Source organism: Staurois parvus, unplaced genomic scaffold, assembly GCF_062004578.1.
Source record: "Staurois parvus isolate SC_StPar_1 unplaced genomic scaffold, SC_StPar_1.0 ptg000581l, whole genome shotgun sequence".
Lineage (NCBI taxonomy): Eukaryota > Metazoa > Chordata > Amphibia > Anura > Ranidae > Staurois > Staurois parvus.
In genome coordinates this window covers 4,109,418-4,397,775 of record NW_028318377.1, presented here as the reverse complement: position 1 = coordinate 4,397,775, position 288,358 = coordinate 4,109,418, and the positions used below count along the sequence as shown (strand labels likewise).

The 288,358-nt window shown below is 43.2% G+C and overlaps 2 protein-coding genes and 1 long non-coding RNA gene across 5 annotated transcripts in view; 1 reads left to right on the top strand and 2 right to left on the bottom strand.

Moving 5' to 3' along the window:
* The window catches only part of CTBP1 (C-terminal binding protein 1), a 761,506-nt gene extending 737,676 nt beyond the window's left edge, over positions 1–23,830 (bottom strand). The window contains exon 1 of one of the 3 annotated variants that reach the window (XM_089692285.1): positions 23,715–23,830. Coding sequence is in view for 2 of the 3 variants with exons in the window: in XM_089692284.1 (XP_089548410.1) it covers positions 11,493–11,511 (19 nt within the window). In the remaining variant the exon portion in view is untranslated. Of the gene's footprint in view, positions 1–11,492; positions 11,950–23,714 lie in introns of those variants that run through there. The other 2 variants (XM_089692284.1, XM_089692283.1) reach the window with 2 other exon arrangements.
* A 65,651-nt stretch (positions 23,831–89,481) lies between these two features.
* Positions 89,482–252,904, top strand: MAEA (macrophage erythroblast attacher, E3 ubiquitin ligase). The gene is made up of 9 exons (XM_089692282.1): positions 89,482–89,806; positions 140,637–140,819; positions 159,376–159,579; positions 205,468–205,590; positions 211,232–211,308; positions 227,914–228,022; positions 228,749–228,882; positions 234,180–234,375; positions 250,611–252,904. The coding sequence occupies exons 1-9, from the start codon at positions 89,738–89,740 to the stop codon at positions 250,704–250,706; spliced, it is 1,191 nt and encodes a 396-aa protein (XP_089548408.1). The 5' UTR covers positions 89,482–89,737; the 3' UTR covers positions 250,707–252,904.
* Positions 252,905–258,836: 5,932 nt separating this feature from the next.
* LOC149450147 (uncharacterized) lies at positions 258,837–279,087 on the bottom strand. Its single transcript, XR_016315289.1, has 2 exons — positions 278,721–279,087; positions 258,837–259,102 (listed from the first exon to the last, which is right to left on the bottom strand). It is a non-coding gene; the product is annotated as an uncharacterized LOC149450147 (long non-coding RNA).
* Between the last annotated feature and the right edge of the window lie 9,271 nt (positions 279,088–288,358).

Below are 288,358 nucleotides of genomic sequence, written 5' to 3'. Positions count from 1 at the left end.
CGCCTGTGGCTGTCAGAGTCTTGCAAGACCTCATGGGACTTGCAGTTCCTCAAAACCTGGAGGGCCATAGTTTGGAGACCCCTGGTCTAAACAGTACAGAACTCTGATCTGAAATGAAGGTCTTTTTTCTGTTTTGACTATGAGTGGTAATATGGAACCTGCATTTTGGTCTTTTCAAGCATCCTGTGCCCTAACCCCTCTCTCCCTGAGGTTACTGGCTATAATACATATGTTGAACTGTCTTAAAGTGACTGTTGCCCAATTTCTTTCACCCCGCAAAGAGTCAAGTATCCACCTATAACATGACATGTTAGCACACCAAGCCAACCTGGCTGTCGCTGACCACGTTTGAGGTACGGGGATGTATCTTGTATTTTAATTAATTAATCAAACACATTTGCAACATTTCAATAAACTTTTTGCAACAATTTCAAGAAGTCCTTCAAAATCGAAACGTTTCAATTTGTACACATGGGCTTCAATTGATATAAGATCCATGTGTGCAAGAAGCTTTCACAGAAACAAAAAATATCCCACTTCCCAAGAAGTTTCCCCAGTCCCCCCCAGAGCAGTGTTCCAGTTGGCTACGCTGCATCCCAGTGAACTTGGCGGCCATCTTGGGTCAAGCAGAGTCTTTTTAAGTGCCTGCCCTTAAGTTTTGGCAGGCCTTTGCAAAGTGGATAGTGGTAGGGAGAGGTTCCGGAAGAGTAGGGAAAGAGCAGGGAATATGACTGTACTTCCACAAGCTCCCTCTTGGGTTGGACCAGCCATGCCACATTCCACCTCCCTTAGCAAGCGCTGTCTTTAGCTCAGGCCTGCGACTCTCCGTTACATTGACTGTGGGTGGCCTCCCCACTGTTTGGCAAGTTCTTCAATACATAGGTTTCTGCATTGCTGGCCTCAGGGTGATTAATGCCGCTGCACCTAGCCCACATGCTGCTTACTGGCTGTATGTATTGTGTTTTGAGGAATTATCAGTGTTTGAAATTGAGTTAATGGTGGGTCAAAGATCACAAACTCAGCAAGAGTTGCTTTTGATTGTTTTCAATTAAAATTCTCGAATGAGCACTTTCCGGATCTTTTTTGTGCATGTGTCAAGAGACTTACATCCATGATTTGTATATTATTCAGCATGAAAAAACTGGCAAATGTAAAAAAGTGTAGTAAATCATGTATTTCAGCTTTGCTAAAGCATTTTTATTAAAGTGTATCTAAAGGCGTTTTGTTTTTTTTTAGACCATCTACCAGGTAGTTATTGCTTCCTGGGTCCACACTGTGACTGATCACAGTGATAGTCCATTTGTACTGGTGACCATTGTCACCAAGACAGAAAGTGAGGGGGAATCCTTATCTACTTCAATACACTTTCACCCCCTTCCTGTCAAGGCCAATTTTCAGCTTTCAGCAATGTCGCACTTTGGATGACAATTGCGCGGTCATGCAACACTGTACCCAAACTAAAATTTTATCATTTTATTCACGTATATAGAGCTTTCTTTTGGTGGTATTTAATCACCACTGGGGTTTTTTATTTTTTGCTAAATAAAAAAAAATGTTTTTCTTTGTTTTATGTTATAATATTTTTCAAATAAATAATTGTTCTTCATAAATGTAGGCCAAAATGTATTCTGCTACATTTCTTTGGTGAAAATAACACAAATTAGTGTATATTATTTAGTCTGTAGGAAAGTGTCCACAAACTAAGGTATATACCTGAAAATCAATCAATCAATCAATCAATCGATCCTGATATACTACCAGCCTATCTCTTGTCCTATGTCTTTTGGGCCTATTTCTTGAGGCCCAAAAATGTCAGGACCGTACAAATATACCCCAAATTACCCCTTTTTGGAATGTAGACAGTCTGAAGTATTTAGTAGGAGGTATGGCAAGTTTTTTTAAGTTGTAATTGTTTTACCATAATTTTTTGGAAATTAAGAAATTATAGAAAAAAAAATTTTTACATTCTGTTACCAGTGCATTACAGCATCATCATATAATTGGTTTTGCAGTGATCAGGGACACAGACTAGTGACAATACAAAAAAATTTGTAAGTTTTTTTTTCTTTTTTATTACATTTTTTTTTACACACTGACCAGAGCAATATAATATTACCATAATAACATTGTACTACTCTGGGGAAGTGATCAGGATTTTTCTTTTTACACATTATGATTGCTTATAGCAGTGAATTTCAGTGCTATAAGCAAGCATTTTACTGAATGAAATCAATCCATTCAGTGTGTTTTGTTGTTATTAGATGTGACTGACCACAGCTATTCACATGGTACAGATGAGCTGTGATAGGCCTTGTCTATATCATATGATCACTATGACCAATCACAGCTAGCAACACAATTGTACACAATGAATGGCATGAATCAAAGCCATTCATTGTTTACAACAGTAATGTGATCTGCTGTGATTGGTCACAGCGATCACATGCTACCGGCAGCGGGTCGGTACAGTGACCTGTCATCAGCCAGTGACAGATCACACCCGCAGCAGGGCTCGTTCCTGGAAGACGTCATATGGCGTTGAAAGTTGCCAGGTCATCATGTTGCTGAAGGCCATGTGGGAAGTGGTTAAAGCCAAACTCTGAGCAATGTTCTTTTAGTCTAAGACAGCGTCTCTCAACCACTGGGCCACAACCTTCCACTTGCTGGGCCTCGGCTTCACAGTTGTCAAAAGGTTCCCCGAATATTTCTGGAGCGGGTAGGTTTATTTTTCTGTTTGTGGGCACTGAATGCTTTCACCCCCACTGAGCCGTAGGTTGACAGCTACTGCTATTATAGCTTCTGCAATGCTGTCACCAAAAATTACCAAAACCCACCCAGCATGGCAAAGACACCAAAAGATAAACAGACAGGTGTTTCTGGGCACATCACACTTTATCAGTCCTTTGCTATGCACTAATTCACGTTGCATGTTAACGCTCCCCATCCACTAGATCTCTGCAACCACATGGCCAGGGTTGTGGGGAAGAGGCCCTTGTTCCCGTCAAAATGGAGACAAGGTGCCTGGCTAAGGAAAGTCTCCACTGACCAGGTTCCCTTCCAATGTAGAGGGCATGTGGCCTTCAGGATGTTCAGGAGGGAGGCCCACACTCACTGCCCATTCCTGGCATGCTCAGATAAGGGTTTGGTATGGAATCTGGGTAGACATTGCTTTTTTATTTCTGTTTTTTTTTCATGGGGTAATCTTTAATAGTTATACCAGCCCTGAAGTGTCTTGTATAGATTTTTGGGGGTGACCCCACATTTTTGCTTTTTTAGTCCTTCTTAACCCCTTGCCACAAACTTCACACAAATATGGACTTTTTCCCATGGGGCCGCATATTTGCGTACCGCGGTATCACGGATAGCCCTGGGTCCCGTTCTAACAATTGGGACCCAGGACTCCTGATTCCAGGTCACATGATAGCTGTGATAGCCTCTGATTGGCAATCACAGTGACCAGTGTCACTGTGAAGCCCGCCCCCCTTGTTTTTTTTTTCTCTCTGAATGGAGGAAAGAGATACATTGTATCTCTCTATCTCTGTGCAGAGAAAAAAATCACAACTTTGTTAAATAAATAAATAAATAAATATTAAAAGAATAAAATAAAAAATAACGTAAAAAATACCTAGATCAAGGTTTGATCTAGTTCAGTGCCAAGGTTAGTGTTTGGGTCAAGGTCAGGGTCAAATGTGAAAGGCCAGGGTCAAAGGTCATGGTTGTTTTTGTTTTTTTAATTGGTATCAGTGTCAGTTAGTGTTAGGGTTTTTTTTTGTAAAATAACAGACATGTCTATACTTACCTGCTGTATGCAGTGGTGTTGCACAGAGCAGCCCGGATCCTCCTCTTCTCGGGTCTCCTGCAGGCTCTCCTGGCTCCTCATGTCTATCAAGCAGCTTGCTATGGGGGCACTGGCTGCTCCTCGTATCCATTCACACACGGAGCTGCAACTTGGCCCCGCCCCCCCCTCCTCATTGGCTGACTGGCTGTGATCAACAGCAGCGGCAACCAATAGCTCCTACTTGTTGTCACAGCCAATGAGGCAGAGACCCGGGACTGCCGAAGTTGCCGTGCACATTGCTGGATCACGATGAGGATCAGGTAAGTATTTGGGGGCTGGGTGCACTACTGCACACTGAAGGTTTTTAACCGTCATGCATAGAATGTATGAAGGTAAAAAACCTTCACCCTTTACAACCATTATAAGTATTACTATTACTGGGGTTTTACAGAAAACACCAAAAATACTAATTGGTGAAAATATGAAAACTTCACAGCTAGACCTAGCACACATTACAGCTAGTGGTGCACCAAAATGAAAATTCTGGCCTGAAACCGAAAATTCAGGATGCACTTGGCCGAAAACCAAAACCGAAACTGAAATAGACAGTTTAAAAAAAAAAAAATAAATAATATATATATATATATATATATATATATATATATATATATAAAATTGTATTATGTTCAACTTTTTAATAAATATCATGAATTTAAATGAATATGATTTTAAAAAATACAATCCAGTAACATAAAATAACTTTTATTGAAAGTAATCTGGTGTCCGCTGCTGCTGTGTATTATTCCATGACATTGGCCGTAATCCACGCGAGGTAAGCTAATCGTTTCAGCCACCTTTTTTTTCTATTGGCAAAACATCGATAACTCTGTTTTCGGCTGATAATTTTTGGCGGCAGATATATCGGTGTATCGCTAATTACAACACTTTCCAGTAGGTTCCATTCACACTTGTGTAACTCCAAAGTCACACGATTTCCTGCATAAAAGGGACGGATGGGGATCCAATTCCCCTTCCGACCGTCGAATCGGGTCAAGTGGAAACGGACAGGCGGTCTGTTTTCATCCAACCGCCCATTCAGGAGAGCAAGCTGCTCTGTGTCTGCTCTGCAGCAGTGTAGTGGGCACAGACCTGTCATCTACTTGCTCAGCGGGGATCAGCAGAGTGATCCCCCACTGAGCAAGTGGATCTGCTAAATGGGTCAGCGCCGTGTGAAAGGACCCATAGTCATGTCATCATTGGGTGTCTGTCAGGGGCGGACTGACCATTTGGAAACTCAGGCACTGCCCGAGGGCCCGGGGTCAGTAGGGGGCCCCATGAGATGCCCCTGGTACCTTTTTCATAGGCTTTTTTGAGTTTGGGCAAGGACACAGGGGCCCCATGATCCCCTATTGCCCAGGGGCCCCATGAGTTGTCAGTAATGCCCCTGGTCTCTGTGCTTCTCTATGCAAAGCAGGGAGGTCATGGCTGGTAGGAGGAGCCACATAGCTTCCTAACATCATAGAACCCTGCCTCAATACTCCTCTCAAGAGCCCTCAGTCATGAGATATGCAGGGGATCGACTCTTGGGAGGAGTTATGCACAGGGGTGGACTGACAACTCATGGGGCCCCAGGCAATAGGGGATCATGGGGCCCCTGTGTCCTTGCCCAAACTCAAAAAAGCCTATGAAAAAGGTACCAGAGGCATCTCATGGGGCCCCCTACTGACCCCGGCCTTCGGGCAGTGCCCGAGTTTCCAAATGGTCAGTCCACCCCTGGTTATGCACATATCCAAATGCCCTTGTGGGTGGGTGTCAGTCTGGAGGAATGGGTGTTTTTAGGCAGTCTTCATTTTCATGTAAACCTCCCTAGGTAACGCCCACATATGATGCTAAGCCTCCATGAATAAAAGAACTGAAAACCAATAAATGAAAGGGCATTAAGGCTGGGGAGAAAAGTCTAGAATACTGGGCATCCTCCGGCCAGGAAATGAGACAGGCTCTGACTTATTGCAACTTTCAATGCACATTGTGACAAGCTAACAGTGTGCAGTGAAATCAGCGTAAGCTCTCAGTACAGGAGAGGATCAACTGTGCAAGACTGAAAGGAAGGCTGGCGTTCAGCTTTAATACATTTGCCCCAGGCAAAAGAGAAATTGTTACTCTGAGAATTGGTACAATAAAATATTTATAAAGCAATCACAATCTACATGTCATTGTAATAAACCTGCAGGCTATGAAGTAGAATTTGAGCAAAAACTATATTTGTAGCTTTTTAGATCAGGAAAGGGTTGGAACCTTTAGCAGCCTTTTATTTCTGCCCCCCTAATAGAAAAACAATGACACAGTAACACAATACAAGCAGCCTGGGGACCTGACTTTATTCTGATGCAGATAGGCAATACAGCCTGGTCACTTCCCCACCCTCAACCTGTGATTGGTCTGTGAAAGAGCAGCAACAGACAGATGAGGTCGCCTCTTCTCCTCTCAGCCCTATCAGCATATTTAAACTAGGTGTTTTATGGGCAGGTCACCCAGGTTATGTTTCAAGTCGTACCCTTCCAGCCACTTCTCTCTTTGATCCTAGATACTATTGTTTTACCTGACTTATGGCCTTCTATGGGTGAGTTGGACTGAATCTTGTTACTTCTGGACCTCATATGTCATATTGAGGCTCGGTTAGTATGTGAAAACAAGGCATGAATATTACCATCTATTTTCCAATGAGAAGCTTGGGTACGATTTTAAAACAAGGCTTGGTTATGATGATTACGATATAAAGTCGCGATGACGCAGTATGGCGCCCGTACCCTCGGAAGAAATCTTTTGATGATGAAACGCGTCGGGCGGAACTTCCTAATGATGTTATTGTGCTCCTAGAAGTGTTTGCAATCTGGCTTAGTAACTATTAGTTTTGTGCATTTATTTTATTCAAATGTGAGTGCACTTTTATCTGCAAAGAAATGTTTTAAAAAGATGTTTTTCACTATGGAAAGGTCTCTGTGTGTTTATCTTGGATGAATACACCAATTATATTTGAATATTACTATTGGGGAATTGGCTTTGTTTAAGAGCTGTAAGAGACCATCAACGTCCATGAGGCCATTCTAGAGCGCCGCGAGGCCATTCTAGAGCTCCGCAAGACCATTCTAGAGTGCTGCAAGACCATTCTAGAGCTCTGCGAGACCATTCTAGAGCGTTGTGAGGCCATTCTAGAGCGCTGCGAGGCCATTCTAGTGCACTACGACGCCATTCTAGAGTGCCACGAGACCATTCTAGAGCGCTGCGAGGCCATTCTAGAGTGCTGCAAGACCATTCTAGAGCACTACGAGGCCATTCTAGAGTGCCGCGAGACCATTCTATAGCACTGCAAGACCATTCTTATTTTAAGATGGTCAATATGAGCTGGCCAATTGGTTTTCACTTTGAGTGAAGCTGAATGCGAAGGATCAATGCTCGTTATGTCCGGGGGTAGGGGTATAAGGTGTAATACTTCCCCTATTCCTCGCTCTAGCATTGTTCTCTCCAATGCTCCAGGTTGTGGGCGGGCCTCCCGCTCCTTATACACAGTGCAGGGCTGTTGCTCCTACATTGTATGCAAATGCCAGCTGTAGTGCCTAAGGCTCTGTTCACACTTGTGCGACTCCAAAAGCACACTCCAGTGCAACTTTGGAGGGCGACTTTTAATCCAGTGAGCCCGACTATACAGTGAGCCCGACTATAGCCGGGATCCGGGGAGAGCGGAGAGGAGGGAGTACAGCGGGAGTCCGAGGGCCAGTGCGGAGCAACCAAGAACCCCGGGAGCCCCGCGGAGCTGATCGTCACTTCCCATGCATCCAAGAGGGAGCCTGAAGAGTCCGGCTGAAAGGTGAGAACCGGCCAAGTCTACGGAACAGCTGCATCCATCCAGTTACCGGGCCATGAGGGATATGCTGACCAGATCTGACCAGACCAGGATGATGATACAGGAGGCCTAGTGATAATTTTACACAAATGCGCATAAAGATTGCGTATCTGGTGAGTGCGCAGTCTTTATATTTTATCACCTGATGGTCCTGTATATTGGACGTCTGAAGATCACCCTGGATCTTAAGAGCACTCCTTCACTGGACTGTTTTTCACTCTCTTCACCTGGAGCCACCATATAGTGGCATTACTAATTTACAGTCACTGTTCACTATTGTGTAATTATTATTTGTTTGGTTATACAGCGCTGCACCTCCCTGTTCACATATATGCTATTGAAGGTTTGATACGGTGCCTTTTGGGTGTACAGCTGCTGCTTATTATACATTATATACTATCACATAAGCGCTCACTTATCCTCTGTTTTTCTTGACTTTTAATCCGACTTTGATGTGACTTTACACTCTCTGGCACTCAAGTCACATCAAAGTAGTGTGGGAACCTGTGCAAAGTTGCAGCAACTGTGTCGCATACATCAGAACAGGTGCCATTGAAAACAATGGGTCTGCAACGTGTCATGCGACTTTATGTGTCCAAAGTCGCATCATAAGTTGCACAAGTATGATTGAAGCCTTAGAGAAGAGTCTGCATGGGGCCAGTCAAGCAGCATGGAGGGAACCTGCCAGAGTCGAGAATAATTTTATAGGCCTCATTCACACCTGAGTGATTTTTATGTGCAAATTGAAGCTTCACCAAAGGCGCTTCATAATTCAGCACAAGGATTTTTAGGCATATTCAGCGGTGGTCGCAGGGGTGGACTGACAACTCATGGGGCCCCCGGGCAATAGGGGATCATGGGGCCCCTGTGTCCTTGCCCAAACTCAAATAAGCCTATGAAAAAGGTACCAGGGGCATCTCATGGGGCCCCCTACTGACCCCGGGCCCTCGGGCAGTGCCCGAGTTTCCAAATGGTCAGTCTGCCCCTGGGTGGTCGTTTACATCTGAGCATAGTGCCACTTGGAACTTGAGGTCTCATACACACCTGAGTATTTTGTTGCATGTCCCTGACACGTGATGGCACTCAGTAAGAAGAATCCCGGTGTCTTCCGTGGTGCCCGTTCACCTCTGAGCATTGTGCTGCTCAAAAAAGATGTGAGCTTTTTCAAGAAGAATTGTGTATTATTCCCCATAGCCCTTAATGGATGAGCCTGAAAAATGCATGTTATGTACATTTTGCTGCCATTCCCATAATAAAATCTATAGTACCATTAAGGCCTGGTTCACACCTATGTGTTTTTTAGTGCATTTTGTAAATATCACTACAGTTCATTTAACATGGTTTCCTATGGGACACATTCACACCTATGCATTTTTCAGCCGCTGCATGTTTGGAAAGGGTCAAGGATTTTTTTAAACGCAACACAGTGCATTTTTGGTTCAATAGACGTCAATGGACATGTGGGAGAAATACAGGTAGTGCGGTTTTTATGAAATTTATATACGTTTTTGTTGTGTTTTTAACTTGTATAAAAAAAGAAAAATGCAAAACGCATCTAAAAACGTGCAAAATGGCAAAACGTACTGCAGAAACAAATCAAAAGCAAACTGCATAGGTGTGAACCAGGCCTTACATATGATCCTGCCCCAAAGAAGCTCCTGTACAGCACATGGCTTCTAAAATGTAAAAAAACATTTTTTAAAAAGCCTCAAAAGCTCCTGAATACAGTGACTGGAGCCTGAAGTTTGTTGCTCAGAAAAGTCCATATGCTTCATTAAATATTCATGATGTTCAGTGGTAGCTGTTCACACCTGAGTGTACTGTCATTTGAGACCTCATTCCCACTGGAGGATTTTGTTGTATTTTATATCCTATTGTCTATTGGAGTCCATTTACATCTGAGCATTGTGCTACTTGTAGCTTGATGCCTGTCACTTAAAAAGTACATGAGCTTTTTCAGGCAGGCCCTATAGACTTTAACATAAGTGCTTGAAAAATGCATGAAAAAAGGGCAAAAAACACTTGTTAAGCATTTTTTTCAGGCACTCTCATAATAAAAGTCCATGAGGTCAGAAATGCACGGTCCTGCCCCAAAGAAGCATGAAAAATGCATGTTATATCCATTTTCAGCTATTCCTATAATAAAAGTCTATGGGACCATAAACATATGATCCTGCTCAAAGAAGCTCCTGTACAGCACATTGCTTCTAAAAACCTGCAAAAAAATGAATGGAACCCAATAGACTTCAATAGGAGCACCTGATAAACGTATGAGAAGACATGTAACTTGCTTTCCTGCCTAGTAACCATCTTTCCATTGGTTAAAAAGAATGTAAGATGCTTAAGCCTGAAATTCATGCATAAACTCTCCAAAAAAGTCCAAAAAGTGACTAAAGACATCACACATTTTTGACCCAATAGACCCAATGAGAGAACCTTAAAATTGTATGAGAATGCACACAAGTCTACTTCTTTCCTAGTATCCAGCTTTCCATTGGTTAAAAAACCCCCAAAAACACTCAAGCCTGAAATGTGTACAAGAGCACTCAAAAAAGACCAAAAAGCAACCAAAGAAATCACACATTATGGACCCAATATAATTTAATGAAAGAAACCTTAAAAATGTACGAGAATGCACATAACTTGTCTTCTTGCCTAGTAAGCAGCTTTCCATGGGTTAAAAAAAAAAAATTCTCAAGCTTGAAATGCGTGCAAAAAGGCCCCAAAAGTACAAAATGATCAAAGTGATCAAATATTCTGAACCCAGAAGACTTCAATGGGAGCACCTGAAAAACGTGTGTAACTGACCTTCTTGCCTAGTAACCATCTTTCCATTGGTTGAAAAGAATGGAAAACGCTCACGCTCACATTCAAGTACAAACTCTCCAAAAAGTTCAAAAAGTGACCCAAGATATCACACATTTTGGATCCAATAGACTTCTATGGGAGCACCCTAAAAATGTATACTAATGCACATAACTTGCCTTCTTGCCTAGTAACCAGCTTTCCATTGGTTAAAAAGAATAAATATGCTCAAGCCCAGGGGCGGACTGACCTTTCGAGCACTCGAGCACTGCCTGAGGGCCCGGGGTCAGTAGGGGGCCCCATGAAATGCCCCTGGTACCTTTTTCATAGGCTTTTTTGTGTGTGGGCAAGGACACAAGGGCTCCATGATCCCCTATTGCCCGGGGGCCCCATGAGTTGTCAGTCCGCCCCTGCTCAAGCCTGAAATGCGTGCAAAAATGCCCCCAAAAGTCCAAAAAGCAACCAAGGATGTCACACATTTTGGACCCAATAGACTTCAATGGGAGCACCTGTAAAACCTGACAATGCAGGTAACTTGTCTAGTAACCAGCTTTGCATTGGTTAAAAATCATAAAACATGCTCAAGCCTAAAATGCGTGCAAAAACGTCCGTACAAATGCTTAAAAAAAAAGAGTCTTAAAAAGCGACCAAAGATGCTTAGCTCATGTATGAAGGGGCCTTCTTGCACCGTATTCCTCTATCCATAGACTTAGTGAGCATTTAACCTTTGTAATGTGGAGGGTGGGGGAACCCACCACAAGCAGAGCTTTTTTTTCTGCCTGGAGTGCGTCTCTAACGCCCGATCCTTGGTCTTATCATCATATCATTATTTTCCCTCAAGATCTCCAAGCTGCAAACTTTCATCATGCCCTCCCCGGGAAGAGTTTGAGGAACATGAGGATCATTCAATAAGATGAAAGTGGTGGTAGAAGAGGACAAAACGCTGCATCTCTGCCATGAAGAGGAAAAAAAAAAAAAATTAACGGAAAAAAAAAATCTGCTACTTACAGTGCATGCATGCGTCCATTCACATCATGACTTCTGCTTTCCATGAACACCAGGACAACGAGGAAGAAGAATCTCAGCGGAGGAGGATTAAGAGGAGAGGAGATCTAAATGTCACTGAATGAGGCTCCTTGCTTTCCGTGATCCTCGGAGATGTGTGACGCCTGAACCTGGCAGCATGTTAGTGACCGGCTCTGAAGACATCACTCTCCTTTCCTCGACGCCTTTGCTTTCACGCCGACATCCAGCCCAAAACAAATTCCTATTCTCATCGCCGGCTAATGAACTCACCTCCCGAAGAATCCTCTTATAATTTCTGCCGAGCACCCTGCACCGCGAGGCACACACTCGCCGCTGTGGGCAGCGCCAAATCGTTAACTATTTATGTCTCCTGCTGATAATGAATCAATGTGGACTTCTCCTGACAGTCATTCTTTGCTTGTCTCTTCCATCTTTGCCGATCGGCACTGTAGCTGGTGAGAAAGCGTGTTCACTCAATCTCTCCGCATCCACCCCTTCACACTATAGTTCAATCTACTCTGGTGTACGTTAACCTCATCCCTTCCAAACTGTAGAAGGATCCATGGCGACCATGGAGGGGTTAATTGGCAAAGTAGCCTTCAACGAGCAAATATGATATCCAAAACGCAAACCACTAAGCATTGATAGACGAGCGGCTGCCAGAGTCGAGTATGTGAAATTTTGCAAGCAATGCAAAAGATTCAAGCCGCACACATTTGGCGAGTTATTCAACTCCACCCAAAACTGATATCAGGTACTTAGGTGCTGATTTCCCTACAGTGATTTATGCGTCCATCCTCTTCCACTTTTATCTTTTAGGGCACATTCACATCAGCAGCATTGGACTGCAAACGGACAAAGCAAGTTGCTTTATGTCCTATGCTCCTAGATTGCTCAAGATTATATCCTCCTAGATTATATCCTCCTAGATTGTATCCTCCTAGATTATATCCTCCTAGATTGTATCCTCCTAGATTGTATCCTCCTAGATTATATCCTCCTAGATTGTATCCTCCTAGATTATATCCTCCTAGATTATATCCTCCTAGATTGTATCCTCCTAGATTGTATCCTCCTAGATTATATCCTCCTAGATTATATCCTCCTAGATTGTATCCTCCTAGATTGTATCCTGCTAGATTATATCCTCCTAGATTGTATCCTCCTAGATTGTATCCTCCTAGATTGTATCCTGCTAGATTATATCCTCCTAGATCAGGGGTCTGCAACCTTTAAGACATAAAGAGCCACTTGGACCCGTTTCCGAGAGGGAAAAAAAGACTGGGAGCCGCAAAACCATTGCAACATTTAAAACAAATCCGACACTGCATATATTGCAAAAAACGCTCTGGTCATGAAGGGGGTTTAAGGGCCCAGTAAGCAAAGGGTTAATCAGGGCCACAGTGTATCGTCATAATCACAATCATAGCCTTAGGTCAGTGGTGGGCAACCTTTTTTTTCGACTGAGCCAAATCTCGCCAAAACCACGATTGAAATTTATTTTGAGAGAAACATTTTTAAAACTGAAAATACATCCCCCATATAGTAATTCATCCCCCATATAGTAATTCATCCCCCATATAGTAATTCATCCCCCATAGTAATTCATCCCCCCTATAGTAATTCATCCCCCATATAGTAATTCATCCCCCATAGTAATTCATCACCTGGTGGGCAGTGTGCTCCGGAGCCGCAGGAAAGGTGAAAAAGAGCCGCATGCGGCTCCGGAGCCGCGGGTTGCCGACACCCGTCCTAGATTATATCCTCCTAGATTGTATCCTCCTAGATTGTATCCTGCTAGATTATATCCTCCTAGATTGTATCCTCCTAGATTGTATCCTCCTAGATTGTATCCTCCTAGATTGTATACTCGAAAGAGTAGGGCCCTCGATCCCCTCGTGTTTTGTTTTGTTACTGTATTGTCTCATGTTCTGTCCCCCACTATAATGTACAGCGCTGAGCAAACCTTTTAGCGCTGTATAAATACTGCATAATAATAATAATAATATGCAGGGGCAAACTGACCATTTGGAAACTAGGGCACTGCCCGAGGGCCCGGGGTCAGTAGGGGGGCCCCTACTGACCCCGGGCCCTCGGGCAGTGCCCTAATGAGTTTAAATACTTGTCTGCTCAGGTCAGGGGCGGACTGACCATTTGGAAACTCGGGCACTGTCGAGGACCCGGGGTCAGTAGGGGGCCCCATGAGATTCCCCTGGTACCTTTTTCATAGGCTTTTTTGAGTTTGGGCAAGGACACAGGGGCCCCATGATCCCCTATTGCCCGGGGGCCCCATGAGTTGTCAGTCCGCCCCTGGTCCTATGGCGTTAGCTGAAATGAGTGCATTGGTGCGCACTATTAAAAAAAAAAAGTTGAATTTTTGCATGGCATGTTCTGATGAGCTGTATTGCATCAAATTACATCAAAGTAAAAAAAAAATAAGTACTGCAATGCAGTTTAAGGACACATTGCAGCATGTTATTGCACATCATGCTCATTATGCACACAGTAAGGGCTCATTCTCGCGGGCAAAAAAAGCTGCGCACAGTGTATACTTTTGTACCCATCTAAACGCAGAACTATTGTAGTAATCAATGAGCCCATACACACAGCTGTGTCTACAGGCAAAAATGTGTGCTGCGTTTAGCCGTGCACAAGAAAAGTACGCCACAACTGCATCCAGGGCCACACAGATGTGCAGACTTTACACGTGTGTGTGCATAAATGCATATGCGCATACATGCGTAGTCATTTGTTGGAATGAAAAAAAAATTGTATGTGTCTAAACGCCACATGCGTACTTTGGGCGTGTAAGAATGTGAGTTTGTGCAGAAATAATGCATATGCCTATGTGAATGAGCCCTAACGTGTTTTGTGCAATGTGAATGAGCCCTCACAAGTGGCTCCAACATACTGATTTAACAATGGGGGGGGCGTGGCACAGCGGCATGACATTGACTGTAGCTATAGGGCAGAACTTGGAACTCTTACAAACAATTAACATTAGTGTTCCCAATAGATAGAAGAAGCTACTGTGTGCCTCAATGTGCCACCAGCAATGCAAAACTGAAATGTCAGTTTAGTGCGGAGTTGAATTTTTACTCTCATTAAAAATGTTGTCACATATAGAGGTTTTCTCAGATTTTGTAATATCTGTATTATTTTTGAAGGAAACAAATTCTACAACATTAATATGCTATTAGGAACGCTTTTGGAACCTGGGCCATCCCGGCTCATCAACTCCTGGGAGTGCAGAAATCCCAATAAGTAGGGATGAGCTCTCACCATTTGTTGTTCTTGTTCAGAGATTTGCCAGTAAATGGCCAGTCTCTGTGAAGAGGTGAGGTCAGAGAACTCTGATGTGAAGGGGGATGTGGACTGAGAACTCTGTTATGAATGGGAGGGCATCGGGAACGCTGATGTGAAGGGGTAGGGTCTGAGAACTCTGATGTGAAGGGGTGGGGACTGAGAGCTCTGATGTGAAGGGGGGCACCGAGAACTCTGAAGTGAAGGGGGTGGGTGCTGAGAGCTCTGATGTGAAGGGTGGGGACTGAGAAGTCTGATGTGAAGGGTGGAGGGCTAAGAACTCTTATGTGAAGGGGGAAGGTTGAGAACTGTGATGTAAAGTTGGGACTGAGAACTCTGATGTGAATGGGGGACTGAGAACTCTGATGTGAAGGGACAAGGACTGAGAACTCTGATGTGAATGGAGTGGAGACTGAAAACTCTGATGTGAATGGAGTGGGGACTGAGAACTCTGATGGGAAGGGGTGAGGGCTGAGAACTCTAATGAGAAGGGGTGAGGACTGAGAATTCTGAAGTACAGGGCTGGGGCCTGAGAACTCTGATGTGAAGGGTGAGGCCTAAGAACTCTGAAGTGAAGAGGTGGGGGCTGAGAAATCTGATATGAAGGGAGGAGGATATGGAGAACTGTGATGTCAAGGGGTGGAGGCTGAGAACTCTGATGTGAAGGGGGGTAGGACTGAGAACTCTGATGTGAAGGGGCAAGCTAAGAGCTCTGATATGAAGGGGTGGGACTGAGAGCTCTGATGTAAAGGGGGGAGACTGAGAACTCAGATCTGAAGGTGGGCAAAGTGAGATCTCTGACATGAAGGGGTGGGAGCTGAGAGCTCTGATGTGAATGAGTGGGGACTGAGAACTCTGATGTGAAGGAGTGGGGCCTGATAACTCTGATGTGAAGGAGTGGGGCCTGTGAACTCTGATGTGAAGGAGTGGGGCCTGAGAACTCTGATGGGAAGGATTGGGGACTGAGAACTCTGATGTGAAGGAATGGGGCCTGAGAACTCTGATGTGAAGGAGTGGGGACTACGTACTCTGATGTGAAGGTTTGGGGGCTGAGAACTCTGATGTGAAAGAGTGCGGACTGAGAACTCTGATGTGAAGGAGTGGGGACTGAGAACTCTGATGTGAAGGTGTGGGGACTGAAAACTCTAATGTGAAAGAGTGGGGACCGCATACTCTGATGTGAAGGAGTGGGGACTGCGTACTCTGATGTGAAGGTGTAGGGACTGCGTACTCTGATGTGAAGGTGTGGGGACTGAGAACTCTGATGTGAAGGAGTGGGGACTGAGAACTCTGATGTGAAGGTGTGGGGTCTGAGAACTCTGATGTGAAGGAGTGGGGGCTGAGAACTCTGATGTGAAGGATTGGGGACTGAGAACTCCGATGTGAAGGAGTGGGGACTGAGAACTCTGATGTGAAGGAGTGGGGACTGAGAACTTTGAAGTGAAGGAGTGGGGACTGAGAACTCTGATGTGAAGGAGTGGGGACTGAGAACTCTGATGTGAAGGAGTGGGGACTGAGAACTTTGAAGTGAAGGAGTGGGGGCTGAGAACTTTGAAGTGAAGGAGTGGGGACTGAGAACTCTGAAGTGAAGGAGTGGGGACTGAGAACTCTGAAGTGAAGGAGTGGGGCCTGAGAACTCTGATGTGAAGGAGTGGGGACTGAGAACTCTGATGTGAAGGAGTGGGGACTGAGAACTCTGAAGTTGCTTCACTCCCTATAAGGTCCCCGACTCTGAGAAAGTCTTAGTCCAGACAGATCTCCAAACTCCTATCCAGGTGAGTAAAGCTGTCCATACACAAAGTGCATTTCATCCGCTTCCTGATCATGTGGCTAAAATTGAACCTATGATTTGCTCCGTCTACGCCCTCACACCCGACATCCTTTGACCTGAAAATTGAGGGAGCGCGGTGGAAAGTTCTTGGCCGAACAATGGCCAATCAAATGCAATCACTGGTTGGGTATTTTGACAGCCGACACCTGCCAGAAGCAAGTAGCTGTCAGATGAGATTCCTCCATCTAAACTGTGTACCGTGGATGGTGGAATTAATAGATTTCTCTTGGGTTGATCAAGAAAAATCTTACAGTGTATGGCCAGATTTAGTCATAAATTGATGACAGCCGTGAAGCTTGAGCCATTGGCCATATGTCAGAGGTAGAACCTCAAAAATCATATTGGTGGAGCTGTTCTGCCTCACTTTCATGTATTTTTTAGGTTTTGTATTGAACTGCATGAGACTATCACTTTTCTATAGTATGCTGACATCTAGTGGCAGTTCTGGACAACTGCAACTTGTTTACTATGTGATCTCTGTATTTTCCTCTGGCCTCCCCTCCTGTTTAGTGCTAGATAGTTTAACCCTAGCTAGACCCACCTCATTTCTTCCCTATTCCCTCAGTCAGTGTTAGTACTTCACAGAGACAGGGCTCAGGAATGCAACTTGTTTACTATGTGATCTCTGTATTTTCCTCTGACCTCCCCTCCTGTTTAGTGCTAGATAGTTTAACCCTAGCTAGACCCATCTTATTTCTTCCCTATTCCCTCAGTCAGCGTTAGTACTTCACAGAGACAGGGCTCAGGAATGTCATTGTCTTCTTACATTTCAAAAAACTGGAAAAACATCCCCTGTACTGCAATTAGCTGAAGTAAATTGCGTTGGGTTCACCTTCTGTATCTTAATGAAGAGTTACGCTGCCTATGGATGGTGCTAAGTCAGCAAGTGACCATACTGTCTGGGCAGACATGGTCTAAGGAACTATGACAATACACAAAGTGGAATTTGTAACAGAACAGGAGCAATGGACCCCAATAGGTGGAAGGTTGGTTAGCTGTAAGGTGAGATGGAACATAAGCTTCTATTCCTAAGAGTTTTACTGTAGGTCCATCTAGAATGATTAAGTTAAAACCAGGGGCGACTGACCAATTGGAAACTCAGGCACTCCCCGAGGGCCCGGGGTCAGTAGGGGGCCCCATGAGATGCCCCTGGTACCTTTTTCATAGGCTTTTTTGAGTTTGGGCAAGGACACAGGGGCCCCATGATCCCCTATTGTCCGGGGGCCCCATGAGTTGTCAGTCCGCCCTTGGTTAAAAGGTTAATGAACAAGCCATAGTAAAATGTCAGTCATAGAGATTTCTCAGGCCACATGTCAAACAAATACATTCAAAAAGCTATGTATAGGCATGTGGTCACAGCTTAGCAACAAGAACACACCAGCTCAGCCCTGAATATCTGCCTGTCTATGGCCGGCAGGACCTCCAATCCAATCAACCCTTCAAAGGAACTCAGCCAATGCCAGTGATATTCCACTCTGGGCATGAAAACGGTGACCATCACACACAAGACTCTAGTGGTAAAAACCTTTCGGTCAAACCAGTCCCTGGACTGCCCAATGGTAGCCAGAGATACTTAAAGCTGGGGTTTAGGAATGTCCATCTTGGACCAAGGTAAGTATGTATGTGCCATATATGTGGGATCCTTGTGGAAGCAGGAAATAAGTCCAATCAGAGAATGATTTGCATTCATTGGGAAAATACAAATGGCGCCTGTGCCGAGCAAGTGACCTCGTGTGTCCACCAGGGGCGGACTGACAACTCATGGGGCCCCCGGGCATTAGGGGATCATGGGGGCCCTGTGTCCTCACCCACACTCAAACCACACCCAAAAAAGCCTATGAAAGGTACCAGGGGCATCTCATGGGGCCCCTACTGACCCCGGGCCCTCGGGCAGTGCCTGAGTTCCCAAATGGTCAGTCCGCCCCTGGTGTCCACATTGCAGTCAGTCAGCACTGGACCTGTAAGCTAGTGGAGATCAGTAGTGTATCGGTCTCTTCTTCAGTGATTTTCACGATGATCCCGTAGGTATGGCACCTACATACTTATATGACTTCAAGCTGAAACAATGTAACAATTGCCATGCCTAGAATTCAGCCTTCAATCAATGTCGTCTCTTCAACTCGGGCACTGACCGAGGACCCAGGGTCAGTAGGGGGCCCCATGAGATGCCCCTGGTACCTTTTTCATAGGCTTTTTTGAGTTTGGGCAAGGACACAGGGGCCCCATAATCCCCTATTGCCCGGGGGCCCCATGAGTTGTCAGTCCGCCCCTGGTACACCTTGAACTGTTGATACAAGGCAGGATGGATCCATGGATACAAAAGAAAGCAGAAAGAGGGCTCACCAGCCTAGTGCATTATCGTAAAGAATATTTATTTAAAAGGATAAATAGTAGGTATCATACTCACCATGGACATATAAAACAAAGGCAAATCACAATAAACAGCGGTGTCCAATCCATAGCATAGAAATCCAAAACAATGGAACCGTGAACCTACAACTGGTTAACGTGTTTCGAGGACTTAGCCTCTTCCTCAGAGCCTCAGGATGGATCCATGCTTTCATGTTGTTTATGGCAAATTCTGACCCTACATCTACAGTGGGGATCGAAAGTTTGGGCACCCCAGCTAAAAATTTGTATTAATGTGCATAAAGAAGCCAAGGAAAGATGGAAAAATCTCCAAAAGGCATCAAATTACAGATTAGACATTCTTATAATATGTCAACAAAAGTTAGATTTTATTTCCATCATTTACACTTTCAAAATAACAGAAAACAAAACTGGCGTCTGCAAAAGTTTGGGCACCCTGCAGAGTTAATATCTTGTACTGCCCCCTTTGGCAAGTATCACAGCTTGTAAACGCTTTTTGTAGCCAGCCAAGAGTCTTTCAATTCTTGTTTGAGGTATCTTTGCCCATTCTTCCTTACAAAAGTCTTCCAGTTCTTTGAGATTTCTGGGCTGTCTGTCACGCACTGCTCTTTTAAGGTCTATCCATAGATTTTCAATTATGTTGAGGTCAGGAGATTGTGAAGGCCATGGCAAAACCTTCAGTTTACACCTCTTGATGTAATCCCCCGTGGATTTCGAGGTGTGTTTAGGATCATTATCCATTTGTAGGAGCCATCCTCTCTTTAACTTCAGCTTTTTGACAGATGGCATCAAGTTACCATCCAAAATTTGCTGAAATTTTATTGAATCCATTTTTCCTTCTACTCGTGAGATGTTCCCTGTGCCACTGGCTGCAACACAACCCCAAAGCATGATTGATCCAACCCCATGCTTAACAGTTGGACAGAGGTTCTTTTCATTAAATTCTGTGCCCCTTCTTCTCCAAACGTACCTTTGCTCATTCCGGCCAAAAAGTTCAATTTTAACCTCATCGGTCCACAGAACTTGTTTCCAAAATGCATCAGGCTTGTCTATATGTTCATTTGCAAAGTTCAAACGATGATTTTTGTGGTGAGGACGTAGAAGAGGTTTTCTTCTGATGACTCTTCCATGAAGACCATATTTGTACAAGTATCTCTTTATAGTGGAATAGTGTACCACAACTCCAGTGTCTGCCAGATCTTTCTGGAGGGATCGTGCAGTCAAACGTGGGTTTTGAATAGTTTTTCTCACAATCCTGCGAGCTGTTCTGTCTGATATTTTTCTTGGTCTTCCAGATCTTGCTTTAACTTCCACTGTTCCTGATGACTGCCATTTCTTAATTACATTCTGAACAGAGGATATTGACATCTGAAAACGCTTTGCTATCTTCTTATAGCCTTCTCCAGCTTTGTGAGCGTCAACTATTTTCAGTTTCAGTTTTCTAGACAACTGCTTAGAAGAACCCATGGTGCTGATTGTTGGGGCAAGGTCAGATGAGTCTGGGCATTTAAAACCTTTGAGATTGACATCACCTGGTCTGCCCAGACGATGATTGAGAACAATCCATGACACTGGCAGGTCTCAGCTTGGCAAAGGGGGCAGTGCATGCTATAAATTCTGCAGGGTGCCCTAACTTTTGAAGACGCCATTTTTTTGTTTTCTGTTATTTTGAAAGTGTAAATGATGGAAATAAAATCTAACTTTTGTTGACATATTATAAGAATGTCTAATCTGTAATTTGATGCCTTTTGGAGATTTTTCCATCTTCCCTTGGCTTCTTTATGCACATTAATACAAATTTTTAGCTGGGGTGCCCAAACTTTCGATTCCCACTGTACATGTTGCAGCAACCATCTGCCCATTATCCTCTGACCTCTGACATCAACAAGGCATTTTCATCCACACAACTGCCTCTTATTGGATATTTTCATTTTTTGGACCATTCTCTTGAAATACTCAGAGCACAACCATGCCACGTTCAAAGTCACTGAAATCTCCTTTCTTCCCCTTTCTGATGCTCAATGTGAACTTCAGCAAGTTGTCTTTGCCTCGTGTAGATGCCTATATGCATTGAGTTGCTGCCATGTGATTGGCTGATTAGCAATTTGTGTTACCAAGCAATTGAATAGGTGTACCTAATAAAGTGGCCAGTGAGTGTATAGGTAGCGCTGCGCCTATGATAACTATTAATACCTACACCCAGAATCATTGCCGAGTCAAAGTAGATCCAAACCCTAACTGGATGACAATTATTTTTCTGCAACACTGTGCATCAGAGACACGCGTCTTTGTTAAAGATTGTAAGCTCCCAGGATCAGGCCCTCCTAACCCTCTACCTGAGGTATTGCCATGAACATCAGATCAAGGGCAGTAATTCTAACACTAGAACTCCTCTGTAAATCTAAAATGGTAGCTTTTAAAGGCTTTTAAAGCGTTGGCTATAGATATTAAAAATGTTTGCAGTTTGTCGCCATTGCACGGGGCATGCACAGTTTTAAAGCATGTCATGTTTGGTATCTATTTACTCGGCATACCATTATCTTTTATATTTTACCAAATATATTGCGTTTTTGGGCATTAAAAGTAAAAAAAGTGTATTTATAACCCTCTTATATTGAACTGTATTGTTGTTGTATTGTCTCCCATTATATTGTACAGCGCTGAGCAAACTGTTGGCGCTATATAAATCCTGTATAATAATAATAATATATAAATCCTGTATAATAATAATAATAATACATAAATCCTGTATTATTATAATAATAATAATAATATATAAATCCTGTATAATAATATATAAATCCTGTATCATAATAATAATAATAATAATATATAAATCCTGTATAATAATAATAATAATATAAATCCTGTATAATAATAATAATAATATATAAATCCTATATAATAATATATAAATCCTGTATTATTATAATAATAATAATCTATAAATCCTGTATAATAATAATAATCTATAAATCCTGTATCACAATAATAATAATAATCTATAAATCCTGTAATATAATAATAATATATAAATCCTGTATAATAATAATAATAATAATCTATAAATCCTGTATCATAATAATAATAATAATCTATAAATCCTGTAATATTATAATAATAATAATATATAAATCCTGTATAATAATAATAATAATAATCTATAAATCCTGTATCATAATAATAATAATAATAATAATAATATATAAATCCTGTATAATAATAATATATAAATCCTGTATCATAATAATAATAATAATAATCTATAAATCCTGTAATATAATAATAATATATAAATCCTGTATAATAATAATAATAATAATCTATAAATCCTGTATCATAATAATAATAATAATCTATAAATCCTGTAATATTATAATAATATATAAATCCTGTATAATAATAATAATAATAATAATAATATATAAATCCTGTATCATAATAATAATAATAATATATAAATCCTGTATAATAATAATATATAAATCCTGTATAATAATATATAAATCCTGTATCATAATAATAATAATATATAAATCCTGTATAATAATAATATATAAATCCTGTATCATAATAATAATAATATATAAATCCTGTATATTAATAATAATAATAATATATAAATCCTGTATCATAATAATAATAATATATAAATCCTGTATAATAATAATAATATATAAATCCTGTATCATAATAATAATAATATATAAATCCTGTATATTAATAATAATAATATATAAATCCTGTATAATAATAATAATAACCAGATTGTATAGTGTATGGCCGCTGAAGAACCCTTCTCTGTATGAATTAGGACATAATCCATGCTGGTGTATTCACTAAAAAAAAAAACCTCACTAACGCCGCGCTAAATTCCGTCACCGCCAGAACGCTCTGTGCATTTTCACGGAACCCAGGCACACAAGTAATGTGTCTATAAAAAAATAGAAGTGTGATTGATGTGTGTGGGGAGAACCCCCCCCCCCCCCCCCCCTCCTTTATTACGTCTCTCTTTTCGGATGACAATAAGCGACTAACAAAAGGCTTGGAATGGATTAGAAGGCGGCAGGGGGTGGGAACCTTGGAGATTTTCTTCCTCCTCTCAATCAATGGATGGACAAGTAAAGTATGGACAGCTCGCCGCCTTCACTGAAAACATTCTTCTACATTCCCCACCAAACTCTCCAGCAGCAGCGGCGGCGGTGGCACCACCTCCCCATCCTCCCCGGAAAAATAACAATAATAATAATAATAACAGCGGGATCATCATTACAGGCGTAGCGGCGGCAGCAACGCTGATCGACAGGGGGATGCAGAGGGAAGGAAAATAAAAAAGGAAAAGAGAACATCAAGCCGGGGAGAATCAAGCATGACAGGCATGGTGAAGAGGAGGAAAGCGGGGAGGGGGGGGGACATGAATAAACAAAAATATGGCGAGTGGCTTCAGGTTGTCAGACTGTCAGAGGGGTTTTTTTTTCCCCCATCAGGCTTTTGTTAGGAGCAGAACGGTCATTTGCATGGAGAGATCCAACAGGGAGATTGCCCTCCTTCGCTCTGCCGAGGAACGCGCTCGGTCCTCAGACCCATGGGGGGTAAAAGAAGGGGACTGGTTGGGGGGATTGGCAGGGGGGTGTCAAGAGGAGGGGAGGATGTTGGGGTGGAGGTTGGGGGGGGTTAATGGAGAGGAATGCACGGCTAACCTTTGGAACGCTGCCCCAGCCGGAGTTGGATGTGTGTCGCGCTCGCTCTGTACACCGCTCTGCTGTACACTGACAAGATCACTGCGAGATTATTAACAAGTCCATGCTGCTATGTGCACCACCTTACTCCTGGCTCAGCTCGCCTGCACAGGCGCTGCCGGGGACACGCACACTTGGGCAAAGTTTGGCGATGGGTGCGCGAGGAGGGGGGGGGCTGCATTCTTGGGAGGGGGGTACCTACTGCTCCTAATCAGCTGGGGGGGGGGGGTTGCTAGACACTTTTTAGGGTTACAGTGTATCGGTAGCCAAAACTTTTTTTTTTTTTATGTTCTTGCAAACTTCATCCCCAGTCCGAAATTTAACAAAAAGTACAAAAAGTCACCCCCCCCCCCCCCCCCCCCAGCAGCAAATCAAACCTGCAGAATAAAAAGTTGTCACTATGCCGTTGAATGCAGAATTAAATCTTACATTTGTTTTTTTTAAATACTGATTTTTATGGCCCTATTAGACTACATTTAGACGTGCGTTTAAATTCTGTTGTCCTCTGAAGAGCAATCCGCACTCAGATCTCTTTTCAGATGAGATGTGACACTTCCTTACCACCTGTTTTAACCCCATTTTTAGCCAACATACCTGTCACAGCTGTGTGAATTGTGCACAATTGCGTGGAGCTTGCAGCACGTCACCATACACTTGAATGGGTCACGTTTGGCTGGCTTGCTACCTGTTGATTACTAAATATTGGATAGTTTTTGCCCTGGATGCAAAGTGAAGCATCACGACCACCCCGTCCGCTGCCATTGAGACTTGAAGCGGCGTTCCACCCAAAAGTGGAAGCTCCGTTTTTCTGCCTCCTCCCCCCCTCCACTGTCTGATTTGGTACCTTTTGCCTTTTGGGGGGGGGAGAATGGAATGGACACCCTGATTTTGAGCTTGAAGTTCCCCCCAAAGCCCTCTGGGACACTTTGCAGTTCCCAGAGGACAGCAGCCCATTCACAAATCGCAGTGTGCTTTGCGCATGCGCAGTAGGATACATGGTGTGAAGCCGCAAGGCTTCACTGCTGGCCTCCCTGAGTCAAGATGGCGGCACCAGCACCCGACAGCCGACTGAATAATTGGCTCAGGGTGAGGACATCACTGGATCCCTGGACAGGTAAGTGCTCTAATATTAACAGCAGCTACAATATTTGTAGCTGCTGACTTTGAATTTTTTTTTGGGGGGTGGGGGCCGCAACGCCGCTTTAACAGGAGCACTAAAATCGTCACTCAGCTGCATGTTTTTCTTGGGAGGGGGGTGCCTACTGCTCCTAATCAGCTAGGGGGGGGTGTTCCTTAGGTAGGGGTTGCTAGACACTTTTTAGGGTTACAGACAGTGTATCGGTAGCCAAAACTTTTTTTTAATGTTCTTGCAAACTTCATCCCCAGTCCGAAATTTAACGAAAGGTACAAAAAGTTGCCCCGTCCCCCCGCCTCAGTAGCAAATCAAACCTGCAGAATAAAAAGTTGTCACTATGCCCTTGAATGCAGAATTAAATCTTACATTTGTTTTTTTTAAATACTGATTTTTATGGCCCTATTAGACTACATTTAGACGTGCGTTTAAATTTGGTGGTCCTCTGAAGAGCGATCCGCACTCAGATCTCTTTTCAGATGAGATGTGACACTTCCTTACCACCTGTTTTAACCCCATTTTTAGCCAACATACCTGTCGCAGCTGTGTGAATTGTGCACAATTGCGCGGAGCTTGCAGCATGTCACCATACACTTGAATGGGTCACGTTTGGCTGGCTTGCTACCTGTTGATTACTAAATATTGGATAGTTTTTGCCCTGGATGCGAAGTGAAGCATCACGACCACCCCGTCCACTGCCATTGCGGCTTGAAGCGGAGTTCCACACAAAAGTGGAAACTCCGTTTTTTTGCCTCCTCCCCCCCTCCGCTGTCTGATTTGGTACCTTTTGCCTTTTGGGGGGGGGGGGGAGAATGGAATGGACACCCTGATTTTGAGCTTGAAGTTCCCCCCAAAGCCCTCTGGGACACTTTACAGGTCCCAGAGGACTGCGGCCCATTCACAAATCGCAGTGTGCTTTGCGCATGCGCAGTAGGATACATGGTGTGAAGCCGCAAGGCTTCACTGCTGGCTTCCCTGAGTCAAGATGGCGGCACCAGCACTCGACAGCCGATTGAATAATTGGCTCAGGGTGAGGACATCACTGGATCCCTGGACAGGTAAGTGCCCTAATATTAACAGTCAGCAGCTACAATATCTGTAGCTGCTGACTTTTAATTTTTTTTTGGGGGGTGGGGGTCGCAACGCCGCTTTAACAGGAGCACTAAAATCGTCACTCAGCTGCATGTTTTTCATGCCCCCCAACTGCATATCTAAGCTTAGCCTTAGTAGAACTAAAGGGATTTTTTTTTTGCCACCATTGGGGGAGATTTAACTTTACTCCTTGATTCATAACCAGGACAGGAAGTGAGAGGAAACTGCTCCAAAATGTGGGAATCCCTGGTTGTCACCAGAACTAGTGTACCCAATGGAACATTTCCCCTCTCTTCCTTTTCTGGTGACAACCCACAATTTGGGACAAACAGAGTGAGAGAGGGTGAATCTCCAAAATTGCAGACAGCAATTTTTTACAGCACAGCTCTGTGCCAAGGCAGCTTAAGTTCTGTGCCCATGTGCAGGAGTTATGTCATCACAGCCCTGCCAATCACGTGTCTGAAAAGTCGGAATCAGGAGGGAAGACCAAGAGAAGATGGAAGTGCCCACAACAGACTTTTTGAAGGTAAGTCAGTTGTTATGTGACAAGGGGCAGACTGACAACTCATGGGCCCCCCGGCAATAGGGGATCATGGGGCCACTGTGTCCTTGCCCAAACTCAAAAAAACCTATGAAAAGGGTACCAGGGGCATCTCATGGGGCCCCCTACTGACCCCGGGCCCTCGGGCAGTGCCCAGGTTTCCAAATGGTCAGTCCACCGCTGAATGTAACAATATGCATGAGCATACTGGGACATTATGATCATAACCTCCAGGAAGCTCATTATTCCTTTTTTTTCCTGAAATTTTATTCTGCTTTGACCTGGCCATACACCATTTAATTTTTGAATGTTTGTGAAAGATTGTTCGACTCATTGGCTCAAAGAATTTTCATTCAACTGCAGTGAATTTTTATTTGATTGCCATACCGATGTATAAAATAGAAAAATAGAAGAGTGATGGCAGGAAAAAGACTGAATATATTTATTTATTTTATTTTAATTGTTTGATTCTTTTGTCTGAGTATAGATCTACATTTTTCCTGAGCATGTTTGACTGTACTGTGGACTGACTCACTACCTCTGCTGGAAGTCTTTTCAGAGCATCAACTATTCTTTCGGTAAAATAATACTTTCTAGGATTAGATTTGAACTTTCCTATTGTTAGTTTGAGGTCAAGTCCCCGTGTTCTTCATCTTGAAAACATTTAATTTAAATGTTCAGCTTTCAATCCTCACATAAGAACAATGTTTTCAGACTGAGGTCTACTATTACAATTCAAATTTGTTGGTTTAGAAGGACACAAAGTTCTCCTTTATATGATAGAAAATGATTGTTAACTTGACCTCATTTATTACTGGAACAGGTACAGCCACCATTTGGACCAGTACTGGGACAAGGTCCTGTGATGGTCAAAAAGAGGATCCCAAATTGCCCCCCCCCCCCTCCAGGGCACTACAAAGCTGGCCATGAATGACTTTAATTTCAACTGATTCCTATGGGTTGTTCGGCTGACAAAATCGACTCAACAAACCTCCAAGGAGCAGGATGAAACAAGTCAGTTGCAGCCATTGTTCAGGTATTCTGACAGTGACAGGTGCTGGCTGTCAGAATACCAAAGCTGGCAGCAAAATATTATTCCATCTGTGCTTTCCAAAGACTCCCTGTCCATCTGCTTTGTCCATGAATTCCCCATCTACCCATGCTTTCCAAGATTCCCCATCTTTCCAAAGATTCCCTGTCCATCCATCCACACTTTCCATAGTTTCCTGTCCATCTGTACATTCCATAGATTTCCCCATCCATCAGTGTTTTCCAAAGATTCCCTGTCCATCTGTGCTTTTCATACACTTCCCAATCCATCCACACTTTCCAAAGATTTCACATCCATCTGTGATTTCCAAATATTACCCGTCCATCTGCGCTTTCCAAAGATTCCCCATCCATCCACACTTTCCATAGATTCTGCATCCGTCCAGTCTTTCCAAAGTCTCCTCAAATATCCATGCTTTCCAATGATTCTGCATCCATCCACACTTTTCAAAGACTCCCCATCCATCCGTGCTTTTAAATGATATTCTGTCCATATGTGCTTTCCACAGATTAACCATCCATTCATGCTTTCCAAAGATTCCCCATCCAGCCACACTTTACAAGGATTCCCCATTCATTCATGCTTTCCAAAGATTCCCCATCCATCCATGCTTTCTAAAGATTCCCCATCCATCCATGCTTTCTAAAGATTCCCCATCCATCCATGCTTTCTAAAGATTCTCCATCCACCCTTTCCAAAGGTTCCCCGTCCATCTGTGTTTTCCATACTTTAGATTTCCCAATCCATCTGTGCTTGCCAAAGACTCCCCATCCATCCATGCTTTCCAAAGGTTCCCCGTCCATTCACACTTTTCAAGGATTCCCCATCCATCTGCACTTTCCAAAGATTCACCGTCCATTTGTGATTTTTAAAGATTCCCCATCCATTTGTGCTTTCCTCAAGATTCCCCATCCATCTGTGCTTTCCATATATTTCCCCATCTATCAACACTTTCCAGAGGTTCCCCTTCCATTGGCATTTTCCATAGATTTCCCCATCCTTCCATGCTTTTCAAAATTTCCCATTCATTAAAACTTTTGAAAAATTCTCCATCCATTTGCTTTTCCCATAGATTTCTTCATCCATTAGAGCTTTCAAAAGATTCCTCATGCATCCATGCATTCCCATGATTCCTTGTCCATCAGTGCTTTCCAAAGATTCCCTGGTCATCTGTGCCTTCCAAAGATTCCCCATCCACGCTTTCCAAAGGTTCCCCATTCATCCAAACTTTCCAAAGATTCCCCATCCATCCATGCTTCCTAAAGATTCCCTGTCAATCTGCACTTTCCAAGGATTCTTTGTCCATCTGTGCTTTCCAAAGATTCTCCATCTGTCTATGGATTTCTCCAAAGATTCCCCATCCATCCATGCTTTCCAAAGATTCCCCATCCATCTGCATTTTCCAAAGATTCCCCATCCATCTGTGCTTTTTAAAGATTCCCCATCCATTTGTGCTTTCTAAAGATTCCCCATCCATCTGTGCTTTCCATATATTTCCCCATCTATCAACACTTTCCAAAGATTCCCCTTCCATTGGCATTTTCCATAGATTTCCCCATCCATCCATGCTTTTCAAAATTTCCCATCAATTCAACTTGGTGCTGACTAACTTGAACAGCCATTCTTACACTAAGGGGCAAAGACTGATATGGCGTGTGAATGTCAATTCTTTATTCTGCATGCTTGTATTGCTGTTGGTGTCCCCGCTGGGAAGATTTAATTTTTATCCATGTGACCATTGTTACTGGAACAGGAAATGATAACACATCCACAATTATGCGATTTCAGTAGAACAGGAGGGGAGCGAAAATCTTCCATCTTTCAGTGATAACTGTCTGAGAGGAGTTTGCTCTCACTTTGGAGAGATTTACTCTCATATCCTGCTGTGTCTCTGAGGCAGGAAGTGAAGGGAAATCTTTCCTAACAGCACAAAGCATACAAAAAATAACAGCAGTTTAAACTATTTTCAAAAAACAAAGTTATGACTAGTGTGGCCTGACGAAACGCGTTGGTAGGAGCCTCTTGTGTCACTTCCGGTTTGTGGAATGCAGGATCATCCTGGATCCAGAAGATTAAGCACTATTGCTTGTATTCATATTATTATATATATTATTGTTATTTTATTAGGTGTATTTCTGTAAGTCTGTGAAAATTTTAATAAAAGATATAACACTATTGCAGCTTGCTCTTTGGTTCCCTCGGTACATATTGGTGGAGTGGAGGGGAAAGGAAGAGACCTAGTACTGGCTGAGTATATACTCAAGGAGGATACAGATGATGGCGAATAGAGCGCCTGTGGCCTGCTTGTAAAAAAGGGGTCCTGGAACTCCGGAGGAGAGAGTGGGTGTTACACATACGGGGGAGTAAGGCACTTTATTTTAATGAGCACCTTATATGGACTGCAGGAATAAGCACTTTTCTAAGGACTTTTTATAGCATTTGTATTCATTTAAGAGGGAGGTGTTTTGTAGTATGTGCACACATTTTAATGTAGGGAAGGTGTTTAACACATGATTCACCATATTAATAAGATACAGGATTAAATCCACTACTTGTGCTTAAGCTCATAAAAAGATGATCATAAAAGGAAAAAAAAAAAACTTCAAGAAGCTAGCACACGGGTGTCAAACTGGCGGCCCTCCAGCTGGTGCCAAACTACAAGTCCCATGAGGCATTGCAAGATTGACAGTTACAAACATGACTCCTAAAATCAGAGGCATGATGGGACTTGTAGTTTCACAACAGCCCTCAGCTAGCACATTAGGCAGTTTAAACCCATCGCAAACATATATACCTCGGAGTGCTGAGTTCTATACATAAGAGTGCAATTGGTAGATTTCTCTACCCGGGGGAGGTGTCTTATAATACATGAACATGCAGTATGGAGAAAGTTTTTTTTTTATTAGCACATTAGTAGAGTTTATGTGAGATAAGTACGGTATATGGGAGTCACGAATAGCATTCAGAATTGTTTAAATAAGGGAGAGGTGTTTTGTAGCGCTACACCAAAACCTGTTGCTTTTATATTTGTGTCCCTATAGAGATATAAAGGTGGTGTGTCAGCGGCTGCTTTAATATACACCCGGGCTATTGATCCATAGATATATTATTTGATTGAACCCTTTAAATATATGCATTATTTTCCTGTATTTGAAGTGCACATTAAACACAGGTAAGCAGATTCCCATTGACTTCAATAGCACGGTGTGGATGGGAGTTCTGAGGCTGCGATTGACCTGCTTCTCTTTGCATTGCTCTGGATGCAGCAGGGTCTTATCAATGTTTGCATTGCAGGCAAAGCAGGTCAAAGGCAGTTTTTATCTAAGCTTTGTATTTAAAAGCGTATGTCTGAGCCGGGCTGCATTCAAAAGCAAAAGGCAGCCCCTTGTCAACAATGCTTTGTCTACACAGACCCCCAACTGCTCTTTCGGCAGCTGTATAAAATACGACTTTTTTTTAATCTAGCTGTACATAATCATTTCAAGGAGCATTGCTAGGAATGTGAAATACCTGAGGCACCCTGAAAAAGAACAGTAATATGATGCCGAATGGTGTGAGTGTCCAAAATGCACAGTGGCAGGAGTTTACATGAATGTGGTTAAATAATGCATGAACCTACTCTGCTTGGATAAAGAGTAAGTAATGCACAGAGTGTAGGGGTAAGGAGTGAGTAATGTGCAGAGCGCAGGGGTCCGGAGTGAGTAATGTGCAGAGCGCAGGGGTCAGGAGTGAGTAATGTGCAGAGCGCAGGCGTCAGGAATGAGTAATGTGCAGAGCGCAGGGGTCAGGAATGAGTAATGTGCAGAGCGCAGGGGTCAGGAATGAGTAATGTGCAGAGCGCAGGGGTCAGGAATGAGTAATGTACAAAGCGCAGGGGTCAGGAGTGCCTAACACAAAGAGTGCAGGGGTCATAAGTGCGTTATGCACAGAGCACAGGGGTCAGGATGGCATATCTCACAGAGCGCAAGGATCAGGAATACCTAATGAACAGGATGCAGGGGTGAGGAGTACCTAACACAGGGAGTGTATTGGTCATGAATGCTTTACGTAGGGAGCAGAGGGGTCAGAAGTGCGTAATGCATGCAGTGCTGGGGTCAGGAGTACCTAATATACATATCTCAGTGGTCAGGAATGCCTATAAAAAAGAGTGCAGGGGTCATGAGTCCCTAATGTACAAAGTGCAGGGGTCAGAAGTGCCTAACACAGAAAGGTCAGGAGTGTGTAATATGCAGAGCGCAGGGGTCAGGAGTCCCTAATGTACAAAGCACAGGGGTCAAGAGTGCCTAACACAAAGATTGCAGGGGTCATAAGTGCATTATGCACAGAGCACAGGGGTCAGGATTGCATAACTCACAGAGCGCAGGGGTCAGGAGTGCCTAATGTACAGGATGCAGGGTGAGGAGTGCCTAACACAGGGAGTGTATTGGTCATGAGTGCTTTACGTATGGAGCAGAGGGATCATGAGTGCATAATGCATGCAGTGTGGGGGTCAAGAGTGCCTAATATACAGATCTTAGTGGTCAGGAATGCCTATAACAAAGAGTGCAGGGGTCATGAGTCCCTAACATACAAAGTGCAGGGGTCAGAAGTGCCTAACACAGAGAGGTCAGGAGTGCTTAATGTGCAGAGTGTAGGGGTCAGGAGTCCCTAATGTACAAAGTGCAGGGGTCAAGAGTACCTAACACAAAGATTGCAGGGGTCATAAGTGCATTATGCACAGTGCACATGGGTCAGGATTACATAACTCACAGAGCAGAGGGTTCAGGAGCACGTAATGCATGCAGTGCAGGAGTCAGGAGTGCCTAATATACAGATCACAGTGGTCAGAAATGTCTATAACAAAGAGTGCAGGGGTCATGAGTCCCTAATGTACAAACCACAGGGGTCAGGAGTGCCTAACACAGAGAGTTCAGGAGTGCGTAATGTGCAGAGTGCAGGGGTCAGGAATCAATAGTGTACAAAGTGCAGGGGTCAGAAGTGCCTAACACAGAGGTCAGGAATGTGTAATGTGCAGAGTGCAGGGATCAGGAGTCCCTAATGTACAATGTACAAAGTGCAGGGGTCTGGAGTGCCTAACACAAAGATTGCAGGGGTCATACAGTTGTGGCCAAAATTATTCAACCCCCAATGCTGTAAAGGGGTTTAGGGACTATAGTGTACATTTGGAATTGTATTCAGAATCAAATCCTACAAGGACGTTGTAACTACCCAAATGCAACTAAAATGACATCAATTGTTTATGTAATACAGTAGTAAATGGTTCTTATGTGGTTTCTTCATTGCCACAATTATTCAACCCCTTAAAGACTACCACTCTGAAGAACAGAGGTTCATACAGGTGCTTTCCATCAGGTATTGAAAACACCTGTGGATGTCACCGAGCAGCAATCAAGCATAATAAGCACCAATTAGGCAGCTTTAAAATGACTGTGATACTCAGCTCCTTCTAGACATTTACTGGTGTGGTTACAAACATGGTGAAGGCAAGAGAATGGTCCAGGAAGACAAGAGAAGAGGTGATTTCTCTTCACAGGAAGGGCAATGGCTATAAGAAGATTGCAAAGATGTTAAACATACCAAGAGACACCTTAGGAAGCATCATTCGCAAATTCAAGGCAAAGGGCACTGTTGAAACGCTACCTGGTCGTGGCAGAAAGAAGATGCTGACTTCGACTGCTGTGCGCTACCTGAAGCGTAGAGTGGAGAGAAGTCCCCGTGTGACTGCTGAGGAACTGAGAAAAGATTTGTCAGATGTGGGTACAGAAGTTTCAGCCCAGACAATAAGACGCACACTGCGTAATGAAGGCCTCCGTGCCAGAACTCCCAGGCGTACCCCCTTGCTGTCTCCAAAGAATAAGAAGAGTCGACTGCAGTATGCCAAAAGCCATGTGGACAAACCACAAAAGTTGTGGGATAGTGTTCTGTGGACTGATGAAACAAAATTAGAACTGTTTGGGCCCATGGATCAACGCTATGTTTGGAGGAGGAAGAACAAGGCCTATGATGAAAAGAACACCTTGCCTACTGTGAAGCATGGTGGAGGGTCAATCATGCTTTGGGGCTGTTTTGCTTCTGCAGGTACAGGGAAGCTTCAGCGTGTGCAAGGTACCATGAATTCTCTTCAGTACCAGGAGATATTGGATGGAAACGTGATGCAGTCCGTCACACACCTGAGGCTTGGGAGACGTTGGACCTTTCAACAGGACAATGATCCCAAGCATACCTCCAAGTCCACTAGAGCATGGTTGCAGAGGAAAGGCTGGAACATTTTGGAGTGGCCATCGCAGTCACCAGACTTAAATCCGATTGAGAACCTCTGGTGGGACTTAAAGAAAGCAGTTGCAGTGCGCAAGCCTAAGAATGTGACTGAACTGGAGGCCTTTGCCCATGAAGAATGGGCGAAGATACCCGTAGATCGCTGCAAGACACTTGTGTCAAGCTATGCTTCACGTTTAAAAGCTGTTATAACTGTAAAAGGATGCTGTACTAAGTACTAAGATTGAATGTCACTTGGGGGTTGAATAAAACTGATAATGCTGTGAGCACAGAAAAGACATTTGTGGTTATTTCATTATAACTGTTATGTTATATTTGTCTGACCTACAAGTGCCTCTTTAATGTAAATGTAAGCAAGATGACTGAATGATCAAAAGCAATGTCAAACTGGCCAAAACACTCAATTTCAGTGGGGGTTGAATAATTTTGGCCACAACTGTAAGTGCTCTATGCACAGTGCACATGGGTCAGGATTACATAACTCACAGAGCATAGGGCTCAGGAGTGCCTAATGTACAGGATGCAGGGGTGAGGAGTGCCTAACACAGGGAGTGTATTGGTCATGAGTGCTTTACGTACGGAGCAGAGGGGTTAGGAGTGCGTAATGCATGCAGTGCAGGAGTCAGGAGTGCCTAATATACAGATCACAGTGGTCAGAAATGCCTATAACAAAGAGTACAGGGGTCATGAGTCCCTAATGTACAAACCACAGGGATCAGGAGTACCTAACACAGAGAGGTCAGGAGTGCGTAATGTGTGGAGTGCAGGGGTCAGGAATCCCTAGTGTACAAAGTGCAGGGGTCTGGAGTGCCTAACACAGAGAGTTCAGGGGTCATACATGTGTTACACACAGAGAATAGGGGTCAGGCGTGTGTAATGTGCAGTGCGCAGTGGTCAGGAGTGTGTAATGTACAGGATACAGAAATCAGGAGTACCTAACAAAGAGTGCAAGTTTTATTAGTGCTTTATGCAAAGAGCATAGTGATCAGGAGTGTATAACGCACACAATACTGGGGTCAGGAGTGCATAATGTGCTGAGCACAAGAGTCAGGAGAGCCTAATTTACAGAGTGCAGGGGTCAGGAGTGCGTAATGTAAAGAGTACAGGGGTCATGAGTGCACTGCACACAGAGCACAGGGATCAGGAGTGAATAATACTCAGAGTACAGTGGGCAGAAGTGCTCAATCATGTGCTCCTACGCGCACATCAGGCTATTAAATTAGTTGCAGACTTTGGGTGTGCTACACACATCCAAGAAAACTTCATCATTGTACACAGGACATGTGTAGCTTTTCCTGTCTCTCTGCCCTGCTTCTTGAACCCCTCCCTCCCAGTATACAACAGTTGTCAGTGTCAGGATGGGCATGCCAGTATTTATTTATTTATTTTAGGTACTTATATAGCGATGTCAATTTATGCAGTGCTTTACATATATATATATATATATATTGTGCATTCACATCAGTCCCTAACCCTCAAGGGGTGTACAATCTAAGATCCCTAACTCACATTCATACATACACATACTAGGGCCAATTTAGACAGGATCCAATTCACCTACCAGCATGTCTTTGGAGTGTGGGAGGAAACCCACGCAGGCACAGGGAGAACATGCAAACTCCAGGCAGGCGGTGCCATGGTTGGGATTTGAACCAACGACCCTAGTACTGCCAGGGGGAAATGCTAACCATTTAGCCACTGTGCTGCCCCCGCATCCAGTAGACAGGATGGTTCCTCTAGGCAGACTTCTGTGCATCTTCACAGGCTAATCCATAGTCCTTCTCATGGACCTAGGAATTGGGCACATGCACGCAACAATGCATGCATCAGTGCACATACATGTGTACATCAGCGTGCTCACATGCGCTCATGACAGATGGTGGCGCCAAATGGGCTATTCAAACTGAGCCAGTGCTCAGGTTCAGTCCTGCTTTGTCTTCAACCTTTTTTGTTTCCTGAGAACCTGTGATCCCGAATCCTGTTGTTGATCCAGCTGATCTTGAATACTCCTTGAACTCTGCCTGCACTGACCTCAGCTTGCCTTCTAAACACCTCTTCTGCCAGCTCCATTTGCTACTGCTTCACTGATCTGCTCCTGACCCGGCTTGTACCTTGACCATGCTTTTGCCTGTGCCTAGGGCTGCTGTTAGAAACCACATGGGCCCCATACAGCCAACCTGCCCCCCCCGAAAAAAGCATTTTGAGTTGGCTTTGAGGAAGAGGAAAATCCTCGAAAAGCGTTAGCCTGTTGGAAGTCCAGAGTTCCCATTGTGGACAAACACGTAGTGCAGATTGGACACAGCTGTTCTTTCATGATGTGCCTTTGACAAAGGCTCATTCACATGTTTCTCCAATGACCAGACTAGGAATGTTGTTTTTGTTGTTTTTATTTTTGGAGAACTTGAATAGAGTTGAGGGAATTAGATGGGATACTCCAAAAACAAAAACTACATACACATCTGTTCTTTCATGATGTGCCTTTGACTGTATTGTCTTTTGTGAGTACAATACCTTCTTTTATCGTTTTATTAAACACTCGCCTACTGGGCACTTATACCCCCTTCATGCCCAGGACAATTTCCAGCTTTCAGCGCTGTCACATTTTGAATGACAATTGCGCGGTCATGCAACACTGTACCCATGTGAAATTTTTATCATTTTTTGAGACAGATAGAGCTTTCATTTGGTGGTATTTAATCACCTCTGGGTTTTTTATTTTTTGCTAAACAAACCAAAAACCACTGAAATTTTTGAAAAAAAACGTTTTTTCTTAGTTTTTTTATATTTTTAGTTTTTGTTATAAATAATTTTAGTACATAAGTGATTTTTTTCCATTCACTGATGTGCGCTAATAAAGCTACAGTGATGGGCACTGATAAGTGGCACTGATGGGTATTGATGAGGATGCACTGGTAGGTGGCACTGATGGGCATTGACAGGCATCACTGATGGGCACTGAAAGGCAGCACTCATATATGGCACTAATAGGTGGCACTGATAGGCAGCACTGTTAGGTGGCACTGACTGGCACTGTTGCGTGGCACTGACTGGCACTGTTAGGTGGCACTGATAGGCAGCACTGATGGGCACTGTTAGGTGGCACTGATGCGCACTGATAGGCGGCACTGACTGGCACTGATAGCCGGAACTGACTGGCATTGATTGGCAGCACTAATAGGTAGCACTGACTGGCATTGATAGGTAACACTGCAAGGCAGCTCAGATGGGCACTGATATGTGGCATTGATGTGCACTGGTAGCCACTGATATGTGGCATTGATGTGGCACTGATGGGCACTGGCAGGTGGCATTGATGAGCACTGACAGATGGCACTGATGGACACTGACAGGTGGCACTGCTGGGGCTACACAGATCATCAGTGCTCTGATGATCAGTGAACATGTCCCCTCTGAGTAAAGCCGATTACCGGCTCTCCTCTGTCAGCGTGACAGCTCGTGATGAAAGAAATGTCGATAACCGGCATTTCCCTATTTACATGTGATCAGCTGTGATTGGACACAGCTGATTACATGACCGAACCGACATCTTCGGCTCTTTCCGTTGATCAGTGATCTGCTGTGTCCGAGGGACACAGCGCAACACCGATCGCCGTGCTGCGCGCTCCTGGAGCCGCACATGCGCGGTTGGAATGGGAGGACGTCTTATGACGTCCTCCCAGAATGAGAGAACCGCCTTGCACATGTCATTATCTTATATGGTGAGCGGGAGGCGGTTAAATGTTTTTTAAGGTAATGCACTAGGCCGGTGCGCCCTCTGTTTGTTTTTTTCTTTATTTAGTACATTTGGACTTCCCCGGTCCTCTGAATGCAGCAAGAAGTGCACATTCCAGGACATTCCAGGACATTCCAGGACATTTGCGATGTGGTCTTAATCTACACTGAGTCCATCCCTATGCGCAGGAGTATATGGGTTTGCTGTTTCCTTGAATGAACCTTTGTGCCTGGCTGCAGAACAAAGCTTGTGGGGAAGACCGAGACAGTATTCCTGCGGCTTCTTCGGCAGTACCGCTACAAACAGATACAGAGTTTTAAGTTAAAAACAAAGTTTTTTGTTGCATACATTGCAAGTATATGTGAACCCCCACACTGCGGTTTCAATGCCCTTCTGTAAAGCATGGTCCCTAAGGACTAGGGGTGGACTGACCATTTGGAAACTCAGGCACTGCCCGAGGGTCCGGGGTCAGTAGGGGGCCCAATGAGATGCCCCTGGTACCTTTTTCATAGGTTTTTTTGACACAGGGGCCCCATTATCCCTATTGCCCGGGGGCCCAATGAGTTGTCAGTCCGCCCCTGCTAAGGACCCATTTATATTACCACATTAAGGTAATGCGTGATAACACACGTTACATACATTAGTGTATGTATGAATGACACCCCAACGCACCTCGCAGATGGTTGTGCTTTTACCTGTGCAGTGGTGAGCTGCCAGAAATGGTGCATCGTGATGGCATAAATGGGCCTTGACTTTAAACTGATCCCAACTATGTTACATATATACGGCAATGAATGAGGCTCTTTATATAGAGACATCAGAAGTCTGTTAGACCCCTAATAGCTCCACTGCACATTGCCAAAGCAGATCAGGTACAAAGAGCCCCCAATCTGCTCATTAGACTAGCCAGAAGGGACACCCGCAGCTCAGATTCCTCCTGAATCAGCCACATTTCTAGCCATGCATGGCGGGCTTTAGATGGCCAAGATATGATAGCAGTGAATGTAGAATTTCTCAGAGTAGAGCACTTTACTGCAGCCCCTTACTTGACCCCCCTTATATTTACCTGAGCCCCATCACAATCCAGCTCTGTGCATGAGAGCTGCAGCTCTCCTGGCTTCGTCTCTTCTCACTGGGCCATTGGCTCCCGCTCCTATCAATCAACTTCAGTGACAAGGGAGCAAGGGGCAGGGCCGAGTCCCACTGTCTGTGTCAATAGACACAGCAGCGGAACTCGGGAACAAGCCCACATGAATGCCCTCATGGGAATCAGCTTCCTATTGGGGGCACCTGCAAGAGAGGAGGAGCCAGGAGCGCTGGCAGGGGACCCAAGAAGAGGATAGCCAGGGCTGCTCTGTGCAATTCTATTGCACAAAGCAGGTAAGTGTAGACATGTTTGCTTTTTGTTTTTCCTTTACAACCACTTTAGCTCCTGACAAGAAAAAAAGAAGACTTTAGCCCATACGTTGCTTGCCAGGGTGTCAAGGAATTGTTATACTCACATAAGTGTATGTCCTCTATCTAGATTACAGTAAATTGTTCATGAACAAATAACTTCCTTCTAAAAACATTTGTTGATTGGGCATTATCTGTCTAGTCAAACTTCAAAATTAAAGCCCAAGGGAATGAAAAAATCCACCCTTACAATTGGCCCCCAAGGGTTTCAAGTGACACTAAACGATATCCTTCTTCTCTAAAAATATTCCATTCATATCCACTACTTAACTGCCCTGTAATCTATTTTCATGAAATTGTTTCTTACTGGGCTTCTCTGGCTCCCTGAGACATCCTCCATGATCTCCCACTCCTCCAATTTTCCATCTCACTTCCCTTTGTTTGGTACAAGCAGTGCATATTAGTTGTGGTCAAGTGCACTGCTCTATGCACACTACACATTCCATAGACTCTGACTACTTTTATGCCTTGCATTAAGGCTGAATCTAGCCTGTCCAATGTGGGGGTGCAGTAAAAAATGCCAGGGGGGCAGAGGATGGGAGATCAGCAGGGCAATGTACAAGGGGTCTGTAGGGCAAAGGATAGAGTCAGCAATATGTAGGGCAGTGTACATAGGCCATTAGTTTGCAGGGCAATGTACAGGAGACAACAGAGCTGAGGACAGGGGTCACTGCTGGCAGGGAAGAGGACAAAGGTCACAACTGGCAGGGCAGAGGACAGGTGACACTGCTGGCAGGGCAGAGGACAGGTGTCACTGCTGGCAGGGCAGAAGACAGGTGTCACTGCTGGCAGGGCAGAAGACAGGGGTCACTGCTGGCAGGGCAGAAGACAGGGGTCACTGCTGGCAGGGCACGCAGCAGACCTCCTCCTCCAGGAGAGGACAGGGGAGTGGTATAAGCAGCCTTCCCCACCCCGCTGGGACCCCTGCTGACCAGATCATTGATTTAGCTGGGCAGTACATTTACTTGTACATTTACAAAGCTGCATGGAGAGGGTAGCTGTCTGCAGTATGATTCAGTGGGCAGGCAGAGTGTTCAGGGTGGAGGGGTTGTGGTTGGCTTTTGGGGGGCACAACTAAAATCTGGGAAGACGTAGCCCACCCCAACACTAGTCTAGATCCGGCCATGCCTTGCATACTCCCTGCCATCCCTGCCATATCCCTGCCATAATTCCTGACTCTGTTCCTGTCCATCTGGGAGTCTCGGGTGCCACCAACCTTTGTGTACTGCAGGTCCTTTTACATTCTCCATAATATAAAGATCCAGCAAGGAAAGTAATGTAAATGAATCTCAGAATGGACCAAATGTCAATGAATCCGAGAAAGAGGTTATAGCAAAATTAACTAATGCATTCTTTTTATTCGGATGACGTCACATGATTCAATAGTAGTTTGGGCCCACGGAGAAATGAATTCAATTTTCAAATTTTTTTGATAATTTATATTGTGATAATGAATGGATCCAAATTTCATTCCCTTGTTTAATTTGGATGCACATGATGCCAGTCAATATTGTCCAATCAACTCATGCCATTTCTCATGGTAGGTTGGACTAGAGTCTGAAAATATAGAATCCTTCCGATTCTAATCTATCCGGTTCGATAATAGATCGAATATATAGCAATCTTCTAGAAAAACTGCAACATTTTTCAAATCCACCTGAACAGATGAATATATGAAACAAATGCCAAAGATACGAAACGAATTCTGAAAAGTAATCGGGTCAACACAACAAATATGACAAAACAAAATTATTCAATGAACAAATGAATCCGAAACTAAACAAAAATCTCCAGTGTGCATATGTCTAATCCAAAGAACAACACAAAAATTCCCCAGGACACTTAAAAAAACCTATTTAACCATTTGATGTCCCGCCTCAGTATATTTATTGCGTCAGGGAGGCATTTGCAGGTTCAGTCACGTATATATATATACAGTATGTGATTGAGCCTGCACCTGTTTAGGAGCGTGCAGCACATCCAAAAGACACAGCGGATCACTAATACTGGTATCCGGTAACTGGGTATCATGTGATCGCTATGATTGGTCATAGTGATCACATGACAACAATGTAAACAACCTGTCTTGAATGGTTTCCCAACTTGCTTACTATGATCTGTGATTGTCCCACAACAATCACATGGTACCTAACTTCCTGTACTGTTTTAATGTTTTAGATTAAATACCAAGGTTTTTGTTGCATACATTTGCAAAGTCATGTGAAGTCCCATGGCTGCTTCAAGTCACCTTTAATCCTTCTACACTGTACTTAAAAAAAAAAAAAAGAAAGGTTGGGAGAGTACTTTATTATTGAATGTGCTCCGAAGGAGATATTTCTCCTAACTTCTTGTACCTGTGCAATGAAAAGAAAGGGTTTCCCCACCAGACAGGACATAAAGGTCGACCAATTTTTGAGGTGTCCCAGAACCAACAAACAAATCCTATTTATGGAAATAGCCATACGAGGGACACAATACATCCTTCCTTGTATCCCTAAGCCTGGAACACACAATGACAATATCGGACAAATGATCTTCTGTTTTTTTTTGGTTTTTTTGGCATGCTAATTTTATATAGAAAACAAATAGGTTACTAAAGTTATGAAAATTCTCCTAAAACAGAATACAACTTCCATGATGATGTAATGTATTGTAGTGTATTCTTTCATTTTCGAGCATGCGCGGTCTTGGTCAATCAATTTTTTATGGACAAATACTGTACTGATTAAACAAAAACCATTTGTTTTGTTATTTTACAAAAAACATTTTCGTGCTTGCACCTTCAGATAATGAACTGTCATGATTGGCTCTTGAAAGCTGTGTACTAATGATCAGATTATCAGGCGATTGCTCAGAAAACGATATTTTTTGTCCAATTTTCTCATTGTGTGTATTAGGCATTGCACAATACATTCCTGCTCTAGGCTGCACCCAATGCCCTTGATGTCACTATGCAGATGCTGTCCCCATTTCACCTTCCATGCCTATGTGGTGGTAGGCTGACCTCACCAAAATAGCTATTTGGGCCATCAATTATGGAAGTTTTTCAGAATGTTCCACATTTCAGGAAAGGCTATAATCACTGTTGTTTATAAGCATACAGTACAGTTGAATGGATCAGACTGCCCAGTTGACGGTGGTGGATGACGGGGGTGGAACTGTAAATATACATGGGCGCCTAGTGATCCCTGCCTAGACCAGGCCTCCCTCTGAGTCCAAGCCCTTACAATAATGAAATAGTTCAGAATGGGCATCTCCAGTGTGATGATACACTCTAGAAGTCCACTTAGCAGCTAGGAGATAGAGCAGAGACACAAAATCTTCAAAGTAATGCAGGGAACACATGGGGAGTTTTTATTTTATTAAACCCAGTGGGTTGAACAAAAAGATATAAAAATGAGAGGTCACTTGTGGGCAGGTGCAGTCTGGTTTCTCCACTTTAGATGGTGCTCAAATCGAGTGGTAGCACAGCCTGGAGATGAGGTCCAAGAGAAACATGGTTTTGCTATGGTTTCCTGGGTCAATAAAGCAGGTTTGGTTACGCTGCAGTGACCCTTGGTGGCCATCTTGGGTCAGAAGGGTCTATTTAGGTCCCAGCCCCCATGTTCTGGCACGCTCTGTGGTGAGTGGCTAGTGTAAGGAGAGATACCCTCCTTGCTAGGGAGAGCAGCCAGTGTTAGGGAAAGGTTCCTGACAAGGAGGGAGAAACTAAGGGCTTGCTTCCTGGACTGACCAGACAGAACTTCAACTTCTGAAACAGACACTGTCAGCATCTCTACTCAGCCACCACTGACTGCATTGAACTATGAGTTATTTCCCTTGCGGCACTCCCCCTCCAGGGTGTTTGTAACATTGGTATTCTATTCAGTACTAATTCCAGGTGCATCGCAACCGGATTTACGCTGTACTAAGAGATGTTAGTGTGCCGATTCCCCCCCCAGTTGAGCTATTTGTTCTGCCAGAACACACTGATTAGAGCTCACAACCATTGGCTGCCAATGCTGATCAAATGCTTTTCCAGCATGCCTGTTCGACAAAAGTCAGTTGTTAGACTGGCTTCTTTCAGACAGGCTGCTGTACACACAGGCCAAATGAAGGCCGGTTTCTGTTGAACCCACCGATACCAGCCAATATTCAGCCCACGTGTACCAGCCTTTATAGAACCTGAAAAGTGTTTTTCCTCTGCTCCTTCTATGTATACCCCACATGGAGGGGTATTTGGCTCACTACAGTATGTTTTTTTTTTTATACATCCATGATAAACAGTTTCTATATTTGTGCTTCGGCATTTTGCTGCTTGTCCTCGAATTGTCCATTAAAAACACTTTTATCAAAATGAAACCTTTTCCAGCAGTTCTAATGGTGACAGTCTTAAAAGGTTTTTCCATTTTCATTAAGAGAATGGCAACAGAGTTGGTCACCCCAACTGAACCTCCAGCTGTCCTGGACATGAAAAAAGAAAAACGGCTCTGATGCATCGCTTTAGGGTGTTTGGATTTTTTTTTACTTGCTTTCAAAAGCTGTAGCTCTGTTGTGTGGACAAAGCCCAAAGAGTTCTATGTTATTATGCAGCAAACACTCAGCACTTCGACCCATAAATTACTTTGTAAAGATCTGGAGACAACACTTGTGTTTACTTCCCAGATATACTTGTGTGACACCATTTCATCCAAATATGTATTTATTAACAAATCCTTTAAATATATTTTAAACACTAGCAAAAGTACCTATATCCAGGGGCGGACTGACAAGTCATGGGGCCCCCAGGCAATAGGGGATCATGGGGCCCCTGTGTCCTTGCCCACGCTCAAAAAAGCCTATAAAAAAGGTACCAGGGGCATTTCATGGGGCCCCCTACTGACCTCGGGCCCTCGGGCAGTGCCCAAGTGCTCGAATGGTCAGCCCGCCCCTGCCTATATCTGTTTTTATAATAGCCTCCTCTCATCCACTGTAATGACTAGAGCAGCAGAGCTGTGTAAATCTCTGGATGGGATGGACATAAACACAAATCATTTGACAGGTAAAACAGCTAGCAAGTATGTATTGTAATCTGTTTATGTAAACGGTTTCCTGAAGTGCAGGTTAAAGCAGGTTTACCCAAAAGGGGAAGTACTGTTTTATGTCCTCCTCCTCCTCCCACCTGTAGCCTCATGTGATTTATCACAGGTCCCAGAAGGCTCCGGGACCATTCACAAAGGGGAGCATGGCTCGAGCATGCCCAGCAGGAGGCTGGCTGTGAGGCCACAAGGAGTCATAGCCGTCTTCCCACACTAAACATGCCATCGCCAGGGACCTGGAAACCGGTGAAGAACCATCCCAGGTTGGCGCTGGAACCCTGGACAGGTAAGTGTCCTTTTATTCAAAGTCAGCAGCTACAGTATTTGTAGTTGCTGACCTTTTTTTTTCTTTTTAGGGTGAAGATCATCTTTAAGATCTCGTTTACACTAGCAGTTAAGGGGTGGGGGGGTGGGGGCAGTAAAATCACACGGTTGAGCCACAGTTTTACATCCCCAGGATCACTCTCCCTTGTGCTGCAAAGTGAAGAGGCCAGGGATTCACACATGCCACGACCGTAATGTTTTGCATCACAGTGCATCAAAAAATTATCTCTCCTTTGCATTTAGTGGGCAGTACCACCCACTGAATGTGACTCATTCCACTTAATCATGGTGTCCCAAAACTGAGTGCAATGCACGTGGCTGAGGCACACTAGTTCTAGGCTTCTAGAGGTTAAAGCAGGCGGTTAGGAGGTGATAAAATGGTTCCTCACTGCCTGTCAAATGCTTTCTGTGGGGCAATCCAAAAGCAAATCGCTCTTCAGAAAGCACCACTAGTGTAAATGAGCCCTTCGAATAGTGAAATCCGAAGCCTTAAAAATAGTAATTCTTCCACTTTTAGAGGCTTTTGGAAATAGCCATGGCTCCAAATACATTCTTTTTTGGTATGAAGCATCAATTGACACCGAAATCTACAGTTATTTCTGCAGTTTTCTAAAATTGGCCATATGATAGATTTACAAACAAAAGTTCATATGAACATTCATACAAAAATTCTCATCAATTTGATCAATTGATGAATGTTGTTCTAAAGTACTTCAACGTTTTGTTTGCTTTTAACATTCGATTTTGGAATGACTGCAATTTCCCAAATGAAAGCTACATTCATTATTAAAAGTTAGTTCAAGAAAATTTTCCAATGCAGTCAAAAAACAAATGTTTGTTTGACCCCAATAACCATCTGAAAATTAAACAAATGTTCCTAAAAAAATGTTTTTTCAAAAGAAGTTCTTCTAGTGTATGGCCAGCTTAAGACTGGGCCCTAGGTTCACACTTGAGCATTCTTCAGATTGTTTTCCGGTTTGCAGAAACTGACTACAGTGCATTTACATGGGTTCCTATGGATCTAGTTCACATCTGTGTGTTTTAAGCTGGGGCGTTTTTTGGAAAGAGTCAGGGACTTTTTTCCGACAGCAGATTGCATTTTACATCTAATAGACCTCATTAGGATTAGGGTTAGCAATAATTTTTTGGGTTAGAACTCTAAGGGCTCGTTCACACTTGACTTTATTTCTAACTCTTGCCAAACGCCCCTATAGCATTTGACAGGCGTTAGACTGATGTTTGGGAAGCGTTTTTAACACTCCTCAAACGCTCCCCAAACACCCTATGTGTGGTTTTGAGGCGGTTGATAGGCGTTTGCCAAGCATTAAAACCGCACCACAAATGCCTATAATGAAGTTAAATGGTACTAATGCTCCACAACCGCCTCGCAACCGCCTCGCAAATGCCTGGCAGGTGTTTGTGGAGCGGCACCATAGACTTGAATGGGAGGCTTCAACTCCTCCTGACTCGACACAAGGCATCAGTTTTGCCGCGATGCAACGCGACGCAACGTTAATGCTTCAGTGTGAACAGTACTGTGTGCTGCCATGTGCAGAATTTTATTAGGCGTTTGAGAAGTGTTAAAAACATTTGCCAAACACCTGTCTGACGCCTGCTGACAAAGCTAGTGTGAGCTGAGCCTTACCCTAACAATTATCGCTAACCCTAACTCTAACCTTAACCTTAACAATTATCGCTAACCCTAACTCTAACCTTAACTCTAACCCTAACCTTAACAATTACAGCTAACTCTAACTCTAAACCCATCTCTAACCCTAACTCTAACCCTAACAATTACCGCTAACTCTAACCCTAACAATTACCGCTAACTCTAACTCTAACAATTACCGCTAACTCTAGCCCTAACCCTAACAATTAATGCTAACCCTAACAATTACCGCTTACTCTAACCCTAACAATTACAGCTAACCCTAACTCTAACCCTAACAATTATCGCTAACCCTAACTCTAACCTTAACTCTAACCCTAACCTTAACAATTACTGCTAACTCTAACTCTAAACCCATCTCTAACCCTAACTATAAACCTAACAATTACCACTAAACCTAACTCTAACCCTAACAATTACAGCTAACCCTAACTCTAACCTTAACTCTAACCCTAACCTTAACAATTACCGCTAACTCTAACCCTAACTCTAACCCTAACAATTACCGCTAACTCTAACCCTAACAATTACCGCTAACTCTAACCCTAACAATTACCGCTAACCCTTACTCTAACCGTAACCCTAACAATTATCACTATCTCTAACTCTAACTCTAGCAATTATTGCTAACCCTAGTTCTAACCTTAACTCTAACTTTAACCCTAACAACTACCACTAACTCTAAACCCATCTCTAACCCTAACAATTACCGCCAACCCTAACTCTAACCCTAACAATTATCACTATCCCTAACTCTACCCCTAACAATTACCGCTAACCCTTACTCTAACTCTAACCGTAACCCTAACAATTACCGCTAACCCTTACTCTAACTCTAACCGTAACCCTAACAATTACAGCTAACCCTAACTCTAACCTTAACTCTAACTTTAACCCTAACAACTACCACTAACTCTAAACCCATCGCTAACCCTAACAATTACCGCCAACCCTAACTCTAACCCTAACAATTATCACTATCCCTAACTCTAACCCTAGCAATTATTGCTAACCCTAGTTCTAACCTTTAACCCTTACAAATACTGCTAATTCTAACCCTAAATCCATCTCTAACTCTAACCTTTAGGGTTAGATTTAGAGTCAGGGTTAGCGGTAATTGTTAGGGTTACCAATAATTATTAGGGTTAGTGCTCTAACCCTAAAAATTACTTCTAACCCTAACCCTAATGATTAATGCTAACCCTAAACCAAAACTGTCATACTTTCCTTTTGGCAAAAAAAGAAAATGTAAAATGTATCTAAAACACATCAAAAACAGGTTCAAAAACACAAAATGCTCCGTAAAAACGCATCAACCGCAACCTGCATTGATGTGAACCTAGGCTGACGTAGGCACATCATTCCATTAATGTCAACTGCTGCCATAGTATAGGGTGGATGGGTGAGAAGATCTCTTAATATCTGCAGATTTTGAACTGGATTTCCTCAATTCTCCCTATGGATCACACAGCCAGCTCACCATAAACCAATCAGTTAGATAACCCCTCATGAGCCATTTAACCTTTCGGCTACCTGATTCACCTTCTCTTCAAGTCTTGTAGGCCTTGCACTTATTTGGATCTTCTCCTTTTTTCTCTGGGGCTATCTTTCTGCCTTTTTTTCCATAATTGTGATTGAGTCCAGGGGATATCAGGCTGGGAGTATTCTCAGGCATAAATGCGAAGCTGTGTCCATAATTTTATTTTATCTGTGCTGTTTTATTAAAGAATGCTTCTTCATTCAAGTTGTATTTTTCTTTTATTATCTCATAAATACAAAATATTTCATAATTAAAATGGAGCATATTTTACATTTGATGAAGCTGCCTGCAGCTCTGAGAGGCATTCTCATTAGTGGTGAGTTGAATTTCAGTTGAAGTCAGCAAAATGGATGGCTTTTATAGCTTGTAACAATGGTCCTTGGATAGTGAAATATCAGGATGCCTAAAAACTCCACAAAGCTAGATTAAGATAGGTTTACTGAGATGGTTGAGTGGTTTTTGTCCTGTCTAACACTGTGGGATCTTACCCAGGTGCTGGATGGCTCTGTGCATGAAGGGCCCATGCTGCTCCATACTTCAGGTCTTGCTGAGCCATGTGGGACAAGGAGAGGGCTACATTTCCTTTCCATATATTTCAGCACAAAGACCAGCAGAATGACTACATTGCTGAGCACTCATGTTTATTGAACCCTTCGTTTTTCTTTATCTAGGTAATCACCATCAAGAAACACCAAGTCTCTCATTTGGATGCTATTGTATACAACTATCAAAGTGCTAACTGGACACCTTTTATTGGTCCCTGTTGACATTGATGAGAACCTAGTTTGATTAACAATGAATGACAGAGTGATTAAACAGGTCTGAAAACATTGATTGCTGTTGTAAGAACCAATGATAACATGGCACCATTAATGGCTGGGAACTCCTCTTCTTTCCTTCTCCATTGCCTAAACACACTGTGACTGGCAAGCGGAAGCAATGACCATGCTTGTGGTCAGTGACTGGAAATAATCAGGGTTGAAGGTGGACACCCTGCCACTCTATGTCAGACAGTGGCTGTGGAATTTTATTGAATGTCAAGTGTGGAATAATATTAACTAATAATAATAGAAACAGCACAGGGCCTAGAAGAAAGTGGAGATAACTGGAGTATCGGTGTCTACTTCAGTCATTTCCAGCTTGCAGGGGTATCAGCCAGGTATGGTATATACTTAGTACTGGGACAGGGTAGTCTAGTGTCCAGGGCAAGGATCCAGAATTACTTCTCTGCTCTCTGGGCAACTGTCCCTACTGCCCACCCCTTGTCCCGGCCCTGTATATACTGTACACAGTGGCAATGGTTCAAGCTGGACCAATGTAGCTATGTGTTGGAAGGCAACATTGGTTTTATTATCAGACATTTAAGGAGCAGGGGCGGACTGACCATTTGAGCACTTGTGCACTGCCCGAGGGCCCAGGGTCAGTAGGGGGCCCCATGAAATTCCCCTGGTACCTTTTTTATAGGCTTTTTTGATGCACTGTGATACAAAGCATTACGGTCGTGGCCTCTTCACTTTGCAGCACAAGGAAGAGTGATCCTGGGGATGTAAAACTGCGGCTCAACCGTGTGATTTTACTGCCCCCACCCCCACCCCTTAACTGCTAGTGTAAACGAGATCTTAAAGATGATCTTCACCCTAAAAAGAAAAAAAAGGTCAGCAACTACAAATACTGACAAATAAAAGGACACTTACCTGTCCAGGTTTCCAGCGCCAACCTGGGATGGTTCTTCACCGGTTTCCAGGTCCCTGGCGATGGCATGTTTAGTGTGGGAAAACGGCTATGACTCCTTGTGGCCTCACAGCCAGCCTCCTGCTGGGCATGCTCGAGCCATGCTCCCCTTTGTGAATGGTCCCGGAGCCTTCTGGGACCTGTGATAAATCACATGAGGCTACGGGTGGGGGGAGGAGGACATAAAACAGTACTTCCCCTTTTGGGTAAAGTCCTGCTTTAACCTGCACTTCAGAAAACCATTTAAATACACAGATTAAAATACATACTTGCTAGCTGTTTTACCTGTCAAATGATTTGTGTTTATGTCCATCCCATCCAGAGATTTACACAGCTCTGCTGCTCTAGTCATTACAGTGGATGAGAGGAGGCTATTATAAAAACAGATATAGGCAGGGGCGGGCTGACCATTCGAGCACTTGGGCACTGCGCGAGGGCCCGAGGTCAGTAGGGGGCCCCATGAAATGCCCCTGGTACCTTTTTTATAGGCTTTTCCGAGTGTGTTCAAGGACACAGGGGCCCCATGATCCCCTATTGCCTGGGGGCCCCATGAGTTGTCAGTCCGCCCCTGTTAAGGAGTTTTACTGTTTGGGTATCAAAGGGCCATCTGGCCTGATTGAGGTTATCTTGGTACACCAAGGAAATCAGTTTACACAGCAGGGTGTTTGTAACAAGAGGTCACAAATGGGAATTCCTCTCCTGAAGGAAGTTCTCGGCTAGGCCTCCCGATGTGATGTGTGGAGGTAGAGGAGCATCATCTCAGACCTCCTGGTCATGAGAACATTAAAATAACTGATTTTCTGACTTGAAACAACAGCAAAGGGGACCAGATGTGGGCTGTGATGCTGACCTGGGTCAAGAAGATTGAAGACAATATAGCAGTGCCACCTGGTAGAGACAGCAACATACGACAGCAAATGTACGGGTAGTAGCTCAATGGACAGAAGATTATATAGGCTGGGCAGAGGGCGTTGAATGGGTGTTGCTTGTGAGTGGTATAAGATGCAACGGACAATTATGGTCTCTTCTTCTATCTTCCTTGAGCCCGGCCACGATGCAGGACATAGAGGATGGATTTATGTAACGCATTATCTTTGCTTTTTTTTATATGCTGTATAATATTCTTTTAGATTTCTATGTTAGTGTTCTACTTTCTTTGTAAACAAATAAGACCTTTGCTTCTTTGAGTGTTGTGTTTATTTTTCATAGCTAGTATTGTTATTATATTATCACCATTAATATTATCAGAGCTTTGATAGACTAGCTAATTATAGGAACATACAAGATTTATAATTTATGTAGGGGGAAGTCAAAACCACCCCCAATTTATTTTTCTATGCAAAAATATACCATACCTTGGAGTTTTTCTTTAAATTCATCTAATCTCTCCTGATATGTGTTATCCCTAAATCCTCACTCCATTTTTTCTGCCCATCTCTGGACTCGTTCTGCCTTTTCAGTATCTTTTTGGGCAGCACAGTTAGCACTTCTGCCTGGCAGTACTAGGGTCTGAAGTGAAATGTATGTCTTTTAGGTCTGTCATTTTGTTTTCCCCCCACTCCATTTTATATTTTGTACTAACATGTTGATTAATTGTTTTGTATTATACCCAGAATGAGTTAATGAGAATATGCTATGTTAGGTTAGCCTTGGTAGAGGAGATAGTATCCAATTATTTCTTTATACTAACAGCACCTGTTTCTGTTATGATATAATTAAAAGTCAAATACTTCTGTCCCATGGGAAAATAATTGTTGGATACTTGTAACTGATTTCAAGGCCTGAGAAAGTCATGTTTATAGCCTTGACAAGTATCTAGCGAGATTCTATTGTATGTAGTAGATAAGTGTTTTAAAACAATTTAGAAACTCTTAGTCCTGGGAAAGTGAAACTCCGCTTCTCATCACTTTTCAGAATTGACGTCAATGTTGTCTTTTTGTATTCAGCCAATCAATTACTGACAACTCAGCTTTTTGATACTCTGTGCCCCCCACCTTTCTTTTTTCTGTTATATTAATTTTCTTCCCGCTAATAAACTTGAGAGATTGATTTTAACTATCACTGTGTGTATGTGTATGTCTGTTGTCTTTTCTGAGATGAAGTCAATCTCCCCGACGCATCCGTACCTGAAACCGACTATAAAGACTGATAGCCAGGGGCTATCGACAACCTTTCAATTGGAGGTCCCACCGAGATCGGGAGGTCAACCCGTTTGCGGTCACCCGGTAAGATAAACAAAATCTGTCTGTCTGTCCGGCTGTCCGTGGGCTCTGACTTAACTCTCGATCTCTGAACTGTGACAGGAGTATTCTGGGAATACTTCATTGAGTCTCCGGGAGACTCAGATAAGGAAAGGTGATTTATGTAGACGGGGTCTACATTTGAAATACCTAGACGGGGTCTAGGTTAATTACAGAGTCTTAACTAGTCTGTTGAGGGTAACCAACTTTCTTTTCTTTGCTTCTACTATCAAATGTATAGAGTATAAGATAATTTGTTTATGCAAATAAGTGAACCCGGTTGGTAAGTGAACGGGTCGAAGTTATTGAAATAGAGTCAATATTTAAGTTCTTATTGTCTATCTTTTGTTGAGAGTGATAAGTGGTCATGTGTCACTAGACCCGCTCCGTACTGTCAGCTCCGAACTGTCAGAATATATCCTTCCTTCTCCAAAGAGGATATGAATTTTTTATTGCAGCACAGTAGCAAATCCAACCCACAGCCTCATCCCCCGTCCCAGTCCAGGACGCGGTGGAAGACTAACCTGAACCCCCACCCAAGGAATTCCTGATTCCACACAGGATGAGGGAACCTTTTCTGCTGAAGGATTAAAAGAGATATCAGGGTCCCTATTAGTAGACTTGGCAAATAAAGCAGGAATAGATAAAATTTTCAGTCCTGGACGGGCAGGTAGAACCAGACACAAGGTGGACGACACAAACCAAGCAATATCCATTTCTCACTGTAGGAGACACATTATTAATTACATGTTTAGAAATAGAGGACATTGACTGTGTTACAAAACATTGTTCTGTTGGTGTTTGACATTCCGTTTTTTTACAGCCATACCGTCTGATGCTGAATGTTTTTCAGTAATTGATTTAGCAAATGCATTTTTTAGCGTCCTTGTTGATGCAGAGACACAGCCCATTTTTTCTTTCTGTTTAATGCCTCGGGGTTTTTTGTAGATTTTTCTGTAGTCTACGCAACTGTTCTCCAGGCCACTCTGAGGGAGTGGACACCGGACTATGGGTCAGTCCTGCTGCAGTACGCGGATATCATCTGCCTCTGCAGTCTCACTAAGGGGGCCGGCCTGAGGGATGGGGAGAGTTTGTTGAAATGTCTTTTTGAAAGTGAACACAAAGTGTCAAAGAAAGAAACTACAATGGTGTAAAATAAGTGTTGAATATCTGGATTTTGTGTTTACAAAAGGAGGAAAGGAAAGTCAGTCCAAAGAGAGCTGTGGCTCTCCTGAAACTTGCCCGCCCACGAACCAAGAAAGACATGCTCTCCTTTCTTGGAGCCATTGGATACTGCCGCCAGTGGATACCTGACTGTTCCTATTATTACAAGTCACAACCCAGGAAATGTCAGAAATTGTTAAGTGGTCAGATGACATGGTTGATGCATATGTGTATTTAAAAAATGCAATGGTAACTGCCCCAGGCCTTGACCTTCCTGATTATGTAAAAATGTTTCATGTGTATGCAAGGGACAATTGTAAGACCATGGCTGGTGTACTCGCCCAAGAGCACGGAGGCAGACTTTGCCCTGTAGTTTTTTTCTCAAAAATGGTGCCAGTTCAGGTCCAAGGCATGCCTGCGTGTCTCAAAGTGTTGGCATTTTACGCTATGACTGTGGAGATGTCTATGTTATTCACCTTAGGACACCCTATGATATTGCACACTACACATAATGTAGCTATTTTACTAAGAAATATACACATTCAGCACATGTTCTCCCAATGATTCAGCGGATATGAGGTTATTTTGATGAGCAACCCCATGTTGCATATCAAGTATAGCGCAAACAACTCCAAAAAGATTTTTATATCACAGAAATGGCGGAGTTAGTACAAGATTATGTGAAAAGATGCATCACATGTATCAGGAGTAACCCAAACAACCCAAACAACCCAAATAAAGCCATGCATCTACACCTGCCTTACCCCACAACACCTTTTACACATCTTTTTCAAATTGACTTCACACACATACCCCAACCAAAGGGAGGACAACAACCAGCTTGTGTGGTCACAAATGTGTTTTCCCGATGGCCAGAAATGTACCCCACAAAAAGAGAACGATGTTATCCGCAAGTTTCCGTTTTTTTTACAGGAAAATACCCACACGTTCCAGGCCGGAGATCGTATTGTGGTGAAACAGCTGACGAGAAATAAGAAATAGCAGGATTTTGCCTATGGACCAGAAACTACAGTTGTAGCAGTAACCAGAACAGCAGTCCTCACTGAACATAGTTCCATCTGGATCCATGCTTCCAGAGCGAAGCTGGTCGAGAAAGGCCCAGGACCAGACCCAAGGAAAACAGGAAAGGAGGTACTAACGGGGGCAGAAAGCCCTGACCTTGAACAGGACAATCAAGGATAGGGGGTATTAACGGGGGTAGAAAACCCTGACCCTGAAGAAGATGAACTGCTTCCCCAATTTTAGGCCATGGTTCTGCCACTTTCTCCTGATTATACTGATTTTGTTGGCACCTAGCCATGGTGAAGTGGTGATAATACAGGACTCAAGCCACACCATATTGTGGTATAAAGATATCAAAATAGAGTGAAATGAACGAGCGCAAATAAAGATGTTTGCTTGAAAAGAGTATATAAAATGTTATAAAGCCGCTAGCATGAAAGGTATACCTCAGCACCTCTGTAATAATTAAAAATCAAACAGGCAATGTTTGTATAGCCTTCTATGCTGTATCACATGTGAGTGTTTTACAGTTTGCTATTTTACTTTGGATTTTCAATAAACAGTATTACACTATTAGCATTATTTTGCCTCCCTGGCTCGTTTTATTCTGAGCCACCCAAGGTGGAGGAGTCTATGGAATCTGGACGGCGTTGGACCCTTCTGGTGAGCCTGTGATGACCCCCATGAGTGAGTGACACCATCCCTGGGAGTCTGCTGCAGCCCTAGATGACGCCATTCTGATGACCAGATCCTGATGTCCATGTGGAATATTTACATACAACGCTCAGTTTGTATGTACTTCTGGTAAGTGCATCATTGTACTATTGCCTCACGGAACAGCCAGGAGTCTGCCACTACTTTGTGAATTCTACAATTTAGAGCCTTTTTGATTATTGGACTTTTTATATATTTTTACCATGAACTGATAAGTTTGATGAATATACACTGTATATGGGTATTTTCATATTGTGGTATAACTCATCAAATACTGAGGTTGTCACCTTTATTATTGATTACTGCCAAAGTGTAAAATGTTCCCATAACTTCCACTTCCTCTGGTTGTGTAATATGTATCATACTGCACATGTTGTTAGCCATGTATATATAGATGCCATAGGGGTACCAAGAGAGGTTCCAGACAAACTCAAGGCAAAAGACCAAGCAGCAACTGGATTTGAGTCTAATTTTTCATTGTCACCGTAAATAAGAACATTGATGGATAAATTATATTTATTACAATCAAAAAAAGATTTGTTAATTATACTAGGGATGCCCTAAAGGGAACTGTTGAACAATTAGAAGCCATTTCACAGATGACACTCCAGAACAGGATGGCTCTAGATGTGATCCTAGCTGAGAAGAGTGGTACATGCAAAATACATAGACATGGTAGACATTTGTTGCACTTACATCCTAAACAACACAGGCCCAAATGGCAAAGTCACATTAGCCATAAAAAAACTTGAAGACTTGTCTATAGAGTTTAAGAAGAACTCCGGCTTAGACAACTTTTGGGATTAGTATTTTAGATGGTTCACTAGCTGGAAACAGACACTAGTGCAGCTTGCTATTATTATCCTGATTATATTAGTTACCATAGGTTTTGTGGTTTGCTGTATTCTCCCATGTATTAAGAAGCTTATGAACAAAGGAATAGGTATGACTATGTATGCAGAAGTGATCTAAGAACAAACTGCCCCACTGAACCCAAAACCTAAAGAGTACCACAGTTATCTAGCCAAATACAAAAAGAAGCAGAAAAAGAACTATGTTGTGTAAGGGGGAATAAAAATCATAATGTAAATAATGATTTTAAGAGGGGATTGAAGGGAAATGTATGTCTTTTAGGTCTTTCATTTTGTTTTCCCCCCACTCCATTTTATATTTTGTACTAACATGTTGATTAATTGTTTTGTATTATACCCAGAATGAGTTAATGAGAATATGCTATGTTAGGTTAGCCTTGGTAGAGGAGATAGTATCCAATTATTTCTTTATACTAACAGCACCTGTTTCTGTTATGATATAATTAAAAGTCAAATACTTCTGTCCCATGGGAAAATAATTGTTGGATACTTGTAACTGATTTCAAGGCCTGAGCAAAGTCATGTTTATAGCCTTGACAAGTATCTAGCGAGATTCTATTGTATGTAGTAGATAAGTGTTTTAAAACAATTTAGAAACTCTTAGTCCTGGGAAAGTGAAACTCCGCTTCTCATCACTTTTCAGAATTGACGTCAATGTTGTCTTTTTGTATTCAGCCAATCAATTACTGACAACTCAGCTTTTTGATACTCTGTGCCCCCCACCTTTCTTTTTTCTGTTATATTAATTTTCTGCCCGCTAATAAACTTGAGAGATTGATTTCAACTTTCACTGTGTGTATGTGTATGTCTGTTGTCTTTACTGAGATGAAGTCAATCTCCCCGACGTGTCCGTACCTGAAACCGACTATAAAGACTGATAGCCAGGGGCTATCGACAACCTTTCAGGGTCATTGGTTCAAATCCCAACCACGGCACTACCTGCCTGGAATTTGCATGTTAATCCTGTGCCTGCGTGGGTTTCCTCTGGGTACTCCGTTTTTTCCACACTCCAAAGACATGCTGGTAGGTTAACTGAATCCTGTCTAAATTGTCCCTTGTGTGTGTGTGTGTATGAATGTAAGGTAGGAACTTTAGACTGTACGCCCCTTGAGGGTTAGGGACTGATGTTAATATACAACATATACGTACAGTAAAGCCCTGCATAAATTGACGGCGCTATATAAGCACCTATAATAAATTTTGTAGGTAAGGTTTATCAGAACTGGAAACAGTAATCTAAATGAGGTCAATAAAGTTCCATGCAATTAAATCAGGTCCTCATCTCTAAATGCAGAACACTGCTGGCTCATGGATCAGTTTGAGAGACATTGTTCTACAAAAGAGCAGCAACCTTTGTGCCTCTGTTTATAATACATGGCTATCCATCACTTAAGGTAGCTTCCATCTTGTCATCTCCTTTGGAGCTTTTCTTCGGCAAATCTAAATTAAGTCCTTAATGAAACTTAATGAAACTGTAATGGGGACTTTGGATATGAAGCATACAAATAACCTCCCTTGAAGGCTAACAGTCGCATCCCGTTGTTGAAGGAATGACAACACGAACGCCTAGGCTGTATAAATATTTATTCACATTACCTTCGGGATAAATGAGTTGACATTCAGCAATTAAATCTGCTCAGTAAAGTTTCAGTACTTAAAGGTTAAAGATTAGGCTTGCTCCCTCTTGTGCTATACTACAAATGCATGCTGTTTCTTCCGACAGATGACGAAGGCTCGGCCATCTGTTAAGTAAAGACCCTTCCAGTTGGCTGTGATGTTTCTGACAAATGGTTATTTGTAGACGTCAGTTTGAAGGTTTGTTTGGTGTGCAAACCAGCCTGGTGCTGGAAGATGAAGAACTAGTATTAAAGGGAATCTGTTATGGAAGAAAACACCTGTGGGAGAAGCCTGAGATGGAAGCTTTGAATGCCAGTCTGAACAGCAGTTCCAGGGAAGTGACATCACTTGCAGTCAAGATGAATAGGTTCAGCTTCACTGCCCTACAGCTAGTATGTTGTCCAGCTGTCAGATACTTACAGCTACCGTCTGAGAATTCTTCCACAATTTGCCTTGTGACAGATTCCCTTTTAAGTCATTTCTGCAGCAAACCTCTACCCAGTTTTATTATGGATCATTGCTAAAGGTATTTTCCCAGGAGAGCATCAGTCCTATTATAAAGAAGAATATTTGCTTAAGTGCTTAATTCACACAGGATCTCTCATTTCTGAAAAGCAGGGGGTGAGGAGATAGGGATACATCAGTGAGGAGAGCTCTGAGTGCTGATTGGAGAGAAGAGACACACCCACCTCCACAGAGCTCACAGGAACTGAGCTGAGGCTGTCAATCTGCAGGAGGTCCCTCCCCTTGTCAACATTTTTCTCCTGGTGTCAGGAAAACTTGTCAGAAGTGATTCATGCTGATAGCAGAGGAACGAAGCAGCAGACAGAAAGGGAGCTCAGTGCTCTTAAGTTAGACATGCACACACTATAGAGGGATATGCTTTGTTCATATTTCATGTCTGGGTTTTACAACCACTTGAGCTCCAGCGACATACCCGTACATTGCTGGATTCTCAGTGGTTATACAAGAATGATGCCTGCAGCGCGAGGAAAGTACTGCTGACAACCGGCAATTGTCAGCAAAGGGATCGGCACTGATGATCAGTGCCCAGCAGTGCTGCCCACCTGTACCCAGCAGTGCCACCCAACTGGTCCCATCAGTGCCATCCACCTCCATCAGTGCCATCCACCTGTGCCCATCAGTGCCACCCATTTGTGCCTTGTAGTGCCACTCACCTGTGCCCATCAGTGCCACACATCTGTGCCACTCAGCAGTGCCACCCACCTGTGCCCATCAGTGCCACCCACCTATGTCACTCAGTGCCACCCACCTGTGCCACTCAGTGCCACCCACCTGTGCCACTCAGCAGTACCACCCACCTGTTCCCATCAGTGCAACCCACCTGTGCCATTCGCAGTGCCACCCATCTGTGCCACTCAGCAGTGCCACCCACCTGTGCCCAGCAGTGCCACCCATCAGTGCTGCCCAGCCAAGCCACCTATCAGTGCAGAATAATCAGTGCCAGCTCATCAGTGTCACCTATCAGTGCCCATCAATGCTTCCTATCCATGCCCATCAGTGCTGCCTATCAGTGCCCATCAATGCTGCCTATCAGTTCTGCCTCATCAACGCACATCAGTGAAGGAGAAAAATTACCTGTTTGCAAAATATTATAATGGACACAAAGAAAAACGTTTTTTGTTTATAGCGCGAAAAATAAAACACCTAGTAGTGATTAAATACCACCAAAAGAAAGCTCTATTTGAGTGAAAAAAAGATAAAAATTTCATATGGGTACAAAGCTCAAATTTAAAGCTATTGAAAACTAATAAAAGCTGTTGAAAGCTTTTTAACCACTTGACTACCGGGCACTTATACCTCCTTCCTGTCCAGGCCAATTTTCAGCTTTCAATACTATCACACTTTGAATGACAATTGCGCGGTCATACAACACTGTACCCATATGACATTTTTATATTTTTTTTCATACAAATAGAGCTTTCTTTTGGAGGTATTTACTTGACGCTGGGTGTTTTATTTTTTGCGCTATAAAAAAAAAAAATATCAAAAAATTTGAAAAAAAAAGGGGGGGGGGGGAATTCTTTCCTGATCCCCCAGGAGGCCATCAGATATTTCTTGAATCAACTATCTCTGCTGTTATAACCTATGATGGTTAATATACAGTTATATTTAGTGTATTTGGGAATGCATCCAGCTCTTTTTTAAAGCAATCTACTGAGCTGGCCAGAACTAGTTCTTGAGGGAGGCTATTCCACATTTTCACAGCTTTTACCATGAAGAAGCCTTTCTGTATGTGGAGGTTAAATCTCGTTTCCTGTAGATATGAACAGTGCCCCCGATCCTCTGTAATCACCTGAAAGTAATTAACACGAACACCAATCAACACCAAGTTCACTTTATGTGTACCTATGAATTTATACATGGTGATCATATTCCCCCTTAAAGTGTTACTAACCCCATGGCCCTGCATTCACTATGTCTGGTCTTCCACAGTACACAGTTCTGCTGCATCATGGAAGCTGGGCTTTTTTTCCTGGTTCAAAACCAATCTGTTGAAAGTACTGTAAAAGTGTAACCTAACATCTGGATGAGAATTCAGATTTATCCATATTCCTTAACCTCCCTGGAGGTATTCCTGAGTGTAGCTCGGGGTAAAGTTTCAGCACCACAAGCGGTAACCCCGAGCTACACTCAGGAATACCCTGCAGCATTTCTCCGGGATCTCTTCTTCTCTTACCTTGTCCTGCACTCCAGAGATGTCCCTCCTGCAGTGTCCCTGGCCATCTCCTCTGGCCGTTGCCGGCATCCGTCTTCTGGGTTCCGTCCCCTGTGACGTCAGGACGTACGGGAACGGAACGGCGGGAAATTTGAAAGTTGTAAAAGTGACATTCAGTAAATATACTAAAATCACATAGTAAAACATTACTGTATCAAACCATTTCACATACATTTTGTCCCGAGTGCTTTGTCCTGTACCCTGCCTGCATTTTTATCGTTCCTTCTGCCTGGAAACTGAGAAACGTCCATGGTGTCCAAAAAGCGTCCCTTTAGGTCAAAAGCAGTTTTAGACCAGCTAGAGAACAGCGATAGTAAATCAGAACCACTTGCAGAATTGAGTGATAATGATTCATGGGGGAAATTCCTCATCAGACACTGAAAACGATTTTGTGACTTTGCTCAATGATGTGCGAACTTGGCGCTATATTTCAAATGTCAGTGTTTTTGGTTTGATTATATTATTTAATTAAATTTATTATTATTATATTATTATTTTTTATGAGTATTTATTAAATTATAATTTATGATTTCGTGTTTCAAATTTTATCATACCCGGGATGTTTACTAGACTCTTGTTTGGACAGATTTCAGTGAGTTATTCCTAAAAATTACAGGCCTACAATAAAAAAACAACATATTTCCATGCAAAAAAATGTACCGCTTTGAGCACAGAAATATGGACATAATCAGACCGCTAGGGAGGCTACAGTGTATATATTGCAAGTTTTTTTTTTTTAGTTTTGAACAGAAGAGTTAAAGCGGTATTAAAAGCCAACTTTTTACTTTCCCCTATATTGAAGTACTGTATTAACGCCTCATTCACACTGGGCATACAAAATTCTGCTTATACAAGCAAAATTGACTTGATTTTGTTCTGGGAGAGCCGTATACTGCATGATGTAGCTGAAGATACATACAGTTTATACATCCTGGACTGGTCTGCAGTTCCCAGTTGGTGGTGTTCCCTGTCCGCTCAGGAAGTGCAACTATGCCAAGTGGGTCAGGGCCAGAGCTTTCATCTGGCCACTGTCCTTAAGTATCTGATGGCTGGCCGGCAACCCCCGCCTGCAACAAGAAGACCCTTATCATCCCTGAACACCAACAGTTGGCAGTCCGCAGTGACAAGGCGTTCAACAAGCTGCATGATGGTGTCACAATCGCTCAGCGAGGAGCCCTGCCCAGCATCCAGGCTTTGCTGCTGCCCAAGAAGACCAAGAGCCATAAGACTACCAAGGTCAACTAAACCGGATCAGTTAATTTCTATTACACAGCTAACTGGGGTGCCTGCTATTTACTATAAGTAACATGACTAAGGTAAAACAGATGACACCCCCTTTAACATCATCACGAATCGCTATGACTGCCATAAACCCTTTTACCAACTATTCTAAAATAAATAGACCAACACCATTAGGAGTGAAAATTGTCCGTAGTGTCCATTTATTAACAAATAACCAATACAAAACATTCCTTTAAATAGAAACTTAATAACAACACTGATAATCAATAATCAAGGTTGCCAAGCTTTGAAGGCACTAAAGAACAACATCTGTTTTTGTATCTGTGTGACCACTTAAAGGTCTTCAGCCACAACACACTGACTTGGGAATGACCCCAACTCTCCACATTCTCCACAGTTCCAAATTCCCAGTTAACTGGAATTGTACAGAGGACACCATACCTAATATTCGGTATCATTGTTAATTCGTACCACCTCTAAAGATCCCAACCACCTCGCCACTACGACCCAATGAAACACCAAACCAAACAGCCACGTAGGAGGCTGGGAAGTTTCTTCATCGTTGGTTGGCCTCAAATTGCTTGAAGTTTTCCTTAAACCCACCTAGACAATATAGAAGCCCCACCCAGACCTTCAAATCCACCAGTACTGGCATTGCATTGTTTTTAACAATATTGTTTTGTCTATGGTGGTTGTCAAATCATTATTGGGAATTGAATTTGCAGCAGGGTACCGTAATCCTTTAAGATTGCGATCGGGGGGGGGGGGGTGTTGTAGCGCGAGAGTGATATGAGGAATCCTGCCCATTAGGAATTAGCAAATCGTATTAGAAGGAGGAGTGGTGGGGAAGTATATCTAGGATGAGGAACCAGAGATCTTGATCTGTGACAACGCCTTGGTGGTGGGGCGAAATGCATTGACGCAATTTCCGGTTCTGACGTATGACATCACGTCTGGTGAGTGGAACGCACGCTGGTGCGGTGTTCCGTGGCCATCTTTTGTGTGGCGAGGATAGCTCATCTCCATACTGCGGCCAGTTAATTTCTTCCTATGCTGCTGTGATTGTACAGTGATACTTGTGAAGTACCAGATGGGATCTTTTGTCTGCCTAAGGAGGTTTTATTAATTAAAAGGCTTGTTTTTTATTCTGAGAATGTGAGTGCATTTTGGGCATTGTTTCTAATATTAAAAGATATATATAGTATCACGCTATTGCTTTTCCTGTTTTTTTGCATTGCCATCCATCCATGGAGGTCGCCAAGAAGGGATCGCTGGTAGCTGCCTGAAAAGTTTTTATATCCATTTTAGCTGGTTACATTTTTATTCAATGCGAGTGCAATTATGGGCATTTTTTTTTATTTTTGAAAGGTTTACAGTATTACACGATTAGTGTTTCCCTTTCTTTTTTGCATTTCCATCGATTTATGGGAGATCGTTTTGGGAGGTTATCCAGTGAATATTTGCAAAGTGAGATACACCTGTGGAGGTTACACCTCACCTCTAAGCCTGTTTGATTCGTGAGTGTGGGTGAAATTGGATATCATGGATGATTTGAGCACGCTGGAAAATATATACCTTTTTCTATCACGTTTTCTTTTATGGGAGCACAAGACTTTATTTGGGACTTTTGGACTTTTTTTCAATTTGTACTGTTTTATGTAATATAATTATTTGCGCTACGTTTTCATTATAGTACCAGGGGCTGACTGACAACTCGTGGGGCCCCCGGGAAATAAGGGATCATGGGGCCCCTGTGTCCTTTCCCAAACTCAAAAAAGCCTAAGAAAAAGGTACCAGGGGCATCTCATGGGGCCCCTTACTGACCCCGGGCCCTCGGGCAGTGCCCAAGTTTCCAAATGGTCAGTCCGCCCCTGTATAGTACTGGTATGTAACCTAATATCTCTTAGACTGTAAGCTCCAAGGAGCAGGGCCCTCCTAACCCTCTTGTATTGAGCTGTATTGTTGCTGTATTGTCTCCTGTTATATTGTAAAGCGCTGTGCAAACTATATAAATCCTGTATAATAATAATATAATAATCTCCTAACTTAAGCTGTTAACCCTCTCTTTGCCTGTTTCCCTGTTTACCTAGTCATGTCAGCCCTTCGCCTATGTTTTTTTTTCTTCGAGCATATATTAATGAACGTTCTCTGCTAATCACAGGTTCAGAGTAGCTTGTAACTGTACTGTATTTACCACCAGACATGCAGTTGCTGTATACATTTATAGTATTTATTTACCCAGCATGAACATATTAAATGGTTGACAATTAACACTGAATCACTCACATCAATCCCTAGCCCAAAACGAACTTGCGTTCAAATACAGTAGTGCCAATTATCGCTGTTTTTTCCAGAGTCTCGAGTTTTGAAAACCTGGAGTCTAGAAAATTGCTGGTTTTCAGTTTTAGTCAACTGTCTAATAAAATGTAATATTGAAGTGAAGTCGAATCTTATCCTTAGGTGACTTTGGGATTGGCAAATTATTCCAGCATTTTAAATGCAAAAAAAAAATCAATAGATGTTTCATAGTGGTGAATTCATTGTTCAAGGTTCCTCAGAGTTGTACTTACCCTAATTTGTCTATTTTTTCTAAAATGCAAATATTCAACATGTAGATATCACTGAAGGTAATTTTAAAACGCTGAAAACGATGGTCTAACCTCTCTATTGCAATTCAGTAATTACCGCGCCTTCCATTTTTAAAGCATTATTTTCCAGTTTTAGAACATGAGAAAGAGGGTCATTTTGGCACTGCGAAAAAAGGGGACACTTTGCTGCATATTGAGGCTGGATGAAAGGGGCATTGTTAAACAAAGTTTGAGCCTACTTCTTATATACACAGCACACCTAATTCCATGGTCTTTTTACCAACAAAGTACTCCTTAACCACTTGTCCTCCTGAGGATTTACCCCCCTTAATGACCAGGCCTCTTTTTGCTACTCGGCGCTGCACTAATTCAACTGATAATTGCGCGGTCATGCAATGCTGCACCAAAATGAAATTTACGTCCTTTTTTTCACACAAATAGAGCTTTCTTTCAGTGGTATTTGATCACCTGTGCGCTTTTTATTTTTTACACTATAAACAAAAAAAGACCAAAAATTTTTTAGAAAAACAATATTTTTTACTTTCAGCTATCAAAAATATATAGTAAACTCAAAGTTAGTTATAAATTTAGGCTAAAATGTATTCTGCAACATGCTTTTGGTAAAAAAAATCTCAATAAGTGTATATTGATTGCTTTGTGTGAAAGTTATAGCGTCTACAAACTATGGTATAGATACTGCAATTTACACCATCTTTTTGCTATACAGCACTGCGCTAGTTTAACAGACAATTGCGCGGTCATGCAATACGGTACATAAATGAAATTTACATCCTTTTTTTCCCACTAATTGAGCTTTCTTTCGGTGGTATTTGATCGCCTGTGCGGTTTTTATTTTTTACACTATAAACAAAAGGCTGACAATTTTGAGGAAAAAAAACAATATTTTGGACTTTTTGGTATAAAACATGTCCAGTAAAACAAAATGTAAAAATCAAATTTCGTCATAAATTTCTGCCAAAATGTATTCTGCGACATGTCTTTGCTAAAAAAAAAACCAATACGTGTAAATTAATTGGTTTACGTGAAAGTTATAGCATTTACAAATGGCGGGAAAGATACTGGGATTTTTAATTTTTTTTATACTAATAATGGAGGTGATCAGCAACTTATGGCAGCGATCACTGACTTATGGCGGCGATCAGCGACTTATGGCAGGACTGCGGCACTACGGCGGACATTCTGACACTGGGGGGGAACTGACTTGACACCAATACAGTGATCAGTGCAAAAAAGATCCACTGACACTGTACTAATGGCACTGGGGAGGAAGGGGTTAACTTTTTTATTTACTGAAAGAGTTAACTGTGTGAGGGGAGTGTTTTACTAGGGGGCGGGGGTGTGTACTGCATGGGAACACGCTGATCCGGAGAGATGAAGTCTTCTCTCTGGATCAGCATGTCAGGAGCTGACAGGGGACTGACAGAAAGCACGGCTGCAGCATAAAGACTGCAGCCATCCTCTCTGTCAGTGATTGCCGCTATTCGCCGGGACATGGTAGGTAATGACCGACCATGACCCGGCGACTGACACCCGCGGCCGCGTGCCCCCTACCTGTTTTGCAAACGCACGTTTTAAAACATGGTTTTGCCCAGCCATGCCGATCTGCCACCGTATTTCTACAGTGGCTGGTCGGCAAGAAGTTAATTACAATGCCACAAATGAGAGTTCCACAAACACACATAAACCTCGGGACAAGGGATTGCTTAAAAAAATATATAAATCCCTTCCAATATAGCCACAGGACACTTTGAGGCTACCTTGAGGGCTTGTTCACACCTGCAGCAGCCCTTACAACCCATCTGAAAAGTGATCCATGGTGAACTGTCTTTCAAAAGGCAGTGGAGCAGTTGTTTCTAGGCATTTATGATGCGATACTGCTGCCTTCTAAATGCCTGTTTTTTTTTTTTGGTTTTTTTTACAGCTAAATTTTTAGGTTTTTTTTGTTTTGCTTTGAGATTTCCTTTAACCTGATATATCTCTTGAACAGAAAGTGAAAGGAAAATTGCGCAGTGGTACACATGTAACGTATAAAAAATTGGCAGGGGTTTTAAAGTAGTATTAAACTTCACTTTTTTTCTAATAGGTCCCAGGTGGCTATGCCATCATGTGCTAGTATGCAGGGGCGGACTGACCATTTGGAAACTCGGGCACTGCCTGAGGGCCCAGGGTCAGTAGGGGGCCCCATGAGATGCCCCTGGTACCTTTTTCATAGGCTTTTTTGAGTTTGGGCAAGGACACAGGGGCCCCATGATCCCCTATTGCCCGGGGGCCCCATGAGTTGTCAGTCCGCCCCTGCTAGTATGAACTGCATATTAGTACAGTATAGTAGATTTACCTATAAAACAAAGCCCTCCAGTGCTGAGCTGTCACTTCCACCTTTGCCAGGTCTTCCTTTCGGATTCATGTTCTCCGGCCACTTGAATGGCCAAGTTGTAATGACTTCCATGTATGCGCACAGGAGTCATCATCACAGCACAGCACTTTTTTACAATCACGGCATAGGCAATGTGCCATGAAAGCAAACCTAACTGTGCATGTGGAAGTGACGTCATTGGCCGGAGCCAACATGACAGAATTTTTGACTCGTCTATGGCCTGCCTTTGGCTTATTCACAGGTAGCTTTGTATTTTGTTAAAGAATATAAGACTTTCCCTGATTGACTGAGATGGAGAGGTGGGTGGTTGACATCACATCAAGCTCCACCTCAGCCAATCAGAGGCAGCCTTGTACTCATTCACAAAATACAAAGCTTTCTGTGAATGGCTGAGCAGCGCTCAGCCCAACTTGATTTTGTTTTGGGAGCAGGATGAAAAGTACCTTTCCCCAGTGGTGTATTTAGGTTTTGTGCTGCCCTAGGCAACACAAAGATCGTCTGCCCCCATGGACACGAACCAACACCACCACCCCCCTTCCCCATCCCACGGAGAGAGCCTGACATTGACCAACAACACCCCTGCCCCTCACCTGGGAGAACCTTCCACTAAACCGCCCAGCGATAGAGAGAAAGACACTCATCTTCACAGATCTGGACATCCCTGGGAACGAGAGTCAGGCTCTACATACACCATAAAGCAGCCCTCAGCCTCTCTTGGATCCTACCAGGTTCCCGTGGCATGCGTGTCTCTTCTTCCATTCCTTCTTCTGGGGGGAGGTGCTGCCCCCCTGAAAAATGCCGCTCTAGGCAAGTGCCTTGTTTGCCTTGTGGTAAATACTCCCCTGCCTGTCCCGCTGCTGGAAAATACAGCTGTATACTTTAACTGATGCTACATACAGTTTATACAGAGTTAGCAGGCACTTCTGTTTGTAAAGGTAATAGTTTACTTGGACAAAGCTATTTTAATTGGCAGAAAGCTGAAGTTCGGCTTTATTATGAGTAACACATTTGACATTTTCCTCTGGCCACAGTTTCCCTTTAAAGTTTCCAAGCAGGTGGCAGTTCTATGAGGAGAAGCAGGTTGAGGGACAGATGGATTAAATACTTCAGCTGTCACCCAAGAATAAACTTGCTGCCAGATTCTTGCATTGCTTCACCACTTTTTTTAAAAGATAACTATGCCCAAAATGGATATTTTAGTATTTTATTATTTTTTATTTTTATATTTTGCTTAGTTTTAGTGTCTTGTTTAAATTCCTTTCAGCTAACTCGGGTGGCCCACCCAACAATTAATTCCTATGCTACCGACATCCATATCTTTATATACCAAGGGCGGACTGACCATTTGGAAATTCGGGCACTGCCCAAGGGCCCAGGGTCAGTAGGGGGCCCCATGAGATGCCCCTGGTACCTTTTTTCATAGGCTTTTTTGAGTTTGAGCAAGGACACAGGGGGCGCCATGATCCCCTATTGCCCGGGGGCCCCATGAGTTGTCAGTCCGCCCCTGTTATATACTTGAGTCATGTTCCCTGACTACGTTATCCATTTCCTCTATCATCTATTTATTTACCAAATGATTGTGAAATCCAGCTGCAAGATGGTGATACTTTCAATATGGCCTTGTTGGAGGAAGTGGTTACTGTATCTTGGGAGTCTAAGACAGAAGAACTTAAGATAAAGATAGTACTTAGGCAGTTATTAGTTTTAGACAGAGTTGGCCTTCAAATGGATTTTCAGCTTTAATTACGAGAGTGGGAAACCCTTTTTAATTGGAGATACTGTACATTCTACAGCTTGGGTCAGTACCCTTTGGACCACTGCAGATCAACAGAAGGGTCTTCGAGCAGATCTGAATCTCTATAAGAACTCTACAGAAAAGAATATACAGTATATAAGCCCCTTGTGTCACCAATGGTAGCCATGGCCATGGAAATTCCAGCTTCTAGCCCTTCCCAGGATCCTCCACCTCCAAGTTACGACTCCTACATTTTTCCTTCTAGTCAGTGCTGATACTAGAATATAAAAGAATACAAAAGGCAGATGAATAGTCTGTTACAAACAATCAGATATACGTCAAATGCTATATCCCTATGTTAAAGGATGAACAGGGAGTCAGAACTACAATAACAGTCACAGCAGATGAACAGCAGAGTAGCATAAAGGACTGCTCGGGAACCTGTTTGTGGAGTGTAAATTTTGGTGCCGCCATATGCCTATGACAGACTCTCAGCTGAGCCACTCTGGATTGTTGTAATATCTGAAATACAAAAATCATAGCTCCCAGCTGTCCCTTTTTTGGAGGGACTATCCATCTTCTGGAACCAAATTTATCCTTCTATCTTTTTCATCCTCATTTGTCCATCTTTACGCTCTAGAAATATACTAAAAGAAGCACCAACTACCAAAACTGTTATCCTACACTAACCTTTACGCTAATAAATTTGTCATTTTACAAAGCCAAAATAAAGGAAAAGTAGCTGTGAAAAAAGATACTTGATCAATCATTTTTGTGTATTCTTTTTTCCTGGTTCCTGAATATATTGGAGCTGAATGGACTTTATATGCACTTAAACACCATTTTTGTATAAAATTTCCATACTCTTTATTGGCAAATCATGTAGTTACAACAATTAACAATGATTTCTAAAATATACCAGATAAGTATCATAGTTAACAACAAATTGCACCTCAAAATTAAGATCCTATCGGTCCTAGGTGACCATATAACCTTACTGGTACCAAATGTGGATCATCGATGATAATGATGATCTTATAGTAGATAGAACACAGGTGTCTTGTCATAATACGGAGCTAGTACAACCTCAGCTGAATATTGGCTCTACATGTTTTGCGTCTGTAGGTCGCTTCTTCAGGAGCTATGAAAGGGTGCATCTATAATAAAACAAAATTTAGCTGTTGACCTGTCTGTAGTAATACATATAATCCAACAAAACAAAATAACTTTTTCACATATAATAAAACTTGTAAAAATTTTTAACAAATAATACGTAAAGTGTATGTTTAGCCAATATTTTTTTAATTCAGGAAAGCGAAGGTAAGGGTTAAAACCCCTATCTGATTATTTTATTTTAGTATCTGTGTACCATTTCTGGAATTTTCAAAATGAGGGGAATTGTACAGTTGTGCCCAGAACAGGTGTTACTATTGGACGATTTCCCCTCATCTGTTGCTGTGGGGACAACTCTAAAATTTTGGACTTTTTCTTTCTCAGTGACAGTTGTTACGAATAGAGGGGTAGATCTTCCTATTGGCGACACAGACAGCAATAAATAAAAAACAATTATTTTTTGAAAGAATTATACATGACCTCTTCTTTGGATACAGTGCAAATGTTACGCTTTTAAAAATAACAATAAACCCTAAAATAACAAATAATTATTAATAATTAATGATTATTGATGTTAAAATATTTTGTTATATATTTATTTTCTAATTTTTGAAGCAACCTAATGGTGAATCAAACTCTTCCACACTCCATTCAAAACTAAAAAAAGTTTTTGCCTAGAAATACAGTTTAAAATGTTTGTAAACACAACCTTTCATATTCCTGATATGTCTGTTGTACCATGTACTTGTATGAAAAAGTATCCTGTTCTCTTTGTTTGCTTCCTTTTTGTGAAATCCCTGGTGATCATCCCCTTAGCCTATCTGTGTCGCAATCTCTTTTCTTTAAAATATGAAAAAATTCAGGGATTGACAGTGCTATAGGAATGCAACACATAATGTACATTTTTATTTGCTGCTTCTTGTAAACTCCGTCAGTATGGGCTCATGATATGAAAACGTGGTGCCATGCATGTATCATTGGTATGTTGCATTGTTGATTCCTTTCAATAAATAAATAATTTATTTAAAAAAAATCCTTGATGATCCTGCCAGTCCCTCTGATTTCCTATTTAAAAATGACCATGCTGGCCATAGAAGCACATCTATCCTAGCATGGTCAGTTTTCTGGCTGTGCTGGGAGCACAGCCTGCTTGTCCTTCAATGGTAACATGGGCGCTGACATGCCCTCCCTCCCCATGCACAACTCTTCATTGTGGAGATCAGTGTACTGCTGTTGACATGCCCCGTGCAGTCTTCACCCTCACCTCTTATTCTGACTCCAACTGTGACTTATCCCTTGTTGAGGCCTCCCTGTATAAGAAGATACAGTCACTGCGGACAGTCTTTATCAGATAGTTGCGGACAGTCTTTATCAGATAGCTGAATTCACCAAACACCTTTTTCTAATCCAAGGAAATCATTATTGCACGCAGCAGTACAGCAGACAACAAGATGTAGCAGATGATTGAAAAGCCAGTGTTTGCGGGTCAAAACATGGTAATGTGTTTCCGGATGTGAGCAGAATACATCGGTGCTAGAGACAAGTGGCCATATTCATCCCAATAAAGACATAGTAAAAAGGAAAGGAAATACATCACCTAGATTGTACAATCTCCTAAATTGTAAGCTCGAAAGAGCAGGGCCCTTGAACCCCTCGTGTTTTGTTTTGTTACTGTATTGTCTCATGTTCGGTCCCCCACTATAATGTACAGCGCTGAGCAAACCTTTTAGCGCTATATAAATACTGTATAATAATAATAATACATCACAAGTGGGAGGAACACAGGATGCAAGACAGAAAAGGATGGTGCAATAACCAAAATAACCACAAGATGGCAGTATCTTAATTAACTATAAGGAGGCTAATAAACAATGGCTTAAGAAAATTAACTGTATAAATTTCAATTCACATTGAACATTAACCATGACTATGCTTTGTATTATATTTTTACACAATAAGTGTGACAGTACACCCCTTAAGCAGCCAAGAGGTCATGTGATAATTTATAAAAAAAAAATTAAAAAAAGGTGTTTATAATGTTTTATTTATACCGTTATATTGTATATATACACAATTTACCTTTCATTTCTATTTTAATAAACCAAATGTCTTTTTATGACAAGGTGAGAGCTCACATATGCTTTAACTTTTAGCAGTCTTTCCTCTTGATATCAGTGGAAGCAGGTGGCTCCTGGCTGCTTGCAAATGCCTGCTGGCTTTTGGAAGGCAATGACTGGCTCCTGAGCTCTGTGCTCTAATATGCCACCCTGCTGATACCAACTCACCAAACTTATTGACTTTTTCAAAACAGTTTTTGAAGAATATTTTTACACTTTTCCGTACAACAGTATTTCTGGACTGGAATGCATTGCTCAGTGCACCAAACTCTTTATAGAATTAGTAATCAAATATTATCAGCAAGAACATTTTTCATAGTTTAATAAAATCTATGCAAATCCAATTACTAAAATCCCACAAAAGCTTTAACATTTAAATTGGATTTCAAAAGTTATTTTTACACCTGATGCTTTATTTAAAGTAATAACTGGTGATCCTGCCACGAATGTCCTTGTCAGGCACTCACTGCTATGGGGCATCAACTGTCCCTGTGTTGTCTCTTTGTCACACTCACTACCAAGGAGACCTACCAGCAGCCATGACTGAGACGCATCTTACAGGCATTCCCTCAGAATAGAGGTCTACAGCCATAATCTGCAGCCATTGCTTCAGGGAATGCATGTACACAGGGACTGGCTGAAACAGGTTGGAGTAGATCAGCAATACTGAGGGACAGATCTAATGCGAGGCAAACAAGGCGTTTGCCTTGGGCGGCAATTTTCATGGGAGCGGTACCGGCCCAGGCAGAAGAGCAGAGGCGGGTCTTTAATTAGTTGGGAGGACTGCCAGACAGATCACTGTGTTCTGGGGAGCCTGGTGCCACTGCCTCCTGTAGTGTTTTGACAAAGGAGCTCTTCCACAGCAGCCAGACACGGTATGTAGGCTTCCCCACTGCCTGCTCTATCCTCCGATCCACCCTGCAGTGGCACCTGAAAATGAGAGCAATGACCAGGAGGAATACAGAAGAGGCCGGGGCTCCGGCCTGGAGCAGCCAAGATGGCGCCAATTCGCTCCCCACTTGTGCTCCTGCGGATAGAACCTGGGAGGCTGCAGCCAGACTAGAGCATTTTGCCTGGGTGCCTGATGTGCAGCAGCAGAGGCAATCAGGGTCTGTTTCTATTAAAAAGCCATCGCATTTGGAGGATCCCCTTGCTGCTGGTGAGTCCACCACAGACAAACTGCTTGCTAACCAGGGAGAGGACAGTCCATTACAGCCTGCTATATCAGAGACCTCATACGCAGCACAGATACCTGTTATATAACAAGATACCCCTGTCCTCTGCCCCACTGACCCCATCCTGTGCTCTGCTGACCCCTTCCCTCTCCCACTGACCCCATCCTGTGCTCTGCTGACCCCATCCCCTGTCCCACTGACCCCATGCTCTGCCCTACTAACCCCTGTCCTATACCCAGCTGACCCCATCCTCTGCCTGCTGACCCCATCCTATGTCCCACTGACCCCACCCTCTGCCTGCTGACCCCATCCTATGTCCCACTGACCCCATCCTGTGCTCTGCTGACCCCATCCCCTGTCCCACTGACCCCATCCTGTGCTCTGCTGACCCCATCCTCTGCCCCACTGACCCAATCCTGTGCTCTGCTGACCCCATCCCCTGTCCCACGGACCCCATGCTCTGCCCTACTGACCCCTGTCCTATACCCAGCTGACCCCATCCTCTGCCTGCTGACCCCATCCTATGTCCCACTCACCCCATCCTGTGCTCTGCTGACCCCATCCCCTGTCCCACTGACCCCATGCTCTGCCCTACTGAACCCTGTCCCATACCCTGCTGACCCCGTCCTATGTCCCGCTAACCTCATCCTGTGCTCTGTTGACCCCATCTTCTGCCCCACTGACAAGAGACAAGAATGGTATCGCAACTGTGGTGGAACAAATTTAGATGGGGAAGGGCGCCCGATTGCCTAGGACAGGACAAAACCAAAATGCACCACTGGCTGTACTAATATACCATGTAAGTTAAAAAAAAGAAACATACTATTAAAAAGTAGCAATTTTTATGATGCACGGTGCATTAGCAAAATATCTATTTAGGGTTAACATAAACTTTATTGGTGCAGGAAGATGCATGGTCTTAACACTGAACTCTATGCTGTATAAATACAAGTGGTATGTGCATTCTTAGTTGAATGTTGTTGTGCTTGTGTATTTGTTTCAGATCTGTACAGTTATCCAGTCTGAAAACACTTTCTGTGAGACCGGTCATTGCTGCTCTCTCTCCTTATAGGGTGAGTGACCTCTCCCCCTGTAAGCAATACACAAGTACGATTCATTCTGAATCGAAATTCACATTACATTTTTGTTAATTGGAGGTCCAGATGTATCCAAATTTTCTAATTACAATAGTAACGAATTTAACAAATCCGAAATAACGAAACAAAATTTTGTCCAAAATTTGGATCAAATACAAATTTGAAATATAAACAAATTGCTGACTATTGATGATTTCCTTCAAAGACTATGGGGTTTATTTACTAAAGCTGGAGAGTGCAAAACCAGGCTCGCTTCTGCATAGAAGCCAATCAGCTTCTAACCTCAGCTTGTTCAGTTAAGCTTTGGCAATAAAACCTGCAAGCTGATTGGTTTCTATGCAGAAGTCTGAGTCTGATATTGCACTCACCAGCTTTAGGTACATAAAGTGAAGGAAATAAGTATTTGATCACCTTCTGATTTTGAATGTTTGCCCACTCACAAAGAAATGATCAGTCTAAAAATCGAATGGTAGGTGTATTGTAACACTGAGAGACAGAATAGCAACAAAAAATTCAAAAGAAGTGCATGTCTAACAAATTATGTACTGATTTGCATGTTCATGAGGGAAATAAGTATTTGATCCCCTATCATTCAGCAGGATTTCTGGCTACCAGGTGTCTTTCATACAGGTAACAAGCTGAGATTAGAAGCAGTCTCTTAAAGGGAGTGCTGCGAATCTCATTTTGTTACCTGTATAAAAGACACCTGTCCACAGGAGCAGTCAAACAATCAGATTCCAAACTCTACACCATGGAAAGATCTGTCCAAGGATGTCAGGGACAAGATTGTAGACCTACACAAGGCTGGACTGGGCTACCAAACTATCGCCAAGCAGCTTGGTGGGAAGGTGACAACAGTTGGTGCAATCATTCGCAAATGGAAGAAACACAAAACAACTGTCAGTCTCCCTAGGTATGGTGCACCATGCAAGATCTCACCTCGAGGAATGTCAATGATCATGAGAAAAGTGACGAATCGTCCCAGAACTACACATCAGGATCTTGTCAATGATCTCCAGGCAGCTGGGACCACAGTCACCAAGAAAACAATTGGTAACACACTACGCCGACAAGGATTGAAATCCTGCAGTGCCCACAAGGTCCCTCTGCTCAAGAAAGCACATGTCCAGGCCCATCTGAAGTTTGCCACTGAACATCTGAATGATGCAGAGGAGGACTGGTTGAAAGTGTTGTGGTCAGATGAGACCAAAATCGAGCTTTTTGGCATCAGCTCAACTCACCGTGTTTGGAGGAGGAGGAATGCTGTCTATGACCCCAAGAACACCATCCCAACTGTCAAAAATAGTGGTGGATGTAGCAATCACGCACACAGAGATGGATGCGAACCTCCATTTTGGCAAAGGCCTCCATCTTCTATCATTTTTTACTCCCAAATCAGCTTCGATCATCCCCATTCCTTCTCTGTTGAGTGACATGTGGTCCCTGGATGCTGAGTTCAAAAAGGCATCAAGGCCCAGCGGGGGAGCTCCTGGCTATAAACCCCAATTAGCCTGGCCCCCATATGTCTGCGAGACTCTGCTTGGAAAAGGATCGTAAAACCATAAACCAGTCCCTCGCTGAGCTTCAAAGATATTCCAGATAAGCCATAAAGAAGATATCACATTCAAAATCCACTTTCCCCTATGATTACATATCTTGGAATATGAAAGACTTACATAAAAACCAGGCATATATCCAGACCGGTCACTTTAATAAAAGTCGTCTGATATATTACACCCCCTAGCTGACACAAATAGGAGAGTAGAAAATGATATCTCATTAACCATCCCAGCAGGTATGTCATATTTCATATCTAGACATTCAGCAGATGATTCTGCGTATTAATCTACCCGTGGATAGAATGTTACATGTACCTAGGAAAAGTTATTGACCATAGTATAATTTGGGAGGGATTTGGTCATAGCCTGAGCTCCACGCCTACAACACCCCTCCCCAACTGAGGCAATTGGTTCTCTGCTTTAAGGAGACACCCTGCTGAGTTCCTAGAAAAAGGCTGTTATGCTTGAAGCTAAGCAAAGCTGAGTTGAGCTAAGTTGAAGATTCTCCCTTTTAACATTGGAACTAACTTTGGGAGATAAGGCACCCTTTTGGCTCAGGGAACTTGATCTGCTTAAACCAGGCTTTTGGCAAGTACTTTATCTCTCTAAATTCCTTTCTGTTATCTCTTTGCCGTGTTATTGCTCTCCGTATATTTATATATATATATTGGCTACATCTTTTTCTGTAAATATTTTTATTGCACCCTCTTGACCTTTTAGTAAAGGTCAAAAGACTGAAATACTGAAAGGCTGAAGCCCTCTGTCAGCTGACGTCACTCAGCCAGTCCAAGCTGGGGAAAGATCCCGACTTTAAAGTCGGGATCCACCCCAGAGTCTGAAGTGGCACCTTGCTCAGCCTCTCAGCGCTCCACTGAGAGCCTGAGTCAGCCACCCCCTCCACAGCCCTGCACTCCAGGAAGTGTGGGGGGCAGAGCAGAGAACGGTGACTGACAGTCACCACTCTCTGCTCAGAGCGGCTGTGAAAACATGTGATTGCTGAGTTCTCACCCTTAGAGCCGGTGGGGGACAGATGCAGCATCGGACCCATGCTGCATCCACCTAGGTAAGTATGATTTAAAAACTTACCATACTTCTCTGTTAACTCTAACCCCTTACCCTAACAAAAATAAATAAATGAATAATAATAAAACAAATAAATAATAGCTATAAAAGCTGAAAAACCTAGCAACAAATGATGAAACAGATGATTTTTTTCTCTAATAGCCAAAGCTCAAAAACACTTTTAAAAACGCTGTTAAAAATGTGCAAAAATTATCAAAAACATGCATATGAACGTGCAATAGAACGCAAAAAAGTTCGATCAAAAATGCAACGCTCAGGTGTGAATGCAGCCTAAGGGATTACTTGCTGCCTCTGTGGATTTACTGCCTAAGTGGACTCTTGACTTGCTTTATGAACTATCCTAACTGATGGGCACTTAGAAAACTCTACAGGAAAAAGGGTGGAAGATTTCTTTGACAACTGTCTGTTTGTTGCCTTTAGCTACTTCAGTAAAAGATGTGTATTCTTCATCTGAAATGCCTAGTCTGAAGACTCTCTAAAGGGGCGCATGCATGGTGTTTCAAATATCAGGGCTTACATCAGGGAACTGAAAGTTAGAGAAGATACAGTACAGCATCTAACAAGCAGATTGCTGTCCAGAAGAGGCTGTATTGCTATTGCTAAGGACTACCATATTTGTGTCACTTGCTAAAGCAGCCAACCAGTTAGGAGATGGGTGACATGGCAGGGGTGATGGTTACTTGCATTCTGAGAATTAATTTTTGGCACAGAGTGTCTAGGGACTCAGTCTGGGAGTCATGGAAGAGATTCATATGTATTGAGGCCTCAGGAGGAGAACAAGCATGTATTCAGTAGCAACAGTTGGACCAGTCACTGCAAGTGAAGTAATAGCAATTGCTGAGGTAGTGGCATGGCCGGGACAAGGGTTGAGCAGAAGGGACGGCTGCCCTGGGCGCAGCATGCATTGTAGGGATGGGGGCGCTGCAAGTTCCTTCTATTATAAGGCTGACAGGAGTAGTGACAGCGGCATCACTTCCAGCACAGCGCTGGAAGTGGTGAGTAGAGAAGAGAGAGGGTGGAGGTGTGGGCTGTGCTCTCTCGCCCTCTCCTTCTCCTAAGCTTGTACATATGAAGGTGGGGGCACAATTTGACATCTTTGCCCTGGGCGCTGGACGACCTTGTCCCGGTACTGATTGGTTGAGTTCAGTACATGCTCCCGGTACCAGCTCAGAATTTCTGCACACCTGGGGAAAGGTGATCTCTAACAGAAGTTATGTCCAAAGTGCTTAGTGTTAACAGTGTAGGAAGTTTGGCCAGGAATCACCTAAAGAGTCAACTGTGCATGTTGCTGCTCGCTTTTGAGTCTGGAGTTCTGCCCTAATATTAATTTCACAGTCACAAGCTCCTGCCTAACGTTTAGGCTTTAACTAGTGCACTTTTGCAGTGTCCCTACTAGGGCATCTTAAGCCCTGCCCTCCTGTCATTTTCTATAGGCAGCCCCTGATGGGCTCCTCAAACAACCTCACTCCCTGCACAGGCCATGTACAGCACAATGATGATGTCACTGCTACTTTTACATGATAATATCCAGGTTTGCAAATACATTTGGTACACACAAAAGTGGATTTTTTTTGAGAAATATAAATTAAAGTTGGAAGTTAGCTTAATTAAAGAGGTGGGTCTTGACTTAAAAAATTCAAACTACATTAAGACCTTCATAACAAGAATAGCACAGTAGCCACCTTCCGTGGATTCCTGATGTAACATATTTGCTGTAAATCTACAGTTTTACAGTGTTTTAAAATCTCTTCTTGTTTGATCGATAGACAAAACTATATCAAGCATGACATGAAGGTAAAGTCTGCTCTTTGTCTTCTGGCAACACACTGAGAATGGCGGAGCAGACAGAGAGGACTGCAGAGATGTGAATGATGTGTTTTCCCCTTGATTTTATACCATTTTCGGGATGAATAATTGATGATGTTAGACATCCTTTATTACTTATTCCGCTACCTAACCATCCTATATATTCCGCACTCACTCCGCTCAATCCTGTTTATAACGAGGACGTTAAGCGCTAGTAGTTAAATAACATATTTCCCCGCTTGATAATAAAACTGACGAATTAAAGCCGATCGTGATTTACATGGCAATAATCTCACGTTACGGGAGCCAAACTATCCCGCCCCACTGGCAGAACAAGGGTTAAAAAAAGATCCATGCTCATTGTAATACAATTAGGGATTACCGTTGTCATCAGGGATATGTTGTCTTCTATGTTACTATTAGATGTGTCACATTCAGCTGGATTGTCTTTGTTTAAAGGGAAAAGGAAAAATGGTTTCCGGCCAATGGAAATATTTACCGAAAGGTTAGGACTGATGGTATGAATGCATTTTAATAACTGGAATTATTATTAATATTATACAGGATTTATATAGTGCCAACAGTTTGTACAGCACTTTATGAACTAAAGGGAGACAGTACAGTTACAATACCATAAAGATGGCCCTGCTCATAAGAGCTTACAATCTAATAGGGTGGTGCAAGTGGTACAAAAGGCAGTACTAGGGTCGTTGGTTTGAATCCCAACCACTGCACTACTTGCCTGGAGTTTGCTTGTTCTCCCTGTGCCTGCGCGGGTTTCCTCCAGGTACTCAGGTTTCCTCCCACATTCCAAAGACATACTGGTAGGTTAAGTGGTTCCTGTCTTAATTGGCCCTAATATGTGTATGTATGAATGTGAGTTAGGTTATCATATGTACTCTCCAGCGCCTCAGGATATGCACAGCCAAAAGGGAAGCCAAGGGTATCAGGACAGCGAAAACCAAAGGAAATGCTTCTGGGGTGCAGCCCTCCTCAGACGGGGAAATGAGCCACTGGATAAAGAGAAAACAGGTGGCGCACACACCTAGTGCATTATCCAAGATTTATTGTACAGAGTAAAAAATAATAAAAACATACTCACAAACGAAGCATGTATCTAAAAAGCATAGAAATATGACGATGGTCACAACGGCAGGCAAGGTGCGGTCAAATGGCTGACGTGTTTCGGGGACGAATCCCTTTCCTCAGAGCTAATGACCAACCTCTGATGCAGATGTGTAATGGATGAAAAGTGGGAGCCTTGCTGGTGACTCTTTACAATAAACCTTGGATAATGCACTAGGTGTGTGCGCCACCTGTTTTCTCTTTATCGAATGTGAGTTAGGGACCTTAGATTGTACTCTCCTTGCAGGTTAGGGACTGATGTGAATGTACTATATACAGTGAAGGAAATAAGTATTTGATTCCCTGCTGATTTTGAATGTTTGCCCACTCACAAAGAAATGATCGGTCTAAAAATCGAATGGTAGGTGTATTGTAACACTGAGACAGAATAGCAACAAAAAATTCAAAAGAAATGCATGTCTAGCAAATGATTCACTGATTTGCATGTTCATGAGGGAAATAAGTATTTAATCCCCTATCATTCAGTAGGATTTCTGGCTACCAGGTGTCTTTCATACAGGTAACAAGCTGAGATTAGAAGCAGTCTCTTAAAGGGAGTGCTGCTAATCTCATTTTGTTACCTGTATAAAAGACACCTGTCCACAGGAGCAATCAAATAATCAGATTCCAAACTCTCCACCCTGGCAAAGACGAAAGATCTGTCAAAGGATGTCAGGGACAAGACTGTAGACCTACACAGACCTGCTGGACTGGACTACCAAACTATTGCCAAGCAGCTTGGTGAGAAGATGACAACAGTTGGTACAATCATTCGCAAATGGAAGAAACACAAAACATCTGTCAGTCTCCCTAGGTCTGGTGCACCATGCAACATCTCAACTTGTGGAGTGTCAATGATCAAGAGAACAGTGAGGAATCATCCCAGAACTACACGTGAGGATCTTGTCAATGATCTCCAGGCAGCTGGGACCACAGTCACCAAGAAAACAATTGGTAACACACTACTATATGTATATATATATATATATATATATATATATATATATATATGTGTGTGTGTAAAGAGCTGTGTAAATTGACGGCGCTGAATAAGTACCTGTAATAAATAAATAATAAATACCTGTGGGGAATGAGCTGATGGAAAAGTTCCTTTGTTAGTTGGAGGCTTGATAAGTTTCCCCGAAAAGGTGAGTTTTCAAGGATCGCCTAAGGGTGGATAGAGTAGAAGATAGCCAGGCAGACTGAGGTAGAGAGTTCCAGAGGATGGGAGAGGCTCTGGAGAAGTCCTGGGCATGAGCATGGGAGGGAGAAGGAGTCATGGGAGCTAGAGAGCAGGAGGTCTTGGGAGGAGCGGAGAGGACAATTCGGGTGATGTCTGGAGAAAAGGTTGGTGATGTAGCTGGGAGCAGAGTTGTTGATGGCTTTGTATGTTTTTGTTAGTATTTTGAATTTAATTCACTGGGCCATCGGAAGCCAGTGGAGGGATTGGCAGAGAAGGGGTGGCAGACACTGAGCAGTTGGCAAGGTAGACGAGTTTGGCAGCAGCATTCATGATAGACTGAATTGATTCTTTATTTTACAAATTAACATTTGGTCAGCAACAGGGAACTCATGAGATAGCTTAGTATAGCCCGTGATTGTGGCCACAGCACACCTAATGATGTTAAAGATGGCATGCTGCTCACGGAACAAACAATCTAGGGGCCCCCTTTAAATGAATGCCTCTTAAAGTGGTTGTAAACCCTTACATATACCTAGTGAGGTGGCTGACTTAAAGCGATACACAGAGATTAAACAAATCCTCCTCGAATTTCCCACTTCTCACTTCTTAACCTCCCTGGCGGTATTCCCGAGTGTAGCTCGGGGTAAAATGTCAGTACCAAAAGCGGTAACCCCGAGCTACACTCGGGCTTACCATGCGGCGCTGCATAGGGAGTCCCTGCAGAGCTTACCTTGTCCTGCGCTCCCGCGATGTGTCCCCTGCAGCGTCCCCGGCCATCTCCTCCGGCTGATGCCGGCATCCAGCTTCTGTGTTCCGGTCCCTGTGACATCGGGACGTACGGGCGCCGCCGCCGGCGGGAAATTTGAAAATTTTAAAAAATTTCATTTTTTTCCAAACAAATTTTACATAGTAAAACATTGCTGTTTCAAACCATTTCACATACATTTTGTCCTGATTGCTTTGTCCTGTGCCCTGCCTGCATTTTGACTGTTCTTTCTACCTGGAAACTGAGAAAAGTCCATGGCGTCCAAAAAGCGTCCCTTTTGGTCAAAAGCGGTTTTAGACCAGCTAGAGAACAGCGATAGTAAATCAGAACCACTTGCAGAATTGAGTGATAATGATTCGTGGGGGAAATTTGTCATCAGACACTGAAAATGATTTTGCGACTTTGCTCAGTGATGTGCGAACTTGGCGCTCTATTTCAAATTTTAGTGTTTTTGGTTTGATTATATTATTTAATTACATTTATTATTATTATATTATTATTTTTTTATGATTATTTATTAAATTATAATTTATGATTTTGTGTTTCAAATTTTATCATACCCGGGATGTTTATTAGACTCTTGTTCGGACAGATTTCAGTGAGTTATTCCTAAAAATTACAGCCTACAATAAAAAAACTACATATTTCCATGCAAAATAATGGTACCGCTTTCAGCACCAAAAATCTGAAATAATCATACCGCTAGGAAGGTTAATAAGTGATTGAACAATACTGACTGGCATATTCAAGGCTTTGGATATCATTTAATATCTTTTGTCTTCTTTATAAAGTTCCATTACTGTCAGGGAGCGAGGAGCCAGACACACAAGGAGGTGCAATTAAAGGTAGGTTTATTATACAAAAACAAGACAAAGTCTATGCAAGTCCAACAGCAATAGCGGATGACTTGGTAGAACAGTAGCCAGGAAGGATGGTCGCCAGAGCCGAGGTCAGAAGCCAGGAAGGATGATCGCCAGAGCCGGGGTCAGAAGCCAGGAAGGATGATCGCCAGAGCCGGGGTCAGAAGCCAGGAAGGATGGTCGCCAGAGCCGGGGTCAGAAGCCAGGAAGGATGATCGCCAGAGCCGGGGTCAGAAGCCAGGAAGGATGGTCGCCAGAGCCGGGGTCAGAAGCCAGGAAGGATGATCGCCAGAGCCGGGGTCAGAAGCCAGGAAGGATGGTCGCCAGAGCCGGGGTCAGAAGCCAGGAAGGATGGTCGCCAGAGCCGGGATCAGAAGCCAGGAAGGATGGTCGCCAGAGCCGGGGTCAGAAGCCAGGAAGGATGGTCGCCAGAGCCTGGGTCAGAAGCCAGGAAGGAGTCTTGCCAAAGCCAAGTCAGTATCCAGGAAAGCAATGAGAAACTAAACAGGAGCTTGCTGCTGTGCAACAGACAGGACACGAATGCAATGGACAGCTACAAACAGCAGACTTATACGTGATAAGCCGCCACCTCCTGGGGGAGGAGCCGCAGAGGGCTGAAAGCATAAAGGATCCCACACTGCTTTGCAGACACCTAAGATGGATGCCAGCACATGGAGCAGCACAAGCCCTGAGGAAAGGTAGGACCTTGACAATTACCTTGTTACTCAAGTCTTTTGACTGTTCTTTTCTACTACCCATGGCTCAGTATATAGCCTGCTCAGTGCATCCACATGAGAGCTAACCAACTCATTTATGTTTATACACTGACACTAATTGCAATTTAAAAAGCCTCAGATGTGGGAAATTAACCTTTAATTGCCATTTTAACCCGTGTGTGTGTCACCTTTTGTGTCTGTACCAAGGCCAAACATTCCAGGGGAGGGAAAATTCAGGGCTATTTGGGTTATTTCTGTTATTATTATAATTTACAAATGAGCCAAAAACGATGTGATAATAAATAGCTTTATATGATCACTATTCTTAAAAAAAGACATATTGTCAATATCAATGTCAAAGTTTCACGATTTCTGCCAGGGTATGCAAACTTTTGAGCACAACTGTATAACGCACATGGATTGATGCCCTCCCTTGCAAAATCCTTCCCTTAAAGTGGGGCTCCACAGGGTTAACTCTTCGTTTAGTCTAGGGCAGTGTTCTCCAAACTGTGACCTGGGGGCCTGATGCAGCCCTTTGCTTGCCTTTATCTAGCCCTTTGGATGCTATTTCATCCACTGACTCCAGTTATGGGACATAATTCCTCCCAATGACACCAACGATGGTGCACTATTCCTCCCAATTAAACTAATGATGGGGCACTATCCCTCCCAATTACACCAATTATGGGGCACTATTCCTCCTACTGACACCAATGATAGGGCACAATTCCTTCCAATGACACCAACGATGGTGCACTATTCCTCCCACAGACACCAATGTTGGGGCATTATTCCTCCCAAAGACAACGATGATGGGGCACAATTCCTTCCAATGACACCAACAATGGGGCACTATTCCGCCACTAATACCAAAGTTGGGGCTTTGTTTACTCTCATTGAGGCCAATACATTTTCTGCTCCCACTTGTTCGGCCTCTTAAAGACTGAAGGAAAGTAATCTGGCCCTTTGTTTAGAAAGTTTGGAGACTCCTGGTCTAGGGGATCATAAAAGCAATTGTACTTATCCAATCCTCTGCTCCACTGACAGACAGCGCTCCCCCATCATCATCAGTGAACTGTCCCTCGGCATCTTCACATCCAATGCAGGGCCCTAGTCCCCGAATCAGTCTTAATGACACCAGGACCTTAGGGCACCAGAGCCCAGGACAGAAGGGACCAGTCTAGCAGTGCAGAGCAGCCTATGGGAGAGAGGTTCAGGTAGGTAAATCTACTGCTCCTCCTACCACGCCCGACTGCAGGACTTCTCCAGGACTTCCCTCATCCTCTGGAACTCACTACCCCAATCCATCAGACTGTCACCTACCCTCCTCATCTTTAGGCGCACCCTGAAAACCCATCTCTTCAGGGAAGCCTACCCCACCCTAATCTAACAGCCGATCTCCTCCACTCCTCCTACCACTCCATCCCCCACAGCCACTTCCTCCTGTACCACTATCCCCTCCCTCCTAGATTGTAAGCTCCAAGGAGCAGGGCCCTTGAACCCCTCGTGTATTGTATTGTTACTGTATTGTCTCATGTACTGTCCCCCACTATAATGTACAGCGCTGAGCAAACCTTTTGGCGCTATATAAATCCTGTATAATAATAATAATATTCCATACACGCTCAGTGGTGTATGTAGGATTCGTGCTGCACTAGGCAACACAAAAATCGCCCCCCCCCCAAGAAGAGACCCTGACACCGACCAACACCCCCCTCCCCCCCAAAGAGAGCCTGACATTGACAAACAACACCCCAGCACCCCACCTGAGAGAGCCTTCCACTACCATTGCCCCCCATACACTGGCAACCCTCCCCCCTACCCCAGCAAGAGGGAAAACACTCACCTTCACAGCTCCGGACATCCCCAGGAACAAGAGTCAGGCTCTTCATACACCAACAAGCAGCCCGCAGCCTCGCTCAGATCTCACCTGGTTCCCATGTTGCATGTGTCTCTTCTGCCATCCTTTCTTTTGGGGGGTGGCGCTGCCCCCCTGAAAGATGCTGCTGCCCCCCTGAAAAATGCCGCCCTAGGCAAATACCTTGTTTGCCTTGTGGTAAATACTCCCCTGTACACGCTTGACCTAAACAAACTGTTAACCTTGGCTGTGCGGGTGCAGCTCCACGGCAAGGGAGAGGTTTCAGGTTTCCTGGAGCTCGGCTTTAACACCACAAGCATAGTTTGTACCCGGCTAGATTTGCTTTATGTTTATGAAGCTGCTGGTCTAAAGCTCACAAACACATTACAGACTGGCCGTATAGTTTATATACAATCATCATTAGATTTCCAAAACTATGAAAAATGACGACCTACCTAAACTACAGGCAGGCCCTTGGACTAAATAGACTGGGCCTCTATTACATTGGCCACACACGTTACAATCTGATTGTACAATCTCATGTAGAATTACCACTCGCTATGTTAGGGACCATCTGATTGGAAATAAAGTGAAATACATTAGGTGGGCCATTGTTGCTGTTGGTAGATGTTATGGAGTTTGTACAAAAGCTGTACCATGAAATTGCAAAGTGTGTGGCCAGCGTTAGATTTACCAACAACTATATAGTGTGACGACCTACAGTATATTACAAAATATATATTACATACCTCCCAGTGTTCAGATGGGAAAGAGAGACACATAATAGCACAAGTATGCAGGCAGATGGGTTGCTATTGCTGTCACTGACACCAGTGCTGGGGGTTATTATTCCATCCACTGACACCAGTGCTAATTGCTATTACTGCATCCACTGACACCATTGCTGGGGGTTTATATTGTATCCACTGACACCAATGTGGCTGTAATATTGCAACCACTGACACCAATGCTGGGGATTATTATTGTATTCACTGACATCAATGCTTGGAGCTATTATTGCATCCACTGACACCAGTGCTAATTGTTATTTCTGCATCTACTGACACCAATGCTGGGGGTTATTATTGTATTCACTGACATCAATGCTTGGGGCTATTATTGTATCCACTGACACCAGTGCTAATTGTTATTAATGCATCTACTGACACCAATGCTGGGGGTTATTATTGTATCTACTGACACCAATGTGGCTGTAATATTGCAACCACTGACACCAATGCTGGGGATTATTATTGTATTCACTGACACCAATGTTTGGGGTTATTATTGCATCAGTGCTAATTGTTATTTCTGCATCTAATGACATGAATGCTGGGGGTTATTATTGTATCCACTGACACCAGTGCTAATTGTTATTACTGCATCCACTGACACCAATGCTACGGGCTATTATTGTATCCACTGACAACAGTGCTAATTGTTATTATTGCATCCACTGACACCATTTCTGGGAGTTACTATTGTATCCACTGACATCAATGCTGGGGATTATTATTGTATCCACTGACACCAATGTGGGGATTATCATTGCATCCACTGACATCAATGCTGGGGATTATTATTGTATCCATTGACACCAATGCTTGGGGTTATTAATGCATCCACTGACACCAGTGCTGGGGACTATTACTGCGGTCACTGACACCAATTCTTGGGGTTATTTTTGCATCCAATGACTCCAATGCTGGGAGTTATTTCTCTGGTTACTTGCACCAATGCTGGGGGTTATAATTGCAGTCACTGTCACCAACTCTTGGGGTTATTATTGCATCCAATGACACCAATGTTGGGGGTTGTTAATGTGGTCACTGACACCAATGCTGGGGGTTATTATTGCATCAGCTGACACCAGTGTTGGGGTCTATTACTGCAGTCACAGACATCAATTCTGGGTATTATTATTGTGGTCACTGACACCAATGCTTCTGATCATTACTGCATCGACTGACACCAATGCTGTTTTTTTTTTATTGTGGTCATTATTATTGCATCCAGTGCTGTGGGTTATCATTATGGTCACTGACACCAGTGCTCATTGTTATTACTGCATCCACTGAAACCAATGCTGGAGGTTATTATTGTGGTCACTGACACCAGTGTTGGGGGCCTTTATTATGGTCACTGACACCAATGCTAGGGGTTAATATTATCAACACTGACACCAATGCTGGGGGTTATTATTGTCATCACTGACACCATTGCTGTTGGTTATAATTGCATCCACTGACACCAACATTGGGGGTTACTATTGTGCTCACTGACACCAATGTTGGGGCTTATTATTGCATAAACTAACACGATTGCTGGTGGTTATTATTGTAGTGACTGAAACAAAAACTAGGGATCAATGTGGTCACTGACACCAGTTCTGGGGGTTGTTATTTTGTCCACTGACATCAATCCTGGGGGTTATTACTGTGGTCATTGACATTGTGTTGCCGAACCTGTTTGGTTGGTAGGACACTGGCAGCTTCAGACCACCGGCATCCCAGCAACAAATGACATTGTGTGACTGAGCCTTACTGTTTGGGGGTTATTACTGCATCTACTGACACCAATGCTAAGTGTTATTATTGCAGTCACTGACACCAATGCTGAGGGTTATTATTGAGTCCACTGACACCAATGATGCTGGGGTTTTTTATTGCATCTACTGACACCAATGCTGGGGGCTATTTCTGCAATCACTGTCAAAAATGCTGGGTCCTAGCAACTAATGGCATTGTACAGCCAAGCCTAATTGTTTTCCTAGACATGGGTTGATATAGTGCTGTTACCTTGGGGCCGTGGGTGTCCTAGCAACCAGTGGCATTGTGTGGCCAAGCCTGTTTATTTGGTAGGATGCTGGAAGCCTCAGACCGCCAGCATCCCAGCAACAAATGACATTGTGCATAGTTACATAGTTAGTCTGGCAAAAGACAAAAGTCCATCCAGTTCAACCATTTAAGAAAAAAAAAGTTACAATCCTATACCCACAGTTGATCCAGTGGAAGGCAAAAAAAACCCAGCAAAGCAAGATCCAATTTGTTCCTGTAGGGTAAAAAAATTTGTTCCTGATCCCCCTGAGAGCCAATCGGGTATTCCCTGGATCAACTTTACCTATAAATGTTAGTATCCAGTTATATTCTGTGTATCCAAGAAAGAATCCAGGCCTTATTTAAAGGACTGAGTCCTATTGGTTCCTAGGGAACCAACGGCCACTGGATTACAAGTATCCCAGTACCCAATGGCGTTGTGTAGCCAAGCCTGATTGGTTGCCAGGACATAGGTTGCTAGGATGCCAAGTCTAAATGATTGCTAGGATGCCAGTGATTTTGAGCCACTGGTGCTCCAGCAACCGATGATGTTGTGCAGCCTTATTGGTTCCTAGGATTCCAGTGTTCTCTGGGCCACCAGTATCCTAGTAACTATTGATATTGTGCAGCCTATCCCAATTGGTTGCTGGGACACCAGTTCCATGCAAGCAGCCAATGGGTTTGTGCAGCCAAGCCTTATTGGTTCCTAGGATTCCAGTGTTCTCTGGGCCACCAGTATCCTAGTAACTATTGATATTGTGCAGCCTATCTTGATTGGTTGACGGAACACCAGTTCCATGCAAGCAGCCAATGGGTTTGTGCAGCCGAGCCTTATTGGTTCCTAGGATTCCAGTGGTCTCTGGGCCACCAGTATCCTAGTAACTATTGATATTGTGCAGCCTATCCCAATTGGTTGCTGGGACACCAGTTCCATGATAGCAACCAATGGGTTTGTGCAGCCAAGCCTTATTGGTTCCTAGGATTCCAGTGTTCTATGGGCCACCAGTATTCTAGTAACTAATGACATTATGCAGCCTATCCTGATTGGTTGCTAGGACACCAGTAGGGTTGCCACCTCATTCCTTTCCAGGGGCGGACTGACCATTTGGAAACTCGGGCACTGCCCGAGGGCCCGGGGTCAGTAGGGGGCTCCATGAGATGCCCCTGGTACCTTTTTCATAGGCTTTTTTGAGTTTGGGCAAGGACACAGGGGCCCCATGATCCCCTATTGCCCCGGGGCCCCATGAGTTGTCAGTCCGCCCTTGTTCCTTTCAAACCAAACACATATTAATTTCACAGATTCACAGATTAGGTGGCAATTAAACTCGCTTATTGCATTATCTGCATTAAATTAGCCTCAGAACCTGCATGATTAATATGTGTTCGGTTCGGGATGAGGTGACAACCCTAGACACCAGTGCCATGCTAGCAACCACTGGGGTTGTGCGACTGAGCCTGATTGCCAGGACATGGATTGCTAGGACGTCAAGCTAAGTTTGACTGGTTGCTAGGATGCCTGCGGCTTTGGGCCACTGGTGTCCCAGCAATCAATGACATTGTGCAGTTGGGCTTTTTTGCTTCCTAGGACTCCAGCAGCCTCCAGGCCACTGGCTTCATAGCAACGAATGACATTGTGCAGCCAAGCCTTATTGGGTGCTTGGACACCAGTGGCTTTGGTACGGTGGCGTCCTAGCAACCAATGATGTTGTGCCTTTGAGCCAATTTGCTTGGTAGGCCAACAGCCTTTCGCATCCCAGCAACCAAGGATGTTGGGCAGCTGAGCCGCATAATTGGAGTCTTGGTCAGTGGTGGCCTCGGGCTTGACATTCGGGCTGGCATTCTTGACTTGGCCTCGGGCTTGACATGGTGGCCTCGGGCTTGACGGTGTCCTAGCAACCGCTAATGTTGTGCTTATTATTGGATTTGGACTATTCCGAATGTACTGATATCTTATCATTTCATATAATGTGTATGAATTGGGCTGTTATCAGTAAATGTGTGTGCACCTGGCAGTCTTCATGGTTTATTATTGTTAGTACCATTGTAACAATAGAAATGTGATTTCAGTAAAAGATGTTCTGATCACTCCATTCATGAAGATTTGTCTTAGAAATGACAGCTAACCTTTTTTTTCTTTGTTTCACAGCCGCCCACTCCTCTTACCTGAAGACTTTTTGCCGTGCTACATAATAAACAAACAGCTTTACTATTGGCGCTGTATCAGCCCGTCACCTAGGGTACGGCACACCTCATTGGTCTCTCAAACTGTCAACATTCCATGTGGACCCGCCTTCTCCTCGTGTGTCACAAGGAAGAAGGCGGGTCTTTTATCTATCGGCAGCATCTGTTGGTTGCATGAAATTCCTGTACAGAGGGACTGTGGCAAGCCCATTGGCTCAGCTGTGCCTTAGCCGAACCGCCCACTTTCATTGTTACGTCAGCCGGAGACAAGGCGGTGTCACGATTGGGCAGCGGCCTAGAATGGGAATAGGCGGTTGGCTGGGAGAGCCGTCCGTCACCCTCCGGTAGGCGGGGCTGGAAGTAGGCGAGCTGTGGGAGCAGTCCCTGGGCATGAATTGTTTTTGCTGCTGAGCTGTCAGTTGAATTGCCGTCCTTCCTGCGCCCGCCCTGACCGTGTTTTTTTTCTCTACGATTCTTCATCTTTTTGTATGATGATTGGTGCTCTTCCTGGATGAACGTTATTACCCAGAATGCACAGGACTGTGGGCATGTAGCTGCCAGCTAGTGTTGTCAACCCCTCCCCCCCTCTGTGTCCAAGATGGCGGTCCAGGAATCAGCTGCTCAGCTCTCAATGGCTCTGAAGGTTCAGGAGTACCCAACTTTAAAGGTGTGTCATGCTGTGCAGTGCCAGGGGCCAGGGAGGAGAGCAGGGGCTCCAGGGTGCTTACAGGGGAGGAGGCACCCACATGGCCCTGCCTGGAGGGCAGCCTCTCCACCTCTAATCACAATGTGTGGAGGGAGAGCCCACCAGGGGGGAAGGAGCTGCCTCTGTATGTGGGGGGGAGACGTCACCAGCCTGGGGGTAGGTGCTGCTCCCTTCTGATGGAGTATGGCATCCAGAGGGGGTGTCACCTGCTTATAATAGGGTGCTGCCCCTTTCTGGGGGCGTATGGCATCTGAAGGGGGCATCATCTGCTTGTAGTAAGGGTGCTGCCTCTTTTTGGTGGAGTATGGCCTCTATGGTGCTGATACTCCCCTAGGGGTGTCACCAGCTTATAAAGAGGTGCTGCCCCTTTCTGATGCAGTATGGCACCCATAGGGGGGAATCACCTGCTTATAAGAGGGTGCCAACGCTTTCTGGTGAAGTATGCTATCTGTGGGGGGCACCACCTGCTTAAAATGGGGTGCTGCCTCTTTATGGTGGAGTATGGCACCTGTAAGGGGTGTCATCAGCTTATAAGTGGGTACTGCCTCCTTTCTGGTGGAGAATGGCACCTGTAGGGGGTGTCACCTGCTTATCAGAGGGTGCCATCTCTTTCTGGTGAAGTATGGTATCTGTAAAGGAGCACCACCTGCTTAAAATGGGGTGCTGCCTCTTTATGGTGGACTATGGCACCCTTAATGGGTGCAACCTGCTTATATTATGGTGCCATCTCTTTTTGGTGGTTTATGGCACCTGTAAGGGGTGTCATCAGCTTATAAGCAGGTACTGAGCCTTTCTGGTGGAGAGTGGCACCTGTAAGGGGTGTCACCTGCTTATAAGAGGTTGCCATCTCTTTCTGGTGAAGTATGGTATCTGTAGGGGGCACCACCTGCTTATAATGGGTGCTGCCTCCTTATGGTGGAGTATGGCACCCATAGGGGGCGCCACCTGCATGTATCATGATGCCATCTCTTTTTGATGGTTTATGGCACCTGTAGGGGGTGTCACTTGCTTATTAGCAGGTGCTGCCCATTTCCGGTGGAGTATAGCACTCGTAGGGGGTGCTGCCCCTTTCTGGTGGAGTATAGCACCCGTAGGGGGTGCTGCCCCTTTCTGGTGGAGTATAGCACCTGTAGAGGGTGTCACTTGCTTATAAGCGAGCGCTGCCCCTTTTTGGTGGAGAATGGCACCCATAGGTGCTGCTGATTCTTACTGGTGTAGTATGGCCTCAATTTTTTTTTTCGATATTCTACCAGGGGTGTCACCAGCATATATGTAGGTTCTGCCCCTTTCTGGTGCAGTATGGCATCTGAAGGGGGCATCATCTACTTGTAGTAGGATACTGCCTCTTTTTGGTGGAGCAATGCATCTGTATGCAGCATCACATTATAATAGGGTGATGCCCCTTTCTGATGCAGCATGACATCTGTAGGGGGCGTCACCAGTTTATAAGTAGGTGATTCCTCTTTCTGTTGCAGTATGGCGTCTGAAGGGACGTCATCTGATTGTAATAGGATGCTGCCTCTATTTGGTGGAGTATGGTGTCTGTAGGGGGTGTCACCTAAATATAATAGGGTGCTGCCTCTTTTTGGTGGAGTATGGTGTCTGTACGGGGTGTCACCTGTATATAATAGGGTGCTGCCTCTTTTTGGTGGAGTATGGTGTCTGTACGGGGTGTCACCTGTATATAATAGGGTGCTGCCTCTTTTTGGTGGAGTATGGTGTCTGTATGGGGTGTCACCTGTATATAATAGGGTGCTGCCTCTTTTTGGTGGAGTATGGTGTCTGTAGGAGGCATAACATTATAATAGGGTGCTACTCCCTTGACGGGTAAAGTGTGGTACCAGTGGGAACAAAACTCCAAATAATAGGGTGCTGTCTCTGACGAAAACACCTTGTAATACATTGCTGCCTTTTTCAGGTGCAGTATGGAGTCTGTAGGGGGTGCCACCTGCCTATAACAGGGGGCTGCCTCTTTCTGGTGTAGTTTGGCACCCTTAAGGAGCATCACCTGCCTATACTAGGGGGCTGCCTCTTTCTGGTGTAGTTTGGCACCCTTAGGAAGCATCACCTGCCTATAACAGGGGGCTGCCTCTTTCTGGTGGAGTTTGGCACCCTTAGGGATCATCACCTGCCTATAACAGGGGGCTGCCTCTTTCTGGTGGAGTTTGGCACCCTTAGGGAGCATCACCTGCCTATAACAGGGGGCTGCCTCTTTCTGGTGGAGTTTGGCACCCTTAAGGAGCATCACCTGCCTATACTAGGGGGCTGCCTCTTTCTGGTGTAGTTTGGCACCCTTAGGAAGCATCACCTGCCTATAACAGGGGGCTGCCTCTTTCTGGTGGAGTTTGGCACCCTTAGGGAGCATCACCTGTGTATAATATGGCCTCTATGGTGCTGATAATCCACCAGGGGTGTTACCACCTTATCAGTAGGTGCTGCCCCCTTCTGATAGAGTATAGCATCTGTAGGGGGCATCACCTGCTTTTATTAGGGTGCTGTCTCTGGTGGAGTATTGTCTCTATGGTGGTGATATTCCTTTATTACAACAAAGGTATTTTCAGTTTATAAGTCGGTGCTTCCACTTCCTGGTGGAGTATGGCGTCTGTAAGGGGTGTCTGCTTTTGATAAGGCGCTATCTCTTTTTGGTGGAGTATGGCACCTGTAGGAGGCGTCACTTGCTTAAAATAGGGGGCTGTTTCTTAATGGTGGAGTATGGCAGCCATAGGGAGCATCATCTGCTAATAATAGGGTGCTGCCTCTTTCTGGTGGAGTATGGCGTCAGGGGTTGTCCCATGATTATAATAGGGTGCAGCTTCTTTATGTTGGAGCATGGCGTCTGTAGGGGGCATCACATTATAATAGGGGGCTACCCCATTGTCTGATAAAGTGTGGCACCAGTGGGAACAAAACTCCATATAATAGTGTGCTGTCTCTAGAGAAAACTCTAGGGGGTGGCACACCTTGTAATAGGGTGCTGCCTCTTTCTGGTATAGTGTGGCTTCTACGAGGGTGATATTCCTTATAACTGGGTTCTGTCCTTTTCTGGTGGAGTATGATATCTCTCGGGGGTGGCACACCATGTAAGAAGGGGGTGTATCGCTCTGGTGAGATGTGGCATCTATAACGGTGCTGCTTCTAATAAGTTGGTGCTGCCCTTTGGGGTTGGAATATGCCATCTGTAGGGGGTGTCATCTGCTTATAAGAGGGTGCTGCCCTTATTATTGTGGAGTATGGCATCTGTAGAGGGTGTCTCCTGCATATAATAGGGTGCTGCCCCTTTTCAGGTGAAGTAAGGCATCTAAGGGGAGTATCACTATATATTATAGGGTTCTGTCCATATGGCATCTCTAGGGGTTGGCCCTCCTTGCAATAGGGAGCCTCCCATTTCTGGTGAAGTATGGCATCTGTAGGAGGTGTCACCCATCTATAAGAGGGTGTTTCTTCATCCTATGGTGTTTATATTAGGGTGCTAGTCCTCTGTGGTGCCATATGACGTCTGTAGTGGGTGTTGTCTTCTTATAAAATGGCGCCGCCATTTCTGGTGGAGAATGTCATCTGTAGGGGATGTCACCTGCATATATTAGGTTGCTGCCTCTTTGAAGGATGTGGTACCAATCTCTAGGGGTGGCACTTCTTAATATAGGGTGCTGTCACTTTCTGGTGGAGTATGGCATCTGTAGGGGTGTCACCTGCATATATTAAGTTGCTGCCTCTTTGAAGGATGTGGTACCAATGGGAGTTACTCTATATAATAGGGTGCTGACTGTGTAGCAATCTCTAAGGGTGGCACTTCTTAATATAGGGCGCTGTCACTTTCTTGTGGATTATGGCATCTATGGGGGTGTCACCTTTCTTATATTAGAGTGATTCCTATTTATGGTGGAATATGGGAACTGTAGAGTGAATCAACTTCATATAAAAGGGTGCTGTTGCTTTATGTTAGTGTATGGTAATGGCATTTGTAGGGGGTGTCACCAACTTATAATAGAGTGCTGCTAGTTTTCCTTTAAAATCAGACACCAGTAGGAGTAACACTCTATATAAGGGGGTGCTGCCCCTATGGAAATTTCTAGGGGGTGTTACTTGCTTATATTGGGGTGCTGCTGCTTTTTGGTGGAGTATGGCATCTCTAGGGGGTGTCATGTGTTTATAATAAGCTGCTGCACCTTTTCAGGGGAAATGTGCACTTCTTGTAATAAGATGCTGCTTTCAGTATGGGAGTTGGAAGGGATGGCACCCATTGTCACCATTTCTCTATTTCTGATGGACTGTAGCATTAAGGGGTGATGTACTTGATAACGGGGTGTGACATATAAAGGGGATGGCACCCACATATATGAAGGTGCTGCCTCTTTACTGTAAAGTATATAACTAATTGGCACCCTTTTTGTATATAGTTGCCTCCAGCTGATAGCTAAGGGACTGGCGCATGTTGGATGAGTTTTGCATTTATGAGGGAAGACCTTTCCTGCCATAGAGTGTGGTGTGGTAAGCACCCCAGCAATATTATGTTCAGAATATTCCATAGGTGGTGGTTGTGTCTGTTTGGAGTAGGAGATGGCCTCTACTTATAATATGATGCTACCCCTTTATAGTAATATGTTGTGTCCGTAAAGAGTGACACCTCTATGAATAATGCGCTAATTCTGGTATTCGTGTGGCTGGTAGATATTGCCACTTGAATACCTGTAGAGGTTGCTTACATTTTATAACAGAATGTTGTCTCGTGTGTTTCCACTGGAATATAGATATCTATATAACTCACAAAAACTAACAAAAGGACATATCTAAGAGGTGCTTGGACTTCAGTCATTTCTGTAGAGCAGTGAAGGAATTTGGCAAGCTTATTGGCTTTGATGAGGCAGCTCACATGAAACAAGGCTTCCTTCCAATGCAGCCATTTTCATCCAAGGTTCCTCCCGAGGTTGCTAGGAGTTCCTTGAGCTGTGGCTGTTTGACTTTCCATTTGATGGTGCCTACATAATTCCTTGTCTAAGACCACATGGCAGAGCCATCACCAATAAACTTTTTAGCTGTCACTGAGAGCGACATTGTGACCACCACTAGAAGGGGGAAATTGTTCCCACTGACCACCTATTGATTAATTTTTGCAAGGGTTCCCTTAGAGCTAATTAATTATATCCTCTGGGGTGAAAAGGTTGAGAGAGGCTGTTCCCGTGGGTACCCAGAATATGATATTAGGCCCTGATGAAGTGTGGGTAATTTGGCCCCCACCACGTGTCGACTGTTTTATGTAGTCTTACTAGTAATCATTAAAGCAATCCTGTTCCTGTTCCTGTACCAGACTGGGCCACATGCCGTTCGACATCACAAACAAAAATTTCCCAGCACACTTAACAGCTAGCCTGCAAACTAACCAAACTGACCCTTTCTAACAATTCACTTTAAAACAGAGGGTTTAGTCGCACAAATTTGCAAATATATGTGGAAGCCGTAGTGCCCACGTCAAGGCTACTCCGTATACTGCAGTCCTAATTTTATAGATTGAGAGTCTCCAATTTGGAACATATGTAGCAGTGGATAAATCAAGGACAGGCTCCCAGGAGGAAGCACACTCCTCCTCAAAGGCACAGGGAGAATTTGGACGCCCAGCAAGGGCACAGTGGCAGTTGAAGGCATCCAATTCATCCCCACAGTAATTCAACGAGCAAGCTATACAAATGATTGCAGCAACCCTAAGCCTTTGCGATACACATGGTCAGGGGCGGACTGACAACTCATGGGGCCCCCGGGCAATAGGTGATCATGGGGCCCCTGTGTCCTTGCCCAAACTCAAAGCCTAAGAATAAGATACCAGGGGCATCTCATGGGGTCCCCTACTGACCCCAGGCCCTCAGGCAGTGCCCGAGTTTCCAAATGGTCAGTCCGCCCCTGCACATGTTAGTGCAACACACATCACAAACAAAAATTTCCCAGCACAATTTCCAGCTAGCCTGTAAACCAGGGGTGTCAAACTGGCAGCCCTCCAGCTGTTGCGGAACTACAAGTCCCATCATGCCTCTGTCTGTGGGAGTCATGTTTGTAACTGTCAGCCTTGCAATGCCTCATGGGATTTGTAGTTCCGAAACAGCTGAAGGGCCGCCAGTTTGACACCTCTGCTGTAAACAAACCAAATTGACCCTGTCTATCAGTTCACATTAAACCAGAGGGTTCTCTTTTACACATTAGTAGATATACTGTATGTGGAAGCTGCAGTGCTCACATCAAGGCTTTTCTGTATAATGTGGATCCACTGCTACATATGCTCCAAAGTGGAGACTCTCAAAATCTATAAAATTAGGACTGCAGTATACAGAGTAGCCTTGACGTGGGCACTACGGCTTCCACATATATTTGCAAATTTGTGCGACTAAACCCTCTGTTTTAAAGTGAATTGTTAGAAAGGGTCAGTTTGGTTAGTTTGCAGGCCAGCTGTTAAGTGTGCTGGGAAATTTTTGTTTGTGATGTTGGTTTACAATTTGGAGCACATATAGCACATGCCTTTTGACTTTTTTGGGGGGGTGACAAAGTACCCTTGTCCCAGTTTTTTGAGGGCATTTTCACCACCTATAATGCCCCAAGAAGGAGGTAGGGGTAGTATGGTGTGGACAATTGCATCACCTATGATGCCCAGCTGTCTATTTCCATTTTAGGAGCCAGAAATTAATGTGGGAAAAGTGCCATATTAATTTGGTGGGCCTGTGAACAGACTGGCTTTGCCTAGAACCCACATCTGACCTGATCCCAAATCTCATCCCTTATGGTCAGCAAGAGATGTTTGCATTCAAATATCATTAAAGCTTTCCTTTTGATTAATTTTGGTACAAACCATTGTGGCCAACAGTAACGTTTTGAAGAACCACCTGACATACATCTCCTGATATCAATGGAAGCATTAGAGGGTAGATGCAGCAACATTTCATCATCACCTTGGTTTCTGGGCTTTGTCCAGTTCTGTCCTTATGTGGCTATGTTATATGTAAGAGGGGCTGCTGCCCCATTTTCCTGAAGTGGTAGAGCTGAACATACTCCTTTTTATTAGAAATGTGTGTGCCAAGTCTTAAATGAATCTGTCAGAATAGATATGTAAGTAAAGCTGTTGCTGTCTAGTTTCTGAAGGTGAGTGGCTCATGGTTTTAACATTTCAGTGGCTACATGCTTGCACAAAGTCATTGGCTCACTAAGCCAAGACCAACACAATGGCTTTGGCTCCTAAGATGTGTGAATGTGGCCTGATAGTTGAAAGCATTGGATAATCTCTTGTGATGTGTAGAAGTACAAATGTTTCCTTCCAAGTGTCACAAGCCACCCGTTGCATCCAACGTGTTGGAAAATATATGTACAGCTAAGTACCCATCATTCCTTTCTTGGTGCAGAAAATGGAGAAAATATTTCACCAATTATTTTTCTCACCTACGTGTTGGATTATTATTGAACAGGATTTATTTAGTACCAATGGTTTGCCCAGCTCTCTACAATGTAGAGGGGGTCAGTACAATTACAATACAGAAGGAATAGGAGAGCCCTGCTCATGGAGCTTACAATCTAACGGGAGGGGGAGTTGGTACAAAAGGTGATGGCTGGATGATGGTCCTGACTCTCCAGTGACATGAGAGAATATTTATACATACATCAGCCTATGTCTAGCTTTTGGTAGTATGTTATTACCAATATTGGCGGTCTCCTTTTACCGGACTTTATCAGACTGAAAATCCTGTGATCGCTAGTCTCAGAGCAGTGAAGCTTCAGTTCAGCTTCACTGTGACTGCTCCAAAACTAAGATGCGACCTGTGGATGGGGGAAGTCCCAATGCTGGAGGAAGCTTGTAAGGGATCCTTATAACAGTCGGGGTAAAAAAAAAAAAAGTGTAGTAAATCTCTGCAGTACAAATATATTTCTGCATGTTTTATCCCTTTAGAGACCTTGCAAAGATAGAAAAACACCTGTTGATTTGCCAGAAATGCACTCTGCTTCTATGTACTGTTGTAGGCTGACAACACACAGCATTTTTGTGGACCAAATGGTGTCAGCCCTGCCCAGTTGTCTTTTGCTAAATTACTGAAACCCTCCCTCTCTACAGCATAGTCACTAATCATTTTGTAGTCCCGAAATAAGAGTTGGGAGGGCTAATTAGACTTCACAGGAGGTGTGCAGAGAACACAAGACAACTCTAAATTTCTGACATAATTGATTATTAGGGTTTTTTTTTCGCACTTCTAAGATATAAGTATTATTACACGGGATTTATTTAGTGTCAACAGTACGCTGCACCATTACAAAATGGAGGGAGACAGTACATTTACAATAAAGGGGGATCAGAGGGCCCTGCTTATTAGAACTTACAATCTAAAAAGGAGGGTCTAGTGACACAAAAGATAACTGTTAGAGATGAGCTGATGGAGAATGTAAATGTAGAGTTTTAGTTAGAGGAAGGATTGGCTTCCCTGAAGAGATGGGTTTTCAAGGATCATGAAAATGCAGACAGAGTAGTAGATAGTTGCACAGATTTGGGTAGGGAGCTCCAGAGAATGGGAGTGGCTCTGGAGAAGTCTTGGAGGTGACAAGGGAGCAGAAGGTTTTGGGAAGAGCAGAAAGAATGCTTTGGATGGTATTTTAAGACAAGGTTGGTGATGTAATTCTGGGTAGGGTTGTGAATAACTTTTGTAGGAGGTTATTAGTATTGTGAATTTCATTCAGTGTGTGAGTAGAAACCAATAGCGGGATTGGCAGATCGGAGTAGTGGAAAGGTACGTAGTGTGGATGAGTCTGGTAGCAGTATTCATGAAAAACTGAAGGTCAATAGCCTATGTAAAGGTAGACCAACGGGGAGGGAGTTGCAATTGGATGAGTGGCCAAAATGACAGGTCCTAGTCCAGGACATGTGGCACGTTGACCAAGGACTGACAGATGTGCCATCGATCTCAATGGAGAAGCCTGGGGAGGGGGCATGGGGGACGTTTTTACAACTTCTCCCAGGAGCATCAGGTATTTTTTTTTTTTTTTACTTTTCACCGGCATGTTGTCCTGTGTGTCCATGCTCACACAAACTTTTAGAGGCAGGGAAAAATCCCCCACTGCTAGTGCACCCAGGAGCAACGGCGTTGTCTGAAAAAACCGCTTGGTGTGCGTTATTGTGTCTAAACACGCAGTAACACTAGGCATGTTTAGCACTTTAGCGCTGTTTAATTTCAATGGCTGGAATAAATTTTCTTCTGGCCAATGAAATGAACAAACACTTGACATGGCTAAATGCACTTTTACAAGCCCCAGCCACTTTTTTGCCAAAATGTTGCTGCCAGGAGGATATTACCAGGAGAGTTAAAAAAACAAAAAAAACAAAAACCCGTTCTGTGTGTATGAGGTCTTAGACAGATAATGTCATGGCACCCTCCATGTAACAGTGTTTGGGCTTAGTGATTGGCTGGCAACATTCTCTCCCTGCCTCTTTTACATCTTTTCCACTGTCTAAGCTCAAGTTTTCACTGGTATTACAGTAGAGAGGAATTCCTTCATGGCACCCTACATATGACAGTGTTTGGGCCTAGTGATTGGCTAGCAATGTTTCCTTGTTGCCTCTGTGCTGCATCATCGCTGGTATTTAACCCCTTCGCGCCGGCGCCTCTCTGCCCTTTAAGGGTTTCAGAAGCCGGGAGGTGGGGCGGGGTTTAGGGTCATGTGACTGCCCTGACACACCGTTGTGGCGGTCACATGATCGGGAAAGGTCCCGATCGAAAGAGGAGATTGGGACCTTTCCATGAGTACCGGACATGTATGCTGGGAGCGCACATGGTGCGCGCTCTCAGCACATATGTCTTTTTTTAATAGAACGCAAATGTGCGGCCACTCAGCGTCTAGAGGAGGCCGCACATTTGCGTTCGGCCGGCATAAAGAGGTTAAAGTAAAACTATAGGCATAACTTTTCTTTTGCCATTTTGGATAGGGTAAAGGGAGGGTTATAACACCTGTCATTTTTTTATTTTATTTTTTGCTAGATGTATCCCATTGGGGAGATTTACCTTCATTATAGACAAAACAGGAAGTGAGAGGAAATTAAGGGGATCCCTTGGGACCCCAGGTCACCAAAACTGGGCAGCACAGTGGCTAAATAGTTAGCACTTCTACTTGGCAGTACTATGGTCGTTGGTTCAAATCTCAGCCAGGGAACCACCTGCCTGGAGTTTGCATGTTGTCCCTGTGCCTGCGTTGGTTTCCTTTTAGGTACTTCGGTTTCCTCCCACACTCCAAAGACATGCTGGTAGGTTATTTGGCTCCTGTCTAAATTGTCCTAGTTTCATCCCTGGCCATGCAGGATCTTCTGCATGGTAGGGGTTGGGGAAAGACCTGGCAACCTACTCTGTAAAAATAATTGCTAAGAGAATTCATGGAAAAAGTCGCTTATGAGTGATGGTCCATGCAATCGCCAAGGGTCGGATACGACTGAATGGATAGATAGATATGTAACTTAGGGACCATAGATTGTACGCCCCTTGAGGGTCTTGGACTGATGTGAATGTACAATATATAAATGTAAAAGTGCTGCGTAAATTGACAGCGCTATATAAGTACCTGAAATAAATAAACTAGTGTCACCATTGGAAGATTTCTCCTCTATTACTTTTCTGGGGACAGCCCAAAATGTGTGAATTTCCTTTCCTTTCACTTTCAATGATAATGGTAAACAGGACAAACAGAGAGGGGGAATCTCCCTAACAGGGACACAGGCAAAAATAGAAACCTAATAGCTGTTCTAATCCCTCTCCACTCTATTCAAAACATAAAAAAAAAAAGGTTTTGCCTTTAGTTGTACTTTAAGCTCCATTGTTGACTGATTTGGTACCTAGAGGAATAACGTCCCCTCCATGTGACAGTGTTTGGGCCTAGTGATTGGTAGGGATCAGCTCAGGCACGTTGGAATATGAGTCCGATCCCTCCTGAGCTATCCTGCCAGGAAGATGTCACTGTGGACAGCCAATCATAAGCAGCTGGGGCATTCGCCGCTCTGCAGCCGCACATATACAATGGACCTGAGCGCATTCCCGGTGATTGGCTGCCCGGGCCTGAACACTGAAACAAAGGAGAGGGCTCGTGTTTCTCTATACGTTATCCTGGGCAGCCAGCCACTAGGCCCAAACACTGTCACATAGAGAAGGTCACATATTCCCTCATTTGTTAGTAAGGGCTCCAACATGGCAGAGAGACTGCGAGAGAACATATATGGGCAGCACAGGGGCTAAATGGTTAGCACTTCCGCCTGGCAGTACAAGGGTCACTGGTTCAAATCCCAACCATGGCACCACCTGCCTAGAGCTTGCATGTTCTCCCTGTGCGGGTTTCCTCCGGGTACTCTGGTTTCCTCCCACACTCCAAAGACATGCTGGTAGGTTAATTGGCTCCTGTCTAAATTGTCCCTAGTATGTGTATGTATGAATGTAATTTAGGGACCTTAGATTGTACACCCCTGGAGAGTTAGGGACTGATGTGAATGTACAATATATATGTAAAGTGCTGTGTAAATTGATGGCAGTATATAAGTACCTGTAATATATAAATATCCAAAAGGAACAGAAAAGGTGGGTTTGAAAAGGGGGTCACTGTGTAAGAGAGGGAACCTGATTGGTGGAGATCTGCACATAATCCGAGATTTGTGGAGATCTGCACATAATCCGAGGGTGGATATAGTCATCTAGATATCCCTGTGTTTTGGTTCTGCAGCCGGTTTAGCAGGTTTATCCGACCTACAGACACACTTTAATGTATTCCATCTGGTTATTAATGAACTGGTAAAGCTGCCTTCTATAAACACTTTGGAATTCCTAAAGCAGGGGTGTCAAACTGGCGGCCCTCCAGCTGTTGCGAAACTACAAGTCCCATCATGCCTGCTTGTAACTGTCAGTCTTGCAATGCCTCATGGGACTTGTAATTTGTCAACAGCAGGAGCTCCACCAGTTTGACACCCGTGTCCTAAAGACAGTTTGTCTCTGCTCACCCCATTCCCTGCACCATGCTAAGTTACATCACACGCTGTATACTAGAGGGGCCATTGCTTGCTTTGCATCATGGGAGCGGATTTCTAGTCCAGATCAAATGAACTGTGAGTTCCTGAACAGGAAGTAAAGCTCTCTAGTTGCCAACAAAGCAGGGGGACCCATAAAATGTGTATTTATTTTAGAGAAAAGTTCATCATTTTTCCAGAATTGCTATGTAACGCTGGATATTTTTAAAGGTCAGTCCACTCGCAACTGATATTTCAGTTCCTGGTAGATGCTGGAAGCAAAGAAAAAGGAAAAACATGTTAGCCTGGAGGTAGCGAGAGAAAACAAAATAATTAAAGTGTTAACCCCTTCACACCAGCCGCACGTAAATGTGCGGCCTCCCGGCATCTGGGCCTAGACACAGAGCGGCCGCACATTTGCGTTCATGTAATAAACAACATGCTGAGAGCGCGCCCTGCACGCTCCCAGCACACATGTGCAGTGCTCACAGAAAGGTCCCGGTCCGCTCTTTCGATTGGGACCTTTCCCGATCATGTGACCGAGCGTGACGTCACGGCGGCCACATGACACTAAGCCACACCCCGTCCCGCCCACCTCCCGGCGCAGGAGCGCCTCCTCACACCGGGACGATCTGGCGTGAAGGGATAAACTCTTAGGCTCCATGCACACGGGGCGTTTTAATAACACTGGTAGCGTTAGCTGTGTAAAGTCATGTTAAAAACGCGAGGTTTTTTTAGCATTTTTGAATTAGCGTTTTTCTGACCCAAAAAAAAATCCAAAAATGCTGTTTTTCTGTCTTTTACCATGTTTTTCATTGTTAGAGTGTTTTACAGCTAAAAACTCCTCTAGAAATCCACTAGTTCTGGGGTTTTTTTATAACCAAAAAACGCCTCAGCCAAAAAATGCTGATTACAGCCTGTGTGCATGGATACATAGGATAACATGTTGGGGAGTTCACTGGCTGTAGAAAAAAAATGCCAAAAGCCAAAAACAGCCGCTGTAAAAACGTCCAGTGTGCATGAGGACTTAGATGTTTTCAAGCTTTTGGGGCTGACTCGCCAGACTCCACAGATAATGAAAACATCTCTTTTTTTGGACTAGTCCTTTAACCACTTGAGCCCCAGACAGTTTTATCTTCTTCATGACCAGGCCATTTTTTGCTATTTAGCACTGCGTTACTTTAACTGGTAATTGCGCGGTCATCCAGTGCTGTACTGAAACATCATTTCTATAATTTTTTTCACACAAATAGAGCTTTCTTTTGGTGATATTTGATCACCACTGGGTTTTTTATTTTTGCGATATAAAGAAAAAAAAGAAAGTCCAAAATGTATTCTGCTACATGTCTTTGATATAAAAAAAATCCCCATAAGTATATATTGATTTGTTTGTGTTAAAGATATAGTGTCTACAAACTATGGTGTGTGTATATTTATATATATATATATATTGGAATTTTTATTAATTTTTTTATACTACCAATGGCGGTGATCCGCAACCTATAATGAGATTGCAATAGTGCGGAAGGCAATCTGACACTAACTGACATCACCAGTGACACTGATACACTGATCAGTAGTAAGACTATCGCCTACTCTGCCCCCTTTTAGGCGATCTCTGAAAACCTATCTCTTCAGGGAAGCCTATCCTGCCTTCAGCTAATAACGGAATCTTCTATTCCTCCTAGAGCTTTCTTTTGATGGTATTTAATCACCACTGAGTTTTTTATTTTTTGCTAAATAAAACAAAAAACACCTGAAAGTTTTGAAAAAAAACGCACTTTTCTTCGTTTCTGTTATAACATTTTGCAAATAAATAACATTTCTTCATACATTTAGGTCAAAATGTATTCTACATTTCTTTGGTGAAAATAATAATTAAATTTGTATTTTTTTTTCAAAAATGTCTATTTTTTTTTTCTTTCTTTTTGTTTACTATTTTATTTTTCAGCACACTGTGACCAAAGCAATACAATGTTACCATAGTAACTTTGAACTACTCTGGGCAAGTGATCAGGATGTTTTTTTTTGTTAACACATTATGATTGTTAATATCAATGTATTTCATTGATATTTGCAATCATTGTTACTGAATGAAACTGATTAATTCAGTCTTTTGTTGTGATTCGCTGTGATTGGGCAAAGCTGATCACATGATACAGATGGGCTGTGATTGGCCCTGTCTGTATTATGTGACTGCCTGGACCAGTCACAGCTAACATAATTGTATGCAATGGATGGCATGACAGGAATCCATCCATTGTATACAATTGACATGTGATCTGCTGTGATTGGTCACAGCGGTCACATGACACTGGCAACGGGCCGGTGTAGTGATATGTCATCAGCTGTGTCTTGTGGACACAGCCGGTGACCGATCGCGCCGCTGCATGAGCGGCTCGTTTTGACAGGACATCATATGACGCCCAGTCACATTGGCGACTGTCCCGCCCGGCCGTCAATCTGCTATAGGCCGAGTGGGAAGGTTTTAAAAAAGCGTGTGTAACTTCATACAACCCCTGTCAAAAAGTATGGAATCGCCACTCTTGGAAAATGTTTATTCAATTGTTTAACTGGTTGCCTACCAGCCACAGTGTATATACTGCGGTAGGACGGCACCGCTGTGCTAAATCACGTTTTAAAACGTCATTTAGCAAAACAGGTAGGGGGCCCGCGAGGCGATTACCGGCAATCACTGACAGGGAGCACAGCTGCAGTGTTTACACTGCAGCTCTGCTCCCTGTCACTTCCCAATACACTGATCCTGAGAGCAGAGTTTAGCTCTCAGGATCAGTGTGTTCCTGTGAAGTACATCCCCCCCCGCCCATTAGTAAAACACTCCCCTCACACAGTTAACCCTTTGATTGAATAAAAATGTTAATCCTTTCCTCCCCAGTGCCATTAGTACAGCGTCAGTGTTTTTTTTTTCCCACTGATCACTGTAGTGGTGTCACTGGGGATGTCAGTGACCCCAAGTCAGTCCCCCCCAGTGTCAAAATGTCCGCTGCATTCCCGCTATAAGTCGCTGATCACTGTCATAAATCTCTGATCACCGCCATTATTATTTTAAAAAACAAAATCCCAGTATCTTTCCCGCCATTTGTAGATGCTACAACTTTCACGTAAACCAATTAATTTACATGTATTGGGATTTTTATTTTAGCAAAGACGTCGCATAATACATTTTGGCCAAAATTTATGACAAAATTTGATTTTTAAATTTTTTTACTGGACTTGTTTTATAGCAAAAAGTCCAAAATATTGTTTTTTTTTTCTCAAAATTGTCAGCCTTTTTTTTATAGCGCAAAAAAATAAAAAACGCACAGGCGATCAAATACCACCAAAAGAAAGCTCAATTTGTGGGGAAAAAGGACATAAATGTAATTTGGGTGCAGTGCTGCATGACCGTGCAATTGTCAGTTAAAGTAACGCAGCGCTGTAACATAAATCGCTTCCTGACCGCCCTATAGCAGAAATACTGCTACAGGGCGGCATGGGTGCACAAAATCACACACACATATACTTGATTCGGGCTCCCGTGGTTTTCACGCCCCTCCCAGATAGCGTCAGATTGCCTGTCAGTACACCAGTCATCACATTTAACCCCTTGATTGCCAGGAACACGCTCATGCACAATAAACCTCCTTTGCTAGTATAGTGTCTGAATGGATCAATATCTTTGATCAGGTCAGCACTATACCAGCATTCACATTAGTATAGCATCCCCAAAAATGCAGCTTTAGCAGGATCAGCCCCGCACCTGCCAGCACCTGCATTTAGCCCCTACGCCCCCCCCCCCAGCAAGTGCAGTGTCAGTAGGTCCCTGTCACTTGATACATTGCGCACAAAACCACAGTGTTGGCAGAATCAGGCCTAATCTCTGGTAGCACTTGTCGGTAAATTTTGATGACTCTCATATGCAGCAGAGTGTCAGTACTAGTGCCACGCTACTTTATGGTGAACTGGCGAGCACCAGCTGTCTAGTACATCCTGGTCTTTCACATATCTCTTAGATTGTAAGCTCCCAGGATAAGAGCCCTCCTAACCCTCTTGTATTGAACTGTATTGTTCTGTATTGTCTCCCGTTATATTGTAGCGCTGAGCAAACTTTTGGTGCCATAAATCCTGTATAATAATAATACCAGCACTGCAGTATGACTTGGCAACGTGGCGAGTCCCATAAGTGCAGTACAAGCTGGTGCGGTACCGAGCACAAGTATTGTCCCGCAGCCACCAAGAATTCGCACACAGGCCCGTAGAGCTCCTAGTATCCTTCCAGATGTGCTTGCAAATCCCGATTGACAGCCCACAAATTCTTCAGCACCTGTACTTCCCCCATTCACTGCCAAACCCGGATTTCAGGTGGAAATAGCAAATTTAACTCCTCCCCTTGATTTTTGGAGCTGTTTTTCACGGAATATCTGTATGCGTTGATTGTGGATCAAAGCAATTTACAACAATTTATCGCCGCCATCCCAAATTCAAACCTGTGAGAGGGCAACGGGCTATACCTATAAGTTTCGGATTTACGAGGGAAAAGAAAGAAAGGGTCACCTGGAGCCCCCCGGATGCCCAGACTACATGGGGAGTAGTGACAAGACAGTTTGGAACTTGGTGTCATCCTTTTTCCATATGGGGTACCACTTATACGTGGACAATTTTTATTCAAGCGTGCCTCTATTTAGACATTTGTTCAATGTTGGAACTGGTGCATGTGGCAAAGTGTGACCTAATGTGTGCCCACCATTAGAAGTGGGTGGATGCAGGGTGGTATATTCTAATGGTTGGCATACCACACACTTTTTCTGGCAGAGATTTCTTCTATTTTTTTTTTTTTTTTTTTGTATGCAGCCTGTGGACTGAATGAAAAAAAAGAGAACATAGCATATATACCCAACAAGGATCAGCGATGTTCTGGTACATCACTGGACTTTGAATGGTTATACCAGGATGATGCCTACAGCTGCAGGCATCATCCTGGTATCATTTTTTTCAGCCGGTGATCGGCTTTCATGTAAAAGCAATCCTAGTGGCTAATTAGCTGCAAGATTGCTTTTACAAGCAGCGGGATATGATGCCCCCCCTCCCCCGCTGCCTTCCACAGCCTTCTCGGGCAGTCCCGTGCCATCAGGGGAACCTGAGAATGCAGCTGGTGTTTCTGCCAGCTGACCATAGAGCTGATTGGAGACCATAGTGGTGCCAATCATTTTTATAGCCTAAGAAATCAGAAGCTACAAGCATTTAATCACTTCAGTTTCACAGGATATAAACAGCGCCATTTGTAAATTGGGAAAGCATCTGATCACACCGATTTTGGTTTGATTAGATAATGTAAGGGCTGAGGAGATATCTAGAGTATGACAGACCCCAGATTTCTGAAAAAAGAATATATGACAATGCCCATTGAAGTTATAGGGGATATTTGCATTCCCTGTTATAGCATTAAAAGGGATAAAAAAAATGAAAGGTACAGTGTAAAAATAATTTTAAAAAAATCAAAATAACTTAAAAAAAAACCAAACTCACCGCTCCCATGTGCGCACACCTGTGTGCACAAGCATTGACCCTGTGCCGGTATGTAAACAGCGGTTGCGCCATACATGTGAGGTATCACCATGAATGTCAGATCAAGGGCAGTAATTCTAACACTAGACCTCCTGTGTAAATCTAAAATGGTAGCTTTTAAAGGCTTTTAAAGCGTTGCCTATGGATATTAAAAATGTATGCAGTTTGTCGCCATTGCACGGGGCATGCGCAGTTTTAAAGTATGTCATGTTTGGTATCGATTTACTCAGCATATCATCATCTTTTATATTTTACCAAACAATTGGACAATATATTGTGTTTTTGTGCATTAAAAGTAAAAAAGTGTATATTTTAAAAAAAATTTGCTTTTGAAAAATTGCTGCGCGAGTACTATGTGCCATAAAAAAAATTGCAGTACCCACCATTTTATTCTCTAGGGTGTCTGCTTTAAAAAAATATATAATGTTTTGGGGGTTTAAATTAATTTACTAGCAAAAAATACAGATTTTTTTCATGTGAACAAACCGTGTCAGAAAGGGCTTGATCTTCAGGTGGTTAGAAGAGTGAATGATGTGTGGCATAAACTTCTAATGCTGGGCATAAAATGCCCACACCCCCCAAAACGACCCCTTTTTGGAAAGTAGACACCCCAAACTATTTGCTGCGAGGCATATTTAATCAATAGAAGAATTTATTTTTTTACCACAAGTTTTTGGAAATTTACAAAAATGTTTTTTTTTTTTACACAAAGTTGTCACTTAAATGATTTATTGCTCACACATGTCATTGGTATATGTGGAATTACTCCCCAAAATACATTCTGCTACTTCTACTGAGTATGGGGGTACGACATGTGAGAGACGTTTTGGCAGTCCAGCCAAGTACAGGACCCCAAAATCCAATAAGCACCTTCAGGCTTTTAAAGGGCTTAATTTCCTCATTACACTTCCAGACTACCTATCACTGTTTCGGAGGCCCTGAAATGCCAGGATAGCACCCCCCCAAATGACCACTTTTCGGTAAGTAGACACCCCAAGGAATTTGATAAGAAGCATTATAAGTATTTTGCAGATCTCATTTGTTGCCACAAGTTTTTGGAAAATGAAGAAAAAAAGCAAAAACATATTTTTTCTGTTTTTTTTTTTATATTTCAAAACGTTGTGAGAAAAAAATGAGATCTGCAGAAATACTCACGATGCCTCTTTTTAAATTCCTTGCGGTGTCTACTTTCCAAAAAGGGGTCATTTGGGGGGGTTTGGGGCTATCCTGGCATGTCAGGGCCTTTAAAAACTGTGATAGGTATTGAGGAAATGAAATGAGGAAGTTACGCACCTTCAGGCTTTCAAAGTGGTCATTGGATTTCAGGCTCCTGTATGTGGCTAGGCTCCCGAAAAGTCTCACACATGTGATATCCCCATACTCGGTAGAAGTAGCAGAATGTATTTTGGGGTGTAATTACACATATACCCATGGCTTGTGCAAGAAATAAATCATTTAAAAGACAACTTTGTGTAAAAAAAAAAAAAAAAAAATGTTTTGGCATTTTCCAGAAACTTTGTGGAAAAAAAAAAAAAATCTTCCATGGACTCAATATGCATCTCAGCAGATAGCTTAGGGTGTCTACTTTCAAAAAGGGGTCATTTGGGGGTGTTTGTACTATCCTGGTATTTTAGCACCTCAAGAAATGTGATGGGCAGTCAGAATGTAAAAGCTGTGTAAATTCCATTATCTATACCATAGTTTGTAGACGCTATAAGTTTTACACAAAGCAATAAATATACACTTACTGGGATTTTTTTGACCAAAAACATGTAGCAGAATACATTTTGGCCTAAATTTATGACGAAATTTTGTTTTTTTTGGATATTTTTTTATGACCGAAATGAGAAAATATTGTTTTTTTCAAAAATGTTTTTTTTCTTCAAAAATGTTTTTGTTTATAGCGCCAAAAATAAAAAGTGCACAGGTGATCAAATACCACCAAAAGAAGGCTCTATTTGTGTGAAAAAAAGGACATACATTTATGTACCATATTGCATGACCACACAATTGTCCATTGAACTAGCACAGTGCTGTATAGCAAAAAAAATAAATGGCGTAAATTGCAGTATTTATACTATAGATTGTAGACGCTATAACTTTCACGCAAAGCAATCAATATACACTTATTGGGATTTTTTTTTACCGAAAACTTGTAGCAGAATACATTTTGGCTTAAATTTATAACTAACTTTGAGTTTACTATATATTTTATAGCTGAAAGTAAAAAATATTGTTTTTCTTCCAAATTTTTGGTCTTTTTATGTTTATAGTGTGAAAAATAAAAAGTGCACAGGTGATCAAATACCACAGAAAGAAAGCTCTATTTGTGTGAAAAAAAGGACGTAAATTTTGTTTGGGTGCAGCATTGCATGACCGTGCAATTATCAGTTGAATTAGTGCAGCGCCGAGTAGCAAAAAGAGGCCTGGTCAGGAAGGGGGGTAAATCCTTTGGAAGGCAAGTGGTTAAGTGTGTAGAAAAAAAACAATCACAGAAATGTCTCAAAACTATTTTCTTTTAACATTCCAATCTTCTGGCTTTAAGAAAACTTAAAAAAATACAACTAGTCAATTGCAACTGTTTTTGCAGATCAAGCAGAGGGAAAAATATATGTAATCACTCAATTCTGAGGAAAATATTATGGAATCACCATGCAGCTCTAAAACAAATAAACAAACATCTGCATTAGATTCCATCTGTTAACTAGTCTGCAGGTAAAAAAGAGTGAACACCTTGGAGAGCTGCTGCACCAAGCTGATTGGCATGAATCATGGCTCCAACACCAGACATGTCAGTTGAAACAAAGGAGAGGATTATAATGTATTTCATAAGAGGCATGGCGAGTATTTTTTTTGTCTTAATTTTTTGGAAAATGAAGAAATTAAAAAAATTATTTTCACACTTTTTTTTTTTTTTTTACATACTGTCACCAGTGCAGTACAGTGTCATCATATAACTGGTGTAGCAGTGATCAGGGACACTGACTGGTAACAACAGTACGAAAAAAAAAATAGATTTTTTAATTTTTTTTTTATTATTTTCTATTTTTTATTATATTCTTTTTTTTTTATTTTTTTTTAAGATTGTTTTTTTATATTACACTATGACCAAAGTAGTATAATGTTACCATAGTAACATTGTACTACTTTGGGGAAGTGATCAGTATTTTTTTTTTACACAATTTGATTGCTTATAGCAAAGAATGTATTTGCTATAAGCAATCAATTAACTGAATGAAATTGATTCATTCAGGTTTTTTTTTTGTGATTAGCTGTGATTGGCCATGGCTAATCACATGACACACATGGGCTGTGATTGGCCCAGCTTGTGCATGTAATCACTGTGACCATTCACAGCTAGACACACTTGTATACAATGGACATGTCAGTTGAAACAAAGGAGAGGATTATGAAACTTCGTCAAGAAGGTAAATCATCACGGAATGTTGGTTGTTCCCAGTCAGCTGTGTCTAAAATCTGGACCAAGTACAAATCAGATGGGAAGGTTGGAAAAGGGAAGCATACTGGCAGACAGAGGAAGACCTCAAAGCGTTAGGATAGAAAACTTAAAGCAATATGCCTTGAAAACAGAAAATGCACAACAAAACAAATGAGGAACAAATGGGCAGAAACTGGCTTCAATGTCTGTGACTGAACTAAAAGACATCACCGAAAGGAAATGGGATTTACATACAGAAAAGCCAATCGAAAAACATAATTGACACCTAAACAGAAAAAAAAACAGGTTACAGTGGGATAAAGAAAAGCAATCATGGACTGTGGATGACTGGATGAAAGTGATATTCAGTGATGAATCTCAAATCTGCATTGGGCAGGGTGATGATGCTGGAACTTTTGTTTGGTGCCGTTCCAATGAAATGTATAAAGACGACTGCCAGAAGAAAACATGCAAATTTCCACAATCATTGATAACATGGGGTTGTATGTCAGGTAAAGGTATGGGGGAGATGACTGTTTTATATTGAGATTTTGGACACTTTTCTTATTCCATCAGTTGAAAGGATGTTTGGTGATGATGACATTTTTCAGGATGATTGATAATGCATCATGCCATAGGGCAAAAATCGTGAAAACTTTCCTTCAAGAAAGACAGACATATTGTCAATGGCATAGCCTGCAAATAGTCCAGACCTCAATCCAATTGAAAATCTATGGTGGAAATGAAAGAAAATGGTCCATGACAAGGCTCCAACCTGCAAAGCTGATCGGCAACTGCAATAAGAAAAAGTTGGAGCCGGATTGATGAAGAATACTGTTTGTCGATAGTTAAATCCTCGCCTCAGAGAACTCCGGCTGTTATAAAAGCCAGAGGTGGTGCAACAAAGTACTAGTGGTCTACTGTGGGTTTTTTTTTTTTTTTTTCAATAATTCCATATTTTTTTCATCTGCTTGATCTGCAAACACAGTTGCAACTGACTACAGTTTTTGTTCTTTTTTTTTTTTTTTAAGTGTTTCTTAAAGCCAGAAGGTTGGAATGTTGAATGAAAATAGGTTTGAGACATGTCTGTGATTAGTTGTTTTTTTTTTTTTTTTTTTTTTTTTTTTTTTCTACACAACTAACCAATTCAATACCGGACACTTTTTTACCCCCTTCCTGTCCAGGCCATTTTTCAGGTTTCAGCGCTCACACTTTGAATGACAATTGCGTGGTAATGCAACACTGTACCCAAACAAAATTTTTATAATTTTGTTCACACACCTAGAGCTTTCTTTTGGTGGTATTTAATCACCGCTGGTTTTTTTTTTTTGCTAAATTAACAAAAAAAAGACCAAAACTTTTGAAAAAAAAACAACACGTTTTTCTTTGTTTCTGTTATAAAAGTTTGCAAATAAATAATTTTTCTTTATAAATTTAGGCCAAGATGTATTCTGCTACATGTCTTTGGTGAAAATATCCCAAATCAGTATTCATTATTCAGCCTATAGGAAAGTTATAGAGTTCACAAACTATGGGATATATCTGAAAATTGATCATTCCTGAAGTACTGACAGCCAATCTAAATTCTTGAGGCCCAAAATGTCAGAACTGTAGAGATATTCCCCAAATGACCCCTTTTTGCAAAGAAGACAGTCTGACGTATTTCATAAGAGGCATGGGGAGTTTTTTGAAGTTTGTAAATTTTTTTTGTCATTTTTTGGAAAATGAAGAAATTAAAAAAAATAATTTTCACACTTTTTTTTTCTTTTACATACTGTCACCAGTGCAGTACAGCGTCGTCATATAACTGGTGTGGCAGTGATCAGGGACAGTACGAAAAAAAAATGTACAATTTTTTGTAAAATTTTTTTTTTATTCTTTTTTTTAATTTTTAATTTTTTTTTTTGAAGATTTTTTTTTTTTCATATTACACTATGACCAAAGTAGTATAATGTTATCATAGTAACATTGTACTACTTTGGGGAAGTGATCAGTATTTTTTTTTTTTGTACACAATTTGCTTATAGCAAAGAATTTATTTGCTATAAGCAATCATTAAACAGAATGAAATTGATTCATTCAGGTTTTTTTTTTGTGATTATCTGTGATTGGCCACGGCTAATCACATCACACAGATGGGATGTGATTGGCCCAGCCTGTGCATGTGATCACTGTGACCATTCACAGCTAGACACACTTGTATACAATGGATGGCATGAAAGGAAGCCATCCATTGTTTACAACTGTCATGTGCCCTGCTGTGATTGGTCACAGCAGGTCACATGGTACTGGTACTGGAGTTGGTACACAGATCTGTCATCGCCCGTGTCCGAGGTACACAGATCTCACCTCAGGGCGGTCCTGTGGGCATGCGCAAGGCATGATTTGGGAAGGACATCATATGACGCCCTCCTGGGTTGACGAAAGGACCGGGAAGCGGTTAAACAATTAAATGAACATTTTCCAAGAGTGGTGATTGTATACTATTTTTCCAGGGGTTGTAGAAGAATGCAAAACTCATTTTGAAGCAAACAAAAGTCCTTCAACACAGGCCCTAGTCTCTCAGTGGAAATGCAACTCCTGTTGCAGAGGATGCTTCTCATCCGATGTTAATGTGGAACTACACTGCATCTGAGCGCCACAAACCAAAAATGCTATTTTCATTCATTTTTAATATTAAAAGCAAAGACACACATCCATCCATGTCTACTTTTTTATTTTGCTGAGAAATCACTTTGAAAACACCCCCCTAGCATTTCTAGCTGTGGCCATCTAAGGGCAGATGATTCTTGTAGCATTTACTTCCTGGAATCCATCTGCCCTTGGTTCAGGCATGCAGGCAGGAAAGCGTGCTTAGTAACTAAAGAAATGTGAAAAAAAGGTTTAAAACAAGCAAATATAATACTTTCCTATCTCTTTCCTAATGCTAATGGCATGTGGATTAAAATTAGTCAGTGTTGATTGAAAGTGAAGTTCCGTGTTACACTGCGCGCAGGCTTCTGGAAAGGCACTGAGCCAACCCAACTTTTGGTAGTTTTTGGAAAACCACAATGGCTGCAGAGTGACTTGGAAACATTAGTGCAGTCCTATAAATGTGGTGCAAATTATAAGGCAATGTATAATCCAAATGACTAAACGTACAATAAAGCAGTCAATATGCAAAGGATAGAAAAATATTAATAAACAAATGTTCTGTATTTTCACTAGAGGCTACTAGATAGTCTATATAGTGCTCTCCTTATAATCCGTGATGATGTTCCAAGCAATATAGAGAGATTGTGCACTCACCAGATGCACAATGTATATGTGCATTAAGTAAAATCCACAAAAGCCTCCTTTATTATTATTTTTTTAATTATTATACAGTATTTATAAAGCGCCAATAGTTCGCTCAGCGCTGTACATTACAAAGGGGGACAGAACAACAACAATATAATACAATGCAAAACATGAGGGGATCGAGGGCCCTGCTCTTTCGAGCTTACAATCTAGGAGGGAGGGGATGGTGGCACGGGAGGAGATAGCTGTGGGGGATGGAGTGGTAGGAAGAGTGGAGGAGGTCGGCAAGTTAGCAGGGGGTGGGGTAGGCTTCCCTGAAGAGGTGGGTTTTCAGGGTGCGCCTAAAGGAAAGGAGAGTAGGTGATAATCTCATGGGTTGGGGCAGGGAGTTCCAGAGGATGGGTGACACCCTGGAGAAGTCCTGGAGGCGGGCATGGGAGGAGGAGACCAGGGAACTAGAGAGAAGGAGGTCTTGTGAGGAGCGGAGTGTGCGTGTTGGGTGGTACTTGGATATTAGGTCGGTGATGTAGTTCGGGGCAGTGTGGTGGACAGCTTTGTACATCAGTGTTAGGATTTTGAATTTGATCCGTTGCGCAATCGGAAGCCAGTGGAGGGATTGGCAGAGGGGGGTGGTGTAAACGGAGCGGTTGGAAAGGTGAATGAGTCTGGCAGCCATATTCAGAATCGACTGAAGTGGGGATAGCCAGCGGCGAGGCAGGCCAGTGAGGAGGGAGTTGCAGTAGTCGAGTCGTGATATGATGAGGAAGTGGATGAGCTGTTTAGTGGTTTCTGGGGTTAGGAACGTGCGGATTTTGGCGATGTTGCGGAGGTGGAGTCTGCACAAGTTTGTTAAAGATTGGACTTGGGGCTGGAAGGATAGGTTGGAGTCCAGAATGACACCAAGTACTCTGGCCTGCGGGGCGGGTTTGATGGTGGCGTTGTTGGACATGATGGAGAAGTCAATGGGGGGTAGTGTGCGGGCTGGGGGGAAGACAAGAAACTCGGTTTTGGAGAGGTTCAGTTTAAGGAAGTGGAGCGACATCCAGTCTATGTTGCTCAGTAGGTGTGTGATTCGGGCGGAGACTGAGGGGGTGAGGTGGGGGGTTGAGAGATTTGTGTGTCGTCGGCATATATCCTTTAGGATCTGGTCTGGGATAGGGGAAGATGTCCTCCCTCTGGATGGTTGGTCTGGTCAGGAAAACACGGAGATAATCCTCCCTCTATGTGGGTAATGGTGGTGGAAGCACACAGGATGGTAGAAGAAGCAGAGCTCAAGTGTCCTGAACAAAAGGGTACCTTTTCTACCAAAGATGGTTCCACCTCGCTCTCCCAGATGGTCATCCATTCAAAACTTCTAGGGCTCAACTCCTTCCACCTAAACACATTACACCCCAGATTCAGGCTTCCTCACAAGACCATCCAGAGGGAGGACATCTTCCCCTATCCCAGACCAGATCCTAAAGGAGGCTTCTGTGGATTTTACTTAATGCACATATACATTGTGCATCTGGTGAGTGCACAATCTCCCCTTTATTGCTTGGAACATCATCACGGATTATAAGGAGAGTACTATATAGACGATCTAGTAGCCTCTAGTGAAAATACAGAACATTTTGTTTATTAATATTTTTCTATCCTTTGCATATTGACTGCTTTATTGTACGTTTAGTCATTTGGATTATACTTTGCCTTATAATTTGCACCACATTTACAGCGCTGCACTATTTTTTGTATATTCTGTATAGGGCTTTATTTGGTTTCCTTGAGTGTCCAGCAGCTTACCCCACAGAGCGCTCACTTTTATCGCTATTCTTTTAGACTTGGAGACACTGTTTTTAATACAATTGAACTAAAAAAATGATTTATGTAGCAAATATACTGTATGCTGTATAATTGGAGTTTTCATTGAAATAACTGTGTGTTGCTTACAGCAGTCAGCTTCTACCTTTTTAATTTGGTAAACTTTGCTTTGGGAAGCTCATGAATTCCATTTAGCGTCCGTTTCAGTGGGCTGAATGATGTTCTTAACTGTAAGAGAGACAAGGAAAAGTAATTAAGTCATACTTCCCTACAGCAGGCCTTTTATTATCCGTTTGCAGATTTAGTATTCTATAGAAGCAGGCATCGTAAAGGACAACTGTTTTTTTGTCTAATGAGAACACTGGAGAACAGGCACCTTGTAGAACATGAAATTATATGTGTTCATTTTTAAATAAATTCCAGATCCATTTCACAATGAACTTTGTCTTGTGCAAGTGCTAAATCCAACTGATTGGTCACTGTAATTGGATAGTTAAAGTGTTATTAAACCCACAACAGTAAAATCAGCCTGTATATGCAGTAAAGCATGCTTGTTATAGCTACTGTGGAACCTAAGGGGTTAATCCTTTGCGTTGTGTAAAAACGCTGTTTGATCCTGACTTCTCTGATCCTCCCCTTCCAGTGCCCCGCTCTTATCTCCTGATAAGACATATCATGTGGAGACACTCTGCACATGCTCAATTTGGTGTGTATTGCTAGAGTTCTTTTTTTTTTCTTGGGAGAGGGCATGTGATCAGCACAGGGCCAGTCAGCACTGTCCAGACAGAGGGTCAGGAGTTATGAAATCTCATAGGGCAGTGAGAGCAGAATGATAACTCCTCCTACAAGCTGTAACCAGTGCTCTGCTACACTGATAGAAATCACAAGACTGCTCTAACTGCTGATGAGAAAAGGTATTTAGCAGTTTATATTTACTAAAATAATTATATTTCCATGTTCTGCGTACTGTAGGAGACCAGATCTAGTGAATGCGGGGTCTTGGGAGACCAGATCTAGTGAATGCGGGGTCTTGGGAGACCAGATCTAGTGAATGCGGGGTCTTGGGAGACCAGATCTAGTGAATGCGGGGTCTTGGGAGACCAGATCTAGTGAATGTCGGGTCTTGGGAGACCAGATCTAGTGAATGTCGGGTCTTGGGAGACCAGATCTAGTGAATGTCGGGTCTTGGGAGACCAGATCTAGTGAATGTCGGGTCTTGGGAGACCAGATCTAGTGAATGTCGGGTCCGGGGAGACCGGATAGAGTGAATGCCGGGTCCGGGGAGACCGGATAGAGTGAATGCCGGGTCCGGGGAGACCGGATAGAGTGAATGCCGGGTCCGGGGAGACCGGATAGAGTGAATGCCGGGTCCGGGGAGACCGGATAGAGTGAATGCCGGGTCCGGGGAGACCGGATAGAGTGAATGCCGGGTCCGGGGAGACCGGATAGAGTGAATGCCGGGTCCGGGGAGACCGGATAGAGTGAATGCCGGGTCCGGGGAGACCGGATAGAGTGAATGCGGGGTCCTGGGTTTAGTAACACTTTAAAGCTGAACTAAACTGTATATGAGCACCACAAACCAAAAACACTGTTTAATTAATTTTTGATATTCAAAGCAAACTCCCCCATCCATCCATTATTATTATTATTATACAGGATTTATATAGCGCCAACAGTTTGCTCAGAGCTTTACAATATAACGGGAGACAATACAGTAACAGTACAGTTCAATACAAGAGGGATAAGGAGGGTGCTCCTTGGAGCTTACAATCCATGTCTCCATGCTTTATTTTGCTGAGAAATCACTTAGAAAAACATCCCCTTAGCATTTCTGACTGTGACCATCTTGAGTAAGTATAGATGATTCATGTAGCAATTACTTCCTGGAATCCATCTGCCCTTAGCTCAGGTATGCAGACAGCAAGGTGTGCTTAGAAAACCCCCCCTTCTCTTCTGAAGACTCCTTGGATGTATGACATCATTTGCCTAGGCATGGAATCCTGGAAGTAACTGAAGAAATGTAAAAAAAAAACAGTTTAAAGCAGGTAAATATGATATACTGTCCTATCTGTTTACTAATGCTAGCAGCATAAGGATTCCAAATAGTCAATGTTGATTGAGAGAGTGAAGTGACGCTGGTAGGGGGCATGGCTTCCCATAGGCAAGTGGCAGGCATCGATATGATTTGAGCAAAAATGAAGGTCCAGGGTTTTGGGTCTGAGGGGCTTTAAGAGAAAGAAACATTTAATTTGAAGTTCAGCATGTATGTACTTCAGCTTCATCAAGCTTTCCTACTGTAAACTCTAAAAAAAACACTTCCAGTGGTATATTGTTATTCTGTGCGAGATCAAAGACCCATAGTGGTCAGAATCAGTAAGTTTAAAAGGTAGGAGTTGGCAAATCCTCAGGGAATTCTGGAGAGACAGAGTTCTTCTGTATAGCCAAACTCCATGATGAATTGCATACCACCTGCCCACCACCAATACAAGGAGTTGCTGGCTTAGGAACAGTAAAAACCACAAACTTGAACCCTTTAATAACTGTCCAATCTGTGTACACTGCCTAGAGTTTCTAGAAGGAAATTGCTAAACATGTAGATAATCCAGCAACATCCTCCTGTATTTAAAGGATACGTTCACCTTTGGAAACATGTTACCCGTTTTTAGGGTGGAACATGTAACCAATGCTGCAGCCACTGACTGATTTCCCCTCCTTCCTGTGACAGCAGTACAGGGAGAAGTTCCCCAGTACTAGTTGTCAGTTTTTGAAAGCGTGGCTGTGATGAATGAACTACAAGTCCCAACAGCCTTAACAGCTGTCAGCTTGTAGTTCTTAACCACTACCAGACCGGACACTTTTACCCCCTTCCTGACCAGGGCAATTTTCAGCTTTCAGCGCTATCACACTTTGAATGACAATTGCGCAGTCATGCAACACTGTACCCAAATACATTTTTTACCATTTTTTTGAGACAGATAAAGCTTTATTTTGGTGGTATTTATTCACCGCTGGGATTTTTGTTTTTTTTGCTATGTAAATGAAAAAGTCCAAAAATTTTGAACAAAAGTGTTTTTTTTAAATAAAATTTTGCAAATAAATAATATTTCATCATAAATCTTTGCCAAAATTTATTCCGTTATTTTTTTTAGTAAAAAAAAAAACAAATTAGTTTATAACCAAAAATTATAATTTTTAAACATTTTTTTTTACATTTTTATTTTTTTTTATATTATTTTTTATTTATTTTTTTTACATACTGTCACCCTAGCAGTACAGTGTCACCATGGTGACACTGTACTACTTGTGGGGGGGGTGATGAAGATTTTTTTTTTTTACATTGATTGCTTTTACACCCATATAGGATGTAAAAGCAATCATTTCTCTTTCTCTCTGTGTGCATTCCTGCACTCATTGAGAAGTACTGAGTGAGCTGTGATTGGTCACAGCTTGTCACATGGTACAAGGCTGTTGTGAATAGCCTTGTACCATGTGACCTCTGTGATCATTCACAGATTTCACACGTAGTAAGCAATGATGTCACAAGTGACATCTTGCTTACTACTTTGCATGTGATCACTTATTGGCCAATCAGTGATCACATGATCGGGACCTCGTACAGAGGTCCCGTCTGACGATCGGTGTTTCACTGTGTCTGGAGGACACAGCAGGCACCGGATCGCGGTGCTGCGCGCTCCCAAGGAGCGCGCACAAGCAGGATGCGGGGAGGTTGTTCATAAACGGCCACCCGACCCTGCACTGCCACCGTCTGGCCGTTTATATGCAATGGCCGGTCGGGAAGTGGTTAATGAACTACCAGGTCGCTGTGGAGCACTGTGGTAGTTCATAGATTCTTCCTGTCACTATATCTGCTTGTCTGTACATCCCATACAGGCAAGCAGATATACTGACCAGTATGCAGTCTCTCAGCGGCATGCTGATTGGGCATCCCCAACGTATTGTTGAGATCCTTCCAGAGACTGGAGAAGCTCTGTGACTTTAGCTGACAAAGGAATTTAGACTGCTGTTGGCTGATTCTGGGTCACAAGAGAGCACAAGTCAGTGCACTTCTGTGACCCAGAAAAGAAGTATGGCCAATAAAGCTTTGGCCATACTTCTCTTTTACAGTAGACCTGAACTCCGTAAGTGAACATTTGCTATGGTTTAGGGAACATCTCAAAATGTTTACTGTGGCTAAGTGTGCCTGAAATGCATACTTGTCTGGAATTCTTCCTGATAAATATCATTCTACTTCCTAGTATGTGAGGGTGCCTAGGGACTCCTACGTCTACAGCCCCATAGATGTATTCACTATATTGCCACATCATTGGATTCAGGTGTTCCAATCACCTACATGGCCACAGGTGTATAAAATCATCACCTAGGCATGCAGACTGCTTCTACAAACATTTGTGAAAGAATGGGCAGCTCTCAGGAGCTCAGTGAATTCAAACGTGGCACCGTGATAGGTTGCCACCTGTCCATCCATTAAATATCCTTGCTACTAAATATTCCACGGTCAGCTGTTAGTGGTATTATAACAAAGTAGAAGCAACTGGGAACAGCAGCAACTCAGCCACCAAGTGTTAGGCCACGTAAAATGACAGAGCGGGGTCAGTGCATGCTGAAACGCACAGTGCGCAGAAGTGGCCAACAGTCTGCAGAGTCAATAGCTAAAGACCTCCAAACTTCATGTGGCCTTCAGATCAGCACAACAACAGTGCAAAGAGAGCTTCATGAAATGGATTGCCATGGCCGAGCAGCTGCATCCAAGCCTTACATCACCAAGTGCAATGCAAAGCGTTGGATGCCGTGGTGTAAAGCACGCCGCCACTGGACTCTAGAGCAGAGGAGATGTGTTCTCTGGAGTGACGAATCACGCTTCTCTGTCTTCAGGCTGATGGACGTGTCTGGGTTTAGCGGTTTCCAGGAGAACAGTACTTGCCTGACTGCATTGTGCCAAGTGTAAAGTTTGGTGGAGGGGGGATTATGGTGTGGGGTTGTTTTTCAGGGGTTGGGCTTGACCCCTTAGTTCCAGTAAAGGGAACTCTTAAGGCGTCAGCATACCAGGACATTTTGAACAATTTCATGCTCCCAACTTTGTGGGAACAGTTTGGGAATGGCCCCGTCCTGTTCCAACATGACTGCACACCAGGGCACAAATCAAGGTCCATAAAGATGTGGATTAGTGAGTTTGGGGTGGAGGAACTTGACTGTCCTGCACAGAGTCCTGACCTCAACCTAATGGAACACCTGTGAGATGAATTAGGGCGGAGACTGCCAACCAGGACTTCTCGTCCAACATCAGTGCCTGACCTCACAAATGTACTTCTGGAAAAATGGTCAAACATTCCCATAGACACAATCATAAACCTCGTAGACAGCCTTCCCAGAAGAGTTAAAGCTGTTATAGCTGGAAAGGGTGGGCCAACTCAATATTGAGTCCTATGGACTAAGACTGGGATCCCATTAAAGTTGAATGTGTGTGTAAAGGCAAGCGTCTCAATACTTTTGGCAATATAGTGTATCCGCTGTGTGAGATATAAGGCACTGCTTCCTCTGACTGCTAGTTTCAGGATATTTGGAGTGGAATTTGGTGACTGCGCTGTGCTGCTCACTCTTCTCCTTGCTGGAAGCTCTGACCAGAGGAAGCAAAACCCTGCTTCTACCAACATGGCTGCTTCCACACAAACGCAATGCAGAATACGGCATGGTAAAATAGTGATGGAAAAAGGTCAGTTTCAGGGAGACCACAGGCAATTCTGGTGACTTGTCCTTTTATCCTCTGCCTCTATCCTGCCTTAGTTTTGAGAGACAACTTCCGGAGTTCAGTTCCTCTTTAATTTTATACCTATAGGCTTCTGAGAAAAATACAGTAGAATCTGCTTTGGTTGGCCATATGCCCTCTTATTTCTGCTCAGATTTTGCCAGGAAACTTGTCTTGAGAAAAATATGGAGGCCACATATTACTACCCCCTCCTATTTGCCTGGCTGTCTCTGTCTTCAATACTTGGTGTCACTGACTGACTTAGAACCAGCAGGCTAGTTAGGGCAAAGCCAAAACTGATCAGCATGCTAGTTCTAGATTTGTGTCTCAGAAGGTACTGATGATAATGGATCAACTTTGTTTCCAGAGGGAAACGGCAGCCTCCATAGGCTCTCACTATTTTAGGCTCAACAGTCATGAGCAAGCTGGTATGTCAGGAAAATTCATGTGACAACTAGCGTGATGATATTATGATTATTCAGGCAATCCTGCTAGCTTGGCTTGTTTGTGACTTGGGGTGGCAGTGCGTGCTGGGACTTGAAACTTTCCAATAACCACAGGGCTGTCAGGTGCTTTAGATTCCAGTGAAGTCCCATATCCTATGCACTAGAGATGGCAAGATTATCCTCCTGAATAGACTCACAACTGAGTAGTAAACCTTAAAAATAACCTTTTTGTTCTTTGGATGTGCTGTTTGGGAGAAAGACGAATACATTTAATTGTGTCTCGGTAAATATAGTTACTAGCGTACGAAAGTAAGGCAGTCCATACATTACATTTTTTTTTCCATTCAACTAGCAGGATAAGCGAAAAAAAAATGTGCCGATTCCCTCATCCACACATTTGAGGATATATGTGAGGAATCACTCCCACTGTGCTACTGGATCATTGCCATCAGTGCAGTTCTGCAATGCAAGTGCAGATGGTAAAGACCCATCCACAAGCCAGAGTGGCAGAGGGGAGAGTAGAGTACAGACTGCTTTTTGATGATCCGCTAGAAAAAAAGAGCATTTAAAATGGATGTAAAGGTAAAAAGTTTTTTTTTCTCCTTAAAGTGATATTAAACACACACTATGTAATTTACATTATCTCTTCTCTTTTTGTATGTGAATGATGGCATCCCAGCCTGTCTGACATCGTGGTCAGTTTTCTAATTATGTGAGTGTAGTTGCATTGTATCAAGGGGTAATATTTGGGCATATAAGGGAAAGAAGGGAGGAGGATAGGTGGAGGGTCATCGTGACCGTAAGTATGTGTGTTTTGGGGGCGGTGTGACGATCGCGGCGTCAGACCCCAGTCCTTCTCACCAAACTCGTGATCGAAGGACTAGCCAATCTAAAACCGCACTGTCACGTGCGTAACAATGCCATGCCCAGCTGCACTCTGCACAAAGATTGTCCAGCTAATGGACCACAATCTGTGTATCTGCAGCCTGGGAGCGATTGTTACTGGGTCAGGTTAATTACGCAATTAACCCTTCACACTGCCACCACCTCCTTTTTGTACAGAGGAAGAGGAAACTCGCCAATATCAGCATTAACACTATGATATTTGAATAATCGTCGGTATACCACTATCACCGCGGGCAGAGATATACCAAAGTTTAAAACGCCCACACAGTAGCGTTCTTCAGAGGCAGGAATTCATAGTTTGCATTAAAGGGCTTTAGAAACAGTTCAACACTTTCAGAAAGTAAGATTTATTACTAAAAGGTCAAAAGGGTGCAATAAAAATATTTACAGAAAAAGATGTAGCATATATATATATATATATATATATATATATATATATATATATATATACAGTGGGGATCAGCTAAAAATTTGCATTAATGTGCATAAAGAAGCCAAGGAAAGATGGAAAAATCACCAAAAGGCATCAAATTACAGATTAGACATTCTTATAATATGTCAACAAAAGTTAGATTTTATTTCCATCATTTACACTTTCAAAATAACAGAAAACAAAAAATGGCGTCTGCAAAAGTTTGGGCACCCTGCAGAGTTAATATCTTGTACTGCCCCCTTTGGCAAGTATCACAGCTTGTAAACGCTTTTTGTAGCCAGCCAAGAGTCTTTCAATTCTTGTTTGAGGTATCTTTGCCCATTCTTCCTTACAAAAGTCTTCCGGTTCTTTGAGATTTATGGGCTGTCTGTCACGCACTGCTCTTTTAAGGTCTATCCATAGATTTTCAATTATGTTGAGGTCAGGAGATTGTGTAAATGATGGAAATAAAATCTAACTTTTGTTGACATATTATAAGAATGTCTAATCTGTAATTTGATGCCTTTTGGAGATTTTTCCATCTTTCCTTGGCTTCTTTATGCACATTAATACAAATTTTTAGCTGGGGTGCCCAAACTTTCGATCCCCACTGTGTATGTATATATGTGTGTATGTATATATGTATGTGTATATGTGTATATATATATATACAGAGAACAATAGCACAGCAAAGAGATAACAGGGAGAAGTTTAGAGGGTTAAAGTACTTGCCACACGTCCTGGGTTAAGCAGATCAGGTTTCAGAGCAAAAGGATTTCTTACCTCTCACTGTCAGTTCCGATGTTAAAACAGGAAGATTCTTCAACTCTTTTCTTTCTCTTTTCAACTCGGCCTAGCTTAGCTTTTTCTAGAAACTCCACAGGGTGTCTCCCAGGAGCAGTAAACCAATCGCCTCCTTTGGGGGAGGGAGGTGTAGGTGGAGACCAAAAACTCTCACATTTGATGTCATGGTTCATAACTTATTCTCGGTGCATTTAGCAGCCTGGTGACTAGTAGATTAATACTCAGAATCACCGGCGGAACATCTACATATGACATCTGGGGACCAGCAAATTGAGGTTTATAGCCCTGGAGCTCTCCCGCTAAGCTTGACGCCTGTGACCTCTGCCTCATTCAGACCACATGTCGCTCAACAGAGAGGGAGGGGGGATGAGGAAAGCTGATGAGGGAGTAGGACATGATAGAAGATGGAGGACCCTTAACAAGATGGAGGACTGCGTCCATCTCTGTATGCATGATTGCTACAGGCGGGTGTGAGTGTAAAGGGTCAGAGGTCAGGATAATAGGAGGTGGGTTGGGTGGAAGAGGTTTGGGGGGGGGGGTAAATATTCTTTTCCACTCCAAACCGCCCCAGTGAACCCCCCTCAGGAGCTCAAGGTGAGGCTCCTTTTGTGTGACTCAGGCTCCTTTGTGTCACTATAAGAAAATTGGGCAAACGATCCTCTGGTTTTCCTCGATGTTTAACAGCACATTCAATCTGAGGATGGTACTAATTGTACGAAAATTCTCGATTGACACAGGCTTTTTTTTTTTTTTTTTTTGACGTAGAAATGTTGTAGCATTGGTTATTATGTTGTTGTTTATTGGTTATGATCATACGCTGTCTTTCGTATCTGATTTTTCACATACGAAAACAATACATATTAAAAGAAAATCGGTAATTCTGTTTTTCCCTTTGGAAATTTTTATTTGGAAAGTCTGAATCAGATGTCAAAAGTTGTGTACACACTATATGAAAATTGAACTATTGGTCCTCGTACATTTTTTTTCCCAATTTTCTCATAAAGTGTACTCCAGTCACGTTTTTTGGCTCAATATTCAGATGAGGTATTGTAACAAGACAAGTAATACCATTTTTTTTTTTTTAATTGTTTTCCTTGGTTCTGGAGGGACAGAGCTAGATTCTCCATGTCTTTCATTTTGTTGACTTGGCTATCCCTAGAGAGAGATGTGGAGATATAGATATAATAAATACTGGTCTACAAAAACATTTTAGTACATTACTATGCTAATATTATGCACGGCTAATGTTGTGTAGTTTTGTATATTATTAGTATTTTGGTTTCTGTGGCAATGTCATCCTCTGACGTCACATGCATCTATGTCCTGAGGTCCTGCCCTATGTAATGACATTTCCCATAGCACGTTGCCTTTGTTACCAGCATAAAGTCTATGTTGTCTTTTACAACATCGGGGCCCAGAAGTCGGATGCATGCGACATCTAAGGAGGACCAAGGCTTAGTCCCAGGCTTTACACTAGTGATTGTTTTTTCTGGAGCTTGTGGGCACAACTCTTAGACTGCTCCGGCGAAGCAAAACCCGTTGGTTGGACATCTAATTGTGTGAACCCCTGACATCCGTTTCCCTTAACATCCTTTATTGCCTGGATGGTATCTGTTGGACCTTGTCACTACAAATAGGAGAGAAATGTCACTAGCACACCAGGGTTCTCCCAATACGGGTCCAAAGCTTTTAATGTGTAATCACATAGTTACAGCAAAAGCAAGAACATGCATTGTTTCTTAGCCTCGCAGGACCCCTTCATCAGGCATGTGACAGAGTGACAGAACTAAAAAACTTTATTTAAAGAACCATTCACCAATCAGTGCACAAAGAACCATTCACCAATCAGTGCACAAAGAACCACCAAGCCCCGCCCCCAAATGTCATATTCCCACCAATTACATATATGAAAAAAGGTAAACCACACCAAAGTTTCTTGCCTCAATAAATAGGCTGCAAAACAGAGATCAGGTTGATGCATGTTAAAATGTATGGGGGGTAATAGATATGGTGAAATGTAAAGTTGGATTTCCCCAAAAGATGTAAAATCAGCCTGTGAGAATGTCGGCACTTGGAATTGAAAACAAACATGGGCAGGCCAATTGTCCCTGTCAGAAGGGTTGGACCATATTGCTCGATCACATTGGGGGAATGTACCTCCCAGAATCAATGATTCGCCCCATGGTGTGCTCGCATTAGGTACTTACTTTTCCCAACAGCCAACGGCTGTACATTTAAAGACCAGGACTGCTTGTCGTATGTGTGTTGCGACTCCTAAGCAGTCTGTGCACGCGTGCCTTTGCCGTGACGTCAGCGCCAACTGGGTGTAGTCATGGCGTGCCACGGCACTTGCGTCAGATGGATAAGCTTCCAGTTTATGTAGGGATAGTAGACGCCAGCAAGCAATAGGCCAGTGGATGGGCTAAACATAAAGTGGGAAGGAGCTAGTGATCTCCACAAAAATTGGAACCAATGCAATCAATTTGTGTGTGGGAGTCTGGAAAAAGGAAATTTGCGGTCTGGGATAAAACAGAAAAAGAAAATTCCAACTGAACAAGCAAAAATAGACTGATAAGGATTGGCTCAAAAAGTAAAAATCTGTAAAAAAAATATATGGAACAAAAAATTTAAAAAAACAAAAATGAAAAATAAAAATAGAAATGCAAAATGAAATAAGTGAAAATTTAAGGAAAAAAAAGAAGGGAGTGCAGCACACATGCTCCAAAAAGAGAAATGTGGAAGGTGTGAAGTGAAACATCAGCTAGGAAAAACTAACATACAAAACTGTATACAAATCCAGTCATGAGTAATGTGCATTGGGATTGTGCAATCACACTGTCACTACAAATGTCACTACTTGCCTGGAAAAGCTATGCATGTAGAATTTTTTTTAGCCAAATAGACGTATGAACCGTCCTTGAACTCTGGCTATGGTTAAGGTCAATCCAATACAGTTACTGAATGTATTGAGGTCTACTCCAACTACCTCAGCATTCTTCAAAAGAAATTTGAACAATGTTCTTTCTGATCTTCTGTCAAGATTTGAGGCACCATCTTTGCGCGAATCTTTCTCATTCCTCATTTGAATCCATTCTTTGCGTTTTTTTGGCTGCCGACTTCTTGCATCATTGTAGACATGTTCCCGCTCCTCCTTTTAAACCACCTATGCCATTCAAAAACTCTTGCTTTCTTCATGGAATGTTCACTATAAGCCTGTTGTAACTGAGCTAAAGTTACACTAACACTTTTGCCAATTTTCACGCAAAATCTGCTGCTCCAGATTCTGGTCACTCATTTTCCGCCAACAGCGCAATACACACGTGTTATTTCTTCTACTACTCTATAAAGACTGAGTCAGCGGGTCTGCGACCCCGGCGAGTGCAAGTTAGAATAGGTCAGAGCATGCTCGAGTGTGTATGGCTGTGTGACTCACCACCATAGGGCTCAGCGGCAAGCATTCCCGGAATTAAATTGTCACACCTCCTATGCAAGCTGTTTTTAGTGTGTCAGTCTCGGTCAGGGGTATTGATTTAAAATTCAAGGAGGTCCAGTCACTAAAATTTTCTTCTGGCCGAATAGGGTGTGCCCCCTTACAATAGGTGTCGCCATCAGAGTGGAACTTGATATGATTTATTCCTATCACATCAGGTGTCCCCATCAGTGTGCCCCTTTACATCAGTTGTCCTCATCAGAGTGCCCCTTTACATCCGTTGTCCCCATCAGAGTGCCCCTTTACATCCGTTGTCCCCATCAGAGTGCCCCTTTACATCCGTTGTCCCCATCAGAGTGCCCCTTTACATCCGTTGTCCCCATCAGAGTGCCCCTTTACATCCGTTGTCCCCATCAGAGTGCCCCTTTACATCCGTTGTCCCCATCAGAGTTCCCCTTTACATCCGTTGTCCCCATCAGAGTGCCCCTTTACATCCGTTGTCCCCATCAGAGTGCCCCTTTACATCCGTTGTCCCCATCAGAGTGCCCCTTTACATCCGTTGTCCCCATCAGAGTGCCCCTTTACATCCGTTGTCCCCATCAGAGTGCCCCTTTACATCCGTTGTCCCCATCAGAGTGCCCCTTTACATCCGTTGTCCCCATCAGAGTGCCCCTTTACATCAGTTGTCCCCATCAGAGTGCCATCTTACATCAGGTATTCCAGTCACAGTGCCACCTTACAGCAGGTATTCCCGTCACAGTGCCCCCTTACACTCAAAGTACCCCTTTCTATCCTATTTCCCCATCAGGGTGCCCCTTTCCATCCTATTTCCCCATCAGGGTGCCCCTTTCCATCCTATTTCCCCATCAGGGTGCCCCTTTCCATCCTATTTCCCCATCAGGGTGCCCCTTTCCATCCTATTTCCCCATCAGGGTGCCCCTTTCCATCCTATTTCCCCATCAGGGTGCCCCTTTCCATCCTATTTCCCCATCAGGGTGCCCCTTTCTATCCTATTTCCCCATCAGGGTGCCCCTTTCCATCCTATTTCCCCATCAGGGTGCCCCTTTCCATCCTATTTCCCCATCAGGGTGCCCCTTTCCATCCTATTTCCCCATCAGGGTGCCCCTTTCCATCCTATTTCCCCATCAGGGTGCCCCTTTCCATCCTATTTCCCCATCAGGGTGCCCCTTTCCATCCTATTTCCCCATCAGGGTGCCCCATTCCATCCTATTTCCCCATCAGGGTGCCCCTTTCCATCCTATTTCCCCATCAGAGTGCCCCTTTCCATCCTATTTCCCCATCAGAGTGCCCCTTTCCACAGTATGTGCCCCCTTAACATAAAATGGGCCCTTCAGAGTGCCCCTTAACATAAAATAAGGGGCATGCTGATGGGCACATTTTTATGTTAAGGGGGCACAAATGGGCACATACTGTGGAAAGGGGCACTCTAATTGGGAATATGATTTAAAGGGCACTCTGATGGGGAATATGATTTAAAGGGCACTCTGATGGGGAATATGATTTAAAGGGGCACTCTGATTGGGAATATGGTTTATAGGGCACTCTGATGGGGAAATATGATAGAAAGGGTTACTTTGAGTGTAAGGGGGGCAATCTGACGGGAATAACTGATTTAAGGTGGCACTGTGATGGGGATACCTGATGTAAAGGAGCACTCTGATAGGCATACCTGATGTGATGGGAATATATGATGTAAAGTTGCACTCTGATGGCGACACCTAATGTCAGGGGGCGCTCTGATGGGCACATTCTATACTGTGCCCCTGTAAGACTACACCCTACCTTGAGGGCAGACAGGAGCTGTGCCGGGATTCTTGCTGGACGTTTGTGCACAGGCAGGGAGTGGGAGCTAGAGAGACAGTGAACTGAAAGGGACGGGGTGTACGTGTGATGTCATGTTGCTGTGACGATGGCCCTGCTCCACAGTGGATCTGTCATTGCGGGCTAGCGGTCCAGGCGGCAGTGCTGCTGGGGCTGTTTTCGCACCGCGGTCTGCCATTAGTGACTGCTGGTCTAGGTGAAAGTGCTATGTAATGCTTCTCCCCAATTTTCGATAAGGCCCATAAGTATTTACTTTTAATAATCTACAAACATATAGTCCGGGTGTCGGCAACCCACGGCTCCAGAGCCGCATGCGGCTCTTTTTCACCTTTGCTGTGGCTCCGGAGCACACTGCTCACCAGGTGACAGGCAATAGGGTTGCCGTAGCTCAGTGGTCGGCAAGCCGCGGCTCTTTACACATTTACACATTTAATTCGGCCCTTTTAATCCAGCCCGCGGAGCGTGGCAAACATTGGCGTCAGGATGTAGGCGGGGCAGCGTGACGAACTCCTCTCCTCTCACAGTCCGCCCTGAAGACCGGAACGGCGCGGGAACACGGCGAGAGGAACGCACGGAGCAAAGGTAAGTGAATTGACACAATATGGGGAATGAATTACTATAGGGGGGATGAATTACTATATGGGGGATGAATTACTATATGGGGGATGAATTACTATGGGGGATGAATTACTATATGGGGGATGAATTACTATGTGGGGGATGAATTACTATATGGGGGATGAATTATTATGGGGGATGAATTACTATATGGGGGATGAATTACTATATGGGGGATGAATTACTATGGGGGATGAATTGCTATATGGGGGATGTATTTTCAGTTTTAAAAATGTGGCTCTCAAAATAAATTTCAATCGTGGTTTTGGCGAGATTTGGCTCAGTTGAAAAAAAAGGTTGCCCACCACTGACCTAAGGCTATGATTGTGATTATGAAGATACACTGTGGCCCTGATTAACCGTTTGCTTACTGGGCCCTTAAACCCCCTTCATGACCAGAGCGCTTTTTGCAATATATGCAGTGTCGGATTTGTTTTAAATGTTGCAATGGTTTTGCAGCTTCCAGTCTTTTTTTCCCTCTCTGAAACGGGTCCAAGTGGCTCTTTATGTCTTAAAGGTTGCAGACCCCTGATATAGTCCATCCCCAATCTGTCCAAAGTTATGTAAAAGGTTTTACCTTCAAATGGAATTAAACTCTCCAGTTAAACTTTCTTATTTGAAAGTCCCCTTAAAGTACTGTACTGATAGCTTTCACGTAATGCAAAGCAAATCCCATTTCTGTCTCCTGACACTGACTAGCACATGTGTACTCTCTGTTGCATTCCAGACATCTGAACAGTGCCGGAATCCAATCATCTTGCTGGCTTGGCAGTAAGCACCCAGTCCAGCAGAAATGTTCTCACTATGCTGTTGCTGCTAACCGCAGAGAAATCCTACTAGGAAGTCCGCACCAGAATCTGCCTAAGAAAGTGCTGGCTTTGATGGCCAGGAGGGTGCTGTAGCCTGCAGTCTAAATGGTACAGTAAAGCCCGGCCATACACGGGTCGAATTCCGAAAGAATTTTCTTTCGAAAATCTTTTCTAAGAATTTTCGTTCGAATTTCACACCATTAGTGGGTCACAGAAACGGCTGATTTTCACGTGACCATCGAATTTCAGTAATTGGGCATGGTGTAAATTTTTTGAAAAACGAATGCATTTTGAATCAATGATGGGAGAATTGTACGGGTAATATAAATGAAAAAGATATGAGCATGAGCTGTGACCTGGAAAGAAATGAAAATTGTTGGCCACGAAAATTCTTTTCTGTAGCAACAAGAGGTGAAATTGAAAGCTTGGTTGGTCAGATTTCAAAATCAATGGTGCCACCATTGAATTACAAAATGCACGCAAATTCTGAGTTTTCTAAAGAAAATTCGTTCGGAATTTGACGCATGTATGGCTTGCATAACACCGGACAGTGGAAACACCTTTTTGGGTACTTCGGATGTGCGAATATTGAGTATTATTAGTGAATGATTATGGGGTTTAGTTGTGAGCTGTTTGGTTGGTTAAGGGGTCTTGGCACCCATCAACCCATATATGGACAAACTGTATATGTAAACTCTCACCTTGTAAAACAGCCCTTTCAGTTTAAAATAGAAATGAAAGGCAAAATATTTGTATAGTTATAAAAACATAAATACCTTCTTTTTTTTTTTTCCCCTTAATAAGTGATCACATACCTTCTGTTCTCAGCTGCATAAGTGCTAGGGGAGAAGAAACAGCATACACTGGTATTGCCAGTGAATGGCTGTGCAGGATGGGGGGGGGGGAAATATCAGTAAACGCCTGACCGTTATGTGAGCAGGCTGAATTCCTAGCACAGAGAACTGACCACGCTGTGCCCCTGTGTCTAGTGTTGTCAGTTTTTAATAGAAAGGAAGAGGGACTGGCAGGAACACCAGCCATTTCACATAAAGGAAGCAATACAAAGAAAACAGGACACTTTTTCATACAAGTACATGGTACAGCAAGCACATATCTGGAATAGGAAATGTTGGAGTACTGTATTCTATAAAATATGAAAATATCATATCCTTGTGGGTGCATGCCCACTGTCAGGTACACTCCCACACTCCTGAGACCTGGAAGATGCCAAGAGTAGGAGCCAGATACTGGGAAATGCAACCTCCATGTACATGCATGTGGGAGTTACATCTTTGATGGGTAAAGAAAGTCGTTGGGCTGGCAAAGGCATTGTGGTGTAGTAGCAATTTTGCAAAACCTTAGAACTCCAGACACGGACTTCTGAGGAAAACAAGTGATTTATTAAAACAGCACTGTTTGACCTAACAGATGGCTCATGCTCACATCTGCTAAGTGAGTTATAGAAAACTTCTTACAAGTGTATATGCCAATGATTCCTAGATTGTAAGCTCCAAGGATCAGGGCCTCCTATCCCTCTTGTATTGAACTGTATTGTTGCTGTATTGTCTCCCATTATATTGTAAAGCGCTGAGAAAACTGTTGGTGCTATATAAATCCTGTATAATAATAATAATTACGTCACCATGCATACATTTCTTCTTTCACTTTCTATACGATCAAAAGGCTTTCTAAACGCTATAGAATAACGAGTAGCAGTTGCAGATAAGAGCACTAGCTACTAGCTGGCACATAACACTCGCAGGAAATAAGGGAGGGGGGAAGTGAGCCGAAAAACCTTGCTTTTACAAACACAGGCTGTTATAAATGGTAGAGTTTAAAGGGGAACTCTGCCATATTTGGGTGCTGCCACAGTGGGAGATGGCAGTAGCCATCTTACAGTGAAAGAAATTCAGAGAGATTGTACGTGGTAGTCTTCCGTATACCTCTGAAAAAGGAAACTACATGTTCCATTTTCCATAGCTTGTTGTTATGCTAATTTTTTCCTTAACCCCTTCACGCCTAAGGGTAAAACAAATCTAAATGCCTAAACACAAATTTGCAAAGTTGACATGTGTTCGTAAAACCGTACGTATCATCACAACTGCTTTGTACATCCAGGTGGATTATATCTTATTTTTTTTCAGGACAAATTGGGCTTTCATTTCCTGGTAAATGGTAATGGATATCTCCTGATTTTTTTTTTTTTTTTATTATCAAAGGACAACTGGCCCAAAATAGTAAAAAAAAAAATCTTTTTTTTAAATTTAGCTGTGTGTTTCTTGTTACTACCATAACCTACCATCAAAGAATAACCCAAAATAAATTTTCCAGCTCTTGACGATCGCAGCAATACCACATGTATGTTATTTGTTGTTTGTACCCAAAGTACAGCCCAGAAACAATAGTGTGCATTTTGTTTTGTGTTTTTTTTTAACCTAAAAGACACTGACATTAACTGACACTGATACCAATTTTTTTTTTTTCTTCAAATCCTGATCTTTGACCCTGACCTTGACCCAAACACTTACCCTGGCACTGAACTAGATCAAACCTTAATCTAGGTATTTTTTCTTTTTTGTTTTTCTTTTATTTTTTAATATTTATTTATCTTTTACAAACATTTTTTTACCCTCTATGCCAGGAGTTAGAGAGATATAATGCATCTCTCTCCTCCGTTCATAGAGAGAAAAAAAAACACAAGGGAGCCGGACTGTACAGTGACTGATCACTGGGATAGCCAATTAGAGGCTATCACAATGATCATGTGACCCGGAATCGGGAGTCCCGGGTCCCTATCGTTAGAATGGGACTTGGGGCTCTCAGTGACACCGCGGTCTTTGTGCTGGGAGCATGCTGTTCGGCGCGCTCCCAGCAGATAGACAGGTACGCAAATATACAGCCCCACGGAAAAAAGGCCAGTTCTGTGAGGCCGCATATTTGTGTTATGTCGGTGTCAAGGGGTTAATGTAATGTGATTAACAAAGCCCGCCGAACGTGCCACTCTCAGGTAAGTGGGGAAGCGCTGCAAATGCCCTGCAACCATGTGCAATGCATGTGGTTGCGTCGTATTTGTCAGCAAAAATGGGGTAAAACCGGCGTCGGGGAGGCATCACATCACCTCCTCCCTGCCTGTCAATAGCCTCTGAAGTGCTATCTGGACATGGATCATGCTTCAGAGGAAAGGGAGACTTAGACACATGTATAAATCTACCCCAAGGAAAGTAAAAGCAGAACAATTTAGTTTTTTTTTTTAAACTAAAGTCAAAATGAAGTTGCAGCTTCTGATCTGCACATCTGTCAGCTCGGCCTGTTTATTTTTCTCAGCATAGATTTCCTATAAGCTCGATCGGCCTTACAGAGAGTCTGTGTTTTTTATTTTTTTCATTTTTTAAGTCAAGCCAGACCTGAAGAACAGACTTTCCCCTGTGGGAGAAGAAGCCGTGAAGAACAATGGTTGTGCAGTACTTCAGAACAGAAAGTAGAAGCTGCATATGTAATGAGCCAATATGGTCGCCCCATGTCTGTAAATATATTCAAATTATAGACAAAAGTAGGATGATTTTTCAAAATCTTTGAAGTACCTGAGCCCTTTGTACGCTGTTCTTTTTAAAGTGTAAGTTCAGCTTTTCACAGAAACCAAGAACTAGCACCCTGTAACCTCCCCATTGGCCCTCGCTGTCCTTGCCTCCAGGGGTGATCAAGTGGCACTGCCTGCACAGCTGCTGCAGGGGTCTGGAGATTTAAAAGCTTGGCTCTTTATCCCTTTCTTTCCTTGGGGTTTCCATGAGGGTTCAGAGCAGTTCTGATTTGTCAAAGCGGTCACATGCCAGCAAGTGACCAAACAGAATTACTCCGATTTATCCCGAAAGGCCTAAGGAAAGACTGGGAAGAAGAGCGATACGTTCACCTCTCCAGACTGCTACACCGGCTGCATGGGCAGTGCCAGCTATTCACTCATAGGGGTAAATGCAGCAAGGGCCGGTGCGGAGGGTGTTAAGTTCTTTTCACAGAAAATGAAAACATTTGAACGCTTTAAAGAATTGTTAGCAGCCCCTCGAGTACTGCCCACCTGGACCTTTGCCCAGTGACACCCAACCTTTCCAGTCCTATTTATACCTATAGGTAAGCTGTACTCTGCTGGATTGCTGAAAGTGCTTGTAAATCTCTAACATGAAAAATTAACAAAGTGTATCCCTCTAAAGCACATGTGTCAAACACAAGGCCCGTGGGCCATATCTGGCCCCCCAGGCCATTTGATGTGGCCCTTGCACCTCTACTGCAGGTCCCCCCTTGTCTCAGCAGTTGGCAACAGAAAGGAGAATAAAACTCCTCTGCCAAATCCTGCACTTCTCAGTGCAGCTGCAGCACCCCCTCATCTCTGCCTCCCCTGGTCTCAGACTCTGGTAATTTACTCCACTCCTCCTCTGGTCCTCCTCCAGACCCTGCACTTTCTGCTTTCCAGCTCTGCCCCCAAATAAAGTGCACGGTGATGTTAGGGAGGGTGTGGGATTATTGACATCTGATGTAATGGGGGGTGGGGTGCTCTGTACATCTAATCTTACAGATGCAACCGGCCCTTTGAGGGCAGCCATAATGCTGATATGGCCCACGCTGATATGGAGTTTGACACCCCTGCTCTAAAGTGTATACTTGTCCTAATTCAGAGCACCAAGTGTCATTCCTCTCTGCTGCCTTGTTCTGCTATCTGCATGAGTCATTTCTGACAAGTTTTCTTGACACCAAGAGAAAAAAAGTTGACAGAGGAGGGAGCTACAGCACCCAGCCTGTGATTGACATCCTCAGCTTTGTTCCTGTGTGAATGGGAGCGTGTCCTTTCCTTCCAATGGGCTCTTAGACTTCTCATTGAGCATAGAGTGCAGCTTCAGCTCCCTGCCCCCTGCTTTCTGAAAGCTCAGACAAGCTTTATACATTCTGCAGTTTTAACAGATGTAGAAAAGAGGGCGGCAGATAAACAGGTACAACTTATGTAGGATGATTTGTTTTAGCTCTTGTATCATCACTTCACTGGGTCTATGTAAGGCCTAACAGCAACTTTTATGACCACTATGAGTACAGGTTAGCTATAGAAATGAACATTGCTGTGGTGTGAAAGAAGGGACAGGGATGTTTTTGCTAGAAAAGCTGTGTGGTGCCAGGCAGGGCTGCGCATTGAAGATTGCTGTATCAAGGACAAATTTAATTATAAAGATTAATTTTGTATTCCTACAGGAATCTCGATGTGATTTGTGTATTTCTTCCAGATCTGTGCATTAATCCAGTGTGAAACTTTACCTGTGTGCAGGAACTTCCTGTAATAATGACCGCTCTCTGCCACTCTTTCTCCTTGTGCAGGATAATTGGTCCTATCTCCGCCCCACAGCTCTGCTCTCTGCACAAGCTCTGCTCATATGGAAGAAAAATTGATTTGAAATGCTACAATTTTGGGGGGGGGGGGGGGGGGTGCTTTTTTTATTACAAAATATATGAAAATTATTTTTAAAAATACTTTTCAAATATATTGTATGTCTTTAAAAATACAAATCTACATTTTGGAATGCATTTACAAATATATGTTAAAATGACTTTTTTTTTATATGTTAAAAAAAAATCTGAACAATATATTTAAAAAAATATATTTTTACAAATATATATTTTTTAAATATATTCAGATTTTTTTAACTTATAAAAAAGTAATGTTAACATATATTTTTACATATTTTCAGATTTTTTTAAAAAATATTCTTCAGATTTTTTTTTTTTTTTACATATAAAAATTATTTTAACAAATATATTTGTAAATGCACTCTAAAAGTGTATATTTGTATTTTTAAAGACATACAGTATATTTGAAATGTATTTTTAAAAATATTTCTCATATATTTTGTATTAAAAACGCATTTCAACATGCAGTATATATATATATTTATTGAAATATATTGAATATGGCCAAAATTGTAGCATTTCTAATATATGGGAATATATTTGGGAAGAATACTTTTAAAATATATTTCAAATATGGTTTTCTTCCATGTGGGTGTACAGTGCATTGATGATGTTGCTGCTGTTTGTATCAGGGTTTGCAAAAGTATTTGCAAATCCACACAAAGTGGATTTATATCCACTATATTTAAATTTGAAAGAAAATTCATGTACTTGGATGTCAGCTTTATAGGACATCTGCAGTCTTGTATGCTGTCACAAAACCTTAGCAGTCCATGAAACCATAGTATTAAAACAGAACTCAACCCTCCTATCCTTTACAACCACAGAAGCTGCCATCTTAGCCTCTGTCTGATCTGCCGTTACCATATTGCTGAACACAGGATCCATTAGGGCACCAGCTATTTGCTGGCTTGACAGTTCGGTTGACAGAACAAGGAACAGTGGCAGTTAGCATTCATTGCATACCTTGAATATACCTGATTTTAAATAAGTTAAATTTATGTGTTTAATTCTGATTTTAAAGAAAGCTGATGACATTCAGAAACTGTAAAGAAAGTTTAGGTCCGTGGTATAGGATAGTCCCAAGTTATCTTTGCTCTATTCCCATATCTGTCAGACTTGGACATCGCTGTGGATTGCTAGATCTGTTACCACCTGAAAACAAAATGTTTTGAGCAGTTGTATCTTTCTGGGTACAGATTTCTAGATAATACCAGAATTCCTAATCCAACAAAAAAAAAATATTGCTGTTCGCTGAATGGGGCAGACATCGAAAATCCCAGTTATATGAACTTCTTTCTATTAACATGACAGTTGTGATAAGTGGTATGACGTGTATATCAAGGTTTACAGTGGATCAGTGTTGAATATGTAATGTACTGCACAATGTACAGGGTGGGGTGTTCTGGGGAATGTCATGAGTAGCACAGTGTACAGACAGGACACGTCCTATTTATCCCAGTACTCTCAGCGCATCCCACCATGTACCCCACTACACTCAACACATTCACCCATCACATATTATTATTATACAGGATTTATATAGCGCCAACAGTTTGCTCAGCACTTTAAAATATAACGGGAGACAATACAGCAACAATACAGTTCAATACAAGAGGATTAGGAGGGCCCTGATCCTTGGAGCTCACATATCATTTTCACTGGGTTTCTCTGGCATGAAGCTTCACCCATTTTATGCCCATCACTGACCATACCAGAGCTGGTCCTGTTCACACCAAACCCTACCTCCCACTCTTAATTCTTGAGTTTTGTTTTTAACCACTTCAACCCCAGACGGTTTTACCTCCTGCATGACCATGACTTTGATTTTTTGCTATTCGACACTGTGTTACTTTAGTTCAATGGGCAATCTGACGCTAACTGACACTGGATGGGAACTAACTACCACTGATATTACCAGTGACACTTGTACAGTGATCAGTGATAAAACTATACAAGGGGGTTAACATCTCAGGTAATCAAGGGGTTAAATGTGTGCCTAACAATGTGTAACGTGTGTATTATGTGCTTCTTTTTACAAAATATCCCGAATAAACAGAGATTGTTCCCTGTGTACAGAACAATCAACACAGAGCTCTGGGCTGTGATTGGACACAGCCGATCAGCAGGTCCCGACCATTGGTTGGTCAGGACCTGCTGACTGACTCACACTGTGTACAATCATAGAGGGAGCTGGTGGGCACCCATGCTCCTTGTACCCGAAAGAGGCCGGCAAAGTACAGGTGTATCGCTGTTCCTGTATGGGCCGACTGGTCGCAGTACATTGCAGGCGGCGGTCTGCAAGTGATTAAAATGACTATAGGATAAATCCACTAGTACTGTAGATCTAGAGCACCACTTGGGTACCGATGAATCATGGGACATTCAGTTTGTGCCATCTGGAATGCCAGTGTAGCAATATATTCTTCATACTTCTCTCCAAAGGTGTGTCTTAACCACTTCCTGTCCGGCTCATCACATAAACGGCCAGACGGGAGCACTGCCAAAGCAGGTTGACGTTTCTAAATGTCACCCGCACTCATTGCCTGTGCGTGCTCCCTGGGAGCATGTGGCACCGCAATCGGACACAGACAAACACTGATTGCTGTACGGGACCTCTGTGTGAGGTCCCGATTCATCTGATCACTGATTGGCCAATGAAAAATTATAATTTTTGGTTATAAACTAATTTGGGTGATTTTTTTTTTTTTTACTAAATGTAGAAATGTTTGAAAAAACTACTTGTCTAGGGACTAAATCGGGGCCCAATCTACTTGTCCTGATAAAAAAAAAAATGTTTTAACCAAAATCGTATTTAAATCGGAGGTGATTTAAGGAATGTCGAGAGGCTTTTAAAAACAAAAACAAAATTTTAGGGCACAAAAAGCAATAACTTACCCTATTTTTTTGTAAAATATAAAGGAAGAGGTTGCAGAGAGTAAATGGATATCCAACTTGTAAAACCTTAAATTTGTGCACGCTTGTGAAATGGCGACGAACTTCAGTACCCTATATTGGTCGAGAGATTTAAAGCTCCTTATAGGTCACCAGTTTAGCGATACGGAGTAGTTCTGGTGCTAGAATGATTGCTCTCATTCTGGTGTGTGCGACAATATGTGACGTGTGTATCGCTATCGATGGTTTCATGCGTAGGCGCCCCAGCGTGTGCTTTTACGTTGCTATGTGCGTATATGTGGGGGTGGAGAGCCTCAATATTTTTTTGGGGGGGATGGTATGTGCTTGGGTGCAACTTTCATTTTTTACAATAGAAAAAAACCAGCTTTTTTTCATTTTTTTTTTTTTACTTTTTTTTTGTTTTCATCACATAGGAGACAAAGTCCCCTGTGTGTTGATTTTTGGTTACAGGTTCTCTTTGAGACATCCAAGGTCTAAAAGACCCTGCATGTCTCTCCTCTGCTCCACTGAATGTAATCTGGTTACATCTGTACCATATTACGTGCATTCCCTGGGATTGTATTACAATCTCTCAACGGGGACCCGGAAGTGACATCGTAATGTCACTTCCGGGTCAGCACAAGAAGGGGAGAGGAGTGGCCTTGTCCGCTCTTCTCCCTCCTTTCTAGCCGACTGCGAGCTGGTCCCGCAGATGGGCAAGCCGAGCATGGGAAACCTCACGCCCGGGAGGCTGGCACTGTGTGAATGCAATCGGCGGCAGCGCTGCCGCTAATTGCTTCACCTGAAAGGTGAGCCTGCTGCTTGCCTGCAGCAGGTCTAAAGAAGGAGGAAAAACTACCTGCCCGGTGCCTGGAACTACATATGTCCTGGGCGTCGGGCGATCGGAATCAAAAATACATTTTGGCCAAGATTGATGAAGAAAGATTATTTATTTGCAAAATTTTATAAGAAAAACACTTTTTTTTTTTAAAGAAAAAATTTGGAATTTTTTCATTTATATAGCAAAAAAAAAAAAAAAATCCCAGTGGTGCATAAATACCACCAAAATAAAGTTTTATCTGTCTCAAAAAAATGATAAAAAATGCATATGGGTTCAGTGTTGTATGACCGCTCAATTGTCATTCAAAGTGTAATAGACCTAAAAGCTGAAATTTGGCCTGGACAGGAAGAGGGTGAAAGTGTTCGGACTTGAAGTGGTTCAAGGAGCAGATATATCATTTATTAACAGTTTAGCTTTATACTGCCCCCAGGCGGGCCTCTACATGAGAACTGGAGGACTTGCCTTTGAGCACCACTGTAATGCCATATGACATGTTTTATTTTCCAGGTACCCTATGAGACACTGAACAAGCGCTTTCGGGCGGCACAGAAGAACATTGACCGAGAGACAAGCCACGTCACTATGGTTGTGGCGGAACTGGAGAAGACTTTGAGCAGCTGCCCTGCTGTAGACTCTGTAGTTAGCCTGCTGGACGGGGTGGTGGAGAAACTGAGTGTCCTTAAGAGAAAGGTAAATCTTTCTGAATCGCTTTTTTTGTCACTTGTTATTTAATATATATAATGTATAGTACACCCCAACAGATTTGTCAGAAAACCTTTAGTTACCTTTAAAAATCGACATTTTCTATGGGACACTATACTACAAAATACTCCCATAAGATTTGTTAACTTGCACTTCATTCAAGACCATGTTGCAAATATGAATACACACCAATAAAAGTCTTAGGAGCAAAGCTACATTTTAGACAACAAAATCCTAATTAACAAGAATTCAATTACAGGTGAGTCGAGTTATTAATTAAACAGGTGTCCAGCAGACAGCTGATTATAAAAGGACGTTTCTTAAAGAAAACACCTTCCCATTTTATGCTGTCAGCAATGGCACCACATGGAAGAGAAAGGCCTGAGAAAGAAAATAATGTCTTTACACAAGAAAGGTGAAGGCTACAAGAAGATCAGCAAAGCTTTACTTATCATTCAGAACACTGTAGCAAAAGTGATACAAAGATGGAACTGCAACCATCTCACAGAGACATCCAGGCCATCCATGGATGTTAACACCTTGACAGGAGCATCTTCTGATGAGAAGGGTTGAAAAAAATCACCATGCAAGTTCACTGCAGTTGGCTCAAAAAGTAGAAAGCCAAACTGGGGTGATTGTTTCCTGTGACACAATACGGCATACACTGCAGAGGAATGGCATGCATGGGTGTTGTCCACGAAGGAAGCCTCTCCTAAAGCCCATGTACAAAAAAGCCTACCTAGAATTTGCCAGGGTCCATGCTGAAAAAGACGATGACTACTGGGACTCTGTACTCTGGAGTGATGAGACTAAACTAAATGTTTTTGGAACTGATGACTTCAAAACTGTATGGCGTTGCGAAGGTGAGGAGTGCAAAGAAAAATGCATGGTGCCTACAGTGCAACATGGTGGTGGCAGTGTCCTCCTGTGGGGCTGCATGAGTGCTGCTAGTGGAGCTGCATTTCATTGATGGCATCATGAATTCACAGATGTACTTCTCTATATTAAAAGAGAAGATGCTACCATCACTCCATGAACTTGGTCGTTGTGCACTTTTCCAACATGACAATGATTCAAAACATTGAGGCCACTGTTGCATTTCTGAAGAAGAACAGGGTGAAAGCGATTCAGTGGCCAAGTATGTCTCCTGATCTGAACCCAATCGAACACCTATGGGGAGTTCTGAAGAGACAAGTTGAGCATCACTCTCCATCCAGTATCCAGGCTCTAAAAGAGGTCGTTCTTGAAGAATGGAAAAAGATAGATGTTGCCAAATCATGGAGGTCATACCAAATACTAGATGGTTTGTTTTTGTTGTAGGGTTTATTCCCTTTTTCATCTACTAATTTGAGTAAAACTAAAGATTTTGTAATCTAATTTATATCATTAACCTTACTGTCATGTAAAGAGCTAAACAAATGTTCTATAAAACTCAGTTTTGTCAAAATCTTGGAAATTGTTCTTGTGTTCATTGAGATATTGATGAAAATCTTACTTTTCAAAAGGGGTGTACTCATTTATGCTGAGGTGTGTGTGTATTTTTTTTCAAGCCATCAACACATGTGCTTTATAGTTTGACAGACCACACCACTTATCTAATCACTGCAGCAGCCCCAATTCCGTCAGTACACCTAAAATAGAAAGTTCTATCTTTAGGTTTGTCAGACTGTAAATTTACCGATCAATGTGTTTCATAAAGTGGATCAACTTCTAAATGGTACTGCAGCTACTTTAAAGTGGTACTAAACCCTTAGTGTTTAGCGTAACACATTGCTCACAATAAAATAGACATTCCCAATAAACTTTTAATGCTTTTAGTTTCTGCTGTCTCATTGCTGCTTCCCTGAACTTCCAGTTATCTCAGCTCATAACTATAAAGAGGGTTATGATTAAGCACTGAGGTTAACACAATATGCATGATTATTTTTTTTTTCTCCCACTGGCATACAGTATGGTGTTTTTAAGCTGCTTCTCTGTACAATAAAGTTGATATGTGCTTCAGTGCAGCCTTCCGGACTTTCCTTCGATCTGTAACACAAGTGTGTGAGCTGGGCCAGCACACACATTGAAGGATTGTGGGAGTGGCGAGCCTACCTGGAGCAGTGCTACCTTCTCTGTCTTTTCCCAGGAAAGAGTTAACAATGGACAGTGCAGTCTGGAGCCAGTCTTTGAGCTTGCAGATGGGTGTGGGGAGAAAAAAGGAGCAGGGGAGAGCCTTGCCATCCTAGGCTATTGGGTTATGTGTTTCTATTGGTGTACACAGTGTAGGGAGACACAACTCTAGTTTCTGCATACAAGAGTGGCTCTGTAAGACGCTGAAAGAGAAAGGAGCCACCCCGAAACAGGAAACTTGGGTCAGCAGTCATGGCAGCAGCTTAAAATGGAACATAAGCAAGAATTAAAGGATGAAGAAGCTGCAAACTCAGTAAATCATTAAATCAGTTGCTGAAAGTGCTTAAACAACAGAGGATTTAATATCACTTTAAAGTTGAACTCCCAGCAGGAAATTTAAGCTCTGGAATGACTAATTTTTAAATATAGATTCTAGCCACAGTATTGACGTAGATTGTATTTCTGTTACAGAGACAAAGTTTAAATTATAATGATAAAATGTACTTTATTTACCCGTCTCTGTTACCCACGTAACATATTTAATGAATAAGACAGCCCATGATATATTGTAGGGTTTCCATTTCAATATAATCAGGGAAGTCTTCAAATGACATTTAGCCATTTGAAATTATTATGCTACCGTAATGTATCAGTCGTTTGTTTGCTAACAATATTTGGAAAAGCACAAGATTAAAAAAAAAGGCAAATAATTTGAAGTGCTGTCATTTTCACAGATATAATTTTCTTCAGCAGGGAAATCTTATACTTTGACCAATCCTTCAGAAAAACCTAGGGAGTTAGTTTTTATAGAGCAGCAGAAAATGTAAATAATTACCGGAGTACTAGATCCTGAAATGACACCTATTAAAATCAGTCAGTCTCCAGCATTTAAAGTACTGAAGCCTAACTTTGATTTTAAGAATGGCATAGCAGGGAATTCGGAAATAATTAGAGCTAAAGGTAAAGGTTAGGTAGGAACGTTCTATCTGGATAAAGACTTGATTTGGCTTTATGCTGACATTTTTAAAATCAAAATTTAATTTAACCCAAGAAGAAAAATGTAATATTGCATCTTTCTAGTCCTTGTATGTGGTAACTGCCTTAGATTTTTTTTTTTTTTTAAGGCTAAGAACATTTTCTGTAAGTACAGAAAAAAACCTTTTTGATGCTGAGAGAAACCCAGTATCAAAAAGTAAACCCAGAAACAAGCTATATTGTCTGTGAACTCAAATACCTCTTTTCTGTATGTAATGTAGATGAAGGGGGGCTGGGGGGGAGGGAAGGGGTGTTGTAGTCCATATCAGGAGAGTAGCTTAGGGTGACAACGCTGCATTTCCATATATGTAGTACAGAGAGTGAGTGTTGTCACCCTACGGTAGAAAGTGTGTTATTGTCAGGATCACCAAGATTAAAAAAAAAAATAAAATAAAGGAAACTAATACAGCCACCACATCTAAGTACTAGTAGTGCCTCGTTAAATCCAGCGGGCTGAATGAAAATATACTGAAGAGCTCAGAAGGAGCTCGCTGTACTACAGTTGCAAGAAAAAGTATGTGAACCCCTTGAGATTATGTGGAGTTTTGCATGAATTGGGCATAAAATGTGCTCTGAACGTCATCTAAGTCACAACAATAGAAGAACACAGTCTGCTGAACATTATACTACACAAACATTAGATGTTGCCATGGTTTAATTGCATATAACATGTAAACATTCACAGTGCAGGGAGGAAAAAGTATGTGAGGCCCTAGCTTAATGACTTCTCCCAGAGCTAATTGGAGCCAGGAGTGAGCCAACCTTGACTCCAGTCAGTGTGATGATATTGGATGTGTTGCTGACAGCTGTCCTGCCCTTAGAAAACACACACCTGTTTTGGGTTTACTGGTTTCAAGAAGCACTGATGTGAACCATGCCTCACAGAAAAGAGCTCTCAGAAGACCTACGATCAAGAATTGATAAAATACAATAAAATAAATCAAATTAAATAAAGGATAAGAAGTAGTCCCATAGATATAAATAAATATGGATAATAGAGGTGACTTCGTTGTCCGGATAGAGGTGATAATGAAATGCGCACTCACCGGACGCGCATATTAAATGCGCCTTGTATATAATTATCCTGATGCCAGGTGGTAGGAGGTCTTCCTTCTATCGGAACCCAGATGAGCTGTCCTTCTCACTAAGATACACCTGTATGGTCCTAGTGGGTGCTGTCACTCCGAATGGCCTGGGTGGTAGGTGGTGATCCGTCCTAGTAGTGGGTCTGCAGGCTAGAACACTCCCCCAGGGGGCAACAAGGACACTCCCATAGTGTAGTATGTTAAACAAAAATTTTATTCAGAAAGGTGCATCACATAAAATGTGTAAAACATTGCAGACAGTAGTCTGTAAGAGGACTGACCAGCTGGTAGTAAATAATGGCGGCCGGAGCTCCATGTTGCTCCGGCGACATGACGTCACGGCATGGTGTGGCTCCTCCTGGAAAGGGTTACAAAAGTATCTCCAAAAGCCTTGATGTTCATGTGTCCACGGTAAGACAGACTGTCTACAAATGGAGAAAGTTTAGCACTGCTGCTACTCTCCCTAGGCGAGGTCGTCCTGTAAAAATGACTGCAAGAGCACAGTGCAGAATGCTGCATGAGGTAAAGAAGAATCCCAGAGTGTCAGCTAAAGACCTACAGAAATCTCTGGCACATGCTAACATTTTTGTTGACACATCTACAATAAGGAAAACATTCAACAAGAATGGAGTACATGGGAGGACACCACGGAGGAAGCCATTGCTGTCCAAAAATAATATTGCAGCACGTTTGAAGTTTGCAAAAGAGCACCTGGATGTTCCACAGCACTACTGGCAAAATATACTGTGGACAGATGAAACCAAGATTGAGTTGTTTGGGAAGAACACACAACACTGTGTGGAGAAAAAAAGGCACAGCACACCAACATCAAAACCTCATCCCCACTGTAAAACATGGCGGAGGGCGCATCATGGTTTGGGGCTGCTTTGCTGCCTCAGGGCCTGGACGGATTGTTGTCATTGATGGGAAAATGAATTCTAGTATTATGTTCAGCAGACTGTGTTCTTCTATTGTTGTGACATACCGTATTTTTCGCTCCATAAGACGCACTTTTTTCCCCCCAAAAAATGGGGGAAAACATCAGTGCGTCTTATGGAGCGACTATAAAGCGGCCGGTCCGGTATTTCTGCTGCCACCATGTCAGAATACCGGGCTGGCCGCTCAGCTGTTCTCTCCTGCAGGGCCTTACCTGTTCCTCGCTCCAGCGCTGCACAGTCTTCCCGCGCTGGCTTCTGTGACAGCCGGGTGCCCACTGCGCATGTGCTGCGCTTTGTGAATGATCCGGTGTCTTCTGGGACACATGACAGGTCCCAGAAGGCGCCGGGCCATTCACAAAGCGCAGCGCTTCTCGCGCATGCGCAGTGGGCACCTGGCTGTCACAGAAGCCGGCCCGGGAAGAAGAGGGAAGGACAGCTCCGCAGAAGTGGGAGCGGGTACCTGTCAAATTCAGGTACCCGCTCCCCCTCCCTCCCCAAAGGTCGGCAGTCTCTGGTCATTCACTGCACTGTCCGCAGTCTCTGGTCATCTCCTGTACTGTGTCCGCAGTCTCTGGTCATCTCCTGTACTGTGTTCACAGTCTCTGGTCATCTCCTGTACTGTGTCCGCAGTCTCTGGTCATCTCCTGTACTGTGTTCGCAGTCTCTGGTCATCTCCTGTACTGTGTTCACAGTCTCTGGTCATATCCTGTATTGTGTCCGCAGTCTCTGGTCATCTCCTGTACTGTGTCCGCAGTCTCTGGTCATCTCCTGTACTGTATCCACAGTCTCTGGTCATATCCTGTACTGTGTCCACAGTCTCTGGTCATATCCTGTACTCTGTCCGCAGTCTCTGGTCATCCCTGTACTGTGTCCGCAGTCTCTGGTCATCTCCTGTACTGTGTCCGCAGTCTCTGGTCATCCCTGTACTGTGTCCGCAGTCTCTGGTCATCTCCTGTACTGTGTCCGCAGTCTCTGGTCATCTCCTGTACTGTGTCCGCAGTCTCTGGTCATCTCCTGTACTGTGTCCGCAGTCTCTGGTCATCCCTGTACTGTGTCCGCAGTCTCTGGTCATCTCCTGTACTATGTCTGCAGTCCATTGGTTCAGAATATTTTTTTTTCTTGTTTTTCGCCTCTAAAACCTAGGTGCGTCTTATGGTCAGGTGCGTCTTATGGAGCGAAAAATACGGTAGATGACGTTCAGAGAACATTTTATGCCCAATTCATGCAAAACTCCACGTAATCCAAAGGGGTTCACATACGTTTTCTTGCAACTGTAACTATCCGATGTTAGTACATAGATCTCCCTTCTGAGCTATCGTGTTCTGACAGGGGGACTGCCCTTCCGCCAGAATACACCAGTTGGCAATCATAGCCATTGGCTGCCAGCACTGATGGGATGCTGGTTTTCCAGAATGCCTGTTCCACAGAAGCCAGCTAGGCTGGTGTACACACTGTTGGCCAATTTTTGTTGAGCTGGCTAAATGTTGGCCAATTTTTGTTGAACCAGCCAGTACCGTCCGACATTCAGCCTGTGTGTACGGGGCTTAAGCAGCAACATATCACATTTTTTATTTTTGGGTTTAGACACATTTAACCTGTGCTTTTTGTAAAGGAGCTTAACCATGTGGGTACCTAGAGGTTTCTACACACAGCTTTAGAAACCCAGAGCACTCAATGATACAAACAGCAGCCTCTTCTTTAAGGTCATATTGTGGCCTTACTATAGGTCAGCAAAGCCTTGTATCACCTATCAGGATCAATAAAGATGCGCAGAAGGCCAGAGAGGGCAGGAAAATATATGATTTGTAAAGCTGAAGTCAATATTTGCATTACACGGTCTATGTTTCTGTGTTTCCAGTGTGCTTTGTAAGCTTTCTAAAGACTACAGAGTGTCAGCTATTCACTTTTGCTAAAGGTTTAGCACATTTACATTCTGGGTATGCCATGTAGCCTTCAGAGAAGCTGCAGTAGATCAGTAGCACTGAGGTTCAATAAAGTAAAAATGGTATTTTTTTTTATATGGTAGGGCTTTAAAAAGTAAACGTCATTTAGTTAGGATTTACATCTACTTTATCCTCAATGTTTTCTTGTGTATACATCATGCCTAAAGGAAGCACTATTGTAGAGTGCAGAAACATTTGAGTACTGCTACAAGTGCACTAATATGACTACAATCACCTCAAGCTATTGTAGAGAACATAGAGACAAAAAAATCAAGTGTGAAATGGGGGCAGTTAGGAACCATGTCTTTGTATTCACTTACAAGGAACCTGTGATGATGGAGATATGGGAGCCAATTTATTTTTAAAAGTACGGTATTTGGAGATGTCATCCCTATTCTAGCTTCACTACTTAACCCCTTCACGCCAGCGCCTCCCGGGTTTCAGAAGCCGGGAGGCGGGGCGGGGTTTAGCGTCATGTGACCGCCGTGACACATGGTCACATGATCGAAAGAGGACATCGGGACCTTTACGTGAGTACTGGACATGTGTGCTGGGAGTGCGCAGGGCGCGCACTCTCAGCACGTCTTTTTTTTTTTTTTTTTTTTTTTTTTTTTTTTTTAATAGAATGCAAATGTGCGGCCGTTCGGTGTCTAGGCCCAGACGCCGGGAGGCCGCACATTGGTGTTCGGCCGCCGTGAAGAGGTTAATAAGTCACTCATCTGAAACAAGTATACAGAACAAGATAATTAGGGATGCACCGACATTTCGGTGGCCAAAACGTTTTGGCCGAAAACACCCCTTTTGGCCGTTGGCCGGAATTAAAATAAGCACCAATATAGGTGCAGAAAAAACCCACACGCCATAGCCGCCGCCCGCCACTGCCGTCACCAGCCGCTGCTTGGTAGTTCTTCTCAGCCTTACTTGAGAAACCATCGATCCCAGCGCTGGGCATAAAGATGTGTGAAGGAAAGATGGCCACCACTCGTCTCTATGCCCTTGGAGGGCCGAAGCGATGTCACTTCCCGTTCTGGCCTTTTTTTATTTATTTATTATTTTTTTTTAAAGCACTAGATCAATGTTTTTTTGTTTTTTTTTATCCAATGCTTTCCATTGTAGAGGAGAGATAAGGGATCTGATTGACTCCATATCTCGCCATAAAGAGGACCTGTCACTAATTTCTATCACAAGGGATGCATGCATTCCTTGTGATAAGAATAAAAGTGATTACATTTTTTTTTAAAGGGACAGTGCAAAAAAAACAAACACAAAACCCCCCAATAAATAAATAGAAAAAAAAACCTTTGTAGTTTCCCCGTCCCCCTGTGCTCGCACGTAGTGGTGAACGCATACTTAGGCCATGCCCACATATGTAAATGGCGTTCAAACCACACATGTGAGGTTTTGCCACGAACGTCAGAACAAGAGCAATAATTCTCGCACTAGACCTCCTCTATAACTACACTGCTAACCTGTAGAAATTTTTAAAGTATCACCCATGGAGATTTTTAAGTACCGCAGTTTCACGCTATTCCACTAGTGCGTGCAATTTTAAAGCATGACATGTTGGGTATCTATTTCCATAACATCCTTTTTCATATTTTACAAAAAAATTGAGTTATATATTGTTTTTTTGTCTGTTTTTTGTAATCAGTGTATTTTAGTCCAAAAAATATATATTCATTTTTATAAACTGCACATTTCGGTTTCGGTTTTCGGCCAAGTGCATTTTGAATTTTCGGTTTCGACACCAGAATTTTCATTTCGGTGCACCACTAAAGATAATGACTTTTTAGATTGGCTGCATGCTAGGTAGTAAAGACAGAATTATGATGACAGCCCCAAATTTTCCTCTAAAATGTACCCAGACATTTAAAGGAAATGTACTATGGACATTTAATTATTCATATATTTTACCTAGAAGTAAGAACATTAAAACAAGCCATCCTTAACCTTTTTAGCTACATGTACTGTGAAGTAATTAATCCGCAAAAATCACAGCAGAGTCTGTGTGATTGGATTTCAGTCAGTTTTTTAACACCTTACAGCACCTGCTGTTTATTTACGAGTGATACTGCACTGTTAAAGCGAAGTTCCACCCAGAAGGGGAAGTTCCGCTTTAAAGATTGGTCCCTCGCTCCTCATTAAGGATTGGCATCTTTGGGGAGTGGGTACCTGAAATTGACAGGTACCCGCTCCCATTTTCGCTGTGATCGCCTAGGCAATCGGAAGCAGAAGTTGTCCTCCTACCCTCCCTCCTCGTAGTCTTGTGGGACACGTGACAGGTCCCAGAAGACGATGGGGCCATTCAGGAAGCACGGCGCTACTCGTGCAGGCACAGTGGGCACCCGGCTGTCAAGCCGCAAGCTGTTACAGCCGGTTGCCCACACTGAAGATGTCGGCTCCAGGAATACAGGGCGGCCGGTGAAACGGGCTGCAGCGGGGACACTGCGGGATCGTGGGACAGGTGAGTGACTGTTTTTTAAAAGTCAGCAGCTACAGTTTTTGTAGCTTCTGACTTTTATTTTTTTTACAGAGTGGAAGTCCGCTTTACGTAGCAAAATTGGCAAGTCTCTGTATCCCTTGCCTCTGTCATCCTTCACTGTCCCCTCTGTTCTCCACCAGTGTCCTCTTATCCAATACCACTATCCCCTCTATCTTCTACCATTGTCCTCTCAGTTCCCCATCATTGTCTCTTTATCTCCCACAGCTGTCCTTGTATTGCCCACCACTGTCTATAGATCCTCCACCACAATTCCCATATCCTTCTTCACTGTTCTCCTATCCTCTACTACATTCCCTCTATCTTCAACCACTGTCCGTCCATCATCTACCACTGCCCGACTGACCCCTTTATCCCCCTCCACAGTCCCTACTATCTTGGGCAACTGTTCACTCTATCCCCCACCAATGTCCCTCTATTCTCCACCACTGTCCATTTATCCTTCTGCACTGTCTCCTCCAACCCCCTCCACTGTCCCATTGTCTCCTGTATCCTCCATCACTGTCCCCTATTCTCCATCCCTGTCAGCTGTATACTCCACTGTCCCCTCTTCCCCACCACTGTTCCTCTCTCTTTTCTGTCTTTCTCTGATGTCCCCTCTATTCTCCACCATTGTCTGCCTTATCCTCCTCCACTGTTGCCTCTATCTTTCACCAAAGTACACTTGGCACAGGTTCAGTTTAAAGTTACTCTGGCAGTGGCTGCCATTTTAGAAATTCTAGTTACCTCTGCCTGGTGTCAGTACTCTTTAAATCTCAGACTCAGAATAAGTGTACTATAAATTAGTATCAGAAATCCCATCTACTGTATATAGTTGATCCAGGGAATTGACTCCTAAAGCATTGACACCAAATAATTAACATGACAGATAGGAAAATGGCAATTTTAGAAGGAATGTTCAGCAATGGAAGATTCTAGAACTCCTTAAAAGAATGTCAACAGTTCCCAGACATTCAGCTTAGGTGTAATTCCTTAAAAATTTTCTTGGCAACTCAGATGCACAATTACATAAATATTTCATGGGGCATCCAGTGGTATAAACCAATGCCCAGGCCTGTATTCTACCAAACCATGCACCCGATCTCCACAGCCCTGGCAACACCCAGTGTGATTACAGCCTTGTATTCCATTTACACTTCATTTTTCCCCATGCTGCCATTCCTTGGCGGCATTTCTTTACGCAAGCAGAATGTGAAGCGGGCTAACATCCAGTTAACAATGTGTGACTGCCATCCGAGCTCAGTGAATGAAAGAGACATCAAACCAATCACTGTGATTTACATGGATGCTGGTCGGAGCATGTTTGCTTTTCAATCCAGCGACCTGCAGACATTGATGAATTGGACTGCTATAGAGAAGCCTCCACACTCTCTGCGGAGCTCCTTCACAGCTTCTCAGCCTATGCATTTTACTTAACGCTCTACAAGGCTGGGTTTTTCTTCCTGCCCGTTATTGATGATGCTTGTTGTAAATAAATTCTAGATGACCCCATCGTTTTTAATAATGAATTTTTGATCTTTCCAGAAAGATATGTGAAATGGAAGTCGGGTTCAGGCTTGTCTTGATAGAGTTTCCAATCAGTTCCTTGGTCACACATTTAAAATGACTCATTTTGCTTACCACCTTGTGATCAAATCTAAAGAAATAGATGAACAAATGAAAGTGTGTTTGCTTGTATAATGTAATATATATATATATATATATATATATATATATATATATATATATATTATATATATGCGAGGTTCTGCAACAGTGTGTGATTAGAAAATGGTTGGAAAAAGGACGCAGGGTTTGTATGTGTGCAGCATGTGAAACTCCAGAGTATAGAGTATGAGCAGAGGAAACTTTTTACAGCTTTCTCAGGATTTCCGTATTCCTTGATTGAGCTCCGTAGTTTGGAAATTTCATAGTGTCTTGGGAGGGAAGAAATCTCCAACACAGTGCCTGGTTTTTGTGGAAAACCAACAGGGTGTGTGTTCAAGTACACACAGCCCTTATAATGATGGTCTGATGAGAGCTTAGGGAAGTTGCAGTTGCTGCCAATTGGAGAGAGAGCCATAGTGTGAAGATAGCAGTGTGCTCCAGCCAGGAGGGGGGGGGTGACCTGCCCAAGAACCATGACTCCATGTTGGGGGACTTCTTGCCCAAAGGACCGGAGAAGTCAGGACAGCTACGTGGGTCCAGAGAGAATGAGAAAGCTGAGGTGACTAGCAAGTCCACAGAGGGGGCTTTAGGAAGTCCCATGTTCCTGAGAAGTTGAAGTTCCCTGTGGTTCTGGGAGAACCCTATCCAGAGGCCAGGAGTGGGGCCTGTGCAGCGAGTGGCCACAAGTATAAGTTGAGTGAGCCCGAGGAGCCTGTGGTTAGGGAGATGAAAGAGAGCAAGCGGCGCTGCTGACTGAATAAACAGGTAGCCTGGTATTTTTGGTTACTTGTTCTACAGTGACAAAATAAAACCCCTGCCTGTACAACCTGTTTTTGTTGGACTGGAACTTGTTTTTTCCTGTTTAATAAAGTGTTCTACCAGGCCCTTAAAAATAGTTTGGATTGGTGCGAACATCTTCCACGAGAGCTAAACATATACAGTGGGGCAAAAAAGTATTTAGTCAGCCACCAATTGTGCAAGTTCTCCCACTTAAAAAGATGAGAGAGGCCTGTAATTGGCATCATAGGTAGACCTCAACTATAAGAGACAAAATGAGAAAACAAATCCAGACAATCACATTGGCTGATTTGAAAATAATTTATTTGCAAATTATGGTGGAAAATAAGTATTTGGTCAATATCAAAAGTTCATCTCAATACTTTGTTATATATCCTTTGTTGGCAATGACAGAGGTCAAACATTTCCTGTAAGTCTTCACAAGGTTGGATCACACTGTTGCTGGTATGTTGGCCCATTCCTCCATGCAGATCTCCTCTAGAGCAGTGATGTTTTGGGGCTGTCGCTGGGCAACACGGACTTTCAACTCCCTCCAAAGGTTTTCTATGGGGTTGAGATCTGGAGACTGGCTAGGCCACTCCAGGACCTTGAAATACTTCTTACGAAGCCACTCCTTCGTTGCCCGGGCGGTATGTTTGGGATCATTGTCACGTTGGAAGACCCAGCCACGTTTCATCTTCAATGCCCTTGCTGATGGAAGGAGGTTTGCACTCAAAATCTCACGATACATGGCCCCATTCATTCTGTCCTGTACATGGATCAGTCGTCCTGGTCCCTTTGTGGAGAAACAGCTCCAAAGCATGATGTTGCCACCCCCATGCTTCACAGTAGGTATGGTGTTCTTTGGATGCAACTCAGCATTCTCTCTCCTCCAAACACGATGAGTTGTGTTTCTACCAAACAGTTCTATTTTGGTTTCATCTGACCATATGACATTCTCCCAATCCTCTTCTGTATCATCCAAATGCTCTCTAGCAAACTTCAGACAGGCCCGGACATATACTGGCTTAAGCAGGGGGACACGTCTGGCACTGCAGGATCTGAGTCCCTGGCGGCATAGTGTGTTACTGATGGAAGCCTTTGTTACGTTGGTCCCAGCTCTCTGCAGGTCATTCACTAGGTCCCCCCATGTGGTCCTGGGATTTTTGCTCACCGTTCTTGTAATCATTTTGACCCCACGGGGTGAGATCTTGCGTGGAGCCCCAGATCGAGGGAGATTATCAGTGGTCTTGTATGTCTTCCATTTAATAATTATTGCTCCACAGTTGATTTGTTCACACCAAGCTGCTTGCCTATTACAGATTCAGTCTTCCCAGCCTGGTGCAGGTCTACAATTTTGTTTCTGGTGTCCTTCGACAGCTCTTTGGTCTTCACCATAGTGGAGTTTGGAGTGTGACTGTTTGAGGTTGTGGACAGGTGTCTTTTATACTGATAACAAGTTCAAACAGGTGCCATTGATACAGGTAATGAGTGCAGGACAGAGGAGCCTCTTAAAGAAGAAGGTACAGGTCTGTGAGAGCCAGAAATCTGGCTTGTTTGTAGGTGACCAAATACTTATTTTCCACCGTAATTTGCAAATAAATTCTTTCCAAATCAGCCAATGTGATTGTCTGGATTTTTTTTCTCATTTTGTCTCTCATAGTTGAGGTCTACCTATGCTGCCAATTACAGGCCTCTCTCATCTTTTTAAGTGGGAGAACTTGCACAATTGGTGGCTGACTAAATAATTTTTTGCCCCACTTTATATACACTGTGTGTGTGTGTGTATTTAAATTCTTCTAGGTACAATTGTACACAGTTTTTGAAGGAACTCGGCAGGTAGGTTGTTCCAAACATCTTGGAGAACTAACCACAGATCTTCTGTGGATGTAGCCTGCCTCACATTCTTCTGTCTCCTCATGTAATCCCAGACAGACTAGATGATGAGACCAGGGCTCTGTGGGGGCCAAACAATCAGTTCCAGGACTCCTTGTTCTTCTTTACACTGAAGATAGTTCTTGATGACAATTTTTCCATGAGGACAGCTTCAGACCTCTACAGACAGTAGATGGGTGTACCTAGGTCCCTCTGGTTTCTGACAGTTTTGTGCTGATGGCACTGCTGGACATCCTCCATTGTTGAAGTTAAGTAAACATGATGGGTCTTTCTTTTGCTGCATTAAGGTTTCCTGGCTGACCACAGTTGGCACTTTTGGGAATTCCGGATTTCTCATCCCCTGCTATGCTTATTGGTTTGGACCACCACCACCCTAAGTCACCATTTGTGTCCTGTAATGATGTTATCTTTTGTGGTGCCCTTAAGTGGTTAGCTTTCCACTAAATTTTATATATGGGCTTTTTTTTTTTCACCCATTAATTATCTCCTCTTAATGGTATATAAAGTCCATTTAGCTAATTTGTTTCTTATAGTCTATAGTATCTTAGGCATTCAGTATTGCTAAATGGCCTCCTATTAAAAAGTGCTACAGCTCCTTAATTATAAATAGATCTGCACTTCTTCTCTGTTAGTGCCCCACAAAGTTTCACACTGGCAGGATCAACAGTGATCCTGCCAGTGAAGTTCACCTACTGCAGCTTCCTGTAATGGTGTGGCAATGATGCTGCACTGCTTCTGAATTGAGAGCAGAGTCCCCATTCTCTTGTAGGCCATGCCAGCTTGCATTTAGGTTGGATAAAACAAGGTAGTGAGGGGTGTAGCCATCAGCAGAGTCCCTGCCAATTCATAAGCCTGTAGCTTGTCAGTCAGCACCTGGCCACACCTATTCTGCCTGCTACTTTCTGGAATGACAGCACTGCCTCTGTTGCTAAAACCCTCCCACTGAGAGCTGCAGTGTCTTAGATGCAAATGAAGGTCGATTTAGCTCAGTCAGGGAAAATGAAGGATGATTTTTATTGTGAGGCTTGTGCATTCCCTTGTTTAGACTGTCACTTGGGAGCCTGTAGTTGTACCTTACAATAAGTCTGTGATGTACCAGAACATCTAGATACTTCTGAGATATTGATTCACCCAAATTTACACCTTTTAGATTGCAAGTTACATGCATATTTTGAGTGCCCAAGTGCATAAGTTTTAGAACTCGTGCACACAGGAGGTTTTTTTTTTCCTTCCCTTGGATGCCTTTCCTCCCCTGGTGCAAATATGTCCAAAATCAGCTTAAAAAATGCCCTTAAAGCAATGCAATCATGTTTAGGCGTTCATTCCACTGGGCAGAATATTCATTTATTATGGCCATTGGAATGAATGCATGCTCAAGTGTTAAACGTGCCCAGCATTTAGATAAGTATAGGTGCATCTAGCATTTTTTTCTGACAATTGCTCCTCTCCTGAACGCGCAAGTGATGCGTTTTTTCTATGCCTCTAAACACCTGTAAATGCCTATGTGTGCAAGAACACGTCGGGGGGAATATACTAAAACTGGAGCACTCAGAATTTGGTGCAGCTGTGCATGGTAGCCAATCGGCTTCTAATTTCACCTTGTTTAACCACTTGCCCTCCTGAGGATTTACCCCCCTTCCTGACCAGGCCATTTTTGTGTTCTATCGCTGCGTTATTTTAACTGACAATTGCGCGGTTATGCAATGCTGCACCCATATGAAATGTATGTCCTTTTTTTTTTTTTTTCCCCCCCACAAATTGATCTTTCTTTTGGTGGCATTTGATCGCCTGTGCATTTTTTTATTTTTTTGCGCTATTAAAAAAAAAAAAAAAAAAAAAAAAAAAAAACTGTATTTTTTACTTTTTGCTATTAACCTCCCTGGTGGTATTCCCGAGTGTAGCTCGGAGTAAAGTTTCAGTACCAAAAGCGGTAACCCCGAGCTACACTCGGGAATACCATGCAGCGTTGCTCAGGGATTCCCTGCAGTGCTTACCTTGTCCTGCGCTCCTGCGATGTGTCCCCTGCAGCGCCCCAGCCATCTCCTCCGGCCAATGCTGGCATCAGTCTTCCGGGTTCCGGTCCCTGCGAGCGTCAGGGACATACGGGGGACGGAACTGGCGGGAGATTTGAAAATTTTAAAAACTGGCATTCACAAAATACACTAAAATCACATAGTAAAACATTACTGTATCAAACCATTTCACATACATTTTGTCCCGAGTGCTTTGTCCTGTGCCCTGCGTGCATTTTTACTGTTCTTTCTGCCTGGAAACTGAGAAATGTCCATGGCGTCCAAAAAGCGTCCCTTTAGGTCAAAAGCGGTTTTAAACCGGCTAGAGAACAGCGATTGTAAATCAGAACCACTTGCAGAATTGAGTGATAATGATTCGTGGGGAAATTCATCATCAGACACTGAAAGCGATTCTGCGACTGAGCTCAGCAATGAGCAAACTTGGTGCTCTATTTCAAATTTCAGTGTTTTTGGTTTGATTATATTATTGAATTAAATTTATTATTATTATATTATTATTTTTTATGATTATTTATTATATTATAATTTATGATTTCGTGTTTCAAGTTTTATTATACCCGGGATGTTTACTAGACTCTTGTTCAGACAGATTTCAGTGAGTTATTCCTAAAAATTACAGGCCTACAATAAAAAAGACATATTTCCATGAAAAAAAAAGTACCGCTTTGAGCACAGAAATACCGACATAATCATACCGCTAGGGAGGTTAAACATGTCCAGTAATAAAATAAAATTTCATCATAAATTTAGTCCAAAATGTATTCTGCTACATGTCTTTGCTACAAAAAATACCCATACGTGTAAATTAATTGGTTTACGTGAAAGTTATATTGGAGGCGATCAGCGAATTATAGTGGGACTGCAGCGGGCACTGACACTGTACTAATGGCACTGATCAGGAAGTGGTTAACTTGAGGGGCGATCAAAGGGTTAACTGTGTGCTGGGTGTGTTTTACTATGGTGCCGTGTGTTTGTGCTTCCCTGTAATCACACTGCTTTGCATGGCTATGCTCTGCACAGCCATCCAAAGCAGTGTGCATGAGCTGACACGGAGAAGACTGTTTTCAAACAGTTTTCTTCCCTGTCGGAGATGCTCGGCAATCGCCAGGTGTCAGCGAGTAATCACCGTCCGGGACCCGGTAATTGACGTCCGCAGCCACAACTAGCGCTGCGGGTAGGCCTTGCGCGAGCCCCCTACCCAGCAATGCAAAATCACGTATATATATACGTGATTTTGCACACCCCTGCTGCCCTGTAGCAGTATATCTGCTATAGGGGGTCAGGAAGCAGTTAAATAAGCTTTGACAATAAAACCTGGAGGTGCACCATTATTTTCACTATGCATTTTGGTAAATAACCCCCACAGGCTAACATAGAAGGGCGTTTAGAGGCAGAAAAAAAAACGTCACACCTCTCTAACAGCTGCGTTTTAATACCCTGTGTGCATGAGGTGTAACAGCAATATTAAACCTCGTTGCAGTGGGAATGTCTAATTTATTATGTTATTTATTTATTTCAGGTACTTGTATAGCACTGTCAATTTATGCAGTGCTTTCGATATATATTGTACATTCACATCAGTCCCTAACCCTCAAGGGGTGTACAATCTAAGGTCCCTAACTTACATTCATACATACACATACTAGGGCCAATTTAGACAGGATCCAATTCACCTACCAGCATGTGTTTGGAGTGTGGGAGGAAACCATAATGGATAATGGTAATCCATTATCCATTGGGTTGAAGTTTTCAAGCCATTTTTTATGCATTTACAGGTCAAATCTTTTAAACCATACCTTATTTTACGCATTAGATGTCTGGGAAGAACCGAGTCAGTCGCATTAGTGTGGAACTATATCACAGCCATCTTATTGCCAAAGATTCTTTTTACTTCTCCATAAAAATAAATATTTGTCTGATAACATCTCTTTCGTAAATTTTTCTGATTGTAAATTTTCTGTCACATGCTGTTGAATGTGGTTCTGTACCATTCCTATCAATGTTATTCCTAATATATGACTTGGACTTACGGATCTGTAGTGAGTGAGTGAAGACCCCCATCCCCTTTTTAAATGTAGATACCACATTTGTGTGATCCAATCATTAAAGAGTCTCAATTAGAAACAATAACTGAGAAATAACTGAAACTTGTGAGTGTGAACCATCCGGTCCAGGAGCTTCACATGCACCATTTTTTTTTGGAACATATCAATGTTAAGCCTTAGTGGTGCAGCTAAAATTTTGACATTGCTTTCCACGTTATTGCTTCACGTTATACTCCCTTCAACCCTGCACAGCAGCTGGATTTTTTTAGCTGGGTTTACGGTAAATACACCTCCATTGGTTTCTGATAAGAAAGCATAGGCTGTGGGTGGGAGGGTGACCACATACCATTTGTCTAAGAAATTGTCTAAAATGTACAGTGCGGCCTACATTATTGCTTTCTGCAGAGCTCCTGATGGTATTTGCCAGTGGTAACTGACATTAATAATATTTTCTCACATGGCAGTTCCCGCATTTTGAGAAACTCTGATCTAAAGCAAAGGATCCTCTTTTAAGCGGACATCTCTTCTTCTAGGCAGTGGAGTCAATCCAGGCAGAGGACGAGAGCGCCAAATTGTGTAAGAGGCGGATTGAACACCTGAAGGAACACAGCAGTGACCAAGCAGCCGCTGTCAACATGTGGAAGAAGAAACGTATGGACCGTATGATGGTGGAACATCTACTGCGCTGTGGCTACTATAACACAGCCGTCAAGCTGGCCAGGCAGAGTGGCATTGAGGTAAGATGGTCTGATATGGAGACCTGGTTGAAGGTGTTGTATGATGCAAAGACAACATGGGTTGCTTATGCTTGATGACATTCCATAAAATACATATGTATTGATAATAAAATTGAACTCCAGTTGAAGAAATGTTAAATACTATTGAATGTATCTTTTAAATGTTGACATTTTATGTACTTGAAATTTTACTTCATTATATATAACTTTTCCATGATCTTTTGCACACCAGACAGGCTATACTATATTTCAGTTATAGGAGACAACAGTACTTGGGTGATCTCTGTCTGCTATTGCGCCTTCGTAGTCTAGTCTGAAGGCTATCAGGAGAGACTGATATAGGACTCCCAGAGCACTATGGGTTATCCACAGAGATGGCACAACGGAAGCTGCCAGCCTGTTGACGTGGGGATTGATTTGATAAACCCGGAGAGTGCAAAATCTGGTGTAGCTGTGCATGGTAGCCAATCAGCTTCTAACTTCAGCTTGTTCAATTAAGTTTTGACAAACAAAACTGGAAGCTGAATGGTTTATATGCAGAGCTGCACCAGATTGTGCACGCTCCAGTTTTAGTAAATCAATCTCAAAGTTGTCCTTATACAGCCTCAGACTAAACTGTCCCATAAAGGACTGTTCATTATGTAAATTTCAGCTCAAAACTTTTTACAGCAAAGAAGCTAAGAGGAGTCTGTCATGTGAACAGCCGTGGGGAGCTCCACCTGGTGGATAAGAAAGAAGTTCAATTATTGATATGCAATATTTTATATTTAACTAAAGGAAAACCCCTTTTAAATGTAGATTATCAGTCCTGATGACGGTACAAAAAAAAGTACATTTTCACAAACTCTAAGGAATGATCCATCTTCATTTTCCCAAATCAATAAATGTATAGATTACCACCGTTTTAGGGTTGTGTAAATTATTAGCAATTCTTTAGCATAAAAACTATAAAAAAAACTATTTTTTATATTGGTTAGGGATTCTACAAATAAATTGGCCCAGGTTATTTTCCCTTTAGTTGAAATATGGCAAAAAAGAAAAATTGAGCAGAACAGCTTTATAAATAATTTAAACTGTCGGAAGCAATTCTTTTGCTTGTAAAATGACCATCCAGCAGCATCGGCCTCTATAAAAAAAAAAATAAAGGCCTACTTGTCTCGTTCTCCTAGAAGAAAAAAGAATTGATATGTATCTCCCAAGTATGAATAAATCTGGTCTCATCCCCAGAATACGGACTTCTTAACAGCACTACTCCCTCATTCCCTGTGTGAAGTTATCTGATCTCTCGGAGAAAATAATGAGACGAGAGCTTGTATATCAGCAGGTGCTGACAGCAAAACCTGTGCTAATCAAATATGACGATTGAGCTAATTTGCTAATGGTTTCCCGCTCTCTAATGATGTGATAAACAGCGCCGAGTTGGAAAAATAGAAGCGGCCATAACAAATGATTTTGATAGAATGGGCTATAAAGACAGCTCATCAGACTGAGCTTGTTAGACTGAATAATGATCTTATTTTGATACCATTATGACCTTGGATTGCAACACTGGAATCAAATGTAGAGTTTTCTTTCTGTGTTTTTTTTTTTTTTTTTTTTTTAGAATGTAGACACAGATCAAGCTGCAGGCTTGTAGCGTGTGTGTTAATTTATCTCGGGTGTTTGTGTTCTGCTACATTACATAAGATAATCACATTATGTTGTGCCATTGTAGCCTCCTCATTGTGTGATAATTATATGTTGGAGCTGCTGGGTTATATATGTGAATGTACATGCATATGTAGCTGGAATAAATAAAACCTCACCTGTACGCGAAAAAAAGGTAATAGGACTAGTACAGTGGCTTTTTGTTTACAGAAAAGCACTGCTAATGCGATTTTTTTTTTTTTGTTTTGCTTTTTTTTTTTTTTTGTTTTTTTAATGCTTTTTGCAGAAATGCACTACAGTCCATTTAACTTGGTTTCCTATGGGACACTTATTATTTATTTCAGGTACTTATATAGCGCCATCAATTTACACAGCGCTTTTACACATATATATATTGTACATTCACATCAGTTCCTAACCCTCAAGGGGCGTACAATCTAAGGTCCCTAACTCACATTCATACATACACATACTAGGGACGATTTAGACAGGAGCTAATTAACCTACCAGCATGTCTTTGGAGTGTAGGAGGAAACCGGAGTACCCGGAGGAAACCCACATTGGCACAGGGAGAACATACAAACTCCAGGCAGGAGGTGCCGTGGTTGGGATTTGAACCAACGACCCAAGTACTGCCAGGCAGAAGTGCTAACCATTTAGCCACAGTCAACTAGTGTGTTTTTATCTGACAACTAGTGTGGATTACTAACAAGATGATCCCAAATTTGGATCTTGGGGTACCACTACCATTAGACCATCGAGTACTTATCAGCAATAATAATCCATTATCCATTGGGTTGAAGTTTTCAAGCCATTTTTTATGCATTTACACATCAAATCTTTGCACTTTCACATATATGCTTTTTTGAGCTGCTGTGTTTTTGGAAAGGGTCAGGGACTTTTTTTTTTTTTTTTAAGAGTTCAATAAAGATGAAATGCATGTAGTGCGTTTTTGCCACGTTTTGAATTTTTATTCTGCCCAGCAACAAAAACATTTCCCCTTTACCAAAGAAAAATAAATAAATAAAATGCTGAAAAAAACACACTGCAAAATGGAATAAACGAACTCTGGCCTAAAGGGAAACCATAGACTATTTTTTTAACTTTTCAGTTCAAAGAGATCGACTTGAAATTTTGATCCTATCAGTACGTTTGAGTGGTACCGGTGGTACGTGTCCCATAATTTGGAGAAAAACTGCTCTAAAGTGAACCTATCGTGTGATGCAGAATATACACGAACGCTACTGGTTAAGTGAAGGCATAAAAGAAGATCTAAACCCAATTCTATTCATGTGTTTGCATAATAGATATCGAACGGAAAAATAAAAATGTTATGTGTTGCAGCTTACCTGTCCTTTAAACACTTGCCTATAGTGCACTTTCCTGCCCAGGCCAATTTTCAGATTTCAGTGCTGTCGCACTTTGAATAACAATTGCACAGTCATGCAACATTATACTCCTATGAAATGTTATCATTTTTTTTAGACAGTTTTCTTTTGGTGGTATTTAATCACCTCTGGGTTTTATATTTTTTGCTAAACAAACTAAAAAACTGAACATTTTGAAAAAAAAATGTTTTTTCTTAGTTTCTGTTATAAAATTTTGTAAATAAGTGGTTTTTATCCTTCACTGATGTGCACTAATGAGGCTGCAGTGATGGACACTGATAGGCTGCACTGATGAGGAGGCACTGGTAGGTGGCACTGATGGGCATTGACAGGCATCACTGATGGGCACTGAAAGGCAGCACTCATATATGGCACTGATGGGCAGCACTGATAGGTGGCACTGAAAGGCAGCTCAGTTGGGCACTCATATGTGGCATTGATGTGCACTGGTAGGCACTGATGGACACTGGCAGGTGGCATTGATGGACATTGAAAGTTGGCACTGATGGGGCTACACTGATCATCAGGGCACATTAATCATCAGTGCCCTGATGATCAGTGTATTTGTCCCCTCTGAGGAATGCCGATTACCAGTTCTCTTCTCCTCACGAGCTGTCAGTGTGACAGCTCATGAGGAGAGAAATGCCGATAACCGGAATTTCCTTATTTACATGCGATCAGCTGTGATTGGACACAGCTGATCACATTACCGAGCCGACGTCATCGGCTCTTTCCGTTGATCGGTGACACACCACTGATCGGTGACCCCCGGGAGTGCGCACACGCGGTTTGAGTGGAAGAACATCCTAGGACGTCCTCCCAGAACGAGAGAACCGCCTTGCTCCCGTCATTTCCTTATATGGTGGGCGGGAGGCGGTTAATGTGCTGGCTGCATTAGTTTTCATTCTTCAGGCTAAAACCATTTTTCCTTTCAATAAATTTTTATTGAGGATTTTTCGAGTTTAGAGAGTACAAAAGCAACTGCTGTCTTGTGTACAAGTTAGGTACAAGTTGCACTGATCAGAACGCAGTCTGTCTGTTCATCAGACCCACACAGATGTAAGCTGCGGGATGCACATAAAGATTCATACTGCTGGCCACCTGTTATTGGATTTCAACAAGATGCCTGCTAAAGTCTGCAAGGAACACCTCTACATCTTGCAGGGGGCTATGGCAAGCTCTTCACACAAGTGTACCGATCGGTATACCCATGTGAATGAGGCTTAACAGCCACCTAATGGTGCACACATGGCAGGCTGACAGTACTGCTTCTGATTGCGAAGTAGTGGCATAACTTTCAGCCTTCAGCAGGACGTTCTCTTACTGACAGGTTCTCCAGGTAAGAAACCGCGCAGTAGAATCACAAAAACTATTTTCTTAAGGAAGCTGTATACAGTGAGGCATGACAGCCAACATGAGTTGGTCCAAACAAATTATTTTCTTCATGAAGAGGTGTGCTTGCTGTCTCTAGCCACACAGTAGTGTCACCATATCAGTGCAGCTAGCCACAGTGTCTCTAATATCACCACCATACCAGTCCCAGTGTCACCAGACCAGTGCAGCCAACAACAGTGTTCCTGACTGCTGCCACCACAGTCCCGGTATCACCAGACCAGTGCAGCCAGCAGCAGTGTTTCTGATTGCTACCACATCAGTCCCAGTGTCACCAGACCAGTGCAGCCAACAAATGTTCCTGATTGCTACCACCACAGTCCCGGTGTCACCAGACCAATGCAGCCAACAACAGTGTTCCTGATTGCTGCCACCACAGCCCCAGTGTCACCAGACCAGTGCAGCCAACAAATGTTCCTGATTGCTGCCACCACAGCCCCAGTGTCACCAGACCAGTGCAGCCAGCAAATGTTCCTGATTGCTGCCACCACAGCCCCAGTGTCACCAGACCAGTGCAGCCAACAAATGTTCCTGATTGCTGCCACCACAGTCCCAGTGTCACCAGACCAGTGCAGCCAGCAACAGTGTTCCTGATTGCTGCCACCACAGTCCCGGTGTCACCAGACCAGTGCTGCCAACAACAGTGTTCCTGATTGCTGCCACCACAGTCCCGGTGTCACCAGGCCAGTGCAGCCAACAACAGTGTTCCTGATTGCTGCCACCACAGTCCCGGTGTCACCAGACCAGTGCAGCCAACAAATGTTCCCGATTGCTACCACACCCGTCCTAGTGTCACCAGATCAGTGCTGCCAACAACAGTGTTCCTGATTGCTACCACATCAGTCCTAGTGTCGCCAGACCAGTGCAGCCAGCAACAGTGTTCGTGATTGCTACCACACCTGTCCTAGTGTCACCAGACCAGTGCAGCCAACAACAGTGTTCCTGATTGCTGCCACCACAGTCCCGGTGTCACCAGACCAGTGCTGCCAACAGTGTTCCTGATTGCCACCACAGTCCCGGTGTCACCAGGCCAGTGCAGCCAACAACCGTGTTCCTGATTGCTGCCACCACAGTCCCGGTGTCACCAGGCCAGTGCAGCCAACAACAGTGCTCCTGATTGCTACCACACCAGTCCTAGTGTCACCACACCAGTGCAGCCAGCAACAGTGTTCCTGATTGCTGCCACCACAGTCCCGGTATCACCAGACCAGTGCAGCCAGCAGCAGTGTTTCTGATTGCTACCACATCAGTCCCAGTGTCACCAGACCAGTGCAGCCAACAAATGTTCCTGATTGCTACCACCACAGTCCCGGTGTCACCAGACCAATGCAGCCAACAACAGTGCTCCTGATTGCTGCCACCACAGCCCCAGTGTCACCAGACCAGTGCAGCTAACAAATGTTCCTGATTGCTGCCACCACAGTCCCAGTGTCACCAGACCAGTGCTGCCAGCAACAGTGTTCCTGATTGCTGCCACCACAGTCCCGGTGTCACCAGACCAGTGCTGCCAACAACCGTGTTCCTGATTGCTACCACATCAGTCCTAGTGTCACAAGACCACTGCAGCCAACAACAATGTTCCTGATTGCTACCACACCAGTCCTAGTGTCGCCAGACCAGTGCAGCCAGCAGCAGTGTTCCTGATTGCTGCCACCACAGTCCCGGTGTCACCAGACCAGTGCTGCCAACAACAGTGTTCCTGATTGCTGCCACCACAGTCCCGGTGTCACCAGACCAGTGCAGCCAACAAATGTTCCTGATTGCTACCTCACCAGTCCTAGTGTCAGCAGACCAGTGCAGCCAACAACAGTGTTCCTGATTGCTGCCACCACAGTCCCGGTGTCACCAGGCCAGTGCAGCCAACAACAGTGTTCCTGATTGCTGCCACCACAGTCCCGGTGTCACCAGACCAGTGCAGCCAACAAATGTTCCTGATTGCTACCACACCCGTCCTAGTGTCACCAGACCAGTGCTGCCAACAACAGTGTTCCTGATTGCTGCCACCACAGTTCCGGTGTCACCAGACCAGTGCTGCCAACAACAGTGTTCCTGATTGCTGCCACCACAGTCCCGGTGTCACCAGACCAGTGCTGCCAACAACAGTGTTCCTGATTGCTACCACATCAGTCCTAGTGTCGCCAGACCAGTGCAGCCAGCAACAGTGTTCGTGATTGCTACCACATCAGTCCTAGTATCACCAGACCAGTGCAGCCAACAACAGTGTTCGTGATTGCTACCACATCAGTCCTAGTATCACCAGACCAGTGCAGCCAGCAACAGTGTTCGTGATTGCTACCACATCAGTCCTAGTATCACCAGACCAGTGCAGCCAACAACAGTGTTCCTGATTGCTGCCACCACAGTCCCGGTGTCACCAGACCAGTGCAGCCAACAAATGTTCCTGATTGCTACCTCACCAGTCCTAGTGTCAGCAGACCAGTGCAGCCAACAACAGTGTTCCTGATTGCTGTCACCACAGTCCTGCTGTCACCAGGCCAGTGCAGCCAACAACAGTGTTCCTAATTGCTGCTACTACAGTCCCGGTGTCACTAGACCAATGCAGCCAACAAGTGTTCCTGATTACTGCCACCACAGTCCCGGTGTCACCAGACCAGTGCTGCCAACAACAGTGTTCCTGATTTCTGCCACCACAGTCCCGGTGTCGCCAGACCAGTGCAGCCAGCAACAGTGTTCCTGATTGCTGCCACCACAGTCCCGTTGTCGCCAGACCAGTGCAGCCAGCAACAGTGTTCGTGATTGCTACCCACACCAGTCCTAGTGTCAGCAGACCAGTGCAGCCAACAACCGTGTTCCTGATTGCTGCCACCACAGTCCCGGTGTCACCAGACCAGTGCTGCCAACAAATGTTCCTGATTGCTACCCACACCAGTCCTAGTGTCAGCAGACCAATGCAGCCAACAACCGTGTTCCTGATTGCTGCCACCACAGTCCCGGTGTCACCAGACCAGTGCTGCCAACAAATGTTCCTGATTGCTACCTCACCAGTCCTAGTGTCAGCAGACCAGTGCAGCCAACAACAGTGTTCCTGATTGCTGTCACCACAGTCCCGGTGTCACCAGGCCAGTGCAGCCAACAACAGTGTTCCTGATTGCTGCCACCACAGTCCCAGTGTCACCAGACCAGTGCTGCCAACAACAGTGTTCCTGATTGCTGCCACCACAGTCCCGGTGTCACCAGGCCAGTGCAGCCAACAACAGTGTTCCTGATTGCTACCCACACCAGTCCCAGTGTCACTAGACCAGTGCAGCCAACAACAGTGTTCCTGATTGCTACCACACCAGTCCTAGTGTCACCAGACCAGTGTAGCCAGCAGCAGTGTTTCTGATCACCATCATACCAGTCTCAGTGTTAGACCAGTGCAAGCCAACAACGGTGTTCCTGATTGCTAGCCACAGCAGTCTGTGTCACCAGAGCCAGCGCAACCATCAACAGCGTTCCTACTGATTGCTGCCACATCAGCACAGTGTCGCCGTAGAAGTATGTCAGCAGAAAGTAGACCAAGTGGTCCATCAAGTCTGCCCCCTTTTTTTATTTGTTAAAGAAATAAAAAAAAATACACACACACTTTTTTATGTTTTTGTCTGAGCATAAAACTGTCCAGAACATTTAAACCCACTTACTATAGACTGACTCACTATCTCTGCTAAAACAAACCAGTGGTGATTAAATGCCACCCAAAGTAAGCCTTTTTGTGTCTCAAAAAATGATATAAGGTTCATTTGAGTACACTATTGCATGACCGAGTAATATCGCTGTGCTGAAAATAACCTGGACAGGAAAGGGGGTAGCATGCCGGTCTTCAAGTGGTTAAAAAAATAGTTTATATACTAAACAGTACTAAATTCAGAAGGCAGACACTGATAAATTGGTTTTCACTACACATAATTATTACTGAATTTTGTGTTTTGCTTAGAGTTTAATTATGCACGCCACAGAAAGAAATGACTTAGATTATTCACGACCCTGCTCCACCCCCCCCCCCTGCGGTCTGCTTGAGACTCTGTATGCAGGGAAATGGAGATCTCGGTGTGTGGATACATTTTTAGTCCGCTCCCGTTGCGTCACATTTTTGAAAGCAGCAGGCTTTTTCTTTTTTTTTTTTTTTTCATGCTTTTGTTGCATGTCCGTGCAGGAGAAATGACCGATGAATATTTATGGGGATGTACTTTACACATGTTTACTCTTTGTCCTGAAGTGTGTGCATGTGCTTTTCTTATGCTTTGACAGCCGGCAGCCTATTAAACAGAAATACTGGAAAATATACGATTAATCTGCAACATTCTGTGACTAAAGTCACCTTTGAATCAAGTTTAGTGTGCAAACGCCAGGTTAATTTAGAGCCCCCAACTCCAGAGCTGGGCTGGAATAAATTGCACACCTCTCTTTCTTCTTGATGGGCATTCCCCATTATTTTTTTTTTTCCTCTGTGCACCTTGTCCCAATGTCATGTGATGGTCTTCATGGTGTCATCATAAGGAATTAATCCTACACACACTAGAGCGGTGGTCTCCAAACTGTGGCCTGCAGGCTAGATCCAGCCCTGTGCTTGATTTTCTAGAGCTCTTGGAGCACCATTTTTTCCACTGATACCAACAATGGGTCAGAGATCCCTCACTGTCGCCATTGAAGGGGCTTTTTATTCCCCCCCCCCCCCCGACCTCTGGAACTTTTCTAATCCCAATGGCCACAGTTAGGCCCCCCTAAAATTTGAAGGACCGTAGACTGTTCCTTTGTTTAGAAGGTTTGGAGACCCCTGCACTAGAGGAAAAGGAGGGGTAGTGCAGGCAGAGTTATGGGTGGGGAGATATGCAGCAGGCTGGGGTGCAAAGTCGCACAGAGCAGAATGCTGGGTTGGAAGAGTATGTACTGTATATACAGTGCCTCTGCTCCTGTTTCTCAGCTCTGCGTATTGCTAGAGGTGCTGACGTGATTAAGTCAGTGCTGCCTTGCTAGAATTGCAGAGGGAACAGTGAGGATGCTGGTCACCCTTTTCAAAGAATTGGCTTGCGGTGACCACTAGATTGTATATCACAAGAATGTGGACACTGTGACAGAGGGACTTATCAGTGTAATACACTGGACCACTAAAACAGTGGTCTCCAAACTGTGGCCCAGGACCGGATGCAGCCATTGGATTGCCTTTACCCGGTCCACTGACAAGAATGGGGCATACTTTCTGCCACTGACACCAACGGTGGGGCACTATTTCTTCTACTGACACCAATAATGAGGCTTTCCTCCTCCTGACACCATGAAGGGGCACTATTCCTTATCCTGACACCAATGATGGGACACTATTCCTCCACTAACACCAATGATGGGGCACTATTCCTCCCAGTAACACCATGATGCTGCACTATTCCTCTCATTGACACTATGATGGGGCACTACACCTCCCACTGACACTATGATGGGGCAGTACACCTCCCACTGACACTATGATGGGGCAGTACACCTCCCACTGACACCATGATGGGGCACTATTCCTCCCACTGACACCATGATGGGGCACTATTCCTCCCACTAACACCAATGATGGGGCACTATTCCTCCCACTGACACCAATAATGAGGCTTTCCTCCTCCTGACACCATGATGGGGCACTATTCCTCATCCTGACACCAATGATGGGACACTATTCCTCCCAGTAACACCATGATGCTGCACTATTCCTCTCATTGACACTATGATGGGGCACTACACCTCCCACTGACACCATGATGGGGCACTATTCCTCCCACTGACACCATGATGGGGCACTATTCCTCCCACTGACACCAATGATGGGGCACTATTCATCCCACTAACACCAATGATGGGGCACTATTCCTCCTACTAACACCAATGATGGGGCACTATTCATCCCACTAACACCAATGATGGGGCACTATTCCTCCCCCTGACACCAATGATGGGGCACTATTCCTTCCACTAACACCATAATGGGACACTATTCCTCTCCCTGACACTATGATGGGGCACTACACCTCCCACTGACTCTATGATGGGGCACTACACCTCCCACTAACACCATGATGGGACACTATTCCTCTCCCTGACACTATGATGGGGCACTACACCTCCCACTGACACTATGATGGGGCACTACACCTCCCACTGACACTATGATGGGGCACTACACCTCCCACTGACACTATGATGGGACACTATTCCTCTCCCTGACACTATGATGGGGCACTACACCTCCCACTGACACTATGATGGGACACTATTCCTCTCCCTGACACTGTGATGGGGCACTACACCTCCCACTGACACTATGATGGGGCACTACACCTCTCACTGACACTATGATGGGGCACTACACCTCCCACTGACACTATGATGGGGCAGTACACCTCCCACTGACACTATGATGGGGCACTACACCTCCCACTGACACCATGATGGGGCACTATTCCTCCCACTGACACCATGATGGGGCACTATTCCTCCCACTGACACCAATGATGGGGCACTATTCATCCCACTAACACCAATGATGGGGCACTATTCCTCCTACTAACACCAATGATGGGGCACTATTCATCCCACTAACACCAATAATGGGGCACTATTCCTCCCCCTGACACCAATGATGGGGCACTAGTCCTCCTACTAACACCAATGATGGGGCACTATTCCTTCCACTAACACCATAATGGGACACTATTCCTCTCCCTGACACTATGATGGGGCACTACACCTCCCACTGACACTATGATGGGACACTATTCCTCTCCCTGACACTATGATGGGGCACTACACCTCCCACTGACACTATGATGGGGCACTACACCTCCCACTGACACTATGATGGGGCACTACACCTCTCACTGACACTATGATGGGGCACTACACCTCCCACTGACACATGATTGGGCACTTCTCCTCCCACTGACACATGAATGGGCACTATTTCTCCTCTAATACCAAAGATGGGGCATTCTTTACTCCCATTGATGTCAGGTGCATTTTCTACTCTTACTGGCCACACTCTGGCCCTCCTAAAGCCTGAAAGATGGTAAACTGGCCCCTTGTGTAGAAAGTTTGGAGACCCTATGCACTAGAGGATTATTCTTATTATACAGGACTTGTATCGCACCAACAGTTTGCGCAGCACTTCAGAAATGAAGGCAGACAGTACAGTTGCAATACAATTACAATACAGGAGGGATCAGAGTGCACTGATCATTAGAGCTTACAATCTAAAAGGGAGGGTCAAATGATAAAAATAGTAATAACTGTATATCAGTGGTTCATATAGTGAACTCGGTGTAGAGTTCTTCACCCTGAGGTCATCACAGAGGACAAGGGGGCACACTTTACGTCTGGAGGAAAAGAAATTTAATCTCCAAACATGGAAAGGTTTCTTCACAGTGACAGCTGTGAAAATGTGGAATAGACTCCCTCAAGAGTTGGTTCTGGCCAGCTCAGTGGATTGCTTTAAAAAAGTCCTGGATTCTTTCTTAGATACACAGAATATAACTGGATACCTAACATTTATAGGTAAAGTTCATCCAGGGAATATCCGATGGCCTCTCAGGGGATCAGGAAGGAGTTTTTTTCCCTGCAGAAGCAAATTGGATCATGCTTTGCTGGGTTTTTTTTTGCCTTCCTCCCTCTGAATCAACTGTGGGTATAGGATTATAACTTTTTTTTTTTTTATGGTTGAACTGGATGGACTTTTGTCTTTTTTCAGCCAGACTAACTATGTAACTGTGGGTCTGATGGAGAAAATAAAAGTTTTAGTTCTTAGGTGGAGGCAGGAGGCAGCCTCTCTAAAGAGATTGGTTTTCAGGGATCGCCTAAAAGTGGATAGAGTTGGAGATAGTTGGACACATTGGGGTAAGGCATTCTAGAGGATGGAAGAGGCCCTGGAGTAATCTTGGAGGTGACGAGGGAGCTAGAGAACAGGAGGTGTGAAGAGGATGAAATCAAGACCAGTGGTGGACAGGTATGCTGCCACAAACTATAATCTTAATGTGTCTGGAGTTCAGCTTTAAGATGAACCTGTGCTACTCAAAGTCCTGCCTTGGAGCAAATACCACAAGATGGCCAATAATATATGGTGTGTGCTTCTGTTTGATTTGGATTAGTTTTGTTACTGGACCCTGATTTCATGGCTATTTTCCATAAACTGATCCTGCCACTGCGAAAGCATCTTAATGAGCACCGGGACAGTCTCACTGAAAATCTGGTGAAGGGTAGCCAAGAAGTCAGGGAAAGTTAGGCCCAACCAGAGGATTTTCTGAACAATAATGGCATTCTTTCAGTGTTTCATGTGTTTTCTACCTTTTTAAGCTGGAATTAGTTTTTTTTTTTTATTATTTATTTTATTTATTACAAGTTATGTAGTGCTGACAATTTATCCAACACTTTACATATTAATTGCACATTCACATCATTCACTGCCCTTATTTTGTAAGGTACCGAACTCATATTCATACGTACACATACTAGGGCCAGTTTAGACAGGAGACAATTAACCACTTGCCCTCCGCCCTATAGTAGAAGTACTGCTACAGGGCGGCAGGGCTGTGCAAAATCACGTATACATACATGATTTGCATTTCCGGGTAGGGGACGCATGCACCGCCCTACTCACTCTGCTGTTGGCGGCTGGGGATGTCAATCACCGGGTTCCAGCCGGTGATTCCGGGCCGACACTTGGCAAGTTGTCAGGTAAAGAGGCAAAGCTGACGGGAGAGACCTGTGTGTAAACTACACAGGTCTCTCTCCTATCAGCATGGACGTGCTGTTTTGTATCTCTCATGCATAGCAGAGTGATACAAAACAGCATGTCTCCCTATTAAAACGCACACAGTTAACCCTTTGATCGCCCCAGATGTTAACACCTCCCTGCCCAGTGTCATTAGTACAGTGTCAGCGCTTTTTATTAGCACTGATCACTGTATTGTTGTCACTGGGGATGTCAGTGGCAGTTAGTCAGTTCCCCCACCATGTCAGAATGCCCACCGCAGTCCTGCTATAAATCGCTGATCACCGCCATTACTAGTTTAATTAAAATAAATTAATAAAAATTCCAGTGTATATATACGCCCATTTGTAGACGCTATAACTTTCATGTTAACCAATTAATTTACACATATTGGGATTTTTTTTAGTTGTTGTTGCAAAGACATGGAGCAGAATACATTTTACCCTAAATTTATAAAGAAATTAGATTTTTTTTTAATTTTTCTTGGACATGTTTTATAACAAAAAGTAAAAAATATAATTTTTTTTTTTCAAAATTGTCAGCCTTTTTTTTTTATAGCGCAACAAATAAAAAACACACAGGTGATCAAATACCACACAAAGAAAGCTCTATTTGTGCGAAAAAAGGGCATACATTTAATTTATGTACAGCATTGCATGACTGTGCAATTGTCGAAGTAACGCAGCACTGTATTGCAAATATGGCCTGGTCAGGAAGGGGGGTAAATCCTCTGGAGGGCAAATGGTTAACCTACCAACATGTCTTTGCAGTGTGGGAGGAAACTGGAGTACCCAGAGGAAACCCGCACAGGGAGAACATGCAAACTCCAGGAAGGCAGTGCCATGATTTTTAGTATGCAACCACGGCACAACCTGCCTGGAGTTTGCATGTTTCTCTCTCCCTGTGTGGGTTTCTTCTCAGTACTTCAGTTTCCTTCAACATTCCAAAGACATTTTGGTAGGTTAATTGTCTCCTAAATTGGCCCTAGTATGTGTGTGTATGAATATGAGTTAGGGACCTTCGATTGTGCGCTCCTTGAGGGCAGGGACTGATGTGAATGTACAATATATACTGTATATGTGAAGCACTGCGTAAACTGACAGCGCTGTAGACTTACCTGTAATAAAATAAATGTGTCTCATGTTTTGGGAAGAAAAAATGGCAGATGAAACAACAGTACTGTTGTCACTTGTTCTTCATATTCTGTAAATTGGTAACTCGGCAACTCCTACTGGTTCACATCCGCTTTCAAGTGGATCCTTGGAGCCATTTCTTGATTTATTCTGTAGGCCCCCTGCTTTTTGAGCAGGTCCTTGTGGTCAAGTGGCTGAGAATTGTACTTTTGAGCTTCATCACAAGGCATTTTCATACCTCCGATACCAGGGCATCACGTGAACTGAAGAGCAGCCAGAAGAAGGTGAAAGGTTTAAAAGTGACTATATGTGGACTGAGCACAACAAAACTCAGAGACAAATGTGATTTAAAGCTGATGAACACATTACAAAAATACACAAATTCATTAATTAATTACATTATTACGTCAAGCTCGTTACATTTTCATCATTTGAGACTTCTTCAAACGTATTTGACTGCAAGATAAACTCCCAGTTGCATGAATAAAGGACAGACTACCGCTGGGTTTATTTAAGCAAATCATCTCTTTGTGTAGTATGGGAGTTGAAGTGGCAAGTGATCGTGACTTATAAAGTAAAATTAGGTTGGAAGCTGACAAAATTCACCTTGCTAAATTGTAGTTTCACTAACATCTATTATTCAAATTTATGTCAGCTGTTTGGAGGTTGCCAAGCTGCCTGCACATTATTTTCATGCAAAATTCTAATACTAGTATTTCCATACCGGGCACTTTTACCCCCTTCCTGCCCAGGCCATTTTTCAGGTTTCAGCGCTCTCACACTTTGAATGACAATTGCGCGGTCATACAACATTGTACCCAAACTAAAATTTTATCATTTTCTTCACACAACTAGAGCTTTCTTTTGCTGGTATTTAATCACCGCCGGGGTTTTTTATTTTTTATTTTTTGCTAAATTAACAAAAAAAAGGCAGAAAATTTTGAAAAAAAACATGTTTTTCTTTGTTTTTGTTATAAATGTTTGCAAATAAATAAGTGTTCTTCATAAATGTAGGCCAAGGTGTATTCTGCTACATGTCTTTGGTGAAAATAACCCAAATTAGGATGTATTTTTTAGTTTGTAGGAAAGTTATAGAGTTCACAAACTATGGTATAGATCTGAATATTGATCAATCCTGAAGTACTGACAGCCAATCTAATTTCTTGAGGTCCAAGAATGTCAGAACAGTACAGATATCCCCCAAATGACCACTTTTTGCAAAGTAGACAGCCCGACGTACTTCATAAGAGGCATGGCGAGTTTTTTGAAGTTGTATTTTTTTTGTCATAATTTTTCGAAAAAATTAAAATTATTTTCATTGTGTGTTTTTTGTTTTGTTTTTTGTTTTTTTTTTACATACTGTCACCAGTGCAGTACAGTGTCATCATATAACTGGTGTGGTGGTGATCAGGGACACTGACTGGTGACAGTGTGAGAACAAAAAAAATATAATTTAATAATAATAAAAAAAAATATTTTTAATTTTTTATTACATTTTTTCTTTTTTTACGATTTTTTTTTCATATTTCACTATGACCAAAGTAGTACAATGTTACCATAGTAACATTGTACTACTTTGGGGAAGTGATCAGTATTTTTTTTTTTTACACAATTTGCTTATAGCAAAGAATTACTTTGCTATAAGCAAGCATTTACCTGAATGACATCAATTCATTCAGGGTTTGTTTTTTTTTTTTTTGTTTTTTTGTGCTTAGCTGTGATTTGGCCACCGCTAATCACATGACACAGCTGGGCTGTGATTAGCTCAGCTTGTGCATGTGATCGCTGTGACCAATCACAGCTACACACACTAGTATACAATGGATGGTATGAATTAAGCCATCCATTGTATACAACTGTCATGTGACCTGCTGTGATTGGTCACAGCAGGTCACATGGTATCGGCAACGGGGCCGGTACTGAGTTCTGTCATTGGCCCTGTACGAGGTACAGGGCCGGTGACAGATTGCGAGGCTCTGCAGGCGTGCAAACTGCGCATGTCCGGGAGGACGCCATATGGCGTCCACCCGGAACGCTAATGGATTTTGCACGCCGCCATTCAGCCATTGGCCGGGCGGCTAATGGTTAATAGTGTGTGTATGTACAGTTGTGTTCAAAATAATAGCAGTGTGCTGAAAAAAGTGAATAAAGTTCAAAATCCTTCTAATAGCTTTTATTTCCATACACACAAATGCATTGGGAACACTACACATTCTATTCCAAATCAAAACATGAAGAAAAATAGATCAAATTTGTGTTGTTCCTCTAAAAAAAAAATTTAAGAAAAGTGAATATTAGACTGTTAAAAAAAAAATAGCAGTGTTTGTATTCTTCTTTACAAACTCAAACATTCACTATATAAACTGAAAAATGTTTGAAGATTTTGCTTTCCTTTGAATCACTTAATGAATATTTAGTTGTATAAGCACTGTTTCTGAGAACTGCTGTACATCTGTGTTGCATGGAGTCAACCAACTTCTTGCACCTGTGAACAGGTATTCCAGCCCAGGATGATTGGACTACATTCCACAGTTCTTCTCTATTTCTTGGTTTTGCCTCAGAAACTGCATTTTTGATGTCACCCCACAAGTTTTCTATTGGATTAAGATCCGGGGATTGGGCTGGCCACTCCATAACGTCAATCTTGTTGGTCTGGAACCAAGATGTTGCAGGTTTACTGGTGTGTTTGGGGTTGTTGTCTTGTTGGAACACCCATTTCAAGGGCATTTCCTCTTCAGCATAAGGCAGCATGACCTCTTCAAGTATTCTGATGTATTCAAACTGATCCATGATCTCTGGTATGCGATAAATAGGCCCAACACCGTAGTATGAGAAACATCCCCATATCATGATGCTTGAGCAACCATGCTTCACTATCTTCACAGTGTACTGTGGCTTGAATTCAGTGTTTGGGGGTCGTCTGACAAACTGTCTCCGGCCACTAGACCCAAAAAGAACAATCTTACTTTCATCAGTCCACAAAATGTTGCGCCATTTATCTTTAGGCCAGTCAATGTGCTCTTTGGCAAATTGTAACCTCTTCAGCGCGTCTTTTTGTCAACAGTGGGACTTTGCGGGGGCCTGGACATGTGATGACTTGAGCAGGGGAACCTTCCGTGCAATGCATGATTTAAAACCATGACGGCGTAGTGTTCTACCGAGAGTCACCTTTGAAACTGTGGTCCCAGCTCTCTTCATGTCATTGACCAGCTCCTCCCTTGTAGTTCTGGGCTGATTCCTCACCTTTCTTATTATCGGTGATACCCTACGAGGTGAGATCTTGCATGGAGTCCCAGTCCGAGGGAGACTGACAGACGTCTTTAGCCTCTTCCATTTTCTAACAATTGCTCCAACAGTTGATCTATTTTCACCAAGCTGCTTGGCAATTACCCCGTAGCCCTTTCCAGCCTTGTGGAGGTCCACAATTTTGTCTCTGGTGTCTTTTGACAGCTCTTTGGTCTTGCCCATGGTAGTAGTTGGCGTCTGACTGACTGTGGGGTGGACAGGTGTCTTTTTTAAAGAGCTCAGACAGGTGCTACTAAGTTAGATTAATGAGTGGAGTAGAGGTGGACTTTCTAAAGGCACAATAACAGGTCTTTGAGAGCCAGAATTCTTGCTGTTTCTTAGGTGTTCAAATACTTATGTTCAGCAGTGCAAGACAAACAAATTCTTTAAATATCATACAATGTGATTTCCTGAATTCTGTCTCTGAGTGGGAATGCACCTACAATGTGAATTTCAGACCCCTCCATGATTTCTAAGTGGGAGAACTTGCAAAATCGCAGGGTGTTCAAATACTTCTGTTCCTCACTGTGTGTGTGTGTGTGTATGTATGTATATATATATATATATTTAAAAATTCATACAAAATTTGTAAACCGAGGCATTATTTTCAGTGGATTTTCTTTTGTAAACCGAAAATTACTTTAACCGAGGCATTCTTAAACCGAGGTATTAATGTGTGTGTGTGTTTATTTATATATATATATATATATATATATATATATATATATATATACACACGGTGAAGGAAATACGTATTTGATCCGCTGCTGATTTTGAATGTTTGCTCACTCACAAAGAAATGATCAGTCTAAAAATCGAATGGTAGGTGTATTGTAACACTGAGAGACAGAATAGCAACAAAAAATTCAAAAGAAATGCATGTCTAACAAATTATGCACTGATTTGCATGTTCATGAGGGAAAGAAATATTTGATCCCCTTCACAAAACATGACTTGGTACTTGGTGGCAAATCCCTTGTTGGCTATCACAGAGGTCAGACGTTTCCTGTAGTTGGCCACCAGGTTTGCACACATCTCAGAAGGGATTTTGGCCCACTCCTCTTGGCAGATCCTCTCCAAGTTATTAAGGTTTGGTGGCGGACGTTTGATAATTCGAACGTTCAGCTCCCTCCACAGATTTTCAGTCGGATTAAGGTCTGGAGACTGGCTAGGCTACTCCAGGACCTTAATGTGCTTCTTCTTGAGCCACTCCTTTTGTTGTCTTGGCCGTAGGTTTTGGGTCATTATCATGCTGGAACACCCATCCAGAACCCATTTTTGAATGCCGTGGCTGAGGGAAGAAGATTCTCACCCAAGATTTGATGGTACATTGCCCTGTCCATTGTCCTTTTGATGTGGTGCAGTTGTCCTGTCCCCTTAGCAGAAAAACACCCCCAAAGCAGAATGTTTCCACCACCATGTTTGACAGTTGGGATGGTGTTCTTGGGGTCATAGGCAGCATTCCTCCTCCTCCAAACACGGTGAGCTGAGTTGATGCCAAAGAGCTCGATTTTGGTCTCATCTGATCACAACACTTTCAACCAGTCCTCCTCCTTATTCAGATGTTCAATGGCAAATTTTGGACATGTGCTTTCTTGAGCAGAGGGACCTTGCAGGCACTGCAGGATTTCAATCCTTGTTGGCGTAGTGTGTTACCAGTTGTTTTCTTGGTGACTGTGGTCCCAGCTGCCTGGAGATCATTGACAAGATCCTCACATGTAGTTCTAGGATGATTCCTCACTGTTCTCATGATCATTGACACTCCACGAGGTGAGATTTTGCATGCTGCACCAGACCTAGGGAGACTGGCAGTTGTTTTGTGTTTCTTCCATTTGCGAATGATTGCACCAGCTGTTGTCACCTTCTCAACAAGCTGCTTGGCGATAGTTTGATAGCCCAGTCCAGCCTTGTGTAGGTCTACAATCTTGTTCATGACATCCTTGGACGGCTCTTTGGTCTTTGCATGGTGGAGAGTTTGGAACCTGATTGATTGCTCCTGTGGACAGGTGTCTTTTCTACAGGTAACAAAATGAGATTAGCAGCACTCCCTTTACGAGACTGCTTCTAATCTCAGCTTGTTACCTGTATGAAAGACACCTGGTAGCCAGAAATCCTGCTGAATGATAGGGGATCAAATACTCATTTCCCTCATGAACATGGAAATCAGTACCTAATTTGTTAGAGACAGAATAGCAACAAAAATTCCGAAGAAATGCATGTCTGAGTGTTACAATACACCTACCATTTGATTTTTAGACTGATCCTTTCCTTGTGAGTGGTCAAACATTCAAAATCAGCAGGGGATCAAAAACTTATTTCCTTCACTGCATATATTGGAAACCAAAGATTTTTGAGACTAGTTTAGTAACATGCTAACACATGGCAGCACGCACTGTCACAGGGAGCATCGACCTTCATGAGTCAGTGTGCGAAAACACATTGTCCTTTGTACATCGGGAGCTGTGCAACTGGTGCTATTCTGACCACATGCGTTACCATGTCTGCTATTTCATCATGGACATCAAGTCAGAACAAAGAGCAAACGTGAAATTCTGTGTGAAACTGGGCAAATCGCTGCAATGTTGTCAAAACAGCGACTTTTGCGCTTGATCCTCAACTTCAGGAAGAGGGCATTTTCAGGGGTTGAGCTTGTTGAAGGTTTTCCTGATCTCTCATCGTCTACCAGTGATGTTCTTCCACTCTTGAAGCGCACATTCCACTCAAAACACCTCAAATGACTGCAGCATTGGCGTAAACTTGCTAAATCATGTCAAACGTCTCTGGCAGATTTGCCCAGTTTCATGCAGAATTTTACATTTGTTCTTTGTTCTAACTTGCTGTCCATGATGAAATAGACATGGTAAAGCACGTGGTCAGAATAGCACCAGCTGCACAACTACACAGAACGATGTATTTTGGCACACTGATTTATGAAGGTCTGTGCTCTCTGTGACTGTGCGTGAAGCCTTGCGCTGCCATTCATTGGCGTGTTACAAAACTAGTCTCTAAACTTTTCGCTTTTCGATACCACCTCGTGTGTGTGTGTGTGTGTGTATATGTGTATATATGTATATATATATATATATAAATAAAATATAGTGATATGTCATAAGTCCACTTTATGTATCTTGGAAAACCTGCTTCAGTGCCATGGGGTAGCATGTAGTTGAGATAAACACCGCTATGGAGCTATAGTAAGCTGTGACCGAACTCTGTCTCTTAGGGCTCGATCATAGGTGGATTGCTTTTCATAGGTATTTGACAGGTAGTGAGGAGGCAATATCTTGCCTCTTCGCTAACTGTTTTAACACTCAAAATGCCACACCACCGTGCTGCAACCACCTGATTTTACTGCTCTCTTGCCATTCTTCTGAGCAAGCCCTAATTCTTCTGAGGCACTGCCGGTGGACAGTGGGATGGAGGATGAGCAGGGTTAGGCCATCTTATTGGACAGTGGGATGGAGGATGAGCATAGTTAGGCCATCTCATTGGACAGTGGGATGGAGGATGAGCAGGGTTAGTCCATCTCATTGGACAGTGGGATGGAGGATGAGCAGGGTTAGGCCATCTCATTGGACAGTGGGATGGAGGATGAGCAGGGTTAGGCTATCTCATTGGACAGTGGAATGGAGGATGAGCAGGGTTAGTCCATCTCATTGGACAGTGGGATGGAGGATGAGCAGGGTTAGGCCATCTCATTGGACAGTGGGATGGATGATGAGCAGGGTTAGGCTATCTCATTGGACAGTGGAATGGAGGATCAGCAGGGTTAGGGCATCTCATTGGACAGTGGGATGGAGGATGAGCAGGGTTAGGCTATCTCATTGGACAGTGGAATGGAGGATGAGCAGGGTTAGGCCATCTCATTGGACAGTGGGATGGAGGATGAGCAGGGTTAGGCTATCTCATTGGACAGTGGAATGGAGGATGAGCAGGGTTAGGTCATCTCCTTGGACAGTGGGATTTAGGATGAGCAGGGTTAGGCCATCTCATTGGACAGTGGGATGGAGGATGAGCAGGGTTAACCCATCTCATTGGACAGTGGGATGGAGGATGAGCAGGGTTAGGGCATCTCATTAGACAGTGGGATGGAGGATGAGCAGGGTTAGGCCATCTCATTGGACAGTGGAATGGAGGATGAGCAGGGTTAGGCCATCTCATTGGGCAGTGGGATGGAGGATGAGCAGGGTTAGGCACCAATGAAGAAGAATGTGCAGAGGAGTTCCCTGCTTCACTGAAAAGGATTATGAAGTCAAAATTCTACTGAAATTCTTCTGTCTTAATCCAGCGCTGAGGATGCACCTGAGAGCATGGATCCCCTACTCTCACCGTGCAAGCTGTCATTCCTCTGTTGGATCCTTGGAGGACCCTGCTGCTGGACAACCAATGGCAAGTGTCCACATCACACAGACAGTGATGTGGACACCCAAGGTAGGACTCAATGCAGGAATTAGAAGCAGGCTCTAGGGCCAGAGCGTCACGTGACCACTCAATCCTGTTTCTTAGTCCTGACATCTCCCCCAGTGGCTAGGAGCTCCTATAAATGATGTCTGATGACTCCCATGCAGTCCAGGGGATTACAGGGGTAGTGTGTTTGACAGCCAAGCTGAGGAAGAAGTGAATGATGCTGGCCTTCAATCAGATAGGAAATAACTGGGTGCTTTTGAGCTTCTTGCAAACTTCAGGAGGGGAGTCCTTCTTCTGGAAAAATAAAAAGCACTATTAGGACTGAAGTTTGAAGAAATGAGAAACTTTTGATCATTGGGGGGAAAGGAGGGGGGTTTAATTAGACTTACTCTGCCCACGAAAGCACGCAATGCCTAAAGTCGTAAAGGGTTATACCAAATGAGGTATATAATTCTCTTTCAGTTAAGGGCAAGTGACCACTAGAACATGAAAGAAAGATAAATGCTTCCTCATGATTAAGCTCTGCAGATGGAGTGAAACGTGTTGGAGAGGCATGGTCTGATTGAAGCCCGGCTAAAGCTGCCATACACCTCCTCACAGGGTTTTGCCATGATAGGCGACTTTTAGGATTTTCTTTCTCTACTGGATGCTCTGAGCTGGGAAGAGCTCTGTCCTGGTCGGCACTTCTAGCGGTTTTTCATGCAAGAGGACCTGGTGGAGCCTTGAGCGGCAACTGTCATTTTTGTTGTAAGTCACAAAGAGAAATGCTGTTTATTCTGCTCAGAATTAATAAAGGCAAAGCTGCAGTAGAGCCTTGTGACCCCCTTGGGCCCTGGAGCAGCTGCAGCCCTTGCAGTTATGGCCTAGTCCAGTGTTTCTCAACCTTTTTTCAGTCAAGGCTCCCCATTAAAATTATGGACAGTCTCGAGGCACCCTATTCAAAAATTGGCTGCTTCTAAACTGTCCTTAATTTTTAAAATGGCACCCCATTCTAAAATGTGAAAAACTATTCTAATAGTTTTATATAACACAGCAACATCCACACATAGGACATCCAGCATTAGAGGGGATTTATTCTTCCAAAGCAAATACACTTTTGCACACTGGTACTGACTAGTATTCCAATGTTTCTCTTCTCCCTCGGTTTTTCTTCATCATTGAGCTAATGTGACCCCAGCACTGATGGAGAGGAGCAGGGGAGGGTCAAACAAGGATGCTGTGCAGGCAACTGACCTCTTCCTTATCAACTGATGATGTCATTGGTTGTTAGGACGCCAGCGGCTAGAAGGTTGTAATGGTGCACAATGAAAACCTGTGGCTTTGTGTAGCTAAAAGACAGGCTTTTTCCACCTGTAGGCTTGTATGCAAGTTTTGGGCAATTTTTAGACATTTTGTCAAGGCACCCCTGAAGAAACCTCAAGGCACCCCTGGTTGAGAAAGGCTGGCCTAGTCTACAGGTGCTCAGCTTGTGCACGGAAAATATTCTCTATACAGATCTGAAATGTGATGAAAAGTTTCATGATTTTTATTTTTTTTTTACTTTCTATCTGATCACGTCTTAAAATGAAGAACATATTTTTTTTTTCTATTTTTTTAATGGGAATTTGAAAAAGCATATGCAGATGAGATTGTGCCATTATTTCACATTGCTTGACTAAAATGAACAAAGTGCTAACCAGCTAATTGATACCCTTGTCTGTGTGCTTTGTGTCTGTGTGTAAATGGTTTTATCTCTGCCGAAATCTGTCATTTATTCCCTTTCATGCATCCCCTCATTACAGATCCGGGCCTGCGCTGCATAATTCCTCTGTGTGTGTATTATTTAGTCTTGCTGGAAGCATTCTGTTCTGAGATGTAAAAGAGAACATTTCTCAAAGGCCCTGGAGGGCAGCTCAAACACTGTTGGATAACACTGCAATTAGCAGAAATCAAAGTAAATATTGCCTGTAAAATCAAATGCTATTAAATAACAGCTAATTCTTTCCCCCGTGTTGCTTCTTTGCCCTTTGCACTCTACATTTAAAGGTATACTCCAGTCACGAACGAGAGTGTTGATCTGAGAAGATGCAGTTTTGATGTCTGCCCTTCCAGTTATCTTGTGTAGTTGGAAGCCATGCTGGATAAATCTGCGTTGTGCGATCTGGGGGTTGTTGGCTTTCGTGGTAGATGCGTTTGTACAGCGAGTCCACGTCAGGCAGGAACTACAGTTAAAGTGGAGTTCCACTCACCTGTCAAAAAAAAAAAGTCATCAGCTACAAAAACTGTAGTAGCTGACTTTTAAAAAACAGCCACTTACCTGTCCCTTGGTCCTGTGGTGTGTACCCCGCAGCCCGTTTCAATGGCCGTCCTGGATTCCAGGAGGCCGGCATCTTCAGTGTGGGCACCCGGCTGTGATAGCTTGCGGCTTCAAAGCCGGGTACCCACTGCGCATGCGCGAGTAGCACTGTGCTTCATGAATGGTCATGACGCCTTCTGGGACCTGTCACGTGTCCCAAAAGACTACAGGGAAGGAGGGAGGACAACTTCTGGACGATCGGACCGGAAATGGGAGCGGGTACCTGTCAAATTCGGGCACCTGTCCCCCCCCCCCCCCAAAGGTGCCAATCCCTAATGGGGAGCGGGGGAGCAGTCCTTAAAGCGGAGCTACATCCAAAAGGTGAAGTTCTGCTTTAAGGGCCTGGTAGCCCACTTTTATTAAAAAGAAAAGCAAAATGCCCAGTCCAACACATGCCGATTGCCCACACAAGGGTTCTTTTCCAGTAAATACAAAGAAACGGAAAATGCTAAGCTACCTGACTCTTAAGGCCATGTTTACATACGTGAGGCCGTGCGGGCCACGTTTTACATGGGCACGAGAGCCCAATCATTTGAATGGACTCCCATGCCCGGGACACGCAAGGAAGAAGCGAATATGGGTTCCCAGTACGGTTGCGATTTCCAGTGTGGGCGGCAGCCATTAGAATTATTGGCACCCGCCAGCAGGTACTGCATTCCTCTGTGCGGGTGGTGCGGCTGCAGGTACTTTTGTGCGGGCTCCGCGGAGGAGCCACCTGCACGGATGTGAACCAAGCCTTAGTCCTCATGCACACCGGACGTTTTTACAGCAGCTGTTTTTGGCTTTTGCCGTTTTTTTTTTTACAGTAAACTCCCTAGCATGTTATCCTATGTGTGCACATAGACTGGAATCAGCATTTTTTGGCTGGAAAAACCCCCAGAACTAGTGGGTTTCTAGAGGAGTTTTTAGCTGTAAAAACACTAAAAAATGCAGCAAACTGGCGTTTTTTGGACTTTTTTTGGAGCAAAATTTTGTTAAAAAAAAAAAAAAAACGGCGCTAAACACTAATGCAAAAATGCTAAACACTGCTGAAACTCACTTTTTTAATGTGCCTTTACACAGCTAATGTTACCAGCGTTATTATGACGCTCCGTGTGATATTAAAATCTTGTTTTTTTGTATTTTTTTGTTTATTCTAAAAACAATAAACACGTTATACGTACCTGCTCTGTGCAGTGGTTTTACACAGAGCAGCCCAGAATCTCCTCTTCTCGGGTCCCCCGGCAGCGCTCCTGGCCCCTGCCTCCTGTCGGGTGCTTGCTATGGGGGCACCCGAGTAGGCGCACTTCTGAGCCACTTCTCTGCGTGTCTGTTCACACGCAGAGCTGCTGCTTCTTTTTTATTTGACTGAGTGGGTGGAAGCACTCAGTTAAATAACGTGTGCAGTATTCTTATATCTGATTGCTTACTCTGAGTTTTTTTTTTTTCCCTTTTTTGTTTTTATTTTTTTTTGGTACTTGTTTATGGTAAGTTTTTTCTTCTTATTTGGATTTTCTGATTGTGCTTATACATGGATGTACCTATTTGTTGCTGCAGTATGTGTTGAAGTTACAGGCTTTGATACTCCAGATCTGTAACAATTCCCTTTGTATATGTTATTTGCTGGATAGTATTTTGCCCTTGTATTGGCTTAACAAGTATATTTTGTATGTGCAATTTTTTTCAATAAACAAGGTTTTTAAAAACAAGTTGGCCACCCCCAAAAATATTCAAACCGCATCAAAAGCATGCGGGAAAACAGACAAAACACAAAGTGCATTGGTGTGAACCAGGCCTAAAATGCAGCAGAAATGCACGTTGCATTTTTGGTTCATTTCGCGTTTTTTAATCTGCCCAACAACAAGGTGGCCATAAAAACCCAAAAACATTTAAAAAATGCATAAAAAGCGTTCATGCACAAACGCTTTAAAAACCATCATAAATGCACACGTTGCATTTTAATGCGTTTTTATTTTGTTGCATGACCTATGAAAAACGCACCCTAAACATGCCTTTTTGCAGCGTTTTTCATGCTTTTTTTTTCGTATTTAACCACTTGCCTACCGGGCACTTATACCCCCTTCCTTACCAGGCCATGTTTCAGCTTTCAGCGCTGTCACACTTTGACAATTGCGCGGTCATGCAAGATTGTACCCATAAGAAATTTTTATAATTGTTTTCTCATAAATAGCTTTCTTTTGGTGGTATTTAATCGCTGCTGTTTTTACTTTTTACGCTATAAACAAAAAAAAAGTGTAAAAAATTTGAAAAAAAAGTTTTTGTTTCTATTATAAAATTATGCAAACAGGTAATTTTTCTCTTTCACTGATGTGCGTTGATGAGGCAGCACTGATGGGCACTGATGAGGCGGCACTGATAGGCAGCACTGATAGGCAGCACTGAAGGTCACTGATGATGGGTACTGATAGTCAGCACTGATAGGTGGCACTGACTGGTGGCACTGCTGGGCACTGACTGGCGAAACTGCTGGGCACAGGTGTGTGGCACAGGGGGTGGCACTGCTGAGCACTGGTGGGTGGCACTGCTGGGCACAGGTGGGTAGAGGTAGGCAGCACTGCTGGGCACAGGTGGGTGGCACTGCTGGGCACAGGTGGGCACAGGTGGGCGGAACTAGTGGGTGGCACTGCTGGACACTGAGTTCCCTGATGATCATGCTGATCCCTGCTCTGACAGCGTGAGGAAAGTGCAGCCGAGAACCGGCAATTGCATTTCCCTGTGATCAGCGTGTCATTAGACATGGCTGATCACATGGTAAAAGGCCACTGTGATTGGCCTTTTATCAAAGCACATGATCAGCTGTGTCCGTAGGACAGAGCAATCACGGAGATCGCCAGGGGGGCGCGCAGGGGAGCACGTTCTGGTAGGACGTCATATGACGTCCACCCAGAACTGTCCGGCCGCACTGCAGCCGTCATTCAGCTAGCTGCGGTTGGCAACTAGTTAATTTGAATGTTCTTTATTCAATTTTCAAAATGGGTATAAAGAGGGGTACAATACAGGTTCATATTCGTACAATATATCAATACAGTACAGGTTCTTGAGGTTCCACCTCTGTGGGTGCAGAAATAGGTGGTTTACATGTGATTATCAGGCATTACTCATTCATTGGAGTATGTTGTTGAACCTTAGGAATGTGGAGGGGGGTTACAAACAAGGAGGGGGGTAAGGGAAGAAGTGGGGTAGTAACAGGGAAGGGTATAAGAATCTAAACCTAGTGGGTTTTAGGGAGAACACCCCCCCTCCCCGCAAAAACGCATAAAAAACCAACACAAAACGCAATACAGAAACGGCTCAAACGCAACCTGCATAGGTGAGCCTAGCCTTAAGCAGTTGTTGTTGCCCATTACAGCCTATCAGAATCGTCATGTCATTCTTCCCTACTGATGTGGCAAAGGCTGTGTGACTTTCCCTGTACAGGCCTTGGAATGCATGACGCTCTGGCTGGTGATGAGTCGATCACGGCACAGCTCTTTCTTGTCTAGGCTGAACAGGCCAAACTTACTGAACTGCAGTGGAAAAAAAAAATCAAATCATTATGACAGCTATCATCAAGGAGCCACACAAATAATGCTTTCCATTAATTTTCTTCCCGAAATGGAAAATCACTGGAGGATTTCAAAATAACATACGTGATGTGGATGATAAGCTGAGGGAAGAGTCGCTGAAATTAAGGGGAGTGTGTATATGGAGATGCCTCCTGTTTTTTCCTGATATCTTTGAGACTCTTGCTGCAGCGAATTATCAAACACAGAATTGACTCTTAAAAGGAAACTCCGATGTAAACAAACACATTTGTTCTTCTCTCTGGATATATATTTGATTTTTTTTTTTCTCCAGGGGGCCAAGGCTGTCGTTGAATGGAGGAAAGAGTATCAAATTGGTCTTAGTTTTGTTTATCTAGGAGGGATGCTACTACGCAAATGAGATGATTTCCTTAATAGCATTGTACACTTTCCAATGTTGGTGGTTTTAACCAGCTATGGATGTAGCTACAGTCAGGTCCATAAATATTGGGACATCGACACAATTCTAACATTTTTGGCTCTATACACCACCACAATGGATTTGAAATGAAAAGAACAAGATGTGCTTTAACTGCAGACTGTCAGGTTTAATTTGAGGGTATTTACATCCAAATCAGGTGAACGGTGTAGGAATTACAACAGTTTGCATATGTGCCTCCCACTTGGTAAGGGACCAAAAGTAATGGGACAATTGGCTTCTCAGCTGTTCCATGGCCAGGTGTGTGTTATTCCCTCATTATCCCAATTACAATGAGCAGATAAAAGGTCCAGAGTTTGTTTCAAGTGTGCTATTTGCATTTGGAATCTGTTGCTGTCAACTCTCAAGATGAGATCCAAAGAGCTGTCACTATCAGTGAAGCAAGCCATCATTAGGCTGAAAAAACAAAACAAACCCATCAGAGAGATAGCAAAAACATTAGGCGTGGCCAAAACAACTGTTTGGAACATTCTTAAAAAGAAGGAACGCATCGGTGAGCTCAGCAACACCAAAAGACCCGGAAGACCACGGAAAACAACTGTGGTGGATGACCGAAGAATTCTTTCCCTGGTGAAGAAAACACCCTTCACAACAGTTGGCCAGATCAAGAACACTCTCCAGGAGGTAGGTGTATGTGTGTCAGAGTCAACAATCAAGAGAAGACTTCACCAGAGTGAATACAGAGGGTTCACCACAAGATGTAAACCATTGGTGAGCCTCAAAAACAGGAAGGCCAGATTAGAGTTTCCCAAACGACATCTAAAAAAGCCTTCACAGTTCTGGAACAACATCCTATGGACAGATGAGACCAAGATCAACTTGTACCAGAGTGATGGGAAGAGAAGAGTATGGAGAAGGAAAGGAACTGCTCATGATCCTAAGCATACCACCTCATCAGTGAAGCATGGTGGTGGTAGTGTCATGGCGTGGGCATGTATGGCTGCCAATGGAACTGGTTCTCTTGTATTTATTGATGATGTGACTGCTGACAAAAGCAGCAGGATGACTTCTGAAGTGTTTCGGGCAATATTATCTGCTCATATTCAGCCAAATGCTTCAGAACTCATTGGACGCCGCTTCACAGTGCAGATGGACAATGACCCAAAGCATACTGCAAAAGCAACCAAAGAGTGTTTTAAGGGAAAGAAGTGGAATGTTATGCAATGGCCAAGTCAATCACCTGACCTGAATCCGATTGAGCATGCATTTCACTTGCTGAAGGCAAAACTGAAGGGAAAATGCCCCAAGAACAAGCAGGAACTGAAGACAGTTGCAGTAGAGGCCTGGCAGAGCATCACCAGGGATGAAACCCAGCGTCTGGTGATGTCTATGCGTTCCAGACTTCAGGCTGTAATTGACTGCAAAGGATTTGCAACCAAGTATTAAAAAGTGAAAGTTTGATTTATGATTATTATTCTGTCCCATTACTTTTGGTCCCTTAACAAGTGGGAGGCACATATGCAAACTGTTGTAATTCCTACACCGTTCACCTGATTTGGATGTAAATACCCTCAAATTAAAGCTGACAGTCTGCAGTTAAAGCACATCTTGTTCGTTTCATTTCAAATCCATTGTGGTGGTGTATAGAGCCAAAAATGTTAGAATTGTGTCGATGTCCCAATATTTATGGACCTGACTGTATATTTCCTTTGTTGGTTGTTTGCCTTACCTGGCAATGATATGCGGCTCACATGTTGTGGATAGAGTTTGTAGTGTCATGGCTGATCAATCCCCTGTGTCCATGTATTAAATCACCTAGCTTGTCCCTATTCGCTGAAGCAGAGATTGACAAATTTGCTTTGAATCTAGGAGCTAAATAGTAGCATGGGTGGTCAGCACCCGGGGCAAGGCGACAAGATTCACTTGATGTTATTTGTGGAGATAAGTGTTCACATAAGATTGCTATTGACAGGAGTTTTTGCATTGCAGTCTGTGGGAGGCGACTTTGCATTGCAGTCCGTGGGAGGCGACTTTGCAATGAAGTCTGTGGGAGGTGACTTTGCATTGCAGTCTGTGGGAGGTGACTTTGCATTGCAGTCTGTGGGAGGTGACTTTGCATTGCAGTCTGTGGGAGGCGACTTTGCATTGCAGTCTGTGGGAGGCGACTTTGCATTGCAGTCTGTGGGAGGCGACTTTGCATTGCAGTCTGTGGGAGGCGACTTTGCATTGCCGTCTGCGGGAGGCATCTTTGCATTGAAGTCTGCGGGAGGCGACTTTGCATTGCCGTCTGCGGGAGGCGACTTTGCATTGCTGTCTGCGGGAGGCGTCTTTGCATTGAAGTCTGCGGGATGCGTCTTTGCATTGAAGTCTGCGGGAGGCGACTTTGCATTGAAGTCTGCGGGAGGCGACTGCATTGCAGTCTGTGGGAGGCGATTTTGCACTGCAGTCTGTGGGAGGCAGTGTGTGAACCCAGGTGCCAGGACTCAATTTCTAGTCGCCATAGCAACCTGGCGCCTGGGATTTGTCTAGCCTTGTTGTAAAAGGACAGGTAACTCTTCCAATGTGCTGCATCACAAATGTGGGAATGTTGATGTTATGATAGACTGCATAGTGATCTCTCTGTTAATTGCTGCCTGTTTGTCTGTGTCAGATCTAATTGCTGTATAGCTGTCACCTGCACCAGCACTAGACTGAGAGACTCCGGGATTGTGAGATACATAGTTTCTTCACAGGAAATGTCAGTTCTTAGACTACAGACAGAGGTCATGCATTAACCTGTGCAGTGAAATGATGCATGCCTCATGTTTGAACACAAACAGAAACTGCTGAAACCAGAATATAGGGAGTTATTCTACTATAGGCAGCGTGTACAGGGCAACACCGTGAAACTACATGATCAACGCACATCTTATGCAAATGAAAAACACAAGGTGCAGGTAGGAGGGTTTATAAAGCCTTTAAAGTGTCTAAAGGTAGTCCTATTGAATAGAGCAAGAATTGTTATCTTTTTTTTTTTCTTTTTTTTTTTATTATTTTAATAACCGCACACTGCAACAATACAGAGACCAAAGATCAACAGTATACTTTACAGCTCCAAAGACCCAGACATGTGAACGACATAATACATGTGTATAAGTAGTTGGACACGTGGGTCCAGCTCTGTATGTTGTCATTTTTTTTAATGCCATCTGTGTCTCATTTCTTAAGAGGAAGTGAGAGGATATCTAAGCAATGTGAGGGAAATCTCTCTCTCCCTTTCACATGGGCCCTGTCCGGTGGCAAAGACAGATGGCTGGGTTTTTAACTTTTGCTTGTCAAAACAGGCAATAGCCACTGGACAGCCCCATACACAAAGTTGTCATTCATGGCACGACAAAATAAAAAGGGCATGTTGCATTCAGCAGGCGATAACACCCGCCACTGTGCCCCATAAAGGTGAATTGGGCCACGCCACAGCTGCGACTCAATGGACGTGGTTGTGCAGGGTGAGGAGGGATTTCAGTGGCTTGGATTTCAGTTCTCTGGCTTAATATAGGCAGTGCTGCTCTTTGTAACAATACATGGTGAAAGGAAGAAGGGATGTCCTGGTGTCACCTTAGGAGATGGGACCATCACACCCTGCAATTATAATATATCCTCAGGCTTGAACAATGCTGGATGTCATTAATGCAGCTCTGTGATCAAAAATGTGTTTTTTAATTGCAAATAGTGTGAGAACCTGAATTTGACTTGATATCAGTGTTTTGCAATCCCAGTACAGTAGAGCTTAGGGAGGGGAAGGGAAAAAGCAGCACTGTGCGCCAATCACTTGTGCTGTAGTGCAAGGAGCATTGTGACCGGAGGAGGGATATGCAGATAATTGATTAATAATAATGAAATAAATGCAGTTGTGTATGTCTTTAAAGCAGTATTGAACCCAAAAGTAAACTTTTATTATATTCCAGTTTACCAATTCTTAGATGTGATGGCTGCACTGGTTTCCTTTATTGGACTTTCTTTCCTTTATTTTCACTTGGTGATCCTGCAAAGAAGTCTGTTGTCTTTCAGCAGAACAAGCTGTTCTACAAATGTAATTAGAGTGTTGAGACAAATCATTTACCACCGACAGGGGTGCTTACAATGATCAGCGTTTTATTTATGTAAAACCTTTATCCCAAAAGAAGAAAAAAAACTTTGTTGTATCTGCGGTGTGAGCTGGAGTTTGGCTTCAGTTTGTTAGGTCTTTTCACACGGGCCGGATCTGGTTTTGCTCAGTTAGGGATCTGTCTGCTGATGTTGCTCTGTGGACAGTTGCATGTAAACAGACTTGTGTCTGTTTACACACAACTGCCCACTGATACGATCTGGCCAGACCAGTGGCATAGCTACAGGGGTCTCAGGGGTCACAATTGAGACCCGGCCCCCCCCCGTATGTTTTGGATAGGAGGAGAGGAATTGATCTCTGCATGTTTCATCCTGCGGTTGCTGGATGCTGGCAGGAGAGAGAGCGGAGAAGCCGAAATTCAACAGCTGCAGGAGGGACATGGAGAGAACAGTCCCTCCATATGCAGCCGCCCCTGCCGCTCCTCTCCAGCTGCCCCCATACTCTCAGTCTGCCCCATTATGCCCCGAGCTTTTCCCATCATTCATTCAGTGCAGCTGAGGCTGCAGAGATGGAGATTCAGGGCTGTGCTTCTAAAAAATGTTTTTACAAATATTTATAAAAATGATAAAAAAATAACAAAACTGAAAAAACTGACACCAGTGGTGGAACTACCGGGGTCACAAAGATTGCACTTGCAACTGGGCCCTGGTGTTCATGGTTTCTTGCACTGGGACCCTGAAGGTTCTAGTTATGCCACTGGGTGACTAGACTGAGGGGAATGGATCCCCTTTTTGTTTTGGTTTTGCACAGACTCATTCCTTTTACAATTTGACTGCTCATAGATGAGAATGAAGGGTCCAGTTGTGTCTGCCTGAAAAAGGCAAACCCAACCAGACTGCCTGTGTGGCAAAGGGTCCTTAGATGGACTAGCAGATTTAGACACATGAACACTCCTCTCCCCCCGATTGACAATGCTGTTTTCCAAAGGTGTCTTTGTTGCTTCCTCAGCCAGAAAGTAGAAACTCTAAACCCTGGTTCACATATGTGCGTTTTGCGCGGGCACAAGAGCCCATTCATTTGAATGGAATCTCGTGTCCTGGGACACAGAGGGAAGAAGTCCCTGCACTTCTTTGGAAACCTCAGCCTGCACGGGAACCTCGGTTGTCAGTGCGGTTGCGATTTCCAGTGCGGGTGGCATGCCATTAGAATCAGTGGCACCCGCCCGCGGGTCCGCATTCTTCTGTGTGGGTGGTGCGGCTGCACGGATTTTTGTACGGATCCGCAGCGGCACCACCCGCACAGATGTGAACCTAGCCTAATGCAGGAGGTGTGTTACTGTCTAGATTACCAGGTGAATATAGAAAAAACCTCAACAACAAAAAAAAAAACTAATGCAGCCACCAGGAGCGGACTAACAACTCATGGGGCCCCCCGGGCAATAGGGGATCATGGGGCCCAAACTCAAAAAAGCCTAAGAAAAAGGTACCAGAGGCATCTCATGGGGCCCCCTACTGACCCTGGGCCTTCGGGCAGTGCCTGAGTTTCCAAATGGTCAGTCTGCCCCTGGCAGCCACCACATCCAATGATTGGAAAGCTTGCAATATATTACATTTTTGGTTTTGGGTTTAATACAGCTTAAAAAATACAAGTGCTGCTTGTAGAGGGAGGGGGGCAGCAGCAGCATCAGGGACCTATCAAACTGTGTTGCCAGGAGGAGTGTGCTGAGTGTGACGCCTTGTCTGTGTGCTGCTGTTCCTTCATTATCCAATCAGTAGGCTGGGAACGACAAGGTGACGCCTTTTCTTGCTGCGCTGTGGCTGGACAGAATGACAAAACCTTTGGCAGGTCAGACACACCTGTTGATTTTGCAGTTTTCTTGGCGTTCAGCCCAATGTGATTTTATTAATATTATACAGGATTTATATAGTGCTAACAGTTTGCTCAGCGCTTTACAAAATGAAGGTAGACATTACAGTTACAATCAGTGGCATCCCTAGGGGGGTGCAGGCTCACTGGGTGACACCATCACAGGGGGTGCAGGAGCAGGATGCCAGCAGAGCTTCTGGGCTCTGTGAAGGTCCTGGCCAGTTATTGGGGTGATCCCGGATTCCCAGCACAGTGACAGCTGCCCCCAGTGTAGAGGTAAAGGTGAAGATATGTATCCCCTGAAGGAACTGCGCAGAAGCCGATCGCCATTCTCCGACTTTAGCACAGAGCTGCCACAGTTAACCACTTACAGGCTGCAAGCCGCTGAAGCTGATCTCACAGATCACTATGGGTTATTGTTGTTATTATACAGGATTTATATAGCGCCAACAGTTTGCTCAGCGCTGTACATTATAATGGGAGACAGTACACGAGACAGTACAGTAACAATACGATTCAATACACGAGGGGTTCGAGGGCCCTGCTCCTTGGAGCTTACAATCTATGAGGGAGGGGATAGTGGTACAGGAGGAAATAGCTGTGGGGGATGGAGTGGTGGGAAGAGTGGAGGAGTTCAGTATTAGCTGAGGGCGAGGTAGGCTTCCCTGAAGAGAGAGGTTTTCAGAGTGCGCATCAAGGTGAGGAGGGTAGGTGACAGTCTGATGGATTGGGGTAGGGAATTCCAGAGGATGGGGAATCCCTGGAGAAGTCCTGGAGACGGGCATGGGAGGAGGAGACCAGGGAACTAGAGAGTAGGAGGTCTTGTGAGGAGCGGAGAGTACGTTTTGGGTGGTATTTGGATACCAGATCGGTGATGTAGTTTGGTGCAGTATTATGAACAGCTTTATAAGTCAATGTTAGCATTTTGAATTTTATCCGTTGGGCAATTGGAAGCCAGTGGAGGGATTGGCAGAGGGGGGTGGCGGATACGGAGCGGTTAGTAAAGTGGATGAGTCTGGCCGCAGTATTCAGGATAGACTGAAGCGGGGATAGCCTGCGGTGGGGTAAGCTGATGAGGAGGGAGTTATAGTAGTCGAGGCATAATATAATGATGGAGTAAATGAGTGAATGGGTTCAACCTATACGGGGTTAGCTGATCTTGCAACGCATAATGATTCGCGGGATCAGCTTCAGCGGTTTGTAGCCTTTAAGGGGTTAACTGTGGCAGCTCTGTGCTAAAGTCGCAGAACGGTGATCGGCTTCTTCGTTCTGAAAGCGGCACATGCGCAGTTGCTCAGGGGATACATATCTTCACGGGATACTCATTTTATCGCTACACCGGCACAGCTCCTTCCTCTCTGGAGGGGTGACACCACGTGTTACCGCACCGGGTGACACCAACCCTAGGGACGCCTCTGGTTACAATACAATTTGGTACAAGAGGAAACCGAGGGCCCTGCTCGTTAGAGCTTACAATCTAGGAGATTTTATGATGTAAGATTCGATAAAGACGTGCGTGTCGGCCTGTATTCATTATTGTGCTGACGATGGATTTTTCTATTCTTCTCATTCCTATTGCCGTCCTGTAATTAAATGACAGACATTAAAACCAGCAAAGCTTACAGGATATTTTGTACGCAGCATTGAAAGTCGTCTTCTCTGACTCAGGGCATTTCCATTGAGATGACAGTTGAAACTTTTGTTGCGTATTAATTTTTTTTATTTCATTAAGAGCCGACAATGGTGCTTCATGCTCTGCGTCTTTATTCACCCCCAGAGCTTTTCCGGATAACTGTCATATTCAGAATATTTCAATTGTAGCGTTTGCTAGTTCTGCGCCTTCGGAAATGCATCCACTTTAAATGTGCTGGAACAAGTTCATTTTTATGTTAATACAAACATTCTCAGGACTGGATTATTGTGTTTGCAGTACACTGAATTGTATGGCTCCCCACAGAGGTTTTTTTTTTTTTTTTTACCTCCTCCTTCCCTGGAAGAATGAACTGTCACAGCGTGACATATTTATGCGGTTCTAAATAAGCTCTGTGGATGCCAATTCAAAATAAATCAGGTTCATCGCTCGCTTGAAGACGCCCCGCTTCCTTCCCTTCGCTGGTACTTCAAGAAATGCGGTGTGCCGGTTAGCTGCCGACGTTTACAGGGCGCTCCCCTCGCCTAAAGGGCAGCTTAGCAGGGCCAGACATTTTGTTGGGTAAGCCAGGATTTTTGGCAGTGTAGCCTGTCAGTGTGTTGCTTGATTGATTGACAGGTATCCATTTTATGGGCTTATGAGTAAGCAGCCTGTCAATTTCTGAATGTAACTAATGACATCACTTTGGTGTTGTGGTGTCAGTCGTATTGGGCGCCATGCAATTTTCCGTGATGTCCAGCCTACCAATTTATCAGGGGTTAGTGACACTCTCAGTATGTACCAGAGGAAGATGTAAACAAGCAAGATCGGTGGAAGAAGTCTTTGCTGACTAAACCAATAGGCAGGCCAGTGGCTAAGTGGTTAACACTTCCACCTGGCAGTACTAGGGTGGTTGGTTCGAATCCCAGCCTGGCAGTACTAGGGTCGTTGGTTCGAATCCCAACCTGGCAGTACTAGGGTCGTTGGTTTGAATCCCAACCTGGCAGTACTAGGGTCGTTGGTTTGAATCCCAACCTGGCAGTACTAGGGTCGTTGGTTCAAATCCTAACCTGGCAGTACTAGGGTCGTTGATTTGAATCCCAACCTGGCAGTACTAGGGTCGTTGGTTTGAATCCCATCCTGGCAGTACTAGGGTCGTTGGTTCGAATCCCAACCTGGCAGTACTAGGGTCGTTGGTTCGAATCCCAACCTGGCAGTACTAGGGTCGTTGGTTCGAATCCCAACCTGGCAGTACTAGGGTCGTTGGTTCGAATCCCAACCTGGCAGTACTAGGGTCGTTGGTTCGATTCCCAACCTGGCAGTATTAGGGTCGTTGGTTCGAATCCCATACTGACAGTACTAGGGTCATTGGTTTGAATCCCAGCCTGGCAGTACTAGGGTCGTTGGTTCGAATCCCAGCCACGCCACCACCTGCCTGGAGTTTGCATGTTCTTCCTGTTCCTGCATGGGTTTCCTCCAGGGAACTCCGGTTTCCTCCCACACTCCAAAGACATGCTGGTAGGTTAACTGGATCCTGTCTAAATGGGCCCTAGTATGTACGAATGTGAGTTAGGGACCTTAGATTGTACACCCCTTGAGGGTTAGGGACTAATGTGAATGTACAATATATACGTAAAGTGCTGCATAAATTGATGGCGCTATATAAGTACCTGTAATATATAAATAGGGAAAGCTCCCATTTTTTTTTTGCACTCACTCCATATATTGGAGGTTGCCATTCTGTGGGCAATAACAAACCAGCTTTACTGCAGTGTTCAAGGTCAGACTAAAGATTCCACTGCAGTACTGTTTTCTGTCACTAGATGTCCTCATTCTGATTGTCAGCATAATTCAGCCCACTTCCTATTTTGTTACTAAACCCACAACAGTAAAATCAGTCAGTATATGTATGCTTGTTATACTCACTGTGGAGCCTAAGGGGTTAATCCTCTGCATTGTGTAAAAATGCTGTTTGATCCTGACTTCTCTGTTCCTCCCCTTTTTCAAGTGACCACCTCTTATCTCCTGATAAGACAGACTGAATGGTAGGCATTTTGCACATGCTCAGTTTGGTGTGTATTGCTAGAGAGGTTTTTTTTTTTTTTTTTTATACTTGGGAGAGTGCATGTGATCAGCATAGGGCCAATCAGTTCTGCCCAGATAGAGGTCAGGGGTTCTGCATCCTCTAAGAGAAGAATGAAAACTTCTACAAGCTTTAACCAGTGCTCTGCTGAACACTGATTGAAGTCACAAGACTGCTCTAACTGCTGATGAGAAAAGGTATTTAGCAGTTTATATTTACTAAAATAATTGCATTTCCATGTTGTGTGTACTGTGGGAGACCAGATATAGTGAATGCGGGGTCCGGGGAGACCAGATATAGTGAATGCAGGGTCCGGGGAGACCAGATATAGTGAATGCCGGGTCCTGGGTATAGTAACACTTTAAGCCTAGGTTGTCATGGGCCCGCCCTAGCCTGTCATTGGACCGTGAAAGCAGAAGCAGCACAGTGATTAGCCCATCTTTCTGTCACTCTACTATCTCCAATTATAGCATGCTTCTTGTCAGCACTCTGGCTCCTTGTTCTGCTTTTTTCTTTCACACTACAGCCCTGCTATACAAGGACTCCAAAAGTCTAATGTCAGGTTAAATTGAGGTACTTAAACTGCTTGCTTTAAAAAAAGAAAAATTTAGATGCAATTATAATTACAGAATTACAGAGCTGCATTCATTTGTGTCTTTCATATATGCAGAGAGTTAACCCCTTGATGCCGAGCGCACGCAAATAAGCGGCCTCTCGGCATCTGGGCCTTGACGCCGACATGCCGCATATTTCCGTGCAATTAGAAAAACATATGATGAGAATGCGTGCCCTGCACGCTCCCAACACATATGTCTGTGACTCACAGAAAGGTCCCGATCTCCCCTTTCGATTGGGACCTTTTCTGATCATATGACCGGCGTGACGCTGAATCACAGCGGTCACATGACCCTAAAACCCCGCCCGCTTCTCGGCTTCTGAAACTCTTAAAGGGCCGGAAGGCGCCGGCGCAAAGAGGTTAAACATGTTATTACTTATAACATGCTCTAATTACCCGCTCCACACAATGATATTGCACAGAGCATCCCCGATCCGCCTCTTCTGGGGTTCCCCGCCAGCACTCTTGGCTCTTCCTCTTCTGTGTGTGCCACCATATATGCTACTTGCTATGCGGGTGTGCTTGTGGGCTGTGGGCATCCATAGACACACATAGTGCAGCTTGGCCCTGCCCCTCCACTCCCTCCTTACAGGATTTAGTTGACCGCAGCAAGAGCCAATGGCCTTTGTGGCCTGTGAGAGGAGAGACCGATTGAGACCAACACTTGTACAGACAGGCACAGTGCTAGATTGAGAAAGGACACAGGTAAGTATGAGGGAAGTGAGGGGGCGATACAAATGTTGGGACATTTCACCTTAATGCAGGGAAAGCATTGAGGTAAGTACATTTCTTACCTTTACAACCACTTTAAAGCCTAAGGTTGGCTAAAATTAAAAACATAAAAATCAGCACAGGGGACATAACTTACAGTTCGGATGATGTATCCCTTCTACTGATTCTTCTTCCTTTTTTTTAGGAGATATCTTCCAATGTTCTAACCCGTCTTCCCAACACCCCCCGCTCATTCCCCCCCACTCAAGTCACTGTAATCTTCCAGTGTTGTAGTGGTTAATATAACTAAAGGGCTGTCAGGAGTTCTCATCAAGAGATGGGAAGATTTCTCCTGAGGCTAGGTTCACACCAATGCAGGTTGTGTTTGATGTGTTTCTGCATTGTGTTTTTGCATTTGCATTTTTTTTTCTTGTTAGGCAGATTTTAAATGCAATACTCATCAAAAATGCAACAAAAATGCAATACATGCTTTCTGCAGCGTTCCCAATAAAGTCTATGGAACCAAAAACGCAACATTTCGTGTTAAAAAAAAGTCCCTGACCCTTTCCAAAAAACGCAAAATGTGAAAACGTGGAGATGTGTATCTGTCGCATAGGAAATCATGTTAAATGGACTGTACTGCGTTTCTGCAAAACGCTGTGGAAAACACATAGGTCTGAACCTAGGGTAAAAGAGGAATAATCAGCACAAGGGACACATCACACTAACTTTCCCTTGTACTGATTTCTATGTTTTAGATTTTTGCTGAACTTAGACTTTGACTGTCTGTGAATTCAAAATAGTCATCTGACATACAGTGCAGGTAGACCAGGGGATACAAACGTTAGGGGCTAGTGCTATCATAGTGCTTCCCTGGTGGGATGGCGCGCCTCTTTTCACAGCCTGTTTTTTATATGATGACTTTGAACATTGAATGTGCACATTTGGGTTAGAGTCCTGTGCTGCGCCAGCCATAGGTTACTCACAAGCCTGAGCAAGTATCAGATGGGACTAGGATAGGTTAGGCTCCATTAACACTAGTGCAACTTTCCATGCGACATTGAACACATAGTCGCATGACAGTTCACAGCCCATTTATTTCAATGGCACCTGTTCCAATCTATGCAAATAAAGTAGAGCAAAAAGTCTCTACACTACGTTGATGCGACTTTCTTGCAACCTGAGTGCCATAGAGTGTAAAAGTTACATGGAAATCTAACTGCAAGTTGCACAGGAAATCATGTGACTTTGGAGGCACACTAGGGTGAGCCTTAATTGAGTTGGGTGTGGGCTAGGACAGGATTTAACTTTACCTCTTACCATGAGGTTATATGTACAATTATTGTATCTTATGCATATTTACATATAAAAGTTTCCTTTGTGTATAAATCCAAAAACCCCGAGACTGCTGCTGGACGTCACAATCTTCAATATGATGTCAGCAGCCCTAGTAGCCTCGGAAGTGACACTCTACTCTTTCACTCCTTTCCTGGCAGCTCCATTAAGGGTTATATGAGGAGGGGAGGGGCTCAGGAGCTAGGCCAGCACAGAGTGTAAATAGACACTCCCAGAAAAGTAGAGGGGTATAATGTGGAGTAGTTTAGTTTTCCAGCAAATTCACATATTCACCTAGCACATTGCATGTAACAAAAAAACATTCTATTCTGTACATGGCAACTGTCCCCAACAGCTTGCATTACCAGGACAGTCCCACATCTAGGTGCTCTGTCCTGAAGATGCTGTCCTGGGTTGTGTCCTGATATGTGTCTGGAAAGAGCTCTGGAAAGCAGTGAAACGCAGAGTTATGGTGTGAATGTGAATTATTTCTTTGTGTGTCATTGCAATTACCTGCGTTTATCCATGAGGAAATATGCAAGTACCTGCACATAGTGTGAACAGGTCCTTATTGACCATGCTCAGTAGTACAAAAATTAGGTTACTTAATGAATCAGCCGCTGTCAGTCACAGTGAGCCAATGAGAGAGCTGTGTGTGTGTGTGTAAATAAGCACATAGCGGTGTCCCCAGGGCAAGCAACTGACCCTAGGGGCACTGTGAGGGGGAGGAGCCAGGAGCACCAGCGGGAACCCAGAAAGAAGAGGATTGGGGCTACTCTGAGCAAAAACACTGCACAGAGCAGGTAAGTATAGACATGTTTGATATTTAAAAGAAAAAAACAAAAACGAAGCTTAAGTGTCACTTTAGGCTGGCCATAGTTGGATTGTTTTCTGATTATCCATCGGGCTGATCGAAAATAAACAAATTCCAGATGGAGGAATCCTCCCCACTGTGCAATTGTATTCTGACAAATGGACTCCTCCAAAGGAACATTTTCCAACATTTCCATTCGAGAGAAGCCGATTTATTAGATTTACTTCCCTTGAGTGAAATTGGCTATAACTGGATTGAACTTTGTCCATCTATGGACAACTTTAGTTAGAATCTGGGAATACACATGAAGGAAAGTACTACATATACATTTAGGTTCTGCTTGACAGCTCTGTACGAAGCAACAGCATAACCAGTGTCCAGTTTGGTCTTTGCCAGCTGTAGACTCCAGCACCTGCTGTAGCAATGATGGTCAATGTCTGAGATGTAGGGAGCCCCAACTGTGGACCTTGACATCACCAAGGGAAGGGGTGGATGGCGCATACATAATATTCAGTATATGTAATGAGGTGACTGTCATGAACTGTGGACCCACTAAAGGAGATGTTCAGAGGCTGGGAAGATACTATTGGAGTGGTTGGAGACTACTACAAGAAGTCTATGCTCCCATTCCCACCATTATAGAATGCAGGACAAGTACTGTTGGGCCACATGCATCACACCAGAGGCTAGCAGCCATCCTGTCACTAGTAAGTTGCCACCAGCAGCAACACCACTACTGATACATGGGCCGAACTGCATGGAGTATCTAAGAGGTCAAATATTTCCAGATAGTTTCTTCAGACACACTTGTCGGTTTTTGACTTTTGATAAAAGATGCAGATGAATAGAATTCTGACACTCCTAGGTTGGTATCCATAATGGGGCGGCAGCATGTTTGGCGTGTTCTTTGTTGTGTGTTGGTCACTGAGCTGTTCTCATTTTAATGTTGGAGTCGGATTATTGGCAAGTGTACAGCTGAGGGCCCGATGAACCATCTGCACTCCATCCCTCCCTGTGCATTCATCTTCTCCTGGGTCTTTCAGCTCTTCTTTTTTTTTTTTTTTTGCCGTTTCTGGAATTTGAGTTTCTTGCCAAACCAGGGTGAGCACAGAGATACTTCCTGCATACAGTTAACTTGAATCCTTCAGCTCATCCGTTTGAACAGCTGCTTTTTATTGTACTGCATTTCATTCACCATGGAATAAAACCAAACATATTGATGTTAACCTACCAGCCCTGGAGTCACTGACTCATGGTCACAGAGCCACTGGCAGACTTGTGTGAAGACCTCTACAATCTGAGATTTAAAGAATTCTGCAAAGCACTATTTACATCTGAACTGATCACTAAAATAACTACAAAGTCATTCTTAACAACAACCCTTTCTGTGAAAACAGGCCTTGTTGTATCTCCATGTATGTAGCAGTCTTACACATGTGGAAGATAATACAAAAAAACAACAACTAGGACCACTCCTTATCATCCTCTGCATATCAACGCTGTCCTATAGACCGGAGAATTACCAGGTTGACAGTGCTGAAAGTTCTCAATCCAAATCTCTTTATAAAAAACAGGGTATTGAAGCTGTCCACTGGGCACCACACAGGTAATGTGTTATGCATTTAGGAGATGATATATGAGGAATTAGAATATACTTGGCATCAGATTATTTATTTATTTCAGGTACTTATATTACACCGTCAATTTACTCAGCGCTTTACACACATATTGTACTTTCACATCAATCCCTGACCCTCAAGGGGTGTACAATCTAAGATCCTTAACTTACATTCATACACAAACTACGGCCAATTTAGACAGGATCTAATTAACCTACCACCATGTCTTTGGAGTGTGGGAGGAAACCGGAGTACCCGGAGGAAAGCCATGGAGGCAAAGGGAGAACATGCAAACTCCAGGCAGGTGTATATTTCACATGCGAAGTACATGCACAGCACTACCATTGACAATGCCTCTGTATGCTCTACAGGCACCTTTGTACCAACCAACACTGTGACAATTTGTAGATTTGAGTTAGTGATTTTTAGATTATCCCAACCCCTCTCAACCACTTAATAATAATTAAAAAAAATTCAAATGCCAAATTACAGATTACAGGTTTTCATGCTTTTGCCTACTGGAACTTCAATTATGGGAAATAATTTTACAGCAGTGTAAAAGCAGACTGCACACAGTGCATGCAGATACTCAGATTATTTTTCAGGTTTTTTTGTGTGTTCCCGAGGAGCCCCCAGTCACAGGTGTACTGTGGACAAAAGCCTTTGCCTTCTGCCTTGCCCCCCTCCCCCTCCATAGCACAGATTAAGGCTGATGTCAAACGGGCGGATTAGTGACAACATTGCCAGCATCAGAACTGCTAGGAGGTTGCCTGTCCCTATGGAAGCCCCTTGCCAACTGAGGCAGCTGAATCTCTTCTCCGAACGCATCCAAAACTCGAGGCAAGAGAGCGGTTCCATAAGGACAGTCAAGCCACTTGTTAGCAGTCCTGTCACTGGTGATTGCAGCCAATCACCAGTGGCAGGATCGCTAGAGGCAGAGTTGCCTATCTGCAACATGGGACTATGACTTATATGTTTACAGCTGCTCAAGGTAGAGAGACTCCTAATCTCCAAGCACAACTGTAGGTGCTAGCCCAGCTCGTGTGCTGCATAGATGTCCGATTGGCTGCACTCCAAGCAATCCACTTTATTGACCCAAGATAAAACCAGTACAGACAGTGGAAATACAGTGGGGGACTGGCAGGTAAACGCGTTTCACCTCCATTAGGTGCTAGCCCAGCTTGTGTGCTCATAGATGAGAACAAAGGATGTCCGATTGGCTGCGCTCCAAACAATCCACTTTATTGACCCAAGATAAAACCAATACAGACAGTGGAAATACAGTGGGGGACTGGCAAGTAAACACGTTTCACCTCCTGTAGGTGCTAGCCTAGCTCATGTGCTGCATAGATGAGAACAAAGTGGGGGACCAGCAGGTAAACGTGTTTCACCTCCTGTAGGTGCTAGCCCAGCTTGTGTGCTGCATAGATGAGAACAAAGTGGGGGACTGGCAGGTAAACGCGTTTCACCTCCTGTAGGTGCTAGCCCAGCTCGTGTGCTGCATAGATGAGAACAACGTATGTCCGATCGGCTGCATTCCAAACAACCCACTTTATTGAACCAAGATAAAACCAATACAGACAGTAGAAATACAGTGGGGGACTTGCAACTAAACGCTTTTCACGCTAAAGACAGTGCTTATTCACTACTCCATTCATTGTGGTAATGAATAAGCGCGGTCTTTAATGTGAAACGCGTTTACCTGCCAGTCTCCCACTGTAATTCCACTCTCTGTATTGGTTTTATCTTTGTTCAATAAAGTGGGTTGTTTGGAGTGCAGCCAATCGGACATCCTTTGTTCTCATGGGACTATCACTGCCGTGCCTCTAAAAAGCAGTTCATGGTTAGACTGCCTTTCAAAGGTGTTGAGGAGGCAGTATGTTGCCTCCTTACCACATGGTAGAGAAAGAAAGTCCTAAAAGCCACACACCACAGCAAAACCCTGTAAGATGGTTATGACAGCCTCAGCCCGGGCTCCAACCAGGCCCACAGTCCCCAACTCATTTCACTTTGCCCCCTGTGCTTAATCCCCATGATTGAGCTCCAGGAGCAGAATTAAATGAGTTGGGGGGCATGGCCCTGGTTGGAGCCCGGGCTGAGGCTGTCATAACCATCTTACAGGGTTGTGCTGTGATGTGTGACACTTAGGACTTCTGTTCCCTACTAGATGTTTAGTGCTGAGACGAGCTCTGTCCTTGCTGGCACTCCTAGCGGTTTGTCATGCAAGAGGACCTGGTGGAGCCTTGAGCTGCAACTGTCATTTTTGTTGTGGGCCTCCTTACCACCTGTTTTAACCCTGTAAATACATGCGGTTGCGGCATGGCCCCATTCAATGGGGTGATCATTTTTGTCTCAAAGCTTTGCAGCCATGGCCTGTGTTACAGCCCTTTATGCTGCTTTTGCAGCCTAAGGGGGTCAGTAAATGTCAATATCCCAAATACACATGGTCCTGGATTGGGCAACATCTAAAAGGAAGTGCAGAATTTCAGAGCCATGCAGGATCCCTCTATCCCACGCTTGACAAAGGCGTCTTACATGGCTTTGAAATTTTGGACTTTCTTGCTGTGATGTGATCATTCTTCAATAAAATCTTTCTGGATGTTATCTGAAGATCTGTGGTGTGCTGGTAAATATGTATGCTGATCTGTGTACACCCCTGTCCGCTGTCTTTGCAGCTCAAGGGGATGGGGAGATGTGACTTAACTTCATGTTTTTATGCCCCCTTTCCCAAAACCAAGTGTAAACAAGCCAAATAGTTAAGCTGAGACAAATTCCTAAGAAAAAAAAATGTAACCAAAAGAAATAACTTTGGATGAATTGTTGTAACTTGTTCACGTATGTTTTAATTTATTTTGCAGGATTTAGTGAATATAGAAATGTTCCTGACTGCAAAGGAAGTGGAGGAATCTCTGGAAAGACAGGAAACCATGACATGCCTGGCCTGGTGCCATGATAACAAATCCAGACTTAGGAAAATGAAGGTAAGGCTTCTCGGGGCTGATTTATTGGCTTGTTTAGATCTGAGCTGTCCCCAGCATGGGGATGGGACATGTGTGTGGTCAGTAGAAGTATGGCCTGTGCTTTTTATGGGCCAAAATGGCTGTCCTTTTATGTAAAGATGACATTTAAAATGTTACATATATTAACCGCTTAAGGACCACCCTATAGCAGATATACTGCTACAGGGCGGCACCTGTGCACAAAATCACGTATATACATGTATTTTTGCATTTCCGGGTAGGGGGCGCACACGAGCCCTACCTGCACAGCCATTCGCAGCCGCAAATGGCTGTGGTCCTGGATGGTAAGTTGCCGCTGGCGCCCGGTGATTACCGAGCATCTCCGACGGGAAGGAAGATTGTTTTGTTTACAAACAATCTTCCTCCCTGTCAGCTCGAGCACACTGCTCGGGATGGCTGTGCACAGTACAGCCATCCTGATCAGTGTGCTTATAGTGAAGAACACCCCCCTCCGCCCCCTAGTAAAATACTCCCAGCACACAGTTAACCCTTTGATCGCCCCTCACATGAACCCCTTCCTGCCCAGTGCCATTAGTACAGTGTCAATGCTTTTTTTAGCACTGATCACTGTATTGGTGTCACTGGGGTGTCGGTGACAGCAAGTTAGTTCCCCCCCAGTGTCAGAATGTCCTCCATAGTCCCACTAAATGTCGCTGATCGCACCAATTCCTAGTAGGGAAAAAAAAAATCTCATCTATACCGCCATTTGTAAACACTATAACTTTCACGTAAACCATTTAATTTACACTTATTGGGATTTTTTTTTTTAGCAAAGACATGTAATGGAGGACATTTTGTCCTAAATTTGCCAAAATTTGATTTTTTACATTTTTTTTATTGGACATGTTTAATGGCAAACATCCAAAATATTGTTTTTCTTTCCTCAAAATTGTCGGTCTTTTTTTTGCTTATAGTGAAAAACTAAAACACGCACAGGCGATCAAAAACCACCAAAATAAAGCTCAATTCGTGGCAAAAAAAGGACGTAAATTTAATTTGGGTGCAGTGTTGCGTGACTGCGCAATTGTCAGTTACAATAACGCAGCGCCGTAACGCAAAAAAATGGCCTAGTCATGAAGGGGGGAAAATCCTCAGGAGGGCAAGTGGTTAATACAGGTATAGAAAAAAACCCCACTGAATTGTAATTGAAGGGCCCTTTCACACTGGCGTTTAGACTGATCCAGACTTAACCACAATGTATGTTTAATGGTGGACAAATGGGCATAGGTCCACTTATATCTTCTCACATCCGAGGAAAAAACAGAAAAGGTTTTTTCCGGTCCTCTTCCGGTCTTGTGGACGTAAACAGATATGAACTAAACTGAACTGAAGACAGATGTTGCAAACTGATATAAACGAACTAAACTGAACTGCATGAGTATCTTTACCCAATTTTACAAGTCATAATTGTAATTGTGAGCCCACGTTATGCTGTGCTTGGATATTCCAAGTTTTATTTCCTGTATAAATATCTTATTTTTTTTCAAGCCTCCAGTGGCTTTCACATTTGGCTGCCTAGGCATTTGACATCACAGGTATTGCCCATAGACTCCTGGGATATTGGCATCATCAATTCCAGGAGTCTTCGGGCATCACCGGGGTGTAAATTTACGTATTTCACTTGCCTCTTGCTTGCTGCTTCCAGATTCAATATTATTGAAAAAAATAAATAAATAAAAAAACAATCCCTGAGCTGAAAAAAGGATCACCCTCTTGTGTCAGTATTTTGTCGAACTACCTTTTGCATTAATTCCACCCTTTGGTCTGTTTTGGTACGTCTCTACTAACTTTGCACATCTAGACTTTGCAGTATTTGCCCGCTCTTCTTTGCAGAACTGCTCAAGTTCAGTTAAATTTGATGGTGACTGTGGACTGCAGTCTTCGTCATTCCACAGATTTTCAATGGGGTTTAAGTCTGGGCTTTGACTATTCCATGGAAAGACATTCACCTTTTCCCTTTCAACTACTGTGTGGTCATTTTTGCTGTTTGCTTTGGGTCATTGTCATGTTGGAAGGTAAACTTTCTTCCCATTGACAACTTTCTGGCAGAGGGCAGGAGATTTTCCTCAAGACGGTATTTTGCCCCATCTATTTTTCCTTCTGTTCTGACGAGTTCTCCTGTCCCTGCTGCAGAGAAACCCCCCCCCCCCATATAAGGATATTACCACCTCTATGCTTTACTGTGGGAATGGTGTGATTTTGATGGTGAGCTGTATTGAATTTCCGCCAGACATATAGTTTAGTGTTGAGGCCATATCATTCAATTTAATCTCATCTGACTAGAACACCCTTTTCCATGTGGCCTCAGAATCTTTAAGGCATGTTTTGGCAACGCTCAGTTGTGACTGCATGTGGCTTTTCTTGAGTGGCTTTTTTTTTTTTTTTTTTTTTTGTAATCCTCCCATACAAGCCACATTTGTGGAGAATTTGTGATATTGTTGTCACATGCACACAATAACCACTCTTTGTCATAAATTCCTGCAACTGCTTCGGAGGTGCTGTAGGCCTCTTCATAGCCTCTCTGAGTAGTTTCCTCCTGGCTGTCAACCAGTTTGGAGCGACATCTTGATCCAGGGAGGGGTCTGTGTTGTACCAAATACCTTACACTTTTTAATAATAGACTTCACTCTGCTTCTAGGCATTGCTAAAGCCTGGAGATCTTTTGACAGTGCCTTGCCACCCATAGTTGATTATTTGCTTCATTTGCACTAACAGGGACTGAAATGCTCCAGGAAAGCTCTTTCCATGCTGAGCTAATCAAATGACCACAGCTGATCACAGTTAAAAGTCAAATGGCTTTGTGTGCCATTGAGAAGGTGATTAGCTACACCTGATTGAGTTTAGGAGGGGGGTGATCCTTTTTCCAACTCAGTGTTTTTTGTTTTTGAATTTTTTTAAATGTTTTCTGACATGTTGGTGTTATATTTTTTACTTGGATGTTATAGGTTGCACTGTGTAAATACAGCTGGATAAAACAAAAACTGTGTCTGTCTTCATTTCAGGCTGCTGCATGGGCACTGCATGGGTCATCTGCTTGTTTTTTCTAGGGGTGAGCACAAAGTTTATACTGGCCTGATCCTCTGGAAACCTACGCTTCCCAACGGTCCATCGGTGGATTGTTCCTGATGTCAGCATGCCCAGAGCACACTTCATAGACAGGAACAGTCCACCAATGGACTGTGGGGGAGCATGGTTTTCCAGAGAATCGGTAGATCAGGCGATTATAAATTTTATGCTCACCCCTAGAAAAAACAAGCAGTTGACCCATGCAGTGCAGGAACAGCACCACTGCAAGGGAGAAAAAAAAACATTTTCAAGACTGCTGAAGCTTAGGGGTGCAGGGACCAGTCTTGTGCAGGGAGGAATGGCAGATCAGGTGAGGATATCACCAATGTCCTTTCCCCTAGAAATAAATGAGCAGTTAACCCGTGCAGTGCAGGCACAGGAATAAAAAAATGTTAAATATTAGAGGAGCTCCACTCTCCTTCAGAAAAAAAAAGTCAGCAGCTGCAAATACTGTAGCTGTTGACTTTTTTTTAATATAAGGACACTTACCTGTCCAAGGATCCAGCATTGTCCTCACCCGAGCTGATTCTTCAATCTGCTTTTGATCCCCGGCGCGAGCATTTTAAGTAACGGAAATTGGTAGTGAAGCCTTGCAGCTTCTCAGCTGGTTCCCGCTGCACATGTGTGAGCCGTGCTGCACTTAGTGAATGGTCCCACAGTTTTCTGTAACCTGTGATGTGTCCCAGAAGGCTGCTGGGGAAGGAAGGGGGGCCAAAACTTCCACTCAGATCGCCGCGGTGGTCTGAGCAGAAGTGAGAGTGGGTACCTGTCAAATCCAGGTACCCCCACCCTTCCAAAAAGTGCCAATAGTTAAACAGGAGGGGGGAGGATGCAAAGAAGCAGAACTTCCCATTCTGGGTGAAGTTCCACTTTACACATTGTTACAAAATATTTTATTTTAAAAGACCTGATTATAAAGTTTTAAATGGTTTAAATAAAATTAACTTAAAGCTGAGTTCTACCTGAAAACAAAAAAAAATATAAAAGTCAGCAGCTACTAATACTGTAGCTGCTGACTTAAAATACAGACACTTACCTGTCCCTTGGTCCAGTGGTGTCCTCACCACCGCTGGGTTCACCGGACGTCTTCTCTCCGTCACTGGCATCTTCAGTGTGGGCACCCGGCTGTGACAGCTTGCGGCTTCACAGTTGGGTGACCACTGCGCATGTGCGAGAAGCGCTGCGCTTTGTGAATGGCCCTGTAGTCTTCTGGGACCTGTCCTGTGTCCCAGAAGACTACGGGGAGGGAGGACAACCTCCACTTCCGATTGCCTAGGCGATCGCAGCGTAACTGGGAGCGGGACCTGTCAAATTTGGGTACCCCCCCTCCCCAAAGGTGCCAATCCTTAATGGGGAGCGGGGGACACAGGCTTAAAGCAGAACTTCCCTTTTTGGGTGGAGCTCCGCTTTAAAAAGGGAGAGCTTTGTGACCCTGTTTTTTACTTGATAGGGTTACTTTAAAGATATAAAGGGAATCTGTCAACAACTTAAAATTTGCAACTAAAAGCACAGACACATCAAAAATTCTAAATGCTTACTTGCTGGGTTTTTTTTTCCTTAAACATTATTTCTACTGGTCATGTGGCTCTGACCTTGCTAGGAGATTGTCACTCGAGAAAGCATCAAATTCTTCAGCTCAGCCCCTTTCTCTTGCACGTCATATTCCTCTTCTCTTCCAAAAATGGCTAATGACTGTCTTTGATGGCCCAGCTCCTCATCACTTCACCTACCTACATAGCTGTTTATGTAGCAGCTGGGGGAGAAGAAGATGGGTAAACAAGTGTCATTTGAGTGACCACTTTAGGGCTGCTGACATCACATTTAAGATGGTGGTACCCAGCAGCAGTCTCTGGGCTTTTCGATGTCTATACAAGGGAGGATTTTACAGGTAGATAACATGTATAAAATTCATTAATGCACATATAATCTTATGGGAAAAGGTGTTGTCGAAATTAATGGTCTGGCGCCAGGGACTCATTAAGTTATTCATAGCAAACCCACCCAAGTCAGAGGAAATGCTGCAAGAACAACCCCAAGGACCAGTGTTTTGTTCTCATCAGAATTGCTTCTGTCCCCTTACCATCCTCATGGTCATTCAAAAACAGTTTGCAGCAGATCCAATGAACCTGTCAATGAAATCTGAATAATCTCATAAGCATCCCAAAATCAGGTCAAGTTGTATTTGACCGTCAACACAAGATCTTAGTGCAATGTCTTCTCTTCTGTATTCCGGTGTCTCGGTTCAGCTCTTGTATTTCTAACTGATGGTCTTGATTTCTGGTATTTTAAGCTCGAGAAATCTGTGCCCATAATGAATGTTGATAGTTCTTTATTTCGGGTAATCCCTTCCTACAGCTGTGCCATTTTGTTTTATTGGTTTCTAAAATATTTTCATCTCTTTCGTGGTGTATTGTTAGAAATTGAAGCACCAGCCATAAGTAATAGTGTCTGGAGATTACATCGAGCCTGGAAGGAAGGCTTTCTTACACAGTTTTTATCTTTTTAAGTCGTTTCTCACTTTGTCTTCCTCTGTCAGAGTTGCCTGGAATTCAGCCTTAGGATCCAGGAGTTCATTGAACTGATCCGACAGAACAAAAGGCTGGATGCAGTCAGGTAAGACAGACAGTCCTCTAAAGCAGGGGTCTCCCAACTTTTCAACATAAGAGCCACATTGCCAATTTGAAAAATATCCACGGGCAAAAAAAAAATCAATTTTATAAAGCAATGAATAAAGGAGTGAATGAAAATGTATTATATGAATCTTTGTTTTTTTTTTGGAATCGGCATAATATGATTAAGTAAAATAATTTCAGTAAAGCAAAGTCACCCCTACATCAGAGTCTGCCTTAGGAGTCCTTACTTGAAAATTAGAGTCCGTATTACTAGTTTCCCCTTACATCAGTGTTCCCACCCGAACCTCCCTAAGAGTGTGTCCTAGGAGTGCCCCTCCCTTACATCACAGTCACCATTATAGTTGGGGGGACGCTCATCAGAGCCCTTGTTAAAACAGGGTCCCCATCAAAGTCCCCCATCAGATGTCCCCTTACATCAGTGTCCTCATCAGAGCCTCTTCCTTCAGAATCCACTTACCAGTGTAATTAGGCTTTCAGCATGCCTATAGCTGTGTAGTACCAGGATGAGAGCCGGGAGGTGGAGCAGGTGTGGAAAGGAAGTGCCACACTCCTGTGAATGCTGGGGCAAGCACGTCATTGATTGCTATGGTGCTGGCAGTCCTAGCAGTCAACAGCGGAGAACAAGGGGAACTTGCACTGGAGATTGTGAGGGGGTTTTGGGGAGAGAAGTGGCGACTATCTGAGCTGATTCCTCAATCTGTACACATCAACTTCGGGATTGATGTGGCCCACAGGCCGTGGTTTGGAGACCCCTGCTCTAAATCTGCATATGACTTCTATATATAAATTAAGGCACCAGGCTAACCGCTAAATGCACAGTTGAAGCTTAACATTAGTAGTAATTCTGTTCATCCAGTCTTGTGATCCAGGGAATCCTACTAAAAAGCAGAGCCAGGTAGGTGACAATCTTATCTTGTGGTTCAACTTTGCAATTTCTATTGCCACCTGATTGGTCATTGGGCAGTCAGTCATCATCAGAACATGTCCACTGAGTAGCAACGTGAAGCTGCACAGCTGAACTGGAAAGGTCATTGAATAGTCAGTCATCATCAGAACAGGTCTGATGAGCAGTGAAATGATCCATGAAACTGCACAGCTGAACTGGAAAATATTAGAGCGATCTTCATTGGTATGCAGGGTGTAAGAGGCATGTGTATCACAGGACTAGCTGAACAGCATTGAAAGTATCAGAAAATCCAATAAAAACGTGTACATATTTTACTTATGTACATAGTTATTACACTGGGGTTCTTTTTTTTGTCTGTGAATGTGACTCTGTTGTTTTTACCATATTGCTCTCCTCTACATTTGTCCAGATTTTTAAACCCATGGGTCACCCCCATGAGTACCTGGGCAGCACATTTTGGAGTTGTGAAAAACATAAAAGCACATTTATTAACCTGTTCCTGCTGATGTGGCTCATATATGTGGCCTTTCGGCGGGTGGGCTTAAACCCTGAGTGGCCGCATACTGTATATATCTCTTTTTAAACCGTTTACTGTGCTGAGAGCGCGCTCCCAGCACAGCAACTATCCTGTAACATAAAGTTCCTGGTACATACTTGCAATTGGGATCTTTCCAATCATGACTGCTGTAACAGCCAATCACAGTGGGCACATGATCGGAATCATTAATCCATAGAAGTGATACGAACTATCATTCCCACTCTTAAAATTTTTTGTTATTGTAGAAACCACAATGTACAAGTGAGAAACACAGTGAGTTGACGCATTTCAGCCTCACGATTGGAATGCTTCCGCCTCCTGGCATTTTGATCCAGGAGGCAGCGGCGGCGGGAAGAGGTTAAGCACTGTTTTCATCTAAGTTGGTCACATATTATAACTCCTGTGTAATTTTTACTAAGCAACAGTGGACACGTGCCTTTATTTACTATTACTGTATATAAAAGTCAGCCACATGTCGATGTAGAATACAAAAAATTGTATTCACATCACTTCATCAGCATCATAGCCAAACAGTTCTGAGCCAGGAAAAAACACAGAACTGCTAATAGGCCACTGTTTGTTTGTTTGTTTGTTTTTTAAATAAAACTTAAAAAAAAGTCCACATAGTTGGTTTTCTTAGATAAAGTATGTAGCAACATTTCTTTGTCTCCAAAGAACTCTTTTGGATGGATGTCCCAGTATAACCAAAAAGTAGGTAAGTGTAACTAGAACCTCTCATTTTTTACAGAAGTTTCAAATCTAACATTAAAATGGAAGGTCACCCTAGAATAATTCTATGAACATTAGGCAGGCAATATAACACCTTGTGTGACAGTGCGAGGACCTGCCACTGTGTGAATATAGGGAAAATGACACTGGGTTCACGCTATTGACGAGAGCAGGGCTCCAGATTATTGTGACGGAGGAGAAAACCGGGTATTCAGTTTTTTCTGTTTTTGTAATCACAAATCAGGGTCTGGAGTCCAAAGGCTTCAAAGAGTCTTCGGTTGGATGAAGCCTTCAAACCCATGTCCAGGTCTTACTGGAGACTTGTAGGTTGTGTGAGTGTAAGGGTGTGCACACTGAATATAAGCAAGGATCTGACTATAGCTCAGGGCTCCCATTTTGAGGCACGTCAGAGCTCCATCCAGGAGATGGATGTGTGTTCCCATCAGGAGAGAGGTGTGCTCTCCAGCCAGGAGACAGGCGTACTCCTATTAGGAGAGGTGCCCCACTCAGGAGACAGTACTCCATGTTAGAGAGATTCCCTACCTGCAGGACTGAGGGAGTTGAAACAGCTGAGGGCATCTGGGAGGTTAAGAGAGCTAAGGCGACTAGGCAAGTCCTGGGGACTGAGGGAATCTGTGAGTCTCGGAGGAGTGCGAGAGCCCGGAGTGTCAGGAGAACCCATATTGAGAGGCCAGGGAGTGGACCGGTGCTGCAGGGAGGAGAAAGTGCACGTTTGCATTGACCAGGCTGACACCTGGAATTACAGTGGCTACAGGGAGCAGCAAGTGATCCCTATTGTCTCATGGATTAAGGGCCTGCAACTAAAAGTCTGAGTGAGCCAGGACAGCCCAGAGGGTCAGGAGAAACGGATCTGAATGATCTTGAAATAAGCAGTGGAGCTGCTGAGGAGTGAGCCAAGTGGCTTAGTATTTTTCGTTGTCTGTTGTATTGAGGAAAATCTATCACATGGGTTACCGCTTTGTGAACGGTTTGTTTTCTTTAAATAAAAGTGGGCTGGCAAGCCCTAAAACCCACAATTTGGACTGGCATGGACTCACTGAAAACACAACTACCACTGAGCTAATCCCCCAAGATGACACTTGATAAATGCATAGCACCATGTTTTACTTTTGCTTGTCCAGTAATCGGCATTGGAAACTGCCAGCCTTTTACCAATGACTCCATGCAACTCATGGTGTCACTGAGGTCTCCTATGCTATGCACGCCATGTGATTGTAAAGCCTGTCTGGGAAAGCCGTCCTCTGTGCCCTGATGCTCTCAAAGATGTAGATACCACAAGGAGAGCTGAATGACTCCATGAGTTGCATGGTGTCACTGGTAAATTGAGGGAATTTCCAATGCTGATTGCTGGACAACTGGAGTGCAGACTGAAGTCAAACATGGTGCTATGCATTTATCAAGGTACGTCTGTATATGTCTGTCATGTTCATTGAGTAACTAGAGTAAACTTCTATTTTCAAAGGATTGGCTTCATACTTGACAAAATCAGTACCCTAATCAAACAAGCTCACAAGGTATCAAGTGAATCAGTCTAGTGCTCAACATATCAAACATCACAGTGGGATGATCTGTATGCAATGTCAGAATTCTATTCAGTGCAGTAAGACTAACGCCGACCACAGATGGTTCCAATCTCGGCCAGTTTAGCAGGTACCCACTGAGATTCAAACCATCTACGGGCAGGCTGATTTTACCTAAGTCAATCCATCGATTAACTAGGGTACAACCAGCATGTTGGATAGTTGCATGAGATTATTTTCAGTGGCTATAGCCACTAGCAATAATCACTGTGTTCTCCTGGTAGAGATGGCTCCCCGCGTCCCCCCTTCCTGCTGGGAGAACACAATAGTTCCGTGTAAGGGATTCCCCCATCAACACTGACTGTGTTGATGAGAGAATCAAACGATTTTTAACCACGGGTTGCAGGAAAGAAAATCACATCATCTCATATCTATGGCCTGCCAAAGCCCCGTACACATGATGAGAATATCGGATGAACGATTGTCTGTTTTTTTTGGTTTTTTTTTTGTTTGTTTTTCTTTTTGCATACTAGTGTCCATATCGAAAAAGAGGTTACTAAAATTCTGAAAATTCTTGTACAACAGAATAAACATTCAGAAGTGATGTAATGTATTTTCAGAAAAATACCGTGTTGATTACATGAAAATCGTAAGAGAATGCTGTGCACCAACTATCAGATTATCGTACAGTCGCTTTAAAAGCGGTATTTTTCATACAGTTTTCTGATCATGTGTACTAGGCTTTAGTGAAACACGGAACAGCAATTATAGAGATATCAAACCATGATGGCAATCTTTTATCATAATCTGATATTTTGCACACAGGGGGGTGAGGGAAGTGTTTAGACTGCTCAGAGGTCGAACACAGGTAAGTCCTGTTTAAAGAGCCAGAGTGAAGGTCCACTAGGGAAATTTTTATGGCCTCACTGAAGTGTAAGGGGCCCTAGATGTGAGATACGTGATTCAGTCAGGTTGAGCCCAAGTATCATGCCCATCAGCACTTGCACTCACTCTAATCCAAGAGGTCTCAGGACAGGAGTTGGATGGGAAATCGAGATTGGAAAGGGTGAAAAAATGCCAAGAAAACAGACCGTAAAGGTTTCTGCGTCCTCCTCCCTCTTATGCACTCTATGTAGCAATAAACATGGATGCTTAGCTGACCAGAACATTAATGTTTATGCCTAAAGCTGTGCTGAAAAACACAGTAATAAAATCATAGATCTTTTGGCAGCTAGCTTTACCACGAGGAGGTTGGCAAAGGCAGCCCCTGATTTCTCTCTCTGCTCAGTCTTCCATTGTTAATAACTCTAAGCTAAACTCTAGGATTCTTTATGCAATTATTGTCTAAATTCAAAAGGTGTGTGTATTCTTACTTGAATCTTAATACGCTTTATGTACTGTATTTCCTCTACATCTATGCAGTAATCTTGTGTTAAACTTTGTGCAGTGGCTTCCTGTGATAAGACCGGTCACTTCTGTTTTCTTTCCATGTGCAGGGTGACTGGTCTGGTCTCCACCCCCTCCAGTAGTTTTCTGCAGGCAGCCTGTACTGCACAGGCTATGTACAGCACATTTATGATTTCACTGCTACTTTTACAAGATAATAACTTGGTTTGCAAAGGCAATCGGTGCACACAAAATGGATTTATATCCTTTGTGGCTATTGGGGAATATATTAAAATGTGTCTGGGGTTCAGCTTTACAGTAGTTTCAGATAGAGTAGGAAATTGGTGAAAGCCCTGTCACATTAAGAAACATTACCTTCACTTTCTGTCCTGTAGTCACAATGGGAAGTAAGAGGAAAGCTCTCCAAATTAAGGGAAATGCCCCATTTGGACAGTTGCCACTGCAACAAATGCCCCCCCATATTCCTGCTGTGTAGACAACTTAAACTTTATTTTCAGCTCTGGAGCCAACAGAAACACAACAATAAAAACTCAGCAAAGGTTCTAACCCTTCTATACCCTATCCAAAACCAGAAAAAAAAAAGGTTTGGCTTAATAATAATATATTTTTTTTACTTCTGAACATTGGAGCCATGGCCATTATATGGGTTGAAAACATTTTTGCTAATATAATTGTTCTTCAAAGCAAACCTGTCAGAAATCTGGGTAATTCAAGCTGAGAAATTAAAATAGAAATCCATAGGCGGCAATTCTTTTCAGTAAAAACAGAAAAACATTCTCTCTTACATTAAAATCCCAAGCTTGAGCTTTCCTGTAGTTTTAGCCCAAGCCCCTTCTTTTCCTGAGTGGGCTCTTTATCAACCCGTACAGAGACTCTGGAGGCAGGCGTGGGTGGGTCATGCTCACATTTTCTCTGCTGCCTATATTTCTTAATCCATGGATTGATTTAATATGGAGTTTTCACTTGAAGATACGTCAATTAATATATTATTATTATTATTATCAATAATAATAATGAAGAATTCCAGGTATGATATATTTTTACGTGGTTATATTGGTCCAGTTTGGACCAATGTAACTGTGTATATACTATACCTGGCCAATGCCCTTGGAAAACACTGAAGTAGACACTGCTAAATCTAGTGATCTCCACTTGCTTCCAAGTCTCTTGGTGAGCGGCCGGCATTGTAAACACAGGAAATTGGCCGCTCTGCAGTGAAAAATGGCTCCGGTGCAGAATGGTTGACTTCCTGTGTTTACATTGCTGGCTGAAAGTTTGATTTGTCACCAGTGTAGGAATGCAAAGCATTCACTGATTGGACAAAGTGGAGAGCGTGACGTCACCTTCTAATTGTTCCACCTCCTCCAATCAGAGAATGCTTTGCATTCATTCTGTGGCGTCTACTACAGTGATTTCCAGCTTCCAGGGGTATCAGGCAATATCAGTTTCTGGCGACCACAAGGATAGTGTTTCTCCAGAATGATGTGTCTGCTATTTTGGGTCTTCAGTCTTCATAACAGCATAATGTTCATCATTTTTTTGACTATACAGTGGGGCAAAAAAGTATTTAGTCAGCCACCAATTGTGCAAGTTCTCCCACTTACAAAGATGAGAGAGGCCTGTAATTGGCATCATAGGTAGACCTCAACTATGACAGACAAAATGAGAAAACAAATCCAGACAATCACATTGGCTGATCTGGAAAGAATTTATGTGCAAATTATGGTGGAAAATAAGTATTTGGTGAATATGAAAAGTTCCTCTCAATACTTTGTTATATATCCTTTGTTGGCAATGACAGAGGTCAAACGTTTCCTGTAAGTCTTCACAAGGTTGGCACACACTGTTGCTGGTATGTTGGCCCATTCCTCCATGCAGATCTCCTCTAGAGCAGTGATGTTTTGGGGCTGTCGCTGGGCAACACGGACTTTCAACTCCCTCCAAAGGTTTTCTATGGGGTTGAGATCTGGAGACTGGCTAGGCCACTCCAGGACCTTCACATGCTTCTTACGAAGCCACTCCTTCGTTGCCCGGGCGGTATGTTTGGGATCATTGTCATGTTGGAAGACCCAGCCACGTTTCATCTTCAATGCCCTTGCTGATGGAAGGAGGTTTGCACTCAAAATCTCACGATACATGGCCCCATTCATTCTGTCCTGTACATGGATCAGTCGTCCTGGTCCCTTTGCGGAGAAACAGCCCCAAAGCATGATGTTGCCACCCCCATGCTTCACAGTAGGTATGGTGTTCTTTGCATGCAACTCAGCATTCTCTCTCCTCCAAACACGATGAGTTGTGTTTCTACCAAACAGTTCTATTTTGGTTTCATCTGACCATATGACATTCTCCCAATCCTCTTCTGGATCATCCAAATGCTCTCTAGCAAACTTCAGATGGGCCCGGACATGTACTGGCTTAAGCAGGGGGACACGTCTGGCACTGCAGGATCTGAGTCCCTGGCGGTGTAGTGTGTTACTGATGGTAGTCTTTGTTACGTTGGTCCCAGCTCTCTGCAGGTCATTCACTAGGTCTCCCCGTGTGGTCCTGGGATTTTTGCTCAGCGTTCTTGTGATCATTTTGACCCCACGGGGTGAGATCTTGCGTGGAGCCCCAGATCGAGGGAGATTATCAGTGGTCTTGTATGTCTTCCATTTTCTAATTATTGCTCGCACAGTTGATTTGTTCACACCAAGATGCTTGCCTATTGCAGATTCAGTCTTCCCAGCCCGGTGCAGGTCTACAATTTTGTTTCTGGTGTCCTTCGACAGCTCTTTGGTCTTCACCATAGTGGAGTTTGGAGTGTGACTGTTTGAGGTTGTGGACAGGTGTCTTTTATACTGATAACAAGTTCAAACAGGTGCCATTGATACAGGTAATGAGTGCAGGACAGAGGAGCCTCTTAAAGAAGAAGGTACAGGTCTGTGAGAGCCAGAAATCTTGCTTGTTTGTAGGTGACCAAATACTTATTTTCCACCATAATTTGCAAATAAATTCTTTCCAGATCAGCCAATGTGATTGTCTGGATTTGTTTTCTCATTTTGTCTGTCATAGTTGAGGTCTACCTATGATGCCAATTACAGGCCTCTCTCATCTTTGTAAGTGGTAGAACTTGCACAATTGGTGGCTGACTAAATACTTTTTTTGCCCCACTGTATCTAGCAATCTTTTTGCTCGTCACCTTCATCTTATGTTCCCTTCAATGTTTCCAAATATAATTGTCTCTTCCGGTGACTTGGTTTTTTTTATACATAGTATGCCCAGAGTAAGACAGCTTCAGTCTACTTATCTGGGCTTCTAGTGAACGGTTGGCCTCAATTTTTTGAAGGATCCATTTGTTCGATTTCCTTTCTGTCCATTATATTTAATGAATTCCAAAATGCATAGGCATAAGTGTTTTTATTAGCTTGCTTCTTTATTGTCCGGCATTCACATCCATATGACAGAAAGTACCATAGCATGGGCACTTCTGCCCTTTGTTCTTAAGGACTCGTTACAGTTGAGGATCTCTTCTAGGTAACCTCTGTTTCTATACTATTTCATCACCTGCTTAGTACGCACATACCCCGTTTGTGACAGCTTCACTTTAAATAAGTATGAATGCTTTGGTTATTGCCAGCTTACATATCTTATGAGCAATATCAGGGCTTTTAGCACTCAACTGATATATACTTAAAAATTGAAATGTGTTCTATTAATAACATATACCAGCCTAAGACATCTTTATACGTAATGTTCGTCTAATAAGTAGCACTTGGAGAGACGAATGTATGTATAACAGCAATTTCTGCAAGAGATGCTTGAACCTGACAGCAACAGTCAGCTATTCCTCGCTGTCTTCACAAACTAGGCTACATCAGAACCGGAGGCTATGCTTAAAGTGATTTATAATAAAGCTAAAAGGGCTCCATCAGGCACTGCGATAATATTCAACATGTTGTGTTCAGTTAATGTGTTCGGAAAAGACCTGGAAACCTGAAACATAATGAATGAAGGCACTTAGAGACACCACAAGGTGCCTGCCATTTGACTTTGTTGCCGTTATTTTAGTTGACAATTTCACTCAACAAATAAGTGAACTTTCCCATGTAGAAGCATCCATAGATGATTAAAGCCCAGCTGTAGGCAAATGAATTATTAATTGCTCGATTTGATCTAGGGTAGGGGTATTGAATTAAAATTCACAGAGGTCCAATCAGAAATTTTTTTTTTTACATGTTTGTGCAATGTTTTAGATCCTTCCCATCACAGCCCCCTCATTTTATATCACAACCCTGTTCTCACATCAGCGTACTCCTTTCCCCTTCATTAGATACATTAGTATCCACTGCCGCTTTACATCAAACCCCCCCCCCCCCCACCAGTACTGCCCCTCTTTTAAATTTCCCCTCACAGCACTGCCCCCCTCATATATCCCCCAGAGCACTGCCCCCCCCTTACATCTACCCCCACCCCCTACAGTACTGTCCCTTTTATATGCCGCCACACAGCACTGCCTCCCTTTACATCTTTTCCCCACATACAGCACTTGCCCCTCCCATTACATCTCTCCCCCCCTCACAGCACTGCCCCCCCCCCCTTTACATCACTCCCTCCCCTTTATATCACTCCCTACCACCACCACGCACAGTACTGTCCCCCTTCACATCCACAGCACTGCCCCCCTTCACATCACCCCCCACAGCACTGCTCCCCTTTCTCATCACCCTCTCCCCCTCCCACCACAGTAATGTGCTCTGCCCCCTTTTCATCTGCCATCCCCTTTACCCTCCCCACACACACAGCACTGTAGCCTTCATGTCACCCCCTGACTCTCCTCCACCTGTCTTTACAGCTCTGTCCTTTTGCCTTCTTTACATACAGCGGAGAGTGGTTGAGAGGTACAGCAGCATTGGATGGAGGGCGGGAGGAGGGGGCTGCCAAGGTTAACTTTTCCTATTAACAAGCTGGTGATTGGTTGTTAGGGCCACCCGGTGTCCTAGCAACCATTTTCCTGCTAATTAATCTGAAAAGTAAACTTATGCAGTTCCCAAACCAGCCCTCCATCCAGTGCGGCTGTGCCCCCCACTCTCTGTTCATTGCTTTCCCCTGTCTCCTGCTCTCCGCACTGCCTTAAAAATGACAGTGGCAGAGGCCAGGGTAAAGGATGGCTCCTAAATGGCACAACATGGGGTCCGGATGGGACAGCGGCTCGGTCCGGATCCAAACTGTGGTACGCCATTTACGATGCCTGATCTAGGGGAACAATAAAAGCAAATATATTTACCCGAGCCTCGGCTCTTCCCTGCAGCTAAACTAGTCCTGCACCCTCTGCATCGGTCTAGAGTCCTGACGTCATCAAGACCAGAGCAGGGTCTATAGCCTTGCTCTGGATGTGAGGATGCCAAGAGGCAGTCATAAGAAATTGGAGGATCAGATAAGTAAAACTATTCTCCCCTTGAGCAAAGAGCTATTTACCCTTTTAGTGTGGCACAGCCTGCCCACAATGGGAACACCTTTTCCTGTGTCAGCTGTCAAAGGCAAGTCTTCCTTTTACTTTGAGGGCATTTCCTCTCAGTACTTGTGTTCTAGGCCAGGAAGTGAGGTTGAAATCTCCCTCTAGAAATACAAATGATAAAAATGTATTTTAACCCTTATGCACTTTGTCAAAAAAAGCAGGACGATTCAGACTGAGAAGTTTAAAATGCTTAGGTAGAAGTTACCTTTGGTGAAAATGGAATGCAAAAATGATCCGTAGGTCCACTAATATAGATAGCTAGGTATCAGCAAATAATGTAAAACGTAAAAGATGAGCGTGGCACCACCTTCTCCAAACTCCTGAAACTTCCTATTGGTGTTTTTTAATAATATTATTATAAAAAATTTATATAGCATCAGCAGTTTACACAGCTCTTTACAATATATAGAAAGACAGTACTGTACAGTTTCAATGCAGGAGGGTTAGGAGAGCCCTGCTCCTGAGAGCTTACAATGTAACAGGGAATAGCAAGTGGAACAAAAGGTAATGGGAGAAATAAAAGATTCAGTTGTTTAAAGTAGGATAGGCTTCCCTGAAGAGATGAGTTTTCAGGGATCGCCTAAAAGTTGACAGAGTAGAAGAAAGCCAGACAGATTGGGGTAGAGTGTTCCAGAGGATGGGAGAGGCTCTGGAGAAGTCTTGAAGACAAGCATGGGAGGAGGAGTCAAGGGAGCTAAAGAGCAGGGGGTCTTGGGAGAAGCAGAGAGTACAGTTTGGATGATATATGGAGACAAGACTGGTGATGTAGCTTAGAGTGGAGTTGTAAATGGCTTTGCATGTTGTTAGTATTTTTGAATTTTATTTGTTAGGCATTTGGAGGCAGTGGAGGGATTGGCAGAGAGAGTTGGTGGACATTGAGCGGTTGGTAAGGTGGATGAGTCTGGCAGCCATTTTCGAAAACAAAAGAAATGCTTCTCTGAAAAGAAATCTTGTATTACTTACATATCACGCCCCCTTTGTTCTTTTTAAAGTGTTACTAAACCCAGCACCCTGCATTCAATATATCTGGTCTCCCACAGTACACAGAACATGGAAGTGCAATTATTTTAGTATACTTACTGCTAAATACCTTTTCTCATCAGAAGTTAGAGCAGTCTTGTGACTTCTATCAGTGTCCAGCAGAGCACATGTTAAAGCTTGTAGGAGGAGTTTTCATTTTGTTCTAGGAGGATGCAGAACCCACGACCTCTGTCTGGAAAGTGCTGATTGACCCTGTGCTGATCACATGCACTCTCCCAAGACAAAAAAAAAAAAACTTCTCTAGCAATACACACAACACTGAACATGTGCAGAGTGACTCCACATGATATGTGTTATCAGGAGATAAGAAGGGGGCACTATAAGAAGGAGAGGATCACAGAAGTCAGGATCAAACATCGTTTTTACACAGTGCGAAGGATTAACCCCTTAGGTTCCACAGTGAGTATAACAAGCATGCTTTACTGCATATACTGACTGATATTACTGTTGTGGTTTTAGTAACACTTTAAGAGCAAACTTCGTATCTGGTGTTGGATGTCCAGGCCCCAGGCCCCCTTTACACACTGTGGTTCCTTCCACTGGACCCTACATCACTACCGTGTCCTGTAATGATGGAGCCAACAGATGAAACTACAACGCTCAAAGAAGCGCTAGGCCTCTTATACAAAAATTCTTCAGCTAGCTTAGCTCTTCAAGAGATAAAGATTGGTAGCATGGGGACAGATATTATATTTGTTGGGAGACTTTTCTTTTTTTGTTAAACATTGTCTCTTTAATTTACTAGAATTGAGTCTTAGGAGGTGGGAGAAATAACCTCAGTTGAAGTATCTGGGTTTACTTTGACACGCATATGCTTCAACATTCATCCATTGTTCCATTTTATTATATTGTCTAATTTCTAATTTTACTATACTGCAGGTTTTTTTGATTCATTACCTTCAGCTACAGTGAATTTATAAACTGTTCATAACCCCCTTCACTTAGCCTGATGCTCATAATATTAATACAGCTGTTTAAATTCATATTTTTCTCATTAATCTACACACAGTACCCCATAATGACAAAGTGAAAACATATTTTTGAAATGTCTGTGAATTTATTAAAAAGAAAAAACTGAAATATCACATTATCCATTCAGCTTTCCCTCAGTCCTGCTCAGTCTCCCAGTCCCCGCTGCTGAAAAACACCCCCACAGCATGATGCTACCACCACCATTCTTCACTGTTGGGATGGTATTGGGCAGGTGATGAGCAGTGCCTGGTTTCCTCCAGGCATACTATTTAGAATTGAGGCCAAACAGTTCAATCTTGCTTTCATCAGACCAGAGAATCTTGTTCCTCAGGTGCTTTTATTCAAATTCCAAGTGGGTTTTCATGTGTTTTGCACGAAGAGGCTTCTGTCTAGCCATTGTACTATAAATCCAAGATTGGTGGAGACTGCAGTGATGGTTGTTCTTCTTTAGTGGTTTGATGGTTGTTCTTCTTGGTCTCATCCCCACACAGGATCTCTAGAGCTCAGTCAGAGTGACCATTGGGTTCTTGGTCACCTCTCTTACCAAGGTCCTTTTCCCCCTGTTGCTCAGTTTGACTGGGCGATCAGCTCTCAAGATTCCTGGCTGTACCAAACTTCTTCCATTTAAGAATTATGGAGGCCACTATGCTTTTGTGAACCTTCAGTGCAGCAGATTTTTTTGTAGCCTTCCCCAGATCTGTGTCTTGCAATAATCCTGACTCTGATATCTGCAGGCATTTCCTTTGATACAGTATTCATAGCCAGCTGTAATGCCTTTTATAGGGAGGTGTGTGCCTTTCCAAATCATGTCCAATCAATTTAATTTGCCACAGGTGGGCTCCACTCAAGGTGTAGAAGCATCTCCACAACGATCAAGAAAAATTGGAGGCACCTGAGCTAAATTTCGAGTGTTGTTGCGAACAGTCTGAATACTTATGCCAATGTGATATTTCAGTCTTTCCTTTTTCATACATTTGCAAACATTTCTAAAATTCTATTTTCACTTAGTCATTTTGGATTACTGAGTGCAGATTATGAGTAAAAAATAAATGTAAACAGCTGTAGTATCAGGCTGCAACATAACAAAATTGTAAAAAGTGAAGGGGGTTTGAATACTTTATGAATGCACTGCAAGTGTCCTTCAAAGTTTCGAGGCAATTTGCCAAAATAGAAAACAAAAAAACACCACAGTATATAAAATAAATAAAAGTGAAGAGTGTAATTTAATTTCATAATTGATCTTTAATCTATATACTTCTATGTATGTAGTTGTTACGCCTTCCATATTCAATTAAAATATTAGAGGGGGCTGTTTACCGGTTGCCACTTCATCAGTGCTGGGCCCCCGTGTCTGATACCTCTAGCTGTGCCAAATTACACTCAGTGTGTTTCTGTTATTTCCATTCTTTTCCTCCCAGCCTGCCGCAAATAAAGATGCCATTACCGACTTGTTTGCTATAATTAATAAACAGTGTGATTGCTGCTCTGCACAGGATTTGTGTTTCTTCAGTCTAAACACAAATTAGTAGAAGTAGTATTAATATGAAAATCCACCTTGATAGACAGGAGGGAAGCAAAAGCCTGATCTCTTGTTCCTGGCGTGAACGTCTTTTATATTGTACAGCTTAAATTAAAGGTTAAAAAAAAAAAAAAAAGTTCCTGTTGCTGGCAATTGGGACTGTGGTTTGATTTAAGCAGAATCAACTTAAAGGATCACTTCACCATCACTCCATTTGCAGCTTTGAATAGAAGTTAGCCTTTTTAATGACCAACTTCTGTTTTGCCTAATGATGCATGTCCCAATGGCATAGCACAGCATACTTGCACATTTTGGAAAACGTACCCCTGGTGCACCTTCTTCAACAATGCATTGTCTGAAGTTCCCCAGCTTAACTCCATTGCCACTTCTGCCATCTTCTGCTCCTCTTTTATCCAGTCTAGTGTCTTCTTGCCTCAGCCATTTGGCTGCCATTGATGATGTAACTCATGAACATTTGTATTGGAGTTAACATTATCTCAGCACCCAGCCACAGTGACGGCATTCATCAGATGTTGGAAATGGACCTGGACTGTACATTATACTGTACATGTACCGCAGGCAGTGTACAGATAACAAAAATTTGTTAGAAGACAGGTTCTCTTCTACCATAAAACTCTTCTGGCATAATTTTGTTAACCAAGTTTAGTTTCACTTTATCATTGCTGTAGACTAAAAAGAGAAATGCGTATTTACAAAAATACAAACATACATACTCAGCTACAGGGCTTGACAAATTTGCTTTGAATGTAGGAGCCAGCTAAAAAAAAGTTAGGAGCCAGGTTTTTTTTTTTTAGCGTAGCGTGGGTTGTCAGTGCCTGGGTCTTCTCGTGATGCGATAATCACGGCAAAACAACACCATGTTTTAGGTGCCATTGAAAATAATGGCACCTGAACCTGTGTTTTGTGATCACAGTGCTGGGAGGCATTTTCGCATTGAAGCCTGTGGGGCAGCGTTCTCCCATTGAAGCCTGTGGGGCAGCGTTCTCCCATTGAAGCCTGTGGGGCAGCGTTCTCCCATTGAAGCCTGTGGGGCAGCGTTCTCCCATTGAAGCCTGTGGGGCAGCGTTCTCCCATTGAAGCCTGTGGGGCAGCGTTCTCCCATTGAAGCCTGTGGGGCAGCATTCTCCCATTGAAGCCTGTGGGGCAGCGTTCTCCCACTGAAGCCTGTGGGGCAGCGTTCTCCCACTGAAGCCTGTGGGGCAGCGTTCTCCCACTGAAGCCTGTGGGGCAGCGTTCTCCCACTGAAGCCTGTGGGGCAGCGTTCTCCCACTGAAGCCTGTGGGGCAGCGTTCTCCCACTGAAGCCTGTGGGGCAGCGTTCTCCCACTGAAGCCTGTGGGGCAGCGTTTTCCCATTGAAGTCTGTGGGAGGCAGTGTGTGAACCTAGACACCAATATGAAATTTCTAGTCGCCATGGCAACCTGGCGCCTGAGATTTGTCGAGCCCTGCTCACCTAGATGTCCCTTGCCGACTCTACACTGAGAAGTGAGTAATCAAAGACCTCTGATTACTCAGTTCTCGGTCTTCAGTGAGTAGAGAGATGGTGACTGTTAGTCACCGGTTCTTTGCTCTATTCCTTCAGCGCTCACTGGAGCTCTGGGCTGTGGAGGGGGAGGGAGTGGCTGGCTCAGGCTCCCAGCGGCGCACTGAGAGGCTGAGCCAGCTGCTAGTCAGGCATCTGGGTAGATCTCAACATTGTCTTTAGCGCGGCTGGATCTGGGACATAGGTGTGCAGAGCTAAGTGCACTTCTGTGATCCACAGGAAAGGTATGGTAAAACAACCTTTGGCCATACTTCTCATTTAATGCTCCCTGCATGGGCAAAGCAATAGATTCACTTTAATCCCCTCCAAAGCAGCACATACTCATCTTCCCTCAGCTCCTTCACTGCCCTGTTCAGAGGTTGGGAGCAGGAGAAGCTGTCATGTGTAAGTTACAAGTCACTAAAGTTATATCCTACATAGATCTATTGACCCTTCCCATGTGATAAGAGTTGGTGATTGGCAGAACACTGTTTCTATGACAGAGGATGCAAGAGAAGCTGATAATTCGGGTGGATTGGTGGAGTTGTATATCGTTTATCTGTGCAAAGAATCATTTTATAGATATTTTTAGCAAAATTGTTGGCTTCATTGAGAATGCAGCCCATCCATTTATTAGCAGTGGTGTTCACCTAAGTGTCCACTTAACAGCCTAATGGATTGCAGGTTCCTCATACAATTGCACACTTTTGAAAATGACATTTAACGAACAGTGGATACATTAAATAAAGAATATACATGCCTGGAAGAAGGTCTTGCTACTCCTTAAACATTGCTTTTGTGGTAAGGGCTCCCAGTGTCACTATTTAGAGCTTAGGAAAAGAAATCAATTTCTCATTTACATTTACCATAATAACTGAATCTTCCTCTGTTTCAGACATGCAAGGAAACATTTTAGTCAGGCAGAAGGAAGCCAGTTGGATGAAGTTCGACAAGTGATGGGGATGTTGGCCTTTCCTTCAGATACTCACATTTCACCTTATAAGGTACGGGTAGTCAAAACTGCATAGACCTAACCTGATGAAAACTGTGTCTTATACTTAGTGTTACCTGTGACATTCCAGGGATAAACAGTCAATGATCAGAAATCACTTCTGCTCTTCTGTTATCTATGGTCTGACTGACACTAACAGTACCAATGTTTATTAATGAAAATACGTTTTTGCCATGTGACCTTGAATCATACTAGGCCATCGATCCTGTGCAGTGGCTTGGTGTCAGTAAAAGTCCTGCCTCAGTCTAACAATTGGTAAATGTTCTGGCATCGACTTGTGTTTGGATGATCACTGCCTGGATCAGATCTGTCATCATTTTTGTCATTTGTTACCAATGTAGAGGTGTAGAGGTGTTTATTCATAGCTTTACTCCTCTTCTAGAACACTTCAGGAGCCCCAAAACCCAATGCAAATGTGTCTGAAATGTAAGTCACCACCACCTTTTTCCGCCTTTCCTGTCAACCTAGTGAATAGTGAGTCTGCTGTCAATATAATGTAATCAGTAGTGAGGGGTTGAAGGTGCAGGACCAAGTCGAGTTTAAATTGCAAACACTGACTTTAGAAACTAAACCGATTCTGCACATGAGTCTTCTGTGATTGTTAAGGAACAATGGTGAGGAGCATTTCAAATATTTTCAGAATGGTTTTTTGGAGAACTTACATAGGATCACTTGTCACTTTTCCATATTTTAACAAAATTGTTTTCCCTCCATACAGGATCTTTTGGACCCAGCTCGATGGCGCATGCTCATCCAACAGTTTCGATATGACAACTATAGACTACATCAGCTGGGAAATAATTCTGTGTTTACTATAACTCTTCAGGCAGGCCTCTCTGCTATTAAAACACCGTATCCTTTTATTACATTCTAGTGGTATCTCTTACCACCTCTGCACAATCGGTATATTTCAGCAGATCATATAGTCATTCGTAAGAAGTGGGATTTCCATTTCTTGATTCCTCCAGTTGGCTGATACTTCTTATTACATCAACCAGTTGGGGAAAGATGTTTTGATTTGTGTTCCAGAGTTTTAGGTTTTACATTAATTGTTCTACTGTTTCAAAAACAATGGACCTTTTCAATTAAAAAAAGCCTATAAATGCTTCTTGACTTGGGTACAATCAGCCTGCCCATACATGAATCGAAATTTAGCTAGTCCCTGCTGCATCGGCCGAATTTCAATCAATCTATGACCAGTTTAAATAGCACTCTCCTTCATAGGGTTGGGGTATGCTCGTTCAGGATTGATTACAGCCTCAGCTCCTTAAGATTCAGTCTGTTTAGTGAAGTGTTTTGGCTCCATGTGAGGTGTTAGTTGCAGCATGAAAATAATAATTTGAGTGATGTTGAAATTAATGTGGTCTTGAAATAGTTAATTTCTTTGTGATAAGAGATTAAAAAAATCTTTGTGTTCCCTACAACACTTTATCAAAGACTACTACAGACATATCAAACAAGGAGGAAGTTCAAAGACGGCCAAGAATACTTTGAAAATGTAACTCTAGGCATATGAACCAATCAATGCAGCTAGTCATGCATTAAAAAAAATATAAAAGAACTAGTGTAAGTAGCGGGATATGTCTTCAGTTAGCCTCCTATAACACTTGTACAGTAGCACTTAAACTGGAGGAGGGAAAGGCAGCACTAAGAGCCAGTCAGGCTCTGTTGCATGAACATCTACTGGCAGTAAACATGCTGACAGGAGGAGAGAGCATAGGGAGCTGGTCTGGGTCCTGCAGTAGTGCTGTAGCTACAGAGGCGTTCCCAGACCTAGTTATGCTACCAGGCAGAGGTTTTTAGATCACAATCCTGGGTATATAGACCTTTCATATATATGCATTACAACTGCGTTTTCAGCTGTTTGTATAAGACTTCGTAGAACATATCTCCCAGATGACCTAGTAACACTTTGAACCTCTGGCTAAGGAAAAGCCAAGCCTTGGGTAGCCTTCAAGTACTGCCACAAGATTTCTTACATATTTTTCACCCAGGCTTCACATACTTGTCACAAACATCACCTGGACCTGACCTTTTATATATACAGTATCATGGCTGAAAACAAAAGCATTTGGGAGGCAGCATACATTATGATATCCGTTGTACACATTTTCTCTGCAGTTCAGCTAAAATATTTCACAGAGCAGTTGCAAATTAATTGTTAACCTGAAAATCCCTTTTATATTTCACTGGCCCAGAAAAAAAGCCTCAGATTGAGAAGTGTCCTGAACTAGGTATTGACTCAAAATGATGACAACAAACACAGTTTTGAATGTAACACATGATGTGCCTCCACCCAATGGTTTGAGTGAAGAATAAAGCCTTTGTTTGTGTTTGTGATGGAAATAGTGACATATAAAGAACTCTGTTCTAAAGATGTTGTACCATATTTTGCAGGATTGTATCACATAGTTATTTGGCTCCTGTATGCCCTGATCATAGCCAGGTTATCTTTGTTCCCTAATGCTGGCCTTATACCATGGCAATTATGTTTACAAAAATATCCAAACAGATCAAGGCAACCTACCGCTAGCAAGTTTCTGCTGTTAGGGTCAAATGTTTTTTTTTTTTTGCAGACTAGCTGGTAAGTGTGCTGGGAATTTTTTGTTTGAGATATTAACAATTCACATTAAAAACAGAGGACTTAGTTTCACTTGCAAATGTATATGTAAGTCGCAGTGCCTACATCAAGGCTCCTCTGTATACTGTGGTCCTAACTATGATTTTGAGCGTCTCCAAGTTGAAGGACATATAGCAGTGAATAGATTAAGGGCAGGTTTGCCTGAAGGGAACCCACGCCTACTTAACCACTTGACACTAAATCACATACATGTACGTGATTGGCTTAAATTGGTTATACCGGGGTTATGGCTGCCGCTGTATGCCATAACCCGCTATTTTTTTTTTTTTATCTAAAAGGAATCTTAGTGGTTGATTATCTGGTGGATTGCTTTTACAGGCGGTGCTTCTCCATCTTCTCCCGTGCGATCGGGGAGCCCAGTATCCGATCCGGCAGGGCCGCTGGGTTATCATATAGAGTTGGCTTGGGACCAAAAGGTCCCTGGAGGTCTCTATGGTTTAGGACACCAGAAGCAGCGTCATTACATCACTTCCTTTTAGGGCAGATGTAAACACTGCTTTTTTTTTTTTTTGTATAGCATGAGATCAATGTCTTCATAAAGAGGGAGTAAAAGTGTCTCCATAAAGATGGGAATACAAGTGATAAAAAAACAAAATAAAATAAAGGCATAGTGTAAAAAAAAGAAAAGTTAATAAAATAAATAATATTGGAAAACATTTTTTAAAGCACCCCCGTGCTCGTGCACAGACGTGAATATATATGCGTGCACGACCTACATATGCAAACAGTGTTCGCACCACACGTTAGGCATTGATGTAAACGTTATAGCGAGAGCAATAATCTTAGCTCCTCTGTAAATAAACCGGTAGATTTTTTAGTATCGTAGTTTTTCGCCACTCCACGAGTGCATACAATTTTGAAGCATGTCATGTTTGGTATTTATTTACTTGATGTAACTTCTTTTATATTTTACCAGAAAATTTGCTCATATATTGTATTTATTTGTTTTCTATTGAAAATCAATTAAAGGGTTCTTTTGGTTTTTGTTTAAACTGCTTTTAAAAACCGCTGCGCAAATACCATGTAACAAAAAATTGCAACAACCAGCATTTTATTCTCATGAGCCTCTGCTAAAAAATATATATAATGTTTGGGGGGTTCTAAGTAATTTTTTTGCTGGTTATTACTTGTAAACAAAAAGTGTCAAAACAGGCCTGATCTTGGAGTGGTTGAAGGCACACACATGGACGCATGGGCACATGAGCACAATGGCAGCTGAGGACATCCACTGCATCCCTGTGTGCAACTAAACCCCCTGTTTTTAACATGAATTGTTAGACAGGGAATTTTTTTTTTTTTTTTTTTTTTTGCAGGTCAGTTGGTAAGTGTGCTGGGAAATTTCTGTTTGTGATGTTCATTGCCCTTCCATGTGCACCTTACTACAAAGACTAGGTATAGATTGAAGTAGTTGTCTCTGCTGTTAGTTCCCACCACTGGAATGGTGGTGGATTGCATAGATCCAGTTATTTTTATATTTAAAAGTTGTTTGAAATTGGCTGAAATGAACTATAAATTGCCAGTGTAAGCCCAGCCCAAAGTTTCCGTCCCGCTGCACTGTATATTGTATGTAGCTAAGGCTATGAGAGGTTCATAAAGCACACACAGCCGTTGCGTCTATTAGTGAAGTAATTCATTTGTTTGGGCCCGCTTGATCAGTTGACAGGTCCCATGGTGTTAAATAAAGATTCTGATATTGATCAGGTTGTCATCAGGACATGAATCAACCTAGCAGAGATACAGACTGCACTAAGAATATGACGATGGTTTTAACCCCTCACCACTCTATCCAAAATGTGAAAATAGTTTTGTCTTTAGATAAAATCTACAAATATATAATTCTGGTATCCAGAAAAATAATAAACTTTAAGCTGTGTATTCAAACAAAGTCCCACAAAAATTCACAAAAAGAGTCCAAAAAAGTCACACTTTCACCCCTGAAAGTGAATCAAATAAATAAAACCTTTTTTGTGCCAATCAAATGTATAGATGTACAAATGTACAAAATTTCTAATAATTTTTTATATTTTTTATAATTTTTGTGGACTTAATTTGTATTTCTATACATTTGATTGGCACAAATATTTTTTTATTTATTTATTCTTTAGATAAAATAGTTTTATTATTGCTGGAATAACAGCTCTTGAAAGGTTAAGTTCATTAAAAATAACTAAATGAACACACATCTTTTTGCAATAATAAAAAAAAAAATATTTTGCTGTCTGTAAGTGCAATTCCTGGATCCTGCAGACACCCTGTAAGCTGGCTGCCCATACCTCATACATGCAGGCAGTTATTAAATGGCAGGAAGAATCAATGGACTATGAGCGCACTCACCAGCGCCTTTGAGAACTACAAGCTGTCGGCCACAATGGCTGATGGTACTTGTAGGCATTTATTCACAGGGAACTGGGAATGAATGGCGGGGATGAGGAGGCAGGAGTTGGAGCATGTTACATGTTCCACCCTAAATACGGGTGGGACATGTAACATGTTCTAAAGGTCAACTTATCCTTTACAGTAATATTAAAGCCACATTTTTTTTCTAATGAAAATAAAACAGATGTTCTACTTACCTGCACAGAGCAGTCCCTTACCTTTTCTATGGTGGTCTCCCGCCGGCACTCTCTACTTCTTCATCTGAGTGCCCCCTTAGCAAGCCATCTGTGAGTGTGCTCCTGAGCAGGGCTGTGTGCATCCATAGAATGACTCAGCCATCCCCAACCCCCAACTGTGCCTTCCCTGCTCCCTCCTCACAGGTTTTGACTGACAGTAGCTTATGGCTGGAAGTGAAGGTAGAAAACCTGCAGATGGGACAGTGCTGGATCAGTGACAGGCTTAGGTAAATGCTTGGGGGGGGGGGGGAGGGGCAGAAAAAAATAGCGGGGCGTTTTTTGTTTTTTTTTTTACCTTAAAGCGGAGTTCTACCCAAAAGGGGAAGTTCTGCTTTAAGCCTTTGTCCCCCGCTCCCCATTAAGGATTTGCACCTTTAGGGCGGGGGGGAGGGGGTACCCTGAATTTGACAGGCACCCGCTCCTACATCGCCTAGGCGATCGGAAGCGGAAGTTGTCCTCTTCCCCCTCCCTCCCCGTACTCTTCTGGGACATGCGACAGGTCCCAGAAGACTACAGGGCCATTCACAAAGCGCAGCACTTCTCGCGCATGCACAGTGGGCACCCGGCTGTGAAGCCGCAAGCTGTCACAGCCGGGGGCCTACACTGAAGATCCTGGTGCCAGGAAGAGAAGACGGCCGGTGAAACCAGCCGTGGTGACGACACCGTTGGACCGAGGGACAGGTAAGTGGCTGTATTTTAAGAGTCAGCAGCTACAGTTTTTGCAGCTGCTGACTGTTATTATTTTTTTTTTTTTCAGGTGGAACTCCGCTTTAATGTAAAAAACATTTTGCCTTTACTACCACTTTTCAGCAACCTACTTCTTAGGTTTGGTTATAATTTTATTGTCTTTGTTTTGTGTTGTGAATGATATTCATCCTTGACCACATTCCAAACAGTCAGTGCTACAAAGAAGATGGGACTTCTAAGAACCCAGACTGTCCAGTGTGCAGCAAGTCCCTGAACAAGCTAGCTCAGCCTCTTCCGATGGCACACTGTGCCAACTCCAGACTGGTATGCAAGATTTCAGGCGATGTCATGAATGAAAACAACCCTCCCATGATGCTACCTAATGGATATGTGTATGGGTACAATGTGAGTACTGTATGATCTTTTGATGTGAACATATGGTAGTGGCACTTTGCTAACTTTAACTCTTATAATCTCTTACCTCCTTCTTGTCCCTGACAGCTGCATAGAGATCCATTAACATCCGCCATTTCAGATTTCAAATCTGATTGCTGATAAAAATGTCTGAACACATAGGCGCAGGGATAGGTGTTTCATAAAAAGCATAGCTAGCCTCTCTAGATGTTCATATTCCTAGTTTGTACACTGAATCTTTACCATAATATGCTGAAATATTATGTAGCATGCAGTCAGACCTCACTGATACAACATTGACTGGAAGGGTGCCGATAACTAAAAGTGTACCAGTCATATTTGAATCTCTGTGATTCTTTGGGCCAGCTCTCTGGGCTCTATTTCTGACACACTTGAAAGCCTTTGCCATAGAAGTTTCTTGGCACCTTTTTATGTGGTAGGTTGCCATGTCTTTCTTTGACCTTCTCTGTTTGCACTGGCTTGGGACCAGCGCTCAGAATATAACATATGTGCATAGCCATTTTTTACAGGAGCAAATTAACCTACCAATGGGTCTTTGGAGTGTGAAAGGAAACCAGAGTTCCGTCAGGAAATCCACAGAGAACATGCAAACTCCATGCACATAGTATCCAGGCTGGGATTCGAACCAGTGCTGCAAGGCATAAGTCCTAACTGCTAATCTACTATGCTGTCCAAAGTGTATAACAGGAGTCTCCAAACTTTCTAAACAATGGGCCAGTTTACTGTCCTTCAGACTTTCGGGGGCCAGACTGTGACTAGTGGGAGTAGAAAATGTCCAGTGGCAGTAAACAATGTCCCATTATTGGTTTTAGTGGAAGGAATGGGACCCCATTGATGTTGTCAGTTGGAGGAATATTTCCCCATTATTGGTGTTAGTTGGAGGAATAGTGCCCCATTATTGGTATTAGTAGGAGGAATAGTGACCCATCATTGGTGTTAGTTGGAGGAATAGTGACCCATTATTGGTGTTAGTTGGAGGAATAGTGCCCCATCATAAGTGTTAGTGGAAGGAATAGGACCCCGTTGTTGGTGTCATTTGGAGGAATAGCGACCCATTATTGGTATTAGTTGGAGGAATAGTTCCCCATCATTAGTATTAGTGGAAGGAATAGGACCCCGTTTATGGTGTCAGTGGGAGGAATATTACCCCAAGGACCGGATAAAGGCAAGCAAAGGGCCACAAATTGGAGACCAATGGTGTATAAAATCTATAGTCAAATATTTTTGTTAGGATATGGTTAAAACCCCCCACCCCCATTTTTCTTTTTTTTTTTTCTGTTTTTTGGTTTTGTCTCAATGTTGAAAAATTTCCTTCACTGCCTGTCCTAGATGCACAGTTGAATGTGAGATATAAGTAAACTAAAATTTTTCCAAAGTAAGGGGAAATTCCATCTGAGACAGTTTCCACACTGAAAGAATAACCTTCAATTCCTGATCCATTGACAAATGTAAAAATGTGGTTTTCCCATCACTTTCTGTCCTAGTAACTCTGGTCACCAGGACAAATAAACACCTCAACAGGTAAAAACCTGTAATGAAGAGAAAACCAGCCCACCCAGTAGATTCTGAATCAGAATTTACTACTACTATATTTATATATATATATATATATATTTATATATATATATATATATATATATATATATATATATACTATAATACTAAATAACTTCGGATTCTTCAATCAACTCTTCAACCCACTACACTACTCTACATAATAATTTTAAAAACAAAGTTTGGCTGTAGATACTGTGTGCTTTGTTTATACTAGAAATTAATTGTAAAAAAAAAAAAAAATCTTTATTTACATGTGCATTTTTATTTCAATGTCCTATTGGAATTCCATCAAAAACCCCATCCTTCCAGAATACAGGGGGGGGGAGAGGTACAAAAGACGAGCTAACAAGGTCGTAATCTCTGCTCCATAATACTCCGCTCTTTGAGTAGCCCGTATATCAAACTTTTTTGGCGACAGTCTTGCTGCTGTCAGCCTGCTAAACTGAAAGATCCTGCGGTTAGACGGTTCATCAAATAGTATGTATGGGTATGTATGGGTAACCTCTAAAATGAGGTGCCTCTAGACTGTCCATAATTTTAAAAGGACACCCCATTCTAAAATGTGAAAACTATTCTAATAGTTTTATATAAGACAGCAACATCCACACACAGAGGACACCCAACATTAGAGGGAATTTATCCAAAGCAAATACACTACTGCACACTGGTGGAGTAGTATACCACTGTTTCTCCTCTCCCTCACTTTTTATCCATCACTGAGCTAATGTGACCCCAGCACTGATGGAGAGGGACAAGGAATGGTCAAACTAGGATGCTGTGCAGGCACCTGACATCCTCATCAACTGATCAATTGGTCATCATCATCAATTGGTTGTCAGGATGCTGGCGGCTAAAAGGGCGTAATGGTGCACAATGAAAACCTGTGGCTTTGTGTAACTAAAAGGCAGGCTTGTTCCACCCACTGGCTTACATGCAAATTTTGGGCAATTTTTAGACATTTTGTCAAGGCACCCCTGAAGAAACCTCAAGGCACCCTGGTTGAGAGAGGCTAAATTAGACGATATATACAATTTGTTGAAAAATGGTTCCTTTAGAGCAGACTTTTCAGGTGACCCTACTCTTTATATGCTTGACCAGCTGGAAGTACAATTGAACTTTCAATTTAAATCAGCTAAACACATTCCAAGCGCATCAAAACAAAAGGGGTGCAGTGTCTCAAGCCTAGTACACACCATCAGAAAATCGCACAAATAAAGAACACTTTCGAAGCAATCTTATGATATTCTGATCATTCGGACACAGCTTTTGTTCAAAATTATTCAGAGGGTCAAGGATGAAAATTTTTTCTCATACGATATCAGATCATCCAATTTTCATCCGAAAATACAATACAAATACATTACAGCATATGATATCACTTCTGAATTTTTATTCTGGCCTACAAGAATTTTCGTAGCCTTTTCATTATCGATATGAGACTAGCATGCAAAAGACAAAAACCAACAATCATTCATCCAATATTCTCATCATGTGTACGGAGCATAAGGCAGCCACAACCTGAGTAGAAAAGCCTGCCCCCCTACCAGCATGCTGCAGATTTGGACCCTTGTTCTCTGGAGAAGCAGTGGTCTCTTTGCAGCTTCGACACATCCTTAGTAAGTCAGAGCAATAGATATCCAATCAGTGGAGAGCATGAGCTTTGCTAGTTGCAGAGTTATAGGTTTGACTCAGCAGCAGGGGCGGACTGACAACTCATGGGGCCCCCGGGCAATAGGGGATCATGGGACCCCTGTGTCCTCGCCCACATCCAAAAAAACCTATGAAACAGCCAATGAAAGGTACCAGGGGCATCTTATGGAGCCCCCTACTGACCCCGGGCCCTCAGGCAGTGCCTGGGGGCTCCATGGTCAGTCCGCCCCTGGTAGCAGGGGCAGTCAGCAGGGAGCGTGTTGGACTGCTGCAGAGAGACCACCCCGAGTGGATTCTCACTATAGTGGTGCTGGAGATCACATGTGATTCAGATAATTGCAGCGCATTCCTGTTCGAATCACATGCGATTCTTTGCAGAGTCTATTCATTTTGTATGGGCTGAGTTCACGCCACACTCACATGAAAAAAAGGAACCTCTTTTTTTTTATTTTTATTTTGGAGCACCAGAATCAGATCACACGGGTGAATGCAGAAAGAATAAGCGAGCGCTAAAATAATGCCAAATTCGTTAGCAGCTGTACACCAAAAAGGTACCAATAAACCTTCCAAGACACATATAAAAGAGGGGGTGCAGCGCTTGTAAAATACACAATATCAAATAAATACAGATATAAATATAAAGTGACAAGATGCAAATACATAAGCCACGGGATGGTGGCCAAAGAAGGTGTTGATTCAGTTAAAAGTCCACAAAGAAAAAGTGTTGATAAGATCTCAAATGATCTCAGGATATCCAGTGATAAGGACCGTGGATCAGGTGATAAATGATAATGAGATTGCGCACTCACCAGATACGCAAATCAAATGCGCATAAATAGTGGTAAGCCACTGGTCTTCAGGATATCATCAAAATGGATCTGGTCAGGTTATCCCTCACTCCCTGGCGGTGCGATCACTCATAGGGGTCACCACACAATGGATACAGCCTGCTCACATGGGGGTCTCCTCACAAAATATATACTGGAATTTTTTTTTCTTTATTCCAGTGGTATTTGCTCGCCTCTGCGGTTTTTATTTTTTGTACCAATTCCGCAGTCTGCTAGGAAACCATGGTTTCCTAGCAGACTGTGTAATTGGTACAAAAAATAATAAAAAAAATAAAAACCGCAGAGGCGAGCAAATACCACCGGAATAGAAAAAAAAATTCCAGTATATATTTTGTGAGGAGACCCCCATGTGAGCAGGCTGTATCCATTGTGTGGTGACCCCTATGAGTGATAGCACCGCCAGGGAGTGAAGGATAACCTGACCAGATCTGACCAGATCCATTTTGATGATATCCTGAAGACCAGTGGCTTACTACTATTTATGCGCATTTGATTTGCGTATCTGGTGAGTGCGCAATCTCATTATCATTTATCACCTGATCCACGGTCCTTATCACTGGATATCCTGAGATCTTATCAACACTTTTTTTCTTTGTGGACTTTTAACTGAATCAACACCTTCTAGCACCTTTGGCCACCATCCAGTGGCTTATGTATTTGCACCTTGTCACTTTATATTTATATCTGTATTTATTTGATATTGTGTATTTTACTAGCGCTGCACCCCCTCTTTTATACAGATCACACAGGTATTCTTGCAATTGCACTGTGTTTTGCAATCTGTTTTGGGGTGTCTTTAATTTAACATTGACATTAACATTTAACTGCATCAAAAATGCATGCACAGTGTTTTCCATGTATAACAATGGCCCTAGTTCACACCAATGCTGTCAGTTCCCAGTGCAGAAAAAAAAGTAGAATATGCTGCATTTTTTTCTGCGCAGAACCATTAATATATAAGATGGTGCAGCGCTAAAAAACTATATTTATGTGATAAAATTAATAAGATGTTATAAATGATCAATAAGACATATGAGGTAAATAAAAACCATAAATGATCATCATAGTAAAATTCTTAAATATTAGAATAAAAGTCCATAAATAAATTCAAATTCAGGGTTCATGTTTGGACCCCAAGGTGACGCGGTTAATCCCGGTGGTATATCAGTCATCAAACAAAATGGTGGTTGGCGACCAGTAGATAAAATGCGCACTCACCAGATGCGCAAGGAAAATGCACAGTATGTTTAATCAAGGGGAGGTCTGCCCGAAATCCCTCTTACGGTGGTACAGCTTAGGATGGGTAGATAACATCAGCGTGGCTTTACATCCGGAGGTCCACTTTAAGGATGTATATACAGCCTCTTCTTACACCAGGGATGGTCACCAGGGGGAGCTCTGGGGGATTAAAAAGCTCACTCACTTTATGACCTCATCAATTGGTCATTATGAGCTCAAGATGTGGACAGACTTGTGTACACCCTCTGTGGTCTTCCTCCAGCTCCTCTCTTGGCACCACATACTGGAACATAGCAAACTGCACCGGAACTGCGTGAGGTGTGAACTGTAAGCAAAACTGTATCCGGAGTGCGTTTTTGTAGTGTGAACCGGCCTTTACAAAGAAAGGGTTCCCCTCCCAACAGCTGCTGGGAGGATACAGGCTTTTCTACTCAGGCTGTAGCTGCTTTGGAAAGAAAACAAAGACACTGAACACCTTTTGTTTTGATGTACCTGGATTGTAGATTTCTGCTTTAAACTGAACGATCACTTGAGATTTAAACCCCAATAATGAACTTCTCTTATTTGCTCCTTTTTACGATATTAGTTAGTGATTAGTTATACAGTTGCAAGAAAAAGTATGTGAACCCCTTGGGATTACATGGAGTTTTGTATGAATTGGGCATAAAATGTGCTCTGAACGTCATCTAAGTCACAACAATAGAAGAACACAGTCTGCTGAACATAATACTACACAGACATTAGATGTTGCCATGGTTTAATTGCACATAACATGTAAACATTCACAGTGCAGGGAGGAAAAAGGATGTGAACCTTTGGACTTAATAACTGGTTGACCATCCTTTGGCAGCAATAACCTCAACCAAATGTTTCCTGTAGTTGCAGATCAGACCTGCACAATGATCTGGAGTCATTTTGGACCACTCCTCTTCACAAAACTCTTTCAGTGTAGTAAAATTCTTGGGATGTCTGGTGTGAATCGCTCTCTTAAGGTCATGCCACAGCATTTCAATTGGGTTGAGGTCAGGACTCTGACTGGGCCACTCCAGAAGGTGTATTCTGTGCTGTTGCAGACATTGTTTTGTTGAATTACTTGTATGCTTTGGGTCATTGTCCTGTTGCATCACCCATCCTCTGCGGAGCTTCAGTTGGCGGACAGATGGTCGTACGTTTTCCTGCAAAATGTCTTGATAAACTCTGGAATTCATTTTCCCATCAAAGACAACAATCCGTCCAGGCCCTGAGGCAGCAAAGCAGCCCCAAACCATGATGCTCCCTCCGCCATGTTTTACAGTGGGGATGAGGTTTTGATGTCGGTGTGCTGTGCCTTTTTTTCTCCACACATAGTGTTGTGTGTTCTTCCCAAACAACTCAATCTTGGTTTCACCTGTCCACAGTATATTTTGCCAGTAGTGCTGTGGAACATCCAGGTGCTCTTTTGCAAACTTCAAACGTGCTGCAATCTTCTTTTTGGACAGCAATGGCTTCCTCCGTGGTGTCCTCCCATGTACTCCATTCTTGTTGAATGTTTTCCTTATTGTAGATGTGTCAACAAAAATGTTAGCATGTGCCAGAGAGTTCTGTAGGTCTTTAGCTGACACTCTGGGATTCTTCTGTACCTCATGCAGCATTCTGCGCTGTGCTCTTGCAGTCATTTTTACAGGACGACCACTCCTAGGGAGAGTAGCAACAGTGCTAAACTTTCTCCATTTGTAGACAGTCTGTCTTACCGTGGACACATGAACATCAAGGCTTTTGGAGATACTTTCGTAACCTTTTCCAGCTTCATGCAAGTCAACAATTCTTGATCGTAGGTCTTCTGAGAGCTCTTTTCTGCGAGGCATGGTTCACATCAGACAGTGCTTCTTGAAACCAGTAAACCCAAAACAGGTGTGTGTTTTTTAAGGGCAGGACAGCTGTCAGCAACACATCCAATATCATCACACTGATTGGAGTCAAGGTTGGCTCACTCCTGGCTCCAATTAGCTCTGGGAGAAGTCATTAAGCTAGGGCCTCACATACTTTTTCCTCCCTGCACTGTGAATGTTTACATGTTATGTGCAATTAAACCATGGCAACATCTAATGTTTGTGTAGTATTATGTTCAGCAGACTGTGTTCTTCTATTGTTGTGATTTAGATGATGTTCAGAGCACATTTTATGCCCAATTCATGCAAAACTTCACGTAATCCCAAGGGGTTCACATACTTTTTCTTGCAACTGTATTTGTTTCATAACAAAAAAAAAATACTTGTTGATCCTGCCAGAAATCCAGTGCTGTCATTTGTCCTGTACACTCTTAAAATGGAAATGACTGCATCTGATCACCACAAACAGAAAATACTATTTAATTTATTTTTAATATTCAAAACAAATTCACCCATCCATCCATCCATGTCTCCAGGCTTTATTATGCTGAGAAGTCACTTTGAAAAACATCCCCCTAGAATTTCTAGATGTGTCAATCCTGAGTAAGGGAAGATGATTCATGTAGCATTTACTTCCTGTAATCCATCTGCCCTTAGCTTAGGCGTGCAGGCAGGAGGGGGTGGGTAGTGGAGCAAGCCCCTCCTCCAGATGAAATTGGAAAAAAAAAACACTATTTGAAGACTCCTGTGATGGATGACATTTTGACCTAGGCTAGAAACCAGGAAGCAATGGAAGAAATGTAAAAAAAAAAAAAAGTTTAAACTTAATATACCTTCCTGTCTGCTGTATTTAGTAATGTCCACATCATGAGGATTAAAAACACCGTCGTTAATGCTGATTGAGAGTGTTTAGTTCAGCTTTAAAGTGTTACTAAACCCCGGACCCTGCATTTATTATATCTGGTCTCCCACAGTACACACAGCATGGCAGTGCAATTATTTTTGCAACTATAAAGTGCTAAATACCTTTTCTCATCAGCAGTTAGAGCAGTCTTGTGACTTCTATCAGTGTCCAGCTGAGCACATGTTAAAGCTTGTAGGTGGAGTGTTCATTTTGCTCTAGAAGGATGCAGGACCCTGACCTCTTGGCAGTGCTAATTGACCCTGTGCTAATCACATTCTCTCTCCCAAGAAAAAAAAAAAGATCTCTAGCAATACACACCAAACTGAGCATGTGCAGAGTGTCTCCACACTAAATGTCTTATCAGGAGATAAGAGGGGGACACTGGAAGAAGGAGAGGATCAGAGAATTCAGGATCAAACAGCGTTTTTACACAATGCAGAGGATTAGCCCCTTAGGTTCCACAGCAGTTAGAGCAGTCATTTCATTTCAGGTACTTATATAGTGTCGTCAATTTATGCAGCGCTTTACATATATATTGTACATTCACATCAGTCCCTAACCCTCAAGGGGCGTACAATCTAAGGTAGTCTTGTGACTTCAGCAGAACACTGGTTAAAGCTTGTAGGAGGAGTTTTCATTCTGCTGTTCGAAGATGTAAAACCCCTGTCCCTCTGTCTGGACAGTGCTGATTGGCCCTGTGCTGATCACATGCACCCTCCCAAGAGAAAAAAAACTCTAGCAATACACACCAAACTGAGCATGTGACCACGGATTCAGTCTGTATCAGGTGGTCATTTCACAAAGAAGAGGGGCAGTGAAGTCAGGCTCAAACATCCTTTTTTTTTTTTTTACACAATGAAGAGGATTAACCCCTTAGGTTCCACAGTGAGTATAACAAGCATGCTTTACTGCATATACAGACTGATTGTACTGTTGTTGGTTTAGCAGGTTTAGTAGTGTTAGGACTACAGAACACTGCCCACCTATGCTATGGAACAGAGGAGAGGGGGCGCTCTGTAGACCTAACACCTTTATTGTGACAACACTGCTCCTCCATAGGTATAGTACAGTGAGTGAGCATTGTCACCCTGGGACAGGGTAAAGGTATAGAAAGTATATAAAGGTAAAGAAGCCAGAAAGGAACACTAATGCGGCTACTCCATCTATATCACGTTTTCTTTGGTTTAGAAACCCTCCTTAAAGAGAACCTGTAGCACTGCAGGAGACATTATACTGTAAAGTAGGATGTGGCTGCTGGGAATAATTGAGGTTGTGAATGTTTGGTATCTGTTTGGTCGGGTGCTTTTCTATAATGTTCTTTTTCTGCATTTCCATGGCAATAGACCGCAGGGGAGCACAAAGTATTAGATTAGCCCTATAGGCCGTGCTCCCAAAATACATTAAGAGCTTTTTTTGTTTGAAGACCACGTCCACCTCCTCTACCGTCTCCTCCTGCTACCTGAATCCAAACTCTAGGCAAATAATTGAAATACATATTGAAATACATGCTGTATATGCAGATTATTCTACTTTACAAGGGATTTGTCATGTTATGCTCTTAATCTTGTGATTTACATTCCTTTGATGCATCTCATAGTCAGGTAGGTGCTACACATAAAGGGCAACTCCACTTTCATGGGGAAAAAAAAATTGCAAATAAAAAGAAATAATATAACGTATACAATCGCAATACAAGTCATATTGTAATTGAACGTTATTAAAAAAGTCCCTTTCCTTTTCAATCTGCAGCACTGTCATTTTCTGTAAAATGCAATATGGCTACCTGGTGGTGTTCTGTACTTAGGTAGTGTACAGAACGCCCCCAGAATTTGTAATTTCCTGCTTGTATGATTGTCTGACTAATTTTCCCAGAAGTCTGCAGTAAGAAATAAGCCAGATTTTTGGCATCCCCAACAATAAAAATGTCATTTTTGGCGAGATATTCCCAAAGGGAAATCACATCTAAGCCCTGGTTCACACCGTTGCAACTTGTCATGTGATTTGACCGATCCAAATCGAATGGCCTGTTGCCAGTATCGGAACCATTCAAATTGGTGCAACTCCAACTCCATTGGGGTCCCACCGATTTTGAAAGTAGTTCCTGCACTACTTTTGTCAATTTCGGGTGCGACTGGCATAGACATCTGTGCATGAAGTTGCACCTGAAATCACACCGTACTGTGGCTTTGAAATTGCACTACTTAAGTACTAAGTGAAGTAGGACGATTTCAGTGTTGCATTCATTGTGAGCCAGGGTGAAAGGGATGCAGACCCTGCCACTTTCCTCATTAGAGCCCTGCAGGTGCAGCATCTGATTCATGATAATACCACTCCCATACAGATTCACTCTGCAAATGGACACAGACAAACAGCTGTTTCTTCAGATTAACAAAAGGTAGGAATCTGCACAAAGTTTGTTAACCCCTTGGCGCCAGCACCTCCTGACCCTTTAAGGGTTTCAGAAGCCGGCAGGCGGGGTGGGGTTTTAGGGTCATGTGACTGCTGTGATTCGTTGTCACGGTGGTCACATGATCAAGAAAGGTCCCTGTGACGGGAGTGACTTTTGGGGGTGGGGGGACCTCTGTATCTTCTTCCCAAATTCCCATTATGTTTAAGGCACCCTGTGCCTGTTAAGGGGTACAGGGTGTGTATGTGAATGTCTGAGTCTTGTGTATAGTGTGTGTTCCTTTGTTCTCGGCCACATGGCTGTCCATTGTTTGTTTGCCATGTGCTACCCCCCATTGTACTGTGTCTTCCTGTCCAGCCAACTATTATGGGATGCATGTGTCCCTGTATTGTCCCTGCCATGTGGTTGCCTATTGTTCTATGCCATGTGCTTCATCCCATTGTTCTGTGTCTTGGTTGGATGGGTAGGGGTGATGAGCTGTTTCCTGCAGCCTCCCACTGATGGGGCGGGCTGATGATGTATTTCCTGTTCCTGGTTGTGTTTCCCTGCCCTCTGTATATATCCTGTGTTTTGTGTTAAAATAAATGGAGTTGGCTTCCTGTTTTAAGAAGAGCTGGGTGCTGTCTATTTCCTGAGGGATTTCAAGGGTGTGGTCCGTGGATGGTGTTCGGACAGGGGAAGCTGCGGTATAACGGAATATACCCAAGTGCGGTCGGGTACCGGTTTCGTTACAGTCCCGATCAAAAGAGGAGATTGGGACCTTTACGTGAGTACTGGACACGTGCTGGGAGCGTGCAGGGTGCACGCTCTCAGCGCATATGTTTTTCTTAATTGCACGCAAATGTTTGGCCGCTCGGTGTCAAGGCCCAGACGCCGGGAGGCCGCATATTTGCGTGCGGTCAGCGCGAAGAGGTTAAAATCCCTGCAATGTACATGGATCACCCAGAGGGGAGTGTTTATTTTCTCAATAAAAGTGGAGTTACTCTTGAATTGTTGGTTCATCAGTGCAGCGTCTTATGTCACTTCTCCACCTCCACCTGCTCATTGGAATATTATTCCACATCATTGCTTCTGTCCATTTAGCAGACGTGAGGTTTGGGAAGTAGCAAAACTGAACCAGAATAAAAGTCACCTTTCTGGCTGTCAGTCATAAAACTGGAGCGGATGTGCTTCAGGAGCTGGAATAGACTCCTCACATGGATAATAAATGAGGAGAGGGATTTAAATTCGAATGGGGCACGGTGGCCCCAGTGAGGCTACTCTCGGCACAAACAGGGTACCCCTGCACCTGGGAAATCCAATGAGAGCGCCAGCCTAGAAAAAGGAAAGTCCAAAATCTTTCCATGATTGAGCAACTTCATAAAAAGTGTTGGACTCTAGTCTGGCGCTCTAATTGGACTTTTCACATATCAGTCATAAAACTGGCTGTACAGAATAAAAAACATCTGCTGACAGGTAAAGGATGTATTTCAACCATGGATTTTGAGCAAACATAGTTAATCTGGCTGAAAAAGACACAAATCCATACTGAGAAGAGGAGAAAACCTCCATATTCGCTTGCTGACTTCATCACTTAACTGTACGGCAGCAAAGGGGCATCCCTGCGCTGGATCACGTATCTAATATGTGATCCATCTCTTGTGGATAGGAGACCTCCCTGGTTGTGCTGTGATTAGAGCACAAGCCGATCATTGGGTCCTGGCCAATGATTGACAGCTGGGACCCGCTGATCGGCGAAGCAAATGACAAGACAGAGGTCTGTCCTGTCTGCGGGGATGTGCCGGTTTTCGTTTCCCTGCAAAGCAGACAATAAAAACCAGCACATCCCTTAGTAAAAGCACCACACAGTAAACACATCAAGCATTGATAGGCACACAGTTAACCCTTTGATCGCCCCTAGATGTGTCATTAGTACTGTGTCAGTGTTTAATATTAGCACTGATTACTGCATTATTGGGAGATGTCAGTAGCAGTAAGTTCTCACAAAGTGACAGTTAGTGTCAGATTGCCGCAGTACTATCACAGTCCCGCTCTAAGTCGCTGATCGCGACAATTACTGGTATAAAACAAAAATACAAAATCCAGTATCTATTCCATAGTTTGTAGATGCTATAATTTTCACGCAAACAAATCAATATACAGTATCTAACAGAAGGGAGTACACCCCTCACATTTTTGTGAATATTTTATTCTATCTTTTCTTTGTGACAACACTGAAGAAATGACACTTTGCTACAATGTGATGTAGTGAATGTACAGCTTGTATAACATGTAAATTTGCTGTCTCTCAAAATAACTCAACACACCGCCATTAATGTCGAAATCGCTGGCAACAAAAGAGAGTACACCCCTAGGTGAAAATGTCCAAATTGGGCCCAATTAGCTATTTTCCCTCCCCAGTGTCACGTGACTCATTACTGTTACAAGGTCTCAGGTGTGAATGGGGAGCAGGTGTTACATTTGGTGTTATCGCTCTCACTGTCTCATACTGGTCACTGGAAGTTCAACATGGCACCTCATGGCAAAGAACTCTGAGGATATGAAAAAAAGAATTGTTGCTCTACATAAAGATGGCCTAGGCCTGCGGTGGGCAACTGCAGCCCTCCAGCTGCTGTTGAACTACATGTCCCATGAAGCACTGCAAGACTGACCATTTTAATCATGACTCCTAGAGGCATAAGAATGGTGGGACTTGTAGTTCCGAAACAGTTGGAGGGCCACAGTTGCCCACCCCTAGCCTAGGCTCTAAGGAGATTGCCAAGACCCTGAAACTGAGCTGCAGCACGGCGGCCAAGACCATACAGTGGTTTAACAGGACAGGTTCCACTCAGGCCTCTCCATGGTCATAGTTACATAGTTAGTCTGGCTGAAAAAAGTCCATCCAGTTATATTCTGTGTATCTAAGAAAGAATCCAGGACTTTTTTGAAGCAATCCACTGAGCTGGCCAGAACCAACTCTTGAGGGAGTCTATTCCACATGTTCACAGCTCTCACTGTGAAGAAACCTTTCCACATTTGGAGATTAAATCTCTTTTCCTCCAGACGTAAAGAGTGCCCCCTTGTCTTCTGTGATGACCTCAGGGTGAATAACTCTACACCGAGTTCACTATCTGAACCACTGATGTATTTATACATGGAGATCATATCCTCCCTTAATCTCCTCTTCTCAAGAGAGAATAAATTCAGTTCCTCTAATCTTTCCTCATAGCTGATCTCCTCCATGCCTCTTATCAGTTTGGTTGCCCTTCTCTGTACTTTCTCCAGTTCCCCAATGTTCTTTTTGTGAATTGGTACCCAAAACTGAACTGCATATTCCAGATGAGGTCTTACTAATGATTTGTACCGGGGTAATATGATATCTCTCTCTCTGGAGTCTATACCTCTTTTAATACAAGAGAGGATTTTGCTCGCTTCTTCTCCACCATTGATCCCCCCAGTTGTAGCCCCCCTAGCATGTATGATACATGCATATTCTTAGCCCCCAAGTGCAGAACCTTACGTTTATCAACATTAAACCTCATTTGCCACATAGTTGCCCAATTACACAGAGCATTGAGGTCGTCTTGTAAGTTGGAGACATCCTGTAAGGACATTATTCCACTGCACAGCTTGGTGTCATCTGCAAAGACTGAAATGGGATTTTCAATCCCAGACCCTATATTGTTTATAAATATATTAAAAAGTAAGGGTCCCAACACTGAACCTTGGGGTACACCACTGACAACCCCAGACCATTCAGAGTATGAATCATTAACCACTACTCTCTGAATACAATCTTTTAGCCAGTTTTCTATCCATTTACATACAGATTTTTCCAAGCCTCTAGACTTTACCTTACACATTAGCCGTGTGGGGAACTGTGTCAAACCCTTTTTCAAAATCCAAGTATACCACGTCCACCACCACCCTCTGTCCAAGTATACCACATCCACTGCCACCCCTCTGTCCAAGTATACCACGTCCACCGCCACCCCTCTGTCCAAGTATACCACGTCCACCGCCACCTCTCTGTCCAAGGTTTTGCTCATCTCATAACAAGAAATCAGATTTGTTTGACAACTTCTGTCTTGCTTAAATAATTTTTTTCCAGCAAGAACTCATCTATGTGGTCTTTTATTAAACTCTCCAGTATCTTCCCAACTATAGAAGTTAAACTAACAGGTCTATAATTACTTGGTAAAGATTTTGACCCCTTTTTAAATATTGACACCACATTGGCCTTCCGCCAATCCAGTGGTACTATGCCAGTCATTAAAGAGTCCCTAAAAATTAGAAACAATGGCTTTGAAATGACAGAGCTCAATTCTTTAAGGACCCGTGGGTGTATGCCATCTGTTCCAGGTGCTTTATTCACCTTTATTCTGTCTAAATATTTCTGGATCATATCAATTGTGAGCCAATGTGGATCATCTGGGGCTGTGTCAATACCATGCCCATTATGGACAAGAGCTCCGCCATGCTCCTTTGTATACACAGAGCTGAAGAAGGTATTAAATAAATTTGCCTTCTTTGTCCTCAGTCACCCACTGTAGATTATTTTGTAAAGGGCCTACATGCTCAGACCAAACCTTTTTACTATTCATATATTTGAAGAATGTTTGGGGGGTTGGTCCTGCTATCTTTTACAATCTTTCGTTCATTTTCAATTTTTGCAGCCTTTATTTCCTTTTTGGTCAGAGTTGATGGGAAGAAAACCTGTTAGAGTCTGCAAAAGACTTGAGACTGGGGCAGAGTTTTACTTTCCAGCAGGACAACGATCCTAAACCTACAACCAGAGCTACAATGGAATGGTTTAGATGAAAGAATATTTATGTGTTAGAATGGCCCAGTCAAAGTCCAGACCTTAATCCAATTGAGAATCTGGCAAAACATGAAAATTAATGTTCACAGACGCTCTCCATCCAGTCTGACAGAGCTTCAGCTATTTTGCAAAGAAGAATGGGCAAAAATGTCTCTCTCTAGATATGTAGCTGGTGGAGACATCCCCAAAAAGACTTGCAGCTGTAATTGCAGTGAAAGGTGGACACAGGGGGGCTGAATACAAATGCACGCCACGCTTTTCAAATATTTATTTGTAAAAAATTTTGAAAACCATTTATCATTTCCCATCCACTTCACATTTATGTGCCACTTTGCGTTGGTCTATCACATAAAAATCCCAATAAAATACATTTACATTTTTGGTTGTAACATAGCAAAATGTGAAAAATTTCAAGGGGTATGAATACTTTTTCAAGGCACTGTATTTATTACACATTCAAATTCGTCCCTGCCCCCAAGGAGTTTACAATCTAAGGTCCCTAACTTACATTCATACATACTAGGGCCAATTTGGAGAGGAGCCAATTAACCTACTAGCATGTCATTGGAGTGTGGGAGGAAACTGGACTACCCGGAGGAAACCCTCGCAGGCACAGGGAGAACATACAAGTTCCAGCCAGGTGGTGCCATGTTTGGGATTATAAAGTAAACATAAGAGTGGCACAGGGGAGGCTTTTCTGATCAATACAGGCATCTTGTGATGTGTGTTCTTAAGCAGGACAATTGGCTTTCAAACGTTTAACATTGCACAAGGTTCCTTTTAACTTTGCCTAGGCTTTCAATTTGAAGGTTACTTTCTGGGATCATTTCTATAGTTTTTGACTGTTGAAAAGTGCTCTAAAGTCTTCAAAATGTCCATTGTGGAGTAGTGTTTATAACTAAACTTTAACTAAACTTTTTTCCCTCTCCAGTCTCTTCTCTCTATTCGCCAAGATGACAAAGTAATTTGTCCAAGAACCAAAGAGGTCTTCAACTTCTCGCAAGCCGAGAAAGTCTACATCATGTAGAGCTGTCCCCATGTGCCTCCAGAGCCTGCTGAAGACGAGGCAGGAACATCACACGCACAACTCTCACATTCACTGGTTGCATTTGTCTTTTGCGGCCAAAGATTCTAAACAAGCAACAATTAACACTTCAAGACCATCTTACACAACAGAAGTGCAAAAACATAAGGAGAAAAAAAAACATTTGTACTTTAGGAAAATAAAACCTTTTTGATTCTGAGCATTTTTTTGTAACGTACAGTCAAGACGGATGCTTCAGAAGAGTTCATTTGTTTAAGTTAGTTACGTTCCGGCCGTACACGGAGATGCAGCGTTCAGCTGCTCCATCAAGTAGTAAAGCCTTGCATTATTTCTTTGTGCAAGTTTTGGGATCTTATCATTCATATTGCTGCCTTACTCCTAGCTTTCAGAATGTACACCCATGGACACGCTTACCACGGACTGTTCTGTGTTTTCTATAGTTACCAGGAATATTCTTAAAGGGCTTTTCCACTTTAATCGATAAAGTAGACTTTTGCTTTAAAAGGGACATCTTTTTAAATTGTAGCTTCTCATCTGTTACTGATTACTTTTTACAGTAACAAAGTAGACTCCTATGATAGCTTTCTGATATTACTAGGACCAACATCTTTACCCACCTAATCTAGACTTGTACTGTAGTCTTCTAATTAGCAGTATGTCTTTGGACTTCAGCCTGCCAAGAATCATAGGCTCTGGAGGATGAAGATCCACCATGTTACTAAATGTAAGTTTTAAAAGCAGCTAGGATGTTTTTTTTTTATTCATGAGTAATCCCATTTAACTCTACAACAATGCTCCTGCACTACATATAAGAGTAGGATAATAAAAACTTGCTTTTGGTAAAACCTGGTAGAGCATCTCCTCTGTGGCCGTGTAAAAGGGTCACTAAGCCTAGATACAGTATATTCCAGTATGCTGGAAGAAAGAAGACTTGTGACCAAGACTGGAGCACTCTACTTTTTATGAAAAGGGTATCAGCCCTTTAGCGGGGATGCAGCATTGCTACAAAATATGAATGCCCACCATGGGTTGTACAGTGCAAAGCAGCTAATTTTCAACATGAGATAGCATCTGACTATAGTTTGTAAAAAGTTGGCCAAAGAGTCCAAGTTTTGTACAGTGCACAACAGTTATTTGTGGGGGTGAACCAACATCTAGAGCTGGTAAAGTGTTGGCCATAGATCGCAAGTTCTGCTCATGATCTACAAAACAACTGTGTTTGAGTTTTTACACATGTCTTGGGCTAGTTTGAATTCACTTGTGGAGCAAACCTTTTGGGGGAAAATTAGCTAGCAACATATGGCTGGATGACTTCCTTGTCCCAAGAATGGCTGGCCAGCCTATTTGCAATAGTTATAAGGCAACCTGATCAATAGGTTTGGACAACAATCTAATAATTATCCCACAGGTAACATAAGTTCATCAATCTAATATAAACAGCAGATGGCAAACCCTTCTGTTGGTTACATGCACTGTGTAGCATGAATCTTAGAACACACAATGAGAAAATCGGACAAAAAATACCACTGTTGAAGCGATCATTCAATAGTCTGATCATTAGTACACAGTTTTCGAAAGCCAATCACGACAGTTCATGCAAAATTATCCGACGGGACAAACATGAAAATGTTTCTTGTACGATACCAGAACTATTTTCGTTTAATCAGTACAGTATTCATCCAAAAACAATTTAGAGGCTAAGACCGTGCATGCTCAGAAATAAAAGAATACAATACATCGCATCACTTCCGAAGTTGTGTTCTGTCATACAAGAATTTTTGTTACTTTAGTAACCTCTTTATTTTCAATATGAGACTAGCATACAAAAAAAGGACGATTATTTGTATTATCCGATATTCTCATTGTGTGTACGAGGCTTTGCTTTCACATCCTTTGCAGAAAGGAGCCTAAAGCAGAGGTCCACACCTGGGTTAAAGTGGAAACTCCCTTTAATATTTTAGCCATGACAGAAGGTAAAAAAAAGCCACGGTTCTGGTCTAGTAGCGCAAGATCCTTCTTCATATACTTTCCAGCAAACAGCCACAAACATTTTAGTCCTTTACAGTCTTTAACAGATAGTGCTGTAGAAATTTGTATTTAGTGCTTTTTTTTTTTTTTCTTTTCTTTTTTTGCATGTTGGTGTTCATTAGCTAATAAAAAGAAAATATTGTAAATTTGAATTTGGTGTTTTTATTACTTTTATGTGAGCAAGTAAAAATTAGAAGGAAAATACTGATAGTGGTTTGGAGCGTCGCCAAGTTTATAATTGCAATTTGGGTAAAATATCACATTAAATATTACTACTGCTTACCATTAGACCTGGAGCATTATGCCATGTGTACAGGGTACTGCAACAGAAACTGGAGAGGAAAAGCCGTATAAATGTGAAGCGTACACACAACCATCCTTACGACTTCCTATAATTTTTCATCTACATCCTAAATCACTGTCGGATTTTCTGAAGCCTTGAATATGAACATTTTAGTATAGGAGGAAGTTTTCACAGAATTGCAGCGCAAAAAGATACAGTTGTGCCCAGAAGCCTTTTGAGAAACCTTTTTAATGGTGGTGAAGCTCCCAATAAATATGCCCCTGGGTAAAATGCCTTGCTATTCACACCTACAGACAAAACTGCACTTTTTAGGCATTTCATTTTTAATGAAAAATTTGTTTCACATCAATATACACTTTATGTGCAAAAGTTCGTGGATTCCTGGCCACCACACGAAATATTGTAGCAGCTGACTTAATATAGGAACACTTACCTGTCCAGAGATCCAGCGATGTCCTCACCCAAGCCAATTCTTCAGATTTGGATGTAGGCGCCGGCATCTTAGGTAAGGGAGCCGAGCCGCGCTTTGTCCCACAGTCTTCTAGGACCTGTGATGTGTCCTGAAAGGAGGAGGGGCCAAAAGTCGCCACAGTAATCTGACCGGAAGTGGAAGGGGGTACCTGTCAAAACCAGGCAACTGCTCCCCCTCCCCCAAAAAAAGTGCCAAATGAGGCAGTGGAGGGGGGGAGGATGCAAATAAGTGGAACTTTCCCTTTTGGGCTTTAAGCCTTATAGGTCATTCACAACTGTCAGATTGCCTAGGTCCGCTTTAAAGCCAAGTTCCACCTTTTATTTCTTTTTTTTTTTTTTTTAATCCATTGCATGTTGCCAAATAAATGCTTGCAGTGCAATACGCCCCTCTAGTACTTCCTGACCCCTGTAGACCGTCTGCGATCCAGTGGCGGTCCTATTCTGGGTTAAATTATTTCCTCGTCAGAAGTACGGAGCTATCATTGTTTAGGCATCATCCAGGGTCTGCATCTACTTCAGGGAATAAGATGCTGGCCAGTGATTACACAACCATGTAAATTCTGGTGCTTCTGCAGTTCTTGGCTGTGTTCACAAATATCTTACACAGATCAGCCCCTACTGCAGCCTCTCACCCTATGACGTTATAATGTTGCAGTCTGATCACTGGAGGAGAGGAGACTGAGGAAATGCTTCTTCCTGACAAAAGATGGAGCTTTTCTGAACGATTATAAACTTTACAAGTCTGCATAAAAAAAATACGGCAAAAGTATAAAGAAAAAGTGTAACTCTTTCATTAAATATTGTAACACTATAAAGGAATAAAAGAACAAAGGAAAGTCCACAGGAGTATGGCCAGTATCCCTCAAATGTGCTCAGAAGACATGATGTCAAATATGAATATGTGATGTCAAAAAGGACCTTCCACCATCAGCAAGCACATACAGCCTCTACCAAGAGGTGTTAACCCCACCCCCCCAATATGACGGAGTGGTCACTTATGTTCTACATTCCCACATCCATCCACCTTGACTATGTGCTGAACTCACTGGACACTCAGAGCACTTTCACGGACCAAAGTCATTCCACTTCCACCAATAATGGTTGATCATCTCCCACAGACATAAAAATCATAATCAAAGGCAAAAGAGCCGCCTCTTGGTGTTGTATAAAAAGAGCTCACATTCATTTAAATGAGAATGCATTTATATAGACACAATAAAACGACCACGTTTCAAACAATCACCAATAAGATGGCCACAATCCACAGCGTGATGACATCATTCGTCTGTAACTTCTCCCTACGCATTTTGTCACACGATGGTGTCATTAGGAGGAATTTTGTAAAGATATTCGGATGTCCACTTTAGGGAAAATAAATTGTTCTTCTGACCTAAATGAGTATTTTACTTCCACCAGAAATAAAATCATAAAACAAAATGCAAGGGGATGTGGCACTGAAAGTAAAAAAAAAATAATGCAGCCATTGCTGACTTGTTCTTGTTGCCTGGAAGGTAAGTTGCAAGATTGCAAAAAACCGCCCCCTGACATCACAATGACGTCATAACCCTGCCATCATATATTTTTTTGAGGCTCCGAAATGTTGCTGCTATAACTATGATGTGATCTCTGAATAAAGCTTTGAACCCATTCTGCAGATCCTTGGTGTGCTTGTGATATTCTTTCTGCTTTTAATGGTGGGTTATGATGTCATTATGACATCAGTGGGCAGGGCGGGCAGTTCTTTGCTGACTGATTGGAGAATGGCTGTTTAAATATTTTTTTTTGTCCTGGAATTCACTTTGTCACATCCGTGATGAAGGGGTCCTGCGAGGCTCCGAAACGTAACTGCTGTAACTCTGATGTGATCTCTAAGAAAATGTTTTGCACTCTTTCTGGAGATCCTTGGTGTGATGGTGACATACTTTCTGGTTTAAATGTCTTCTGGTTCCAGCCAGTGGTCGCTGCAGCACCCTCTCACATCTACAGCCATTTTTCAAGAAAGTGGACGTTGGGAATGTTGTGTTGGAACCCTTTGTTCTGGAATCTGCATCAGTGACTCAGAAAGCACTAAGGCCAGGGAGCCAAAATAGGAGCCAGGCAACTGACATTTATAAGAGGAATGTCAACATTGCTGTAATCCTCCAGGAAACATTTGTTTTACGGGGAGAACAAAGTGTATATCCAGTGTGAGTGCATTGCAGTTACTATTGCAATGTCTACCTGGAAGTTAGAGACTCTTTTACTTGCTTTCACTTTATTTTGGTGATTCATAGACAGTTTTGTAGACTCTCTCTAGAAGCTATTTGCATGTCACAGTCTGCATTCAGCAAATCCGCTGAACAGAAATGAATTAGCTACAGAAAGAATTTATTATTTTCTATCAGCCTGACAGACTTGCACTTAGAATGAGGAACAGCGGAGCACAATCACCCTGCGGCACTGCTAAGGCTGCATATGAAATGAGCCAAAATGGTTGCCCCGCATGTGTATGTGTAGGGGTGTGTGTGTATGTGTATGTGTATATATATATATATATATATATATATATATATATATATATATATATACACACACACACACACACACACGTCTCAAAAAATTAAAGGAACACTTTGAAAACACATCAGATCTCAATGGGGAAAATGTACTGGATATCCATACTGATATGGACCGGGTAATGTGTTAGGAACATAAGGATGCCCCATCGTTTGGTGGAAATGAAAATGATCAACCTACAGAGGACTGAATTTAAAGACACCCCGAAAATCAAAGTGAAAAAATGATGCAGCAGGCTAATCCATTGTGCTGAAATTTCATTGCAGCAACTCAGAATGGTACTCAGTAGTTTGTATGGCCCCCACGTGCTTGTATGCATGCCTGACGTCGGGGCATGCTCCTAATGAGACAACGGATGGTGTCCTGGGGTATTTCCTCCCAGATCTGGACCAGGGCATCACTGAGCTCCTGGACAGTCTGATGTGCAACTGGACGGTGTCGGATGGACCGAAACATGATATCCCAGAGGTGGTCTATTGGAGTTAGGTCAGGCGAGTGTGGGAACCATTCAATGGTATCAATTCCTTCATCCTCCAGGAACTGCCTGCATAATCTTGCTACATGAGGCAGGGCATTATGGTGCACCAGGAAGAACCCAGGACCTACTGCACCAGCGTAGGGTCTGACAACAGGTCCAAGGATTTCATCCTGATTCCGAATGGCAGTCAGGGTGCCATTGCCTAGCCTGTAGAGCTCTGTGCATCTCTCCATGGATATGCCTCCCCAGACCATCACTGGCCCACCACCAAAATGGCCATGCCGAACGATGTTACAGGCAGCATGATGTTCTCCACTGCTTCTCCAGACCCTTTCACGTTTGTCACATATGTGCTCAGGGTGAACCTACTCTCATCTGTGAAAAGCACAGGGCGCAAGTGGTGGACCTGCCAATTCTGATGTTCAATGGCAAATGCCAATCAAGCTCTATGGTGCCGGGCAGTGAGCACAGGGCCCACTAGAGGAAGTCGAGCCCTCAGCTCACCCTTATGAAGTCTGTTTCTGATTGTTTTGTCAGAGAAATTCACACCAGTGGCCTGCTGGAGGTCATTTTGTAGGGCTCCGGCAGTGCTCATCCTTTTCCTCCTTGCACAAAGGAGCAGATACTGGTCCTCCTGATGAGTTAAGGACCTTGTACAGCCCTGTCCAGCTCTCCTAGAGTAACTTCCTGTCTCCTGGAATCTCCTCCATGCTCTTGAGACTGTGCTGGGAGACACAGCAAACCTTCTGGCAATGGCAAGTATTGATGTGCCTTCCAGGAGGAGTTGGACTGCCTGTGCAACCTCTGTAGAGTCCAGGCATCGCCTCATGCTACCAGTAGTGACAATGACCCTAGCCAAATGCAAAACCATTGAAAAATAGTCAGAGAAGATGAGTAGGGAAAAAAATGTCAGTGGCCTCTACCTGTAAAACAAGCAACTGAAACTGAATAACAACCCCCTCTGCTACTTAACTGACCAGATCAATATCCTAGGAGTTTAATTGACTTGATGCTATAACTGATTAAAAAGTGTTCCTTTAACTTTTTTTGAGCAGTATATTTACCACAGCATCCCAATTGAATTTAAGTCTAGAATTTGACTATTCCACTCCAAAACCTTAATTTTGTTTTTTTTTTAGCCCTTTAGAGGTGGACTTCATGTGCACTGTCCTGCTGCATAACCCAAGTGCGCTTGAACTTGAGGTTATGAACTGATGGCCAGACATTCTCCGTCAGAATATTCTGGTAGAGTGCAGAATTCATGGTTCCCCAGACCATTACACTGCCATGTTTGACTGTTAGTATGATGTTCTTTTTATGAAATGCTTTTATGAAATGCTGTGTTAGTTTAAATGCAGATGTAACGGGACGCACACCTAAAAAAAACTTTCATTTTTGTCTCATCAGTCCACAGAATATTTGCCCAAAATCTTGGGGATAATCAAAATGTTTTAAGGCAATTATGAAATGAACCTTTGTGGTCAGCAGTGGCTTTCACCTTGGAACTCTCCCATGGATGCCCTTTTTGCCCAATCTCTTATTGTTGAAACATGAACACTGACTTTAACTGAGGCAAGTGAGGCCTACAGTTCTTTAGATGCTGTTCTGGGTTCTTTATGACCTCCTGGATTAGTCATTGTTGTGCTCTTGGAGTAATTGTGGTAGGCCAGCCTCTCCTAGGAAGGTTCACCACTGTTCCAAGTTTTCTCCATTTGTGGATAATGGCCCTCACCATGGTTTGTTGGAGTTCCAAAGCCTTAGAAATGGCTTTGTAACCATTTCCAGACTGATTCATACCAATTACTTTGTTTCTCATCTGTTCTTGAATTTCTTTGCTTCACTTTTTCAGTTTCTATTTAAGTGATTTCTTGATTCAGTGGGTCTGACAGTGCTCAGGCCTGGGTGTGGCAAGTAAAATGTAACTCAGCTTTCCAAAAAAATGTGGTTAATCATAGTTCATTCATGATTTAGCAAAGTAAGGGGGCAATTTCTTTTTCACAGGGCTAGGCAGGTTTCGACAGCTTTTTTCTCTTAATAAATATAATCATCATTTTAAAACTGCATTTTGTATTTACTTGGGTTGTCTTTGTGTATTAATAAAAAAATCATATTAAAATGTGATAATCCGAATCATTTAAGTGTGACAAATATGCAAAAAAAATAAAAAATCAGGAAGGGAGCAAATACTTTTTCTCAGCACTTTATATGAACAGCACTGTGCAAATGTTTAAGGCAGGTGTGAAAAAATGCTGTAAACTAACAATGCTTTCAGAAATAGAAGTGTCAACAGTTTATTTTCATCAATTAACAAAATGGAAAGTAAATGGATAGAAAAGAAATACAGATCAAATCAATATTTGGTGTGACCACCCTTCGCCTTCAAAACAGCATCAGTTCTTCTAGGTACACTTGCACGCAGTTTTTGCTGCCTCAGATCCTTCTGTCTCCTCATATAATCCCATACAGACTCAATGCTGAGATCACTTCCAGGACTACTTGTTCTTCTTTACACTGAAGATCATTCTGAAAGCGGAGTTCCAGCTGAAAAAAATAAAATAAAAGTCAGCAGCTACAAAACCTTAAAATACAGACATTTACCTATGCCTCGGTCCAGTGGTGTCCTCACCACCGCTGGTTTCACCGGCCGTCTTCTCTCCCCGGCGCCAGCATCTTCAGTGTGGGAACCCGCCTGTGACAGCTTGCGGCTTCACAGTCGGGTACCCACTGCACATGCGTGAGAAGCGCTACACTTTATGAAAGGCCCTGTAGTCTTCTGGGACCTGTCACGTGTCCCAGAAGACTACAGGAAGAGGGGGGAGGACAACTTTCGCTTCCAATTGCCTAGGCGATGGAAGTGGGAGTGGGTACCTGTTACATTCGGGTACCTGCTCCCCAAAGGTGCCAATCCTTAATGGGGAGCTGAGGACAAGGGTTTAAAGCGGAACTAACCCTTTTGGGTGGAGCTCCGCTTTAATGACATTGGCTGTAAGTTTGAGGTCGTTGTCCTGCTGCAGAATAAATTTGGGGCCAATCACATGCCTCCCTGATGGTATTTACCATGTGAAGGTACAACACATCTTTAAAGAGTGTCTACAACACTCTTTATGATTTCCAGGGATTTACAGCTTCAGGAAATCTAAAAAAAAAAAAAAAATTCCCTTCAGCCCCCTCCCCCTCTACGTAATTGTTTATTCAGAAAAATCTAAGTGTCATAATGACTTAAGTACATATTAAATAACAATTACTTACTGAATTAGGTCCGTGTTGGTTTGGATTGCTCTAGGCCAGGTCTAGCTAGGACTGGCAGTCCTATTCCACGACCTGGTGACATACAGTTGTGTTCAAAATAATAGCAGTGTGTTGAAAAAAGTGAATAAAGCTCAAAATCCTTCTAATAGCTTTTATTTCCATACACACAAATGCATTGGGAACACTACACATTCTATTCCAAATCAAAACATGAAGAAAAATATATCAAATTTGTGTTGTTCCTCTAAAAAAAAATGGAAGAAAAGTGAATATTAGACTGTTCAAAAAAATAGCAGTGTTTGTATTCTTCTTTACAAACTCAATGGGCCACTTTAGGCTGATATCGTGAATATGGTGGACACTGGATTCCCTTTAGGAAAAGCGAGCAGAGCAGACAAGGGTACTGAGGGTAGTGGAATGATTAGCTCCTGCTGCTGTCAGTCAAATTGCTTTGAGGAGGGATCAGGGGTTTGGCTTCCCAACCATTGTATGTGTCTATGGATGCACACAGCATGGGCTGGGAGAGTGTATGCAAACACCAGCAAACAGGAGAAGGGTGCCTCCAGCTTTTGGACTGTGTGGCCCTTCTCTTTAAAAAAATAAATCAGTAAAACATTAGGCTTTAATATCACTTTAAAATACGTTTCAGACCAGAAGGAACCCTTGCTAAAACCAATTCATTGGTGGCCAGTGGGAAGAATGACCCTCTAACAGTAGTGGTCAAAATACCAACCTTTCAGACAACTAAAAAGATCATTGGTGCCATACAGCTAGCTATGCCAGATAGCATTGGTCCCAGAAGCTTCCTGACACCATCCAATGGGAGATAAATCAGGCAAAACGCAAGGGACTCCTAGCAACCTCTGCAGGAAACATCGGTTGAGAAAGGCTGATCTAAAGATCATAATTCTATATGGAAATGTGATGAAAAGTGTCATTTGGGGAGGAGTTCATTGAAACTCTATACAAGGACTTCCTGCCCAGAGTACATTCCTTTTTGTCTACATTTTGGGAACCCTTTTTCTCAGTATCTCATGGTACTTTATGGAAGGTCTTCCCAAACACAGCTTTCTGATTTCAGTGGGTTATATTACAGAATTCAGATTAAGGCCTCATGCACATGGAGCTTTAAAAAATGCAGTTTATATAGGAGTCAGCATTTTTTTGGCCTGTAAGGCTACATGCACACTGGGCGTTTTAACAACGCTGGTAGCATTAGCTGTGTAAATTCGCAGTAAAAATGCAAGTTTTTCAGCGTTTTTGCATTAGCGTTTAACCACGTTTAACATTTTTTACATGTGAAAACATTTTGGCTCAAAAAATTGGCCAAAAATGCTGGTTTGCTGCATTTAACAGAGTGTTTTTACAGCTAAAAAACTCCTCTAGAAACCTGCTAGTTCTGAGATTTTTTTTTTCCAGCCAACAAATGCCCCTGCCAAAAAATGCTGATTTGCATGGACACATAGGACACCATGCTGGGGAGTTTACTGGCTGTAGAAAAGAAAAAAAATAGCCGCTGTAAAAATGTCCAGTGTGCATGAGGACTAAAAACACCTCTTTGTTAGTATATGTGGCCATGCCCACATTGGCGTGTACAGGTATATTAGAAGAGGAACATTCACAGGCAGAAAAAAACTATCAGGACCTAAATCACCTGATGGTGGCACTTCGCTTCCCAGAGCAAAAGTTTATGGTTCTGGTGCAGGGGCGGACTGACCATTTGGAAACTCGGGCACCGCCCGAAGGCCCGGGGTCAGTAGGGGGCCCCTTGAGATGCCCCTGGTACCTTTTTCATAGGCTATTTTGAGTTTGTGCAAGGACACAGGGGCCCCATGATCCTCTATTGCCCGGGGGCCCCATGAGTTGTCAGTCCGCCCCTGTTCTGGTGTCTACCAGCAGGCAGCAGATAGATCCCAGGAATCAGTTTCCACCTAATGCAGGCTCCTGGTAGGGTATTTAGGTCCTCCGCTACTAGTGCATACTTCCCAACTGACCCTGATTTTGAGGGACTGTCCCTGATTTGGAACAAAGTCCCTCTTTCCTCCTCATTTGTCCCTCATTTTGGTCTGATCTATAAAGTTGTATATAAAATGCACTATTTATCTTTTAAAAAGTGTTTCGTAGTGCTAAACCTTTCATCCAAATTCTAAATTGTTCCATTTGTAAACTTCCAATGCCAATATAAAGGAATAGCAGTAGTAAAAAAACACTTGTGGGTTTTACGAATCCTTTTTTTAAGTTTAATAATTCTCTTTAAGGAGGCGTGGCAGGGGGCGTGCCCTATGCCTACATACATTTGCTAATAGATGTCCCTCATTCCCACATGCTAGCGCCTCTTGCTCCAGTGTTTTGCTGCTGCCAGATTCTGTTTGCCTTGATCCTGCTCTTGCTTCTGTCCTGTGCCCTGCTGTCTTGTACCTTCTCCCCTTTGTTCCTGGTCCCAGTTTTGGTCCCCCATTCCCATCTGCTTCCTGCACCTTCAGTGTTCCTTATATTATATATCGTTAGTTGTTAGTTAGGCTGTTTGTTAGGTTGATTAGTTGGGTATTCTGTCACTAGGTTATGGTTCACTTATATTTTCATGTTAGTTGTGTGCTGGTGTTTGGATGGATTTTGTTTCCCTGTAAATACATTTCACTTACAGCATACACAGTCTAGTCCAGGGGTGGGCAAACTTTTTGACTTGAGGGCCGCAATGGGTTCATATATTGGACCCGGGGGCCGGACCAAGAGTAGATGAATGATGTGTATGTGTCATCCATAGTAAGTATAGTAATATTCCCCCATAGTAAGCATAGTAATTCATCCCCCATATAGTAATTCATCCCCCATAGTAATTCATCCCCCATAGTAATTCATCCCCCATATAGTAATTCATCCCCCATAGTAATTCATCCCCCATAGTAATTCATCCCCCATATAGTAATTCATCCCCCATAGTAATTAATCCCCCATATAGTAATTCATCCCCCATAGTAATTCATCCCCCATAGTAATTCATCCCCCATATAGTAATTAATCCCCCATATAGTAATTAATCCCCCATATAGTAATTCATCCCCCATAGTAATTCATCCCCCATAGTAATTCATCCCCCATATAGTAATTCATCCCCCATAGTAATTCATCCCCCATAGTAATTCATCCCCCATAGTAATTAATCCCCCATATAGTAATTCATCCCCCATATAGTAATTAATCCCCCATATAGTAATTCATCCCCCATAGTAATTCATCCCCCATATAGTAATTCATCCCCCATAGTAATTCATCCCCCATATAGTAATTCATCCCCCATATAGTAATTCATCCCCCATAGTAATTCATCCACCATATAGTAATTAATCCCCCATATAGTAATTAATCCCCCATATAGTAATTCATCCCCCATATAGTAATTCATCCCCCATAGTAATTCATCCCCCATATAGTAATTCATCCCCCATATAGTAATTCATCCCCCATAGTAATTCATCCCCCATATAGTAATTCATCCCCCATATAGTAATTCATCCCCCATAGTAATTCATCCCCCCTATAGTAATTCATCCCCAATATAGTAATTCACCCCCCCTATAGTAATTCATCCCCCATATAGTAATTCATCCCCCCTATAGTAATTCATCCCCCATAGTAATTCATCCCCCATATTAATTCATCCCCCATAGTAATTCATCCCCCATATAGTAATTCATTCCCCATATTAAGTCCCCAAGTCCCCCGTGTCAATTCACTTACCTTTGCTCCGCGCATTCCTCTCGCCGTGTTCCCGCGCCGTTCCGGTTTAGCATGAAAATCTGTCTCCTATGAGGATCTGTCCCCCTCGACGTATCTGCGCATGTGCCGGAGATCGCCGATCAGCTGCTAATGCCTGAAACTGGCACATGCGCAGATACGTCGAGGGGGACAGATCCTCATAGGAGACAGATTTTCATGCTACACCGGTCTTCAGGGCGGACTGTGAGAGGAGCCTAGCGGGAGCCTAGCTCCGCGGGCCGGATTTAAAGGTCCGCCGGGCCGTAGTTTGCCCATTACTGGTCTAGTCCCAGGTTCCTGAGTGTAGCTACGCAGATTTGGCCATCTCTGCTACTGATTCCTCACCAAAAACGTATGTAGAGAGAAGCTTTTGAGCAGAATTAAAGCTAAAGTAGTATCTGAGCGCCCTGAACCCAGAAGAAAGCCGTGACACACAGGTACGCTACTGTGCCTGTACGAGCCACCCCGTCCACAGTATACAGTGCAGTCAGAAAGTATTCAGACCCCCTTCATTTTTTTCAATTTTGTTATGTTGCAGTCTAGTACTACAGTTGTTTAAATTCATTTTTATTCTCACACTCCGAACTCCATAAAGACATAGTGAAAACAGAATTTTAGACATGGACAGCGGGAACGAGGAGGGACGCAGTTCCAGCACCTCCAGCACTGAATGCATGTAATCTTTTGTTGCTGGCTGCTGGGGGATCTATTGTCACTGACAGGGATCTATTTTTGTGTGGTGGTATATTGTTGCTGGTAGGGGATCTATTGTTGATGGATGTCAGTTGTACCTGGAATGGATCTACTGTTGAGGGAGGGGTCTATGGTCTATTGTTGCTAGCTGCTGGAGAGTCTATTGATGCTGGCTGCTGAGAGATCTGTTGCAGCTGCTGGGGGGTCTGTTGTTGATGGAAGTCAGTTGTTGCTGGAAGGGATCTACTGTTGAGGGAGGAGTCTATGGTCTATTGTTGCTAGCTGCTCGAGAGTCTATTGATGCTGGGTGCTGAGAGATCTGTTGCAGCTGCTGGGGGGTCTGTTGTTGATGGAAGTCAGTTGTTGCTGGAAGGGATCTACTGTTGAGGGAGGGGGTCTTTGGTCTATTGTTGCTAGCTGCTGGAGAGTCTATTGATGCTGGCTGCTGAGAGATCTGCTGCAGCTGCTTGGGGGTCTGTTGTTGATGGAAGTCAGTTGTTGCTGGAAGGGATCTACTGTTGAGGGAGGAGTCTATGGTCTATTGTTGCTAGCTGCTGGAAAGTCTATTGATGCTGGGTGCTGAGAGATCTGTTGCAGATGCTGGGGGGTCTGTTGTTGATGGAAGTCAGTTGTTGCTGGAAGGGATCTACTGTTGAGGGAGGGGTCTTTGGTCTATTGTTGCTAGCTGCTGGAGAGTCTATTGATGCTGGCTGCTGAGAGATCTGTTGCAGCTGCTGGGGGGGTCTGTTGTTGATGGAAGTCAGTTGTTGCTGGAAGGGATCTACTGTTGAGGGAGGGGTCTATGGTCTATTGTTGCTAGCTGCTGGAGAGTCTATTGATGCTGGCTGCTGAGAGATCTGTTGCAGCTGCTGGGGGTCTGTTTTTGATGGGGTGGTATTTTGTTTTGGGGACTAATTGTTGCTAGATGGATCTATTGTTGCTGGATGGATCTATTGTTGCTGGGGGTCTATTGCTGCTGGCTGTGGGGGATTTTCTTTCCTGCTTCTCTTGTTATCGTTAACAAATTCTATATAAATTATTTAGCACCACAAAGTGAGACTTGACTTTGTAGTCTCTAGCAGGAGAGGTACTGGGAGGTGGGTAGGAGGTGGAACCAAATGACGGTGCTCGGAGGTGGGTAGAGAAAAAAAGCCCTGGGCATAGATATTCAGACCTTTTGCAACAACGCTTGAAATGTAGCTCAGGTGCCTCCCGTTTCTCTTGACCATTGCGGAGTTGTTTTTACACCTTGAGTGGAGCCCACCTGTGGTACATTAAATTGATTGGACATGACTTGGAAAGGCACACACCTCTCTATAAAAGGCTCCACAGCTGACAATGTATCAGAGAGAAAGATACAGATGCCTTTCCTGAAAGATATGATAAAGCAGTTGCCACTGTGGTCCCTGCAGTAAACGTTCATGCCTAATAACGGTTTCCTTCTTTACAAATCACAATAAAATAGCTGTACTTCTAGTGCCACCTCTTGGCTCTCGGAATTACTGAAAAATAATGGCCCCTTTTTATTTAAAAAAAAAAAAAAAATGTAACATACTATCTTATTTCCATTATTAATGATACAGGCTGACAACAAAGTATTTTTTTAAGAATAATTCCAAGTGAACGCAATCAGTGAGAAGACCATATATTGCAGAAACAGTGCAGCTGTGCTAAAGTCATGAACTAGATGTATTTCTTGTACTCTGAGCACTCCTGCAGCCATTGAGAAATACTGTGAGAGCTGTGATTGGTCACAGGTTGTCACATGGTACAAGGCTGTTGTGAATAGCCTTGTACCATGTGATCTCTGTGATCATTCACAGATTTCACACGTAGTAAGCAATGATGTCAGGAAGTGACATCTTATTTACTACTGTTCATGTGATCACTGATTGGCCAATCAGAGATCACATTAATCGGGACATCACACAGAGGTCCCGTACAGTGATCCGGACACAGCGGGCACCGGATCGTGGTGTAATACGCTCCCAGGGAGCACGCACAGGCAGTAAATGGGGAGGCTGTTTATAAACTGCCACTCGCTTCGGCAATGCTCCTGTCCAGCCGTTTATGTACATGGGCCGGACGGGAAGTGGTTAACAAACACCTAAAAGGTAAGAAATATAAAAATATAGGCATGCTGTGTGAATGAGAACACATATAATTCCACATTCCTAAATTTGATTTCAAAAGGGGAAATACACTTTTTTTTAATACTTGTCCAATTGAAGGGATTTTCCTTCACTTTTTGTCCTATGGAAAGGAGCTCTATCCAAAGTGAGCGCAAATGCCTCGATGGACAGTTGCAACTGGAACAGGTGTCTCCTTAGAATATTTCTCTTTTAGAAGTCACTAGAAAGATGGAGGTTCTACCCCATGGGGCTATAGGAAAGTTTCATTTGAGGAACAGTGTTAGGTTTGGTGTCACAGAGTTACACGGAAGGTTAGTGTTAGGTCTGGTGTTAAAAGGAAGGTTAGTATGATGGTTAGTGTTATGTTTGGGGTACAGGGAAGGTTAGTATGATGGTTAGTGTTCGGTTTGAGGTTACTGGAAAAGCTAGTGTTAGAGCTACAGAAAAAGATTAGTATGAGGGTTAGTGTTCATTTGGTGGTTACAGGAAAGTTTGGAGTTACAGTTACAGGGAAGGTAGCATGAGGGTTAGTACCAGGTTTTGGGTTACAGGAAAGGTTTGTGTTAGAGTTACAGAGAAGGATAATATGAGAGATAATGTTAGTTTGGGATTCAGGGAGGGCTAGTGTTTGGCTTACAGAAAAGGTTCATATGGAGATCAATGTTAGCATTGGAGTTACAGAAAAAGGTTAGAATGAGGGTTAGTGTTAGGTTTGGGGTTATATGAAATGTTAGTGTTAGACTTACAGGGAAGGTTAATATGAGGGTTAGTGTTAGGTTTGAATTCAGGAAAGGTTAGTGTTAGGTTTACAGGGAAGGGTAGTATGAGGATCAATATTTGGTTTAGGGTTACAGGAAATGTTAGCGTTAGGTGTGGGATTACAATAAGGTTAGTCTTAAGGTTACAGAAAATGTTAGTATGAGAATTAGTATTAGGTTTGGGGATTCAGGGAATGCTAGTATAAGGGTAAGTGTTACGTTGGGGGTTACAGGGAATGCTAGTATAAGGGTATGTGTTACGTTGGGGGTTACAGGGAATGCTAGTATAAGGGTGAGTGTTACGTTGGGGGTTACAGGGAATGCAAGTATAAGGGTGAGTGTTAGGTTTGGGGATTCAGGGAATGCTAGTATAAGGGTGAGTGTTATGTTTGGGGATTCAGGGAATGCTAGTATAAGGGTGAGTGTTAGGTTTGGGGTTAAAAGAAAGGTTAGTGTTAAGGATACAGGACAAGGTAATATGAGGGTGTAGAGGGAAGAATTAGTTTAAGGGTCATGGGAAGGTTAGTGTAATTCTCTGCATTGTATACTAAGGATGCAGAACTCTATTTATTCACAAGACAGCAGTATGTAGGCAAGTGTCTACTAGGGAAGTTTGCTGGTAGTGAGTGATACTGAGCTGCCCTCCTCCCTGTGTAAGACTGCACTGGGAACTAGCTAGTGGTCCACGTCCGAAAGATGTGACATTCTGCAACCAGCGAGCACCCACCCGAGGAACCACCAGCAATGAACACTGCCAAATATGGACTTACACCTCTACAGGTATGCCTGAGAAGCCACAGCTTAGTTAGTGAGGAGGACTGAGTCTGCATTTTGATCTGCAATGTTTCAGAAGCATACAGGAATGTTTCTTGAACTGTTCAACAGCCTGGTTTGAAATTACTCAAAGGGTGCATGAAGGTACATGGTGTTTCTAGTAGAACAGGGCTTGTAAGAACACACGGGATAGAAGAGGAAGTCCTTCACAAGGGGTTTACTCAGCACAAGTGGCAGTGGAGAGTAGTTGCCATGGGTAACCATGAAATGGTGGGAATACATTAAGCAGCCAGACAGCAGTTGGTTCCTACAGTAGCTAGGGGGTCGATGTTCTGACTCCCTCCCTAGTGGTCGATTTCATCAAGGGATAACAGGGACCAAACCTATGGTATGGAGACCTTAGATATCTTGCCACATGGTATGGAAGAGAAAAGGAGTTAAATATGTGCACACGTGAGATTCCCACTAATGCATGGCGGGACTCCATTCTGTCACTGGGAGTAAGGTGGCAGAGATATGCTGGACTAGTGGAGAGGGCATGAGCTCAGCGGTGTTCCTCCTAAATGCAACATCCATGGAGTAAAAGGGTGCAGTGACACAGGGTAACCCGTTACAGAGAGACTCTGTAGGTCATACAGCTGCTCACAATGCTCATCTCTAAGTCAGGGTTCTGCTATAATGTAGACTGTCACATGAATGCAGCCCGCCTGGTCCCGGGCATTGATGAATGCAGGCACAAGCAACAGTACCCTCATGTGCATGGGCGAGGGGTCCCAACCACAACTTGGGGTAGTCGGCAGGATACGCTCACTCCAGGCATCTGAGACCATGGCTGCAGCTAGGTAGAACTTGTTGAGGCCTGCCCAGCAACCTAGCATGTGATCACCGTTACTGGATCCAGATTGGTTCCCATTCAAAGTGCTGTAACCCAATTGACCAGGGCTTTGATAAGGGGCATATGTAATAGTCTGTCTCTTCTGGAGTCTAGCAACTCTGTGTCCAGCTTTGCACCTATTTGTCCATCTCTCAGGAGGCGCTAATGTCATCCACCTGGGGTGACCTCGTCTTCAAAAATAGCAAGAAGAAAACTCCCCAGTCATCGTCCACCTCAAGTGCACAGAGGGACATTTCAGAAAAGTGGCGCAAGCCATCCAGATTCCAGTCACTGGCCAAGAGGCATAGGATTTGTACATGCTGGCTCACGGATGCCTTCCTCTCTCAAGGCTCAAGCCCCAATATACCAAGATTACCAGACTGTCCCACCTGCAGCAATATTTTTATGAATATGTCATTGAATGCTACGGCTACCTTGCCGCATGATACAGAAGAGATAAGGAGTTATTTATGTGCACGCATGAGGGCCACACTAGTGCACAGTGGGACTCCATTCTGTCATTGGGAATGAGGTAGCAGAGATATACTGGACTGGTGGGGAGAGCATAGACTCAGTGGTGTCCCTTCTAAATGCAACATCCACGGGGTGAAGGTGTGTAGTGACACGGGACAACCCATTCTAAAGAGAGACTCTGTAAGTCATACAGCTGTACACAGTGTACGGCTCATCTCTAAGCTGGTGTTCCGTCATAATGTCGACTGTCAAATAAATGAGGCCCCAACTGATCTTGGGCATTGATGAGCATGGGCATAAGCAACAATACTCCCCTGTGCTTGAGCGAGGGGGGCCCTGTCTACAAGCATTTAGCACTTTGCCTCGCCATGGCCTTAATACCAGTACCCAGAACATTGTGAGATGTAGTCTGGAAGCAGGACTGTCTATACAGTAAAGCTGAAGTCTCAACTGCAAAGACCACAGTCACCAGCTAATGGGAGGGACATTATAAAAGAAAAAGCCAGGGAAGTTGCCTGACTGTTGGGGAGAGATGTGCCAACTGGAAGGAATGTGTGTGAGTGACTGTTCTGAGCTGTGCTGTCCGGTCCAGGCCTGGTTGAGCTATCTAACAGAGCTGCTAGTGATCCAAGGAGCAGACTACTTTGCTGAGGGCTGAGCCAAGGAGACCATTCTAGGGAGTTCTTCCAGCATCTGCAGCTATGAGAAATGCATGTCTCCACTAAAGTTTCCATTGAACCTAAACTGCTGAACTTGGTAACACTTCTCTTCTTGCTTAACCGACGCCTGGTCTGGATCTGTCTGGTAGAAGCACTGGTGTGCAGGAGATTTGGTACATTTTCTGGCCTAAGCCTAGACTTTCCTGAATGAGAGCTCCTAAGGAAACTAGCCTGTTGTCTTATTGGTAGCCATCTGAAGTCACTTGGCGCATGATCTACCAGTCTAACAGTCAGAAAGTTACTGTTTATGCTGTTGATACTGTAGTACATATTTAGCCTTACTTTAAATTTACTGGTGTTACCTGCACTGTATTGTTATTGCCTTGCCTCGTTGTGTGTTAACTTTGAATTGTTGTATTGCCCTACCACTCTAGTTTTGCCAACACAACCTGTTTACTTTACCACAGTCAGTATGGGGTTTATTTACTAAAGCTGGAGAGTCCAAAATCAGACTCCCTTCTGCATAGAAACCAATCAGCTTCTAACCTCAGCTTGTTCAATGAAGCTTTGGCAATGAAACCTGGAAGCTGATTGGTTTCTATGCAGAAGGGAGTCTGATTTTGGACTCTCCAGCTTTAGTAAATAAACCCCTATGTGTCCTTCTTGTGTAACTATTGGGAGGCCCCGGCAAGGATAATCTGGTGGTGTCAGCAGGAGTGAGGTTCCACCTAGGGAAAGAGCAGAGAACTCAATACTAACAGTGGATCCTGCGCTGGTTGCTCTACATTAGTTTGGAGATTAAGGTTAGGTGTGGGGTTAGTGTTAGGTTTGGGTGTTAAAGGAAGGGTTAGTATGAGAGGGACTCACTTTCTGGTTGAAAACTACCAGCATCAATCTTCTGGCACTGGAGGCTAATGTGTCAGTCAGCAATATATCACCCCATATTTATATTATGACAGCCGTAAAGCTCCCATGTAACATTAGTCACAGTCCTTATCTGCTGTTTCCATTTATTCATTTCTGTTTCCTTGAGCATTTCAACCATCTGAACGGCGTCTAAAAAAAGGCCTTGAAGGAGCTCACCTCCGCTGCTTTTTACACATTAACAGCAGTAATCACAGAAGGAACATGAGCGTTCCCCAAGTGCTAATTCAAACAATCTCTCCTTATGAGTTCACTTTAATATAGAACATATTCAGCTTACTCCAGCCAAGAGATAGCATCAGCTATTCAGCTTTAACTCGGCGTTCCAGCAGCAGTTACATAAAAAAAAAAAGAAGTGCTCCGTTATTCACAAACGACTTCAGTCCAAGTAAAATAATCAATAGATCTCCTTGCTGTGCAGACTGTTCATTTAATGTTGCTGAGCATTTCCCCTTTATTTACCTCTTCCTCCGCTGCAATCCCTGCTGAATATTGACATTCTCGCATTGACCATATGTCTCCGGTTTCCACACTTCACTTTCTATCTTGCTGCACTAAACATTCTCTGGAGGAGAATAGCCTCTTATATTTCTAGATCATGATCAATCTGAATCACTATGTGCGGTGCAAAGGAGGTCAACGGCTAAAGTTTGATGATTCCATGCCAGTGATTTCTTTGGCATATGCCCAACTGTCTCTATTTAGGATTGACAGGTCCTCTTTTGGAACCAAATGCCTTTGCTCTACTTGCCAATATACACTATATTGCCAACAATATTGGGACACCCCTCCAAATCATTGGATTCAGGTGTTCCAATCGCCTCCATGGGCACAGATGTAGAAAATCAAGCACCTAGGCATGCAGACTGCTTCTATAAACATTTATGAAAGAATGGGTTGTTCTCAGGAATTCAAGCATGGTACTGTGGTAGGTTGCCACCTTTGCACCACGTCCATCTGTGAAATGTCCTGGCTACTAAATATTCCACGGTCAACTGTTAGTGGTATTATAACAAAGTGGAAGCAACTGGGAACAACAGCAACTCAGCCATGAAGTGGTAGGCCACGTAAAATAACAGGGGTCAGTGCATGCTGAAATGCACAGTGCGCAGAAGTCGCCAACTGTCTGCAGAGTCAATAGCTAAAGACCTCCAAACTTCATGTGGCCTTCAGATGAGCACAACAACAGTGCGTAGAGAGCTTCATGGAATGGGTTTCCATGGCCGAGCAGCTGCATCCAAGCCTTACATCACCAAGTGATGCCGCTACTGGACTCTAGAGCAATGGAGACGTGTTCTCTGGAGTGACAAATCACACTTTTCTGTCTGGCAATCCGATGGACGTGTCTGCATTTTACGGTTACCAGGAGAACAGTACTTGCCTGACTTCATTGTGCCAAGTGTAAAGTTTGGTGAAGGGGGGATTACGGTGTGGGGATATTTTTCAGGGGTTGGGCTTGGCCCATTAGTTCCAGTGAAGGGAGCTCTTAAGGCACAGGTGTCAAACACAAGGCCCCCAGGTCGAATTTGGCCCTCCAGGCCATTTCATATGGCCCTTGCACCTCTCTTGCAGGTACCTCCTTGTCTCCACCCCCACCTTGTCTCAGCAGTCAGCAGCAGAGAGAATAGAACTCCTCTGCCAAATCCTGCACCTCTCAGGGCAGCTGCAGCACCCCCTCATCTTTGCCTCCCCTGTTCTCAGCATTCAGCAGACTCTGGTAACTGACTCTACTCTTGCTCTGGTCCTCCTCCAGACCCTGCACTTTCTGCTTTCCAGCTCTGCTCCCAAAGGGGGTGCACTGTGATGTTAGGAAGGGTGTGGGATTCTTGATATCTGATGTAATGAGGGCTGGGGTGCTCTGGACATTTAGTCTTACAGCTAGAACCAGCCCTTTGAGGGCAACCATAATGCTGATATGGCCCGCAATAAAATGGAGTTTGACCCCGCTGTCTTAAGGCATCAGCGTACCAAGACATTTTGGACAATTTCATGCTTCCAGCTTTGTGGGAACATTTTGGGGATGACCCCTTCCTGTTCCAACATGAATACGTACCAGTGCACAAAACAAGGTCCATAAAGACATGGAGGAGTGAGTTTGGGGTGAAGGTACTTGACTAACCTGCACAGAGTACTGACCTCAATCAGATAGGAACACCTTTGGGATGAATTAGAGCGGAGACTGCGAGCCAGGCCTTCTCGTCCGACATCAGTACCCGACCTCACAAATGCACTTCTGAAAGAATGGTGAAACATTCCCATAGACACTCCTAAACCTTGTGGACAGCCTTACCAGAAGAGTTGAAGCTGTTATAGCTGCAAAGGGCGGGGCCAACTCAATACTGAACCCTACGGACTAAGACTGGGATGCCATTAAAGTTCAATGTATGTAAAGTCAGGCGGCCCAATACTTTTGGCAATATAGTGTAACTGTCCTCCTTATAAAAGTGAACAGTGGATCTAAGTATTGTCCTCATTACTGTTTTATTATCTGTTATATTTTCAGGATAAGATTTCAGAGGTCTACTCCCTTCTTTTAGGTTCCAGCAGTACTGATACATGGAGGTATAGAAGTTTTGGGTGATATGCATTGGGAGCAATAGGAAGGGTCTCTAATTAGGAAGGACAGGTTCGATTTTGAACCCAGATGCCTTTGTTCTTTACAACATAGCTGTCCCCCTTTTTGGTAAGATCAATGGATCTGCATGAATATAGGAAGCTTGTTAAAAGAGGAATTTGGGGTTAGGATGAAATTTGGTGTATGGTGATTGTAGCCTTCCTAGTGTACTTGCAGCAACACTATTAAGTGTTGTCCTACTTCTTTATTAATTAACACTAACAGTTTTTTTTTTTTTTTTTTTAAAGCTTTCAGGGGTGTTCCCCTTTCTTTTAGGTCCAAGCAGCACAGTACTGGGAGGGTGAAATGATATTTATTATATACAGGTATTATACGAGGTCTGTCCAGAAAAAGTCCAGACTTTTTTAATATAATGAGAATAGTTTGTGTGACATCAATGTAACCTGGCAGCCAAGGAGAGTGGATTGGAATGCACATGCGTGAGCAATGACTTCAGTGTACTAGGCAGTGGGGGAGCTAGACACCATTGAGTGAGCATGTGTACAGGTGAAACTCGAAAAATTAGAATATCGTGCAAAAGTTCATTTATTTCAGTAATGCAACTTAAAAGGTGAAACTAATATATGAGATAGACTCATTACATGCAAAGCAAGATAGTTCAAGCTGTGATTTGTCAGAATTGTGATGATTATGGCTTACAGCTCATGAAAACCACAAATCCACAATCTCAGAAAATTAGAATATTGTGAAAAGGTGCAATATTCTCGGCTCAAAGTGTCCCACTCTAATCAGCTAATTAAGCCATAACACCTGCAAAGGGTTCCTGAGCCTTTAAATGGTCTCTTAGTCTGGTTCAGTAGGAATCACAATCATGGGAAAGATTGCTGACCTGACAGTTGAGCAGAAAACCATCACTGACACCCTCCATAGGGAGGGAAAGCCTCAAAAGGTAATTGCAAAAGAAGTTGGATGTTCTCAAAGTTCTGTATCAAAGCACATTAATAGAAAGTTATGTGGAAGGGAAAAGTGTAGAAGAAAAAGGTGCACAAGCAGCAGGGATGACCGCAGCCTGCAGAGGATTGTCAGGAAAAGGCCATTCAAAAGTGTTGGGGATTTTCACAAGGAGTGGACTGAGGCTGGAGTCAGTGCAGCAAGAGCCACCACACACAGACGGATCCTGGATATGGGCTTCAAATGTCGTATTCCTCCTGAACAACAAACAACGTCAGAAGCGTCTTACCTGGGCTAAAGAAAAACAGACCTGGTCTGTTGCTCAGTGGTCCAAAGTCCTCTTTTCTGATGAGAGCAACTTTTGCATCTCATTTGGAAACCAAGGACCCACAGTATGGAGGAAGAATGGAGAGGCACACACTGCAAGATGCTTGAAGTCCAGTGTGAAGTTTCCACAGTCTGTGTTGATTTGGGGAGCCATATCATCTGCTGGTGTTGGTCCAGTGTGCTTCATTAAGTCCAGGGTCAACGCAGCCATCTACCAGGAGATTTTGGAGCACTTCATGCTTCCTTCCGCAGACGAGCTTTATGGGGATGCTGACTTCATTTTCCAGCAGGACTTGGCACCTGCCCACACTGCCAAAAGCACCAAAACCTGGTTCAATGACCGTGGGATTACTGTGCTTGATTGGCCAGCAAACTTACCTGACCTGAACCCCATAGAGAATCTATGGGGCATTGCCAAGAGAAAGATGAGAGACATGAGACCGAACAATGAAGGCCGATATTGAAGCATCCTGGTCTTCCACAACACCTCAGCAGTGCCACAGGCTGATAGCTTCCATGCCACGCCGCACTGAGGCAGTAATTGCTGCAAAAGGGGCCCAAACCAAGTACTGAGTACATATGCATGCTTATACTTTTCAGAGGTCCGATATTGTTCTATGCACAATCCTTGTTTTATTGATTGCATGTAATATTCTAATTTTCTGAGATTGTGGATTTGGGGTTTTCATGAGCTGTAAGCCATAATCATCACAGTTATGACAAATCACGGCTTGAACTATCTTGCTTTGCATGTAATGAGTCTATCTCATATATTAGTTTCACCTTTTAAGTTGCATTACTGAAATAAATGAACTTTTGCACGATATTCTAATTTTTCGAATTTCACCTGTATTATATGGCCGTTGTATTCAAAATGACTGAGGGAGTACAGTGCCTTGAAAAAGTATTCATACCCCCTGACATTTTCCACATGTTGTCATGTTACAACCAAAAATGTAAATGTATTTTATTAGGATTTTATGTGATAGACCAACACAAAGTGGCACATAATTGTGAAGTGGAAGGAAAATGATAAATGGTTTTTAACATTTTTTAAAAAAAAAAATCTGAAAAGTGTGGTGTGCATTTGTATTCAGCCCCCCGGAGTCAATACTTTGTAGAACCATCTTTCACTGCAATTACAGTCTTTTTGGGGATGTCTCTACCAGCTTTGCCCATTATGTTCCACTTTGTGTTGGTCTATCATATAAAATCCCAATAAAATACATTTATGTTTTCAATTGTAACATGACAAAATGTGGAAAATTTCAAGGGGAAGGAAAACTTTTTCAAGGAACTGTGCAGCATCGAATCTGCATCAAATTTTGCATTAAGCTTGAACATTCCTCTAAGGAAACTATTCGGATGATTCAGAAGACTTTCAGGGGCGATGCAATGAGTGCAGTACAAAATAAAAGTAGACCACCTGAGAATATTGAGCGCATACGGGCTGCAATCAACAAAGATTGGTGACTGACAGTGCAAGAACTAGAAGCTGATCTTGGGATTCCAAAAACTGCTGTGTCCGAGATTTTGAAAAGGATCTTGTGGAAGAGACACTGGGAGAATTGTGTGAGGTCCCAATGTTCCTATATTGAAGGGGTCTTATTTGTTAAGGGTCTTCTCTATAATGTTTCTTTTATCCTCTTCCACAAATGTCTCTATTTTTCATATTACATGGCTGGCACTTTCTGGACCGACCTCGTATAATCGATGAATTTATGCAGTGCATACATTGTGTCAGGTATTACTACTGTTTCCAGATGGAAATCGCTCTGTCTAAGGCACAGTAAAAAAACTGCCAATCGTCCCCGCTGCATCCAAAACTTAACCTCTTGGAGCCTCCCGGCCCTTTAAGAGTTTCAGAAGCCGGGGTTTAAGGGTCATGTGACCGCCGTGATTCGCTGTCACATGATCGGAAAAGGTCCTGATCGCAAGGGGAGATCGGGACCTTTACGGGAGTACCGGACATATGTATGTGCTGGGAGTGCGCAGGGCGTGCGCTCTCAGCACATATGTATTTTTAAATTGCACGCAAATATGCGCCTGTTCGGCGTCAAGGCACAGACGCCAAGAGGCCGCATATTTGCGAGCAATCAGCGTCAAGGGGTTAATAAGGGGCTTATATCTATTTTTATTACATGGATTTCAATAGCAATGACAATTTACATAGCACTTTACATACTGTACATTAACCATTTCAGTACTGAGCACTTTCCCCCTTCCTGCCCAGGCCACTTTTCAGCTCTCAGCGCTGTCACACTTTGAATGACAATTGCGTGGTCATGCAACACTGTACCCATATGAAATGTTTAAATTATTTTTTGCGACAGATAGAGCTTTCTTTTAGTGGTATTTAATCATCACTGGGTTTTTTTGCTAAAGAAATTAAAAAAAGAGCAAAAATATTTTTCTTAGTTTTTGTTATAAAATGTTGCAAATAAGCAATTTGTCTTCTTCACTTATGTGCGTTGATAAGGCAGCACTGATGGTCAGTGTAAACAAAGTACTGACAGCCTTTCCAGGTATCAGTTGTCCTTTTCCCACACAGATACATCATGTGAGGAAAAGACTGTCGAGTCTGTTTACATGTGATCACCTGTGATTGGACACAGCTGATCACATGGTAAAGGGCCGCTGTGAATTGGCCCTTTCCTGCGATCTGTGATCAGCTGTGTCCGAAGGACACAACAGTCACAAAGCACGCAGGGGATGGGTTTTGGAGGATGTCCATGGATGCCCTCCCACAACTAGAGAGCTGGGCTGGAGTGGCCTTTTGGCTACCATGATTAACATCAGTCCCTGCCCTCAAGGAGCTTACAATATAAGGTCCCTAACTCACATGCATACATACACATACTAGGGCCAATTAACCTACCAGCATGTCTTTCGGGTGTGGGAGGAATACCTGGAGGAAACCCAGTGGTGTACAGGGGCGGACTGACCATTCGAACAATCTGGCACTGCCCGAGAGCCCGGGGTCAGTAGGGGGCCCCATGAAATGACCCTAGTATCTTTTCATAGGCTTCTTTGGGTGTGCTTTGAGTGTGGGCAAAGACACAGGGGCCCCATGATCCCCTATTGCCCGGGGGCCCCATGAGTTGTCAGTCCGCCCCTGGTGGTGTATTTAGGTTTCGTGCTGCCCTAAGCAACACAAAAATTGGCTCCCCTCCCCACGGAGAGGCGATCAGCGATTTATAGTGGGACTGCGGCGGGCATCCTGACACTGGGGGGAACTAACTGCCACTGACAACCCAATACAGCGATCAGTGCTAATAAAAAGCACTGACACTATTAATGACACTGGGCAGGAAGGGGTTAACATCTGGGGTGATCAAAGGGTTAACAGTGTAACAGTGTAGGACACACAAAACACCAGGACATGACCACAGGACCTGTTAACGCGTTTCACATGATCTCGTGCTTAATCACAACAGGAATAAAGGGAATCTCTGTCTGGAACCCGGTGATCGAAATCTGTAGCCGCCAATGGCAGCGAGGGTAAAGCGGCATGCGCTCCCCCTACCTAGAAATGCAAATCACCTATATATACACACGTGATTTTGCGCAGCCCTGCCACCCTGTAGCAGTAGGTCTGCTATAGGGCAGTCGGGAATCGGTTAATACTAGATACCGAGTCAAAATTGGTCCCTTTAACACCACCGGTGAGCCCAGCAGGTGGTGGCTGGGGTGGGGAATAAGCCGCAGACAGTTATTGAGGGACTAGACTGGGAGAGTACAGCACCAAAAGCAGAGTCCATAGCTAGCCTGGCCACGGTGAGTGATGTCACAGAACACTCCACGTGTGTTGCTGATGCTCAACAACATTCTGGGTCTGGAAGTTCTGGTGAGGGTTTTGGACCTACTACCCCTTTGTCTATGCCAAACATTCAAACCAAAAACGACAGAGTCACATTCAGCACAACAGAAAAAAAAGTGGTACCGGTGAGAAGCAAATGACCAAGTTAAATCAGAATGGATGAATGGGCTCATTAGAAATAACAGAATATTACCGTTTATGATGACCTCCTTTGTGCTGAATGTTAATGATGGCTGCATAGATGCCGTATGAGATATGAAATCCGTTCATGAATAACGTCCACCCAATCGTTTAGCAGCGGGCAGCATTATTAACATCAATTGTGTCTGTAATCAGATTAACTGCAATTGGTTCATTGCCCTAATAAATCTCAACAATTCCATTGTTAATTAACAGGATGCTTATGGCGCTCGCGGTGTCTTTGTGCCATAATTTAACTCTCTTTACTGCCTAGTAACACTGATCCTGACCTCCTGCATTATTGGCTGAATTCAGAAATCTCACAGCCCATCAAGTCTCTCATAAAGCAATCTGGCTGCAATTCAAGCTGAGTTTTAATATCGTCAGGCATTGCCTTAATGTAAAGCTCCATCAGGGAAAGCCAAGGGAATACATGATTGTAATGTACAGCTCGGCGCAGAATAGGACAGGCATAAATGGATGTCAAAGAGAAGATTGCAATGCATAGCATGGACACTTGAGCATGTGATCATATTAATTGCTGTCTTCATTTGCCACAGCTGCAGAAGCCCTAATTTAAAGGGTCGGGCGCTAAGAAGGAATACGCCCGATAGAAAGGCCTGCACAATGCAGTATGGTAGGTGGGGGATAGTGCCGGAGCTCAGACTTTGCAGCAAGTCATAATTTGCATACAAGGCTACTCTGTAAGGGCTCATTCACATGTGTGGTGCCCTCTGAAGAGTCACCGCTAATAGGTGACTAATCACCTAATCACCGCTACACAGGTTACAGTGTCCCTGATTGCTGACACACCGGTTACTCCGGATCACCACCACACCAATTACAGTGTCCCTGACCACCACCACACCGGCTACGATGTCCCTAACCACCGCCACACCGGCTACATTGTCCCTGACCACCGCCACACCGGCTACAGTGTCTCTGACCACCGCCACACCGGCTACAGTGTCCCTGACCACCGCCACACCGGCTACAGTGTCCCTGACTACCGCCACACCGGCTACAGTGTCCATGATCACCACCACACCAGTTACAGTGTCCATGATCACCGCCACACCGGCTACAGTGTCCATGATCACCACCACACCAGTTACAGTGTCCATGATCACCGCCACACCGGCTACAGTGTCCATGATCACCGCCACACCGGTTACAGTGTCCATGATCACCGCCACACCGGCTACAGTGTCCCTGATCACCGCCACACCGGTTACAGTGTCCATGATCACCGCCACACCGGTTACAGTGTCCATGATCACCACCACACCGGTTACAGTGTCCCTGACCACCACCACACTGGTTACAGTGTCCCTGACCACCGCCACACCAGTTACAGTGTCCATGATCAGCGCCACTCCGGCTACAGTGTCCCCGATCACCGCCACACCGGCTACAGTGTCCCCGATCACCGCCACACCGGCTACAGTGTCCCTGATCACCGCCACACAGGTTACAGTATCCATGATCACCGCCACACCGGCTACAGTGTCCCTGACCACCGCCACACCGGCTACAGTGTCCCTGATCACCACCACACCGGCTACAGTGTCCCTGATCGCCACCACACCGGTTACAGTGTCCCTGATCACCGCCACACAGGTTACAGTGTCCCTGATCACCGCCACACAGGTTACAGTGTCCCTGATCACCGCCACACCGGCTACGATGTCCCTGCTCACCACCACTACAGTCACAATGTCCCTGATCTCCGCCGCACCATGCACAGGGTCCCTGATCACCACCACAACAGTCACAGGGCCCAGATCATTTAAAGGGTCGGGCACACAGTTGTTGCATGCTAGTGCTGGGTCCAAGGAATGGCGATACAACGACTCCTCACCACTTGTTCTCTGAAGAGCAATCCTAACACGTCATTATTCAGAGAGCACCACACATGTAAACAAGCCTTTAGGGTTTGTAAATGTCCAAAAATTTAGCAAGTGGTTAAGGCCCAACTCCAGCTTCTGAATTCCCAAACACCTGTCACTGCAATGTACACCTTCTCCCCTGTGCTGTCCCACTGCAGAGAGCATACTGTATCCAAAAGCTGCCTCCCCTCTTCAGGATTGAGAGTCGCCCCATCCACACAGTGACATGTAGAGTCAATGAACATGGCGTCATTTGTACATAACGTCACACTCCTGTATAGGACACATTGGAGAGTTTTCTTCACTTCCTGTCTAAGTCTAGGTTACACCTATGAAGGTTGCGTTTGAGGCGTTTCTGCATTGCGTTTTGCGTCGCGTTTTTGCACTTGCATTTTTGCCACGTTTTAAATCTGCCTAGCAACAAAAGAAAGAAAAAATAAAATGACAAAAAAACCCGCAAAAGGCATCAAAAACACAATACATGCTTTTCTACAGCGTTCCTATTGAATTCTATAGAACCAAAAACGTTTTGCGTTCCAAAATGTCCCTGACCCTTTCCAAAAAACACACCAGGTGAAAACGCAGAGATGTGAACCTGTTCCATAGGAAATCATGTTAAGTGGACTGTAGTGCGTTTCTGCAAAACAAAAGTCAGAAAAAAAACACAAGTCAGTTTTTTTAAATTTATTATTTAAAGGGTAAATTTACATTTTACAACAGATAAAAAGGTGAACAAACTTCAAATATCCTCTGGACCCCACAGCACATAGTGGCCATGGTGCCCTGTGGTGCCGATGTGGTGGTTGGTACACCACAATACACAGCCCCGGAGTGAGTATCCGTCATAATGCAACTGTTCATGGGTCAGTGCAGTCATGTGGCTCATCTAAGGCTTCTTCTGGTAGGGTGTCCTAGGACAAAGACGAGCTTCTTGTAGGTCAGTGAATGTCATGCGCAGGGGCGGACTGACCATTTGGAAACTCGGGCACTGCCCGAGGACCCGGGGTCAGTAGGGGGCCCCATGAGATGCCCCTGGTACCTTTTTCATAGGCTTTTTTGAGTTTGGGCAAGTACACAGGGGCCCCATGATCCCCTATTTCCCGGGGCCCCATGAGTTGTAAGTCCGCCCCTGGTCATGCAACCACTGCATCTCTTATTAACCGCTTGCCCACCGCCCTATAGTAGAAGTACTGCTACAGGACATGCAAAGTGTATTTCCTAATTCCAGTCTAACAGAGAATTGACTAACCATAGGCTTGGAGGTAGCCCATGCCTTCTTAAAGCAGAGCTCTAAGGGGTAGTTCTACTTTAAGGCCTCCTCCCCTGCTCCTGATAAAGAAACGCCACATTTGAGGAAGGGTGGGGGAGGGGGTTCCTGATTTTGACAGGTACCCACTCCCACTTTTTTACAGCCACCTAAGCGATCAAATGTGGAAGTACTCCTCCCCTTTGGCTTCTAGGACATGCTACAGGTTCCAGAAAACTGCGGGACCATTCACTATGTGCAGCGCGGCTCACACATGTACAGTGGGCCCCCCAGTTGTGAAGCCACAAGCTGTCACAGCCAGGTGCCCACAGTTAACCACTTGGCCTCCAGAGGATTTACTCCCCTTCCTGACCAGGCCATTTTCTGCATTACGGTGCTTCGTTACTTTAACTGACAATTACGCGGTCATGCAACACTGCACTCAAATGAAATTTAGGTCCTTTTTTTCCCACGTATTGAGCTTTCTTTCGGTGGTATTTGATCGCCTGTGAGCTTTTTATTTTTTGCACTATACAAAAAAAAGGCCGACAATACACACACACACACTTGATTTTGTGCACCCGTGCTACCCTGTAGCAGTATTTCTGCTATAGGGCGATCGGAAAGTGGTTATCATGCCAGCTCCGGGTACAGACCGCAGGCAGTGAAGACAGCTAAGGTGACCACAGCACTTTATCCCTGGACAGCTGAGTGGCTGTTTATTAATAGTCAGCAGTTACAGTTTTTGTAGCTGCCAACTTAATTTTTACACGGAAGGCTGGAACTCCTCTAAGTTTTTTTTAAGCATTTTCAGCAAGTTTCAAGGTGGCTCATTTCTCTTGCAGCCTCCTATGGAGCCACCCATGCATGCAGGGACTAGAGTTGTCTCTGTCTACACTGTGTGCATCAATAGAAACACACAACCCCATAGCCTTGGGTGGCAAGGCACTCCCTTGTCCTCCCCTCCTCCCGTCTCTGAACTAAAACCAGCCATACATCGATCAAATTTCAGCAGGAACCAGCTGAGATTAGATTCATCTATGGGCAAGCTGGTTGTGCCACCAATCGATTTGGGTACAACAACCAGCCTGTTGGATTTTTTTATATGCAATTATTGCCTGTGGCTCCCTGCCCCCCCCCCCCCACCAGTGGAACACAATAGTGCTGCAGGGGCGATTCCCCTATCAACATTGAATATGTTGATGGGGGAATCAAGCAATTTTCTTTCCTTCCAAAATCGCATACTCTATGGGCTACTTGACAGCCTGACTCCAGACTGCACTGTTTATTGCTAACTCTTTCCTGTAATAATAATATAAAGATAACCTCTTAAAAAGTACTTACAGACACCCACAAGCATCAATACAAGTAAAAAGATTAAAATCTAAACCTGCTAAATACACATTGGTGTAATTTTTAGGCTACCTGTAAAAAATATTTCATTTTTAGTGCCTGGTCTGGTTAAATTCACTACTACTCATTTATACAAGTTTTCACAATCAGCATAATAAAACAGTGCTAAACACAAAATGAACATATCTGGAAGGTAAATGGCGTTCTTCACACAGAAAACATAGGAGGTGAGTAGAGAAGTACACATGCTTAGCACCACCATGTGGCTACAGGTTGCAATTTCCTACGAGCAGTTTAGAGGACTGATTTATTAGTTCAAGGTCTACATATTAACTAGCACCCCCATAAAAGAAAAAAAAAAGGCTGGAAGAAAAAAAAAATGTAAGGTATACTTTTCATAATTCTTCACAATTTGTATTCTGGTGTGTGCAAGGAAATATAATAAGGGGACCTTGCGTTTTCACAGACATGAGCACATTATTCTTTACCTGGTCTATTTACAGCCAAATACCGGCATGTTCCGACAGGTAAAACTCTGCCACTTTTGGATATTTACCAGCCCCTTCCTTTCCTGAATGAACACAATGAGTGATACCAATAACTGGAATATGCAGTTCAGTTTTGGGCACAAATTCACAAAAATAACATTGGGGAACTGGAGAAAGTACAGAGAAGGGCAACCAAACTGATAAGAGGCATGGAGGAGCTCAGCTATGAGGAAAGATTAGAGGAACTGAATTTATTCTTTCTTGAGAAGAGGAGATTAAGGGGGGATATGATCTCCATGTATAAATACATAAGGGGGATATGATCTCCATGTATAATACATAAGGGGGGATATGATCACCATGTATAATACATAAGGGGGGATATGATCTCCATGTATAATACATAAGGGGGGGATATGATCTCCATGTATAATACATAAGGGGGGATATGATCTCCATGTATAATACATAAGGGGGGATATGATCTCCATGTATAATACATAAGGGGGGATATGATCACCATGTATAATACATAAGGGGGGATATGATCACCATGTATAATACATAAGGGGGGATATGATCACCATGTATAATACATAAGGGGGGATATGATCTCCATGTATAATACATAAGGGGGATATGATCTCCATGTATAATACATAAGGGGGAATATGATCACCATGTATAATACATGAGGGGGATATGATCTCCATGTATAATACATAAGGGGGGGATATGATCTCCATGTATAATACATAAGGGGGGGATATGATCTCCATGTATAATACATAAGAGGGGATATGATCTCCATGTATAATACATAAGGGGGGATATGATCTCCATGTACAATACATAAGGGGGGATATGATCTCCATGTATAATACATAAGGGGGGATATGATCAACATGTATAATACATAAGGGGGATATGATCTCCATGTATAATACATAAGGGGGGGATATGATCACCATGTATAATACATAAGGGGGGATATGATCTCCATGTATAATACATAAGGGGGGATATGATCACCATGTATAATACATAAGGGGGGATATGATCTCCATGTATAATACATAAGGGGGGATATGATCTCCATGTATAATACATAAGGGAGGATATGATCACCATGTATAATACATAAGGGGGATATGATCTCCATGTATAATACATAAGGGGGATATGATCTCCATGTATAATACATAAGGGGGGATATGATCAACATGTATAATACATAAGGGGGGATATGATCACCATGTATAATACATAAGGGGGGATATGATCACCATGTATAATACATAAGGGGGGATATGATCACCATGTATAATACATAAGGGGGGATATGATCTCCATGTATAATACATAAGGGGGGGATATGATCTCCATGTATAATACATAAGGGGGGGATATGATCTCCATGTATAATACATAAGGGGGGATATGATCACCATGTATAATACATAAGGGGGATATGAAGAACATGTATAATACATAAGGGGGGATATGATCACCATGTATAATACATAAGGGGGGGTATGATCTCCATGTATAATACATGAGGGGGGATATGATCACCATGTATAATACATAAGGGGGGATATGATCACCATGTATAATACATAAGGGGGGATATGATCAACATGTATAATACATAAGGGGGGGATATGATCTCCATGTATAATACATAAGGGGGGATATGATCAACATGTATAATACATAAGGGGGGATATGATCTCCATGTATAATACAAACATAAGGGGGGATATGATCTCCATGTATAATACATAAGGGGGATATGATCTCCATGTATAATACATAAGGGGGGATATGATCACCATGTATAATACATAAGGGGGGATATGATCTCCATGTATAATACATAAGGGGGATATGATCTCCATGTATAATACATAAGGGGGGATATGATCACCATGTATAATACATAAGGGGGGATATGATCTCCATGTATAATACATAAGGGGGGATATGATCTCCATGTATAATACATAAGGGGGATATGATCTCCATGTATAATACATAAGGGGGGATATGATCTCCATGTATAATACATAAGGGGGATATGATCTACATGTATAATACATAAGGGGGATATGATGAACATGTATAATACATAAGGGGGGATATGATCACCATGTATAATACATAAGGGGGGATATGATCACTATGTATAATACATAAGGGGGGATATGATCAACATGTATAATACAAACATAAGGGGGGATATGATCAACATGTATAATACATAAGGGGGGGATATGATCTCCATGTATAATACATAAGGGGGGATATGATCACCATGTATAATACATAAGGGGGGATATGATCAACATGTATAATACATAAGGTGGGATATGATCTCCATGTATAATACAAACATAAGGGGGGATATGATCACCATGTATAATACATAAGGGGGGATATGATCCCCATGTATAATACATAAGGGGGGATATGATCTCCATGTATAATACATAAGGGGGGATATGATCTCCATGTATAATACATAAGGGGGGATATGATCTCCATGTATAATACAAACATAAGGGGGGATATGATCTCCATGTATAATACATAAGGGGGATATGATCTCCATGTATAATACATAAGGGGGATATGATCACCATGTATAATACATAAGGGGGGATATGATCTCCATGTATAATACATAAGGGGGGATATGATCACCATGTATAATACATAAGGGGGGATATGATCTCCATGTATAATACATAAGGGGGAATATGATCTCCATGTATAATACATAAGGGGGGATATGATCTCCATGTATAATACATAAGGGGGATATGATCTCCATGTATAATACATAAGGGGGATATGATCAACATGTATAATACATAAGGTGGAATATGATCTCCATGTATAATACATAAGGGGGGATATGATCTCCATGTATAATAAATAAGGGGGATATGATCTCCATGTATAATACATGAGGGGGATATGATCACCATGTATAATACATAAGGGGGGATATGATCTCCATGTATAATACATAAGGGGTGATATGATCAACATGTATAATACATAAGGGGGGGATATGATCCCCATGTATAATACATAAGGGGGGATATGATCCCCATGTATAATACATAAGGGGGGATATGATCTCCATGTATAATACATAAGGGGGGATATGATCTCCATGTATAATACATAAGGGGGATATGATCTCCATGTATAATACATAAGGGGGGATATGATCACCATGTATAATACATAAGGGGGATATGACCTCCATGTATAATACATAAGGGGGATATGATGAACATGTATAATACATAAGGGGGGGATATGATCACCATGTATAATACATAAGGGGGGATATGATCACCATGTATAATACATAAGGGGGATATGATGAACATGTATAATACATAAGGGGGGGATATGATCACCATGTATAATACATAAGGGGGGGTATGATCTCCATGTATAATACATAAGGGGGGATATGATCACCATGTATAATACATAAGGGGGGATATGATCACCATGTATAATACATAAGGGGGGATATGATCAACATGTATAATACATAAGGGGGGGATATGATCTCCATGTATAATACATAAGGGGGGATATGATCACCATGTATAATACATAAGGGGGGATATGATCAACATGTATAATACATAAGGGGGGATATGATCTCCATGTATAATACAAACATAAGGGGGGATATGATCACCATGTATAATACATAAGGGGGATATGATCTCCATGTATAATACATAAGGGGGGATATGATCAACATGTATAATACATAAGGGGGGATATGATCTCCATGTATAATACAAACATAAGGGGGGATATGATCTCCATGTATAATACATAAGGGGGATATGATCTCCATGTATAATACATAAGGGGGGATATGATCACCATGTATAATACATAAGGGGGGATATGATCTCCATGTATAATACATAAGGGGGGATATGATCAACATGTATAATACATAAGGGGGAATATGATCTCCATGTATAATACATAAGGGGGGATATGATCTCCATGTACAATACATAAGGGGGGATATGATCTCCATGTATAATACATAAGGGGGGATATGATCTCCATGTATAATACAAACATAAGGGGGGATATGATCACCATGTATAATACATAAGGGGGGATATGATCCCCATGTATAATACATAAGGGGGGATATGATCTCCATGTATAATACATAAGGGGGGATATGATCTCCATGTATAATACATAAGGGGGGATATGATCTCCATGTATAATACAAACATAAGGGGGGATATGATCTCCATGTATAATACATAAGGGAGGATATGATCACCATGTATAATACATAAGGGGGATATGATCTCCATGTATAATACATAAGGGGGATATGATCTCCATGTATAATACATAAGGGGGGATATGATCAACATGTATAATACATAAGGGGGGATATGATCACCATGTATAATACATAAGGGGGGATATGATCACCATGTATAATACATAAGGGGGGATATGATCACCATGTATAATACATAAGGGGGGATATGATCTCCATGTATAATACATAAGGGGGGGATATGATCTCCATGTATAATACATAAGGGGGGGATATGATCTCCATGTATAATACATAAGGGGGGATATGATCACCATGTAT

What these genes read in the sequence shown, in the direction of transcription:
- MAEA (XM_089692282.1), top strand. Translation starts at nt 89,738, where the DNA reads ATGGCGGTCCAGGAATCAGCTGCTCAGCTCTCAATGGCTCTGAAGGTT. An exon ending in CCAGACTTAGGAAAATGAAG is followed by an intron (nt 205,591 to 211,231) that starts GTAAGGCTTCTC and finishes TTCCTCTGTCAG; the next exon opens with AGTTGCCTGGAATTCAGCCT. An exon ending in GATATGTGTATGGGTACAAT is followed by an intron (nt 234,376 to 250,610) that starts GTGAGTACTGTA and finishes TTCCCTCTCCAG; the next exon opens with TCTCTTCTCTCTATTCGCCA.